Source organism: Aquila chrysaetos, chromosome 18, assembly GCF_900496995.4.
Source record: "Aquila chrysaetos chrysaetos chromosome 18, bAquChr1.4, whole genome shotgun sequence".
Lineage (NCBI taxonomy): Eukaryota > Metazoa > Chordata > Aves > Accipitriformes > Accipitridae > Aquila > Aquila chrysaetos.
In genome coordinates this window covers 3,523,536-3,800,073 of record NC_044021.1, presented here as the reverse complement: position 1 = coordinate 3,800,073, position 276,538 = coordinate 3,523,536, and the positions used below count along the sequence as shown (strand labels likewise).

The 276,538-nt window shown below is 37.9% G+C and overlaps 1 protein-coding gene across 1 annotated transcript; it reads left to right on the top strand.

Moving 5' to 3' along the window:
* Nucleotides 1–33,283: 33,283 nt before the first annotated feature.
* DNAH5 (dynein axonemal heavy chain 5) lies at nt 33,284–181,530 on the top strand. The gene is made up of 79 exons (XM_030042131.1): nt 33,284–33,407; nt 55,945–56,079; nt 58,334–58,418; nt 61,135–61,295; nt 62,940–63,161; nt 63,708–63,845; nt 64,437–64,613; nt 65,397–65,510; nt 67,932–68,039; nt 68,778–68,900; nt 70,779–70,994; nt 73,740–73,847; nt 74,583–74,668; nt 75,429–75,750; nt 80,307–80,513; nt 82,154–82,325; nt 83,612–83,757; nt 84,918–85,077; nt 85,575–85,817; nt 86,672–86,862; nt 86,946–87,045; nt 88,466–88,602; nt 90,125–90,326; nt 91,834–92,069; nt 94,219–94,437; nt 95,159–95,221; nt 96,211–96,449; nt 97,254–97,494; nt 97,962–98,161; nt 98,966–99,119; nt 99,808–99,971; nt 100,632–100,788; nt 101,736–101,948; nt 102,757–102,981; nt 104,303–104,475; nt 105,398–105,576; nt 107,187–107,374; nt 107,926–108,120; nt 108,797–108,931; nt 109,738–109,845; nt 113,359–113,512; nt 115,140–115,286; nt 117,667–117,908; nt 122,989–123,165; nt 123,652–123,856; nt 124,341–124,483; nt 125,258–125,392; nt 127,035–127,157; nt 128,222–128,435; nt 129,071–129,294; nt 130,887–131,082; nt 135,543–135,715; nt 138,338–138,468; nt 141,937–142,090; nt 142,852–143,119; nt 143,707–143,938; nt 145,522–145,636; nt 145,907–146,083; nt 149,779–149,982; nt 151,414–151,593; nt 152,505–152,642; nt 153,189–153,324; nt 154,768–155,084; nt 156,386–156,541; nt 156,965–157,147; nt 161,075–161,318; nt 162,447–162,561; nt 163,020–163,210; nt 164,518–164,639; nt 165,506–165,655; nt 167,289–167,534; nt 169,081–169,300; nt 169,952–170,157; nt 171,012–171,215; nt 171,828–172,043; nt 174,663–174,875; nt 176,237–176,389; nt 178,272–178,503; nt 179,859–181,530. The coding sequence occupies exons 1-79, from the start codon at nt 33,312–33,314 to the stop codon at nt 180,008–180,010; spliced, it is 13,926 nt and encodes a 4,641-aa protein (XP_029897991.1). The 5' UTR covers nt 33,284–33,311; the 3' UTR covers nt 180,011–181,530.
* Nucleotides 181,531–276,538: the final 95,008 nt, after the last annotated feature.

Below are 276,538 nucleotides of genomic sequence, written 5' to 3'. Positions count from 1 at the left end.
GAGACTGGCAACAGTAGATGAGTTCATCTTAATTGATGAGTTAAATATGTCTCCTCAGTCTTTCTTTAGCTTTAAGAGCCTTTTAGGAAAAAAGCTCAAGAGACAAATTCAGCATTTTCCTTTTCTTGTTGTGTTCCACCTTCTACTGTCTCACATGTTAATTCTTACAAGGAAAACCATCCAGTTTCAAGTCTTGATAAGTTTAAGTTAAGAAATCGGGTTCCAGTGATCTAGATCAACTGAAACAATGAAGAGTTAGCATGGCTGACTTCAAAGCAAAAGCTGTAACATAGTTGTTGCTTACAGGTCAGAAAGCATAAAGAGCTTAAAGCTGTATGTATTTCCTTTGTAGGCTTCCATAATCTTGTTTTCCTAGTTTTGGCTCTTTAAACTAAGCAACTGAATGGTGCAACCTACTCCCTGGCTTGTGTCGTATCATTCCCCTTGTTCTCGGTGTACCACACTGCCAAAAACCTCTGTATACAAACTGTGTTAATCCCTAAAGGAAAGCTTCTACATCAAGCCTGACATCCTCCATAGGTCTGCCCATTTCTTGCTGCTGTTTAGGGGATGTTACAGAATAAATGGTTGCCAACAGCAAGGTGGGCCCCAGTCCAGCTTCTGTCACCAACACTATCAACAATCCGTGTGCGTATGATTACTACTGGACAGTATTCCAACATCATGACATTTTATGCATCGAAGGCATCAGTGATACCTTACTTGGTCATGATACACAAACAACTTGTGTCAGAACAACCTCTGCCCTTCATGCCTAAAAAGCACTAGCACATCCACAGAAAAAAATGCACTGTACGTACAGAATAAATGTACTGTATGTATCCTGAAACACAGACCACTGCTTTGTATCATCGTGATGGAAACTCAGAAAAATAGGTCACCAGTTAAGCTAAGCTATTACACTAGTGATTGCCAATAGATCAGCAGACAGCCTTACTTTATGTCACTTACTTATACCAAGCGTTTTGACACACCCGGTACTACCTGTATGAGAAAACTGTTCACTTAGTATCAAAGCTCACTTAGTATCAAAGCGGTGTTAAGTCCAGTTGACAATTATCCTTCTGCTTTAACAGTAATAGTCTGTTAATTGTACTGGCTTGCCTACAATCAGTTGTCAAACCGGCGTGTGAGAATTGGCATAGAGCAGCACGCAAGAGCCATGCGTAAAATGGAATTGTAATTTATGAGCCTAGACAAAGTGAAAAGTCAATCAAAAGTGAAGTTTAAAACAAATGGCATCCTGCTTCAGGAGTTATCTTCCAGAAGAAGGCATTTAAATCAGTTCCTCTGCTTGTGTGCTTGTATGCATGTAACTTCATCAGCATGCTGGTTTAGAGTTGCCCAGATTGGAAAGCATCTTGGATGCCTATGTCTGTATCACTTCTGTCAATCAGTATCTTGTAAGAGGGACTGAAGAAATTTGAGTAATTGCTTATGCAACAAACAAACCAAAATCGCGTAATTCCTTTTCTATACACAGAACTGAATTGCGGTTTGAGTAATGATAAAAAACTGATAATTTTTTAAAAATATTTACAATACTGTTGCCTCTGGTGCTAGGCAGTTAGTTTTGATAGCAACCTATGCAACTCCTAAGTCTGTTGTTTTTATATGACTTAAGTCTTCATAGGTTGATGGTTCCCCAAGAATGCATTCCGTCCCTGCTGACTTTACTGCTTTGAAAGAGGACTATAGGTTTTTCAGCCAGCTGATAGTTACAATTGGACCTTGAGGTTTTCCAGGTTCATTTGAGAGCTCAGTAAAGAGACACTTCCAAGACGTAGAGGATTTTCAGTCAGGACACAGGCGACGGCTGTTCTGCTGCAGTGGATCCAGACTGCGTGAGTGCCCAACCAGATCCCCCAGATTTGTTTTGTTTGGAAAGAATGGATTTGCTCAGGAAAAGGCTTTCCAAATTCCCAAGGAGACTTCTTAAGACCCATGGCATTGCTCCCCATCACCACCTGCTGCTGCAAGAGGTGACCTCTGGTATCAAAGTCACATTTTGCTATCTAATTTATTCATTTCTAGGTATATACATTTATAATGATTTCTCCTTTCCCTTGGTTTTATCAAGGCTTTGTTTCCAGATCGGTCTCTTCTCTATGAAGCATATCCTTCACTTTCTGCAGATATTTCACTATTGCCTGTGGTCTCTATATGTAATGTGTGATTTGTTCAGATCAGTGAGTGAATGGTTTTGCTTAGGAAGGTCAGCTTCTAGGAGAGGATTTCTCATGCCTTAGTACCAGTCGGCCAACATTGTCATCCTAGCTGATTCTGCTGTAAGCTAGACAGTAGCAACAGATGTTTTTCCTGACATTGCTTAGTCTTAATGAATTTTGTGAGGGTGCACAGCCGTGAATTGCCAGCCTTCCCTTCTTCCAGGAGCTGCTGCAATGGGAAAGAACTGACCAACGTGGAACAAAGTTTCCTAGTGTTTCCTTTGCTCATAATCAGAAAGTCAAATTCCTTGCCACGCCTGGGAAGCCACTTGGCTTTCAGCAGCAAGAAAGCAGCAGCTGCAGCAATGCTCTGTGGATAGAGGACAGTAAATAAACTGTTTTTATTTTTTTCTATCCTCTCCAATTTTTCAATTAGAAGACAAGTCCTCTTTTCTTTTCCTTCATCCTACTTGGTATATCCCCTTTTCCCCATTGTACCACAGCAAGCTAATTGAGCAAAATGCAACTGTTGCCAGCATTTTGCTCCTCATGTGCTTGCTTTCTTCTCTTTTGTATTTAATAGCTAATTTCACGGGTAGTCCCAGTTTCCTATTTTTAATTGAATAGGCTACTTGGAGTGGAACCCTTGGGCACAACAGTGCTAAGTTTTTGATGTTGACCCTGAAAGGTATCCAGCACATACTGCTGTTGTCATGTTAACCCCGGTTAGAGCCAGTTGCTTCCAAAGATGTTCAGCAGTTGGAAGACCATTCAGGACCCGCCGGGTCACTTGGTGTTCCACATTCCCTCCAGGGTCTCAGCTGCTGTTTCGAAAGACAGAAATGCAGAAGGACTTCAGCTTCCAAGTCTTTCTAGTCCTTAGCTCCTTTGCCAATACTTGTACGCAAGACTGAAGACATCATTTGTGCACGCTTTCATTCTGAAATAAAAGGCTGTTCAGTTTGTACACAAAGCAAGTTTACAGATCACGTGCTCGGCATGGCTTATGCTGTATCCCTACCTCTCAATTCTCAGAGGGGAGGAGCAGATAATGTGGGACAGAAGCTGTATTCAGTTGGCAGCACTCCCAGGAAATGCCTACAAACTTCTGGGCCTTAGCATAATTGTAGGACACAAGCTATTTTTGCATTTTGCTAAAATGATTCTGCCCCTTGGTGCAGGTTAATAACCCAAAATAATCCTTTTGCAGGTAGAAAGCTACATCCAGTCATTCCAGTTGTCATTGTTATTTGTGCAGAGCCTTGAAGTTTCACCAGTTGTCTTGTTCACATCGATAAGAGGTAGGAAATGACTTTTTGACAATAAATCTCTAGCAACAGAGCAGCCAGATCAGAAGCAAGTGGGATGCCATAGATAGCCATTTCAGTTCATTTACTAAGCAAATGTTTAATGTTTTTACTTAAGCCCTAAATTTCAAATTATCAATACTTCTTAGTGAAAGATTTCATATTAGGTCTCAGGAAACAATTACTTGAAATTTTGCTATTCAAATGATGTGCCTAAATTTCTTTCCTGTTTACTGCTTTCACCTAACAGAAGTATGTCCTGCATGACACCTACTGACTGTAGTGGCCCAGGTTTCCCCTAGACTTAGACACCTGTCCAATAGGTTTGGAAATTTGCACGACTTTCAAGAAGCTTTTGATTTGTCATGTCTGCAAGGGCTTTACAAAGGTGCCTTCCAGAGGAACCACAGCAGCTCCTGTGATGACTTGTCTTTGTGGCATCCAGTGAAGATTAGGACCAGATTTCGTCCTCTAGCCAAATATGGAATTTTAGCATCTTCATCACACTACAGAGATTGCATGACAAACAACCATTTCATTATAAAAGCAACTTTTCCTTGCTTGGCTATTTCAGCTAACATATTGCTTTGAGCTCCGTCTGCTCATTTAGAACATTCTTCATAGACGTTGATTGCCGGGTTGAGCCATGAATCAGTATGACTGCTATCACAGCCTGCCCCTACCTTTTGTCAGAAAAAAAGCCATTCTTTTTGAGCTTGCTGGAATATGTACTGCACTTTGTCACTTTACTTGCATTCCATTTGTGTCTGTTGTGTGGAGTTTGATTACTTTGAATTATTGTCTATTTCTGCTGTTGATTACAGTGACGAACTTCTAAGCTTCTGTAATAGTTAAATGCCAGGTCTAACAACAATGCAATATAAAAATTGTTGTTATGCTACAGGAGAGGAGCAAATCCAGTCAGCCATCTTGGGGGCGGTGCTAATTTTATTAAAGTTTTAGTTCACCTAAAAGTAATAATTTCTGATTTAACTGATTGCCCTTTTTAGTAGGGTAAATATCAAAAGATACTGCACAGGTCTGACAAATCTATCATACCATAAAAATATTTTCTTTCTTACAAATGAAGATAATGTTAGGCTGTAAGAAGCTAGGAGTGCAAGACCTTTAGGAGAAGATCTACTGTGATCACATTTTCACCAGCAAGTGTCACTCCGTGACTAACTAGAGCCCAGACCAACTTTTATGATAAAGTCATAATACAGAGTACTTTAGTTACATTATTCATTAATTCCTTTTTTTGTAATACACTGGCTTAACTTTTGTTGTATTTCCTAACGTGCAAGGGAGTAAGCATGTGGCTTTATCCTTTTGAGGTGAAAAAAACTCTGTTTCCAATCATTTCACTCCATACTAACATCTACTGCAAGGACTATACTTGCTCACAAGCTCTCAAATTCTATGCTTCACTGTGGGTTTCATTCTTCACTGTTATATATCGTGCTGTATTTGATAAATGTAACTACTATTTAACACGACCATTCTGTTTCACATATGTTCTATATAACATTTAAAGATGGATATACTTAAACTGACTTTCCAAACCAACTGCTGGGCTTTTTGGGGGGCTTTCCCTAAATATGGTATCAAGCCCTACAATGAAGGATTCAAAATAATTTACTGTCTCTGTTAATTGAGATTTGTATACAAGGAGTTTTTCAGAAATGTATTCCTTATGTTTTCACTAAAGTAAGAGTAATCAAGCCTTTGCTCCTTTTATGCCATTTGTTCTGTACTAGCTATAAGCCATCAGTTCTCTCCAACTGATTGCTTTGGTAGGATTAAAATTTAGTTTCCTCCTTTTTGAACACATAATGAAATGAATTAACTCCTTCATCATTCATTCATGAGGCACATTCATACCTTGTAATATATTTAGAAACATTATTGTTTCTCAGTGATTCATCAGCGGTATTTTTATTTCTAAATGATGTTCAGAAAATAGTTATATCCTAAATATTAAAATTTTCATGTATGTAAGATTTTTAATATTTTTACCTATCGTAAGCTATTTAGAATATTTTAAACTAGGTAGTAAAGTATTCTGTGAAAAAACTGAGTATTGCAAACATCCCAAAGAATGAAATTTTGCTTTTAGTAATATTGAGGTTTTGTGAACAAGGCTGGTCAGAACACCATGAATAGACAAAACAAAACTACTCCGCAGAGCGTTACCAGTGGTGGAATGTGGCAGCAGCTGAAGCTGAGGACCTGCAGTGGAGATGCAGAACAGCTTCAGAAGGCTGCCAGCAGGCTTTTCGTAACACACTCACTGAACAAATTGAGTAAGCGGATGGGAAAGGAGGTGGGGAGAAAGGGTAGTTTGCTCTGCTGGGATAAACATGCAACTAACTGATATTCATGTTTTCTATAAAATGAACAGTTATAAGTGACAGAATTGTCTGTTTTTTCAGTGACTGGTGACTTTCATATGAATTTGTGAGCTCTGTGATTACAATGGAAGGTTTCTTCTCTGTACACTAAACACAAGCCATGTGCCCTAAAGAGTGAAACGCTGCTCTGAAATGTAGTCCCCTGTCTTGTTTCAGAGATCAATAGATACCAAATGCTACAGAGAAATAAAATACCAATATTGGAAGTTTCTTTCTGGCCTCATACTGCTATCATAAATCCTAAACCCCGAGTATCGCTATCCTTTAACGTATATATGCATTGTGACTATTGTACCTGTAGGTGATAAAACTTAATTGGAAAACTAAGTGGGAAAAGGTGGTATCTTTGATCAGATGAGCTGGTACAACTGGAAAAGCCAGACAAGCTTTTAGACACACACGTTCTTCAAACCAGCTGAAGTAGTCTTGTATGTCCTAACATTTTTTTGCTAACTACATTAGTTGGCTTAAAAAGACCTTCTCACTAGAGCTTGAGTTTCTCTTACATCCTTAGAAAATCATGGCTACAGAAATCTTATTTTAAAATGTTATGAGGTTCATAAATTGTTTCTTTTGATTGGTTTTGAACTTACTGCTTTTTAATTAAGTAGGTTATTTCTTTTCCCTTTTGCATTAGAGAAAACAGTAGAGGTACGAGTTCTTCTTACTCTCTCCATGCCATTTACCAAATGAAACTTTGACCACATTTGCAGTTATTGTTCTCTGTATATTAAATGGTCTTAATTTTTTACATGCATTCCTATGTATTCGATATTATGCTTCTAAACAGTTTTGTTCATTTTTTTCTGGACCCTGTTGCTCCTTTATCTTATGTAACAGACGGTATACTAAAAGCTGAACAGATTTCATAGTTCGTCTCAAGCCGCGGGTTTCCTATGTATTTATGCAATAGTATTATAAGTTCTAGTGTTAGTATTACATAAATTCGTGACATAATCTTACTTTAATCTAAGCTATGAGTTGTGGTCAATCCATCTAAAAAGTTCATGTACATAAATACATTTGTTGCACCTTTATAATGTCCTTATCTTATACTTGTACGAAAATGGGTATTTATTACATTAAGCTTGGTGGAGGAATAAGTTTTACATTTTCATAAGTTTGTTGGGTTTTTTTTTTTAGTTCTGATATGATAATACCAACAAAGAAAGAAAGCTTAGAAACAAATAAAATAAAAAAAGTAGAACTACTTTGATTAGAAGTATGGACATAAATATGTACTTCCATGAACACAGAAAGTTTGGGGAAAGGTTGAACAAATAAGCATAAGCAGTGAAACAGATTGAGTTCTCCTTGCTTTGGGGGGGGTGTTCTAAATGGGATGACCTTTTAAGGTGCCTTCCAGACATGTAATTTTACAGAATGAAATGCATCATTAAAATGTTTAGACCTCCCTGCACATGCATTAATCTAAGTAATTTATGAATATTTGCATTTTACTAGTCTCTCTCAAATTGCTAATTGAGTAGATAACGGTGGTCTTAGTATGGCGCCTTTCCTCATTCAAATCAAATATGAGCACAACAGAAGTTGAACAGTGACTCCTCTTATTCTTTCTCTTCTCTACCTCAGTTTACCTTTTTCTAATTGCCCTTTACTCTGTGACTTGCTTCTTTTCTTCTTCGAAGGAATTTATCTAAGAATTTTTTTCACATGGAAAATAATACTGCATGTGCTAATATGTCAATTTATACAGTAATTTTTATATCAGCATGAGTCCTTTGGTAAAAACAGAGTATTTTCTTCACTTTATACTATGTTGCTTTGGAAGGAGTTTTAACTACAGTGAAAAGGCTTCTTTTAATCTGGAGCAATCATAGCCATGCAAAGATTGATGCCATTTTAATGGCTGCATATTGATTTAACAATATCACTATGAAATGTACAGTGATACAACTGTTCCTATAGAAACAGTCAAATATTCCAGCACAGACAGAACTTTCCTCTGTTATATGATTATTTGGACCAGCTAGCTTTAGAAACCTAGTCACACCTGAGAACCAGTATATGACTGTATGTGTTTTCATTAATTTTAAATAAATAGGTATTTCAGTAGTCCATTGTGGGTGCGTTCCTCTGTTACCAAAAAAAAAAAAAAAAAAAAAAAAAAGTCTCCTCTCTCTCCTCTTCTCTCTTCCTTATGAGAATCAATGAGACCCTTACAAGAGGTTAAAATAAAACTTTGAAACATCAAGCTTTGGCTACAGGTAAATCCAGACAGTGTACATTTAGGTCCTTTCAAAGTCCATTGCTAATTTTAATGCTCTTCTAGATCTGTTTCACAGGGAGCTGTGCTGTTTATTTTTCTGTCCTAACTTGAGTAATTGGGGAGGATCTGTTTTCCATCGATTGTACATGTGCTACCAGACCCTCTGCCTAAATCCTGTGAAGGAAGAAACCTCTGAAGCTGGATGCACGCTTACCAGCCAGAAACCCGCCTGTGTGGGTTGTGTATCTATGTCCTCCAGCCCATGGCTCTTCAACTTTTATAAAGTGAAGGATCATCTTCTGGTTTGCTTTTTTTAAAATCCTTGGACAAGCTTATGATGATATTATACTGATCTTCACTTACAACTAAATTAAATTAGCTTAAACTTCATGTGTCATTTTAATATTTTAATTTTTGTCCCATTTTCTTGTCTGCTTGCCTGGGAATCCCTTATTTTACTTTTTTTTTTTTTCCAGACTATCTTCTGATGCCTTGTGATCTTGCTACAATTTGACAGCTACTAATCTGCAAGGACTCTTGTCACCAGTAGAGAAGAGGGGCTGAGGAGGGCTCTGTGAGTTGTCCGCTCTCGGGGCACTGAGGAGACAATGTGTTGGGAACCTTCACGGTGGCTTCAGGGACACCTTTGTCTTTCTCTAGTGAGCTGCCATATTTGAGAGCAGGCCGAAAAAAGATGTCTAAAGAGGTCCAAAAATAATCTCTCCTGAAGTACCAATATATGTGTAAAGATGTCCTCCCTTTGCTGCCTCTTCTTTAGATCATGAGAGCACCATATAAAGAGGCGATCTTGCTCACTGATTACTATTAATATTTGAACAGGTTTTTCATTGCTGAGTTAGCAGCTGTCAGAATCTACTCCTTGGTGAGTTCTTAATTAATGATATCTGAATCGTAGTAGAGCTAGATGACATCTGATAAGGTATAGATCAAATAGACGCGTAAAAGTTCCAGGCAGAGGCAATTTCTACCAGTTAATAAAAGATCCCAGAGATGGATCTTGCACTTTTAGCTACTTTTTACTGACAGCATTGAGACCTTGCCCCGTAACACGTAAATCAGTACTTTCTCTCATGGCCAGAAGAGAGGCACTCTTAGCTTAAGAATACAGAACAAGGGCTTCTTTACATTAGTCTCATGTGAGTGCAATACCACTAAGCAATTAACGGCAACAGGGAAGAGCTTACCTCTCTCATTGTGAAATGGAAACACTCCGGCAAACAAGTCCACACTCCTCTTGTAGCAGAGTGCTTTCTCACAACAGCTACCTAGCCAGCTGACACGGCATGGTCAGGACCCTTCCAGAACAAATACCCGTCTCCTTTTTACAGTCCCTGTGATGCACAGCAGCACACATCCAGAAATAAAATGCGGGGAGGCAAAATTCAAAAGTTGGTGTCAAACCCTACAGGCAGCTTAACGGCGCAGACTCGACCCGCTATTAGTTTCCCCCCTAGGTTTCCGTCTTTCTGCAGCTGATCCAATTCGGGCGCTTTACCTCCGATACTTACTCCGATTACTCCGATATAAAGTAGGATACTTTACCTCCTCGTTGTAGTGTCCTACCTGTCAGGCAAGGCAGGGTCATGATGTGGGCTAATCCCTTGGTTTCTGCAGGTTCAGGGCTTGCAGCAGGGCTCAGCTACGTGAGAGCACTCCCGGACGACTGGAGTTCGTGACAGAGGACTTGGCGGGGCAGATGCTGCCGCGCTTAGACGTGACCTTAAAAGAAACTGTGAGCATTATCTGTTCTGAGGACGGAACAGGTGAACCGCCTGCGTCCATTCTCCTTTGCAGTCCCAGAAGGGGATAGTCTTGCCATTTTAAAAGTTAGACCCCAGCCTTAGGAAGCCTTTAGTGTCCTCTGCTCTCAATAACTTATGGCATGTGAGCCAAAATCTGTAACAGGGTGAGTGGTGCTGTGTCACTTTTTGTTAACAATTAATAGTGGGATGCTCCAATGTTTCTTAAGTTTAATGATGGGACCACAAGTGATGATCTGAATTGCAGATGGTAATGGTTCCTTCCTGTCTGATTCAGCTTTGATAGTTCCTTTGATGTAGAAGAACTGTGAGCTTAATTTGCGTAACATTACTCCTACTCCTATTAGTCTGTTGATGAGCTACCTTTATTAAATTTTTCACCATTTTGGGATTATTTACATACTTCCTGATTTTATAATGAGATCCTGCTTTACTACACAGGGAGCCTACTGATGAACATCTGGTACCTTATGAGTTTTGATACTCTTAGCATGGTATTTAAAATTTTGCTCCTGTTACAAATTATTCCACTCCATCAGAAATTACTACCATTCGTAATTGACATGCAGTGTCTTGTCAGGGAAATGGCAACTGGAGATGATAAAATGAGTAGCAGGGTCAAAATTATGAACAAGTTCAATTGGTGGCTTTGCCTTCTATTAGTAGGAACTTATGGGATATTTTCAAAATAAAACATGAAAATAAATACATTTGTGTTTTTACAAATTCTCTTCTAAGTTATAATTATTCTAACTCCAGCTTCCTTCCTTTCTTTCTTTCCTATAGCAGTCTTCTGAAAAAAAAAAAAAAAAAAAAAATATTTCTCTTACTGCTGAGCAGAAGAGTGAAGATCTGTTTTCACAGATCCCTTGAATATAAAGAAGAACCAATTTTTGGCCAGAAAATAGATCAAGGTTTTTGAAACTCTGTTAACATGAAATGCACACACTTACTATTCTTATTTTCATGAATCAATACAGTTATAGTAGTTAATGTTTTTATTGACAATACCATATGACATCACTCACTTTCCAGTTCCTGACACTTTTTACTCATCCTCTAGTATTTTGTTCAACTTTGGCTTTAGAAAGAGGAAAAAAAATTCCAGATTTGCAAACATGAGAAAGATTTCCTTCAAAATTTTTTTTTTTTTTTTTTTTTTTTTTTTAAGAATCATTTCAGGAGATGGAATCTAATTGATTGCCCAAAAGAAACAAACAATCCTAGGAGCTGTTCTAACCTGGTTTGCAGAGGTCCCCCAAGCATCCCCCTGGGACTGGAGGGAGGGAAATGGTGCACCCCGGACCAAGGTCCAATACTGGTCACATTTGGAGGCTTCCGCTGCAATTCAACTAGCAATGAGAGCATTACTTGTGCAATACGCAGCCTATTAAAAGTACTTGCCCACAAGAAAGAGATTATTTGGCTACAGATATACACAGACATTAAAACAAAGATTTGGGGCGGGGGGGGGGCAAAGACAATCTTATAGACCACTCTTTAGTTTGCAAAGAACTCTTTTTCTACCAGGCAACTTTTGTAAGTTTTTATTTCACAGCTTACCAGCTTTCCCATCCTTTAAATGAGAGTATCTTGATGCCTGTGAAAGTCCGAGAGTGCCCATTACTAATGAGGTTCTTCTTGCTGGAAATAATGTACTGGACTCGCTGTGAAATTTTAAAAAACCTGCTTTTTTTTTTGGCATTTTAAAGAGCAGTCCCTTAAAGTCGAGTTTACTGAATAACGCAAGGTATTCTAGGAATTAGGTATGCAGGGTTAAATCAAACATCAAAGAATTACACCACTAGCTTGTTCCCAACATGTCTGCTTTGTAATCTGTAGAACATGTCCATGTACAAGAGAAAAGCAATTTAATCTGAATCTCTAAATGGTACAATCATTTAGCCCATGTGATTTATTTTGATTGGAAATATCTGTTCATTTGCCTCTCCCAATGTAACCATTAATTTGCAATTTGAGAGATAATATGTGGTTAAACATTAACGTTTCAAATCATTTTTACACCTGGACAAGGTCTATAATAGATAGCAAATTCTGTAATTACAAATAAGGCACTATATATAATAATGTAATATATTTTAAAATGCAATGCCTCTTAGATTGTGCATTTCCTTCCTTTAAAAGAACGCTGGGAATTTAGAAGGGTACATGGAGAGGATCACTTTTTATTTGATGAATCAAGTTTATAATAAAATGGCTCCAAAGACCAAATAAAATATATCTGAGATGGCAGAAGGCAGGATATTAATGTATTGATATCATCTGGAAAATAATAATACAGTATGTTCCTGAACTTAGAGGTTTTCAGAAACTTTGAGAACTTAAATGACTCTGTTTTTCAGGTATCAGAAAGTTACGAAGTACATTTTATAGTTTAAAAGGTGTACTTAAAAATAGGTGATATATGCACACACAGACTTGTGACTGCCTTGCCCTGATGAAGCTGCAGAGTGAATCCATAAGGATCAACTCTCTTCCTGAGGAAATTTCCTCTGGAAGGAGTAAGCGGGCCTGCAGGACTCCCGTGCAGCTCCGTACGTCACAACGCAGGAGGCAGCGATGCAAACACCCCAAGACCGACTGCAACGTATGAACAGCTCAGCTGTCCTCAGATGCCAGAACAGCCCTTGAGGCAGCGGGTAGCTCGTGTTGGGGGCTACACCGATACACCAAATAAGAAAGCATAAAATTCCTCTGTGTCACCTTTGCCCTCTTCTTACACCCTCAGGCCAAGCACAAGTCCAAATTTGTTGGTTCGCATGTGGCCGAGTTCTTTAATACTGAGCACGTTCCAAAACCATCCCTCTTTTCACTGTTCTCAGGGGTTAATTCAATAAACAAAACACAATAAAAGCCACTGCAAAGTCTGGGGCAGGAAGGAAGCTGGCTTACTGCTCCTCGGTTTCCCATGCTGCCAGCGTAATAAATGGCCATTTTCAACAAGGTGGCTACAGCTGGCTTAGAATTTGACTTTCTTTTCTTTTTTTTTTTATTTCTAAGTGTAACTAAGAGTTAATACATCGGTCCTAAAAGCATGAGCCTTTGTCGTGGGAGGAGGAGGGGGCAGAGCAGTTTCATTGCTGATGCACTCAAGGTGGGAAGATGCTCCTTTGAGAGTATCATCCATCTTGGGTGATCCCTGGGGGTTGGAGTAAAACACCCGTCCTAAGCGACCTGGTTGCAAAATTTCCTTTAACGTCTGTAAGGACAGGAATCTGTTTTTTTTTAATTTACACGAAAACTTGATGCGTATTTTTTAAACTAACAACATCTTATACCAACTTTTTTCCTGCTTCCCAGCTCCCTGGCTTGACCTTGCACTTAAGCTTGTGTATTGGAAGGACTTCTATCACTTTCCTCATGTATCTTACTCCCTTTCGTATGGCTATGCTTTCCCTCTTTTTTTTCTGTATGCAGTTTTTACTTTGTCCTGTTCAGCTGGGTTGCTGAACGGCTAAGTGTTTTAAAAAATGTGTATGTTATATTGAAATATGTTTTTCCATATCCTAATTGCACTGTTCCCTCCATATACTGTGCTAAATCTCTGATCACTGTCTAAATTTTAATTAAAACATAGTTGAAGACAATAGCTGAAGTACCACTTAATTATTTTTAGATGGCAGACTTTATTTTTATGTAGATTTTTCTGGGTGTGAGTACGAATGAAATGCATGACAATGAAGAAAACGACACTGGTTGTGCTTCAACCTTTCAGAGCACCGAATAAATACAGCTGTACGGTGTTTCTCTTCAGCTCTGTACTAACAAACAGGCCTGACCTGAGGATGCAAATTCTATAAGGGGATAATTTTTGAAAGCAGTATTTTAACTTCTGCTCATGCAAATACCTAATTGTTCACAGGGCATTTTAAATTACGTTTTCAAAGACACAAGCTAAATTCATGTTCTTCGTACCAAAGGGACTTGTTCCTTTATTCAGCAGATTTTTGTACCATATAGACGAGCAGTGTCTGCACAGCATTTGAAAGTCAAGCCTTTGTTTTGCCAAATATTATGTGCCTCTGGGACAGGAAGAAAGCCTACGCAACAGGTTTCTGCACCCTTGCCGAGGAGACGTGTTCAGACGAATTAACTTGTCAGGACGAGTTTTGCTTGGCCTTCCTGAGGGGAGGCGGAGGGGAGTGCCATAATGCTGCCTCACTTTTTCTCAGTGGATGTCTTTTGATTCGTAGCAATTTGAATGGATTTTTCTTGACGCACGTGACGCTCCCCCTCCAATCTCTGCGCTTGCGTAGACCTGCAATGTAATGTAAGCCTACATCCTTCTCCTTGGAGTAGGTACAGCCAAAACAGACAGCTGTTTCGGTCGCCCTGGCAAAGGATCCCATCGGTCTCACCCACACTGGATGCGCTTACGTGGTCTCCTGGCTGTCAGACCCATCTGTTAGGATGGCGCGGTGCCCATCCTCAGCCTGCTGAGATAGATTTGCTGCAACGCAGATACAAAGCAACCACGGGGTTTGGGGCAGGCATTCTATACAGCGTGGCAAATAGTGTCTGTTATACGGGAGATAACACCTTTGGGCTATTAGCAGCGCCATATGTTTATTTAGCGTGTATGTGTTATGTAGATACATGTCATGGGATATGTGGATACAAAAGACGCGGGTCGAAATATTTGCACCTGGAAGCATGAAATTAGACTCTCGAGTGTGTATGTCTGTGTAGATACATATATATATACACACACCTATATATGCGTGTGTCCTGTTTTTCAAAGAGCAGAGTACACTGCAGTCCCCTGTATAGAACCTGACATACACTCAAACCGTCTGAAAATCAAACCGTTTGAAAATACGTGCTTGAGAGACATCCAGCATGGCGTTCTTTAGCAAGAAGTGCTCCTTAACCTCCTGGTTTTGTAAATGTTGGTTATTTCTGACACCGCTCTGGATAAGACAATGCCACGTGGAAGCGAGACTTCAAAGAAACGGGCTTAGTCTCCTAAGCACGGTCAGGCAATGCACCGACGTGTATGGAGAGGACCGCATTTGCTTGCGGCGGAATTGCCTCTGGAGCATCGCCTCACGAGCGCGCAGGCAGATCGGCGTGATTTTTTTTCAAATAATGGACTGCGGGTCTCCGGCTAACTTTCCCGTCAGAGTTTTGCGCACAGCGGCTCTCTGTGCGCTCTCGGTGTGAGGTCTTCTGACTTCTCGCTCTGTGTGAGGGTGGGTTAGCGTCCGCTGGAAGCGTGGGCTCGGCGACGGCAGCGTGCTGGCAGCAGGGCAGCAGCAGGTCCTGCTTACATCCACAGGGCCGAACAAAGGGCCCTTTGTGGGAGCGCAGCAGCTTCAGAATACACAGTTTGTCATCAGCAGTTATCTGGGTGTCGGAACTGAAGATCTGCCACAACACCTACAACCCCAACACACAGTGTGCCTCTGTCGTGTAGTTAATTTTTTTTTTTTTATCCATTATTACACTAAATTCCCTCTTTTAACCATCTGACTAAGTAAGAGGGTCGATACACCGCCACATATAATGGACATACAAAGTTTCCCAAGCACTATTAAATGTTGGAAAGATGTAAAAGAGCAACAGAGTAAATGAAAACCCATCCCTTATATCTTTCTGTGTATTTATGCTTAGACCTCACAGAATTGTGTGAATTCCTTATTGTTTTAAAGAGCCCTGTTTGAAACACATAGAGGTCCATTTATAGCCTCAGCGTTCATTACGGACTACTTCTGAATAGAGGAGAACTACAGTCGGTCACTGGTACTATTTTCAAAATTTTCTCATTTCCAACATTCATTTAAAAGAAGAGGTTTATTCATTTATTCAGTTAAATTCACCAGGGCTAGCTGCACAGAGGAAGGGACTGAAAGCTCCAATTCACTTTAATTTGTCTATTTGCTTACAGTCTGTATTGGAATGCAGTAGCAAACAGCCAGGATTTTTTTTATTCATGAACGTACTCTTTGAACTAAGTACATTTGAAAACGCACATTTAGTTCTGTAACCATGAATATAGGTTCTAGTTCCAGTAAAAGACAGGCAATGAACTCTATCATAAAAGCACTGCAGAATTAAGTTCTTTGTGGGCCTCAGTGTGGCAAAAAGTGGAAATCTAAAATTCTGTGATTCATGCCACAGGGGCATTGACTCCTCTTTGACGTAGCCACTGGGGCTCTGCTCAGAGCTCGCTGTCGGACTGAACTGTTCCGACGGGCCTGACATTAAGCAAATGCTAAATCTCAGTGAATTCAGTCAGGGCCGGTGCTTAAATGTTTTGCTAATTCACGCCATGAGAGGGCTAGAAATCCAAAGAAACAAACACACACAGAGAAATAAGAAAACAGGGAAGAACAAACGTCCAGCATAAAACTTCAGTAGACCCAGGCGGACTCCCGAGTCCCGTTCGTACCTCTGGGTTCCCACCTGTACTCTCCACTCAAAGATCCCCAAACGGTGCAGGGGACACGGGGGTTTTTTGCAAGGCTCAAGCTGCCGCGGCTGCCGTATGAAACGTCTCACCTCCAGCCTGGACCTAAGCGATGGCTTTGCTGCGTGGCGGTCCACTTGCCGCAGCGCTGGGGCAAAATTGCTCGTCCTCCGCGGAGTCGATGCCTGCACGTCCTGCTGGCCCCAGAAACAACAGATTGCAAATTGGCCCCACTCTACATTTATTGGCGTAAGTCCGGGGATGAACCATCAGAATTACATAGTTCTCCCCCCGCTTTTTTTTTCCAAGTATATGATCTACAAAGCAATGACATCTTTACAAAGGAAGTTAAGTGTGTGGCTTTTTTAGAAAGCATGTGTTGTTTGATAGATCTCAAGCACTATGTATATATGTATGTATGTATGTATGTATCTATCTATCTATCTATCTATCTTGTAGTTCTCATTTTGTTCCATTTTGGCAAGCAAAGAATTTGAGTGATATTGGCTGTATGAGTTTGTGGTCATAATATTTGATATATAATTCTCTGAATGATAGATAAGATATCATATTAAAACCAGTAATTATGACCTGAAGTATAATTACAAAATGAGATGCCTGTTTAAATAAATGAGTACTACTGTACTTAAGTTTTTATTTTATTTCCATGTTTTCCTTCAACCTAGGAAGCCTTTCTGAAATAAAAATGTGTATCAAATGTATAGGCCCTTGTCCAGTTTTCTCTTTTTTCTTCAAATTGTATTACATGATATATATTATGTGATATGTGTCCGTCTAATTTAACAGCTTAAAGAAATAAGCAAGCCTTCTTAGTTGTGCTTAATCCCGTTAACAATATTCCACAGTCTGTGGAATTACTGTCCCACAGGAATTTTTCTCTGGATGTTAAAATAAAGGACTTCTTGTACATAAATGAAATATTTATAGTTGTATAAGGACACAATCATTTCCTAAATATGCAAATTAAATAACCACTTTAGCCTTGCTTAATGTACAGAGACGGTGGGACAAAAAGTGCCTTTGTATCTGTGTGTCCCCACAGATGTGCCAGCATCTCACTACAAAGTTACTACTATTAAAAAAAATCTGCTGCATTTCTCTCTCTGCAGCCCAGAAGGCAGCAGAGCCAGAGGAGTGAGCTACGTCATTCTGAAAACCACTCACGCTTTCCTTTATCAGAAACATCTCCTGTATTTTTGAGCCCTCGAATAAATTACAAGGCTTTAATTACTTTACACAAACTGGCTTTTTAGTAAAAAATTTTTTCAAGTTTTCCTGTACCGACTGAGTGACGTTAATCACCATCAGACGTGTTTGCTCCCTTACTGCTGGGCTGAATGTGACGTTTTGTTTAAGCCTGTGTAGTGAGAGCATTTGTTCCAGGAGGTTTTTTTTTCCCCTTGCTAACGGTGCCAGTTCCCACCCCGTACCCACTGACTTCTCTTCCCCACTCAGTCCCCCGGGCTGTGCCAGCCATCTCTGGAGCCACACGCTCGCTGGATGGATGGATGGATGGATGGATGGATGGATGGATGGGTGGACGGATGGGTGGGTGGGTGGGTGGGTGGACGGATGAACTTTGTGACACTTCATGTTGCCATGTCCACACTGGTGTGGTCCTCAAGAGTAGGCAAAGAGAACAGTAGAGGCGTAGACTGTGGACACCAGTTACAGACAACAACGGCCATCTCAATCTCAATATAGTTATCTTTTTCACCTGTTATTTACACTTTTCCCAACATTTTTGATCAGTCATAACAAAGCATATCTAATAGCATAAATGTTTTTCTATCATATCACTTCATGGTGAGAAGTTCAGGACTTTATATTTATTTACTGTCTTATGTCCCAAATACTGCGGTATTTTTGTGTTTGTGCAAAACGAGGTTCCAAGCACAAAATGATTTCAAACTTCTAATTCGATATTCTTCTGGAGGCTTGTATAAGACAAAACCAAAAATATAACTGATAACTTACACATTCAGTACTTAAGTACTCCTAACATTTAAATGCTGTTATCTGCACTGAAATCAGCTTTTATTTTGGCCTTGGTGTCAATTCAGAGGTCACTATTTCCAAGAAAGCCCAGAAGCATAACCTGAAAATACAGTATTTTCTGAGTGCGCGCTCCCAAGTCCAGGAGGCATCACGAAGGGACAAGAATTAGCCAGCTCAGTCACTTATAGATTGGTTGACTGACATACCCGCTGTGCGTTTTGCCACAGGCAAGACCGAGTTAATTACATCCATGGAAAGGTATACCTCTCCTGATATAGGAGGGCAGAACACATGTGTCTAAATTATGATTAATACAGGTGTGAAAGAGACATTTCTTGCTGGCAGAGTTTGACCAAGCAGATGGCATGCATTCCTTCAGAATTAGCTTAGTTGCCTTCACTGCAACTTGTTGACACACTTTGAATTTTAACAGAATAAATGATTAAGAAGAATTACTATGCAGTGCAACAGGCATGAAGGAGGCTGGAAGACAGCAGAAAAAAGAAAAGGTGGCATAGAAAATCACCGTTTTCTCATTTTTATCCTAGCTTGATAGCTGGGTAAGAAACAAGCTCAAGAAAATACCTGTTCCTTTGGACAGTGAGACAACCCTTGTGGTGGTAAAAAGGGTGATCTAAATTATGCCATTGACATAAATGAATCAAAGAAGTCACAATTAAGTGTAAAGACTGTAATTTATGACTACTAGAAATCTGCAGTGCTGTTAAAAAAGGTAATAGCAGGTGCTGGCAGACAGGGTCAGAAAGAGCAGAGCAAGATGATTACAGCCAGGAAGGGAGGTGCGGGCATCCAGGAGACCTACGTAAAAGCAGCACGCCAAGGAAAAATGCAAACTGAGGTGACTTCCTCATTTTATCATCTCTGGAGAATCGGCTTAAAGAAAAGAGCTAAAATATGTAAGTTTCTTTGATACAGAAAGGAATATTTCAACTTTGAAAAAAAATAGCAATGTTATGAAGCTGATACATGAGATATTTTATATGGGTGGCATTCTTATTGTTTGGTGTTATTATTTTAAAAGCATATCATGTGAGTAGCTGTAAGTGCCTTTGCGGCACGGCAGATGAGGATGTGACCCAGCTCTGAACATGAAAAAGTTCCTTTTCTTCAGAAACGCGGAGTTTCTTGGGATATCCCACTAGAGCTCAGGAAGGTCGGACAGCCTCCGACTGTCTGCAGCAGCCTGAAATCCTCGCCAATCCTCTTCAGTGTTGTCTACTCATTTTGAATAGCGCTAAAAATTACCTATTTTGGGGAGGGAGGGATCATCTAGAGACACTTACGGACAATTACTTTGATAATTTTTTTGGTGTCGTTTTTGCCCTTCAGTAAAATCACTGAGCTAAGTACACTATGTACGTCTAACATACAATCCCTTTATAAAATGAGGAGTTACTGATGGATTTCAGCAGCTTCCAGAATTGGCACCATGAAATGTGAATTTTGCAAGGAAACGTAAAAGGGAAAAAAGATGTGAATACGTACCATCCTGGCAGTTAGTGTAAAGAAACATGGTCTGGTTCAGTTAACAACAAAGAGTATTTAAGCAGTGATTTCCTTCCTGTGTCGTTCCTCTCAGGTGTTTCTCTTCTGCCTCTTACCAAGACAGTGAAATGCCAGTTACTGTATTTCTCTCTTCCTCACAAAAATCAGTCTCTCAACTTGAATCATTGGCCTATAAATGAATCATTTTAAGCGTATGGCTTTAAAAAGTCCATTGGAAAAAAAGTAATTTTTAGAATCTAGGCTATTATGTTTTCTAAATTTTATTTTGCCACTTAACATCATTTGCAGTGAGTCACAACATAATATCCATTGGTAGCTTGACTTGTATTCTATGTCAGCGTGAGCCAAAGTTTCTACTCCAACATTCTTGTTAGGCAAATGTTTCCAAACCCATCCTAAAATGCTGATATGAATGGTCAGACATTTTTTCTCACTGTTTCACAACACTGTTTTTAAGTCTGAACTAGAAATACATGTATGGTCCCCTGCTCTGTTTTCTCTGTATTTCTCTTCAGTCATCAGTCATGAGAAATTACAGTTTGTCCGATAGAAAATTTAACTACGACGATTTCAGACAATTCTCTTTTTCCTTACTTAATACCCTTAGTCTCTTTCTAAAGGAATCAGTCTACTGTCAGGAGAGGTATCTGGAATCACAGCGACCACTGCATCGATTTTTGCGGCACCTTTTGTACTTTAAAACAAGTATTGGAAATAGTCGGGGCTTTTCTCTCATTGTGAAGGAATTTCTTTCTGTTTGTAATTTCCTGCCATGAAAGATTTCATGCAGATAATGGTTTTCAAAGAATGCGATTGCTTGCGCAATTTGAGACGATAGCTTACTAGTTTTTGCTTCCTGTCCCAGCCAAAGAACAATAAGGAAAGCTTAACAGGAGCGTCGCAAATTTTAGACTGCTTTACCCTTCTGTTGCTGCAAGACAGAAATAACTTAACATGAGAGAATATAACTTATATGAACTCAGTCAAAATAACTGTTATTTACTGACCTGCTCTCTTAATCTTCCACCTTACAGTTTTTCAGACTACATCAGATCACTGGGCGGGGCTCTACGTAGTGATGGGATTTCTAGAACAGTGCTTCTGGTCAGACCGACACACGGAGCCGTACGACAGATGTCAGGCTTCAGAATAATTCTGTTTTACAGTATGTTTCTGTCAGTCACAAACACTGGAATCAGATTTTTAATTGTACGGTCAATACAAGCATTGTAAGCTTTATAAACGTACTATGTATTGTTATTTTCATGTAAAAGTACTTATAAACCCTAAGTGGTTTTGTATTCAAAGCCCGTGTTCCCCTCAGTTTGAGATATTGCTGCCCAGTGAATTATTTCGCAGGTGCACTGAGAGAGCAGGTCTACTCCTGGAAAATCAAAGAGAATTATGAAAAGTAATTGCCCGTGGATTTCAGTTCTGCATTAGTGTTTCATGTGAGTCACTTGTCAATTCTGCAGCCTTCAACACTTCATTAATATTCAAGAATATTTATACAACAAATTGTGGCCTCTAAACACTTTATATAAAATGTTAATATAATCAAACATCTACACTTTATCCCCAGGTTCTATTCTCTGAACATGAAACATACTGTTACATTTAGTGGAGTGTTTTATTGTGATGATAGTCATTTCCTAAAGGTATACTGGCATTATTAATATGCATTTGTATTCCAGACAAATAAAGAAGATCTTACTTGGTTAATAATAAGGAATGAATATTATACTTACCAAGACTCAATTTTTATTTTCAAAGCGGTCTTAGTCTAGGGAATAACAAATTATTCAAGTAGAAAAACAGAAGTGATGTTAATAGCAACAACTATAAGGCAAATTGAAGAACAAATTAACAGATAAAATAGCAGAAAGAATTGTCATTTATTATTCATGTAGACTTTGTTTTGTTATGGTTATATGCTTTGTATCAGCAGTCCTGAGTACTAGAGACTGGTGAAATGTACACATTAACAGTAGGGTTTCATACTTACCCAGCTTTCTGGGGAAAAAAAAAATCCTAAAATTACAAACTGTAAAGAGGTTTATACACAATTTTACCTTCTGAGGCAGAATTTTTATGTTCTTGATACAGAAAAAGGTCCTATGAGTGTGGGAACTATGTATCAGCAAATGTTTGATTTCCGAGGTGTTTACAGTTTGGTGGTGTGGAGCATCTAAGATGTTTTCTTCTCAATGGGAACGGTGAAAGATGTGAGGAAGGAAATCTTTCCTTCTCCATTTTTTTCTGATTTTGAACCTCTGTTTCCCACAAAACATTTTCTACAAAATTTCCTTTCCCACTAGATACGTGGCAGAGGATCTGCCATCATTAGCCCGTCAGCTTTCCTTTCTGCCGGACCTCGCAGCCTCCTCTCCCCAGGCCCTTCCGCTGCCGTCTCCACACGCTCACCGAAGGGAGAAGCTGTGAGGGGAGGTCGGGGAATTTTTCGCTCCTCGCGCCGTCCCGGAGGAACCAGAAAGACACGTGGGACCGCACAGCCAGCCAGCAGGAGTTTCTGTTTGAGCCCTGAAATCTTGTACGCGAGGGGGAGAAGACAGCAGGAAGGTTGAGTCATTTGTCAAGGGACAAAGCCACCATAGCAGGGGAAACAGCTGCCGTTGGCCGGCTTTCCAGAGGATGCAGGAGAAACGGGAGAAGCCGACCAGGAGCGTGTCCGAGTCCTACACAGATTTACCGGGGGGACTGAAGGTTCAGGATCAAGGTCCTCCCAGTGGACCTGGCCTAACTGTAGCCCGGGTTTATACTGATCACCACCACCGGCGGGTGTTGCGATCCAGAACGGGGCAGGCGTGACGTGCACGTCCGCCTACTGGGAACCAACAGCTGCCTGCATTCGTATGAGGGTTTATTCCCTACAGAATCATCCCATCCTTCTGTTTGGAAAGACAGCAATACGTTATACTCGTTACAGGTGAAAAACTCACCGGTAAGGGTAACACGTTACATGTATCACTGAATATAAACTGAGTTTGCAAACAGTGCTTTAGAAGAATTTCTACACTAAAACTCATTGTTTTCCAAACCCACAACTTTCCACAGCATTTATCTTTGAGATCACCCACATCTCCCAAAGCAAGCTGTGGGCTTAGAGCCTTACCCTTTGTGTTGACTTCTGCTACACTAAGGGAATTCAACGGCCCACGTCTAAACGGCCCGCGCTCAGTAAAGCTTTCCGAGGTCTCTCCTCTGCTCACTGCCCTGCCTATGGCATCTGCACGACATGGTCAGGGCCGCTCCGGTGGCTGCTCCGACCTCCCGCCAGGCTTCGCAGGCTGCGGCTTTTGCATCAGGAGACGCAGACGAGCATAGCTCAGCACAGAGGGATTTTGTACCGCCGTGGTCTGGAAAGAGAAGGGCTCGTAGTGCAAACTGGTTTGCGTTGCACACACAAAACACCGCAGACGTTGGTGCAGATTAGACTCTATTAATTTTACAAAGTGTTAATCCAAAATGTGTTAATGCAAACTGTAATTCCCATTCTGCTGAGACAAGAATTGAATTTGAATTCCATAGCCAGACAAGGTAAAGATGGGAACTGTAGGAAAAGTTTATGAACAGCACAAACTACACAGCAGTTTTCAAATTAGTGTTGCGTAATCGCACTGAAGTGTTTTCTCGATCTTGAATGACCTCTCTGGGACGGGAATCTTCAGCAACAGCTTCTCGGTGACCTGTGCCCTGCCGTTCGAGACTGAAAGCTGATTCACCTCGAGCCTTTTGTAGGTCTCTAACGTTTTTGATGACCAAGAAAGTCATGTTGGCCCCTTTCCCAAAAGGCGTTTGAGAGCTGTCTGGGGGAGGCGAGCTGCATAGCTTCCACAGCCGTCAGAGGCAGGGCAGCATTCCTCTGCTCCCAACCCTCACCCATCTGTCCCCCATCAGCTGGGGGATACTAAAATAAATCAGGAGTGGGCCGATGCAGAAGCAGTGTTACAGAAGGTATGTTCTCCACAGGAAATGTGTAAACAAATATTTGGAAGATCTAAAAATACGAACAAAGAGGCCTCTGTGGCACAACAACGAACCTTAAAAAGTCTACAGCACATGTTCTACACACAGTTGTTAAATAGCAAAGTTAAATTGCTAAATAAAAGTAGTTTTAAACAACCAAAGCTATAGACTCTTCAACCTCAAGGAAGCATCCTTCATAATAATTTTTTAGTTTAATGTCTTGCTCAGTTTTGGTGTAGCCTCGTCTGTGTAAAACGGTGATATTAGATACATTAAAAATAAATATTATTCCAAAGCATCCAATGAGAACTTGCCCAGACTCCTGCATCATGTTTTCTTTTGGCCTGGCCTTTGTTATGGAAAAAAAATCAGGCTTACATCTGTAATATTGTTCAAAAAAGTTTTGGAAGCGCTGCTGGAGGTGACTGTATCTGCCCTGAGTTGTGTCTAGTGCTAAACACTTGAGAACTTCCTACCTCAGCACCTGTAGTCCCACTCCCTCACTGTGCTTGGGCAGTAAAAAGTCCGTAAGAAGCACAATGTCGGGGCAGTGCTACGACATTTTTACTTGTCCTGCCTTTAATCCCACCATTTCTCCCAGTTAAAGCACACAAGTAACTCATATCCTGCTGCTCTTGCTCTGCCCGAGACCTTCTGATGTTCGTGGCTTTTTTCCCTTGTGCTGAATCTCTGCCCAGTTATGTGTCATGAGCAGACTCCGCTCCCTTACAGCCATATTCCCTCGCCCTGGCCAGAGATGTGCATGCGAGGAATGAAGTCACTCCCAGTCATTTACTGGTCTCTGTGGCACACGGCTCTTCATATTTCTCTAGCCCAAACTCTTATTTTACACTACTGCTCTCTGCCTTTGCTATCCAAGCCAGTCCTTTATCTGTGCCATTAAGTGACCTTTACAATATTTAATTATCTACTTCGTAAAGAGGTCTTTGACAAGCTTTTTAAAGAGGTTGTAAGGCAAAAGTGCTCTAAAAGACCAGGTAAATTAGGAGCACAGTTACTCAGCTATGTTTTTCAAAAGCAGTCTGATTTGTCAAAGAGGAACTCCTTTCTGTGACTTTATGTGAATTGTCTCCAGTTAAATTCTAACTTTCTGGGGGTTTCTTGAGCTTCACTCTAGCCTGTACTTTGTCCTCTTCTCTTCGTTCTGGAATGACCTTTCTTGGCAATGAAGGACTGAGATTTTCGTGATGGGATTTGTTTGCATGGTCACAGCCGTGTAGATGTTTAAATAATTTTTCTTCTGTTAAAAATTGATAAGTTTCATTTTTTTAAAGGTTTTCTTTAGCAGCTGGAAAGCAATCACATGCAGACTCTTATATTCTGTAACATTAGCTATTCCAGCTACCAGACAGTTTTCCTAGGTAAAAGGATCTCCCCCCCTCATGAACAATACTGTTTGATTTCAGGGCTTCCTCTCATCTTTCTCAGCATGGACACTTTTGGATCAGTCCTCCAGGCACTTCTCTGCTGCTCCCAGTGCTCCACCGCTTCTCCTTCCTCCAGCTGTTTGTTCCCCCTTTGCAGAGAACCAGTGAGGAGAGACAGGAGAGTGTATTCCCAGAGCACTGCTGCTGCTCTAAATTGTTATCAATGCTCCACACTCCTACCATGTCAAATTTACTCAGCGTAGCCCCCACCCCCACCAAAGGGCATGGGAAAATCAGTCTCTGGGTCTCCTGCCTTCAGAAAACTGGAATAAATTTTTCATTTGTTGCTTTTTAAAAAGAGATCTGATTTATAGCTCCAGCAACAGGTTAGTTTCCCTTTCTCTTCCTTAAAGTATGTTTCATGAGTGAGTTATCTCCCTGTAAGCCCAAACTTTCTTCATTGAAAAATTCCTGCCTGTTTCTGGAGGTTGACCATAACACCTTTCCAGTTCCCACTTCTTGCCCTTTTGATGTGTATCACAATTATAATTTCTCTTTATGACTACTGCTTGGGCCTCCTGTCTTGATCTAAGTGTCATTTTCCTCAATATTTATTTTTCCTCCTCTGAGAAATAAATGTACGCTAATTTTTGTTACCTCACAGTCATGCACAAGGGAATATATTTTTATAATGTATATTTGCATCTATACATATGTATTGTTTAATAATATTCATCTCTTTGTAAATCACTGTTTTATCTCCAGGTGGAACACAGAATAGTTCCGGATGCTGACATCACCCAGGCAAAAAGTCACAAAAAAATAACAACAATTTGTGGTTCTTCCTGGCCACTCATGTGAGATGCTAAAAGACACAAAATGTTCTTTCAGTTCTTCACCTTGGTGATAATTGTTATTGTGGTGGGTAATCAGTCTCTGCAGGCCTGCCATTTCCCCTCCCCAATTGAGGGGGGGGCAAGTAAGACGAGGGAACTCGTGGAGCTGGTACGTGGATGTACAGGTCTGTGCGGGGGCACATCTTCCTTAGTTTTGCTTGACAGATTGCCTTTCCGGAACTACGATAACATACTATCTCACGTCAGCCTCACAAATTTGCCTAACAAGTTACAATAAAATTGGAAGTAAATCCTCCCATAATCAAGTGTGACCATGGCTGCCTCAGATGAAGATTTTATCATAGCTATATTGTGTTTGACAATGTTTATTACCATCATAGTTGTAGGTAATTAATATGTTCCTGTCCTATGGAGAACCATTGGTCTTGATTGCTTTGTGATACAACACAGTGTAAGTCTTCCTTATTTTCCTTACTGCGGGCTAGGATTTTTTTCATGATCGCAATAGATAGTACAGCTCAATTTTCCGTTTGGTTAATAAATTGACATTTGATGTAAGTGTCATAATCCGGCTGCTTGAATTTGTAATATGCTTTCTTATTGTCTCAATAAGGGTACAACTGTACAAGTGCAACATGCCATAGTTTTGAGGTCTGTTATAATTAGTGAATCTAAGATTGCTGCAGTTCCTACAAATTTAAGATTACTTAAAGGAACATTGCTGAACCTTACAGTCTCAAAATCGATTCACTTTTACTGAGAAATTACAATTTAAAAATGACCTGTCGATTACTGAATAAATAAATAAACAGAGCCTTCTAAGGAAAGGCTTTGCTCTGGCAAAGCACTCCTGATTCATCTGCTGGGCAACCTAATAACAAGAAATTCAATATAATTCATTGTAGCTGAATACTTGTATTGTACTGTAAAAAAAAAGTAGATTCTGGACTTGTGGTCATGGTGATAGTTAGATAGTAGACTCAAATGTAGCATTTCTGCTAGCTAGGATTAGATGTATTCGAGTGTTTGGGATTATCTCCCCCTCTAGTGGCTGGTTTATGCAAAAATAAAAAAAATGGGATTATCCCGATTTACTATCATTTTGGGGGGGGCATTCATAGAATCATAGAATCATTTAGGTCAGATACAAGTGACAGAAGTGGGCTGTTTATTTTTACTGTGCTGGATTCAAGGAAAAGGGTGTTAATGTAAACCAGAATAAGATTTGAAATTCTTGATTTTCTTAAAAGCTTGACAGTGATTTGGATACGTCACAGGCTAACTCACAAAACTATGAACTTGTGGTTTTGGATGTGTACAATCATGTATTTCTTTTGTCCCACTGTGATCTTATACTTTTTTATTTGGTATTGCTCAAAATTTATCTTCAGTGCTGTACAAAGCCATCGTAGGTGTTGTTACAGGTTTTATCCACGCTGGGTGAACAATTACTGCTGGTGGTATTGCTAGGGGAAGGTGAATGGATTGCAATGCTACCAAGTGAGGCAGTATCCATTAATGTTTTCTTTTTGTTTTATCATGTCTGAAGACTTATCCCCTGTCCAAGATCAGTCCTTAAAAACATTTGGATCCTAAAGCATTACCACTGAGAAAAAAGATCCCCCAATTATAATAAAGAATTACATGTAAACATCCACTCAGTGCTCAGTAGCAGTCAGCAAAGCAAAGGACATGCTAGAAATTGTCAGGAAGGGAATAGAGAGCAAAATGGAAAATATAATTACACCACTGTATAGACTGGTTGCCCACACCTTGAATATCCTGTGCAGTTTTGGTTCTTCCATCTCAAAAGAGACATATAAGAACTAGAGAAAGGAAGAGACAGGCAGCAGGGCGATCAAAGAACTAGAATGGCTTCCATAAGGAGAACGATTGAGTTGGCTGGAGAAGAGGTGCTTCTGCAGAACAAGATATGATAGAAGTCTACAAAATTGTGAGTAGCATGGAGGAAATGGATAGGAGTTCAATGTTCACCATGGTTTCCAAATACAAGTACTGGGGCCATCAGATGAAGCTAGTGGGAGCCAGCTTCAGAACAAATACTTGAAAGTTATTCTTCACGCAACAGGCAGAAAACCTGTGGACCCCTTTGGTGAACAACGCTGCGGATTCAACAACTTTTCATGGGGTTAGAGAGAGGCTGGAGAAGGATTTGGAAGAGACTTCCACTGTGATTTCCTAAGCGGAGAAAACCTGGCCTTGGCCCGTCCCTGTCCCCAGGGAGGTGCCCGATGGCAGGGCTGGGGCTCCCCCAGTGTCCCCCCAGTTGCCCTGCTCCTGGCTGGGGTGGTGGGACGGGTCCTGGCTGCCAGGCCCTGCTGTCACCCCCCCGGCGAGCCCCTGGAGCCCTGGCCCCACAGAGCCACCAGCCCTGGTGGCACCATGACAATAGGCTCTAAAAATTGCCTGAGCTGAAGAAGGTCAGAGCCTGGGATAGTATTAATCAAAAATAGGATGTAAGCTTGCTCTCTTCTTCTCTCTCCCAAGGTGTTTTGTGACCACTTTGGGAAGCAGAATATCGAGCTCTGGAGTTATTCCCAAAAGCACTCTCCTGAATTTATTTAGACACACAAGTAAGAGCATGACATGCGAATAATCCTTTCATTCCACCCATAATTAGTAAAGCAACAGCTGTTTTCTATAAATTAAGTTGGGAACAGAAAATGCTTCTATGCTTGAACTTTCATATAGCTAATACCTGTAAAAATGCTCACTCATCTTCAGTTACAGAAACTTGTGTTAGTAACTATTTCAGCGAAATGGATTTCTATATTTATAAATACCAATTTTTTTAACAATCTGAAATTCAAAAGAGATTTTTGTAGAAATTGCTTTAGAGACCAGTTCCGTCATACACCTTGTCGTTAGTGGAGCTGAGTGAGATGATGGTGGCAGTAGGTGACTGCCCAGCAGGTCCACCCGAAGGAGCTGACTAACCTGAGTTGGCATGAGTGAAGCGGCTGCTGAAAGGAGCTGAAAGGAGCTGATCAAGTGACAGACAGGCTTGGGTCAGTGACTGAGGTGAACAGTGTCATGTAAATAACAGATGTCACTGAAGTCAAAAGTGACACAGGCGAATTGGGGGACTGAGGTGACTGTAGTGACTCAGGTGTGATGGAAGCTGAGGCTTTCTGAGATATTCTTGGATATACACACCTATATAGCCCCCTATATACCAAATGTAAGTACTTATTACATTGATGAAAAAGGGTTACCTAATGGCATCACTATCAGTTCTGAAAATCTGAAATTTTTGTGCCTTTGTCATGTTTCAGCATGGATTTAAGAAGGGGATGTTGTGCTTAACCAGCCTGACAGCCTTCTCCAATGAGATGACTGGTTTGGTGGATGAGGGGAGAGAAGTGGACATTGTTTATCTCGACTTTACTATAGACTTTAGTTATGGGACTGTATCCCATAAGTTCCTCACAGACAAATTGATAAGGTATGGGGTAGATAAATGGAAAGTGAGATGGAGTGAAAACTGGGAGAACTGCCAGGCTTAGAGGGTTGTGGTCAGCAGCACAAAGTCAGCGGGGAGGCCTGTCATAAGTGGTGTACCCCAGGGGTCAACACTGGTCAAATACTAACATCTTCGTTAATGATCTGGATGATGGGACAGAGTACACCCTCGGTGAATGGGCAGATGATACAAAACCAGGAAGAGTGATATACCAGATGGTGTTGCCACCATTCAGAGGGATCTTGACAGGCTGGAGTTATAGCCCAACAGAAATCTCCTGAAATTCAACAAAAGGATTTACCAAGTCCTGCACCTGGACTGTGCGTGGGGAATAACCCAGCAGAGAAGACCAACTGCAACCCAGGCTGCATTAGGAAAAGCATTGCCAGTAAGTCAAGGGAGGTGATCCTTCCCCTCTACTCATCCCTGTGAGGCCATGTCTGGAGTGCTGTGTCCATTTCAGGGCTCCCCAGTACAGGAGGGACATGGACATAGTGGAGCAAGTGCACCAAGGGCCACAAAGATGAAGAAGGGACTGGAGCATCTGTCGTACGAGGAGAGGCTGAGAGAGCTGGGACTGTTCAGCCTGGAGAAGAGAAGGCTCAGAGGGATCCTATCAATCCCCTGAAGGGAGGGTGTAAAGAAGAGGGAGCCAGGCTCTTTTCAGTGGTGCCCAGGACAAGAGGCAATGGGCACAAACTGAAACACAAGAGATTCCACTAAAGCGTAGGAAAAAACTTTTACCTTGAAGGTGGTCAAGCAGTGGAATAGGTTGCTCGGAGATGTTGTGGAGTCTCCATCTATGGAGATATTTATTAAAAGGTCAACTGGACGTGGTTCTGGGCAACCTTTTCTGGCTGACCCTGCTTTGAGCAGGGGGTTAGACTAGATGATCTCCGGAGATCCCTTTCAGCTTCAACTATTCTGTGATTCTGTGTTAAAGTGGCACCTTCGGTATCCTTAATGATTTTAAAATCTCATTGAGGTGCCTTTGCTAAGATATGTTTGTCCTGAAAGTTAAAAATTAATAATATGGAGAATATTAGTGCTAAGGCTGAGCACAAAATATAGAGATGTTTATAATAAGCAAACTGCGGACGGATAAAATCAAGAGTCATGCGGAATGAGCAAAGGATAGAGTGAAAAAATAGCGGGAAGCCTAGGGAAGACCACAACACTTACTGCCTTTTTCTTTGGTCTTAATAAAATGCTATTTATGACGAGACTGTAAAAAATAATAAAAAGAATAGGAAAGCATCAGATGAAAGAAATATTGTGAAATATTTATATCATTTAGAGCTATTCAAGACAACAGGAAATGAAATATACCTTTGAATGCTGAGAACAATCTCCCAAACAAGATCAGTGTTTTGGAGCACTTAATGTTGGGCAGGGTCTCAGGGTCTTAAAGAGTATCAGACACAGCACCTTTCCTTAAAAATGAGGGAAGAAGAATCCTCAAGATAACTAGAAAAAATTATTGTGCTATCATTTCCCAATAGTTCAGGGGACAAGAATGGGAAAGAAAATGTACCACATGGATTTTAAAAAAATAATTCAGGTCAAATCAATCCAATTACCTTCTTTGATAGTTTAGCTGCTTGACGGGCATGTATTCACCTACTGGGAACTAATACCTCTAGCACGCCCCTAATTTTTAGCAGTTTCTGGCACAACTCTGTTAATTCCTATTTTTTTTTTCCATTTATAAATTTTTTAAGAAACAAGACAGATATGACAGATGTGATCTATTTGAAATTACTATGATGGAAGTCAGCAACAATTTGAAAGACTGTGCTCAAGACAAGCTGTAAATTATTTTCAGAGAAACTGTGAAGATACTATATAAGGTCTTAAAGGAGCCTGGCTTTCTAGGACATTGTTCGTAAGGGAACAGAGAATTTGTATTCACATACAGTACCAGGCTGGGAGAGCTGATCCAGATGTGGATCAGAGGATGCGAATGCAACTCAAACCAGTTTTCATTAAAGAAGCAGAGCATGCAAGAAAAGCTCGGAAATTCAGTGAAGTACTCGAGAAAGGAAAACAAATTAACAAGTATAAAAGGGAATAAATATCAATATGCAAAAGTGTATCAGGAAACGATATGTGAGATCCCGTGGGTGTCAAAGTGAATATTGAAACAATCCAAAGTAAAAAGAATAAATGTTGTCTGGCAGCATTTTAAAAGTTTATGGTCAAACCATCAGTAGAAAGCTTCTCTTTCTGCTCTGTGACTTCTAAGGCCACTGCGAGAGTTTTCTGTCCAGTTTTGCATGTCACATTTTGGCAACAGTACCAACAAACTGGAAAATCGTAAAGAACAGAACCTATGAATTCCAAGGAAATGATGAAATAAAGAGCTTTTAGCTGAAACAATTAGCTGCTTTCTAGGAGAGAAAAAATTGAGAGAGAATACATTCCCGACTGGGGGGAAGTGAGCGAGTGGCTGTGTGGGGCGTAGTTGCCTGCCAGGGTTAATCCACAACAAACACATTAAAAACTATGACTATAAAGGTCATTTTTTCTGCCTAGTCACTGAGGGATAGGTGAGAAAAAGTGTACTTTGAGGTAATAATTGATGTTAGTAAAAAAAATAATGAAGTGGGTAAATGAGAATTGGACCATGCCCCCTGGGAGGTTTGTGTAGTCTCTGTCTTCCAGAGATTTTTAAGAGTAGGTAGAAAAATCCTGTTAGGAAATGTTTAGGAATTGTTGGGCCAAGAGATGGAGTTTCTGCAGATCTTTTGCAGCTGTGCGTATGTGTGTTTCCATAAAAGACTAGCAGGAGGCTCTGTGGTCCAGAATTCAAACTACATCCAAAGGAACAGAAGAGAAATACATTCCAAGGTGCAATACTTACCTCAAGCCTGGGCATTGGGTTTCTTGGATATTTCTGTAAAGAATTTCAGGTTTTCTGCTCCGAATTATCTGTGCTTTAGTCCTAGTAGTTAGCTTTCATGTTCTTATGGATGTGTTGACGTAGATTCGGGGTGAACAAAAGCTGCTGATGCCTCAGTGTCAGGCCGTACATATTTAGTCTGTTCTTCATGTATATTTAATCTCAGGCAGCTTTCAGTACTTTTGCGTATGCATCATAACCATTTTCTATAGCACCATTACCACCCCGCCTTGTATCTTCTGTCAGAAGTTAACGAGAATGAGATTTCCTTGGGGACAGGTTCATTTATGAACACACGTGGAATCTGATTTATAGATAAACAATCAGTATGTCTAACAGAGTGCCAGCGAGTTCTTTTTTTTTCACTGCTATATTCCGGGAGGAAGGAGTGCTGGAAAGCCGGTAACAAGGCGATTCTCTGGTCGTTTAAGAGGGCAACCCTCACCGTGTATTATGTGCACCTGTAGCATCCAGGTGTATTAAATTTCACGGCCCTTTTGTCACGCAGTTAAAAGAGCAGCCTTTGAAGCCCTTAGCTCTCCCTCCTCCCCGCAACGCCGGGTGTGAGGGCCGCAGAAATACACGCTTTCGGGAGCTGCCGAGGACGAGATGTTAAAGGTGGGATTCTTCTGCTGTGTCTTCAGTACTGAGGCTGCGCCCGACGCGAGTTTTCGGCTGTTAGCGCGGTGACCAGGCGGGACTCTCCAGGTCCCTCTCCCGGCCGAAGTTCAAGGAGCAGCCGCCCGCGGCCGGGGGGGCGGCGGGAGCCCCTCACCGTGGCGACGGTTCCCGGGCGATGGAGGCGGCGGCGGGGCCCGGCCGCCTCCGCTCCCGCCCGCCCCGGGCCCCGGGACGGGCCGCGGCCCCGCCGGGGAGCGCCGGGGAGATGCAGGTGCGGGGGGGGGGCCCGGCTAGGCCGCGGCTGCGCGAACGCGTTAAAAAAAAAAAAAAAAAAAAAAAAAAAAAAAATCAAGCGGGAAGGGGAGCGGGGCCGGGGCCGAGCGTCCCGCGGCAGGACGCGGCTCCCCCCGGGGCCCGGCCCGGCCGCGATGCCTGATGGCGACCCGGGGGCTGGTGGGGGGGGGATCCGTGTTCAGGGGAGGTCGTGCGGGGAGAGTGAACCTCCTCGCGTGTGGAGTTTGCGTGGAAAAGGGGCGTTTGGAGCGGCTTCCCCCCCCCCCCGGTCAGGTTTTGTGGGATGAGACACGGACAAGGACAGCGTCCCGGGTCACCTGCGCAGGGTGGACGGAACTGCCCTGCTCTATCTCTGCGTGTTCCGGGGTGCCTTGGAGGTTGATAAAAGAAAGTATAACTGGGGGTAACTTCCCCTGTTGCCTCCTCTGACAAGGTATTTTTACCCGCGATGAAATTCACAAAGTTTTGTTGTGTATAAATGAAATAGGTGGTGGTGTATTTTTAAGAGGGGGGCTGTTTCTGATGTTAATTACTTGGCTTGTGACCGGACTTCAGGTATGAAAATGCTTAAAGTTCTTCTTCCAGTAACAGTGGCAGAGGATGCCCTGGAGACCTGCCGTGAGAGAGGAGGAATAATATAATGTGCGCTGACAAATCCGCTCTCCTGCTTTGCGCTGGAAGCCTGTTGCTTTCAGTTCTACTCTGATTATTATTTTACTACTAGTTTGGTGGAGTTGAAACACATGATTAAGTAATTTTACAACAGTTTTTCAAGTGTTAGCATTTAATGAAACTATTTTTTTGGTGAACTATTTGTTTTCCCTTTGTTTTGGCTGAGTCCTCAGTATATCTAAAAGCAATAAAGTTTGCTGTGTGGTCTTTCACTCTTAATGGAAACTAACTTGATTACCTTTTCCTGGAAGGGGTGTGTAGTTAATAGATCCCAGAGATGGTTGGATTCCATTAGATTTCCATAGTGTTAAGACAAATGCAACTCATTCTTAACTTCTGCAGTAGTTTCCAGGCCACATTCCAAAACCATTTGGGCTGGTATTTCTGTATGGTTACAAATACAGCAAGTTACTGTGCCTATCTCTTCTAAGAGTAACTTGTTTACCAGGAGGCCTCTCCTACCAAAACTTAAAACTTTCAAGTCAAGAGAATCAGCCTAATACTGTGGTAATATCATCTAGAATACCCTAAACTTTCATAAAAAGACATTACTGGGTTTACAAGAGATCAATTAAGGAAATACAATTAATTAGTTGATATGTGGACCTAAGGATAAAAATGAAACCACTATCTCTTCATTAACATTCATTTAAATTTTGATTGTAGTGTTACACAGTTAAAAATTCAACTGGTGCTTTTTCCTTTTGCTTTCATGGATATGTGGCTATGAGGTTAAGTAGTCAGAACTTTTTTTTGAAGTCTATGGTTTGATTAGACCTTGGACCTTGGGCTGGAAACTTTTGCTCTTGTGCAACTTGGGAATTAAGTCCATATTAGTAAGTATGTGTCTTGTTTTGTCTCTTTTCTAGAATGGGGCTTGATGATATAACTTCTTAATGACCAAAAATGCCCTCCTATGTTTTAGCAGCCTATATTTTGCAGGGAATGGGGTGGAGGAAGATAGAGATGAAGGAGGATTCCTTCCACACTTGAGCAATTCAGTTTAACCACTGATGACAAGAAAGCAGCTGTGTTATTCCTGTGCAGGGTGACTTGCCTTAATGGGAGGTTTGATTAAACAGACCAACATAATAATTAACCTTTTCACTTCTACCTTAAATTTGGGGATGTTCAGGCACAGTAGCCCATGTGGAAAGATAGATAGATTCCTTTTCCACTGCCTCCCCAATGGATGTGCAGTGGATTTGTAAAATAATAATGGGAGATATGTAACAAATGCCTCTCTGGTGCTTTGCCAGGAAAACAAAAATCAAGACACTATGAATTGGTCAATAGCAGGTGTAGAGTAGTGTAAAGAGGGAAAAGCACTTGATGTATCAGTGAAAATAAGGGAAAATGTTTAAGTCATTGCCAAATAATTCTCATTAACTTTATTGAAAGAAATAAAATGCCCTCCTCTCCAATAAAAGATAAAATTTCAGCCTAATTCTATATGCCATAATCTTGGTATTGTCCTGATAGGAAACAATCCTTAAACTTTATATTTCTGTTCTGAAACAAAATACAGAAGAGGCCTTGGGTTCAGCTTCTGCCAGAGGCAGATTGCTCCAAGTCACTGAATTAATGTACATGTGCTGCAGCAGTTGTAACCCAGCAAGTCATTGCTAAGAAAAATCTTGCATTCAGCAATGTACATCAAAATGTGCAGAAAGCTGCATAATTTGTGTCATTTTGAGGAAGCACACAAAGTTGCGAGGAGAGATGGTTTAAGGTGTGGGAACTGGAAAGAAAAAGTGGATGAGAAGATGGAGCTGCTTCTTTAATGGAGTGAGTAATTCTGTGATTTTTGTGCTTGTATTTTTTTAAGCAATGATTGGATATCTTTGATCAGATTAAAAAGTATCCACTTGCTAACTGGTGGCAGCCAAAGTATTGGATACAGTTACGGAATATCAAAGCATGCAGCAAACTGCCTGTGGTGGCTGTTACTGTAGTATAAGATGGCTGAAGCAGTCTTAACAATGGCTAACGATAGCTAACCTGCTGGAAGACAGGAAAAGCTGCTTTTTGTTTCATCACCAGTAGGCTACTACAGGTAGTTAAAAGAATATGGAGCAATGGAAAGAGGAACCAATGCAGTAGCATGAGAACTATGGGTATATTTCTTTAATTTTCTAACAGGCATTCCTAATCAAAAGCCAAGTATGCCGTCTTGTTTGGAATACGGTGACAGTTGAACAATATATCAATATGGATTGCATTTCCTAAATATTTTTGGGCAAAGCATGACATCAAATCTTTAGATGGAAAGAAGGATTTTTCTTAGTCACCATCAGGCTGTGACTGGTTAAAAGAATGTCACAGGTCCCTACTGATTTCAGTAGCCAAATAATTTGAAATGCTTAATAGAGACTGGTAATGAAGGAGTGTGTCATCATCATCAGAAGATTTACAGGTAGGGAAGACCTCTGTTACTTAATCTACATCAGACAATGTGTTTGTGCTCCAAACACTTAGATCAAGAATGATAACACTTCAAGAGAAGTCATGCTCATGTACCACAGAAGCAGAAAGAGGTTTAATAAGGCCAGCAGCTACAAGGCATCTTGCATGTTGTCTGAACTCCTCCACTCCGCATGTGTGGTGGGGAGACGGCAGGCTGAGGAAGCAGCAGTTGCATGGCTCTGGTTGCTCAGCAACAATTCCAGCTTTCTGCTGTGTGTATGTGTGCCGGCAGTAGCAGTGGTGCTGTTTCCAGAAAGGTCTCATTTGTCACCAAGGAGTAAATTCCTCTCTGACACAGTTGGAAGGTATGCCATGTATGTACAGCCCTGAAAGCCCAGGGTAACTTCTAGCTTTGCATTACTGCCCCTTGTGTGGAGTTGAATGGTTTTGGTGTTTCTTTATGTAATATTGAAATTTGAAATCTATACTTACTATAGTACCAAACTTACATAAAGGAAAGTGCTTGGTTATTGGCAAATAAAGTTCTGCTTCTGTTCCTAGGTTTCTGAGTAGACATTTAAAATACCTGAAGGGTGTTGGGGCAAGGACCTAGGGTTGAACAGTGGGGCAGGGGACAGCGCTGGATGCCTTCTGGCTCCATGCTGTTGTACTGCTGACATGGAAAAGCTGCAGCTGGTCCAGTTTAACTGCACAACAGAAACAGGCCTGATAACACCAACAGTTCTGGGAAATAACAGCACAGCTCGCATGCTGTTGTGTTTCTGGGGTACCCAGTGGTTTGTGGGGTGTTATGCTGAGTTTTTCCATAGCACATATGAACACAGTGAATTTAAAGAACCATCAGATTTTTACAACAGAAAAAAAGTTTTATTTGGTGGATAATAGTGGGTGGAGTATGCAAGCTAAGGGATTATGAGATCATAACTTGGATGTGCAATCAGGTGCCAGAAGTTGGAGGCAGTAGGAAGTAGTTTCTCTTTCATCACTGTTTGATTCCTAAAAACTTATATACCAAAACCATTTTAAACTTCCAGCGTGGAGAAAATAACATAAATTCTGCCTTTTATGAAATCCTTTTAGCACATTTTAAAACAGGAGAATGGAAAATGTGGAAATCAGGATTTCTCATGTATGTGTCTAATGATTGTTAGTTTGGAAAAACAAACAAACAAAACCAAAACTTGCTTTCTTCCTTCTCTGAATTGTTTTCTGTTTTCAAAGTTTTTGACCCCTTCAAGAAAAACACTTATTGTGTTGTGAATTGTTAATATAAATCAGGTCAAGAAGCACAGATTTGTATTAAATAATTTCTTTTACTCTGATTTTCTGTGAAATTTTGAGTGTGTTGTACAAAGGATGTATAAGTGAGAAGTTCATATTGACATGGATTTATTAGCAGGATTTGTAGCTGATGGCATACACTGACTCTAGTGGTGAAAGACTTTTTTTTTTGGGGGGGGAGGGAGTGTGCTCTTCCCAGTGTGGCTGGGTAGAGCAGTGATGGGTCCCAGCTGAGCACCCTCTCGGGCTGGCCTGTCTGTGCCTCCAGTGCAGCATGTGGCAGTGATAAAGATGAGGATGCTGATGATGACTCTCTGCCCTGTCTTGTCTTTGGGACCTGTTTGAACTCCTTATTGATAGTTACTCTGATTGGAGTATGCTAATCAAATGTGAATGTTGCACATGGGTTGTTAAATCTCTGTGCACACATACTATCCAGTAATGTTTATCAAGCATCTCTGACTGTTTTCTACTTTGTTATGCATTGTGTATGGCTTTCTCTAATGTAAACTAAAATCTTCAAAGACAAAAGGCGAAGAAAGGAGGAAGTGAGGAAGGGCGATCCTCTTGCTAGATGGAATGGCTTCCCAAGAGAAGCACCCCAAGAGCACTGGTGGAGTTTGCAGGTGCAGGCCATGGGGAATAACAGCACAAGAGCAGCAGCACTAGAATGGCAAAGGGGAAAAAAAAAAACCCCAAACAAAAACCAACCAACAAACCTGCTGCAGAGGCTCTGGAAAACACCCCTCCTGGCAGTTTGGTGCAAGGTTACAGAGCTGCAAGCAGCAGGCCTTTAGCATTAGTGAGGTGAAAGCACCTGGAGGTACCATGTGGTGAGATGTTTTTAATTTGTTGCAATTTAAAAGCTGAAGTTTAAATCTACTGAAATAAATGAAGGGATTGTTACAGCCTCAAGAAAAAGGTGAGCTTCACCTTACCTGTGGGGTGTTGTTGTATCTCCCTCCCAGATGATACCGACTAGCCTCTGGACAATTATTTAGCTGTGGTGGAGAGGGAATTCCTGCTAAAAGCTGAGCAGCTGGGGTTTCATGAGTGTTGGTTTAGCTGCATGCAGACAATGCAGTAACTTCAGGGAAAAGCTTTTGGAATTTTATTTTGTTTTCGCAGGAGCACTGTTACAGGAGTAGTCAATTAAGATGGTCCTTTCAAAGTTTGAGGGAAATGTGAATAATGGGGTTTAATGTTGACTTCCCCCTGCCCTGGCCCCAAATTGCTGTATAGCAGTCATAGGATATTACTCAGAAAAAGGCACTGGAGGTGCGAAGTAAAAGAGGAATCTTGATATGATGGTATGTGAGGGAACAGCCTCCAAAGGTACAGTAAAAGTAGAAATCTAAATCTTGGATTTATCAATAAATAAATAAACCCCCAAAGGCTTAGAGCAAGCAGTGCCTTGTTAGAAGATGACTGGTTTCAGAAAGAACCAAAGACAAAAATTTTACCAAGCAGATGGGGGGTGGGGTGGGGTGTGTGAATTACACTGCAGAAAAGAAATACAAATCTATGGCCTGTGATTATTACCTTTTTATTTTTCTGGAGAAAAAGAAAAGGTATGAAAGCAGACACTAATAACACTTGCCAACCAGCCAAAATATGTTTTTCATGCCATAGCTGCTGCTACTAAAACTTGCCAAGAGGGTGTTTTTTGTTATTAGTCAAAGAACTGGGTAGCTTACATTAAATACACTTAGTTGTTGCAGCTCTGTTTCATTGAATTTTTATCATACTTAAATTGTAAAGTAATGAATAGGTAAAAGTTGCATTAACTGGAGTCTTGTTTGGTGGTAGCTCCAAATGTATAGACTGAAAAATGAGTAAGACTTTCTTAAAGTCTACTTGGAAATAAATGTTAATTATGAAGGTCATAACTTTATTAAATAAAATTTCCCCCATCACTTTCAAAGTTTTTTGAAATGTGTTGAAGGAGTTAATTTCCTTTAATTGTACATGTATTAGTAAATTATGGGGAGGGAGAGGAAACAAGGAAGACACTTTACTTGCAATGTTTTAAAACTAAGGACTTCTTATATGAGATAGTATTACAGCTGAACACCTAGCTCTTTTGCAGTTAGTATGGAAGAACTGCCATGAAACTTTTGTTTTTAGTGAATGCCTATAACTTTTCAAAGATGGACTGGTAGGCCCACCTCAAATTAACATTAGTAGGAATGATCCAAAGGGCAGCTGGAGGTTTAAATAACTTCCCAGTGACTGGAAAGAAATCACCAAGCTCAGCATAGCTACTGGACTGTTTTAATCAATGTGTTGCTTATAATGGAGTCATAGAGTACAATGGAAATACATTTTTCTTGAAATCACAGGTTATTTGCATCCTGATTGCTATATGGCCCAACTCTAAGGTTTAAGGTTAACGGTTGGACTCAATGATCTTAAAGGTCTTTTCTAACCCAAATGATTCTGTAAGTTACCCAGTATGAGTACAGCATGTGTTTGCTGCATAAGTAGCATCTGTATCTGCAGCATAAGATGTGTTTTTTCTTGTGACCCATAGGTCAGATGAGTTACTCTTGTGAGCTCAGTGCAGCTGTGAGTGGAGTTTTAAAAAGCTTTAGAGCAATTTAGTTCAGCTGTGTCTGAACAACTGTAATAGCTGTTGATTGCAGTACAAAAGTACTGCTAAACATGTGTAGTGAATAAGTCTGAATTCAGCACGAGTAATCAAAAACTTCAAAATGTTAATATTAAGACACAAATTCCATCTCTGGAACTGTTTTACTTCTTTGTGGATCCAGCTATGCTTCTGGTGCTGGTGACTAAGCTTAGGATGGATTTGAGCCATGGAGCAACTTGCAGGGCCTGAATCAAATGGTCTTGTCTGATTGCCATTGATAGCCAGACAAAAATGTGAGTTTTTAATTGACATTTTTGTTGGTTATTCCATGGAAAACAAATTCTCCAAATGGATGCTGTTATTAATACTAAGCTACCCAGAAACATCCCAGGTTAGTACAATCAAGCTTTATTTATTGATTTAATTAGGTGGTTTGCTTACTGGTAAAAAATCAGGTGTGAATCTTTAAGGCTTATGCTGCTGAATCCCCTTCCAGGTGAAGTAAATAAAGAGCAGTAGAACAGAAAATACAAACCACTACATCACTGTCTTCACTTAAAAGGGTAACAAAGTGGCTTGTAGAAAGCAGTTAATATCTGTTAAAATATTTACTACCTCAAAAAGAGATAAATGACACAAATAGTCAGTTTGCTCTGCTTGCCATGCTGATGTGGCAAATTTGTCAATTATGTCTTGATAGGCTGCATCAGTAGAGGAAGCTATCATCCTCACAGATTTAAAGGCAACAATCTGGAAGTTCAGTCTATTACAGGTATATTGCTAATCTGTACAAATACTTTTTTTTGATCTTCATAGTGATAACTTCAGCAAAAAAGTTGCTTTTTTCACAAATCTGTATTTCCTCATCTAATTTGCTTAAAATGGAAATGTTGTAACTTTAGAAACTTGTCTCTTGGAGTGTTCTATTTATGTTAGACTTGGTGTATTCTTAGACTTAATGAAAGAGAGAAGTTTTAACTAGTGATCCAATGGTAAGTCTTGGAGACCCTTCTCAGATGATGACTCTTGTGGTTTAACCCCAGCTGACAACTAAGCACCATGCAGCAGCTTGTTCCATCCCCTCCTGGTGGGATGGGGAAGAGAATCAGAAAAGTGATAAAACTCATGGGCTGAGACAAAGACAATTTAATAGGGAAAGCAAAAGCTGCACACGCAAGCAAAGCAAAACCAGGAATTCGTTCACCACTTCCCATCAGCAGGCAGGTGTTCAGCCATCTCCAGGAAAGCTGGGCTCCATCATGTGTGATGGTTATGTGGGAAGGCAAATGCCTTCACTCTGAAGGTTCCCCCCTGCCTTCCTGCTTCTTCCCCCAGCTTTCTGTGCTGAGCATGATGTCATATGGTGTGGAATATCCCTTGGGTCAGTCGGGGTCAGCTGTCCCAGCTGTGTCCCCTCCCAACTCCTTGTGCCCCCCCCAGCCTCCTCACTGGTGGGGTGGGGGGAGAAGCAGAACAGCCCTTGGCTCTGTGGTAAGCACTGCTCAGCAGTAAGGAAAACATCCCTGTGTTATCAACACAGCACAAATCCAAAACATGGCACCATGCTAGCTACTATGAAGAAAATTAACTCTATCCCAGCCAAAACCAGCACTCTCATTCTGTCAGTCATGTGCAAGAGCTACAAAAGGTGGCTAGTTGTTTAGACTGCAAGATGTTCGAAAAGTTATGGAACAGAGATGTGATCTAAAACAAAGCTATAACAGTTCTTCAGTTCTTGACTGTAAAGATGGTGCACTTATTCTCTGGACAGCTCTGATAGCCCTTGAAAACAGAAATGCGAAGGCAACTTTTGTGTAAGGCATGATTGTTCAGGTTGGTGTGGCCTGTTTACAGCCTCATGGAGAGTCTGTAACTTCCAAACATGAAGCAGACAGAATGGAAACACTGTTTGGCTTAGCACTGCATGCTACACAGATAATTAGCAATTCTTTACAATAAAAATCATAGTTATTCATGTTCTTTTCTTGAAGCTAAATGCTTCATTTACTGTAATGGAATTCTGCAGATGGCAGAAAGGAAATGTTTCATGGCTTTCTAGAAAATATACAGCAACATCATCTATTAGCATTGAATTGTTGACCCCATGTGGCATAAGACAAAGCAATCTTTGGAAATACAATATTACAGCTTCTGCTGTTGTGCTGATTAAGAAGTTGAAGTTTTAGTTCTAGGATGGATAAGGATGTACTCACAACCTTTATGATGATACACTAACTTGTCTGAAGGATAACGTGCAGGTCCTAGAGTTAGATGTTCAATTCTTTCAGAGAAACGGTGGTGACAGCGCATCTAAAGGAGGCTCCTGCAGGAAGAAAGTATGCTTAGACTGTATTAGGAATAATGACATATTTCAGCTGCTGTGTAATGTAGCAATCAAATACAATAACTCTCAACATAAATTTTGCCATCATGGACCAACTTGTTTAGTACTTACCGCTGTATAGATTACAGATAGATTCATGCAGTGTTTATTTTTTTGTTCTTATTGCTGAACTCTTGTCACAGTAGTTGAAATAAACCTAATTTTCATCCCTTCCTTAAGCAGGGGTCCTCAAGGAATGTAAAATAGTGGCATACCTCTAAAAGTTGATGTAAAGATTAAGGTAACTGTAATGAGACCACTTGAACACAAGAATTCAGTGTTTGAGTTTCAGCACTGTCATTCCTGCTTAGACAAATTGGGTAGTCATAACACCACATATTAAACTTACATCCACACTTGTGAACATGGAACAAGGAGGATGTCTACAACCAATTAAAAATAATATCTTCTTAAATTCCTCCTGACTTGGAAATATTTGCCTTGACTTTTGCAGGCTTTGCAGTCTTAATAGTGAAATTATATTTTCCATATGAAAGTGAATGGATGTCTGTAATACAGAACATACTCTGTTGAGAGATGATATAATCACACTTAATGCTAGTGCATTTGTAGGGAGCTAAGTGGACAGATTGCTCCTTGCTCCATCGAGAGAGATAACCAAGCTGCAAGAAAGTATCTGTGAAAGGCCTGTATCTAATGCATATGACCAGTCTTGGGACTGGAGTATCAAGTAAAAACACTCAAGATGCTATAAAATGTACATGTGAATATGCAGCCTTTTTATAGCTAGCTAATTACCAGAGATCAACTTAAAAGTAATCTTTTGATGGTTTTGAAATCAAATGTATGAATGTGTCTTTTTTTAATCTAGATGGGAAAAGCCTTGCAGAACAATTAAGACAGGAAACACATCCCCCACCCTCCCAATATTATCTATTCCAGGACTTGTGTCCTCTGTTGTGATTGGTGGCAAGCTTCTTAAATCACTATCTCTTTGAAAAGTTTCTATTTCAGTTATTTCTGCCCTGTTGCAGAATTCTGATTTACCAGTTTCTAGTAGCTGTGTAGATAGCAAAGGGTACAGCAGAACCAGGTACTTCATTGTTTCAAGAATTATACTTTTTTTTTTAATCTGGAGATGGTTACTAGTAAGATATCAATGTGACCCACTGAGACAGTAAAATAATGTGACTTGGAATCCTGAATGGGTTGAACAGGTTAGTTGGTTGCAGCTCTGGAAAGGTAGGTCAGAACAAAAGCCTAATTTGTTATATAACCTCATATTTGACAACTGACTCACCACAACTCTATTTCTAAGGTGAAATGAGCGAAAAGTTCATTAGTCCATCAACTGTTATTGCAGTGATGCTTTGTTTGCCATGCAACAGCTTGAAAAGATAATCTTTTAATTGTTTAATGCTAGACAACAGTTACTGAGTACCATTATTTGCACTTTCATTGCAGATGGTATCACAGTGTTGTCTTTGTATAGGAACCTGTGAGCTACTTTGCTGTAGGAATGGCTGGCATGTGTGTTTTTATACATATATATGTATCAAATGTTGTCTGTTAGAGATTTTTCTAACTATAACCAACAACTTGCTGAATACCCTTTTTTGACATAGACTATCAAGAACTTCTGCAGTGACAGAGAAAAATGGGAGCAAACCAGTGGGTGCTATAAGCAAGAAAAAGTAGGTGCCACTGCATATTTATTTGAAATGTAATCTATGGTAGTTTGAGAAGTCCTCAAGGCTGAATTGTTAATTGGTAAACATTGCTTCCAAGGGAAGTAATGCTCAAGAACTCTTCTAAAAAGAGAAGTCCAAGTCTTGGATCCTCTTCCATAAGAAACCTTGGATTTGGCTGCCTGTTTTACGCTGGAGGCCTGTATTTCTGCTTCAGAAATGTGGGAATGAGAGAATGAGAACCTCAGATGTCTTTCCTCTGAGGGAGTGGTGTGAGGAAGAAAAGGGATGGAAACACTTTCTCATGAAATCCTAACCAACTAGCCAACCTTTATGTGATAAACCAATCCAACTATGAAAATGTGAAGAATAGGTGCAAAATTTGGGGTGGGTTCCAGACCTCTGTTGAATGTATGCTTAACTGCTACTCACAAAGATGAGGAATCCAGACAAGCTAGGGAGGCTGTAGAGCTTCAGGATGAAGTTTTGCACTGAGACTGATCCTGTTTCATGCTTTATTGAAACCAGAGAGGATGGTCTGCATCTTGTGCTTTCCTTGTCCCAGGCCTCGTAGTTGTGTGATGGAGTAAATGTGTTCAGTGAGCCAGATAAGATGAAGAAAAATCTTGCCTTTTTTGTTAGTTATTTAAAAAGTGAGCAATTGCCTGCCAGTTGTCTGCCTTAATTTGTAGTGGACAGTTTGGGGCCTGGTTTTCAGTTCATGTGCTGTCATGTGTCAGTAATTGAGCCCTTATCCAGGGTGATTACCAATTTCTATATGTTAGCCAGTTGTTTACAAAGGTAGAAATAGACTTCATGGTAGTAATGATCAGCTCAGAGACCATTGCTTTATATGTGAAATCAGCATTAGGGTTGTTCTTTTTCCATTTGCCTACACTGAATTTTCATCTGCCACTCTAACACGTAGTTGCTCAGTCTTGGAAGGTTTGGTAGGTCTTTGTGGTCATCCTTATTACCTTGAATAACTTAGTTTTGTCTGCAGACTTTATCATTCTCACAGCCTTTCCCTTTTCTACCTGACTATGTGCAGATGCCTGGAGACCTCCACTTGCACCTTACACCTCTTGCTGTGAGAACTATTCACTTTATTCCTATCCTCTCTTTCCCAACATTTAATCAACTTATTTATCTCTGAAGGGTCATTTCCCTTATGCTTTTCCTAAAAGCATTTGATAGTGGACCTTTTTGAAAGCTTTTGGCAAATCCAGGTCATGTAGATCAATCTTATTGATCAACACTAATGCTTGTTAACGCCTTCGGTGAACCTCAGCAGTTCATGATGAGTGTTTCTCCCTTTCACAAAAACCTCGTTGACTTTTCCTTTGGAAATTAAATTAGTTGAGCTGCCCCTTAATTCTTTTCTTTATTATAATGCCTGTTATTTTACCTTGTCAGGCTTCCTCATCAGTTGTTTCTCATTCAGCTAGCCCTGAAAGTGTGCATTTTATAAGCCAGTGAGCAGTCCTCATACTGATGCGGAGAATGTGTCACACTAAGCAGTTTTGCTCTTTTGTCTTTGAGTTCCTTTAGAATTTTTGGGTACCTACCCTTCTGATGCATTACTTACCATTGATTTTTAAACACCCTTTTTTTTTTTGACAGCTTATAAGCTGGTCCTCTGAGCTTTAATGTGTTGCTGTGTAAGTGGGAGGTTCCTATGAAGGAAATTTTGAACTCTTCTGCAGCAAAAATGTATACAAATTTAGTAATCTCCTATTGCATTCTTGCAATACTATGATTTTTATGACATTATGAGAAGCTTCCTACTTCTGTGATATGCTGTGAAAGAGACCATTATCAAAACTTTCTTTCTTGCTAGCTGTTACTCAGACTGCTTCATCTTGCCTTATTGCATCTTTTCTAAGATTCTCTAGTTCCTTAAAATGGAAAATGTATTACTTGCATGGTTACTTGAACTGAAATTGTCTGTTCTCACAATAATGCCTCTTTATTTGGTAAGACCCACACATCCTGTCTCTCTTGGTAAACAGAAGGCTAATTGTGTATCTGTCTACTTAATATATTTGGTGTTTTATCTTTAAATTTTATTTTCTTAGCAGTGGATCAAACAGGCAGGCAGAGCCTGGAGAACAAATGTCTTGCCTAAAGTAGAACAGGGAATTACACTAGGACTTCTACATGGTAGGTTAATTCTTAAAGCAGTACTATCCTTCACCATAAAAGGCTTGTTGGGCAGCAAGATGACATTACTATAGGTTAAAATCTTAATCATATCTAATTACCTCATCAAACAAGTAAGATGAGGAGAAAGTTGTGTTTTTCAGCTATGATAGCCTTTTTTTTTTGTTTACTTGCTTGAGCTGAAAATGGACATTAGGTGGCTGACAAATTGTGCATTCATTAGATGCTTAAGACAAAAAGCATTTTTTGGAATGACAAGCAACCTAAATGCCTGCTAGTGTAGGAAATCACTAAAATATGTTAAAGTTTTAGTTTTTCTCAGCAAAGCAGTTAAAAAACCTTGCCTTAATTAAAGGTATTGAAGCCTCAATGTTATTTGACTTTGAAAGCAGTTCAAGGTAAGAAAGTCCATCCTTCGCTTTGATTATCATTGCAGTTGTATGAAGAAAATGCAGCAGAGTAGGATATGCTTTTAAGTTCCTCCATTTCTGTTCAGTGTAGATTTTAATCTGTGATTTGTAAGTGATCATCTCTGTAAAGGACAATTTCATTTGCCAAATTTTTTATAGACTGTGTTTTGTGGTCTTGTGAAAAACAGCATGGAAGTAAGGTACGCTTTTGGTTTTTAACCACTAGATGGTAGCTAACCACTATCTGTAATTACCCGTAGTAAAAGAAACTTTGTTGCTGAAGCTGTGCAGTATAACACTATCAAAAAATCTTTTGATGTTGTGAGATGAACTTTCATTATTCCTAAACTAATGTGACAACTTAATATTTTCATATAAAGTTTTCTCTAATGTGGTTGATTGTGTGCTTCATGGTTTTACCGACCTTTGTAGTGGTGATTTACCCCAGATCTGACTTACTGTTTTTTAGGGTGCTGAACATAGTCTGTCATGTGTCTCTGGAGATAGCCTTGACTAAAACTATTCTGAGAATGCTGAGTTAAAATACAAGATTGCATAGCCTCCTTAATATATATATATTACATTATTAAAAATAATGCAACTTCACCATGGATTTTACATTCCTGAAGCATCTGGGGAAAAAAATGTATTTTTCAAATCACAGATCTGATTGAGGATCACCAATAAAGTAAAGGGCAAAAGATCTTTTTTTGAAGTTGATGAAAAACGGCAAGAAAACTTTTTTTGCAAATGTTAAAAATGTTTTTGTACGTGTCGAATTTGGTACTGTGATAAGACAAGGAGTCCTTGTTAAGTTATTGATTATATGACCCTGCCTCAGCAAGAACTGTTCTGTTCAAAAAAATCTTTAAAATGAACCTGGATTATTGGGCCCAGTTACACAGCCATGATATACTATTCAAAATAATGCTCTTGTGGATGTAAAGCAAATTCCTAAAGCAATATTTTTATAGCAGTTTCAGCAGTTATCAGCTATACCAAACTTAAGGCTGAGCACTATTTGGTTTTGTGGCTTGTAAGGCAAAGAAGTGGTACAGGTGGTAAGAGTCTTGCTTATGGTTGCTGACCAAAAGGTTGCTGCTTAGCCTTCTGGGTTGTTGGATGTATTAATGGTGTGCTCAGTTGGCTCTGCTGGAAGTCTGGCTTTTGACCTTGGGACAATAGTGACCTGAGAGAGGCAGTTAAGTACTGTCTCAACCACTTCATTATTTTCAGTTCTCCTTTTTAACACGTAATGAGGTGGAAGATCACAGGAATTTGCTTTCAATAAATATCAGAAATCTTTCCATAATGGTAACCAAGATCAGCATATTATCTAGTACTGTAAATGCAGTCTACTTCAAAGGTTCTGAGTGAGAGCTGATTGAGGACATCTTACAGTTGCAAAGAGGTTTTGTGTGTGAGTTAATGATTTGTAATTATTTGATATTAACATATATTTAGGTCCCCTCCATGGGTTAGACTATTCCCTGTCATGATTGCCAGTCATTAATTTTGCCAGTCTTTTAATTAATGTAAAAATGCCACATTCCAAGCTACTTAAATGACAGATTTCTGGAGTGACTGTTTCTTTTTGCAGATGATAAATGAGCTGACAGAGATGCTCTGCTGGGCTTGCCCCTCACAAACAAAAAGAACTAGCTGAAGATGTGGAGGTTGAGGGAGGCCTTGACTGCAGTGATCATGAGGTTGTGGAGCTTAAAACCCTGAAAGAAGTGAAACAACCAGCAGGGTCACAACCTTAGACCTCAGGACAGCAAATTTTTGATTTTTTTCAGGGATCTGCTTGGCAGGATCCCATGAAGGACTTCCCTAGAGGGAAATGGGACTGAGGAAAACTGATCTGCAAGAACAACATCCTTGGAATGTAAGGACAGGTCATTCAACATGCAGAAGGAAGAGCAGGCCTTGCAGAAGGCCAGCATGGATGAACACGGAGACCCTGTCTGAGCTCAAACATGCAAGCTTCCATAAAAGTTAGAATTGTGGATGGGCTGCTCAGGAGGAATATAGAGACAATGCCTGAGTGTGCAGAGATAGAGTTAAAAAGCTAAAGCTCAGCTGGAGTTCAAACTTGTGAGGTGGGTGCAGGGAAATGAGAATGGCTTTTCTAAGTACACTGGCAGCAAAAGAAAATGTAGGCCCACTGCTTAGTGGGACAGGGGACTAAGCAACAAAGAACATGGGAAAGGCTGAAGTATTCAGTGTCTTTTTAACCTCAGTATTCATAAGTTTGGTTTGCCCTCTGACTTTCTTGGTCTTCAGGCCTTCTTGCAGAATGTATGGAAATGAAGGATTACTCATGGTAGCTGAAGATAGTGTTAGGGAGCACTTAAGCCAATTGGATGTATGGAAGTCAGAGCAGGCGACTGAGGGTGCTGAGAGAGGAAACCAATGTCCTTTTGAGGCCTCTCGCATCTTTGAAAGGCCATGATGATCTCGATTCCTGATGACTGGAAAAAACCAAATGCCACACCCATCTACAAAAATGAGTAGAGGCAAGGTCCAGGGAATGACAGACCAGTCAGCTGCACCTCAGTCCCTGGTAAGGTTGTGGGGCAAACTGTTCTGGAAGCCATTTTACAGCATGTGAAGGACCAAGAAGGTGATTGTGAACAGCCAGCATAGATTTACCAATGTCAAATCCTGCATGACCAACTTGATTGCCTTCTATGTTGAGATGGCTGGCTATGTAGACAAGGAGAAAGCAGTGGTTGTGTTCTTTATCTTGACTTTATCAAGGTATTTGACAAGGTGTCCCATAATAATTTGGGTGGCAAATTGGCTGGACAAGCAGGCTTCAAGTAGTACCAAGTCCAGCTAGTGGCCAGTTGCTAGTGGTATCCCTCAGGGACTGATAGTGAGGCTAATACTGTTTAGTGTCTTTACAAATGACCTGAATGATGGGACAGAGTGCACTCTCTGCAAGGGTGTTGAGGATAAACTCGGGGGAGAGGCTGGTGTGGGGATGGCAGGGCTGCTATTCAAACAAACCTGGACAGGCTTGAGAAATGGACTGACAGGATCCTCAAGAAATTCAATGAAACCAAATGTGAAGTCCTACAGTTAGGACGGAATAACCTTGTATGACAGTACAGGCCAGTGGCCAACTTGCTAGATAGCAGGTTTACAGAGAAGGACTGAAGGGTTATGTTCAACAGCAAGTTGAACGTGAGCCAGTAATGCGCATCACAGCAAAGAATGCTGACCACAGACAGGGCTGAAATAGCCATAAGGTTGACAGAGTAAGTTCAGAAATGGGTCACCGAGATGGTCAGGAGGCCAGAGTGTGTGGTGTGTGAGAAGATACCTAAAGAACTGGGTTTGTTCAGCCCTAGGAAGAAAAGGCTAAGGGGAGACCTTACTGCAGCCTACAATCATCTAATGGGAGGGTAGGGGAAGGACAGAGCTGAACTTTTTATGAAGGTGTATGGTAATAAGAGCCAACATACACAAACTGGAACCTAGGAGATGCCAGTTAGATGGGAATAGTTTTTATGTTGGGTGGTCAAACACTGTTACAGTGCCCAAGAGGTTGTGGAATCTCCATCCTTTGAGATATTCAAAACCCAGCTGCACGCATACAATTGGACTTGCTTTGAGCAGAACACTGGACTAGACGACTTCCAGAGATCTCTTTAAACCTATATGATTTTGTGGTTCTGGAATTTAGTTGCTATGACCTTACATCATTTTATGAAAAAGCTCCATGATTCATAGGTGGTTCTTTGCGAGATTTATTTAAGCTTCCCCCCTGCCTCACCTTGTTTTCTTAAAAAAGAGCTTTTATTGATGCATGGCAAAGTTCAGCCTGTTGGGCTGAGTTTTTACATTGAAAGTCACATACATCCTGCAAAGAGGTAAATAATTCCTCAGTGTTCTGAATATATCTAGGAATTAACCATATATTTAATATTTAATAGCATGTTTAATTTCAAAAGAGAAGGCTGTAAAGGGTTCAGAGAAAGCTACAGGTGTTTACTTTGACACAAAGTGCAATTTTTTTCAGTCTTTCAAATGTATACACAATCAGATTTCAGTGTAGTAGGTGGGGAAAATTGTATGGTAAAATCAGATAATGTGGGGAAAATGGTTTCTACTTGTGATTTTTAGCAACACTGAGGTGGTCAAGTGATTTTAGATGTGATTGACATTGATATGAGTGAAAGCAGAAATATTTAGGGGCATTCTAAGCCTGAAATAGCTGCAGAAATTTCTTGGGTTTTTTGTTCCTAATACTGGATCATCAGTTTGTTTTTCTTGGCATTTTCAAGAGGACATCAGATTAGATTCTGTCACTGAAGTGGAAAAAATTAAGGTTATTTTAAGAAGAAAAAACTTAACATTACTTGCTGAAGAAAAATTGCTGTATTAAGCAACCATTGTATGATTGAAAAATAACTGAGACTGAATGTATTTGTATAAAAAATATGAATAGAAAACTCAGTAATTCAGTAGTCTGTAGGTAAAAGCTATCTGAAAGCTGCTTGACTGTTGTTGCTATATATTTAAACAATCATCTGTGACAAGGAAACCAAGATGTCTGTTGACATGAGGATTACTTAAGAAGGCTAAACACAAATCAGATAAGCAGTTACAAAATTGACTTTTGCAAATGGTTATGTTGCCCTTGAGCATGATGAATTGTATCTAGTGGTGTTTGTATATAAACAATATCACCTTAACAACACTGTGGTTGGTAGCAGTAATTTTCAACCCCTAATCTATAGGCAGTAAATTCTGGTGCTTAGAGATTTCTAGTTTCTAAAGTAGTCCAATTTAGTTTTCAAGTAATTTAAATGCACATTAGAACTGAATTTTAAATACAGAGCTAGAGTTAACAGTTGCTGGCTTTTTAGTTCTTATTGTATTTTCTAGAGTTTTTTTGGTGTTCCTACAGAGAAGGAATGAAACAAATGTAAACAAAAGGTTGGGGGGAGAGTGAAAAATGATGTATTGAGAATCTTGCGCCATGGTTTAAGGCTTATTGCTGAAAAACAGTACTCAATGCTTATATCGACTAGTACAATGTTTAGAGCTGGAAGAAAGCAACTTTGGAAACAAAGCATTGGCAGAGTTATAAAGGTAAGGAAAACTGAACTTTGGACTAGGTAGAGACTAGTAACTATATAGTTGAATAAAGGTGTGAATTGGGGGTGTGTGTGTAGAAAAATGTGTGTGTTAAAATGGTGTAAGTGGATGATGTTGGTTTCACAAAACATTCCAATTATATAAAAATGGATCAACTTTGCCTTTTAAAGCAAAACATAGTATTTGGGATAGGTATTTGTTGTGAGAAGTGTTTTTAGTTTGCTGTAACTGGTCTTACAAGTTAATTGGTAGGCTATCAGTCAAGGCTTGGTTGCACAATTTGTTTTGAAAGGTAAATGCACTGGGAGATATTTATTCATTTGACTACTGGTACTTGTATCTTGTCCAGATTGTTGCAGTGGTCTAGTAATGCTATAATTTAACAAATGTTATACTGGTACAATAAAGAGCTTGATGCTAGATCTGGCAACAAAATAGGGGTGGGCTCTGCCACCAAGGAAAATTGAAGTTTAACTTCTCTCTTCCTGTAATTGTAAAACGGGAATAGAATTTTGAAGACACTATGTAGCATTGAGAAACAATAAGAAAATATAGAAGTCGTTAAGACCCTTAGACTAATTTTAAAAGCTGGCTGTTTGAACAAGCTGTTACTGGGTTAATGCAGTGTTATAACAAATGTGGGAAAGCTCTGACTGATGCTTGATATTTGAGTCAGCTAAGGGGACTGCCCTAACTCTGTAGGGTATGTGTTTTTTGGAGAGGAGCAAATAAAAAGGTGTGTGTCTGTTGAAAACTCAGGGTGCTTGGAAAGTGTAAAATGGTTTGCAGTTTACTTCTACAGGGAAATCTGAGCAATGCTTATGCAATATAAAACACCTTAGTAAGTTAAAGGAGAGACAGAGGAATGCCATGTTGGTTAACTAAGTTTTGGATAAGACAGTAAATTAATAATAGAACACTTTTACTTTTTGACTCTTACTGTTGAACTTCCCAGTAAAGTTCAAGTGTATTGCTTATCCATAAGACTTTGATCTGAGAGTATCTAAATTCAGTAATTGACAATACAGTTCAGTATTCTGACAACCAAATGCATCATTTGCTGGATAAACTGTGTTCAGGAGCAAGTTTTAACTTGTGCAGTTATGACTTGCATACTAAATAACATTCATGCTAACTCTATTTAGAGTGTCTGCAGACACATCAGCAACTGCACTCTGTAATGGAGAAGTTGGCATTAGTCAATATTTGGCTTCGGAGACTGTTCTTTCAAAGGAAAGACCCCTAGCATCTCTGACTTCTGGTCTTTTAGTACCTTCTGTTCAAGTAGATATACTCTTGTGGTAGTTAAAAAACACTTTTTTTTTTTTAAATTTTAACTTAATCCCCATTTGTTGCTTCAGACTGGTGGTGTGATGGTTATGGGTTTAGGCATATGTTAAAATATATTTAGGAATCTCCCCTTTATTCTGCTTCAGGAGAAGATGTTTCCTGTGCTAAATTTTTGGTATTTAAGTATTAGGAATTTTAAGGTTTTATGTAACATAAAACAAGTAACTTGTTATAACTAGACTAATCATCAAAGAAAGACTTCTTGGTTAATTAGTTTTGCTTTGGACTTGCATCTGTTGTAGGACTGTCATATGGCCTGCCTTAGTTTCGTAACTAAGAGGGGGAAAAGAAACCCCAAACTAAACATGGCTGTGCTGCTGTTCTTTAAATGAAGAACTGAGGTAAAGCTGTACCATATAAAACTTGGACAATCCTTTCAGGTATCTAAGTGAGAAAGCATTTATATCTTCTAAATACTGTTCCATCTGGATCCTCCTACATCATGGGATGTTATGAGGAGGCTTTGTTGTATGATCTTGATCAGAATTGCTGCTGATACTTTTCAGGGTTTGTATGCAAGTGTTACTGCATGTACCAGCAGTTCCTCTCTTACATAAGTGATAGCTTATGTGTTGTAGCAATCCTTCCATCTTCAAATCTTACTCTTTCTGTGGTCTGTTAAATGATGTTTATTTTAAATACAAAACCCTGCTTGTTTTTTGTTTTTTTTTTTGTACAGATGCTGTTTAGGGATATGTACTTCTGTAGTCAGTCCTGCAGGATGTAAAACATACAAAAACTCCCAGGCCATGACCACATTGCTGGTTTGAAGTGAGATGTGGGGGTAGTTTAAGTTAGCATCTTGAATTCTAAAGACTGAATTTTGGAACAGGTCAGTGAATTACTTCACTGAAGTTCTGGTTGATACAAAAGGATTAAGGGCCTGAAATGCACCCCTATGCAAAAATTAGGAAGGAAACAAATCTGAAATAGAAATCTACTTGTTCTTCCATGAGCCTTTTGCTCATGATGTGAACTTATCAAGGGCCATCTGTATAGGTGGAGTTAGGAACTGATAACCAATGTAAGATGAATACCTTGTGTACCAATATATCTGCAGTTCTATGCTGGAAACACAGCAGAGTACAAAAGCAGTCTCTCTGTAGTTTGAGTAAAACAAAAAGATTTTTTTTTCTGGATTAAATAAAAGCTAACTAATTGGCAGAGTATTGTTTGTATTTTTCTATGTTAAAGATGCATTATCAGTTGTGCTCAAATTACTGAAACAGCAGTGTTTAGGATTCTAGTATTATCTAGTGTGAAGCTGATTCAGCCCAAAATGGTTGCTTTTTGTATGTCTAACTAAGGGGAAAATTTCTACCCTGATTTCAGAACATGTAGGAAAGGCCAATCCTGTGATGATATTTCACTTTTGGGAAAGTGGAGCCCATGTTAGGGAATGACAGAGGTACAATAGTGTGAAGTACATGTAGCAGATTAATTTGTACTGCATTCTTCAGTCATATCGGTGTAAAGAACAGGATTTTTGTTTGTCTTTTATATGGAAAAACATTTCCAGTGCATTCAGCATTTATGAAGGCATGCTAGTAATTACGAGTTTACCAAATATTTGAAAATTCCTTCAGAAAGTAGGAAAGATATTTACATAAGGGTATAAAGTATATTATGCAAGTCCTATTGGCTCTGCAGAAGCTTGTGGATAAATCACTTGTGCATACTTTATAGAGTTACTAGGTTTTTCATAATCACTGGGGAAATAAAGATTGAATTTACCACCAATGAAACATAATTCTAAATTTCTTTTGAAAATGAAATGATATTAAATCTTGTAATCCACAAGCACAATAATACCAGTAACTATTCCAGAAGGCTATTTTGTCTATAATGTAATGAGGTATATTACATATGGGAATTCAATTTAATTAGAAGAGTAGGTATACTGCTTGAAGAATGGTTTAATAGCTGTAGTAAAGCATATTTGTAAACACTTGTGTACCTTGAGGCTTGTGGCTTGTTTTACTTCTCATTATGTTAAAGAGATAATGTATGAAACTGTAGCTTCCTCCAGCAGCATCTGTCTTTATTAGAGAATGCTTACAATATCTTCCATGAGTAACAAAGACGGGCCAGAATCCTGTCTTGATGGTCATATGTGACTAGACTGAAAAGCTGTGACTAAGGACTTAGGGTGTTGGAGATAACTTGCGGAGTGATGGAGCTGCACATATGAAATACCTTTATTTTTTCTTTCTCCTACAGAGCCTTTCAACAAATAAATAATATTGTACAAAAGACTGATGATAGAATTTTTGTGCTAAATCTGAAAATAGAACACAGGAAATCAACTGTAAAATCGTAACAGGGGTCACTTCTAAAAATGTCATTTGAGTGCCTTAAACCACAAGTATGGAAGAATGTAGTAGCCTTTACTTTTTAAAATAAGTTTTAGAATTTTCTTTATTAGTGTCTTCAAAATAGATTGTAAATTCGTTGTCCACTTTGTTTTCTAACAGCAAAAGCTCAAGGAAGAGAGGGAGGCTAAACGTGCTCGGCTGGATGGCAGGCATGATTACTTACTGGATACCGTTGCCTCTTGTGTGAATCTGGACAAAGCAGAAGTAGAAGATGCTATTCTTGATGGTAACCAGGTAATCTGATGAATTTGATAGTGAAGCTTATAGGGTGCTTTAGAATTGATATTACTGTTAAATACTTGGTGAGATAGTTGTCAGACTTCATGTCTGAGATTGCTTAGGTCTTCTCATTGAAAAAATATTTCTCAACATTTTGTAATTACGTTAAACAGAAGTGTCCTTAGTTTCAGGACCTATTGTAACACTACTGAATTGGTTAGAATTTCTGCTTTCCAGTGGTTATAGATAGTACAGTAAAACCTGTGACTGTATTTCATACTGGATCTGTAGCATGAAGTCTCTCAATCCTTGAATATATAGATTCAAGAGTTCTATCCACAGTAGGCTGCATGCTATTGTTGTTTCCATTAGGCTACCACCAGTATTTGTGAGACTACACTGTGATCTAGTTTAGGAAATTAAATCAGGTGCAAACTACCTGACAAAATAGAATGGCTAAGTGATCTGACTGACTACATGAGGGTTAATGCAGGGGGTAAGCAGTTAGAAATATGTATGTTGAGGAAATGGTGCATCAGAGTTGATGCTAAGTATTGTATGCAGTGGAAATACATTTTGTGATTTGAAAAGAAATAATTATTTTTTTTAAAACCTAAGTAGACAGCAAGTAGATCTTGTTTTATTCCCTGACACTAAACATGGTTGTGGGTTTTTTTTATTTTTCTTGTATTCTCTTTCCATCTGTGTACCTTCAATTTATGCATTCCCATTTCAGTGTTAATATTGTTGAGAAACTGAAGGAAGTCCAGTGGAAGACTACCAACATAGAGGGACATAGGGCATGTAAAGTAAGAGAAGAGGGAGAGGAAGAGATTGAGGGCCGGTGAAATAGTAGCCTGCAGTTGCTTGAAGAGTAGTTACGAAGATGACAGATCTGAACTCTTCTCAGCAGTTGCAGATGATATGACAAAGGCAATAGCCACAACTTGCAAATTGGTGAAGAGACCCTTCTTCATCAGGAGGGTCATGCAGCATGGGAATAGGTTACTTAAGTGAGTTGTGGAATTCCTCTCCTTGAGGTTTTTGAGACTCAGCCTAGGCAAAGTTCTAGATGACCTAAGCTGCTATTGATGCTACAGGAGGCTGCCCTCCAGATTTCCCAGAGGTCCTTTCCAATGTTTCTGTGGTTCTGTGTGATACAGGAAAATAAGCTATGCAGAACACTGTCACACAAGTTAAAAAGCAGAACTTGTTTCAGCCTTTGTGCATTCTATCTCTAAATGGGTTTCCTGGCGACCTATATTGCCTGAGAATAATTGTCAGATGAAGAAAATATTGGCAGCTGTTATACTTGGAAAGAGAAAAGCATAATAGTTGTTTTGACCTCATCTTGGAGGGCTCAGCCAAGATTTTCTGGAATAGCAGTTTGTGATCTTGGTGTAACTGAGGGCCATTAGTAATGGAAGAGGGATAGATGTGGCTTTTTTGCTGCTGCTGGTGAACTCTTAGCCTTCTTCCTGCACTAGGAAGCCCAAAATGGTACCAGCAAATGTTTCTGAAGAAGAACTTCCAGAAGTAGAAGCCTTTTCTGCTGGAAGATTGCTATGTAGTTAGGGACTATATGAAACAATGTCTCATAGATCTAGAAAAATAATGGACTAGGCCAGACTTTCAAGTGCTGAAACACTGATCAGCATACTAGCATAGAGTGATTAACTTTCTTCCTAGGCCTGTATGACCTATACATGAGATTGCTGGACTGCACTACCAATACATGGTTCAAGGATGCTTGATGGCAGCCTTAAATTGGAGAACTGTGAAATTGTCCTGATGCTTAAAATATAAATAAAGGCTTCCTCTGTTGCTATGATATGGAATAATTGCAGCTGTGAGTTTTCTGCTTTCAGCTAGTTAGCTGAATGGCAGTAAGAATAACATGGGTGAGGGCCTTCAATGAGGTGCTGCTGCACTTCAGTAAATGAAGAAATGTCCTGTGCCCTCGGTTTGAGAGATGATACACAGCATGTACAGTAAGTGGTTTCAGTAAACTGAAACATGGCCTGGCTATTTTCTGTTGTGTTCAGCATGGAAAAATTTCAATGATTCAATTAAGTAGGTGTGTGCTGCTAAACTACAAGGCAACTCAATCATTTTTGGGGGAGTAGTAACTGGGCCTGGTATAACTTTATTATTGAACAATGATTATGTGATAAGTATTTGTCAGCCCTTTTTGTTGAAAATCTGAGCAAGTTAAACTTTTTTGTAGTGGGTGTGCTATGCATAATGATCTCAACATTATCTTAAACAGATAGAGCGCATTGACAAGTTCCTGGCCCCTGGAGGTCTTCGTCATCTGATGTTCTACTATCAAGACGTGGAGGCAACAGATATGGGTAAAGCAACTTAGGTTCTCCTGCAACATGTTTTAGTTGTGCTGAGCAAGTGTGCAAGGAAAAAGCAAATAGTAAAGCTCTTACAAACTGGAGCTTAAGGCAAGTCAAGTTTGGTTCATACTGGGACATTTATCCTTGCTCATGAAATGAAGATGGATGAAATTACTGATGCTTATTAGTGCACCTCTGCATATTGCTAGTATACAGCAGTAAGGTACTTCCTTGCAAGCCTAGCAACTCTTGCCTGGGGGTCTGGGAAATGGTTTTTGATAGTTAAAAGATGACTTTCACACAAGGTGAGCAGTGACAGGTGCTCTGTCCCCTCCCCTCTAATCGTGCCACCAGTCTGTCGTAGAATCCCTCCACATTTCTTGGTGTATGACCATCCATCCAGGTGGTCCTGTTACATGACAAATGGCCCCAGGAGGCCTGCATTATGGGTAGCAGGGCCGTTATCCCAGAATTCCCTTCTGCTCATATCCCCTTCCCTTCCCCAGTGCCCCCATGTTACCACATGTCAGGGAGAAGCCTCCATCTCACTTACCCTGGAGGCAGCTCAGGACTCCGGTGACAAGGACATCTTCCCTTTGCCTGTGGCTTCTGTCCCAGAGCTTCCAGTGCTGCTGCCATTGGGATTAGCCAGGTGCTATGTGACCTCTGAGACCTGTGATTGGTTGGTGGGAGTTCACCCCATGTGTTTACCCTCATAAAGGCCTTGTAAATATATCTATGTATATCTATATAAATATGTGTTTATACATATGTAAACATACCTATAAGTGTATAAATAGGTATTTATTTATTTTCAGCATATATGTATGTATATACCAAAAAGGTATGAAAAGATTGTGTAATATGATATCAGCAATGCTAATAACTAAAATTTAAAGGTACATAGGAAGAAAGTCAAATGAAAATACCAACTCAGCCACTAATTTAGAAATCTGCTAAACAAGTTTTAACATGCTTGAGTTGAAGTGGTGGGAGTATGTTGGAGAGAGTGTGAGGCAAGGGGCAAAGCCTGGGAATCTAATCAGAGTCTCCCTCACCCACCCCCAAACTCATCAGATGATCCTACAGTATCATTGTGGCAGAGTCTGTAAAAAAATTTTCTGTGCTGATCGTGCTGGGGTTGTGGTTCACAGGCTAGCAAAGCAGAAATTGCAGTTATAGTGATGGCTACTTATCAGTAAAGTTAAGTGAATTTTTGTGGTATTACATGCATCTTGTAGGCAAGGGCACTTACTACACACCACCTCAAATACAAGCTGGTTTTCTGACCCAGTTGTGGATCAGTGGACCCTTCTGTTAGGGCAGAAGATGACTGCATGAAGGCTGCCTACAAGATATTTTGTGTCCCTGCAGAACAGGAGGCTGTGTATCTCTGAGTTCAGGAAGATGCACTCCGGAGTACGAAGGGGCCATTTCAAAGTCTGGTTTTATGCCCACCCTCAAGTGCAGATTTTTTGCAGTGTTTTGAATGACACTTTTAATATGCGGCATAATAACTTCTAGCACCCTTTTCAGTAACAGTACCTCTTTTCTAACGAGACTGCAGAGTGTATCCCTTCCTCTAGCTCCACACATTGTGGGAATGCCCTGAGAGCTGGGATGACTATTGCTGGTCTAGCCTTTGTAATTACTGAAGTACAAGGATAGTGCAAGTTAATGTTAATTGGCAATAAATCAAATTAAGTTTCTCAATCAAAACTGGTGACAGAGACCTTGATGTACTTCTGAGGTAAACAAAAAAGACTTCTGCAGGAGCTGTGATGACAAAGGGGAGGGGGAAAGGTGATGTGAACAAAAGGGTGGGGAGGGGACTTACCGGTGGCCATGTGAAGCAAAATAGGGATCTCTGGGGCAGGTGACCATGTGCCTGAAAGAAAAAAGGGCAAAGGACTTGTCACTTTTTGCAATTTTTTGGATGTTGTCCTTTACTACCAGTATCAACAATTCACTCTTTGATCTTTTTATTGTTTCACTGTCTCAGAGATGTGTATGCACATGATTTTACTTTGAAGTAACACCAGAAAACTAGTAGCAGAGAAGTAACATGGCCAAAACCACAATTTAAGAGAATTCTTTTTTTCCCCCGGAGATACTGCTACTTCTTGGTGACTCTTTACAAGTGTTACCAACAGCCTAAACATGGGAGCAGCATATTCATGTTGCGGGAAGAAGAAAGGACAGGGAAGTCCCTTGTAGCTCCCTTGCTGTTTGTTTTGCTTTGTTTTCCCCCCAAAGAATCTGCTGTGGCATCTCTTTCCTTGTTTCCAGAAATACTGTTTCTTTTTTTTCTATGTCAGACTTATGTCTACATCTTTTTAAGGAAAGACAGTTGATAATAGCTCCTCTGAAGTAAGCTACATTTGCTGACTTTTTTTTTTAAAGCAATAGAGCATTGCGTGCGACTGCATGATAGAGAGCTATGTAAGAGGATCTTGAGCCTGTACCTTTGCTTAGAAGGAATAGAAAACAAGTAAGTGAATAGAAATGAAAGGCTTTTGATGCACAAATGGCAAAACTAGATGAAATACTTCTTACTGTGCTGTGAAGATTCTGGATGCTGTGTACTGTCTGTGGATAGTCCCATGGGGTGGCTCCAGGGGACTGGTACTTGAAGATAGACAAATGATGACTGAAGTGTTTGTTTAGAAGACTTCTCTTTGAATAATCAGTGGGTTTTAAATGGTTCTTTTATTTGAATCTGTAGAGAACTTCGGCCTTCCAGGAACAGGAATGAACTCTCATTTGACAAAGAAGAAACCTAAAGTATTTGTGACAGAGGGAAAAGAAGTTGCTTTAACTGGCATATGCATTTTCTTCGTTAGAGCTAGTCTTTTTAAACCCATCACAACTGAGAATATCTATCAGGTAAGAGTCAGTGACTGCTAATCACTGTACACAATCTTGTATAAAATTCATTTTCATCTTGGGGTATTTGCTCTCAGCACATAATTTGACAGCCTTTGATGTGGAGGAATGAGCAGAAGGACACAGTTTGGCTAAATAAACAGGACAAAAAAGGAGGGGAATAGAAAAACCAACATTATCTAGCAGCAGCAACCTCAAATGTATTATTGCTATGAAAAAATGTTGCTAAGGAAGAATATTTATGATAATCCAGAATGACAAAGAGTAATTGGTCAATACCTAAATAATAAGCTGTTACATTTCAGTAAGTCCTAGCAAATCCATTAAAAAACAAACAAAACTAGTTTTATTTCTGAGAGTGTATATGCAAATTATATATGAACAAGTTTTTACTGGTGAGAGAGTCCTTAAATCTATGACAGTCTGAAGTGAGTAAAGCTGGATCAAGTGTTCCAGTAGCGAGGAGCACAGAGCAAAATGTAGGGAATCATACAGTTGTAGACGAACTTATCAGAGTGCTAAAATAAGAATGATGGGCTAAATGAGAATCTAGTGTTGTGGAAAATTTTCTGTACACTTCAGAATGGGAACTTTCAAGTACAACTCTTAAGCCAGCAAATTTTAACTTTCCTTATTTCTAGGAAAACCTCTTAAAACTGTATTTTGACCAGATAGGCAAGAAACAGAAGAGCAAAGGGTGGGTGAGCTGGTTGTCATCACCAGATTATTATTTGTTTTCTACAGATATATGCTTTTAAGTTTTATGCTTAACCTCTTAATTTTTTTTATGATTTTGAAATATCTGTCTTAGATTTTGGTCAATTATATACTATTAAACATTGGAAGATTTTTTTGCTTAATGCTTGCAAGTTAGTAATTGCAACTGAGAGATGTCTAAAGCAGACTTCTTCACAAGTAATGATATAGCCCTTGCTCATAGTAGATAATACCTTAAAACTAGGAGAGACAAGTTGAAAAGTAAAAATTATATGTCTGAAGACACATCTAATGTGTGATACTTAAATACAAGTTGTTTGGTGTTAAATTGTTGTTGAAAAAAAACTCTTGCAGTACCTTCTAATGAAGCAAAAAATAGCTGGCAGATTAATGTAATTTACCTTGGAAGTCTTCAGAGTCTTTTTCAGAATGTCTAAAAAGCAGATGTTCTGTGAATTGTTCTCTTTCAAACTATAGAGAGGAATTCTTCCTGAACCAAAATCTTTGGCCAATTGCAAGTCAGAATTAACTGTAGTTCATAGTTCTTTTGGTATCTAAGCCTTTTAAGTACATTGATGTCTGCCTATGTATATACATATATATGTAACAATATATTAAAAATATAATTCTGATAGAAATGGCAGGCTGGAATCATTTTACCCATATAAACTGAGCTTTATAGAGGTCTCTTATACTCTCATTATATTTTGGAAGTGTTTTCAGAGCTCAGTTTCTGCAGTTTTGTACAACACACTGTGACCCTGTGCAAACCTTGCAGCCCCTGCTAGCGAGAATTGTGTTGTTAGCTTGAAGAGCACTTGTACACACTGGTAACTTCTGAGATGCTCAGGACAATAGGACTGGAATAAATACAATGATGGCAAAATTTCATTTTCTTTTTTAACTTGTATTGTTTTTCTTTTACAGGAAATAAATTTTAATATGATGAATGTAGGTCGAGATGGCTTACTAAAAAGTGTTGAGCAGTTGATATCAGAAATCTTCATTCCAGCCTTACAGACTATGGACTGTGGTTGGGTTGAACTTGGTGAACCTCAACAAGCTTCCAAGATTAAGCAGGACTTCCTTTGTTCCCTTGAAGTGTTTGTTAGTGTGCTATCAGGAGCTCAGCAAAGTCTTTTGGAAAAGGTAGTATGCTCATGTGGCAAACAAATTGAGCTAGCTGTAGAATGTCTCTTGCTCTGGAGCTTTTGAATTAATTGCTGTTGTAGAATACTCATAAAAATTGTGTGTGTTAAACTGGAGGGAAAAAAACCCCACTTGTTTGTTGTCATCAGTAACTTGTTACACTTTGGTCTGTGGCTTTAACAATTCTGCAGGTGCTTCTGTTCTTGTTTGTTCTGGCACCAGTTGTTTAAAGCTATTAACTTCTTGACTCTCCAATGGCTGTGGCCACTCTTAAACCAAGATTGATTAATGTATGACAAACAGTTGCTTTAACTCTTAATTTCTACTTGGCCATTGTGAAGGAAAGAACATGAGAGTATAGCTGCCAGGCTGGTGAATGTTCCAGATTCTGGAGCCCAGTTCTGGCTCAAACCAGTTTAATTTAAACTGAAGTAGGAATATGAAGTGAGACACCCCAAGTGGGGCAGCCAGTTACTTTTTAAAGTTCCTGGATTATTTGGCATGAACATTTCAGCATTTCAAGTTTAAAAAAAACTTGTGTTTTAGGTTGATCTGAAGAAATGTGAAACATATGATCTGAAAACTCTAAGAGGACCTTCAGATTACCTGGTGGTTGCTAACAGCATAGATGCTCTTGAAAGACTAGAAGCCTGCATGAAAGGATGGACCAAACAAATTGAACAGGTGATACACTGGACAAATGTGAAATATGACAACATCAGCATATTGGCAGATGAGTTTAATCCTGTTGGCATATAGCTACCTTTCTATGAAGTTGTAGATGTGATCATTCCCTGTGTTGTAAAGTACTGTTGGCATGTTTTGTGTGCTTTTATTTCTCAATGAGAATATTATTGAGAGCTTTTTCCATCTACTAGTAAATAAAGCATACACATGTCTTTGTAAGCTTAATCCCCTGTTCTTGATAATCAACTATTCTTAAAGAAGAAAACAGCTAGTGATTCCCAGTGGATTTAATGAAAGCAGAATGAATGTGATAATTCAGTGAACACTATTTTCAGTGGTTAAAATCGTACTTTGAAACATGCTTTGCAGGTTATTTGCAAAAAATGTAATTGTCTGTAACGGTGCTCTTGAGATGCTACTCCCTCTTTAACTCAGAACTAAAAATGGAAAGCAAAATTAAGGTCTCTGAGGTGGTGGGGGCTGAGTTAGGTAACTTATCACAGGAGGTTAATACTAGGAGTTAAATTATGAATTAATCCATGCAGGTAAATATTAGCATCACTCACTAATATTACTGTATGATAAAAGGTTCTTGCAGTAAATGACCAGTTGAGAAAGGAAGCTGATGACCTTGGACCACGAGTAGAGCTTGATTACTGGAAAAAGAGATTGTCAAAATTCAACTACCTTATGGACCAGCTGAAGAGCCCAGATGTGAAGGCAGTGCTTGGAGTACTTGCTGCTGCTAAATCCAAACTGCTGAAGGTTTCTGTTTTGAATTATGCCAGATGTAAAGACTAGAAATGCTCTGTATACCTTAGTTCATTTTGGTGATGTATGTAATGTTGCTGGTGGGGAAAATATTGAAGCATCTTTGGCTTTTGTTGTCTTTGTCCTTCCCTATTCTTCATGTTGAGTAGATAAATTTTAAATCTAGCTTAATTTACTGGAAAAGACTGGGAATCCCCTTTGTCTAAAGGCTGATAATGTACTGCATTGACATGGCTCAACAGAAATAAATATGTATAAATCTTTGAAAAGTTGATTATTAAATCAGAAAATTGAATTCATGAGCTGGGTATTTAATGAAAAGAAGATAAACACCCTCTTTTTTTAAACCTCTTATGTAGTTACAGTGTCTGTTCAAACTGCTTGTGGGGTCTTAACTTCTTACATGGACATAACAAGTTAAAGACCCATCACAGACTGAAAAATAAGTGAATAAAACTTTTGGCTCATCAAATGCATGGTTATATATTCATCAGTCCAAGCAAAATTAGTTACCAGATGTCTATATATTTTACAGCGGCTTGACTTGACACTACTACTGACATAACTTGTTAAGCTCAGTGGTCTAACTGTATGTTCACAGTCAAATTAATGAAAGCAAAACAAGGACCTGTTCCTTATCTTGTATAAACAAGTGTAACTGAAGTAACAGATCTGTGCTTTCAAATGTGTTTAAAGGCTAATGACAAAACAGAGTGATCTCAAAACAGTTTTTCTGAAATGTGTGGTGGTTTTTCTTTTTCAACTTTCTATTCTTAGAACTGGCGAGCGTTGGATATTCGCATCACAGATGCAGCAAATGAAGCTAAAGATAATGTGAAGTATCTATATTCTCTGGAAAAATGTTGTGACCCATTATACAATAGTGATCCTGTAAGCAGAACTTTTACATTCTTGACATAAATCTCTTGAGACAATTAAAATGAATGTTGTAGGATCAGTTTGGAAATGACATAGATAGCATTTAAGGTATGCATCTCCAATTTGAGACTTTGTTCAGTTATGCCGAAAGTGGCCTAGTGGGAATTTCTGGCTACAAAATCAAGTACTTGTTATTTTCTTGCTGTGGTATCTATGAAGCTTTTGGTGTGATGATGAAGATGGATTCTGTGCTGTGGGAGGAAGTGAAATCTTTACAATTAAAAGAAAAAAAAAATAGGGGGGTGAAAGTGAACCTAGTGCTATGCTAAAGACAAGGGCTGGGCTTTTTGTGTTGGTGGCCAGGTCATGCTTAGCTTAACATTTATAAGCCAATTTGCAGCTTCTTGGGTTAGGAAAAAATAAACTTAGTTATGTAAATATTAAGGTGTAAATATAAATCACCTTCTCATACTGTAGTAACAGGATAACAAGCAAGTGTAACAAGTAGTAAACAAAACCAGCCAACCTAAAGGATAGGAGAAAAGATTTTCACTATCCCATTATCTGCTAAAGTAGGTGGCAAATGGTTGCTTTTACTAAAAGTGGTTTTGCAACTGACTCTGTGTCTTGCTAGTCAGAGAAATATAATGAGTAGCCCTGAAGACACAAAGCTTTGACCATCCTAGCTACCTCTCTCTCTCTCTCCATGCTTTTCCTAAAGTGTAACTGCTTCCAAACAGTACTCTGAGCAACCATGGTATGGCTCTGTTTGTTTCCATTTACTGGATGGTATTAGAACAGTGTGTTCTTTCAGTGTTTCCCAATCTGGTATTTGAGTCCCTCTGAGGAAGGGTTAGTACAATACCCCTACCAAACAGAGTTAAAGTGAGTGTGCTTGCTGTTGGCACTGTACAGGGTCGGTTGAACTTGATCTGCTTTGTGCTCCCCATGCTGGTTTTTACCAAGGAGGAAGTGGTGCCAGCTTCAGAGACTTTTAGCTTTGAGAGGGTGTAGCACTTGGGGTGGAAGCCATTGAGGCACGGACTGTGAACCTTTCCCTTACATATACTTACCTGTGAAGTGTTGAGCACCAGTTTGGCAATCGAGTAAAACTGTCATTGCTTTGGAAATTCAGATGTGAGGAGGAGCTATCTAAAAAAAAAAAAAATCTGTCTGACCTATTCGTGGGCTGAAAACAGGACTGCTGGGCTTTTGAAATGATGCTTTTCTTCAAAGTATTCAGCAGAAGGCCTTTCTTTTGTGCACAAGACTTACTGAAAACTGTATAGGGTATGGAGAATTAAAACAGGTGTGGTGTATTAACCTTGGCTATGGGCTAAGCACTCTGTCACTCCATCTCCTCAAAAGGATGGGGGGAGGATATAGGATGAAAAAGCTCATGTTTTTTTTCAAAGATGGGGAAATCACTTACCTATTACCATCATGGCCAAAACAGACTTGACTGGGGGAAAAGTAATTTCATTTTTTGACAGTGAAAATAGATTGGGTAGTGAGAAATTAAGACAAAAATTAAAACCACGTTTCCCCCCCGACCCCGCTTCTTACCAGGCTCAGCTTCACCCCTTCATGCCTCACTCCTCTTACCTCCTCCCGGCGGAGGGGGACGGGGAATGGGGGGCTGCGGTCCGCCCCTCCCGGCTCCTCACGCTGGTCCCCGCCACGGCACGGCTCCTCTGCGGGCCGTCTCTGCCGGGGAGGGGAGCCCCTCCTGCCCTCCTCCCGCTCTCCCCCCGGGGCTGGCAGGGCTGTTTCTCACACCGTTTCCCTCGGGCCTTTTGCCCTTTCTTCCCCAGGCTTTCTTTCCCCGAGGCTGAGGGGCTCGGCGGGAACCGGCGGGAACTGGCCCGGGGCAGCCCCGCCTCTCTCCTCACAGGAGCGGCCGCCCCTGCTGCCCCTTCAACAGCACCTGGGCACCTGCATCCCAAAGAATGGGCTGTAAGATCATCTCCTAGGCACTTCATCTGTCATATATAATTTTTTTATTATCTAAATGCCAGTACTATAACAAAGTTGTTTTTCATATTTCCTTTATTTAAATGAGTGCCGTGAGGCTTAATGCAATTTTTGGGCTCTCCTTATATGCAAGCTTCCACCAGGGTTAGCAAAAGAGTGTACAAATGTACTTTTTGTGAAAATAAGTGGTACTTTTGAAGAGGCCTTTCTCTCTATCAAGTTTCACTCGCTGACCAGAATTCTTCCAGCCAAGACGAGTGAAAACTTTTCACCCAAACTGAATTGTAGAGCTTGGAGGGTGAAGTAGGACAGGCAGCTCCACAGGATAAGCCCAGGTAAACTGAGGCAGAAACATTAGGAAGACGATGTTCACAATGTTCCTGTATTCTCTAATTATGTGTCCAGCTAATGTATGGCAGGAGAAGTACTGAGTAGAACTCAAACTGTGTTTCTTCCCAGGTATCCATGGTGGATGCTATTCCAGGACTCATAAATGCAATTAAAATGATTCAGAGTATCTCTCAGTATTACAACACGTCTGAAAAGATATCTTCGTTGTTTGTGAAGGTCAGTGCTACAGTGTGAAAGGAAATTTTCACAGATGTTTTTTGTGTGTTGTTTCCTGAGTGAGAGACAGAAAATACAAAGGCACCAAGTGATTGAAGAGGCAGCATTTTGGTTAATTTAATGCTGCTTTTTGAATGTATAGAGAATTGGAAATAGTGATAAAACTACTTAAAAGTTAGAACTTCCTTTACTGTCTGTAATTTGCAGTTGTAAGAATTTTTTTCACACTTGAAGATCAGGGATAATCTTAACCCTGATGTGAATAGATCGAGGAACTTCTTGTTACAATGAGTTTTGCCTGTGGTGAACTGTTTTTTGTAGAACCAGTTATGTTAAATTTATATAGCCCTTAAACTTCCTTATGTCTGCATAAAAAAGGAAATAGAGTTGGAAGGACAACTTTTTTTTTAATGATCTTAGTCTCCTGGGCCCTTGATTTTACCTTTATTTTCAGAAGTGCCGAAGTCTTATGACTTTGTAATCCTCAATGTCATTTCAATGTTGCTAAAAGGTGTTTAGGTTTAGGGTGAGCATAGTTACTCAACAATATTTTGGTTGTGTAATGGTTTGGAGGCTGGATATTGCAAGGTTGACAGTCTGTCTATGTGGCTGGTGTTTGGTATTGGTATTTTGCAGGCTTTAGGCTGGTGGAGTCAGAGGCATGGGATGAGACTGAAAGAAGGGCAAGGTTTGCTTTGTCTTGAAATGTCTTTTTCACAAGGTTAAAACTGCTTTTAGGTGACCAATCAGATGATCACGGCATGTAAATCTTACATTACAAACAACAATACAGCTACCATCTGGAATCAACCTCAGGAGAGAGTTATGGAAAAGCTACAAGCAGCCATTAGACTTAAACAGGTAGGTGGGAAGAGCATGTGGAAAACAGAATATAAAGTGAGATGTAGGAGAGCATGATTAGGAAAACTCTATTTTATATGAGGAAGCAATGTTGTAATGAAAGAAAATGAACCAATTTAAAAATATCCTTTATAACTGGAGCATTTATATTAGAGCTAACAGGGGATTTAGCTGGGTTTCTGCTGATCTTCCACAAACAGGATTTTGATGCTTAGCCTAACTTAACTGTGCTTCTTATGTGAGAATTACTTGGATTTTCATGCCTGAGTTTCTCTAGAAAGTGTCCTCTCATGTGATGAGGAGGGATGTGTGATAGAAATGAAAACAAGGGGGGTTACTGAGCTGAATATATTTCAGAGATGTGTGGATAACCTATACCTTTAGAAAGGGCAATTTAGTGAACTGAGAAGAATTCAGCTGTTTAGGTTGCATAGACCCATTGGAAAGATAGCCTTTTGGCGTTTGTTTTTTTGCATACACTTCCATAACCATTTTTGGCTTTTTTTTTTTTAAATTTTTTTTTTTCCCATCCTTTAGAACATTGTATCATAGAATAATTCACCTTGGAAGGGTCCTCAGCAGGTATCTAGTTCAACCTTCTGCTCAAAGCCAAAGCAGGGGCAGCTGTGAGGTCAAGCTTGGTTGCCCAGTCCTTTATCCAGTCCTGTCTTGAAGTTCTCCAAGGATGGAGAGACTGCCCAGCCTTGCTGGGCAACCTCTTTCACTGCTTGACTGTCCTTAGGGTGAAAGATTTTCTCCTTATATCTAGTCAGAACATCTTCTGTTTCAATTTATGCCTGTTGCCTCTTGGCCTCTGTCCATGTGTTACTGTGAAAAGCTTAGCTCTGTCTTTTTGATAACCTCCATGTAGATATTGGAAGGTTTGTATTAGACTTTCTCCATTATTACTTTTTGATTCTTCAATAATATGTGCTTGGATGACTAGAACTTTATCCTGACAACTTCTGAAGCAACAAATCTTGCACAGTTCTAGCACAAATTAGTGTAAAATTATATGACATCTTACCATCAGCAATGAGTAGTAAATTTGTGTATTTCTGTATAGAAACAGTAAATTATTAAATTGCTGCATTAAAATATGTTGAAGGATTAGGTTTTTATTTGAGTCTTAATACTTCTGAAAGCTTTCAGAAAATTAATAGATTAAAACTTAAAATTTGAATCACTAACAATTTAGGAAACTCCGGGCCCTTTGTATTAATATCTCCAAGTGGGGTTATTCATACATATATGTGATTAAAAAATAATGAACATTGTATTTTAGAGAACTACTATTGAAAGAAACCATTCCAAGCAAATCTGTTGGCTATGTAATCTGACTTTGGGAAGAATTTACTTTTAACATGTTTGGAGTAAGGTTTGTGCCCAGTTAAGAAAGTGGATGAAAACTATATGCTGCTATGGAGCAGCATTCCAACTTCAGAAGGTTTTTTGTTCTGGAAAGTGATTTTGGAAAATTTGAAACATTATTATTCAATAAAACTGCCTAGCACACAATCATTATTTTCAGTCTCTGAAAACTGCAATCTGGGTTGTCATCTTGGATATTCAGTAAATACATCAAGCCCTGTTATGAAATGGACAGAACAGAATTTCATGCTAGCTAAGGATGGAATGTACCAATACATATATGTGTAGTTCATTCATTTGATGAAATGGGTGATCCTGTAATGGTATTGTTGGGTTAGTTTTCAGAGACAAATTCTGTTTCTGTCTTTATAATGTTAATGATCGTTTCTTGATGAAACTTCTACTTGCTATCAAGTTAGGATAATATCTGCGTGAATTTTGTTCTAGCTGATGATTATGCCTTTTATTATATGCTTGACATTCTTCTTTTAAATTCTTTGGTTTTAGGAGTATCAAAATTGCTTTCACAAGATAAAAGAGAAATTGGAACAAAATCCAGCTGAAAGACAGTTTGATTTTAGTGAGATGTATATCTTTGGAAAATTTGAAACCTTTCATCGACGTCTGGTAAAGATAATAGATGTGTTCAATACTATGAAAACCTACTCAGTTCTACAGGAGTCTAAGATAGAGGGATTGGAAGGAATGATCACAAAATATGAGGTACATAGTAAATTTTGGGTATCCTGTCAGTCTGACTTGAACTTTAAACAATAAATAATTATGAAAATTAGAAAAGTGTTTATCAAGAGAAAAATTAACTCTGCAAGTTGTGTTAAAATTACTGTGTAATAGTGATGTAAGTATGTGATTGCTGGGGAAGCAAGCAGACAAGATGAACACGGGGCAGGAGGACATGGGAATGAGGTATGTTAAAATCAAAGTTGATTGTAAAAACCAACAAAATGGGGGGGACTATGTAACAGGAGTAATTGGAGCCATGGTTTCGTGTTACGATCAGGAGAAAAAGTGAGAAGTGCAACATTTCTGTCTTCACAAATGTTTTGCTAGCTCTGAAAGTATACTGTGACCAGAATTGCAGACTGTCTTCATCTCTTGCCCGTTAATCTAGGGGTGCCTGATCAGTGCCTGCTGCTGAGGCTGGCTCCATTGTCACAGTGGTTGACACTGAAGTCAGATTTTCTTGCAGCTTGGGGTGAAAAAAGCCCTAGTTGAATTTCTGTGCTGCATAAATACAAACAAATGTAACTTTGATTTCTTCAAGTAAGTAATCAGAAAAACTCCCAACCCCCCCCAAAACTTGGACTCTCAGATTTACTTGTTTCATTAAGGAAACAGTAAGCTTAATTCCAGCAAAACAGACTATTAACTTTACTTAAAATCTGTACTCTAGGTCTAGAGTACAGTCATCAGCTTTGTGTTTTATGGGGGGATAAAAGGGTTAATTCATATCTTTAGGGTGAGGGAGGAAGAGAAATGACTTAGCTGGTTTGCTCTGGAAAGATCTTCAAATTTAGGCATTTTCTTTTGTAACAGTAAAATCCCTTTGCTTGTTAGTATTACTATTCAGGTTTCTTTCCTGGTCCTTTTATTTAGTAGTAGTGAGACTTGAACAACAAGGAGCTATTCTAAGAATGTAAATATGCTAAATCATGCCCTTTTCCTTCCTTCTTTCTGAGGTTAACTTTCTTTTCTAGCAAGTAGAGTCTTCCCTGCCCTTTACTGAGCCTGAGTTAAATTACCTTATTGTGTGTGTATCTTAGTGCAGTATTATAATTATGGCACTTGTAAATATTAAATCAGAAGTATTCAATGTGTGGAGTTTGTAGGCTGCTTTTAGAGATCACATGCGATACAGTGGCAGTACAGGCAAATGTGGCATTCTAATTTGCTTTACCCTGTCCTTTTCCTTTTTGTTATGACCATGAATAAATCACTTTGCTTTAGTTAAGTAACTGTAGGGTAGAATGTGAGCATTCCATGGTCCATCCTTGTTTGATTCACTCCCTGTTGCAGTCTGGGGTTTTGATTCCTCGACTGCATCCTTCATAATGGCCAGTTTTCTCCTTTGTTGTCTTCTATAGTCATCTGAGAAGAAACCTGGGCACAACTGGAAGGATAGCTTGGTCCAAGACTATTCCACGTGGGCAGGATAGGTGTGGGCTGCTCTAAATTTTGCTCCTTTCACTGAGAGATGCTCTCTAAAGTTGTGCCAGCAGGCTTTTCAGGAACTCAGGTTGCTGAGAATTTTCAGGTCATACTATAAAGATACTATTTTGGTAGGCTGGAACACAAGCATCTTGTTTATTTGGGGCATTCGTATTTGAAAAGCTGCCTGTGACCATTAGCCCAGGCTGTGATGCATTCTGCAAACTCTATACAGATAGTCAGCGTTATCTCTTGCAGTACTCAAGTCCTAAAGTAAGAGCTTTGTGTGAGACCTAGTTATGGTGAAGTCAGTTTCATTTGGGAGTGGAGGGGGTTAAGGGGAAATTATACATGCTTGGGTAGAAAATACTGCATGGAAGGTTCTGGATAGTATGCATAAAGGGCAGAAAGTGATTGCACTTTTTTAACAGTGTCAAAATTGAGGTACTGAAGTATTTGGTATGAACCATAGCTATAATTATGTGACTGATTATATTACTTGAAAAAGTTTTACAATAGGAAGTTGTTATGTTGCAGTTATGCTTTACCACTTAGTTACTATCTAGGATTTGCTTGTTTTTAGAGGAAAAGATGAAATTTTTATTTACAGCAAAGCAGTAAAACTGAAGTTCAGTTGAGTTACAATAAAATGGTGGAAGTCTGCTGTGCTGAAAATATGTTGAGCTTCATAGCTGTACTGTGGTAAACTACTAGGATGTTGAACAGTGGTTCATCATTAGAAGTCCTTTAACTGTGTGTACAGCTCGGGAGATGCTGATTAAGATGTACTTTCATTTAAGTGGGCAGCAGCTATGTAAGAGAAGACAGGAATGGTAAGTCCTGGGTGGGTGATGTGCTGTATCTTACTGTGACTTTTGAATGGTCCTATTTTCTATGGAATCTGTTAATTTAAAGACATGAAAAATACTACTGAGAAAATATTTTCCTATGTTGAAATTTGTTAACTTTTAAATAGAAATAATGAACCTCTGCATGAGATAATATTTAATGGGTAACAAATGTCTGATGAAAAGCAAGAGTCTGAATTTTCTTTCAGTTAATTGACTTAAAACAGAACTAAATAACATAAATGAAATTCATACGGCTACTGCACTAGCTTGTTTCTTGCAAATATGTCATTTAAGTGGTTCTCTTATATTGCTCAGAAAATACTCGTAACTAATGGCAAAGGTAAAATGTGATGTGCACAGCCTGTTGTGCTAAAAATTTTGGTGTGGTAAGTCTTTTTGATAAGACAATTTTTTGGTGATAATTTTCTTTTTCTGTGAAACTGTTTAGAGCATTGTTGACATCATGAAGAAAAGGCCTTACAATTTCTTGGATCAACGGAAGACTGATTTTGACCAAGACTATGAAGAGTTTTGCAAAGAGATAAGTGATCTTCATGTAGGTTTTGTGATTCAAATAAGAATTCAGTTTACTGATAAATCCTCAGGAAAACAAAAATACCTCTCTCTGAGTTACCACCAAAGAAATTATGCAAATTTCAAAGTTTGTATTCTGAAATTGAAAAATTATTCTAATGTATCTCCACTTTAAAGCTTGCATTTATTATCTAACTTTCAGACCAGTTTCATGGAATAGGCTGGAAGGGGCCTTGAGGGCCTCCAACAAAAGGAGTTTTCATTAGTGTACTTTATTTGGAGGTTATGCTAGCAAGAATAACACAAAAATGGATGATTTCATTGGGTGAATGGGAACATAGCACAAAGAAGATAATTAACTTTCCCATAGTTCTGAAATCACAAGCTGGTGGAAGGAAAGGGTATCTGTAGAAGAAAAAAATTAAAATAAATGCTTGGCTCACTGTGGCTGCCGAAGAGGCAAGCAAGCATTCTTTGAGGGCTCTCAGCATGGTGGAACATTTGAGGGTACAAAAGCTTTTGTTGGTTGCACAGCTGTGGTGGGAACTTGGAAGGAAAATGCCTTGGAAGTTGGTTGTATTTTGTTTAATTCTTGAGGGAAGGAAAAAGGGGAAAATTGGTACTTACTGAGGTTGCTTTCATATAAAGAACTATGTTCTAATATAGTGCATGATAAATCCTGTCAAATAATACTTGGCATGTTTGAGGTGTGTGCCTTATGTAGTTCTCTGCTGTAGAATTATTTGTTCTCCTTCAGGGTCAATTAAGGATTTTCATGGACATCACCTTTGAAAATATTCTGAACACTGAAAGAGCACTGAGTATGTTGAAGAAATTTGAAAGGTACTATGTCCTATCTAGATTGTTAGAATTCTGCCAGGCAATGGAAATAACACTTTGAGGATGGTGGGAAGTGGGGGGAGCAGAGCAGGAGGCATTTTCTTAAATACAAACAAAAAACCCCTTGACTTCCTCTCACTGAACTGTTCAGCTCTGTTAAGGGATGTCTTCTCAGCAGTGTGGATGAATAAAACCCATATTTTTTGTATCGGAAAATGCAAAATATAAGTGGACTTTGAAGTACTTCTTTCAAAATTAGCATAAGTACAGGAATGCTTTATGGCTGTTAGCATATTTGCCTTAGCTTTGTCCTTGAACAATGACATTAATTTGTTACCACAGTGCAGTTAGGAGAGAGTAAAATGCTTGTATTAAGAAACAGTAAAATTTGTCTTGATAAATTCTCATTGTTGCAAGGCAGCAATTATATTCTTATAATATTCTGTTTAATGGAGTAGTCTGCTAGCGGTGGATTGGTTACAGATTGCTGCACATAATTTTAGCTCAGTGTTTGAAAACAGTGACAAAACAGAAAATGTGTGGGCTTACTTGGAAACTTTTATCATCTGGTCTAAATCTTGGTTGCTCGGAATCAGGTTGTGACAGCATTTGTTCAAGCTTTAGTGAAAACTGTGCTGCTAAACTAGTTATTTTCTAAAGAATGCAAGAGAATCTGGAACAACTGTGTTTTCCAACAATGCATCAGAAGAATTTCAGTAGTATTGAAGGAATTTTTTTTAATGATTATTATTTTTCTAAGCAGATTACAAATCCCAAATCTTGGCATTGATGAAAAGTATCGGAAAGTACTTCAAAACTATGGTCATGACATAGAAACTGTCTGTAAGATCTACACTAGGCAGAAGCAGGACCCTCCACTGGCTCGTAATCTGCCTCCGATAGCTGGTAAGATCTTGTGGGCACGCCACTTATTCCATAGGATCCAGGAACCCATGGAGTCTTTCCAGCGGTGCCCGGCTGTTCTGCGAACACCAGATGGCAAGCGCGTAATCCGCAACTACAACAGAGTAGCAAAAGTTCTTACGGAGTTTGAGGTGATCTACCACAGGGGATGGCTTCAGCAGGTAAAACAGCGGATTTTGGTTAGGATATTTCTTTTAAATAAATGTGGTGGATTTTTGTTGCTGGTAGAGTAATAACATCTAGCTTTACAGACTGGGTTGAATTCCTGTTGTTTCAGGCCTCAGTGAAACACTGGGTTACAGCAGTGTGAAGCAATCTCTGGTTAATAGTAGTAGTCAGGTATGCTAAGCTGTAGACTTAGATGCCTCTTAAGTGAGGGATGGATTAAGAAAAGGTACTTCATAAGAAAGTGTTTCTGTTAACGAACAGTGCCTTACTGCCTGTAGCTGAATTTAGGGGCAATTGAAAGACTTTCATTATAACTAAGAAATTACAATGAAAAATATTTTTTATGGAAATCTATAATGAAGATTCAGTGGTAGCCTTAGCTGCCCCTCTGTCTCTGCCATCTCCCACTGACTCTGGTGCAAGAAGCTCATGTATGGGGAGAGGAGTTCTCTCAGCTGCTTAGCTTAAGGTAAAAGCAGGTAGAGGTTTCCTCTGGTCTGGACAATATGGTTTGGTTTTTGAGTGACAATCCATGGGTACACTCCGAGTGAATGTACATGTAAAAAGCATCCAGTCTCAATAGACAGAGTATCCTGTAGAATTAATAGCATACTTGGTACACGAGTGTGTTTTGAGCCTGATGTGGGTTAACACTGGTAAGCAGCTAAGCACCACACAGCCAGTTGCTCGCTTCCCCCTGCCCACCCCCAGTCAGGCAGGGAAGAAGAAAGCAAAGTAAAAGCAAGAAAACTTGTAGGCTGAGATGAGAAGTTGTTTAGTAAGTGAAGGAAGTGGAGGAAGAGAAAGAAAACTAAGTGTTGCAAAGGCAGTCACTCACCACCTCCCATGGGTAGACCAATGTCCAGCCAGTTCCAGGGCGAAAGATGGCTACTCCCCTCAATGTCTGCCTCTCCGTTTTTATTGCTGAGCATGGCACGGAGTATCCCTTTGGTTATTTTGGTACATCTGCCTGGTTTTGTCCCCTCCCACCCCCCCAATCTGTTCATTTGCAGGGGGCAGAGTGAGAAACAGAGAAGGCCTGTGCAAGCACTGCTCAGCAATACCTAAAACATTAGTGTGTTATCAGTGCTGTTTTGATTACAAATCTGAAATGGAGCACCATACAAGCTGCTTTGAAGAAAATTAACTCCATCTCAGCCAGACACAGTACAGAGCCATTTAATTTCCTATCAACCATTTGGTAAGGCAGAACACTTTGTAGTATGAATATTTTTCAGAAAACATGGTTTACCTTAAGATCTACATCTCATTTGACTGATTTTGCCCTCTTGGGTTTTGTACATAGAACAAAGAACATAGGCTGCCTTCATATTATCAGATGGCTTCTGCGGGGACTACTTTATAGCCATGAAATCTCTACAAGTTTCTGCTATCCTATTGGTGTATTTTCCAGCTCCAGTTTCTTTTTTGCCTTGTCAAAGACCGTGTTGTAGAAAAATTGGCCTCAGCCTCTCAAATCTCAAAAAGAAGGACCAGAATGTCCAGATGACTGTTTTGAAGGTGGTGGCACAATTAGCACCATATCTGCCTTTTGTTCTTGGAGCTCAGCCCCAGCCTTTGTACAATGTGAAAATCTGTGGTGCTGATAAACATCAGTCTTCTCAAAGCTAATCTTACACCAGACCTGAGACCAGAGGTTCCTGCTGTCTCTTGTCCAATCTGAATATACCAAGATTTCCTGACTCTTCCTTCCCCCTTCACACTTGCATTTGCCATCAGGGTTTAAAGAATCATCAGATTTGATCGTCTGATACTGTAGGTGGGAGTGTTTGTGTCAATTTGGTATGGTAAAACAGGAGAAGTGACTACAATATTAGAGGTTGTATAATATGTTGTATTCAGATTGCCTTGGTTCTGGTGCTGGCTATATGTTACTGATGATTAATCTGGTGTTGACTACCAGCTGGGAATCAAGGAACCTGAAGAGTATTACTTCAACTGTTCTTTCATTATAGATTATGTTTCAGGTACATCAGATCTAAGTTTGGCACTACTGACTTCTGTATAATTGGTCGTCCTCCTGGGCAGTAATGAAAATTGCCACTGTTGTACTTAGAAATGTCTTTAACTTCAAATGCTTATTTGGTAACTTGAGAAGCCCATCTTTGATTTCATGTGCTCTTCACAGAGCTGGTTTGGTATGTGCATCCCTCATGTTTTATGGAAGGGAATTGTGATGCTTCAGGAAGCCTTTGGCATTTGTTTAGTGTTTCTATCTTGGTCTCAGTTTCTGTTTTGATGCCAGTACTGTGCTGGATAGCTGCATTGTTCCAAGTATACTGATGATAGCTTTCACTGAATTGTACCTGCTGATGATATCATGTCCTTGCCTGGGCACTTTTAAGATATATTCCCTGTCTCAGCTGTAAAGACTAAGGAGGATGTATGCTTCATGTGGGGCTCTATCTGTCTCCTTTGGCTAGATGATCTGGTGATCAGATTTTCTGACATGTGCCATGCCTGATGGAGCTGTCAAGTACATTCTCCTTTCATCTTTTACAAAATGACTGTAACATCCAAGGCATCTCCCCTGAACTGGTGCCTTTCTTTGAGAGGTCCTAGTGATGTGTGATCTGATTCTGATCTGTGCTAAAAGTAAGCATCTGGTTTCTCCTGTAGCAGAGTCAAATTGCACGTGGCAGCCATATAAACTTGCTGAGCATTATCCAACCTTATACTTATTAGGTGGGAACAAAAGGAGGTGGGTTTAAACACAATTTCAAAGTTTTGTAACGAGCACACATGCCCTGAAAATACATGAAAAGTATATCCGTATATCCACTTTAACATCAATACGCTTGTCTACCAGATACGGCAAGAAAAAGGGACTGCTGTTCAGTAGTCTCACTGTGGCAACAAGAGTGCAGATGGATGTGGACGTGAGTGTCGTAGAACACAAGGTGGAGCTCCTGCTCTACTCGTGAACAAAAGGAAAAAGCGAGAGGAGGGCAGGTGTCCTGTGGGAAATACAAATGCAACAGAAATATGGCTGTAGCTCCTAGTACTTTTTATTTTTCTATACAGTGGAAATAGTTAAGCTTAGTGGCACGTTCTGATATTTCCGAACATTCCCCCCCCCCCCCCTTTTATATGTTACTGGATGGTTGCCACCTTGTTTATCCACTTTCTTTAAGAGAATAAGATTTAAAGCCATTATTTTTTGTGCTATAGCCGCTGATGTTCAACTTGAGCATATTAAAATAGTAAAATACCAGGAAGTGTGAAAGTTAACATAATTCCATGGCAGTGTAAGATTTTGCCTTCAATGTACGCCTTATTTCTGTTACCAATTTCTGTTACCTTAATAATGAAATTTACACGAAAAAAACATAAATGGGAGAGGAATAGATTGCTAGTGGGAATAATGAGTCTGAAGTCCAAAGAAGAGCGCAGTAAGATTTGCTGGTGAACTTTGCAGAAAAAAACTCAGCTCCTATTTAAGGCAGCTGTGCTGAGTGACTTTGATGCTAGTGGATAGAGCATGACAACTTCACTGGCAAAACTTGATTAGATGATTTCTTGGAAAGTGCTCTGTAAAATGTCATGATAATACATGATACAGCTGAAGCAAGCAGTATAGTCAACTATATTTTAGACATTGAAAGGGAGTGCAAATTTTCAGTGTGTGTTCCATAAAAAAAGAAAAAAGTACACTGAAAGAAACCAACGGGTTCTGAAACTATTGCTTAAAAACAAGCTCCATCTCAATGCAATGTGATACGTGAAATTTGAGAAGTTAATAAAGAACAATAAAATTACGTCAGCAAAAGGACAACTGGAAAATAGGAATAGCAGCAAAATTTTTCATGTAGAAAAGATTTCTCTAAGGCATGACTTCTTCCTGGTATTAGCCCAGTTTTCTATGTGTGGTGGTCTTATGAATGCTCTCCCTTCTAACTACGTGGAGAACAAATGGTATTCTAATATTAAAAAGCCAATAGTGTGATTAGCTTTCCCTTTTAAGAATTAAAAAAAGAAATCTATAATGAACATTAATTTTAGTCTTTTTAAAAAATTTGCCCAGAGGTTGGATATAATTAGGAGTTTCATTAAGATTGGAGTGTGGTATATCTGTTAGGTAGTGGAAAACAAGCAAAAGGAGAAATGAGGATAAGTTTATTCAAAAGATGTCTGAAGAAGTTATCCAAGAATAATTCAGTTCATCAAGGAGGTTGTGTGCAGCCTTATTGCAGAATGTGCAATAAGTTTTAAGGAAATGAGAGTTCAGATTTAAGAGGATTGAAGAAAGTCTATGGCTCTGCTTTTGATGTTGGGATCTGAAATGCAGCTTATGATATCCAAGAACCAACAGAAAAATGTCTGTTGGATAAAGAACAGTTAATGTGATAGTTAAGCATTTGGGTACATACAGATTATGTTAATAAAGTTTTGTTGATTCCTACCATATCAATCTTTATTGTCAGCAATACCTGATTTTAGCATCTGCCAAAGTAATTTTTATGTCCAAAAAAAAGTATGTTGTTGTACTGGCTTGCCTGATCAGGAATGATGACTTTGTTTCCTGCAGATTGAATTAACTAAAAGAGGACTTCAGGCATCTCTCTTGGTACAAGCTCCGGAAACGGGAGAATTATTTGTGAATTTTGACCCTCAAATATTAACTTTAATCAGAGAAACAGATTGCATGGCTCACATGTGCCTTGAAATCCCACCATTTGCAAGTATTATTCAACAGAAGAGAGACTGGTATAAGAAGATTGTCAACAATTTGCATGTGGGTTTATTTTAGTTATTTTATGTAGGTGTAGTGTACATTAAGATGTCTAGGTTCTATACATATGGAAGAGAAAAAAATGAAGAACAACTATTATGCATTAAGAAAACATTGGCAAATCTATTTCTTATCTTTATGACTACCTTGAGGAACCTCTTAAAAGAATTTCTTGGCTCTGTATTTTCTGTGAAGTCACTTCAAAGATGCATGGGTGTTAGGGAAGCTCTACAGAGCTTGGGAAAGAGATGAGGATGGGGGGGGAAAGGAGGCTTACAAGATGCCTTGCTCTGTTGCATGCTTTCTAAATGATAAGCAATTTATCTGTCATCCAATAATGGAGTCACCATTGGATACACTTAGTTCTGAGAGGATAGCTGGGAGGGAGGAACAGGTGGTATGCCTTTAAAAAGTGTAAAGCATTCATTTAAGTAGTAGCATAGTTCTTGCACCAGTATTTTACACAGATGTCTGTGGAATTAAAAAAGAGAAACTAAAACTTCCCTTTCTCTCATCTTTTAAATCCTTTGGATCATTTTGCCTGCCTATGAACAGATAAGGTTCCTGATGACTCAAGATGAGGATTCAAAGATAGCTGTCCAGAAAACTATAGCTTCAAAGGGCTACTTGATTCTGAAATAAGAAAAAAAAAAGTCATATTAAGTCATAAAGTTATTGCAAGGGTTGTTTTTTGCAAAACATGTGAAACTAGATCAGCTGCTTAAAGATGCATTAGAAACCAAATATCATATTAAAGTTCTGGTAAGGCTGGTCTAATAAAACTGCTGAAAAGTTGACTTAGATGCATTTTTTTTTTTTTTCCTTGGACTTTTTGTCTCCTGGAACATCCATTTAGAGACTGACACTTGCAAACCTTTTTCTGTGTTGTGGTTTAACCCCAGTAGGCAGCTAAGCACCACGCAGATGCTCGCTTACTCCCGCAGTGGGATGGGGGAGAGAATCCGAAGGTTAAAAGAGAAAACATGTGGGCTGAGATAAAGACAATTTAACAAGGAAAGCAAAAACTGTATGTGCAAGCAAAGCAAAGTAAGGAATTAATTTACTACTTCCCATCGGGAGGCTGGTGTTTAGCCATCTCCAGGCAAGCAAGGCTGTATCACGGTTACTTGGGAAGACAAATGCTGTAGCTCGGAATGTCCCCCTTCCTTCTTCCCTCTACTTTTATTTTTAAGCATCATGCCATAGGTATGGGATGTCCCTTTGGTCAGTTGAGGTCAGCTGTCCCATCTGTGTTCCCTCCCAGCCTCAATGCTGTATGAGCGCTGTTCAGCAATAGCCAAAACATCAGTATGTTATCAACCCTGTTTTGGTTAGAAATCGAAAACACGCAGCACATGAACCACTTGTTAAAAAAATCAGCGCCATCCCAACCAAAACCAGTACAATCTACAAAGATGAATTTCCATGTCAGGTAGTATTTGCATTACTATAAAGAGCAACAAATAGTGAACTCTTGCCAAAAATAATGAAAACGTTTCCTAAACGATTAGTTACGGTTTCTTGATAATTTCAGTTATGTATATGCAGAGGAATTTTCTTCATTTAAGTTGTGATAAATATGTGTATGTGAAGTAGTTCAAATCAGTGTATATTAACCAATGTTTTCATTCTCTTTATTTCAGATGATGCTGGCAGAATATAAAAGAATTAAACTGAAAATACAACACCCTGTTGAAAAACTGATGGCTCCTCAGTTAGCAAATGTAGATGATGCTATCCAGCCAGGCCTAATGTTACTGACCTGGACATCCTTGAATATTGAGAAATATATTAATATGGTTTTTTACAAGCTAGGTAAGTCACTTGCCTCCTTCCATTAACTTATGCTTGTTAGTTTCTATACAAATGCAAGCTATATTATTAAGCTTACTATGCTTTATATGATTTGCACTTAATTGACTTATACATGAAAGAAATCAGAATTTTCACCTGTCCTGTACTTCATGAAACCTCTGCTTTATAACAACACCTTCTTTTTGTCTTGCATGTTTGTCAAATTTTTACTAATATGGATGGGATGGCAGTTAGGATTAAACCAAGCATAAAGTAGTGTGCAAAAGGTCCTGTGTATTCTGAATTCAAAGAGTGATAGCTACTTTTGAAAAGAGCTCCTAGGTTTCAGACTTTTCCTGATCTTGCCTTTTGTTTCTGTAATGTACAAAACAAGTTCTCGGGGAATAATATCTTGACTGAGTTGGCACTGTCACTGCTCAAGAGCTTTTCGTATTAACTTTTTTTTTAAACATCAGTCTCTTTAAAACTAATGCACCCACATTTTGGGCAACAGCTTTAGAAAACAGATGATCTTGTAGTCTTTTCAAAAGATTATCTAGAAGACTGCACCAAGATGCATATTGTTTCTGAAGATACCAAGTTCCTTTTGCTTCAGCTTAATTACTATATCAAACAGATTTTGTTTTTTGAAATGATGTAAGTAGTTATAGTGGGAATTTTCTTTAGTTGAAATGGCAAATTAAAATGCATTTTGGATGCTAACCTGACGTTACACTCAATTTAATTTTGAATAATACAAGTAGTTTGAGTCTGGAACAGGCACCTTGCTGCTATTTCAATTTCAGCATTGAAAGCGAATTGCTATTAAACTGCAAAAATTCTAGTGATTGTTTTCTGTTAACTATAATTTGTCTTCTAACTTTTTTTTGATGGATAGACATTTTATTTGTCAAAAGCTTCTGTTGCTAGTAGGTTCTCCAAGTGGTAACTAATTCAAGCTATAGGAGAAGGAGCAGTATTCTTGGACCTCAGTTGCATTTTAATGTCTTTGTATTTGAAATGCATATACTTTAAGCTCATCTCATATATATTATATTTTGCCTCTTATCTTTTATGATATGCATAGCATATGCTAGATGAGCATATGGTATGCAAAAAATTAATTACAATTTCAGTGGTGAATGTTGCCATAAAAGTTTAGATGTTTGAAGTAAGCTGGTTAAGGTGTAGAATCCATATAAAATTAAAGGTGATAGTTTGTTGAAATAAAAATTTAAGGACGGCTCTGCAAAGACTATTTTTTCAAACTTTTAAGCTTGACTTGAATATTCTATTTGCTTCAAAAGCTGGGCTGGAGTTACTGCTTGATCGAGTGAATGACTTGGTTGAATTTCGCATTGATGCTGTCCTTCAAGATATGAATAGAGTGCCACTCTGTATGTTGCCAGAAGATGAACCACTGAGCTGTGAGGAATTTCTCCAAAAGACTAAGGTTATTAGATAAAAGCTTCATAAAGAAGAGTTCAATGACTTTGCATTAAGATATTTTCCCTTTTTTATGAGATAAAAACAGTGTGGAATTAATGAACCATGCGTGGGAAACAAATAAGGAAATCCCCACTTGCTTGCCTGGAACCTTAAAAAGGAGCAAAAATACCAAATGCAAAGACGTCTGACCTGAGATTTTCTTTTCTGAGCTTATTAATGTCAGGCCAACTACTGTATGATACTTCTTTTATGCTTTGATATCACTCAACTTAAATGTTTTTCCTCTGTGATAGTATCTTTTTTGTCATTGGTGCTTGTTAGTGCCTTTAAATAAGGGAATCGCTCATCTGATGCATGTGAATAGCTCCATAACAAGTGCACTTCGGTGCCTGGGAGAGTAAATATTATGGAAATGATTGCATACTGAATATCTTTGTTAATCTCAAGCTCTCCTGAGTTGGTAATGGGATATGCAGTATATACTCAGAAATACCTGGGTGAAGGCATTCTGGGAAGAGCCCCTTCCTTCACCCCATCAAAATACTTTTGTGTTGAGATGGATTAACTGTAAGCATGTAAGTTATTAGTCAGCTAGAAAGCTGATTTAATATATTTCTGAATTTTATTAAATCTCATTCTTTGATTCCTTCTCCCCTCAGTTAGTAATTTTCTTGTTTATTCTAATCATAAATACAGCTTTTGGTAGATTTTTCTCCTGTCTAGCTATAAATGGGAAATATGATTGGCTAATACTCCTTATGGCACAGCCAAGTAATGTAAAATGGCAGCAATTAAAAGAAAGGTTTAATCTTCCATGTCTACATTGGAAAGTCAAGAAAATTAAGAAGCACTTGCTTTTGGGAGCCCTTTATTGGAACTAGGCTTTATAAATGTTGACTCATGATATTAACTATGGATGAGTCATGTGATTTAGGAAACAAGCCATAGCAATTTTGAAAAATGTTTATGATGTCTTGTTTGGCACAACAAAGAATCCAACACTAGATAGTTTGGAACAAACCAATTTAAAAATAATGTTGTGTATTGATCTTGTTTTTTACAAATCTGCGGCCTTGACATTTGTGTTAATAAAGGCTGCTATGACTGAAATAGACATGAGAACTGGGAAGGTAAGAACAGACGTTTGTTTTGGTTTGATAACAGGAGCTATGTATAAAAGGTTCTCGGACTTTACATTTAAAAAGCTCGCTGGTGGAAGACGCTGCTAATGAGCTGATTAACATGTTACTTGACACTGAGGTACAGGCCAGAAAAGAAGATAAGTCAGTTGTAGCCACTGGTGAAATAAGGGGAAAAAACACAGGTAAGAAGATTGAATTGTAGCTCTGTGCTTATGTTTGTTTTGCATGCTGATAGTATGTGTTGGGGGACCTTGTAGCTTAGCTGGCTGAAGTATCAATCAGTACGTAATGTTGAAAGACTTTTGTATGAATTTGCCTGGATAACGGATCATCTAACAATCATCTCTCATCTGCAAAATAGGTCAGTATTATCAGTCTTAATTTGCGTGTTGAAATGTTAATGCCATAGGAGCAGCAACTTACAGGCCTTGGTTAATTGCTGGACTTCCTAGAGAAGAAATAAAGAAATAACATCTAAATTTTGGTGATAATCATGCCAGTTTGAACTGAGTAGAGAAGGTGAATAAGAGTAAAAAGACTGTTGCATTGAGGTACAGATTACAAATGAGTATAATCTACACGTCTGTAAAATTTAGCTATATTTCAGACACCCGTGGAGGTGCTGCTTTATTGTGTTTTCAAGTCCCTTAAGTCAATTTAACTATTTGTGGTGTTTTAGCAACAGAAGAGGATAGAAGATCAAAAAGCTTGGCTTACTCCTGCAATTCCAGTGAGATATGGGCTGGACTGTCTCCTCCAACAAAGAGGAAGAGAATGGATTTGGAACTGTTAGAGGAAGAAGCCAATGAACTGCTTTCCTACTTCAATCACTGTAATATTGACGCCCTTTTGAAAGTCACTCGAAACGCTCTGGAGACCATACGCAAGCGCATCCATGCATCTTCCGTGATCAACTTCTTAGGTGGCCCTATTGCAGTACTTTGCTTTCTTAGTCTATAAAAAGAAATATGTAAATGTAATATCCCAGACCTATAAAAAAAAGAGCCACATACATAAAAGAGGGGAAAACAAAGGGACTTTGAATAAGCTGTCTTGTCAAATCACAATTGACAACATGGTATATTTCCAAAGGAATTTTTTTTCCTCTGACAGTAGGAATGTGTCATTGTGATGCTGTTTCTCTTAGGACTGACGGTACTGTTATGAAGCTGGGTACTATATTTGGAGCTGGACTTGATAAGTGGTTACGTGTTTGACCTTGGCTTTTACATGAAACTGTATGAAAAAAACAATAGAGAAAGAGGTGTGTTCTCTTTCTCTTACTGATTGCCTTCAGATCTTTCTACATGTTATGATGGAACACTCTTCTGAAGTGTTTTCTTGTTACGTACTTTTAAGAAATGAAAATAAAGGCATTTGTATTTGGTCTGTATAGCATATAAGGCATACAATATTATGAGATTCTAAGGAGTTTTTGTGCCCAGTTTAATATGCTGACTGGGAGTACAGGCCAGATAACAAAGTTTTCTGCTAAACAGAGTTTAGCTGCGCAGAACAGGTTGAAGAGGAGCTTCATGGAGAGAAATAGCATGGCACTTTGTTTTCGCTTGTGCTGCTATAGATTATACCAGTACATCTTGTAAATTACTCAGGAATCTTTTTTTCCTTAAGAAATTACACTCGATACTCAACACTAGGATATATTTATTGGTTTATATCATCACAATGCCTAGTTTGATGTCTTGAAAAAAATGTGAACAACGTTTTGTTTTTGGTTTTTTTTTTTTGTTTGTTTGTTTTTTTGTCTTTTATTAGGAAATCACAATGCTTCCAAGGAGAAAAAAAGTGCTCAACCTATAATTAGGACTAGTATTAACCTATCTATCCCTAATATCGTCATGATACCCTCTTTGGATGAGGTACAGCAGACGCTCAATAAAGCTGTAGATAGTATTGTGAAAGTAATGAAAGGAGTTGGACAGTGGAGTAAGGAGAGAATATCCAAGGTTTGTGTCTTTGACAGCCTTACTTAAAAACTAATGTTTCAAAACTACTGCAAATAGAAAATGAAATTTTATTTCTTCCCCAGAAGAAAATGTTAGAGAGAAAAGTGGCTGTGTTACGGTGTGAGAGCAGAGACAGTGATTCTGATGATGGAATGAAAGAGACTGGAAAGAAAAACATCCCTGGTAATGATAAACTCTGACATCACTCAATTTGAATGTTATGTAAATGTGATTTATACAGAATGCGTTAAAGGATATGAAATACAAAATGCATCAAAAGCGGTAGAATGAAAACTTCATAGATTTTTAAACTACCTCAGAGGAGAAATAGGATTTAATAACAATGCCAGAGCTTCTCTTTGTGATTAGAAACCAGGCTTGCCTGAAGATACTTGCCTTTGTGTGGATTTTAGTAAGGGGGATTTTTTGTGCCTCTCAGTGTTGTACTCCTTTGGGTCCTACCTGCAGTATGTGAAAAGCTGTTAGGGTGTCAACTTGGGCAGCATACTAGAAATTGTGAATGAGTTTGGAAAACAATTACAGTCACTATTGCTACACAAAAGATCTTTCATGATTTGCCAGTGTGGTTTGTAACTTGGCATGTTCAAATGGCATCTTAACACTTGTGCTGAAATTCCTTTAAGAAGGGTAAGATGAACTTAAAACCTGGTATTGAATAGAAATGTCTACATCAATTGCAGTATGGGTGGAGAGAGGATTGTGTAGAGGATAGAACAGACTAAAGTTTCTAAAAGGATCTTGAACTGTTTTGTAATCTGACATGGAATTAAGTTGTTGAATGCATTAAGTCAAGGAGATTTAAGATGGTACCTTTGGTTGCTGGGTTTTTCTTGAATGAAGTTCTGATTCAAGGTGGTTCTTGAATGAATCATCTGAAACGGTTTAGAATCAAGCCAAATTAATTGTTCTACTTCGTACTTTCAGGTACTTCAAAAATATATTGAATCTATTTAGGTTAGCTCCCTCTTATACACCTAAAAAGTAGGGAAGTAATACTTGAACTGGCTAAGAAATGAAATTGTTCTTTCAAAACTAAGAATTTCTCTTGCCCGAGATGAAATAAGAAATGATGGTAAGTTCAATTTGCGAACTTATTGACCTTACTTTTATCTTTCTTTCCTTTTGACAACTGGCTATGATCATCATCTTGGATTTAATGTTCATTTGTATTTTAAATTCTCAGTTGTGGTCTACCCCACATTATTTCAGAAAATAAAAATATTTATGGATTTGCTCAGTGCTGACATATCAGTAAGTCACTTAGGTGAAGTGTATAGGGTAAACCTTGGGGAAGGGGTGAGAGAAAATGAAAGATTATATTTGAAAGATTGCAGTGGAACTTGTTCCAAATTTGGCAGAGTACCTAGATGAAGCATTTCCTAAAATTGAGAGGTTTATGAATTTGTGTCAACTATATTGGACACCTAGACTTCTAGTTGCCCTTTTGATTAATAAGAATACATAACTTTAAAATGCATGGTTATTGAAGAATAGGACATTAGTTTTTGTCTATAGGAATTTACTTGGCCTAAAAAATACGTCTGCCTTAAAACTACTTTTGTATTTTAATTTGCCTTTATAGATAGTGTGTCAGATGCAGCATCACTCAGTTTGTCTGATCCTGTGCAAAGCCAGAACTACTTCAAGAGTGTTTCAGAGAATAAAGAAGTTATTAAATTAGTATCTTTACTCAGCACTGCTATTAATTCTACAAAAAGGGTAAGACAATCGAGATGTTAATTTAATATCACCATCCAAGGAATATTAATGTATTACTTTTAATATCCTTGGGCAATAAGGGTAGGCATTTAAAGCAGTGATTAAACATATGAATGAAAAACTGTAGGATGGTGGATGGAAAATATGTGGCTGCAAATTTGCAAATATGCTTTGAAAGTGTAACATGGTTTAAGTGTACTCTGTTCAAAAATTTATGAGGTTTTGAATATTGCATGAAGTAAAACTTAGGTCTGATTAAAAACATATCTCCGATTGGTAAAACATCATAAAAAAATCTAGGTATAGTTGAGTTGTGTGTATTTAATACTGAACTGGTAGGAATAGTACAAGTGTGTTAAATACAGTTTTATTCAAGTAGAAATTCTAATGAAGCCAGCATGACTTCTGGCCCATTATGAAGAGTTTATGAAGGTTTTTGGAAGAAAACTGGCTGTCAGCTTGGCATTTGTGAAGTGCTGCATAGGATTTGCTACTGCAGGTTAGGAGATAGCTTAAGGGATATGCATCATTTCTTTGCCCTTTTATTCTGTGAACTCTACTGAACTGTAGGTATTGAACCGATATTTCTGTGGGGAACTCTGCATCAGTTCCTCCAGGGGCCAGTCCAACCTTACAATGGAGCCTTGCCAGGTGGAAATTTTTGATTCAAAGCCTTGTAACTTCAGTGGTACTAAAGCGTAACTAGCACAATGACATACAGGCTTGTGCTGAAGACTAAGGTGCAGTTGACTATGGTGGATAGTTATCTTGGTATTTTGATACTCAGTATTTTGTAACTGGAAACTTTTATCATTTAGCCAGGTTTAAATGCTTGCAAGCACTATGTTTATGGTAAGTCATGATGTGGATTATCTCTTGTAGCAGTCACGCCTCATTTACTTGTTTAATTAGCTGAAGAGATAGTGATTTAACTTTGTCTGACATTTTCCCAAACTCTTGAGAACCAGAAAAAGAATTCTGTTGCCCACTCCTTAAATGATATTCAGATCAAAGATAACTGAATTGAGTGTACAATTTAATGTTAACATCACCAATGCTGTACATATATATATAAAAAAAAATTATCTGATGTCTTCATTATTCGAGAACGAATTGAGTTACTGCTATTCTTGTTATGTTGGGCCCTGGAGCTCAGGTGTCAGTTGGTAGTCCAATAAGCGGTAGGGAAGGACAAGTGTACTGTATCCTAGTCTTAAAGGAGTATTTTACTTCCCATGGATTCCTAGGATTTTATTGACTGAAGAATCACTTCATTGGAAAATACGGTAACTGGTTTGACAAATTGAATGTGATTAGCATACAGTTCCTGGCAAGGCTTGTGATTACTAATGGGACTTGCTTTAGCATAAATTTACCAGCAGCGTTCTGTTTAGTGAGGTGATGCAACCTGCTCCACTATGGAGTTCTTAACATATTCTAACAATGAGCAGATGCTAAGAAATTATATGTATGCTATACATATAATTCTGAGAATCTTCTTTGAACTTCTAATGTGTTTCAGGAAGTTCTTACAGCTTTGGAGCGTTTTAGTTGTTACCACCATATATGGCAGAGGGACAAGGAGGAAACCATTGATAAATTAATGATGGGAAATCCATTACTCTCTGAATTTGAATCTGAAATTCTGCATTTCCAAGACTTGGAGCTGAAAATCAATTCTGAGCCTGAATACATCTGCGTGGGAGCTATTGCCCTATACACTGGTAGAGTTCAGCTTTTCACTTCTTTCTAGAGACATATACTTTCTGACTCCTGTAGGAAAGAGCGATGAGGCTTAGTTTTGGATGGGTAAACTAGATTAAAGATGGAAAGGAGAAAGAGAGAGAATGGCTGTTTGCTGTTTTGGCTGTAAATGCATGCAAACAGAACACCAATGCAAGGGTATTTGTGAGGCTCAGCTGGAGTTTTTTTCCCCACCTGGATACTTCTGCTTGCTTACAAGGTAGATGGTAGATACTTGTCTATCCTTCTGTCACTGACCCCATAGCTACATATTTTATGGGACTAAGATGATGTTGCTTTTCTTCTTCCCTGGCTGCATGTAATGAGACAGCTGAAAAGCCTTTTATTTAACACAGTTAATTAAGTGAAACATGCGTGTTGCTGATTCCCTTTTTGCCATGAAAGCCAGGCCTCAAATCTTTACTTTTTTGTAGCTTGGGTTCCACATCACCTAACTAAATTTTGTATAAGCATTTTACACCATTATAGCAGAAAGGACAGTTGGGAACTATGATGGACTGTAAGAAATGTATGCAACTGATTTTGCAGTGGGCGTCAAATCTGAGGAAGCAGAATGTTTCTTTCAGTAGGCAAGAGTGTCAACCAAATGTCTTTGCTTGTATTTTAAGGCAAAGAACTAGAGAAACAAGCTGGCTGTTGCAACTCAATGGAGGTGAGGTAGTTCTGACATATAATAAATCAAAAGACCATCAGGTGTGAGAGCTAAGCCTGGGAAGAGGCACTGTGTAAAAAGGAAGACACACAAGTGAAATCTGAACAGGGAATGAATAGGTGACAGGGTTGAAATTATATCCAGCTAAAATTTTATGTAACGCTTGCGTTGGCGTTGATTTTCAACTCTTCTGTTGAGGACTGTGAGGAAGAAATCTGAATTTAATGGCAGAGCTTTGGAGAAATGGACTGAATTGTTGCAGAATTGGGCAGCAAATCAGCAAGACTTCAATTTTCTCTCTAAATGTTTGTCACTTGGTTCCACTGATGCTACAGATAACTTATAAAAATTAAATGGTTGAGGGACCATTTGGTTTCATTAAATGTCAGATGAAACTTTCTGTTTCTTCAGCTTCCATAATCAGATTCTTTTTCCTCCACATTATTTTTTTTAAAGATTAATTTTTGAAAAGTTTTTAGACTTAGATGAGAATATTAACCAGTTTGTTAGTGATGTGTAGGACAGAAATGTGTATAATGATACATGAACAAGCTGACAAGTGTGGAGTCCAGCCTCATCTTTCCAGTAGGAAGGGTGATACATTCTGAGAAGATTAGGAAGAAAGCAATCCTGAATTGCAAGCAATCCTATAAACCACTCAAAGGTGTCAGTGTGATTTCATCTTCTCTGTACATGGATGGTTAGACTGGAAAACGAGAACTGGCAGTGAAGAGAACACATACTGAAAAAAGATTAAAAGTGCATCTTAAATATGTACAATATCTAAATAACAATTTATTGTTCAATGTCTTTAGCTGATCTGAAGCTAGCACTGAGAGCAGAAGCCAAAGCCTGGATGACTTTGCTGGGGAGTCATTGTAATAAGAAGTACCGAACAGAGATGGAGGCAATTTTCACTTTTATAGAGGAAACAGGCAAGAAGTTAAATCGCCGCATCAAGGATCTGGATGATATAAGAATAGCTATGTCAGCTTTAAAAGAGATCAGAGAACTACAGATCTCCATAGACTCTCAAGTTGGGCCCATTGAGGTAGTTAACAGCAATGTGGCATGTATGGGTACTGTTTCAACAGAGCAATTTTTTTCTGGGTTAAAGCTTAACAGTGCACTTTGAAAAGGTATGATTTAATGTGTTAAAGGTGGCAGACCTGTTGTGTTCTGTAAATCTTTTTTGCAGGGAACTCCGATTTGGACAAATGCAAACTTGTTGAGGCAAGAGGTGGTTTAGTGAGTAGTGCAGAAATTGAGTGATTTAGGGAACAGGAAGATGAGAATACAGATATTCAATAAAAGAAAGCTTTTAGTACTTTGTGGAGGGGTTCTGTGTACGAAAAGCATTGTTTTTCCTCTTTTTTTCTTTTCTTTTTTTTTAGCTTAGCCCATAGAAGAGGAGAAAGCTAATGTTAGGCAGACTATGTGAGAATGTGTGAGAGTGATTGCTTTATCAGCTATATCATGGCTTGAAATAAACATAAACAATTGACTTCCTTAATGTAGTTCACTTACTAGAATACATTTATTGAACATGTGACAATGTAGGGGCTTCTGGTCAAATGGGAGAATTAAAAACAAATAGTAACTGTTTCTCCACATTCCTGACCAGAGTATGGATTTAAGAATACTATAGTTTGGGAAAATGCACCATTGACTAGACGTTCAGTAGAATTTTTTTTTCCTAAGACATGTTTATGATTCCTGATTGCACATAATTTTATTGTCAGGGTTGTGTCCTTATTGTTTTAAATTAAAGTAACAACACAGAATTCTTATCTACCAAATAATGACAACTCTAATATTCTGTTTTGGAGATGCAAAAACTGTGTTTACTGTCGGACAAATGTCTTGTTCCTGTGTTTTCTGATTCTGTTTTCTATGAGCTGAGGTAAATTATGGAATGCAGTATATACTCGTATGTGCAAATAATGAAAATGAGCATGGAGGCCTTCCATATTTCGCAGAATACAGCCAAGAAGGAATGTGTATCTCGGCCTTAGAAGCTGTGAGTGTCTCCCTAGTTGTGTGAAGGAGCAAATACAGGACAAGTAGTTTACAGTCAAAAGCAAAGCTTATCTGGAACCTTCTGTGAAATTGTCGTAGGTAATGAGATCTCTTAGGAGATGACATTCAGGAAGCTCCTGCTATAAGACCTATCTTGGTTTGCCATATGATGTGGAGCCAAGGCAAAAGCCATGGTAGCCAAGGATTCCTAAGTTTCTAATTCTGCAAGCAGAAGCCTCGAGTCCCTAAGCACAAGGAGTCATGCTTCAGATTTTTTAACGGAGGTTGATGTATTTTCCTCATAGTGGGGTGACAGATAGGTAGTTATGTTTCCATTTTTGCAATTTGTCTGCAATTTGATCAAACTGGAAAATGAAAATGGGAAATAATTCCACTTTCTACAAAAACTTTCAGATGAAACTGTTATGCCACAAGATTCATTGCTACCCTACCCTATGTTAATTTACAGTAAGTGAATTTCAGTTGTGTTTTTGTGAAACTTGACTAAAGGTTTCAATATGTGGAGTGTTTATATGTTGGTGATACAAGTACAGATCAATGTTCTGAGAAAACAAAGGACCGTTACGTAAATTTTTAAGTAGATTCCTCATTCTGAATGATGAATAGTTATAAGATTTGAAATAGTTGCAACATATTAGTTGTGGTAACTTTTGATGTGGTTTCCTAATTCTTTTTCGTTGAAAACATGAAGTAGGGCTTTACGGAATAGAAGTTTGTTTGCTTTGCTTGCTTGAAGGCCTCTGCTTAGATGCTTTCTCACAGCTTACTTCCCGTAATGTTCAGCTTGGGTCATAGCAGATAACTGAAGATATGCATCAGAAAAATATTCTCATTAAAATGAAACTAAAACCTGTGGATTTAAGGAGCACTTTAACTAGAAATAGTTTTTTAGAGAGGCAGGTTGCACTAGGGCAACTAACCTATCAGAAAGAAGAATGCAATGTGAAAGGTAAGGAGTTAAGGAGAACTAGCTACTTTTCATTTTGATGTTTCTTTGACTTTGGTATTGGTTTGCCAGATTGTGATGATTGCTATGCAAAAAGAATAGATTTTCTAACAAATCATTCTCTGTTCTTAAAAATTTTAAATGTTAGCATACATATATGTGTAAAATTAACTTCAGTTACCATTTTGTGTATCTTGATCCAACCTTCTGACAGGAATCCTATGCTATGTTAAACAAATACGATCTTCTTGTGGCCAAGGAAGAGACAGAGAAGGTGGACACTTTGCACTACACTTGGGAAAAACTGCTAGTCCGTGCAAATGAAGTGCAGAATGAACTCATTGCTTTGCAGCCAAACTTCAGAGGAGAGCTTATCAGCACTGTGAAGACTTTTACTGAAGACTGTGCACAGTTCTATTCAGATTATGATCAGGCAAGTGTTTGTAGTGTATTGTATTAGAGGAGTTTTTGAGGAGCAGTGGGAGCATGGAAAGATTGTGGAGTTGACTAATTAATGGGATGTGCCTCTACTGTTGGAAGAATATGTTTATTCTTGTTAATGTGGTATTTGAGTTTCAGAGCAGGGCAGGGTTTTATTTGTATGTGACTAAAATATGTAATGCTGGTAATCAGATCTTAAAGATTAAGACTTGAGACATTTAGGGTTTATGATAAACAGCTAGTTAGCGTGAACAAATGTGAAGAAGATTGGGATTAATGAGACATTATGTTAGAGTGCAAGAAGTGTTTTCTGATGTTGGATATAAGTACAAATGACTTAAGCTCTTATATTCTTTCTCAGTAGAATATAAATGAGTCAAGCTGAACCAGTCTTGTATCATCTTCTAAGTAATGCTGATTTTACTTGAAAAAGGAGCTACCATTGCCTAGCTTTTAGAGTATTATGGAAACTTCTATATTAAAAAGACAATTAATTGCTGCCTTTTTTTTTTTTTTTATAAAGTGCTTCTTCTAGTAGGTAACTGTGATCTCTTGGTTCTCTTGTTATCTGACATAGGGGTGGAATCCCACAGCCACAAAAACGTTTGAGTTTAGCATTTACAAAATGCTAATAATGCTGATTAGAAATAATGTGGCTATTTACACCCTCTAAATATGCTGCTTTTTTTTTTTTTTTTTTTTTTTTTTTTTAGAATGGGCCAATGGTGGTTGGCTTAGAGCCTCAGGAAGCCAGTGACAGGCTTACTATGTTTCAGGTACTGTTAATTCTAAGACATTGCTTAATACTTACTGTAAGAAAACTAACACTGAAGGGTCTGAGAATGAATCGGAGTAGTTGAACTAATTTTCATTGATACACAGGGATACTGATTGGGCAAAGTCTGTTTTAACTTAATGAAAGCTAAGTTGGTATTTTTTCTATGCATTGGCAAAGAATGCTGTTAAAATTAGATTATATTTTTTTTAGCAGCTCAGAGAATGCATAGATAATGAGTAAAAATTACTAGAATCAAGTATCCTGATGAGAGCCTACTCTAAAGTTTAGTGTATTTGCCTATAGGCAGTTCTGTTGTTCATTATTGTGTCTTTTCCTCATGAATACAATTCTGCCCAATCTTCTGCCCCTTTTCTCCCCTTTTTTAAAAATAATATTAAAGGTTTCCTTTTAAACTGACTATTTTTCCTATTGAAATGTTTTTCTGTACCATGATTCATTTATCTTCCTGTAATGATGACTTCTAATGGTTTTCCTTTTCCCATAGTGTTATTCATTTGGCTTCCTACTATGTTCCCTCAGTTATATTGCAATTGACAATTAAATTTTGTTTTTCTTTATTGCTTAAACAGTAGTAATTCTTACTTCAACCCTTCGATAAAAGAATTGCACAGCATACTTGGAGAGGTAGAATTTGCTGCATGCATCTTTCTTCACTTTGCATGTCGTGCTCCACCTCTTTCAAGTGCAAGCTTAGCATTTGTTGTTATATCACTGTGCCACATGGAGTAAATGGCCTCCCTGACAGCTTCTAAAGATGTGCCTCCAAGCTAACTGGAAGTTAGTTTTCTCATGAAAATTGTTGACAAAACTGTTGACAGTATAAGTTGCTAGTATCTCCTGTATATCTTTCTAGTATTTACTAGATTTTAATCACTAATGCAGCTCTAAACATAATGCCAGATCTTGAATATTTAGTTATTTAATGTTAGTTAGTTTAATCTTTTTCTTTTTCTTTTTCTTTCTTAGAATCGATTTGATAATCTTTTTCGGAAATATATTGCTTATACTGGTGGGGAAGATCTTTTTGGTTTGCCTATTACTCGGTATCCTCAGCTGCTTGAAATAAAGAAGCAACTGAATCTGTTACAGAAACTCTATAATCTATATAATAATGTCATTGACACAGTCAGTGGCTACTATGATATTCTTTGGTCAGAGTTAGACACTGGAAAAATTAACAGTGAACTTCTGGAGTTTCAAAACAGGTGAGAAACTGCTGCTCTGCTGTGGTAAAATACTTCTGTTACTTCTTAAATTTGATTATAATTGATTAGCACCAATAATCATATCTGAGCATATGTTTGTTCACTGAAACGTGGAAAATGTGAATTTTAATTGAAAAATATATCCCTTACCAACTTTATCTTATAAAGGAGCTAGTTCAGATTCTAAATGTTGAGGATTATTGTTCCTTAGAGAGCTTCTTGGCTAACTTTTTTTGACGAGATTGGAATATATATTACAATGACTATTTATTTTGTACATAAAGGGAAATGTCACTTGTTTGTTGTAATATTACTATTCATGAAAGACAGATTCACCCTAGATGTTTAAGGCAAGTTAGTGAATTGCTGAACAGTTTTCCTACAAAATGGGATACATTGCATGCATAGAAGCTGAACTTTTCACCGAACCAGGAATCAAACAATTTAAAGACTTAAACCTGCATGTGCTGAGGAACAGGGTTTTTTCTAGAGCACAGAGCAGTGCATATCGTGAGCCTCACCAAAAGATGAAATCAGGATGTAAAGTGGTTCAATTGTTTTTGAAGATAGCTTGGACAAAGCGTATTAGAATTATGCAGCTACACTCCTCAAGGGGAGCCTGTAGGTGCCTGCCCAGCTATTGGTCAATGAAATAGACTGGAAGCAGATTTTCTCACATGCAGAATCTTCAAAATACAGTGAATTTGGGAGGTATGTGGTCTGCTGTTAAAACCATATACTGTGGTTAAATGGGTAACAGAATATTTGAAACTGTTTGAAAAAGCTTGCATTGTTTCTACATAGATGCCGTAAGCTTCCTCGTGGTGTAAAGGAATGGCAGGCCTTTTTTGACCTAAAGAAGACCATTGAGGACTTCAGTGAATGTTGCCCATTGCTCGAGCGTATGTCAAGTAAAGCAATGATGCCTCGGCACTGGAAGCAGATTATGGATCTCACTGAACACAGCTTTGATGTGGAAAGTGAAACGTTCAAACTGAGGAACATAATGGAAGCTCCACTATTAAGATATAAAGAGGAAATAGAGGTATTGTGAAGGAAGAGAAATGGGTGCATGAAACAAAACAATCTGCTTGAATAGTGTAGGAGTAATGGTAGTAAGAAGGAAAACAGAATATTTCTAAAGAAAGAACAGAGAAATAGACTATCACTTCAGCTTTCTGTATAAAATAATGGCACCAATATATTGTGGTGTCAACTCCTCTTCTAAATTATGCAACCTGGCCCAGGAGTTAATTTGTGATGTGCCTTGATTTACAACATTAAAGATATGAAAAGCGATCACTGTATTATTCTTTTATTCTCCCCAAAGCTGGCCATATCATGATGTGGTGTACAGGTTATTAGCTGTGGTGTTTGTATGTCTGTAGGTCTTTCCACTTGATAAATAGTTGCTCATCAGCCTTACTAGGGTTAAAGGAAGTACGAGTTAGATTTGTATACCGGAGACTTGACCCATTCATAGCTAGTTTTGACATCCTGTTTATTTAAAAGGATATCTGCATAAGTGCTGTGAAGGAGAGAGACATTGAGCAGAAGTTAAAACAAGTGATAGCTGAATGGGACAACAAAACATTTATCTTCGCAAACTTTAAAACCCGTGGGGAACTTCTTTTAAGAGGTGACAGCACATCAGAAACAATTGCTACCATGGAGGACAGCTTGATGATGCTTGGCTCTCTCATGAGTAACAGGTAACAGGAATGGGGGGGAGAGTTAAAAATATCAGCAAGAGGCTTTGTTTTATTGAACAAATCTATCTTTCACAGAGGAGAAGGAAGATAAACATCTAGATAAAAACTAAGAGCTTGCTTGTCCTTGAACTGTTCATGGACTAGTTCTTATTCTCTGTATCCCTCCAATAAGTTCTTTTGAAAGCATGTGGATGCAGTTCAGACATCCTCAATAATCAACTGGACAGTTTTCATCGATGCAAGAAAGTGGTGACGAGCATAAAGGGGAACACTGCCTGGTTGTGGCAGGCTTACTACGGGCATTACAGGCACTGCTACTCTGGCCCCAGTGAGAGGTCGCTGCCTCATGCTGAAGGCGCTGAAATTCCCAGCGAAAATGAGCTTCAGTTTGTCTGGTTTCACATGCCAAAGCCCGCAGATAAAATAAGGAACACAGAACCTGATCATGAGGCAGATGTTCAAAAGCAAGAATTCATTTGATAAGGACCTCTGGGAGTCTTGCAGCTTTCAAGATGTTGCATAGTCCTTTTTTGAAACCACTTTACTTTAGAGTGAAATTGAAATCTTGCTCCTATTCAGCTTCTGTGGGATCAGAGCTGTGCTACGCACCATGTGTACAAAGTAGCAAGTTGATTTGGTTTATAGCTGCTAACTAGCTGAATTGAGTCAAGTGCAGGTTTTTATAGATTTGCTTGACAAAGATACAAGCAGCAAAATTATTCCTCATCCTTATGAGTAATGGGGTGGCTTTCAAGAGACTTGTTTCCTTCTTGAAATAAAGGAAGTGTCTTCTTTTTATTTTAGATACAACACACCCTTCAAGACACAGATTCAGAAATGGGTGCATTATCTTTCCAGCACAACAGATATCATTGAGAACTGGATGACTGTGCAGAACTTGTGGATTTATTTAGAAGCTGTTTTTGTTGGTGGTGACATAGCAAAGCAGCTTCCAAAGGTTTTCAGACATGCCTTTTTTCAGTTTGGTTTTCTACATTTTAAGAATAAAACTTAACTGTGGTGTCATAATTGATGCAGTGACATAAACTTCATTTTTTGGTACTTAACAAAACTAGTCTTGCTTAGAAATTAGGTTAACAATGCCAACAGAAGTATTGCGTTAGGAAGAATAATAAAATTGTGTGAGCTAGTTGATATTTTTATTTCTAGATTGTAAAATTGTTAACCAATATGTGTTTAAGTGTTGTGCATAGTAGTAGCCTAGCCTAGTTAGACTAGTTTAGTAGTACCTACTACTAGCCTAGCAGTACCTAGGAATCCTTTTCTTAAACTTTCCAACATAGCTTTTCAAGTCAAAAATTAACTTTAGTTTTTAGAAAAAAATCTTCAAATCTGAAGCATGCAATTCAAGCATAATGGGTTTTCTGTCTTTTTCTCTAAGAATGATTGAAAGAGAAAGTAGATAGCAGGCTTGACAGTCAAGTATAAAATAAGCTGTGTTGTGTAAGCAGAAAGATTTGTGTTTTTCTAAGCTGGAAAATCTTTAGAAGTTGGACACGGGGATTACTAGTGGAAGATTACTGGTGACATTACTGGGTGCCAATTCTGCAAGCAAGTGCCTTTTCCCTTTTCTGTCTGTCTTCCTCCATCTCTTCCCTTCCACATTCATTGTCATGTTTCAACAGGAAGCAAAGCGTTTCTCCAACATTGATAAATCCTGGGTGAGGATCATGACCCGAGCTCATGAAACACCTAATGTTGTTCAGTGCTGCATTGGAGATGAAATCATGGGACAGTTACTACCACATTTACTAGAACAGCTTGAAATCTGTCAGAAATCACTCACAGGGTAAGATTACTACAAGACCACAGTCTTGGGCAGATGGTTGCGAATTGTGTAACTAGGGAAAGAGCAATTGCTTTAGTACTGTTCCACGGACTTTGCAAAGATCATGCTCTTGCTCTACTATGAGTTCAGTTGAACTGAGCAAACAAGTTAGTGGGATGATACAACACCTTTAAAGAAATTGCTAGCAACTCACTGATAAGTATTTGATTTGTGACTATGCTGTCACTCACTGTCTATGTCTGTTGAAACCAAAGCTTGTTTCAGCCTAGTTTCAATCCAGAAGGCAGACTAGATATATATGTCTTATTTGGACCCTTCATGAATCTGGGAAGAATTCAGTATGAGACACCTAAAGAGCAAGTAACAGACTCAATGTAAAAATATTTTATTTTGGTTTAGTTTCTTTTCTTTTTACTGGTGCTTACATTATAGCAAATAATAAAAGCTTTCCATGAAGCGATTTTTGATGCTAGAAGAGTAGCTTTAAAGCAGGTGCTTAACATGAAGCTGTGATGGATAAGAATTGTCATCATTGCCATTGCTAAAAATTGCAGTGATACACAGTGAGAAATGCAACCTTTAAAGAGGGAAGGATGTATAAATTAACCTAATTCACTTACCATCTACCCCCTGCCCCCTCAATTTTTTTTTAAAATGCAGGTACCTGGAGAAAAAGCGTCTTCTATTTCCACGATTCTTCTTTGTGTCAGATCCTGCTCTCTTAGAAATTCTTGGCCAGGCATCAGACTCTCACAATATACAGGCACATCTGCTGAATGTCTTTGACAACATTAAAACTGTCAGGTTCCATGAAAGGGTATGTACTGCCCACACCTCAGTGTTACTTTCTTTTAAATTAACCATGTGTGATACTTGTTAAATAAGAAACCTACCTGGGTGCATAGGGCTTTCAGCTGTTTTACCAAGCTCATCAACTATTTGCTGCTGTGTAGGCTTTCTTCATGTAAGATTTAGTTTCATATCCTCATTTATGTAATAGGAAAACTCTATGTAGAATAGCAAAACAAAAATTTGCACCAGTACTTAGGTTTCAGAAGTAAACACCCAGGTACTGAACTGTCTTATGTGGCTTAAGGTAGGCTAGCATCCTCTCAGATAAGCTTTCTGATTCTTTATGACATATTTGTATCTTTAGATTGCCTGTATTTGTACTTTTTCATTCATTTTTTGATTGTAAGAAAAAGCGTATCTAGTCTCTCACCTGTTTTAGTTATCCTTAATATCCCTTCAAACATACTGTTTGAGGAACTGTTTTCTTATACCCTTTACAAGAACAGATAGCAACAAAAATTTTTCTTTCCCTGTGTATGTATAAATTTTCTTAGAAATTCACTACCTCCCCATGCATTTGAAATTCGTTTGATTGACCATGTTCCTTTTGTGTTTCCATTATTTTTGATTGTAAGGCTGTAAATTTTCTTAGGATATTAACCCATGAGTAATGGTGGAAGGTTTCCTTTATTGTGACTGGAAAGTGGATGTTGTCATTTAAACTTAAGTGAAATTCAGGGATTGTCAGTGTATTGGGCTTTGTGTCCTTGTTCAGGTGACAGTGTTTTGTTTAAAGCCTTTCTGCATGCCAGAAGTAATGATTTAATTGTTTTTATATTTCATTTAACAGGTTGGTATAATTTATTAGTTACCTAAGTAAGTTTAATGGAGTGATAGCAGGAAAATCAGACAGTTATGGTAAAGATAACAATAAATTTATAAACACAAATGTTCTCGCTTTGCTTTTATTAGATATATGATTGTATATTGTCGATTAGTTCACGAGAGGGTGAGACTATAGAGCTGACTAGACCTGTAATGGCTGAAGGTAATGTGGAAGTTTGGCTCAATTCTTTGTTGAAGGAATCCCAGCTGTCACTGCATCATGTTATTCGCCAGGCAGCTGTGCACATCCAGGAAACTAGTTTCCAGCTGACTGAATTTCTTTCTACTTACCCGGCCCAGGTAATATTATTGTTAAATCGATGAAGAATTGTTCACAGATATGTAGCGTGTTGATGTTTTTTTTTCTTGTCTTTGCAATCAAAATTGCAGCCAGTGTTATAAATGTAAAACTGACATTTAAATTTATCTTAATCACCTCAGTCTTTTAAGTTACAGTTCATATATCTGAAACCAAAAGAAAACTTACCCTGAAGCTCTTGTTCAAAATTAATGCCGAATGCAGTAAATTAATGCAATGGAGTTAACACTGTTTCTTTACAAGCTTAATACTTGACTGCTGAAGGAAAAGCAGTAAAACTGTATATTTGTTTATATATTCAGGAAGACACTATATATTAGTAAAGATTTGGAGCAGAGGGTAGTGCTGAGGGAAAATTATTTCCTTAGTAGAAGCTGCTTCACTTGTGATCAGGAATGTTGTTGGAGAAGGAAGAAAGGGTTTGTGAATTATTGAAAAAATATTTTAAATTGAAGCATTAATTATTCACTGATTAGTTATTAATTATATATAAAGCATATTAATTATATATAGTATTTATATATGCTGTAAATTATATTGAACAGTTTTATCAGCAGTGCACTGTAGGCAGTATCTACAAGGTGGAAGCGTGGACTTAACTATGTTTATGAATGGAGTTGGGACACATAAAACAAATGCATGGGTTGAATGACCTCTATATGGATGCATGAAAAAATAATTTTAAACAAATAGTAGCAGAACCATTTCTTTAGTTTATCTGTGTCTGTGAATGTACATTTTGGGTGAAAGAGAAAAGATTATGAAGCGTATACTTTTATGTTTCCTAAGGTTGGGTTGTTGGGGATCCAAATGATTTGGACAAGAGACTCAGAAGAAGCTTTGACTAATGCCAGGTATGATAAAAAAGTTATGCGAAAGACGAACCAGTTTTTCCTGGATCTTCTAAACATGCTGATAGATATGACAACAAAAGACCTTAGCCCAGTCGAGCGAGTTAAATACGAGACATTAATCACTATTCACGTGCATCAGAGGGACATTTTTGATGGTCTGGTAAGTATGGAAAAATTTACAATGAGTTATGAGGTGGTTTCCACATAAAACAGTGTGAAAGGACAAGAGGAAAATATTACTGTACCTATGAACTCCTGCCTCTTAAGCTAAACATTTAATTTCAGGACTGTAATGATTATGTGACCTGGAGTATTATAAAAATGCTGATGTTGCTTCAGTCCATGTCTTAATTTCCCTTTAAGTAATTCAGTGGGGTTTTTGCCCCACAAGCAATAGCAGAATTTTATAATACTTTGTATTGGCCTGCTTAAGTTAGATGCCTCTGTTGCCTGATCAGTTAGGGACTTCTTTTTCCTCACACATTTTGTTGCAGGTAATTGTCCTTTCTCTGGACTACATTGTGAGTTTTGAGGAGTGAATAGATTGAAGGTAGAGTTATAGTACAGGAAAAAGTTTGAAGTTGGTTGAAGCAGCTATCCCCTCTGTTTTTGTTTCAATAGCATACCTAATTATTACTTAGGGATTTATTTATTCACTTCACACCTTCTCATGCTGCTGCAGGATACTAAAATTAGGAAAATGAAAGCATTTACTGCTTAAACAATCAAACTTAAAAGCTAGCATACCCTTTTACCTATAGGAAGCTCTGGACCTGACTGAAATTAAGCTGAGAAAAGAATTACTGAGGTTTAACCCATTGCTGACAGGCAGGCACCTATCTTTTCATTGTAGAACCAGTTGTTTCAAGTTATAATCATCTTATGTAAAGTATAATTTTTAGATACAACCTGTAGGGCATCTTTTTTAATTCTGTTTTAATATTCAGTTGGTCAACTTTGAATTACTTCCAGCTCTGTTTAATTTTTTTAACTAATTTTTAACTAATCTGCACCATGACAGTGTCTTGAAATACCTTTTTTCCAATTTGCATGTGTTTCCATACAATTCTCATGACATTTTTTTAAATCGAGTATCGCATTACATGCTTCCTACTCGTATGTAAAAATAAAATGGTAGAGATGAGTAAAAGAAATGAGAGCTTTAATGTTAACTGAACTTAATGACTTTTGTTTGAGACTTATGGACTGTTCATTTGTATTTAGAATTTTGACACACTTGTCTAAAGCCTGAAGTTCCTTTGCCTTAGTATGGGTTTCAGGGACAGCACTAACACATTAGCAATTTTTGTGGTAAAGAATCAAGATGGGGTCTCCACTATTCTTGTGTAACTAGCTGTTCTTTCTGTCTTTCATTGTGATTGCGGTGCTGCCTTTGCAGTACTACTAAGATGAGGTAATACAAATGCAAAAGTAAATGTTAACCATGAATATCACAGCCTTTTTTTCCCCTCTTTTCTTAGTGTTGCATGCATATCAAGAGCCCTACAGACTTCGAGTGGCTGAAACAGTGTAGATTTTATTTTAATGAAGACTCTGATAAAATGATGATTAAGATCACTGATGTGGGTTTCACATACCAGAATGAATTCTTGGGCTGTACTGACAGGCTTGTCATAACACCTCTTACAGACAGGTGAAAAAGGCTGATTTTATTCCTTTATGCTTTGATGCCAAACCTAGGCTTTCACAAGAGCAATTTAATCATTCCTATTGGATGCAAAATAGATCTCTGCAGAATTTATCCTTCACAGTCTTATCAAAGTCAATAATTTTACATGGAAGGCATTAATATTTTAGTATCTGTGCCTTACAATACGAATAACTTCCAGTTTAATTTCTGCCACATGGCAAGATTCTGCCTTTGATCTAGAAGGTTTTTGAAGAAATTGCAGTCCTATTAAGAGAGGGGCCTACCTACCTAACTGGAACAACACAAAGGATGCTTTATAAGCTATCGTTGGCAAAATAAAGGGCATTGGGTGCGTTTGGTTGGTTGTGGGTTGTTTTTGGTTTTTCTTTTTTTTTTTTTAAACTATTCCATACAGCAAATTCTAGAGCATCTCTTTAGGTATAATTGTTAGCTGGTGTTTTACTGCATTAGGCATACAAGTTTCATTTATGAAAATGGGATGCACTGTATGATCAAACTTAAAGGTGGATGAGAAAGGAAAGGTTAGCTGTCTTTCATTATAGTACTCCACAGTATAATGTAGTTAAGAACTACTTCAGTTGAAGTAATTCAGGAACTAAGCTTAACCAAACTAGATTAGGCAGCATCTCTGTATCTGCTTTCTTCCCTTCTCGTGATCTTTCAGGTTGTTGATTATTGAGGATTATCTGTTCTTCCACTTTATGTATGAGGAGATGAACCTTAACATTACCTGCATCAGAGGCTGAGTGAAGGGTTTTCCTTCTTACTGATTTAAATTGTAATTAGAGGCATGTAATTTCAGCAGTTTCCTTGTTTCCTTAAATCAGACCTTCCTCATGTAACACACTTGAGTAAGTTCCTCTGGCTGCAGGCTGTTAAGTGATGATAGCCTGTTGCCTTTTAGATGTTACATCACTTTGGCTCAAGCTTTAGGCATGAGCATGGGTGGAGCACCTGTGGGACCTGCAGGAACTGGAAAAACTGAAACCATCAAAGACATGGGACGGTGCCTTGGAAAATACGTAGTGGTCTTCAACTGTTCAGACCAGATGGATTTCCGAGGACTTGGGAGGATCTTCAAAGGTAAGATGTGGACCAAAGGTAAGATGTTGGCCGAAAGGGTCAACTGTATCCTGGGGTGCGTTAAGTGCAGCATAACTAATCGGTCAAAAGAAGTGATTGTCCTACTGTACTCAGCACTGGAGTGGTCTCATCTCAAGTACCATGTACAGTTTTGGGGTCAACAACGTAAGCAGCATATAAAAATAATAGAATGTGTCCAAAGGAGAGCAACAAAGATGGTGAAAGAACTAGAAGGCATGACTTATGAGGAAGAGCTGAGTGTACTAGGTTTGTTCAGCTTGGAAAAGGAGGAGACTGAGGGGTGTCCATGTTGCTGTCTACAACTTCCTCATGAGGGGGAGCGGAGAGGGAGGTGCTGATCTCTTCTCTCTGGTGTCTGGTAATAGGACATGAGGGAATGGCTTAAAGCTGTGTCAGGTGAAGTTCAAATTGGATATTAGGAAAACTTTTTTCACTGAGAGTGTGGTCAAGCACTGGAGCAAGCTCCCCAAGGAAGTAGTCAGGGCCCAAAGCCTGTTGGTGTTCAAGTAGTGTTTGGACAACACTCTTAGATGTATGGTTTAACTGTTGGGTAACCCTGTGTGGAGTCAGGAGTTGGACTTGATGATCCTCATGAGTCCTTTACAACTCAGGATATTCTGTGATTATATGATTCTATGGACTATGTGAAAGTTACAAATGCTAAGAGAACATCTTTATAAAGCAAGGTCAACAAATAATCAAAGGTGGTTTTCAGCCTTTTAATAAATGCAAGTAATTAATATCTTATGAATGTAAAATACATTTGCAACATGGTCTTCAAGGAATAGAAATGTCTGAAAACATAAGACAGTTTATGGAAGGGTACAAAAAGACACTTGAAATAATTAAGGACGATGGCAAGTACAAAAAGAAAAACCTGTGAAATTTATTTCTGAACTGGTGGAATGTGTTGGATTCCGATTTCAGTATTTTGTCTCCTTCAAATGTCAAAGTTTTTATCAGTTGAAGGAAGTGCATGAACAGTGCTATATATGTTAAAAACAATTGGCACAGCTCACTGACGTTAGATGCAGATGACTTTTTTTAGGCACCAGAAATTGATACTTCTCAGTCATGGCAGATGTTGAATTAGAGATCAAGTGGAGGTCCTTGACTCTTGTATTGTTGCAAGTGACTGTGTTGATGATTTTTTTGTTTTGTTTTCCCCAAAATATATGAGGAAGAATGCAGCTGTGGCACAGACTGACCCCTAACTTCTTTCCAGGTGAAGTCAACTTTATTGTTCATTTTAATCTGTGCGATAAGCTATTGACAACCCATCATATTTTCATAGACTTATTGCAGGGGTTTTTTTTGGGGGGTAGGGAGGACCAGGGAAACATTCAAGATGCTGAGAGAAGGAGCAGAAATTGAAGGATGTAGTATCCTAGACAAGCTTGAGGACTTTTGGAATTTTGCGACTTCCTGCTTAAAAAAGAATTAAACTCTTCTCCTTGACTCTTTCCCAGCCCTCAAAAATAAACTTTTTTTTTTCCTGAGGTAGATTAACCTGATTTTTGGCTTATGAATTGCACCAAAAAAGGGTTAACAACATAAGGTCAGATGCTTAGTTGCTTTTCTCTTTGAAGGTCTTGCTCAGTCTGGCTCCTGGGGTTGCTTTGATGAGTTCAATCGTATTGATTTACCAGTACTATCAGTAGCTGCACAGCAAATTGCAGTTGTGCTGACATGTAAGAAGGAACGTAAGAAAAGCTTTATTTTTACTGATGGTGATAATGTGGAAATGAACCCAGAATTTGGCATCTTTCTTACTATGGTAGGTATTCAGTAGGTTTCTAATATGCCAGTGTTGATTGTACAGTAATCGCTTCTAACCTGGTGTGTTAAGTGTACTTGCTAACTCTTATTGTCACTTAGCTCTTAGAACTCACTGACAGTTTGAGAACATCGAGTGTTACTACAAAGTTTACAGGCTCTTGTTTCAATGACATCAAGCACATGCAATTAACAAATGCAGCCAGTGTTGTAAATACAGGTTATCTCAACGTCAGATTAATTGTGTATGCTGCATTCTGGTAGTACAGAGAAGTGGCCATAGAGATATAGGTAGAAGTAGCTGGTAAAAACAGGGCATATAAGGCTATAAATACAGATTTGAAGTGTTTAGGTGGAACATTTTTCATACCTCACGGGTGTAAGAGAAGCTAAAATGGTGTAGAGATATGGTGGGAAATCTGCATGGCAATTCATTTTTACATGTGATTTAAAGCCAAAAAGCTATTTTGTCTAACCAGGTTGCACGTTCCTTTGCTGATTCTTCTGTTTGTGCAAGTTGCAGTCAACTTCAAAACCTGTTCTTTTCTCCAGAATCCAGGATATGCTGGACGGCAAGAACTTCCTGAAAACTTGAAGATCAACTTCCGTTCAGTGGCTATGATGGTTCCTGATCGTCAAATCATAATTCGTGTCAAATTGGCTAGTTGTGGTTTCATTGCTAATGTTGTATTGGCAAGGAAATTCTTTACGCTGTACAAGCTGTGTGAAGAGCAACTGTCAAAGCAGGTGATTATTTTCATATGAGGAGAAATTATCTTAGGGGAAAAATTATATGTGATGTCACAAATTGTTGTTATCTATGTGAAGAAAATGGAAAAGTTCATGTTCACTAAGTAAGCTGAATGACGCTTGCAGTTTAGTAGTGCAACCCTCTGCTGTCCTGGAGGATTAACTCCTGCTACAGGTTATCTTACAAGAATGGGACTGTCATTCGGAACACTGCTTATTATTAAGATTTAGCTTTAATGAATGGTGATTGTTGAGGCAAATAAAGGGCTTGTATATTAGTCGGTCTTATAGAATGGATTGTGAGGCATTTGGTTTGTGATGCCTGTGCTTGTTTAGGTGTTTCTCAAATAAAGTCAGTTTCCAAGGTCCACAGAGAATTCAAAATAATACTGCTAGTTTATTTCTTAATAGTCCTTGGGAACCTTATCTTTGTTCATAGACTTGTGATGATATTTCTTTTTTCTGTCACACCTTGCAGTTTGGTAGATGGTAGCAGAGGTGGGGAATGAAGTCTCCCATAGTCATACAGCCAAAGACTAGTTGTTGGATATTAGGAAGCACTTGTGCCACATGTACCACTTCTTATACAAATCCATATCTTAAATGACAAATAAGAATTGTTTCATCCCTGTTAACTGGGGGAAGATTTTCTCAAACTTTGCATATCTTCTAGGTGCATTATGATTTTGGCTTGCGGAATATATTGTCAGTGCTACGTACATTAGGAGCAGCAAAAAGAGCAAATCCCACAGATACTGAATCTACCATTGTCATGCGTGTGCTGAGAGACATGAACCTGTCTAAACTAGTAAGTTCCAAGGGCCTGGTAAATTAATTAAACTGCACTTTGGAGCTATGTGGGTTTTCTTGGAAATACAATTTAAAACTGTTAAGGTGATCACTAGAAGATTGGATGTGGCCTTTACACTGAAGATAGCCTGGAAATGTTCCATTTTCTGGATGGACTTGGGTACTAGTTTTAGCTGGGATAGACTTTATTTTCGCTGTAGTACCTTGTATGGGGCTGGGGAGGGAATGAGCAAGGGGCTGTGTGGTGCTTGGCTGCCTACCTGGATTAAACCACAACACCTTGAATTGTTCAGAATTGTTTTTACATATTTTCCTTGCTACCTATAAAAATAAGCGACCAAAGAGAAGTCTATATGGTAACCTCTTTAGAACCTTTGACCTGAAGTATTTAGTCACTCTTTTGAAATAATCCTTATTTGTAGTAATGAGTACCATCTCATCTGTCTTAAATAGCTAACAGAACGTCTTCTGTCGCTGTGATACTTCTTCTCTTTTATTATCTTTTTTTACACCTTAGACAAATAATTTCCTATTTGTATAAATGTTATTGCTAAAATCTACTTTAATAAATTCAGTCTGTATGTTAGTGGTTTATTTTCAATAGCTTTTGATTATTGGCAGCATCATATGATCTCCTTCTGCTGTGTCCTGCTAGAGTGTTTAGCACCTAGAGCGTTACTGTAGATGGTTCCTTATGTTTTCAAATATTTCTTCAGCTCTGCAAGAGTTCGGGATTGTTTTTTAAGATGCTAGAATAAATAAAATAGGTTTTAATCTGTTTCCCCCACCCCCGATTTTCACTAGATTGATGAAGATGAACCCTTATTCCTGAGTCTAATTGAAGATCTGTTTCCAGATATCCAGCTTGATAAAGTAGGCTATCCTGAATTGGAAGCCGCCATTGACAAACAGGTAATGTTTCTCTTGATCCGTGCTGCTGTGGCATAACTATCGTGATGTGACATCTAAGAAAATTACTGGTGTTTAATCTACCCAGCTGGTAATAATATGTTTTACTATTTAGAGGGAGAGTAAGCTTTTCCATAAATCTTTACCATTGGCATATTATTATTAACCTTATTCTTTAAGGATGTCAGTGAATTGTGATTGTGGCATCCTGTGGTTTTCTTGTGAGTCATTTGTGGTGACCAGTTTTAAAAATGTGTGGATATACGCTTGCCTTATGTGACCCAGGATTTAGTACTTGTGTAAAGTCTAACAGTCAGAACAAGAGCTTGAGAAAAGACTTACCTAAAATGATACTTCCTCTATTTCATCTCCTGTTAGATCTTTTGGAACATTTCAACAGGGCCAACTTAAGAACATCAGTGGGATATAGAAGGCTAATGAAGTATGTACACTTAAATGATCACCTCTATTAAACTTTCCTCCAGAATTTCAGTAATTCTTCAGATAATTATCTAATAGTTGAACAGAGAAATAAACAACTCAAAAACATGAAAAAAAACCCCAAAATGAAAGAAATTGAAAATCAGAAGTGCATTTCTGAAGAATTTGAGTTTATGACTTTTTATTTATTTATATTTAATATGATTAGATACAAGTGAAGAGGTCTGCTTCTGGCTTTTCTAACAAGGAAGAGTTGAATTATCAGCTAATGTTTATAAAACTGTTTTGCTTTCTGTAGTTTATACAGTTGGCTTTAAAAAAGGACTTGCAAATTAAGCTTTTATTAGGAGAAACTATAAAGAACTTGAATCTCATGCTTTAGATTGTCATTCCTGATAAATTAAAAAGAGGTCTTAATAACATGGTCTTCATGTTTCTACGGTTGATGATCTGTGAAGCCAGACATAGAAAGTGTCAATGCTTTTAACAACAAACCATTGTTACTTGCTTGTAAGTAGGGTGTAATGTTAGTCCATACTGAAGCAGTGTTGGAAACTTGAAGAGCTTTAGGCACTGTGATTATCTTATGTAAACCAAAATTTATCAAAAGTTCAGATCTAGGGTTCTCATGGTGCCTTTTTAGTGCTATGACAGTGTTTGAAAATTTTGTTAGTTTATTTTGGCATATTTTCCTCATATTGCTAAAACTTAAAATCTGGAGAAACCAGAAATGGTAGGCTGTCTTATTTGTCTTGGAAGTGAATCAAGGTTTTATTAAATAGAGCTCTCTGCTGCGTTTTCAGAGCTATAATGACTTAGTACAATGAAAACAGCTAGGTTAGGACAGAATCAAGTTCACGAGGACTTTTTTTGTTAGGGAAGGGGGACAGGAGTTGGGAAAATACCATAACGAAGAAATAGGAGTTACTTGAATTAAAGTGTTTCTCTACGTTTATATGTTGTGATGGATTTGACCCCCGCTGGCAGCTAAGCCAACACCCAGTGACTTGTTTACTTTCCCCCAGCGGGTTGTGGGAGAGATTCAGAAGGGGAAAAGAGAGGGGAAAAGAAGCTCATAGGTCTAGACTGAGACAGTTTAATAAATGAAGGAAAAAAAGGAAAAGAAACAAGTGATGCAAAAGCAATTGCTCATCACCAGCAGACTGATGCCCAGCCAGTCTCTGAGCAATGGCTACTTTGGAGAAACTTCCCCCCAGTTTTGTTGCTGAGCGTAATGTTATCACTTGCAGTGGGGTTGGAGTGGATGCTTTTAAAGGTCCCTCCCAACTCAAACTATTCTATGATACGGAGTATCCCTTTGGTCAGTCGGAGTCAACTGTCCTAGCTGTGTTCCCTCCCAACTTCTTGCCCTCCCCCAGCCTGCTTGCTGACGGGGCAGTGTGAGAAACAGAGGTGGCCTTGATGCTGTGCAAGTACAGTTCAGCAATAGCCAAAACACTGGTGTGTTATCAACGCTGTTTTGGTCACAGATCTAAACCATGGCATCATATGGACTACCACCAAGAAAATTAACTCCATCCCAACTAGACCCAGTACATATGTACAACTGTTAACAGAGGATCTTTTGAGAACATATCAAGTCTGCTTGTGAATGTGCTTATTTTTCGGTAAGGGAAGTATCTAGTCTACAAGATTATTATAGAATCATGAGTGTTAGAAACTGTTAAGAAAAGATAAGTGTCCACTGATGGCATTGGATTAGAGTGAAGGAATAACTACATGACCATCTTGTTTTATGTGAGGAAAGAAATCAGTTCAGGTATGTTCTGTCCGTGCATCATTAGGTTTTGGACATATTGCTGTATATATTTGGACTCTGGAAACAAGTCAGAAGGCTACATTCTATACTGGAAGGAAAGGCAGCTTGACTGGTTTGGTGTCAACTGCAAGAGCTGTTAAGATGTAAACAATAGCAGAATTTTATCATGTATCCATGAAAATGGTGTATCTGATGTCTTCATTGTGCTTTGGAAACTCCATTGCTTCAACAGTGGTGGTGTTCATGGCGATGAGGAGTTGGTGGCACCATATACTTCATGGTTGCTGTTGATGAATCCATCTTGTGCTGCTTTCTGTTCCTGGCTTCCTTGCAGAGCGAGATAAATTGAACTGACACGAGGTTCGATAGGCGAGTAATATAGCAAGTGGTAGTGCCAGTTACATGGTTCTAACTGACTATGTGGCAGTAATTGTAAAAGCTGAGTTTTATATATTATCAGTAAAAAGTTAGACCTCTTTTTACTGATAATATTTTCTGAGATTTTTTTGTGGAACGTAATTTAAAACCAGAAATTATACTTGAATTAAAATATAGTTGTTATTTTGAGAGCTTCGCTTTTATAACATGTTCTTGAGTTTTTAGAAATTTTTTTGTCTGTCAAAAACATATAGTGTGCTATGAATTCTTAAGAAATAGTTCTAGCTTTTCGCTACTGGCTAAAAACTTTCTTGTTCACTTCCAGCTAAGTCACTTTCACAAGTGACAGCAATACCACTGTAGTGAGATAACTTCTTTAAGCTTGGAACTAGTAAAAAGTAGTAAACAAGCATGTGACATTTGGTTCTAAAACATCGTGTCTTTTCTTAGAAAGATGATATTAAGAAGTTACGGAAAGGTCCGTCTGTACACTGAGAATTACTTAACAAAATGTTTTACAGAAAAACTTTTGGCTATTGTAAGCATTTAGAAACACAAGTCATCATCATCATAAAAAGGCAACTGTTCTGAGAGGCGAGTAAAAGCGCTCTGTGGTTATGAAAGACATTGCTAGCGAGAGTGTTTGTAAAATTCTTGGCTTTTCCTTAAAATGATGCTTTAACCCTAAAAAGAGCCAGGAAAAAAAAAAAAAAAAGGATGGTTTATCTTCTTTTATTTTTCTGAATACATATTTAAATACCAAGTGTGCCTTCGTTTTCCAAACAGTTTTTGTATACACAAAACCTTTACAAAGAGTGTAGTCTTCTGCTGAAGATTTTTTTTTTTTTTTTTTAAAAACATCAAAATATCTGGTGCACTAAAATAGTAGTAATTTGATTTTCTGTCACTATCTATAGGTGGAGGAAGCTGGACTTGTTTGTCATCCTCCTTGGAAACTGAAAGTTATCCAACTTTTTGAAACCCAGAGAGTAAGGCATGGATTGATGACTCTAGGACCTAGTGGTGCAGGAAAAACTGTTTGCATCCACACTTTAATGAAAGCCATGACAGGTATGTGAGTATTTATGTTGTAAACTGTTATTAAACTGTTACATTGTAAACTTTAAACAACATTGTTTCTTCACAGAAATCCTCAATTACTTCACTGTGAGAAAATATTACTGGAAGAATCTGTTTGTGTGTTGTGAATACTAATTGTTGTGGTAGTATCTTTTAAAAGCTTAAAACTATCTGACATTCAAGGTCATATAATACATATCCTATTTCCCATATTATGATACTTACATCAGAAGTTCTTATTCTAGAAACATTGAGAAAGAGGAATACTGTCTGGGTAGACAGCTCGGACAAGTGATTAAAGCATCTCCCAGGTTTGGCTGAAGTAATGCTGAAACCTTTCCCTAATCATAAGTATATAGTCCTTTCTGAACACAATTCACAAAACAGGGTCTTTATCTGCTGTATAAAATAAATACTTATATCATTTGTTGCTGCTAGGAGATAGTTACTAGTTTAGGCAGGGACAAATTCTTAAAGGGTATTCATTTTGTGTCCTGGCTGGATGCTTAAGGAGTGTGTGTTTTTTGTCCTTTTAAACTAAAAGTTCATAACTGGAGGAGAAAAAACATGTCTTTTGAGGTAAGCTGGTGTTACACCATTTCACAGGCTTCAGTAGGCTGCTTATACAATTTTCCAGAAATGGATAGTTTCTGTAAAAAATGGTTCAGCCAGTTTCTCATCCATGCAGTACTTGGTGTGCTTAAGAAACACTGTAAGCTCTATGTTGCAGCGTAAATGTTCCATTCAGGGGAAAAAAAAGCAGAAAGTACAGATAGTTGCATTATACTATTTTCCTGTATTTCTGTAGCATGGAAATGTGAACTACTACCAAGATAAAGCTGCCACAATACTTTTTTCAAGCTGATCTTCTGGCATAACCTCATGAAATTTAAAACTACGTGATTTGCCAGGCTTCTATCTTACATGTTAGTGAACTGTGATTATAATTAAGATTTTAAGATAAGCCATTTTTTTAGCTCTTTCTTTCAACATCTTATTACTGGTGCCTGATTAAGTTTTAATATTGGCTTTTCTAAAGATGTCTGGCATAGGAGTTTTTAAGCTGTTGTTAATGAGGAAAATATAAGGGTTATATGACCACGGTATGGCTAGATGGAATTTAGCTGCCCAAGAGACTTCACAGGGATATGCTCATATTATATACTTTGCCTATTTTAAGATGTATGCAAGTGCACAACGGGGAAAAAACAAAAAACAATCAATCATGTGGAGGGTCTGTCTGGTACTTAGTCACTGGTTTTTAAAAAAGTGCATCCAAACCAAAGGCTTTAAAGTTTTATGGTTTGATAAGCCTTCAAAATATTAAGCTAAACCTTGAATAAATTTCATCTTGTTGCTCTTCTGTTCCTGATGAATTTATGAAATGTGAATTGTACTTTCAAAAGTTTTAGAACTTTGTTCTGCTCTAAATTTTGATGGCTCCAATTAACAAATGTTGATGTATAGCAAGAGATAAGTTTTCCAAGTAAATACACAATTTCTTATAATGGTGAATGCATATTAAACCATACATTTGGGTGTAATGATTTTGAATTTGTCGAAGTTCTCTGGCTGTTGAAAAGAAATACCAAAATTAACCGATGATCTGCTTTCATAGATTGTGGACAGCCACATCGTGAAATGAGAATGAATCCTAAAGCTATAACTGCTTCACAAATGTTTGGTCGTCTTGATGTGACAACAAATGATTGGACAGATGGAATATTTTCAACGCTCTGGAGAAAAACTTTAAGAGCCAAGAAAGGTATAATGGAAAAAAATTCCCTCCAAAACAAAACAAGCTGCAGGACATCTCTCTAAAGCACGATAGCAAACCCTTTTTTTTTTTTTTTTTTTTTTTTTTTTTTTTACTTACATGGAAGCATTGGAATATTGGTGCAAGAACTTCTGTCTATTGCATAGACTCTGTTCTAAACACTTTGTATTCAAACTGTGTAGTGTAGCAAATACTGTTTCACTGAATTTGCTGATCCCTCTCTTTCAAATGATAGGCCCTTGAATGGAAGAAAAGTGGATGGTAAGAGTCAGTTCCCCCAACACTGGTATCCTATGAAGAATTTTGGTGCTGTCAGGATTTCTACCTGGTTTCCAGCCGCCATACTAGAAGGGTGTGAATCTCCTTTGTGTCACACCTGCTAGCCTTGCACATACATAGTTCATCTCAAATGCCACTAGACAATTCTGTTTAGGCAAGCAATTTCTGCCTGAAATAATGCTGGCATATATTCTTAGAATGCTATATTAACTGAAAGAGAGACCTTGATGGTTAGATGCTAGATGGTTTCTTCCTTGTTTTGTCTGAATAACAGTATGTGACCTTATCATTAGGCCTGAAGGACTAAAGGAAAAAAAAAAAAGAGAAAATTCTAATGTTTGTTGCACTGTCAATTTTCATACAAAAATTCTTAGTCTTTAAGGATACAGATACTTTTAAAATAGAAAATACTTTTGGATTTAATTTTGTTGGTTTTGATTCAAATCTAGAAAATGCAGCACCCCTGAGAATGTAGTATAGCATTAACTGTTGATTTTTTCTATTTCTCCCCTCAACATGAAATATAAATTAGCATACTCAATGACTTCTTCAGATTCACTGTTTGCAACACTTTGTAGTGTCTCTTTATGATGAGAACTCCAGACCATCTCATGCCTGAGATGCCTGCACTGTAGCTATTTGCCTCAGAGGTGTGAAAGTTTCTCATCCGGAACCTTCTTGGTTGTCCTGGTTTCAGCTGGGATAGAGTTAACTGTCTCCCTAGTAGCTGGTACGGTGCTATGTTTTGAGTTCAGTATGTGAGGAATGTTGATAACACACTGATGTTTTCAGTTGTTGCTAAGTAGTGTTTAGACCAAGTCCAGGATTTTTCAGCTTCTCATGCCCAGCCAGTGAGAAGGCTGGAGGGGCACAAGAAGTTGGCACAGGACACAGCCAGGGCAGCTGACCCAAACTGGCCAACAGGGTATTCCATACCATGGGACGTCCCATCCGGTATAGGAACTGGGGAGTGGGGGCGGGGAATCGCCGCTGGGGGACTAGCGGCGTGTTGGTCAGCAGGTGGTGAGCAATTGCACTGCGCATCATTTGTACATTCCAATCCTTTCATTATTGCTGTTGTCATTTTATTAGTGTTATCGTTATCATTATTAGTTTCTTCTTTTCTGTTCTATTAAACCGTTCTTATCTCAACCCATGGGTTTTGCTTCTTTTTCCCGATTTTCTCCCCCATCCCACTGGGTGGGGGGGGAGTGAGTGAGCGGCTGCGTGGTGCTCAGTTGCCGGCTGGGGTTAAACCACGGCATTGGTTCATACCTAGCAACACTCCGAGCCACCTAGGCCTAGACAGTGCGGACTCACTCTGAAGGCGGATGAGAGTGGGACCATCTCTGAGTAAAGGACCATCTAGCAATGCACAGCAGGGCTGGCTACTCCCTAGGGGATGGGGAGTCAGAAGCTAAGGCAGGGTCCCTTTCCAGCCAGGGCCTGTTGCTCACTACCCGAGTGAGGTGAGCGGGACAGACCCAGACCCTCCTAGGAAACAGAGGCAGGCTTTAAGATCCATTTCTGTTACTAAATGGAAAGAGCTGGGAAAACCTTCAGAGAGCTGGATCAAGTTTACAAGCAGGGGAACCAACAACAAGAATCTTCCCCTAATGGACCTCCTTTACTTAAGAAAGTGAGCGTGCTATCTGAAAGAGTGATTTTTCAAGTCTTCCCTTCATTTAATCTCACTACATTTATGCAAACTCTTTGGAAATGAATGGTGGTTTTAAATAGATGTATAGTTTCTATCTTATTTATGCTTTTTTATATAAGTTGAAATAAACCTAACTCATTACTGCAATGAAGACTGGATCCATAAAACTGTTTCAGACTATTACAAACTGATGACATGCTGATGGCACTTTATATACTGAGCAATGGATAATTATCAGTAGGTGACAAAATGAAGTACTTAATTGAAATTGAGTGATGGAAAAGGTAATTGTATTAAAAGCTGAGATTCTAGCTCTGTGTGTGAATTCAGAATTAGTTCAAAATTTGTTTGCAGAGAGAAGAAACTGGTCTTTGAAAAAAACCTGGAACTTCCTCCATAGGCATTTGTATCGGTTATTTTGCATTATAGGTGACCACATCTGGATAGTTCTTGATGGTCCAGTTGATGCAATTTGGATTGAGAACCTTAATTCTGTCCTGGATGATAACAGAACTCTAACACTAGCAAATGGAGATCGGATACCTATGGCACCAAATTGCAAAATAGTCTTTGAACCTCATAGTATTGATAACGCTTCTCCAGCAACAGTTTCAAGGAATGGGATGGTATTCATGAGCTCATCAGTTCTCAGCTGGAGCCCTATCCTTGAGGTAAAATAACTAAGTGATTGTTTACGTATTGGAAGTTTTACTGGTTACTTATTCAACGCTTCACTGTCGTTACTTTAGGACCTAATTTTGTGACTTTTGCTATGAAATAGATTTTGCACTGTATAAACTTACAGGTCAGTATTTTATATAGCAATGTTTCTGATATTTTATACAAGAGTGAATAATGTAATTTTTTCAGGAACATAGTCAACGTATTGCACTTTTAAAAACACGGGTATTTCGCTTTGGGACAAATTTGTAATTCAAGGTATTTTATACGATTGAAGAGCAACTTGGTTGTCAAAATACCAACTACCTGGCAGTCCCTAGCACAGTTTCAGACCAAGGAAGAAGAAAGAGTAAACAGGCTGATTCAGGAATCCAGAAATCCTCAAGAAAACACAAGTTCTCTTGATATTTCTAAAAATTAATTGCAGTTGGGATTTAGAACCAGAAATGAAGTCAGTGTAGCATCAAAATATTGATGTTCTTACCTGGTTAAGTTGTCTGTTAACATTTCTAGAGGCAAAATGTCTGAAGAACCAAGCAGTGGTTACTCTGTCTCTGGCATGGAATGAATGGGTGGGAAAAACAGAACATGTTATAGGTGTGTTTTGCAGGGAAGAACAGCATATAGCAATATTCAAATTTCAAAGTGATTTATAAAGTGAGGTTTTTCTTGTATGTCATCTTTCATCTTCCAAAAACCAGAAAAAATAAACCCTTATGTTGACTGAATGCTGTCATGATACAGTGAATGACACATTTAGAGACTTGAGCATACGATGGTTTTTTTCATGTAGCAAATACCTTGGTAAAGATGAAACGTAAGAGTTCCCAAGAATCTACCTTATGCTCTGTAGTAATATATTTCAGCAAAACTTTCAGCATTTAATTCCAGTTGTGTCCCCTTTTGAGAAAACAACGGAGACAATAGCAGTAAAAAAAAAGTTTGTTTCTGAGTATTTTTTTTTTAATGTTAAGCCCTATATTGCCTTAGAAATTCATTGGTGAAGTAGGCTCCTCAGGATTAAGACTTTTTAAAAAATTAAATTAAAAGAAATATTAATTTATTTTCTCTTTATTTTTCTCTTGTCTAGTCAGTCTTACTGAGAATATTTTGTTGACATTACTTTGCTTTGATGAAATGTGGACTGTCTCATGCGTATCAAAAATTAAAACTTTCTTCCTTGTGGCTAAGACACTGATTCCTGTCATCACAGAGAAAATTACTTTATTACCTTCTCCTGAAACCCAATTTTAATATACCTTTCTTCTGTCTAATCCCAAATTAATGTTTCTTCATATGGGCTTTAAACTTTAATTTTAAGCCAGGAATAATTTAGTCTTTCTGTTTATGAAATCAGAACATAGTCCAGGCCCTTGTAGCCTAAATACCTCCCTGTTTGCAGACTCAGAAGAACAAAACTTCACAGGTTACTATGAGCTGGCAGACTGAATTTTACTGTCTTCCTTTCTACGAAGTATCACATTAACAAGTTTTTTCAATAATTTTTACAATGAATGTTTCACAGTCTCATTTATTCATTTCATTTTCCAAATCAAATAGAATACCAGTGGAAAATACAACTAACGCTCATGTAAGACAGTGTTGCTTAACAAGCCAGATGAAAATACAGTTGGATTCATATTAACTTTCAGATGTTAGTAGTTGAGGAAGCTTTTTGTAATGATTACTCTGTATTATTCTCAGATTTCTTACTGTATTAACCCATAAAGCTTCTCTTGCTTCTAAGTGTTGTATAGCTCGCTTGTTTATAACCAGATTCCTTAAATCCCTGGTGTGTCTGGCAGTGGAGAAGAAGTTGACATGCCACGGGGCACGGTCTGGGGCAGTGCCTGGAACAACTGTCCTTAGTGTATCGGAGGTTTCAGCAGAGGTGGAACTCAAGAGAGAGACAGCACGCTGCTGCCCAAGCCCTGGGTGGCAGGCGGTGCCTCATGCCTTTTCCTGGGGCTGGAGACAGTGGAACCCCCCCACCACCAGGGAAGAGTGCCCTGGGCATGGAGTTATCAGGTGAAGGAGCTGTGGGAAGGGCTGCGAAGACGTGTGTGCCTTCAGGGAGGATAAACAGTTCAGCAGGATCTCCGCAGAGACACTGCAGACTCAAGATCCCTAGCTCAGTAATAGAAAGGAGAGGGATTGAGAGATTGCATTCAAAGCTTTGCTCAACAGAAACTATCAAGATGAGGAAGGCTGTAAACTTGTGATTTCTGGCAACAGAAATGAGGTTTCCTTCCACCTGCAGATCTGAAATGGTAGGTCAGGTATAATGCCCTGAGAATAGGTGAGGAGCAGCAAGATTCACTAGGGGAGGCATCAGAACCTAGCTTAGCCTTAACCATTTATGAGGAACAGGAGTGTGACTGTCATCAGAGACTCTGTCCTACGGTGGAGGCACCCATGTGCTGTGACTTGTTGCCTGTGGAGGTTTGCTGTTTGTGAAGGACTAGGGGTTGCTGCAGAAGGCTGTTACCGTATTTCTCTAGGAGTGCCTAGAGCCTTTCCCTTTTAGAATGAAATTAAATCATACAGAGCTGGCTGTTCAATCACAGCTACTTAGCAACACTCGAGAATCATCGCTAATTCATTTGATAGGTTTCTTTGCCAAGTCCAAAATGTTCGCATTCTTAATAGAAAAAAAAGTGTTTAATAAGTTTCCTAAAAATTTGGCTGTTACTGAAGTTTTACCAATGCAAATACATGCAGTCAACACAAGTGCCTTGTGTATATGAATGGAAGGCTTTACTTTTTCTTCTTTTTAAATAATATGGATACTTGAGAAAGTGTAAGTGTGAATTATGCATTTAGGACAGTGGCTGCCATGAGATTCCGCTTGTGTTGTTCCTTTCTGTACTTAGAGCACTGCATAGGGCCTGCGATGATAGGTTCTTGCAGCTCTGCCTCCTCGTATTGGTTAATTTGCAGGCAACAACTTCTTGAATGTTTCAGTTTAAATTGAGCTATAGATTCAGCTGCAAAGACAGTAAAATCAAACAAAAGCATTTTATTTTGCCTTATCAGTCATGATTTGCCTCCTCACTTTGAAGTGATACGCAGGCTAAATTAGTTGTGTTGAAGTGTTGCGTGAAAGTAGTTTCACTTAATCCGTGACCTTATGCTTTTAACGTATTTCAGTGGTAGCAACAGTCAAAAAGAAAAGAACCACCTGGGGTTTTTTTTTTCCTTTTTTTTCTTTTGGATACCACAAAACAAATTATGTTCATTTCAGCCATGAAACATGCCTTCCAACCTCCCTTCCTCTCCCCCCCAAAAATTGGCTATAAAATTGCAACCTATAGCTATTTATCATTCGAGCCAATAGCACTTATTTGGTTTTCGTGTGATTTGGTTTTACTTCATAAATAAAATATGTTGATGGCTCTTTCAGTACATCTTCCTTTAAATCTATGTTGTAGTACGATATACCACATAGTCCCAGCAGATCAGGGTAGATGTTAATCTCGCGTTGTTCACTAGAGGATTTCCTTACTTTTGTAATAGAATTAAATGGAGTTTTCTTTCTTTAGTTCCTAATTCTCAGATGCGCAATGAAACATAGTACTTGTTGATATTTCAGAAGAACTTTGAAAAATATGTAACAACAAATACAAATTGCTCAGGAAGTTGTTGTATATATTTGGAGTTCCCATCCTTACAATTTATAAACAACTAAATATAGCAGCTTATTGGGATGCAATATCATGACATAAGCAATTTCCAAAGTCAGTGAAATAGATCTCAGCCTTTTCATATTGCTCTTCTTGTCTAACATGCTTCTTAAGCAGCTTTTGCAAAGTGATCTAAGGTATTTGATCTGTTACTCATCAACCACCTCCAAAGAAAAAACATCTTACCAACTTTTCTACTTATCTCTAATATTTTTTGAACAGCTGGTGAAGTTCCAGATATCTATTTTAAGTAGTTTTGCCATTTAATCTTTAGCACTTTGTTTTCCACCTACCTGTTTCTAGAAAGCTTTTTCATACATCTACCTATTTGTAATCAGTCCCAGAGTTTACTTATTTTAGGCAGTAAAAGATAGACTTTCAAAAGATTATGAAGGTAGAAGTGTAGAAAAGAATCACAGAAGCACAAAATAGTTGAGGTTGGAAGGGACCTCTGGAGATTGTGCAGTTGAATACACCTCACTCAAAGCAGATTCGACTAGGGTAGGTTGCTTAGGACTGTGACCTGTTGAGTTTTGAGATGGAGACTCCAGAAGCTCGCTGAGAAGCCTGTTACAGTGTTTGACCACCCTCACAACAACAACAAAAGAAGTTTTTTCTGATGTTTAGATGGAATTTATTTGATTTCAATTTGTGCCAAATTTTAGTTTGAATTCTGGGGAAGAATCCGCAAGTGTTCTTGCTGATGAGTGTATTTTATGCAGGAAATAAATTCATGGCATGTAAATGAGAAGCATTCTGCCACACAAATGAGAGGAAACTTCTAGGTAACTCAAAGAAGCAGGTTACTACTTTGAGCTAAAGGCATCAAAGAACAAATCCTGTTCTGTGATCTTGAGAAATAGGTAGTTTTAATTAGATTTTGTTTATCCAGCGTTACAGATACTGAGATGCATAAAAATCCCCACTACACACACCAGCAGACATCCCCGTGTGAAATCCTAACTTTTTTTCTGCAGCTGCCAGATGTTTCAGGGGTACCCTGTATCACTGCTAGAAACTAATGTTGTGCAGAATAAATCAAACTCGTGTTCAGTACATATGATCGTCTTTCTTTGCAGAGTTGTTGTATACCTTAAACAGCCATTGTGATTAAAAAAATATTTGAAAAGAATGGTTTTTGTGCAGTTGAAAACTTTAAAGGGCTTATTTTCTTCGGTATCTGTGTTTTACATCCAGTAGGAGTTATGCATACTTGAGTAAAGTTTGACCTTCTGCTAGCCAAACCATGCTCAACAGGCAGGGAATCTGCACCCCCCCCAAACTAATCAACTTTCCATGCTTGCTGCACCTTTTGAATTACTACAGCTGAATTTACTGAGACTCGCATTGGGAACTATATTTATTTTCTCACCATGCTTTGCAACAGGGATTTTTGAAAAGACGTTCCTTCCAAGAGGCTGAAGTTCTACGTCAGCTGTATTCTTCGTCATTCCCAGACTTATACCGCTTCAGCATTCAGTCTCTGCAATGGAAGACTGAGATGTTGGAAGCCTTTGTGATTATGCAGAGCATTAATATGCTGCAGGGCCTTATCCCACCTAAGGTAAAGTCATGTAGATTTTTTTATATTTACTTAATCTAACGGAGATAATTTTAAATCATGAGATTACATAGACAAGAGATTCTTTGATGACTTGGAATATAAATGAAGATGCAGGTTAGTAAGGAATACCTTCTTTTTTTTTTAGAAAATAATAGCTAGGATGTGCCCTCTTTCACACCTGGATTTGATGTTAAGCACTGATATGTAGCATGTGTCAGAGAGCAGATTTCTTTCAGGTTTTTTTTTTGGTGGATTGTTATCAGATTATAAACTAGAACTTGAATCAAATGCTGTGATGGGTGATTACAACTGATATTTACAGGCTGCTTTTCTATATTTTGTGGTCTGCTTGATATTAATTCAGTCTGTTCTTTGAAGATGTCAGTAAATTTAAACATGACTGAAGGCTTTTAACCTGATGTTACTAATGATTATGAAGTAGAATTTTCAGGCTATTGAAAATAAAAACCTAACTCAATCCTTCAGGAGCAAGGAGGGGAGTTGACTCCAAAATACCTGGAAAGGCTGTATATCTTCTCTCTTATGTGGAGTGTAGGAGCATTACTAGAACTGGAAGACAGATGCAAAATGGAGCACTGGCTTCGAAACCATGCAACAATAAAACTTGATCTTCCTTGTATCCCAGAAGGCAGTGAAGATACCATGTTCAATTATTATGTGGCATATGACGGTTAGTAACCCAGCTGGATGGTATGGGGTAAAACTTAAACGTAATTTTAAAATTGTGCTGCTTTCAGAGAGCTAATTCAGAAGGTTTTTGTAGCTTACCTTCTTTTGTGTTCCTTAGCAAGTTTTGTTTTACAGCTACGCTTTACTGGTGATGTTGCATAAAGCTTTTTCCCTGTTTCCTGTGAGAAATCAGAATGTGGCTATATTGCTACAGAAAGCTGCATGGACTTTGTGACGATGAATTGTCAAGTGAACAAAAATAGACAAACTTTGTCCTTGTCATAATTTATGTAAGAAAGAGGAGTAAGCCTCTTAGATCCAACCTGAGAGATTCTATGATTATATGATTCTGTAACTTTGGTCTGAATTTACAAAGTGGGATTACTATATGTGAGACAGAGGCACTGATAGATGGGTTAACTCTATGGAAAAAAGCGATGATGACTTGTATTTCTAAAACATTAACTTTGTTTCTTTCTTATTAGGTAAATGGATGCACTGGGATACACGTGTTGAAGAGTATGTATATCCCAGTAGCAGTACTCCAGAGTATGGCTCCATTCTTGTACCTAATGTTGACAATGTGAGAATGGATTTCCTTATTGAAACCATCGCAAAGCAGGGCAAGGTACTTTGTCTATATTTAACATTTAAATAGTGCTAACAGTACATGTAATAAAGTTTTTGAATTAGAAATGTAATATTATATTATTGAAAAGGAAGAACTTTTTTTTTTTTTTTTTTTTTTAAAAACATAAAATGGTGATTCCAGGAGGTACATTCATGTAAATATGCTTGAACTCTTGAATACTCACTGCTTCTGGACTTTTTTGTCTTCCCCTCACCCATCCGTTCTGTAGTGTAAATAACCGTAATTACAGCTGAGATCAGGTCAGAACAGAATCAATCTTTTCATGTAGCTGTTGGAGAGGGGGCAGCACACAGGGCAGCCTAGTGCCAGGCTCTGCTGATATGAACTCTGCTCACATGGGGCAGTTACAGAGTTTATGTACCTTTAGCTTATGCAACCCGTTCTTCACCAAAACCATGTCAGATAGGCGGGATATGCTAAACAACAACAGTCATTAAAATCTTTCAGATACTGAGGCTCTAGATGGTACATTCTTTTTCAAATATTCAGCTCCTTTTACAAATAATCCATTGCTTTGTTAGTTAAATCGTGCTGAGTGACATGACCATTAACTGCAAATATTTTTAACTTGAGGCCTGCAAAGGTCTATGAGACATTAACTATTTTGCTTTCACATGTCCCTTGTAGAGAATTCACTTTACATAACTTTTCTAGTTTTATTTCAGTTTAAAAGATCAATGGGATTGCTGAGGCTTTGCCAAGACACCCAGTTCTTGTGTTTCATCTTATTTCAATGTTGTCTTTGTCTAGGCTGTCCTACTAATTGGTGAGCAAGGAACTGCAAAGACTGTTATCATCAAAGGTTTTATGTCAAAATATAACCCTGAAAACCACACGGCTAAGAGTTTGAATTTTTCATCTGCAACTACCCCATTAATTTTCCAGGTATAGTAGTCATTCACTTTCTATTACAATGTAACTGGATTCAGAGATTGTTCTGAGAATTTGCCAGGAGGATGCTTCTGAAAGTAGTTTGTTTAATTGAAAATGAGTGCAGAAACAAATAAGCACCTGCTCAAAAGGACTCTGTCCTAACACATGACTTAAAAGATTTCTGTAAAAACCATGTTCTCTTCAACTTCTTTGGTACTTATTGAGCTGTTCTTGGACTGTTACAATACCTTGCATATTACTTGCTTCATCACATTTAATGTTTTTATGTCAAATGTATCAGTTCTCACTAATTGGGTAGAGCTGTCAGTGGCTTCCCTCAGATTCACTAAAAGCCGTGAGTAAAATAAGTGCTACCCACAACAATCTGTCATAAAAAGTGTGCTGTCTGCAATTTAAATTTCAGTAGATTAAATTACTCATTAAAAAGGTAACACATGCAGTGCAGCTGCTCTAAATAGAACTATGAATACTTAAATCCTGAACTGTACTGCCTGTCCAAATTTCTACTGAGCTACTTTGAATTATTTCAGGTTTCTTTTAACCTGCTGGCAATATATATGGGAAATATTTTTAATGTGGTTTGGTATGCCAAGCCGAAGCACTGTCTGTGCTGTAATCAGATGTGCTGTCTGTAAGATTGATGCATCATCTGTCATCTGGCTCTATAGCATAGTAGAAACAATTATCATGCTTAATATACAAGTATGTAATTCTGGTCTTATTTTTCTTAGTATTTTTCCGTCTATTTATTGGGCTACAGAAACAGAAAGTAGTGTCGGTACATCTGTTTTTATAAAATAGGTGTCAAGTTTATTGACAATAGATGATAGTCTATTGATGATCAAGAGAACTGCAATAGATGTGCAAGTCTAACAGTGAAGTCTCTGATAACAGTCTAGACCAAAGCACTGTCTGTTATTACATATGTGTTTTTAAATTACTCTGAATTTCTAAAGTCTTGGTCTAACTGATGCCGCTTGTGTAAGAAGGCTTTCCAGGCTACCGTACAGGAGCCTAGGCACAATGTAAGAATGCAGATATTTAGATTTGCACTAAAGAGTAACCATGGATGGTTAAGTGAGATTTCACTTGGTATAGAATAAATAAAAACTGGACCTTAAGAAGAACAGAGCAATGGAAAGATGATAGGAAGAAAAGTAGTTGTAAGTCTACTATTAAGCAAAGTTATTTCGTCAAGTCTGTTTATGTATGTGAGTTTAATTATGACTGTATGCTTTTATGAAGTACATTGATGTCTGCTGGAAAGGTCTTTAAGAATCACATCTTTCAGATCTGACAGATTGTTAGTTTAATCTTTATTGCTAGTAGCCATCAATTTTGCTGATAAATGAATAAAATGAAATAAAAGTTTGAAATGGTTTTGAAATCATGAAACTGTTAGGCATGGTTGTCTACACTAGACATTTGTTATGTCTGATACCGACCTAATGCTGTATAGCGTGAGATTTCAGTCATCCTAGTTGAACTTGCGCAATTAGCTCCAGCAGAGGTGTTGTCTAAACCTTCCTTAGTAAAATTCTGTGTAACAAAACTGTCAATATGTTTAATTGATTGAATCACGTACGAAAGGAAGGGCTCTTTGTAACTATGCTAATAATTGCTTTTTTAACAGCGTACAATAGAAAGTTATGTGGACAAACGCATGGGCACAACTTATGGTCCGCCTGCAGGCAAAAAGATGACTGTCTTCATTGATGATGTGAATATGCCCATAATAAATGAATGGGGAGATCAGGTTAGTTTGTAAAAGAGGAAAAAAGAAGGCAAAAGATATTTTCTTTCTTTCTTTGCTACACTGTAAAACTGGCTACTGTTCTTAATCAGGCAGTAGGGGGTGAATTTGATATGTAGTGCTTAATTTTTAAAGAACCCATCTAGTTTTATATTGTCATGAATTAATTGAAAATAAATATACTGACTACCAGAAGCAGTTTGAGTACTCTTTAAAATATGCCTGTATAATTTTAACAGTTTTTTACCAACACTCATATTTTAATTAAAAAAAAAATTAAAAAATTTAAAAAATTTAATTAGAAAAAAACCTTTGGCACACAAATCGTGATAGCAAACTGCCTGTGTGGACAATAATTAAAATACTGTGAATGCTGAGAGGCAAGAAGTGACTTCTCAGCTTTAGAAAAAATGGAAGTAATAATTATGTACATTGTCAAGACCGTTCTGAAGTATATTGCCTTGGAAACTAATGTTAGTATTTCTACAGAAGTGTATTTGTATAATGTACTGTCTGTGGGATGTTCCCAGCTGGTCAAACAGAAAAGCGGGGGGTCCATTTATGGCTAAGGAAAGGAATCTTGTATTCTTTTGTATGGAAATAATTCTGCATTTGTAGCTTGAAAAACCATGTTTGTGATTGCTGCACATGGAAATTTTGTCAAAATATTGGGCAGCAAATGCAATATGTGAAGATGCATCACTTTGGGCTTGATGAGAACAAACTGGAAATTTTGGGTTAAAAGGGGAGAAGTATTTCCAATACAACAGTGTTGGAAGTCATGCAGCCTTCAAGTGAGAATGAATTGAAGTATGAAGGATTATTCCAAGCTAGGGATTCCTCTCTACTCCCAGGATTTTTGCCCATAGATACTACCAATAAAAATAACAATCTAAATATGCTTATTCCTAGCAGTGCATTTTTCTCCTGAAGCAAATAAGCAGGGGTTTTGGGGAGAAAATAATGGTATACTCCTTATTAGGTCTTTCAGGTACACAAGTATGTTTTTGTATTTCATTTAGTTATCTGCATAATATTCTGTTATATAATACCTCGTTATTTTACAGGTCACTAATGAGATAGTTAGGCAGCTGATGGAACAGAATGGACTGTATAACCTGGAAAAGCCTGGTGAATTTACCAACATTGTGGACATTCAGTTTTTGGCTGCCATGATCCACCCTGGAGGAGGTCGCAATGACATTCCACAAAGGCTCAAGAGACAATTTTCTGTGTTCAACTGTACTCTGCCTTCTAATTCTTCCATTGACAAAATTTTTGGTAAAGGGAAAATAGCTTTGTATCTATCCCATTTTTGAAAATGGTAGTCGATTTTTCCTTATCCCTGTATTTATAAACATTATGATTAAAATAGAGGCTTATTCCCACTCTGATTTGCTTACCAGCACATTTTCCTTCAGTAATCACTCCCCACCTGCAACTTCATCAATCTGTAAGTTTTTTCAGGTCCAGTCAAATCTCTGAAATCTCTTGGTATGCTAAGTATTAGGAAGGACAGCATGAAGGCCATTCCTAGTTTTAGTGACAATGCTGGAGAGTTGCTAAGCTGCTACTGGTGCTGAAAATGAGTGACTAATGACTAGAGTTTCACAAATGACAGGATCATATTGGTCTCAGAAGAGATTAGCTATTCAAAGGCTGTGGAAGCTATTTTGGTAGACGAAAGAACATTTTTAACAGACAGTAAATGAAAAGCTAAATACCCAGTGAGCTGGTGGCAGGATGGTGTTAAGACCAGGTGAATCAAGATTTGAATAAAGACTGGAAAGCTGTTTCAACAAATTAGAAAAGGTTTGGGGGATTAAAAAAAGAAAACAATTAAGAAGATCATAGCTCTTGCTGTTGCACTAGTGTGTTTTACAAAAATCTTTCATTGGCAGTTCTTTTTTTCACAGGTGTAATTGGGGAAGGGCACTATTGTAGTGAGCGGGGATTTTCAGAAGAAGTGAAGAAAACAGTAGCCAGATTGGTTCCACTGACACGCAGGCTGTGGCAGATTACCAAGCTAAAAATGTTGCCCACACCAGCCAAGTTCCATTATGTCTTCAACCTTCGAGACCTCTCAAGAATTTGGCAAGGAATGCTGAACACTGCATCAGAAGTGATCAATGAACCAAAGGCAAGTGCAGCACATCAGTGGCTTTGTTATAATGAGTGTATAATTAGCGTAGCAAAGAGGATGAAGAGTCTAACTTGGCATTTGAGTTTGCTTTAGAAAAATATCATTTCTATTAAAAAAGTTTTTCAGCATTTTTTTGAGGCAAAGACGTTTTAGTCTGGCTTTTACAGTGCCAACTGAAATAACAACTTTGTTTCACAGCTGTAACAAAACCTGCTTCTTTTGACAGAAGAGGGTTTGCTTCTATCTGCTTGTTCTATTATTGACAAATGCTAGCTTGTTTGAAAGGATCAAGCAAAGAAAATCATGAGAAGAAATGAACTTATTTTAACCCAATGAAAATGCATATGTATTGATTAAAAAAATAAACAGTTCCCCTCTCTCCACTTGTGTGTCTTGAGGCTTTCAGTCACTGCCTAATATCTGTCTAACAAATGATTTCTGCCTTACAGCTTAAAAGGAAGAAGTAGTAATGAGTTATAGTGACTTCCCCCCCCCCGCCCCCCATAATCGACCTTTCTTCCAGAAAAGCTCAATACTTTATGCATCATTTCTTTTTTAATTATTTTAAGGAAAAGTCATTTAGTGTTTTGAGCACTGAAACATGAAGTGCTGCAAAAGCAATGTTTACGGTAATCATGGAAAATTTGTTGTACATTTGGGTTATATAATCACTTCATCTTTAATGTACTTCCCTGCTTGTTGAATAAGCTCCTGAATTCTACTACATCTAAAATTCAAATTTTAGAATCGATTTTGATTTCTGAAGATAAAAATATACGGCACTAAGATGATTGTATGTATGTATTTTCTCAATTAATGTCTTCTGAAGTATAACAAACAATTGCTGAAAATCTGATTGTATAAATTTACATATTAGTTCTGAGACTTGACATAGTAAGTGTCATTTCTACAAAGTGTGCTGTATGCTCAAACAAGAGGTCTTCAAGGAGTACTTGGAATTTTTTCTACTACTGTGTAGTAATAGTGTAGGATTAAAACCAGTGCTGCTAGGATTAAGAACCTGGCAGGTTTTCCTTCTCCATCCTATGACCAAACTGAAGGACTTAAAAGGTATATTGAATTTGGAGAAGGAATAATATACACACTTAAAAATATTTTTTTTTTCTCTAAACTACTTTGGGTACAGTATTGGGAGTGACATCTGTGTTTGGCATGAAATTATTCATGCCATGATGCTGTTATTTCCACAAACCTTCTACTTAATGATCAGTTTAAAAAGTGGTTTGTCAGTGCATAAACATGTGTTATCAGGTATGGATATGGTTTTAGGGCTAGGGAAATAAAACCTTAATTTGGTAAATATGGTTTGGTTTGGAATGCTAGATTAAGGCTTCTTGCATAGTTAACTGAATGTAAGCTTAAAATACTATTGGGCAGAATGGCAAGTTCAAGGTACCTCTCCTGAATAAATCCCAAAATATTACTGTTTCTTTTGTAATGTTAAAACCTTTTTAAAACAAATAAAAGTGTGGCTTTTAAGTGGCTTAGCTTTGTTGCAAGCCTAATCTGACTGTAATGTGTGTGGGGGGGGTTGTTTGTTTGTTTGTTTGTTTGTTTTTTTAATATAGGTACTGATAAAACTGTGGAAGCATGAATGTAAGTGTGTTATTGCTGATCGTTTCACAACCTCAGAAGATGTAAACTGGTTTGATGCAGCTGTGGCAAAACTCATTGAGGAGGAATTTGAAGAAACAAAAGCTTTGCTGGATCCTGGAATTGATGCATTCTTCGTTGACTTTTTAAGGGATGCACCTGAAAAAACTGGTAAAAATGGACTCTGATAACCATGGAGATGGCAAGAATAGGGAAGGGGATATGACAAAATAGATGCTAGTAGAAATATGTCTTAAAAATATATAGTAAGCTCATGCATCAAGGGTGGCTGTTCTGTCCAGTGACTTTGAAGGTAGTCTGTGTAACCAGCTGTGTCACATCTTTACATTCATGGGATTTTTAAGTCTGTATTTATATCCAGGTTATCTATAGGAGGGCCTTACTTCCATTTCCATTGATGTGGTAGATAGACAAAACTGCCAAATAGTGAGCATAAGTCTATATTATTCTAAAATGATGAAAGAAGTGAGATATGAATGACTTGAAGTGGTGGGGTTGCAGTACTGGGTAAAGAATAGCACTCTAGCTACCATCTGCTAGAAACCTGGTGAAAGAATGCTGGCTCTGGGCTAATCCAGTACTTCTTAGGAAATACCTGGTACATGATTTTGTAACAAATGAGTATTTTTTCAAAATCTTCTGAATGCCAGTAAAACCTCTTGAATTATCCATATGGCTTATAACAATGTCTTTGTGTCTTTTAAAGAAAAACACTGTGTCACTGACCTTGCTAAATGAGCTGGGATCATTTGTTAGTTGATGCAAAAGAACAGAAAACAGTTGTTTAGGTTTTGGGGAAGGTCGTTATTTAAGCCATTGGATGATTCAATTATCTGTGTTCCTATAACTGTAATGATGGATAGTGGAGACAATAAAAGTTTGGCATGAGTGGTCAAATGCCATTTAAATCTCTTCTTGGATAAATGAGTAGTCAGAAGGCAGTGACAAAAGGAGAGTAAAGGATAGGAAGTGTTTGATTGGAAGGAATCAAATAGAAGTAAAAAGCAAACTGTTGTGAGAAAGTAGTCAAATACATCCTTAAATAACTTGCTAAACTGCAGCAATGTTGAGAGCACTGAAGTACAAGCCAGAATACATACTGAGAGAGTGAAGAGTGACTTTTAATGTGAAAATTTGAATCCAGACTAGAAACCATTATCTTCAACTGAAAAATAAATGCGAAAAGAAACATGTATTTCTCAAAATAACTTGCTTCCTGGTGACAGTTTAAATGTACATGCCCTGTAATATGCCTTTTAACATGAAACTTCATCTAAATATGAAGTAGGAGGCCCTCATTTAGAAGGGATATGTTTTATTCTCAATATGTTTGTCAGAGCCTTGAGAGTGCCTTCCTGTTTTGGGTTTAAGTGAGAAGAATAACAAGCGTAATTGTGTTTTAATTGTCCCTTTAATGGAATTTAGTTTTGCCCATTATGATGGAAGTGTAAGAACAAGAACTGGATTTCTATTAAAGCTATAATTTATTATTCATTATATAAGAATGTATATAGAATATATATCTATAAAAATATATATACAATATATATTAAATATACAAAAAATGTATTGGACATCAATTTCAAATAACCGTATGCTCAGGTTAGTGATGTGTTTACATATACTCCCTGTATCTCTGGGTTGTACAGTCACAACGTATTTGTCCCTGAGATGCTTCACCTCAAGTCTTCGTGTATTTAACTCAAACATCAACTTTGAGATCTTAGCCTCACAGAAATTTAGTGGTGCTAGTGTTCTTGAGACCCTCAAACTGTTCAAAGGTGTTTTCTATCAGTTAGTTTTGACATTGCTATTTAGTACTTGTGATTCTGAATCCTGAGATTAGAGAAGAGTTTAAAATAATACATTGCACTAGCTGCCTCTGTAAGTAACGTGTCTGCCCTTTCGTAGGTGTAGTATTTGATCATGCTGTCTTTTGTCATTAATAATAAAACCACAGGAACAGGATTAAGCAGATAGGATTCTCTTAAATGGTTTGAAACTGTCAAAACATCACTACAGTTTAACTCCTTGCTGTATTCCTTATTAGTTCCTTATCAGTAGCTGACTTGTTTAAAATGTCTCATTCAACTTATAAGAAACTTATTTCCAGCTGGAATTCTCCTTTTGTTTAACCAGTGTTTTTGCAGGTTAAATTAAGTTGATTAATTTAATTAGGTCTCAATCTAAGGGAGTGTTCATATATGCAGAAACAATACAGAGCTAAAGAATTCTGAAATTAAGGTGACTTCAGGTATACACAGATGCATTACGAAGGACAGCTGCATGAGATTTAATCATCGTTTTATTTTGAGAGGTTTGGTTCTGTGGTAAAAGGCAATTTCCTTAAACTGGTTTTTGTATATATGTTTGGGGTTTTGTTTTGTTTTGTTTTTCCCTTGGAAGCTGCATGATTATTGGACCGCTGCTAATCTGTAAAAGCAAAATATGCAAGAAGGAAATGGAGAAAAAATTAAAATGAGAAAAATATTATAGATACTATTCTAAATACAATACAGTTTGATTGCTTTTTTCCCCACCTTTACTTCCCTTTCCACTGACTTCCAGTGCTTTACTAAGCATTAGGGAGCTACTTATTTTACTGTAATTATTTGTTTCATTGATTTTAATTCCACCAGTTAGAGATAATATTGTGAATAATATATTTCTTCAGTAAGTAAGAGGAGGCTTAGCAAAACCGATTGTTAGTAATGACTGACATGGTAACTGGAAAAATATATCCTGCAGCATATAGATCATGAAATCTTGAAACTAATGGAGCTAGCTCTATATAAATAAGAGCAAAATTGTACTGTGTCTGCTATTATTTTTTGAGGAAAACCAAACCAACCCAAAACCCCCATGGTGCTTGCTTGCTGGCACTCTTCCAATGAAGTTTGTTAATTACTTGTTGATGAAGTATGGGCTGGATGAGCAGTGAGATGGGTTGAAAATTGGCTGAATGGCTGAGCCCAGAGGGTGGTGATCAATGCCACAAAGTCTAGTTGGAGGCCAGTAACTAGTGGTGTACCCCAGGGGTCAATACTGGGTCCAGTTGTCTTCAAATTCTTCATCAGTGATGTGGATGATGGGGCAGAGTGTGCCCTCAGGAAGTTCCCAGATGACACAAAACTGGGCAAAATGGTTGATATGCCAGAGGGTTGTGCTGACATCCAGAGGGACCTTGACAAGAGCCTCATAAGGTTCAACAGATGGAAGTGCCAAGTCCTGCACCTGGGGAGGAAAAATCCCATGCACCAGTATATACTGGTAGCCACTCATCTGGAAAGCAGCTTTACAGAAAAGGATCTGGGGGTGCTGGTGGACACCAAGTTGAACACAAGCCAGCTATGTGCCCTTGCAGGAAAAAAAGGCTAGTGGCATCCTGGGCTGCATTAGAAGGAATGTTCTAGCAGGTCGAGGGAGGTGATCCTTCCCCTTTATTCAGCAGTGGTGAGGCCACACCTGGAGTCCCGTGTCCCAGTCTGGGCTCCCCAGTACAAGAAAGACATGGACATACTGGAGAGAGTCCAACGAAGGGCCACAAAGATGGCTAAAGGACTCTTAGATGAGGAAAGGCTGAGAGAGCTGGGACTGTTCAGCCTGGAGACGAGAAGGCTCAGGGAGATCTCCTCAATGTGTATAAATACCTGAAGGGAAGGTACAAAGAGGACAGCGCCAGGCTCTTTTCAGTGGTGCCCAGTGACAGGACCAGAGGGAATGGGCACAAACTGAAACACAGGAGGTTCTCTCTGAACACCAGGAAACCCTTTTTCACTGTGAGGGTGACCGAGCACTGGCACAGGTTGCCCAGAGAGGTTGTGCAGTCTCCATCCTCGGAGAAATTCAGAAGCCGGCTGGACATGGTCTTGGGGAATGGGCTCTAGGCGTCCATCCTTGAGCAGGGGAGTTGGACCAGATGACCTCCCGAGGTCCCTGCCAACCTCAACCTTTCTGTGATTTTATTTCTGTGAGTGACAATTCTTACTAATGAAGGCATGTCACCTTTAAGCATGATTAATGCTTATGAATGGAAAAAAGAGACAGCAGCACTATTTCCTGCTTTACTTTGGGTGGGGAAGAGTTGACAATTCTTTGTGGCTTTCAGATCACTTGACGAAATGAATGTACGCCTTTTCACAGTGGCTGTAGGGGTTTTTTTTGTTGTTGTGGTAATTATTCATTTTAGTAGTAATTTTTCTTTTACTAGTGCAATGATTTAATCAACTTAGAGTGTCTTTCTTTTACAAAAAGGATTTGCAATTTTTAACTGCAATATTTATTTACCTTCATTCTCTACTGCTACTTTAGCTTCCAGCATCTAAGTTGATTTCAGGTTTTCATCATTCAAGTTTCAGATGTAGAGAAAGCAAGCTCCTTAGTTTTTGCTGGTTTTGTCTTTGAGAATTAAGCAGCTGAACTTACAATTCCTTGTAGGCAGGGTATAGGCAGCACACTCATATGTACATCTAATGTGTAATATTTTGTATAATAAACCTGTTTCTTGGGGGTTAAAGAGACTTCTAATAACCTTCACTTACTCATCCCCACATTGAACCTTCATCAGTCATTTAAACTGCTAAGGTTTTGTTACTTGCTTTTTGTTCTAGGTGAAAAATCAGAGGAAGTTAATTTAGATATTCCCAAAATCTATGAGCCAATTTACTCCTTTCATCAGCTACGGAATTGTTTAAATAGGTTTTTAAAAACATACAATGAGAACGTCCGTGGTACTGGAATGGACCTGGTTTTCTTTGAGGATGCTATGATTCATTTAGTCAAGGTACAGTCTTACTGGATTGCCATTTGTTGTTGTTGTTCACTTGCCCTCAAAGCCTATGAGTGGAGGTGTGCATGAGTCAAGGTAAATTACTTCTAAAACTGATGCAAGTAATTTATTGCTAGCAACTATTTTGTCTGTCAGTCTGTGACTAGATATTAAAACTCAGCTTTCCTGAAAATGCACTGGATGGAGCTATTCTTTTATATCTGTCTTTTATGTCTGGTGGGGTCATGGTCCGAATTATTTGAACTCTATTTCAACCTTTCTTCTTGCTAATTCTTCTGAGAGCCCTTCCTCTCTTCGGAATGAGTGAAATCAAATTCAGGTTAGGACATAATTGGTTGCTTATGAAGGAGTAGGCACAGCAGAGTAAGAATAAATGTAGTCCCAACTTCCTTTGTAGATCAATAGTATGCTCACTTCTTTTAAAACTCCTTTGAATATGGATTGGAGCTGACCATAATTTTTAGCACAGCACAGCTTGATAGGATTGTCCACACAGAGCAGGCTTCATAAAAAGAAGCTTTTTTTTTTAAACTAAAAAACCTATTGTTTCTCAGTTGCACAGTGAGGTTGTCTGTGTTTCTTATCATAAATTATTAAGAACTGAATATTGGATTGTACCATCCTAACAAATAATATAATAAATATCAAACCAATTTAAATTTAATTATAGTTGACAAACACATTGCATCTGCAGTTTTCAAAATTTCGGGGTGGATTCTTGTCATTTTGCAAAATTAGTCCCTATCTTTTCAGTCTTCCCTGCAAAATGGGTGATGTTCTGCTATGGATTTCTTTATGAAAACTGTTAAGTCATCATCACACTCAGTAACAAGTTTCTGGTTTATTCCTAGTAAAAAAATCTATATAAATTCAGGATCTAGCCAAAAAAATTTTTATTTTTTTTTTCTTTTTTCACTGAAGAGCCACCTGTCATCAGGAATCTCTTCTTTGGGTAGCTAGATGCTAAATACCTGAAACATTATCTTAATTTTCACTTGGATAAAATGAATATATAGTGTTTATCTGATCCTGTATTCTTGAAAGCAGCATTTACAGCTGTGCAGGTCTGAGCTTTATGCATGAGCTAGACTTGAGACAGCCTCTAAGAGAAAGCTAGGTAAGCACAGTTAAGGTAATGCCTGATCTGAGCTGACGTAGGATGACTTGAATGAGTTAAAGCTGAGGAGTATCTTAAGCACAGAACAAAGCTTCCAATTTATAGCTTGTGTGCCTCTGCCTGGAAAAGATCTAGCAGCTGTAATTGAAGTGATCAGCAATATTCCAAGGGTGGTGTGCAAATCTATTTTTCTTTCTCTGGTTAAATGCTAAGTATGCTTAGAGTAAACCTTTATACTTGATATTATCTTTGCTTTTAAAACATTAATCTATGAAAAATAACAAGTATGTTGTACCCAATGTGTAAGATATATAGGTTTAAAACTGCAGGAAATTGACATGACTATTTTTAATAACTTGAAAAAAAGTATGTTAGAGGAAAGGAAAGTAAATAGGTATCCCCGGCTGCTAATTGGCATGATGGAATTCCAGGGGTGTCAGAGGGATGTTCAGAATAACAACAGGAGCCAATACTCTGTGTTGTTGCTTGTGCAGAGCAAACCAGCTGCTAACTAGCTGGTTGGTATTACCTTGCCTTTGAGAGGCAAGTGGCTCCATGCTATTCTGGAAATTAATGTAGGCTCTTCTGTGTACTATGAGTATCTGTCCATGTACAACTGATGGGGTGTGGAGCAAGTTTGTCTCCTGTGCTTAAAGGCATATTTTCTCAGCATCAGGTAACATCTTCTACCCATTTCCGGATTTCTTGGCATCATTTTTTTGGCTGTGGACATTGGGACGGGTGCTGCATGCAGTTCACAGTGCTGAAAATTCTTTTGCTCTGAATTGCATGTTCATTTACATTGCACTGCCCTGAATTGAAGGGGAATGTGGAGTAGTAGGTAATTGCTGCCTTTTACTTTAAAAGATAAATAATGAAATGAGAAAGAAAGGGAGACCTACCTGGGAGATGTTCCACTGTGACCAAATATTCATACTGATATTGTGCATTTTGTAATCAAGTAAACGAGAAGCTTAAGAAGTTTGATTATAAAGGTAGTATTATTACCTGCTGCAGAGAATACTGAAGACTGTGTGTCTTGAATTTAACATGCCTGGGACAACTTGTCCTTCTGGTCACAATGAAGGGGCCTGGAGGGATGAGTCTTGCTAAAGTTGTCCAGAGGGTATAGTATTGGGGAAATTAATATTTCCTTCCTAATTTTAATAATTTGTCATGCTATGATAGCAGATCACTAACAAATCACAGCTGAGATTTACTTGTGCTTTCTGGAGGTGTGAGATGCAATTCTACTGATAATTGAAAGTTCACACTGATGGAATCAAGTGGTTGCTATACTATTAGAAGGTTTACAGAAAATATTGCAAAGTGCAAATGTCCATAGAATGTATTAATAATAATATAGAATCTCTTAATTAAACCTTAAAATTTTCATTTGTTCTGTATTTCTAATACAACTTTATTACTGCAGTAGCATAGGATCTTTGGGTGTGTAAATTTTACACATAGTAGCAATAAATGACTGTGATCTTACACAGATTTCTCGGGTGATTCGCACTCCTCGTGGAAATGCTCTTTTAGTTGGAGTTGGTGGCTCAGGAAAGCAGAGTTTGGCAAGATTGGCATCTTTCATAGCTGGCTATGATACGTTCCAGATAATGTTAACAAGGTGAGCATTAATTAAAATTCAAGTAAATAAGTACTTTGTGTTTGACCTCTTCCTATAAATAAAACAGGTGCCCAGTCTCTGCAGTGGGAGAAAGAGCAATCTTAATGTAGGCTGAGCACTGTTGCCTAGAGTGGAAAGACATGAAAATCCTTTGAGACTTACTAAATTTGCTTGATTTTCTACAATAAGTCTGAGCTTTTACCATCTTTGGAGTAGTAAACTGTTTCGTGTGTTTCACAGAACAAAAGGAATGTTGGCGGTGCCAAGTTATCTTTACTCTATGTCTTTACTTTCAGTACAGTTTAGTGTACTGTGCATTTGTTGGTGGTTTCTACCTATACTGCCTTTATGAGTTTGTCTTGTAATATTTGAAATAACACCTGTGTGAGGAGGTGGAATCCTCATGCCTGCCCATTAATTTGGTAGAACTTACGTATATGTCAGTATTTTGACAGTCTTTTCCAAGTATATCTTGCCTTATTTCATATTATTCAAGCCAATGTGGTTCCTTTTGGAATAACTCACAAAAGATATATTAAAAAAAAATTGAAAAATCCTTCTCTAAATATTTTGGAATGAGTGCCTCCCAAAGTGTCTGTAGGAAAAGCCAATGATCAGGAAATATTTTTGGCACTCATAATATTTAGTTGTAGAGAAGCAAAATTATTTTAATTCTTTTGCAGCTGTGTTGGCTGCAGAAGAAATTGTAGGTTCACATGTGGGCATGCCTTTTAGTGAGGATCTCATCAGAGGATCTATCTGAAATAGGAATGACTTCAGGAGAGATTACAGTACAGCTGACAAAAGCAGTAACAAATTGCTGGATATCATTCACAAAGAATTATGAAGCCACTAGAGGATGAAATATTGAATTAAGAACGTGGTGTACAGCTTCCCACCTAAAGTTGCCTTGGCACCTGGGGATCATAAGAAGGCCTATATAAAGCCTGTTGCGTTAAAGCATAACAAAGTTTGGCAGAAAATGAACCCCATTGCATTGCAGCTTGTCCTCAGATATCAGAGGGGCTGGGGTCAGCTAGGCTTAGATTCTGGGTGATGCCCAATTCAACACTGTAAGTCTGGTCATGTTCAATATATTGAACTATCACGATTACGGATGCACTAATAGTGCACTGTACTTCCAATTTAGTTGCGTTCAATGAACTAGAACAGTCAGACTTAAGGAGTTTGGTTGCATTCAGTGAACTATCACGGCTAGATTAATGAACAGCACAGTTTGTTAAAGCAACAGGAGCACAGGTTCTTTTGGATTGCTGATGATAAATATGCTGCAAAGCATGTATAAATAATAATACAGTTGACTACAAGCGCACTAAATTATGGAAAAACTCTATAGAGACTTCTAAGTTTCCCAGGGAAGCACTCGCTATAACCGAGGGTTTGAATCTTACCCAATAGGTGTCCCTATGGGGCACTTATGATAGAACCCCATTGTTTCACCTCCTTGCTTCAGTGGATTCAAAGCAGGGACCTTCCATTCTTGTTCTAGTAGTTCCAGTTCCCCATTCCTGCAGTGATATCACAGAGCCTGGCTGTGGTGTCTCCATTCCACCCTCCGTGTTGTTTCTCAGAGTCAGCATACCAAGCTCCCCTGGTGTTGCTAATGTCTAAGGTTGCAGGTTATGTTGCTTAGGGAATTATTATGGAACAGATCTCATGTATATCCACTGCATTCCACCCTGGAGGTTTACCTCCCCTTAAGAGGAGTGGGGGGAACATATTGATAAGTCACCTCCAGCAATCATTCCACAAAAGCCCTTGGAAAAAAAAAAAAAAGTCCAGAAAAGATCTGGGGTACCCTTACACCTGAAGGCTTGTAAACCAGATGAATTAAAGAAACTATCATGAAGAATAGTCTGAGTGAAGATTTGAATAAATGTTATTTTAGGAAAGACTCATCAAAAATTCTGATAAAACGTAATTTTCCAAGTGGGTCAACAAGCGAGTGTAGAAGTGTGACCTGATTGATAAAATTAAACTCTGTGCTTTTCTAACCTTAAGTGTTTATCTAAAACACGTCTAGTACTTTGTGCCAAAATGCCTCTGGGAAAAATTCTGAATCCTTCTTGGTTAGACTTTTGCCCTTTGTTAATCCAAAATTTCCTGTTCTGTGAGTTTTTAGAGATAATAACTGTTGTGTTTTAAATGGTTTCATTTAGTTCACTGAGGTAGATGATAGTCACATTGCTAACTTCATGTGTATAACTTAAAGTGTGTGTTCTCTGTGTCCATTTCTAATTTTAGCAATGTCTTTGCTTTTGAAGTGTCTTATTTATAAACCCATGTATGGAACCTTATCTTGGTGATTATGATATCTCTGCTGAAATGCAAAAAATTATCTTCTTAATTATCAAGAAAAAAATTGTAAAGCCAGTGTATTTATTTCCTGAGCTCCTCCCTAGTAATGAGGAACTATTTTACAATTTCTGATTTTTCAGGTCACACATGAGATCATTATGGTTACATAAGAAACTCTTAGTAAAGTTGCATGCAGCCACTTCTCAGTTTTAATTCCCAGTGGGCATCCTAGAAAACTCAACTTCTGTTGCATTCCTTTACCCAGCCGGAGAGATCATTCCAGTGTAACCTTGTGTATTGTGTTTGTGTGGCAAGGTTTTGGTAGCGGGGGGGCTACAGGGGTGGCTTCTGTGAGAAGCTGCTAGAAGTTTCCCCCATGTCCAACAGAGCCAATGCCAGCCGGCTCCAAGACGGACCCGCTGCTGGCCGAGGCCGAGCCCGTCAGCGACGGTGGTAGTGCCTCTGGGATAATGTATTTAAGAAGGGGGAAAAAAAACCCTGTGCAATGGCAGCTGGAAGAAAGGACTGAGAATGTGCGAGAGAAACAACTCTGCAGATGCCAAGGTCAGCCCACCACACGTTGTCTAATAATTTTTATGTTTTTTAATCTCAGTTTGCTGCTGCTCTCTTCCCTTTTTGTAAAGCTGTGAGCGCCATCATTGGTGATGACTTTCACTAGAAGGGCCCACCAGTTTAAGTTTTTTAATTAGACAATAAAGTCTAAAGTATCTCATTGCACCCAGCACATGACAAAATCCTGTGAGACACCACCTGTCTGTCTTGTCACTTCTAGCAAAAGAGAAATAAATAGCATGATAAGACTTCAGGTTTGGGGTTTTTTGTTGTTGTTTTTGGCAGGTTTGGGGTGTGAGGTTGTGGGATTTTTTTTTAATGTGTTTTTAAATTTTTTTATTGATGTGGAAGGTGAAAAGGAGAGCAGGAAAAAGAATGGATTAGGTACTTAATATGAGACTTTGTAATGAGCTATGTGTTTCCTCCCAATCTAAATGAAAATGCCTGGACTTTGGCACCTTCTTGCCTTAAAATCCAAGAGATTGTTTCTTACTTAAACTTGCTTGTTCTTTTTCTTTTAACCAGAAGCCCTTTTTTAAAAGGAATGAATATTAGTCCAACTGTCCTTTTTTGTAGATCGTACAACACTCTAAACTTGATGGAAGATCTGAAACTTTTGTACAGAACAGCAGGACTGCAAGGCAAAGGCATCTGTTTTCTTTTTACAGACAACGAGATCAAAGATGAGTCTTTTTTGGAATACCTGAACAATGTTTTATCATCAGGAGAAGTAAGATGGCTTCTCATGGTCATTTTTCTGCTTTTAAAATTTTATAATTCTGAAGTAAAATAACCAAATATATTTGAATATTCTTTTATATGTCAAGGGGCACACTTCCACAAACTGAAACTCAAGTGCTTTTTATCATTACAAGATTATAAAAAATTGAAACAGTCCATTATACTAGGTTAGAGTGAGATAAAGCTATTGTAAAATTAAGAATGAGCATCATCATTCCATACAGAGAAATTGTCTAAGTCAGACCCTTTTAAATGTGTTCACAAGCAGTCAGGGACATGAGAATAGCTTAAAAAAAAAAGTGAGACTTGGGGAATATCACTGAAGTTTAACAAAATTGTCTGTTAAATTAAATATCTCATTAGTGTACAATTAGTTTTTGTATGGTAAATTTATGTCCAGCATGGACGGGATGGCTTTTATTATTTGTTTTTATTTATTTATTTATTTATTATTTCAGGGGTGTGTTTCAGAGTAATTCCTACTAGTTATTAGAATATTAAGAGAAGAAAGCAAAGCCGTTATACATGGATTCTTTGTTTTTCACATGGGAGAGTGGGTTTTACTTTTACAGCAAGTTAGGTTTCATTGTGTTTAATGGAATCACTTGAGTAAAAGTTCTGGTTTAAAGGACTGGGGCGTGTCCTAATGACTTCAGTGTCTGAAATGCTATGTATTAAATGAACTTTATGCTATATGCTCTATTTTGGATCATCTCATAAAGTGTGAAAAAATCTTCCTTTTTCTCAAAGGTGTCAAACTTATTTGTACGTGATGAAGTAGATGAGATCATTAGTGATCTCATACCCACCTTCAAAAAGGAACATCCACGTAGACCTCCAGCCAGTGAGGTTCTGTATGACTACTTCATGACCAGAGTCCGTCAGAACCTTCACGTGGTTCTTTGCTTTTCACCAGTAGGTGAAAAATTCCGAAATAGGGCCCTGAAGTTCCCTGCTCTCATTTCTGGATGCACTATTGATTGGTTCAGCCGATGGCCTAAGGATGCTCTAGTGGCAGGTGGGTGTAGGTTTTGTCTTTGCAGATATTTAATTCTCTGATTGATAGTCACAAAGTTGTTTTAGTTGCTTTGAATTTTGGCAGCACACTGGCAGAAGAAACTTACTTCGTTCTTAAACTTGTTACAGATGTTTTCTTCTTTAAAGCTGGCTGTATTAAACTGTTGAAATATTTCTAACAGAGGAGGGGCTTTGAACACAGTTTGAAGAAAAACTGCCCTTGAAGATGGCTTAAAGGCATTAGTAAAGAAGGCAAAATACTACTAAAGAAAGATTATTAGTGACTGTGCCTGTGATCAGGCATACAGAGGAAGGCTGTGATTACCCAGTCCCTGGCAGCTAGCAGTTAGGTTCAGAGAGAAAAGCAGTTGCACACTTTGGAGGTGAAAGAATACCAGATCCCTGGCTATACTTTTTACTGAGAAGTGTGGAATAATGTTAACAATCTGGAGAGTGAAGACAACTGGGGTTTCAGAAGCTGGGTGAAAGCTGACATAATAGATGCTGACATGTTTTATATTGCCTTGTTTATAAGCTAAGAGTTTTTCCTGAATATTTAATTACATATATGTTTTAATTTTTCCTAAGTATCTGAACATTTCCTGTCCTCATTTGATATGGACTGCACTGCCGATACAAAGAGGGAAATTGTTCAGTGTATGGGCTCATTCCAGGATGGAGTGGCAGAGAAGTGTTCTGATTACTTTCAAAGATACAGACGTTCTACACATGTGACCCCCAAATCCTACCTGTCCTTTATTCAGGGATATAAAACCACGTACAAAGAAAAGCATGCTGAAGTGCAGACGTTAGCAAACAGGTAAACTGCTCAGTTTACTACTGTCTTTCTGTAGTGTTCTTCCCCAAATAGGTATATTCTGATATGGTTTGTTTCAATGCATGGCTTGTCTCTTTGCACAGCAAAAGGATTATTTTCTTTTTAATTTCCTTAAATTGTATAAAGGAGTAACTTGAGTAAATACTATAGTTGCTCTTGGAATAAATATAGTTAAAGACTATATATTTTTTTGAGGGGGAAAAAGGGTAGTAATGTATGAAAAAGCAAGGTGGTGGGGAAAAAAGGTGAATATAAATCATTCCCATGTTTTTTTAATGAGTAAAAGAAAACATCTGCATGTAATTCCATAATATATTCACAATAGCGTTTCATTTACCAGAGAGCAACTTTTGTTTTCTTGCTAAACAGTTGCATTCTCCTGATATGAACATGTAAGAAATACCCTTGGTGGCTTTGGTTTTGTGATCATAGAGCGTAATTTAGGCTGCTGAGTTTTTTACTTGTAGATTATTAGAGTGGTTTTGATATATTCATACTCCTTTCCAGATACTTTATTAAACTAATGAAGTCTGTTTGCAGATTTATTTTCATATCAGAAATACTCAAATAGAATGTAAAATTAACATTTAGTGTATCAGCTGGTATCACCCTTAAGAAAAACTGTCTTCTCAATTTTAAAAGATTGGCACAAAGAGCTGGAAACCTTTAAGAAAGACTTAAACTAGTTTATTTCACTTTGAAACATTCTTTGGCTTCAAAGCCAAATTGAGTTAGAAATCTGTAGTTACGTTGTGGGTGAAGACTTGTAAAACAGAGGGGTCTGGTCCTGTTTTCTATCTTCTGATGCCTCAACTGTACCAGATTAGTTCACGCACGTCAATTTGTTTCACTTAACCTTAGTTGCACAGTCTGAATTGCTTTGGCAGGTGTTACTCTTCATCTGTTCTCCTGTATTTGTTTAGCTGTCCAAGTACTGCTTAGCCTTTGCAATAGCAGCCTCTGTAGAGGCCACTTAAACTTGTCTGGAAAGTCCCAAGTGAGGACTTCTTCGACACACAGACAGCACTGTTGAAGGGGCATTTTAATGCTGAATGAGAAGTTTTATCTCAGTGCTATTTTTCAGTTACTCTGTTTTGGTTGGTCTTGATTTCAAGACTTTGATTTTATTAGACTTTTCAATATCGTCTTCAAACAAGAAATAGTGATTTGAGATATTTTTCAGGATTCTAGTGATCAGAAAATGTTTCTGCTGTATAGAACTCAGTCATTTCAGTATCAGGTTGGAGCTCAGCAGAGATGGTGACGTATATGGAAGCAATGTATAGGGTTTTTATGCAACAATAAAGGCATACAGTTTGAGTTGGAAGTGGGTAAAATTTCAAGCCACAGACTATGTGTAATTCTTTATTGTTCACTTTCTTGATTCTGAAGACATCATACGCTTGTGTGGAAGTTTCTGTACAAGTTTTATTTTTGGTGCAAAACATCTTTTGCTCGTGTTCGTTCTGGTTGATGTGGTTCCTTGTGTTGATGGAATAATTTGGAAAGTGGCATGTAAATTACATAGGGAATTACATGCTGGTTATTTTGCTTTTTAACTCCAGAATGAATACTGGACTGGAAAAGTTGAAAGAGGCCTCTGACTCAGTGGCTGCTCTAAGCAGAGAGCTGGAGGTAAAAGAAAAGGAACTTAAAATTGCCAATGAAAAAGCTGACATGGTATGTACAGCCTTCAAAGTGTATTGCTGTTTGATTTTTTTTTTTTTTTTTTTTTGCTAGTCTTTATGCTGTTTTGAAAAGATTAATCAAGAGAAGTTAAGTTTTGGGGAAAAAAGGGATCTTGGAAACTTATAACAGTGATGAAAGTCATCTTGTTTGAGTTCTCTGGTTCTGGAATTCAACAGATAAAATTTTACAACAAAAATTAATGCCTTCTTCCAACTAGGTGTTTTCTTTAATATTTGCCATGTGGGTTTTCTCACATTCTAGGTATTGAAAGAAGTTACTGTAAAAGCTCAGGCTGCTGAGAAGGTGAAAGGTGAAGTTCAGAAAGTGAAAGACAAAGCTCAAGCCATTGTAGACAGTATCTCAGTTGACAAAGCCATTGCTGAAGAGAAGCTGGAAGCCGCTAAACCTGCTTTGGAAGAGGCAGAAGCAGCCTTACAGGTTAGTACTTGGACCATGTATAACATTATTTTACTGCTAAGATGGGTTTCTTTGAAAAGAAACGTAAGATTGCAGGTGCATTGTGTAACTCATCAGTTGACAGAAAATGTATGCAAATAAATGTAAGTATTTTGAGGCTTTTTAGGTTCAGTTTTGTTTTTCTTTTTCCACCTGAGTACCAAACCCAAAATAGGCAGTTTTTCAGAAATGGGCAAGTTTTAACTTTTATTTGAAACTATAGTTGATATATGATGTGCTGCAGGTCGATATTAGACCAGTAACTGAATGTTGATACTGTTGTAAAATAGCTTGTGTGCAATGACTGAAGAAGTGCCTTCCATGTAAAAACAGTATAATTCCATCCAAAGCTAAACCTCTTGTTTTATTTAAGTTTTCACCCATGAATTGCATTTTGAATAAGTTTGCTGATCCACTCTCTTCTGCCTTCAAAAATAATTTTTTCTTCTTATGGGTTGTGGCATTACCCAGATTTCTAGTGTTCACCATGGGACTTCATGTCTTTCAACATACTCTTTTTGTAAAGCTTTTTTAATAGAGTGATAACACTCTGCCCATGTCTTTATAAGATGCATCATCAATGATGAAAAAAGATTAATTTTTGTTCATCTTGCATAGTATTATGTTTTAATATCTGTTTATCTAACTCTATATGAGAATGTCCCTCAAGGCATTTCTCTTGTGAGCAGCACTAGTGGGATCTGAAGTAAATCTAATATTAGAGGCTGGCATCTCAAGAGCTAGAAAAGAACGAAGGAAAAACCTGAAAGATAGATAAACTTCAAACGTTGTTATGTAGATTTACTTGAAGGTTTTCCCTTCCCCTTGAGAGGCTGCCGACAGTTGTGATGGTTAAAGACTATTGTGATGTTCCTTTAAATCAAAGTCTTCAAACTCTAGTATAAATAAGTTTTCATAGATCTTCTGAATGATTTCACTTTGAAGGAGAGGTGCTAAACAATCTTTGACTGCCATGATTCTTGAAGGGCAGAGCAGAAATGTCTAAATGCAGGCTGATGACATGACAGCTGATAAGAACGGAAGAAGAGAGTGAGTCTGGATCATAAGATCCTGATACTTAGCTACAGAGGAAGGTAAAAAAAAACAAACCCAGAGGTGGGCAAGCATTCTGACAAGTGCATAAGCAAACAATGCTAACGGGGCACTCTCTGAGGTATGCAAAGAACACCAGTGTCCTGTGTCCTGCCCTGCATCTTATTACAGCTTACTTTCTGGTTTTGGCTAAAGTTACCAAATCAAAACCATACCGCTCTTCTTCAGATTTTGGATTCTAATAAACAGAAATCTGTTTTTAAGGAAATGCTATACTAGCATTATTGTGAGACTTCACAATGGGGTAAGGTAGTTGGGTTTTGTTGTGGTTTAACCCCCACGTGGCTGCTCACTCACTTCCCCCACACCCAGTGGGATGGGGAGAGAATCGGGCGGGGGGGAAGCAAAACTCATGGGTTGAGATAAAGATAGTTTAATACAACAGAAAGGAAGAAAATAATAACGATAATAATAAAAAATGACAATAATAATAATAATAATAATAATAATAAAAGAATTGGAATATACAAAACAAGTCATGCACAATGCAATTGGTCACCACTTGCCGACCGATGCCCAGTCAGTTCCCGAGCAGTGATCCCCCCACCCAGGCCAACTCCCCCCAGTTTATATACTGGGCATGCTCTCCCATGGTATGGAATATCCCTTTGGCCAGTTTGGGTCAGCTGCCCTGGCTGTGTCCCCTCCCAACTCCTTGTGCCCCTCCAGCCTTCTTGCTGGCTGGGCAAGAGAAGCTGAAAACCCCTTGACTTGGTATAAACACTACTTAGCAACAACGAAAACTTCAGTGTGTTATCAACATTCTTCTCATACTGAACCCAAAACATAACACTGTGCCAGCTACTAGGAAGAAAATTAACTCTATCCCAGCTGAAACCAGGACAGGCTTAATCTTGAAATGCAAGAATTTGCTGTAATAAATTGCTTTGCCTGTGTCTAGAGGGGAAAGGAAAGCTATGATAAAAGCAAGCCGATCAGCATGCATATCTGTATTCTCAGCATGCATTCATTCATTCAGAAACTCATTTAAGCAAGAAAATTCTCTGTATGAGTCTGTATAGGGCTGCATCTTTCCAAAAATTAATCTCTCAATCATTACGGATTTGCAGGTTTCCAGCTATGGATTCCTATAAAGGAATTCTGCTTGCAGTGTAGACAAATGTCTATTAAAATATTGATGAATAGAAAGGTTGCTTCTCAAATAAAAAAAAAGTCTGTGGCTGGTTATTTCACTCCATTTTTGGCATGTTTTAGGACTGCTAAATGCCATGTTAGGATACAGGTGGGTACAGAACAGTATATAAGCATTTTTAAACATATAGCGAGATTAATTTTTTAAAGTTTTGAGTAAGAATTGTCAAAGTTCAATAAAACTTAATTGCATTTTGCCCTGCAATTAAAATGGCACATTAAATGCACAACTAGAAGTAAATAAACAAATTGAAATTAAATGCAGTTCTTTTGCCACAATTTGGATGGTAGCAAAAAAGGCTGGGCTGAATTTCCTAAAGGTCACCAAGAAACACTGGTTAAAGCTTCCACATATACCTGGAAAAACTCTAATGAATTATCAGGTGCACACTGAACTCAATGAGCAGCAAAATATTGAAAGGAGACAAAAGGCAGGCAGAAGGAAGGTGATCAGGATAATCTTCAATAATTTACAATCCCTTTCTTGAAGTATAAACACATTTAACTAAAATCTTGCTTTATGAATTCCCAGTGAGGCATGTGCTAGGCTAGAAGCAAGGTGTCGTACCACCTGCAATAAATAACCTGTTGCTTACTGTTTGTTACTGTCATGTACTCAGGCTGATCAAACTGCCTGTGAATAAGCAAAGCTTCTGATCCAAGTTATGTCTGTTATGGGAGTGGGCCTGTCCATCAGCAGTTACCATTGTTCAGTGTTTTTTTGCTCTGTATGTGGTGCGGTATGCACTACTGCTCAAATCAGTGCTTCTCTAAGGAGACATCTTCAGTACTTTTCCAATATTGCTTTCTGATTCATGACATACGCAAGAGTTACGAGTTATAGTATTAGATTTGCACCCTAGGCTTAGCCTTACTTAATAGGGTCTACGTTTTCACACATTATTATAATTTATTTGTTTTTCTCGCAGGCCTGCTTCTGCAACAGGAACATTGCCAGTAAGGTGAATCAGAAGGTGCAAATCTATACGTGTGTCAGGCTGCCTCACCGGTTTCCTTAATTCACCTTCATTTGCCAAATATCAACCAAATGTATTTTCCTTTCTAGACTCAGTTTCTGGTCAATAGGTTTGCATTTTAAAAAAATAGGTAAAATTTCAAGATGTTTCTGTTTTGTTCTTTGTTTTGTCAAAAATGTGCATGGTAGTTTTAAGCTTTTAGGTGCTGCTGTGGAGGTGGCTGAGCTGAGGTTTCCTGGTAGTTGCTAGGAGGTAGCAGTGAAAATCTGGTTGGAGGGTCCTTTTAGCTTCATGCTTTTTAGAGGTAAAATTTTTTTCAATCAAAAATAAGTTTTATCTTCTCCAGTGGATTAATACTGTTGGTGAGCTTGTGCTCTATGTCTTATTAAATAAACAATAATAGTAATTGCTTTACCCTTTGTTTTAAATTCATAGACAATAAAACCTGCAGATATTGCCACTGTCCGCACACTGGGTCGACCTCCTCACCTCATTATGCGTATCATGGACTGTGTGTTACTGCTTTTCCAGCGAAAAGTGAACAATGTAAAAATTGATCAGGAAAAATGCTGTACCATCCCATCATGGCAGGAATCTTTGAAACTGATGACAGCAGGGAACTTCTTACAGAACTTACAGGTGCTTGTGCAACCTTGGTTTTGATATTTTTTAATTTAAGAAAATACAAGACAGGGTTTTCTCTGGTGTTCGTAGGAGAACAAATGTGCAAGGGGAATCAGACACACAAGAGATCTGAAATGTTAAGGGCTTAAAAATAAGTATGTCATAATGAAATGAACTTGAATCCTTCTGGCAAAGTCAGGTCATAAATCAATTATAGTTTCTCCTAAGTAAGGCAATGAAATTACTTTGTGACAAATGATTCAAAGCTTTAAGCATTTGGTTTGAATAGCCATTGCTTATCTGTTCCATTAAAGCAAAGTTGATAGAAAACATCTTTTTTCTGGTACCTAACTTTTCAATAATTTTCCGCATTGCAACTTGTGCAGTGGCCTGGAAAAGTGTAGTTGATTATTGGGATGTACAAAATCAGAATTTTTTTAAATTTGGGATTTTCAGCTCCATAGCATGTGTCTGGGGAAATGGGAAGAGTAACTAGTGAGTAAATCCCTGTTCATAATTTAAACTAATAATATTATGATTAATCTCCTCAGAATAAATTGTACATTGTCCTGCCCCACTGGATGTTGTTATCTCAGATTTCTGCATTTTGAGGAGTTTGCTCAATCTGTCTCTCGTCCAATGGGAAATCACAGATGGCAGGCTTGACCAGCTTTGTGTGGTTGATAGTGCCATGGATGCCATTTTTGTAGTATTCACATTGCATCTACTCGTAAGGATTTTTAATTTACTGAAGCGCTTCAACATGAGTTGCTTGTGCATAAATAAACCTATTTGTGCTTCAGGGAACAGCTATTTTTCAAGTTCATCACTGATGGACTATCATTATACCTTGTAAATATATCTTTAAAGACAACCAAACTTATATAGAATATTTGACCATCAAAATAAATTTGAGGGAGAAAATTGAGAGCTTTCAGGGATGAAAAATGGAAGAGATGTTTTTTGGAGAAGAGAGGGTCAAAATCGATTCTTAAAATTGAAACACATTCCACTAATGAGATAAGGTAGTTTAAGGAGAAGATACCTGGCTTGCTCTTTGAAAGGACTGTCTTGTAGAATGTATGTTTATGAACCAGAGCTAAGGTTTTCCTTTTCTTTTTGAAGATTATTTACTTATTCAGTCTAAAGGAAAACAGAATTTCAAGCAGGATATTAGTGATATTTTCTATCAACAATTAGCTGTGTAACAGTAATGGATAGTGTAAGATAGTGAAGAACATAAGTGAAGGCAAACTTTTTTCGATTTTGTAAGAATATAGAACAGACTTTGGCAAGCTCTCAAAGATGCATGAGACAGAGAACTTCATATTAGCTGTTTGTAAGTAACACTTGTGATCTTGGTAGCATTCTCTGTGGGCTGAAATACATATATGTATAGTTTACATGTATTACATACATTATGTGTATTGCACTTTTTTTTTTTAGCAATTTCCAAAGGACACAATTAATGAAGAAGTGGTAGAACTTTTGAGCCCTTATTTCGAAATGGCGGACTACAACATTGAGACAGCTAAGAGAGTATGTGGGAATGTTGCCGGCCTTTGCTCATGGACCAAAGCTATGGCTGTATTTTTTTCCATTAACAAAGAAGTATTACCTTTAAAGGTAAGTCTCTTAATCAGTGGGAGGCACACAAACACCCTTTGCTCCTTCCCTTCCCCACCTGTGTGCACTTGAGGATTTCATCTGCTGGAAACATCAGCTGCCTTATTCCAACTGGTGCATGCCTCTCTAGGAATTTATTATCTTGAAAATAGTAACTCTACAGTAAAATGCATTTCAAATGTACTACCACTTGTAAGTTGTCAAAATTATGAGATTGTGCAGTTTTATGCACAAAACCCTTCTGAATGGGGTTGAAGCAGCTGTCATCTAGTTTAATTTTGCTAATACAATTGCTTTACCTTTATTAAGAATTAAGTAGGAAAAAACTTGAGATCTGGTTCTTTCAACATTCCAGATCTCAGTTCATAAGAACACATGTACAGACACTCTGTTCTTCAGTGTTATTTAGAGAAAACCAGACCTAAATAGTTGTTAAAAGGTAAGAATGAAAGTCAGGAAGAACATGGTCAAGCATGATTTTAACACAGAATAGCTTGTTTTTATAATAAGAATGACTGAGAGGGAAGCAAGATTTGTAGTTACAGGTAGTATCTTTCATTAGACAAAGCATGTTGGTTGGAGAAATCAAATAGGCTTTTAGTGGCACCAGTCTTTTTTGCAGGCCAGATCAGACTATCTTTTGTGTCAGATGGAGAATGGCTGGTATTCTCAGAAGTTTTTCTTACTAGTTTTTCTAATTGATGTTGGACCAACTGCTTAACTGCAGCTACCTGCAATAAGAAGTTAGTTTGTTGTAAAATTCAAATAAGAGGTTTTAATGAATGATGAAATCTCTGCTGAGCAGGTTGATGAAATGATTGAAATGTACAGTAAAACTTTGAGATGCATTAGAGTGAATGCTTTGAGATGATGTCTGTATGAATACACTTACATATTTGTATGCTTCCTAGGCTAATTTAGCAATCCAGGAGAATCGTCTAACGACTGCTATGCTGGATCTGCAGAAAGCTCAAGAAGAACTGGGTGCCAAGCAAGAAGAATTAGATATTGTGCAGGCAGAGTATGAAAAAGCAATGAGAGAAAAACAGGTAAACTGCTCTTCACAGAAGAGAAGTTGCCACCCTTACTTTAAGGAAAACTTAACGCATTCTCTCAATTTCACTATTTTTCCTTGGAAAGGATGTTGATGGACAGAGGATAAGAGAGATGTTATTTGGATACTGCCTCTTTGGATCTCACCTCTCTCCTTTGCCACTGATCCTCTCTCCCGCTTCCTCCTACCTCCTCAGAAACTATTTTATTTGGATTTGTTTAGCACCTACTACTGTGACGTCAAGTTTCATTAAAGTATATTATCTGTGTATAGCATTTCACATATCATTTAACATGTATGCCAACATGAAAGCTGAGAGTAAAAATATTAAAAAGTCGAATCACATTTATGACAGTTGATAGTTTTTCCTGATACATTTTTTCCATCCCATTTTCCCTCCTTCTCTGCATGATGGTATAAGTGTTTGAAAATATATTTTTAAGCTGTTGTTTACCTACTGGTTTAATTAGATGTAGAGATTTTTCTGGCCTATCAGATACATGACTGTAAACGGTATTTCTTGCTGTATGTTTTTCTCTAGACTTTGCTTGAAGATGCTGAGCGTTGCCGTCATAAAATGCAAACTGCTTCAAGTCTTATAAGTGGTTTAGCAGGTGAAAAAGAGAGGTGGACAGAGCAGAGTAAAGAATTTGCCATTCAAACCAAGAGGCTAGTGGGTAAGCTTTTGTCCACACCTTTGAACTTGGAAGTTAGTCACTTGAGTTGCGATGGGTAGTGAAACTGAAAACATTTGAAATTTCAAACTTTTCCTTTGTAGCTTAGCTTCCCTGTTGTTAAAATAAGGGTAATTGTTATTAATTCTCTTGCTAAAGCACTGCTATGTAAAAAATACAATATAAGACTAAAGTTCATATTTAAAAAAAATAATACAGTAACTATATATGCTGTGCGTAGCCTTTTACTTGACATGTATAACATGCAGTGCATACTTGGGACACTGTTTTAACTTGACTGATGTTTGTAGGCAGCAGTCCAAAGAGAGTGATATGTTAGCAAGTGCCAATAAAGTGTCTATAACTGAGAATACATATGAAGGAGAGGAAGACTGATATTCAGGCACTGGCATTTTTATGCAGAAATCAATATTTTTAAATGCATTTACTAATGTTCATAAAACTTTTGTTTCTTTGAAGTTCATTTTTATTTTATAAATATGCACTTGTAAACGAAAGTACGTTGTAATAAAGAATTAATTTATTAGTTAGATCACGTAAATGAAATTTATCTTGTCCTTTACTATGGTCTGAAGTTTCTTCTCTGACTTCTGCCTTGAAATGCTGTAAAAAGCGTTGTATAGGTTATATTTTAGTAGATAGGTTGTCTTGTATTTGCTGGTGTAATATGTGTATGTGTATTATAAACTTACTAAAAATGAAGAATACCTTCCCCACACACTCATCATGTGTTTTCTAAAGATAACTTGAAAAAGTCTAAAAAATATTAGTACTCAGTATAAAAGTACAGTATCTTCTCCATTTTGAATCCTGCATTCTTACTTCGGAGGTACAAAAAAAAAAAAAGTAACTGTGGTGTCATGAAACTTAGGAGGGCAATTTTGAAGCTGACCAGAAGATTAAAACTTGTCACACTTAATACCTCTATAATGATGTCTACTACAATTTTTTTAGTAGTAGTAGTAATAATTGTAATTGATTTGTTCTTAATTAGTACTCCTAATTGAAGGTTCTTTTCTCCCCCCAAAATATTGTTTAAGCCTGTTCTCATGGTTGTGCAAGAAAATGATGGAATTGGAAGTTTATGAGTGAGTTTATTCTGCCATGTCCTGCTTGTGCAGGATGTGCTGTTTGGAATAGTTGTGTGCGTTGGGTTGAGCTTGGTTGGCTGCCAGATGCTCATCTCTTGATCCCTACAGTTGCATTGTAAGGATAAAGTAAATGTGGCGTCTACTGAAATGTAGCATTATCTTGCTATGTAACGAGCCTTGGGAAAAAGGCTGATTTTTCTTCTTTATGGGTCAACGTGTGTTCTTCGGTTACCAGGCAAACCATGTAATAACTATAGAAGGAAGCAGCTTATTTGTGAATAGAATTGGCGAAGTTGTAATATTTTGTTTTCTTTTCTTCCTTTTTCTCTTGAAGGTGATGTACTCTTGGCTACAGCTTTTCTGTCCTATTCTGGTCCTTTTAACCAAGAGTTTCGCAGCCTGCTATTAAATGACTGGCAAAAGGAAATGAAAAGCCGGAAAATCCCCTTTGGTAACAACTTGAACCTCATAGAAATGTTGACTGATGCTCCAACTATCAGTGAATGGAACCTGCAGGGATTACCAAATGATGACTTATCCATACAGAATGGAATCATTGTCACTAAAGCATCTCGTTATCCTTTATTAATCGATCCACAGGCACAGGGTAAAATCTGGATTAAAAATAAGGAAAGCAGAAATGAACTTCAGGTAATAGGAATGCTGGTGCTTTTATAATCCCTAGGAACTCCTAGCTTAAAAAACCATTATAATTCAGTGATTCACATAATACTTAGCAAATGCCTTTTATATAAAATGCCTAGTCTGGACATAAAGGACATCTCAGATATATTTTGGTAGAATTGAGATTTGGCTAGATATGAAAATGTATATGTGAAGCTTGTTGGTACCAGTGATCCATTTGTTTAATGAATTTATTTTAATGAAACATAAACTGCTGGAAAATAGCCTGGATGGGTAATGTCTGATAAGGGCTGAAGCATGTTTGCAGAATACTATAAGCATTAGAAAAAAACCCCCGAATAAGTGTTTAATGCAGGTTCATATAAACGTTTAAAAATGAAGATGCACAGCATGATATTTTTATCATCTTTTAATCAGAAGTTATTGGTACTTTGTGTGGTCTTAGCATGCATGTCAGGTGCTAAATATTCTGCAGATACACAGGGAAGACACTATTGCAACAACACGCACTCTGAGGCAAGATACACCAATTAAATGCAAACGGGAAAATAGGAGGAAGGAAGTCCTTGCTTGCTACAATTATGATTGCACCAGTAAACCAGCTTTTTAAAGCTATGCCTGAAAAAGAGAAAGGGGAGTTTGAAGGATGATAATAGAGTGGCTCTGCGAGTATTACTAGGAAATGACTTTCATTCATGTTGATTGTTACCTCAGTGTGGAACCCTTTAATGGTTGCCTGGCTAGTTATGTTAAAAAAGGATTATTAGACTTTAACTATGGAGTTATAAACAAACTAAGCTGAATGTGCTTTTGTACATGTTGAAAATTAATCACAGTTTTACTGAGGACTACTTTTTAAAGCAAAGACTATTTAATGGCTCGTTCAATGTAACCCTCTAATTTTCAAGGCGGGGGGGGGGGAAAGAGCTCTAATCTTGGAATTGACCTTGCTGCAGTTTGACTTGGGGATGTTAGCCAAGATAAAATTGAAGGTGATAAAAGGTTCCTGTGAATTTCTGGCCCAGTTGCACTCATAGAGTATCAAAACTTAAAGTGCTCAGTGTTGCTTTGCTTCTACTTTTGTAGTTGAAAAATGGAAATTTGCATTCAATGGGACTTGAGAATATGGTACACTGATGCTACCTTTTCTTGTGTTTGCAATCTTTGCTTTAATCCTTGTCTAACTATAGGATCATTGTTTTTGTCAGTAATTTAAATAAAATGAAATAATTTATAAATATAAAGCAAAAAAAAAAGCTCAGTAACTGGGCACAACATAACATATAGGTCCATGATTGTATTTTTAGGTCACTTCTTTGAATCACAAGTATTTTAAAAATCACTTAGAAGACAGCCTTTCTTTGGGAAGACCTCTTTTGATTGAAGATGTTGGAGAAGAGCTTGACCCAGCACTTGATAATATTTTGGAAAGAAACTTCATTAAAACAAGTTCAGCCAACAAGGTAAAAGTAAAACAAATGAGCAAACAAGTGAAAACAGCCCCCTCCCCCACCTTGCCCTCAACAAAATAACTCCTAATAAGTATATGATTATGAAAGTTTAAACTTGTATTTAAATTTGATTAATGTTAATACCAAAAAAGAGTAGGGTTTGAGTTTAAGATCACAAATAGTTAATATATTTAACCTATAGAATTCCTTATCCCTTTGCTTATAATTTTTTAAAAATTAAATAATCTGTGAATAAGTCATTTAAAGTGTTCCTTAGATAGTCTCAATAAATTCTTTGCTTCAGATGTATAATTTAAAGCTGGATTTTTATGCCTTTGAACAGAAAAATATAACCTTTGTTTCTACATGCAGTATCTGAAAGTGTGTGTACTGATTGTTGGTATCTCAAGACTTCTTTTTAATATTTTCCTTAAGGTGAAGGTTGGTGATAAGGAAGTAGATGTTATGAATGGCTTCAGACTTTACATTACTACAAAACTGCCAAATCCAGGTTACTCTCCTGAAATTAGTGCTCGAACCTCCATCATTGACTTTACTGTGACCATGAAAGGTCTTGAAAATCAACTCTTAGGCAGAGTCATTCTCACAGAGAAACAGGTAAAAGAATGATTTGTATCTTTTTCTTGGCTATACGTCTTACATTTACCAGTAGAAGGTTTTACTTTCATTTTAACATATTACTCTATTCCCATATTGCAGGGTAAATTTCTGGCTCTATTGTGTTTGTTCTTAATATAACCTATTTATGATGGTTTAAAAGCTGGCACAGAAGCAATTGACTCATTCAAGTGGAAGTTTCTATTTGTCTTTGTTGTCGCAACTGTATCATACTCACCTTATTTTTTCCTGCCTCAAAGAGTTATAACCTCATGAGAATGGCCTGTGAAAAGGAAAAGGGCCTGGAATAAAAACTGATCTCCTGTCTACAAACTGTGGAGCTCATGGTGATGTAACCTGGTGCAAAGGATTCAGACTTAGTTACTTCCTTGCTCCAAGGGGAAACGGGCTAACTACCTATTTTGACATTGGAGATGTATTAGTCCAAGTTCAGGTTGACAATCCCAGTAAACAAGCCGCCAGCAGTTCTGGACGGAGGCTGGCTGGTATCTTTTGAACTATTGGACACCTAATCTGTGTAACTATAAGGTCAGGCGATGTTGAAGTCAAATGAGACACTGTCCGTCTGTGTGCGTTTACTGAGATTTTTGGCAATAGTTCCAGTTTACCTTCGCTGGAGAGAAATGTGTTTGTTTGTTCCCTTATTGTGGCATCTCTTGAGGTCCTCCTGTCCTCCTCCCCCACCTCTCCCCAATGTAAGACATTCCTCCTTAATGGCTCTAGTCATCTTGTTAATGTCAAATAGTTGCATTTCATTCCTGATCAGTCCATGGATCTCATGAGAGAAATTATACTCATTCTATGAAGGCTTATATTTTGTCAGACAGCTTCATTGCACTATCAGCTTCGCTTCAACCAGTGACAGCTTGTCAACCCGCTGTGTAATGGAATTATCACTGTCTGCGTGAAACACACTGTGATGTGTATATTCACAAAGCCTAATGCCAAACTTCACTTCTGGGGCCTGCAGTACAGTACATTCCTCAAGATGACAGTAATTTTGTCAGCAAATTCCTCCAGTCATCGCAGTTGCTGTATGCCTGCTTGGAGGACACAGAAAACATAGGAGCTGAAGTTTTCTCAGAAGTGCAAAGCAGTAGACTGAGAAGTAATGGGTGCAAGTTGGAACATGGGAAATTCTGATTAGATATTAGGAAAAAAATAATAATTGCATTGAGAGTGGTCAAAACCAAGAACAGATTACCCAGGGATGTTGTAGAATCTCCATTCTTGGAGGGGTTCAGGACTCAACTGGACATGGCCCTGAGCAACTGACCTATTTAGACCTGCTTTGAGCAGGGCGTTGGACTGGTTCATATCTGGAGGTCCCTTCCAAACTAAAATTATTCTACTATTCTGTGGTATCTTTGCCACTAACTTGGAATGTCTAATTGGTGGACATACTGTGCTCTCTGGACCTGGGCTTCTCAGAGTGGTCTACTCACTACTGCTTTGTTTGTAACTGTCTGGGGAGAGTTCTTCCAGATAAATGACAAGTGGACCACTTGACAGGCAGGGGGACTTTCGTAGAACATACTTACTACTTTTCAGTTTGCTTGGCCTCTGTTTTTGCACCCTGTGGTTCAGGGTTTTCTGAAGAGTCAATTTGGACATATCCCACCATCCAAAACCTTTTTTTTCCTATGGTAACTAATTATGCACCTTTGGGAATTTGAGGATTTCCCTCTTAAGTGTCTGGATTCTTGCTACCTTCTTGTAGGCTTTGGTAGGGAGGTGGTGGAATTATTTAACTGTGTGACCGTTTGCCAAATGATTTGAGCAGTATGACTGCTTGGTGATATCCAGTGTTAGAATGTATGTGTGGAACTTCTCCCCCCAAAAGAGAAGAGATTATTTATCTGAAGTCAGTGTTCCTCAACATTTGTATGTACATTTAGATCCTTCCTGCCATTCCACTGTCTCTAATACAGTTCTGCACTTAGAATGAATGAGATTCAGACATAAGACGAGGAAAAGGAGGGTTTACAGCACATCATTTAAAGATCTGGCAAAGTCTGACTTTCTGTTCCTGTGTTGTCTGGTATGCCCGTTGGTAGAATCTGTGTGGCATGCATCTTGGAGAATTGATTGATTACTGGTGAGAATACTGGTACTGATTTCTTCCTTTCCATCAGAATGTTAAACCAATTTGCAAATGTGAATTAAGCATAAGAAGGTCAAAGGGGAGCTGGTATATCTGTATAAATTTAATTCTACTCTATTTCTTGGAATAATTGGATTTGAGAGACTTGGTATATATCTGAATGTAGTGTAACTTATACTGTTTTAATTATATGATTGTTTTGATACATTGTATGTTAGGTAATTTGACCAAAAACTTGCTTATTTACTGTTGTAGAAATAGAAATGCCAGATTAGTAGTGGAGTTATGCATGAACTATTTATGGCTTTTTGAATTTTCACATTCAAATGTCAAGATTTGTGGTAGAAAAAGCCTCAAGTTTTGTAAGGAACAGTTGATGCAAATTCTTGCACTTGTGAATCATTTTGTGACAGAATGATATAAGCTACGTAGCAGCTTTTATATGTTATGAATATTAACAAGATCTAGCATTCTTTGCTACAGCCTGTAAAATGATGTCAGTTTGTGAAAGCAATTCCATAAAACTGGTTTTGAAATAGCCTCTTTGGTGCAAGGTCCTTGAATTTATGTATATGGTAACTTGGCTTAGGTTTTTTTGCATCCTTGATGTTATGACTAGAAATTTTTTAAGACATGCAGAAAACATACAACTGTGTACTCTTCCTGATATGCAAAAAGTTTTTTAAAAGCTTAGTAGTTGGATTTTTCACTAAAGTTTTCATCTTCGGTTACTTCACTTGCTTTAGTTTGGTCATTCTGTTTCCAACTCTTTTCTCAGGCTCTTCTTGTGAGGAAAACTCAGCTTTCTGTTTTTTAAATGCATTGCACTCTAAAATATGTTTAACCTGTTAAATTGAACTCAGCAAAACATGAAATTTAATTTGGCTCAGAATGATTTCTCTGCATGATAATTATTTAATTGGATGCTAACATTCTTTTAATGCTATACTTTTAAAAATTGTTTCTGCTTCATCAAACTTGCATAATGCTTGTCTTGCTTCATAATTGCTACCTGCTTTTCTTTAGTTTGGTTAGGCATCAGTTGATTGAAATGGAGTTAACTGTAGTTTTCTTGTCTTTTTTTCATTTGTTTTTGTCAGAATCTTTTGAATCTGTATGCACATCTTCTAAGTTGACATTTACGCTATTCTATGCCAACAGTCCCAACAAATCTTTTCTACCTGATGATGGTGATGATGTTTCAATATACCTTTTGTATACTTCTAGTGAAGAAACTCAGTTTGAATTCTATGTGCTTTCTTTTCTTAATAAATGAAGCATTTTAGTGAGAGGCTGAAGTTATCCTTGTTTGATGGAGGAGTATTTTTAGATGCACTTCTTGCAATATTTGATGCTCGATTCATTGACTAAGGATGCTCATTATTACCGAGACTATATTTTCAATATGGTGATTAGAAAACAGGGCATAAATGAGGATGGTATTAGATGGAGTGAAATAAAATCCTGTGCCTGGAAAGGTGTTTGCACTTGTCTTTGTCCGAAACAGAAAGAGAAGAAAAACAATTATTATTTTGAACATCTAATTCGGCATGATATGAGCATGCTCCATAGTATTTTTTGAAACCATTTGTTAATGCATACTTATGTAGCAGGTTCAGAAACCTGGCAATAGACCTACTGTCCGAAATACCACTGGAATTCTTTCCTCAAATTAACGCAGTTATTCTTGACCTACACTGTTTCAGTAGGATCAGTACTTTTAAAAAAAATTATCTTGGGTTTTTTTGGTTTTATTTTTGATTACTCCTCTGTTTTCCAAATATTGCTGTGTATTCCAACAGGAATTAGAGAAAGAAAGAACAGATCTTATTGAAGATGTGACCATGAACAAAAGGAGGATTAAAGACCTAGAAGATAACCTTTTGTTCCGACTTACAAGCACTAAGAGTTCTCTGGCAGATGATGAAAGTCTAATAATTGTATTGAGTAACACTAAGAAGACTGCTGAGGAGGTAACACAGAAACTGCAAACTTCTGCTGAAACGGAGGTACAGATCAACTCAGCCCGTGAAGAGTATAGACCTGGTAAGTGAAGGTAGCGATGAAGGACAAATGACTGGAGCATACAGTTAAAACAGCAATACTTAGAAATGGTGGGATGAGATCAGGAATACCCTAATGGGTGGGAAGGATTCGTGTTCTGTAAGTAAAACGTATCCAGGAAATGTCGTATTGAGCTATGGTGGAGAAAAAAGTCAATGTTATGCTTCACGTGGAATTTATAAAATGGAATGATCTAGTCTCTCCCTAGACTTTCCATTGCTCTATATACAAGCCTACATGTCCATCTAGTCTACTGGGTAAGAAACTTGGGAGGGCTTGGTTGTTCTTTCTTAGCTGTTAAAATGTTGATGCTTTTTACGGACTGTGAATGAGACCAGTCATTAGGGTATTTAGGTAACTGTATGTTTGAGTTCACATGTTGACATTCTTTTAGGGGGCCAGTATAATTGTAAATGCTTTTTGTATCTGTTTGGATGAATGCTTTGTTTATCACATCATAGATCCTTAAGTTATTATACTCAGCACATTTCATCAGTCTTTTGGCTTTTAACTGACATGTGAAAGCATCTGAAAAAAGTTGGAAAAAAAAATGTTCTCTGGAATTAAGTGTAACACCTGCGTTGTAGGAAATGTGTAGAAATGGTACAGTTAGTGTACCAGAAATCATTACAGATTTTGTAAAACTTTTGTATTTAAAACAAAATGACTGCTGAAAGTAAGTTAAATCAGTTGTGGGGAAGTTAAATCAATGTAGTTCATTTGGATTTTATATGACTCCTCTAAAAGTCTGCAAAGAGAAATTTGTTTGGATACTCAAAAAGTACTTCAAACTGTCTTACTTTTTATATGTTCTACTGATGATCTGAATATTGCAGTATACCATCCAGATGCCTTCCAAATATGCTCGTATTTGCAAACTGGGCTTTACATAGTATGCATTAGTTACGGAAAAGATTTTTTTTTTTTTTTTCTGATGTATGAATGAGGATTAAATTAACATTTTAATTATTTTTCTGGCCAGTACAGAATGGAGCAACTCAAGGATCTTCAGTTAGCATTAGTGTTAAACTCACTGTACTTGCTGTAGAGAGCTAAAGTTTTCTGCTCTGCATTTCTGCTTTGAACACAGTCTTGTTTCCTATCCTTCAGTTGCAACTCGAGGTAGCATCTTATACTTCCTTATTACTGAGATGAGCATGGTCAACGTGATGTATCAAACTTCGCTTCGGCAGTTTTTGGGGCTTTTTGACCGCTCCCTAGCCAGGTAATTTAGCTAACAATATGTATAATTTGTATTTACTCAGTCCTGAAGGTGGTTGTAGTACAGTAAAGATTTGTTGTAAACTAATGGCAGAAGGAAGTGTTGCTTGATACAATCTTGACAGGAATTGTCAGTTTAAATACCCGTAAGCCTTTGTTACTTGCTAAGGCAAAGAACCTTCAAAGGTACTTACGGTCCTTAAAAACTAGGCATTAGGTAACAAAACCCATTATACTGTGTTGATTTTCAGCTATGCAGAAAGGCTTGATTAGAAAGGAATTGGTTTTTATTCCTCCAATCTGAAAGTTGTTGCTAGCTTGCTATCTGATAATCTGTGTTTGTGATCTATTTTTTTTCATGTTTTAAAAGTTCTGAACTACAGCTTTGTGTCATTTACATAGTACTCCCTTTAATAAAGCCTATGCAAATTGACATTCAACTGCAGACCTTTCTTCCAACAGGTCTACCAAGAGCCCTATAACTAGCAAGAGGATTACTAATATTATTGAACATATGACATATGAAGTGTTCAGATATGCTGCCCGAGGACTGTATGAGGAGCACAAATTTCTTTTCACGTTATTACTTACATTGAAGATTGATATACAAAGAAACAGAGTGAAGCATGAAGAATTTCTGACACTTATTAAAGGTTGGAACTACAGAACAATTTTAAGTAGAGCATATATATTATTGCAGAAAATTTGAGAGCTGTAGTTATATCTCCTAGCCAACCCGCTGCTTCTGTTTGCACATAAGAAGCCAGTCAGTTGAAAGAATCATGCTTACAATTCTGTTCTGGTAACAGACAACACTGTATGGTAGTTCTAATTTATAGCAGCACACCCAATATTGATAAATATAGCTTTGAGAATTGTGAGAATTTAAAAGGAAAATTGTTAAGTATCCTTTCAGTTGATGTTTGTCTGCTGCTCAAATAGCACCAGGTATGTGTTTGACTTAGAAAAATTATTATTATATTAAACATCTTTTAGTTTATCTCGTAACTGCAGGAGGACAAGCAAGCAAATATGAACAGAAAGCGATGCTAACACTTTAAAAGAATATCAGACTCTTAGCTGAATGTGACAAATTCATGGCTTTAGTCTTAACTGCATGCAAGCACTGTGTATCTTCACTTGAAAGCTTGAAGTCATTTTGTATTACCTTTCCAAGATACTTAATTTTCCAGGCAACATTTATTTATGGATTATAACTGTTAATTTATCTATGTTGAATCTTCAGAATATCTTTTCCCAACAAGCATTTATTTCCAGGCTCATTGCACAAAGAAATAGTAAATCCTCAAAAGAGAAACTGGTTAACAAAGATTAAGTTTAAGGTACACCATAAAAAAAATTTAATATAAACTAACCAAACTACAAACTCTGCTTCAGCGAAGATGGCATGACTTCATAAGGTAGAAAACCCCTGTAACCCTATTATTAAGAATCTGGATTCTTGTACCTTGTGTTTTCTTTTTATTTTGTGTTTGCTTTGTTTTAGCTTCAGTTGAATTCTTAGGCAGGCAAATGTACATATTGGCAAAGTTATTACATTATCTACAACAACAAAAAATCAAACAAAAAAACATTGAGATTAAGCTGCTTCAGCTTTTTCTCCATAAACTGAAGCTTATTCTTTTACAGTAAATAGTAGATTTAGCTTGTAATGGGAAGCTGTTAAGGATTTTAAAATGTTATGTTTTAAAGTAAGATGAAAAATAAGGTTTGAAAATAAATTTTATATGTTACATAACTCAGAAATTTCTTTATGACCATCCTTAGTTACTAAGTAGTCTTTCTCCAGACTGGGAAGACTTAGTCATGTGAAATAGTCTTGCAGTATCTAGTTTACATTTTCCAAATAGATCTTTTTTTTTTTTTTTTTTTTTTTTTTTTTTTGTCTTTTGGGAGTCTCTAACAGTTCTAATTATAACCAATTCCTAATTTCTTGCAGGTGGTGCTTCTCTAGACCTTAAAGCTTGTCCTCCTAAGCCAGCTAAATGGATTCTGGATATGACTTGGCTGAACTTGGTGGAGCTCAGTAAGCTTAGACAATTTTCGGATATTCTTGATCAAGTAAGTAAGAGCTTTTTAAAATGGATCCCTTGTTTGACAGTGATCGTCTGGTAGTGATCAAGGCATGTGGTGCGAAACTGGTTTGTTTTATAGAATGGAATCAAACTGACAGCAGATAGTCACAGTTGTGGCCCCAACTGCTTAGCAACCTGCATTGATAAAAAGACTTAAAAAACCCCAGGAAAATGAAAAGAAAGTAGAATGTTTCACACCCTACATAATTATAATACTTTCGGATTGGGATACAACTTGATATTATCCAGTTTACATAATGCAACTTGAATCTTCTAGTTGTTAGACTTTCTTGCATCCCTGTTGTGCTTGCTTATACTATGTTTTATGATGCTCGTTCCAATATTTCTCTGATTACCTGGAGTGAGAGTTAGGGAAAGGATGTTCAGTAAATTCAACACTTATATGAATAGCCTTAACGGATAGTAAGTGTACGGTAGCTAATGGAGTAAGTAAATAGCATTTGGTATGTGAAGAATGCCTTCTCTACAGTCATGTGGGGAGCTGGTATGTACCTAGTGTTCTCAAAGCTATGTGTGAGCCTAGCTATCTGTGTTCTGACCTTGCTATGCCATTATATCGTTAATGGAAAATACTGAGTAGTAGCTCATTTTTTTCAGAATGTGTGAATACTTAAGGGCATTGTTGCATTCTACAATTTTGTACTTAAAATCCGAAAGCTTATCCTTTCTTTTTTTAATAGCTTTATTAAATCTGTGTACTCCCATTGCTAAACAAGTGCCTGTGTGTGGATTACACATCTCTGACCCTCATTAGGAGTGTGTGACCTAGTGGCAGTTGAAATGTGACTTGTCTGTTTAGTGAGATTTACTCCTTTCATGGCATAACTGCAGATTTCCAGAGCAGAGAAACAGTGGAAAATCTGGTTTGATAGTGAGAATCCTGAAGAAGAACTGGTTCCTAGTGGCTATGGTCAATCCCTGGACTGCTTCAGACATCTTCTTCTCATCAGATCTTGGTGTCCTGACAGGACCATAGCTCAGGTACATTTATGTAGCCAACTTAGACTATTTAGGTGTCACTACAATAATAGTTACGGGATTGCAGTTCAGTACTTTTTTATTTAATGCTAAGCTCCTTTTTGTAATGGACCTTTATGTTGCATTTTCTGAAATTCTTTTCAGACAATTTATGCATTTGTTACAAGTGCAGTGTTAGCAAAATTATTCCAATATGTTGAATGAATATTAGCCAATGATTTTATTATGGAGATGGGATTTCATCTGGAAACGTATGTGTTTATTCTGTTCTGCTTTATCAGTTCAGAAGGTATTTTTGGCTGCCCTTGCTGATATTACTCACTGGAGTTGTAGAATTGTCCTCATGTTAGGCTGAACTAAAATCTTTTCGTGAACTCGGTTAAGAGAAAACAAAACATGAAAACAATTTAACTGAGGAACCTTTTCTTGCATGGAAGAATTAGACCCACCTGACAAAAATCTGTATTAAGGTCTGTTCAAAATTTTTAATTTCAAGCCATCTATTTATAAAGGAGAGAAATATAAAATTATAGTTTATTAAATGGTTAGACCTGTTTTTAAGAAAAATCAGCTTCTAGGAGCCTCTTAATCTCCAGTGCAAAAGAATAAAAATTACGCAATTGCTGACAATTTCAGAGCAATGGCTGGCAATTTATCGAAGTCAGAATGCATCACTAAAAGTGTGGTATTAATTTTATGGATGTGAACCTTTAGACATTGTGACTGGATTCAGAGAAAGTTTCAGCAATTATCGGTGTAACTGCAGTCAATAGAAAGTTAAATGGTACTGTATAATGAATCTCTCAGCTGTATGCTATGTGTCTGAAACAGATCACGCAAAATTAGTTCCTCAGTTCTGTTAATGGGGACAAGATATACTTTCATCTTACGATGGTTTTATGAAAACTAATAGTTTCTCAAATGCTAAATGCCAAATATCTTTTGTTTGAGAAGTAACGCAGAGGTATTAAGGGGAAGATTGGTCTAAGACAAAAGCAATGTAGTGGGAAAGAATACAAGAAAGAGCCTTTTCTATTAGTAAAAAGGAATGATAATTAACAATTTTTGAAATAAATAAGGAATAACAGAGATGGTATTCAGCTGTTCCTCTGGATCTTCTACTTAGTGACAGTTATTTTCATCATTACTACTATTAAGTCATTGTTTGTTTAAGCATGAAGGTGGGAAAGACCTAACAACTTTGAAGCATATCTTACATTCTTTCCTCCTTTTTTCTCTAATTTTTGGAAAGGAAAGCTAGATTTTAAGGTTAGGAGTTATGCTATCTAATGGAGATACCATCTTTAAATCATTAAAACCATTCTAAAGGTTTAGTAAGGTTATTATTTTTATTATGCTGTAATTATAGGTTTTATATATAGAAACACGTGCAGATATATGTAATAGAATAAGTATTTTCTTAAGTTTTAACTTCTCCTAGAAGGCTGTAAGAAATAACACCTTCAAAGACAGTATGATATTGTAATGTAAAAATGCATTTGTTGCATATTTGTATTTCTGACAGAAATTTATAGCAGCCTTTGCTCTTCGGTTTATTTACTGGTTGTATTTACACCGGGAAGAAAACAGTATTATATGATTACATCACAGGTTAAATTTACCCTTTCTAATATAGGCAAGAAAATACATCATTGACAGTATGGGGGAGAAATATGCAGAGGGAGTCATCTTGGACTTGGAGAAGACATGGGAAGAGTCAGATCCACGTACTCCTCTCATATGCTTTCTTTCCATGGGCTCTGATCCTACGGACTCAATTATTGCTTTGGGAAAAAGACTGAAGGTAGAGACACGTTACGTTTCCATGGGCCAGGGACAAGAAATCCATGCTCGTAAACTTCTACAGCAGACAATGGCTCATGTAAGAGACAAAAATCTGAATGTTGTTTGTATCTGTATTAAACACTTAGAAATGAAAATCCTGTCACGAAATCAAGTTGTTTGGTGGGTAGGTAATGCTGATGAAAGAACCTATATTTATTTGTATAAATAAGTGTCTTAAGCAATAGAACTGTCTTTTCACATTTAATTGGCCATAACAAGCTTTTTGATACTGTGCAGACATTAGTATTTTTCATAAAAAATGGAGTTTTTTGTTGTAGGTTTTTGACTGATGAACGTAGCTGAATTGGTTGTTTGGATTGCATGAATATTAAATATTCTTTAGCAAGGATTTCACAATATTTTTTCAGTTTTGTATTTTTAGTAATTCAAACATATTTTGTTAAATGAAGATTAATTCCAAATATACTACTGATAGTTACATAACCTTGAGAAAAACAAGGCTGGATGGCAAAGTATTTTGTATTGGTGTAGTCTGGGTTTTGAATTGGGATGGACAATCTGACAGCACAGGCATTTTACAGGTGAAATGTGGAAGAATTAAGGAATAAAGTTTCCTGTATGAGAAAGAAAAGCTGAGATGCTCCAATTCAGCATGCTTTGCCCATCAGGTGGTAGTATTGCTATGCCTGCTGATGCGAACAGATTAAACTTCTTGTGCTCCTGTTATGATCTTCTTCCCTGTTTACATAGCTAGTTTTCCTCTGACTCTTGCCTCAGATTCTCGTTTTACAACTCCACATTAAGAGCTAATTAGCAGATCAGATGAGAAGAAACTCATTTAAAAGGTAGGGAAGAGCAGCTCCTTTTAGTTAAGAGAAATGCAGTTACGTTCTCTTGCCGTCTCACCCTCTTAATGAAGAGATATGCGAGATGTCTATGTGAAGTATGGTAATTCATATGAGAAAGTCTGATATCTATTGATTGATAGCAACAGTTTAATTAAGCATGTATATTTGGTTATTTTCCAAGCCTGTGACCCTTGTGAGGAACAACGTTTAGCAGCTTGCCCTATGGAGCTACTTCTGGGTAGCTTATATAAGCTACCCTTATATAAGTCAAGATTTATCAGTGTTTATCAGCTGTCAGCATAGTCATGTCCAGGTATGTTGTAAGCATACTGACATGGAAAAGGTAGGGACTACCTGAGAAGACAAGATGGGACAAGTAAGGACCACTTGTTTAGACGATAAAACCAAACAAGCTAACAATGCCTCCAGAAGGAACAGCCCACAGCTTAGCTCACATGTGCTTTCTTTTGGAGAAAAATTTCTTTGTTAATTGCCTGTGTACCATTACTATGGATGCTGGTCTCTGTACATGAAACGTACATGAAATCAAATGGTTAAAGGCCTTGGTTTTGATTTGGTGAGCCAGTGGTGCAAAATTGACTGTGGAAGATTTCTTCCTTTAAGGGTTCTGATAAGCACTTCAACATGCTGTATTTTGCTATAGCTTAGATGTGTTGGCTTTGTTCCTAACCTACAGCATAAACAAAGAGTGATTTTAGTGATTTCAGTTTGTAAACGGTGTTGGTAACTTTATATTTTGTTGTTTTAAACTAGGGAGGTTGGGCACTTCTGCAAAACTGCCACCTTGGACTTGACTTTTTGGATGAGCTGATGGACACTGTAACAGAGACAGAGACTGTCCATGAAAGCTTTCGACTGTGGATGACAACGGACATTCACAAACAGTTCCCCATCACCCTTCTTCAAATGTCTATTAAGTTTACCAATGAACCGCCACAAGGGCTGAGAGCTGGACTGAAGAGAACATATAGTGGTGAGTGCTGGAGTGGTAATGATTTAAATTTTGCTCATTTTTGGACTCTCTGATGTTGTTATGTGGTCGCATTGTAGCCACTGATAGTAGGAGTAACCTAGTATGAGGAACTGATCAGAATGATGACGAGACGCATCTTGGTTCTTGGTTTGAGTTAGAATTTGTGAAAATTAAAAGGAAGAGAAGCTCTGCTGCAGTTCTGTTGGCAGAACTAATTGGACAGCAAAACAGGAAATGTTTTTTCTTTTCTCAAAGATTGGCTTCAAATATCTCAGTTCAAAGCGTTTAAATTTTTAATCTTCTTGTGTCTTTTGGCAGAAAAGCAACATGTTAATCTTTGGCTATTAAGTGCTCTTTACATTGCATAAAATAATGGTCAAAGAGTCTGTGCAGAAAGCAACTTAATGTGAATGCAGCTATTAGTAAATTATGGGGTTTTTTTTCCTGAAGTTTACTCTTTTAATTTGAGCAACTTAATAACATGCTATAGACTGTCTCCAGCATAGAACACTTTGTCGGACAATAATTTACTCTTCGGAGAGGCAGAGAGCCAACTGAGTATCTCTAGGAGTGATGTTTTAGCACTGATTTGAAGTCGTTTTGAAAAATACTATTATTGTGTTTCTTATAAAGCCCACTTACAATCAATAGGTGTCAGCCAGGATTTACTAGATGTCAGTGACATGGTGCAGTGGAAACCAATGTTGTATGCTGTAGCCTTTTTACACTCTACTGTTCAAGAAAGACGCAAGTTTGGATCTCTGGGTTGGAATATACCCTATGAGTTTAATCAAGCTGATTTCAATGCTACTGTGCAGTTCATTCAAAACCACTTGGATGGCTTGGATGCAAAGAAGGTAATTAATGTCTTTGTGGGGAAGGTGGATTAGGGTGATGGATCTTTCTAGTAGTGGAATGTATATACATAGTTCCCAATAACTGAAACACCAACATGATTTCAAATTCTTCTTTTCTTTCTTTCCACAGACATTCAACATTCCAAGTATACATGTCAGTAGACCAGCATGCTTAAATTAGGCTTTTAATCCTGTGCATGTTAAATTTCTATGTTAACCTGTTCATTAAAAAAAAAAAAAACAAACAAAAAACCAAAAAAAAACCCCCAAAAAACCCCTTGCAGCTGTCTCCCCTGAAAACTTCAGAAATATAAACCTTAGAAGTATAGACCTTCTTTTCAATGCTAATTAAGTCAGAGAGTTAAAAATGGACCACTGTATTTAAAATATTCTTTTGTTTAAATCTATTTTGAGTAAAAATAATAATAAAATTTGGCTCCTCCAACCTGTCTTGGCAGCCTAAAGAAGTTGAAAGTGGCTTTAAATGACTATGTAAGAATTCCTCTTACATTCCTCACTTTCATATGGTCAGTGGTCATATAGAGGTCTGTGGCAGATCACTTTGCGATCGGCATTTTATGTGAAGTTGAAAGCATGATTGGAGTTTAGCTGTATCCCTCTTGCTCAGATGCTGGAGTAGCATCTTGAATTAGTTGTTGATGAATTCTGTTTCGAGAAATCATTGAAAGTGTTCTGGGAATGCATGGTTATAGGAAAAAAGAGTAGTAAGAAAATAACTTTCTTCCAAAAGGGACAGAGATGTGGGACTTGGTATATCAGCTGTTCTTACTAAGGGAGATGTAAATAGGTGAGAAGAGGATTAGCTGAAGTCAGTGCTTTCTGCTTGGTTTTAGGGCATCTCCTGGGGTACTGTTTGTTACATGATAGGTGAGATCCAGTATGGTGGCCGTGTGACAGATGACTATGACAAAAGACTCATGAACACCTTTGTAAAGGTTTGGTTCAGTGAAAATACATTCAGTCAGGAATTCAGCTTCTACAAAGGATACAGCATTCCCAAATGTACTATGGTGGATCAATACCTTCAGTACATACAGGTTGGTAAATGAAAGCTTGTAAACACAAAAAAACCCAATTAACTTGTTTCTCACAAGTTCCTGAGTCCCTATATTTTCTCTTTCCTTCTGCGTACCTGTATTTTGTCTTTTATTCACAGATTCTTTACTGTTTTCTAACAGTCTGTATATTTATTAGTGGTAACTAATTGTTGTCGTCAATGTTATCATTGTCATGACAGGAATCTTTTCTTTTGCATGTGATTTGCTTGAGGAACGTACCTGAAGGCATACAGTTATTAAAGAGGGCAAAGAATGGAGTTCCAGACATGGGGTACAACCTCACAGAAATAAAAAGTGTAGATATATGAAAGTACAAGCTGATAGAGGTTAAAACTGAATTTGTTGTTAACCTTGGTGTGATTTGGGCTGTGACATGATAAATAGATTACAGCAACTTACTTGCCCTAAGACTCTTTGAAGAGATTTAGCCTCTTATTTTACAATGTAAGGGTTTGGGGTTTTGTGTGTTTGTTATTTGGTTTTGTTGTGGTTGGGTTGGTTTGGGGTTTTTTTGGGTTTGGGTTTTTTTTTTCAATTATTAGCTTATAAATGCATCTCCAGTTGTGCTCTTTTTTGTATTTTACTATGTAGAGTCTTCCTGCTTACGACACACCAGAGGTGTTTGGTTTGCACCCCAATGCAGATATCACTTACCAAAGTAAACTTTCCAAAGATGTATTGGACATCATCCTCAGTATTCAGCCTAAAGATAGCTCTGGTGGAGGAGGTGAAACCCGAGAGGCAGTTGTAACCAGACTGGCTGAAGATATGCTGGAAAAGCTTCCTGCTGATTATGTACCATTTGAAGTGAGTTAATGAAATTGTGTCAAAAATTGTGTCAAAAACATTTGCTCCATCTTGCTTTGTGTGTATTAACAAAAAAAAAAAAAAAAAAAGTAATGATACTAATTTTTCTAAAAGCATGTCTGAATTCATACAGGCAATACTTCAAAAACATATTTTAAAGGAGTCTGACCAGACTCTTAACATTTATAATGAAGTCACTAAATGTGCACTGAAGTGCTTTTGTAAGAGCTTTTTCAAAATATTAAACCACTCAATGCTTGAGTTGTCATTTGCACTATGGGGGAGGTAGGATCATCAGCTTTTAACTAAGGTTGTTGACACTGTAGAGAACTAAGGTCGTGTTGTAAGTGTATTCATGCTTCTAAAAGTATTACAGCTTTCATATGTGTATTACTTTGGGATTCAACTTACATCCTGAAGATATTTTTAGGTTGCTTTCTTCTTCAGTGAAGTGAATGCTGAAGAGCTTGTCAAGTGATAGGTTTCATTGATTGAAGCCTAGTGTTAGTATCTCAGGATCCGTATTAACACATAATAGCCTATGTAATTATATTTGTAATGGACACCTGCTGCCTTGCAGCCATTTCTTTTTTGAAATAGCAACTTTCCTTCTGTTTGTGGAAGATGGAACTGATTCCCAAGGTGAGAGGGTTTTCTTACAGTTCGAAAACACTTACTGATGACTAGATGCATGGACGCTCCAATCAACTGTATTCTGTGTCCCTATCCTGGAGACCACCCTTTAATTGAGTGTTTGAACAATTTGTGTTGTTTCTGGGTCTTCCCATAGTTTCTATTTGTTCTTTAGAGCCCCAGAATTTCAGGGTGCTGACATTATAGTTCTTCCTAGGTGAGGCTGGTTATGAGCTTCAAATAAATGAGAGGAAAATGCTTGTAAAATAGCTAAGGTTCCTATATTTCCTGTATTGGGGGATGCTGAACTTTTGTGTTTCATTATAGTTGCAAAAGCTTAAAAGCAAGTAAGATTAGTTATGTCAGTAATAAAGCATTTACAACACTTTTGTTAGGAAATGGATGTGAATCACACCAATGTGTCATCAGAAAGAAGTTCACACCCGTGTTTGTACTTTAACAGATTTCTGAAGTAGCCACCTGCTCATCTAGGCAGTAGGATGTTTTATTAATTAGATAATTTGCCTGTCATCTCCTTCTTGAGGAGAGTGAAATCTCCTATTCTTAGTCTTCTGCCATTTTACTTGCTCTTTAATGGAGGTTAGCATGAGGACCTGATACAAGGTTAGGTGGCTTATGAATGCCAAATTTCTCCTGTCAGGATGCTGAGTTATGAGAAGGAGCAAGGAGACTTGTACTATCTAATGCCCTCTTTTCTGTTTTTACACAGTAATAAGTTTCCCTTATGTGGGGTATGCTCATGAGTACAGACTCTCTTCAGGTACCCATGTTTTACATCTGTTGTTTTATGTTTTCTGTAGCCCATTTTGTATTACACGATATCCCTTTCCTCAAATGGCATAATTATGATAATATATTTTATCTGAACAGATGAGTTAACGTATCTGAATTTGGAATACTGATGATTATCTAGCACACTTCCAAAAGTTTGCACTTGACGTAGTTTCTGACCTGTGGTCTTTCTAGAAGCCTGAGCTTTATGACTTTCCAAAAGGCTGAAGCAGGTGTCTGAGATCTGCAAAGGTTTGCAATTTGTTGAGTTTCTCAGAAGGGTACTGCTTTACTGATGGGCTAAATCTCCTTGTAGTTGTTAGTCCAAGTCTCTTCAAATTCTACTCGACATCCCCGGGAATAGATATGTGGCTTAATAATGACATATATAGTGTCATTGTATAGGTACAGTTAGGTTGTATAGGTCCTGTTAGGTTTACAAGAGCTCTTCTTGGGCAGATTAGCTCTGATCGGAAATGACAAATAGAAATTTAGTTTGTATTAATAAAAGCGAATGTGGAGCACTAAGCTTTTTCACGTGGTGAAAACTATTTAAATTCCTTTTTGTGTACTGATAGAAAGGTTATGCGTGTTACTAAGAACAGGGCTGTTCTGTTACCCTGTATAGGATTCAATACCTGTTATATATAATTTTTTCACCTATCTCCCAATAGGACCATATTGACTACAAAATTTCTAGTTATGTCCATACAGTTGTTAATTTCTTAACTTTAAACTTTTGCTGAAAAATACATCAGCAAGTTTTATTAGAATATAAGACTGCCTGGCATTGTGATAGTTCCCAGGCATTGCTGATAAATAGCGCTACTATGCTGAGGCAAAGTGGCTGGGGCAATCACTCTTGATTTGTGCAAAGTGAACCTTGGCAACTGTATGCTGGAATTAAAGCTGAAATACTTGAAATAGGGTACGGCCTACGTGCTGTTTAAATGACGTTAGCTCATAGAATGACATACAGACTAAATCTTGAGTTAGACTAAAAATGTAGCCAGTCTCAGCATCATAGATTTCTTTTGGAACAAATCCTGTATTTTTGTCTTGCAGAGGATTCAAGGAGAATGCCAAACTGACCGTTTCACTTCCTAAATAAAACTATTATGTCTTAAAAGATGTATTGGGGCCTAACCTCTGGTTTTTACTTCTGTTGAAGGATCTTTGGTTTTCTACCTACAGGTAAAAGAGAAACTAAAGAACATGGGACCTTTTCAGCCTATGAACATATTTTTGCGACAGGAGATTGAACGAATGCAGAGAGTTATTTCCTTAGTGAGAAGCACTCTGACTGATTTAAAACTTGCCATTGATGGGACAATCGTTATGAGTGAAAATCTGAGGGATGCTTTAGACTGCATGTATGATGGAAGGATTCCTGCTAGCTGGAAAAAAGTAGGTGTACATCACTTCTTTTTAAGGGGAAAAAAAAGTTATTTGTGTAGAGCTAGATTAAACTGCTAGACATACAGTAAATACTTTTTTGAAACACAAGTGTTAACCAGGACTGTGCAACTGCTGGAGTAGATTTTGGGCTAAAATAAACACAGTCAAAACAAGCCCTTTTTCATTTATAAAAATACAAACGAATGTAGGAGATGCAGGTATTTCCCCTTTTAACAGCCTGTTGCATATTGGCAGGATAAAAAGCTAGAGAGAAGAGAATAATTTAACATGTGATGATGGATTTTAAAAAATAGCGGACTACACTGTTGCTTTTCTTTGAGATTAAGACTTGTAGTCATAGAATGACAGAATAGTAGAGGCTGGAAGGGTTGTCTGGAGATAGTCAAGTTTAGCCCCACTTCTGAAAGCAGGGTCAGTTAGAGCAGGTTTCCTAGGACTCTTCAGAATCAAGAGTCTACAGTCTCTCTGGGCAACATGTTCCAGTGTTTGATCGCCCTCACAGTAAAAAACAACCAACCACCAATCAAGCAAACAAGAAATCCCTTAAGTTTAGATGGAATTTCCCACATTTTGTCTTGTGCCCATTGCCTCTTGTCCTATCACTGACAAGGATCTGGCTCCATCTTCTTCCATTTTCCACACATGAAGTATAAACTTTGATAATATCTCCTCTGAGTCTTCTCCAGGCTAAACAATCCCAGCTCTCAGCCTCTCCCCATGGAAATTGTTTTCAGGGACAACTACAGCTTTTGGAAACTGATGGAATGAAAAACAGGGAGGTTTTTTTGGTGTTTGCTTCTTTTGTGTTTATTGACAAAGTGTTTTCATGGTACAAAACCTAGACCTAAGTAGGTGCTTCACAGCACAAATATGATACAACTATTCAAAGAGAAAAATCATCATAAATTTTCACATAGTCCAAGCTCAATTTTCCTTAGCTTTTCTTGGAAAAAAACAGAATAGTTTTTGCAGAAATCCTGTTATCTTGATGCATTGACCTTGGCTTTAGAGAGACATGCATACAATATTTCTTCCTAGTTTACACAGCTGTCTAATTTTGCAAAAACATCATAAAATGGACAATTACCACTGGGAGCATTAAGCACATATAAATGGAATGGTAGGCATGAATTTGAAAAGATCAAGAATTTGCTTCAGGTTTCAGTGGGATGCAACATTTATCTAATATCAGGTTAGAAGTTAAGATATGAAAAATGAGCTTTAAGTATGCTTTGCTAATATTATGTTGTTTACTACCTTGTGAAGAATTACCTTTTATTGACATGAATATGATGCTTTAAAAACGTTGAATAAAATTTAAAAATGAACATGCTGTTTACTATTTTTAGGCATCTTGGGCTTCCAGTACACTTGGTTTCTGGTTTACTGAGCTTTTAGAAAGAAACCACCAGTTTTACAATTGGATTTTTGAAAGCCGACCAAACTGCTTCTGGATGACGGGGTTTTTTAATCCTCAAGGATTTTTAACGGCAATAAGGCAGGTAAATTGTGTTTAAAGTCTCACTCTGCTTATTCTTTGATATACTCTTCTAAAAAAAAATATATATTGTGTGGTGAAGGCTGAGTTATACACATGGCTCCATCATGTCAGCAGGGAAGATACGTGACTGCATAACCGTCTAACATTTCCTGAGCGAAGTGTTCTTCCTCTGCACATACTTTCTCAGTATGTCAACCACGAATGTGTTAAAATATATTTTCTACTTTGACCAAGCTCCATCTATGTAGGGGCTACCTTACAGCATTAATAAGGTAGACTGGAGAAGTAATGTCTCATGTTACCACCGAGATATATCTGAGAAAAGGTGTTAAGCTCATGAATTTATTTTCCTTTTTTCCCCCCCTCCTTTTTGGTCTGTGTTTAGTACTACCTGGCTGGGGACTTGCCAGAACAGCTATTCAGAATTAGTCTTAAATTACACGTCTGCAGTTCGGTAGCTGATTCAGTCTCTCTTCGTGAAGTGGAAAAGTATTTCCTTTATTGATGTACTAAGTATAAAGTTTGATGTATTTGTTAATGTATGTATCTCTGTTGACTTGGTGATTGTGTTGGTTTCTCGGCAGGCTAGTTGCATTTGACAAGTGAGCTACTTTTTACTTTAAAAGGAGGCAATAAATACCTCTGTTGGTCAGCATAAAGGGACACACTGGAGACAGTAATTGTCTGGAATCTGTAAAATTGGGAAAGAATACTCAGGTGGGAATCCAATGGGACCTCAGAAAAAAAGCTAACTTTTGGAGGAGAGAATGAAGATTTGCCAAGAAAGAAAATCTCCCCTCTGGCTCTGAGGTCTGGGTAGTGTAATTTTCAGCTGTCAAACTGAAGTTCTAATTCTTGACATGATTTTACTAAAATTGCAGGCGTATAGCCTTGGAATTATATAACAAGATATTTCTTTTGAGTAGACAATCCTAAACTGGGGTTTTCTTTTGGACCCAAGCTTGTGGCAAGGGTTTAATAGCAGGATCTGAAACAGTTAGAATCTACAGAACTTTTCTGGTTCTTAAAAAGAGAATGTGGATACTTTCTGGGCTTTGCTATGTGGTGGAACAAATAGCAATGAGAAAGACGAAGAACCAGAATGATCATTGAACTATAACCCTTCTGCTCTTTTAAAGCTGATTAACTGCGGTATGGGACAAACATTAATTCCAATTACTTCAAACAAAGACCTTGGAAAACGTTTACAAGACTGGGATAAAACTTAGGTCTGGCATAGCTTAATGGCATGGGATAGTAAGGGATTGGGCAAGATAAAGCAGTGTTGCCCAGTGCACTAACTGACTGACTAAATTTAAAGTATATGCTGAATCTTAAGCATGTCTGTCTTCGAGTGTTCTCTTGGTTTTTTGCATTCTATGTAGCTTTAGAGCTGAGTGAGCTCTTGATCATTATACTCAGTTAATGAAGAGTATAGGTACAGGAAAAGGAAGGTAACCCCAGAAAATATGCAGCAAATTATGCCTTTTGGTTTTGTCATTGGAACTGTTTTACTTAGCACGTACAGTTAATGTTTTCTCATCTCATGAAAGCTGTGAAATTTTCATATTTGCAGGAGCCAGTTACCATGGGCATTCAGTGGTCATGTTACTTGGTACGGTCTTAAGGTATTGTATGTAATGGAAAGATTCAAAATCAAATATAGTGGATAAAGTACTGAAAGCTTTGTTGTAGTACGATGCCATCACTAGCTTGGAGAGAAGTCAAACTGCTGTAAACATGGATATCATAAAAATTGAATTTTTTTGTATTGAAGAGGATAAGTTGTGACCATACAAATACATTTCTAATAAATGCTTGGAAAAAATGGCTCTGTGCGCATGTGAAAATGTAACCTCCATACTTTCATCTGTTTTGGGCAGGAAATAACAAGGGCTAACAAAGGATGGGCTCTTGACAGTGTAGTGCTGTGCAATGAGGTCACTAAATGGATGAAGGATGATATCACAAGTCCTCCTTTGGAAGGTGTCTATGTGTATGGGCTGTATTTGGAAGGAGCTGGTTGGGACAGAAGAAACATGAGACTGACTGAATCTAAGCCCAAGGTGCTCTTTGAGATGATGCCGGTTATAAGGATATATGCAGAGAATAACAGTAAGTAACTGTATTGTAAAGGATGTTATTTTGATAGAATTCAATGTAACTTTTTATTCAACTGCATGGAAGTCTTTTGGGCTTTAGGGATTTCATGAGGCTGTTGCTATTCATTGTATATATACTGAATCTTTTTCAACAGGGGAGACTTCCCAGTCTTGCATATAAAGTGAGCTTTCAGCCTTCCTTCGTAATTGATAATAGGCCCTTTTTTTTCCCTAATATTTAGATAGGTCTCTATCTTCTGGTCTTAATGGTGTCAATAACTTTTAAAACCCATTACAGATGAGCTGTTCTCTGCCTCCTCTGACAAACATGCTTGCGTTCAGTCTTTCATTGGCAATATAATATATATAAAAAATATATAATATATGATATTATATATGTAATATAAAACTTAAGTATGTATGCACAACATACATATTTAAAAAGTATATCTTGTATAAGGTATTTATAGATAACATGTTCTATATGTAACATGTATGTTTATAAAAATATTTTTTTTTTTTTTTTCTGTACAAGGCTATTTTTGAGCAAACAGAAGCAAGCAAGAGGTGGAATGAGGCGTTGGAAAATGTTTTGTCTTTGAGGCAGAAAAGGAGTGTAAGAATGGAGAGGAAACTTACAGGGCTGAAGGACAGTGCCGTTTTATGAAAATGTGTAATTTATGCTAATGTGGGGTTTTTTTGCATATAAAATAGGAAATGCTGTTGAATAGGGATGTAAAATAGAATAGGGCTATCCACTGTTGAATGTAAAATTGGAAACTTCTGTTGGAAAGCATTCCACCTCTAAAAGCAAAGCCTGCTTACATGCTGTTTTCCCAGGATTTTGTGTAGCTGATCTTTTGTAAGAGGCATGATCACTGTGAAAGCAGCCAAGATGCTAAATAATGAACACTGAAGTATTAAGCACGTCTAGACTACTGTTCTAATTCTGCAACGAAGTTGACAATTTATACTCTGAAATAACTAAATGCATTTCAAAATAGGTTGTTCAAACTAGGGCATTTTTTATTTTGATACATTAATAATATATCGATAAGAAGTAATGTTCAGTGGGCAGATTGAACTAACAATAACGCTAAATCACACTAGAGCATCCGTTTACATTTCTTGCTACATCCAGTTCCTAGGTGCTGATGTTAAATCTTAAACCTACAGAAATTTCAAGCCATATGTGGTCTTCTGCTGGCAATAACACCGTAGTGAACCGTTTTCTTTGGTGGTGATGGAGAGCTGTGTGCTATTGAACTTCAATTCAATTTTACATTTGCCTTCTGCCCAGTCCCTTAGGGCCCTCCCTGTTTTTTCAACCTAGTTTCACTGGGTTTTATGTCTCTTCTGTCTTTTCAGCTTCAAAAGATCCACGTTTGTATTCATGTCCAGTCTACAAAAAGACCATTCGAACAGATATGAATTACATTGCTGCTGTGGATCTTAAAACCCTTCAGCCTCCAGAGCACTGGGTACTGCGTGGGGTAGCACTTCTGTGCGATGTCAAGTAGTGTTAAATAAAAGGTTTCTAAGGGTTCTTTTCTGTTGTTAAATGTAAACATCAATATGTAGTTAGCTCTACAATGGATCACCTCTAAAAATATATTTTCTAAGGCATAGACTCCATTACGGTATTTTTAGAAAATTGTTCTCAATAAACCTCTACAACAGGCTTATAAATGCTAAGTCTTAGAGTAGTATTAAGTTTGGTAAATAGATTGAAGTACTACCTTTGATGTCCTGACAAATCATGAGAAATATTTAATGTTCCTATCTCACTAGTGTGTGCGTAATTTTACCTTGAATAAAGATTGACTTGAACATTGTTACTTTTCAGTGGTAAACAGGCTTGTATCAGGGCTTACCTTCAAGCAGCTACAGGTAAAGCTTTTTTTATTTTTTGTCTGTGTGTATCTATGGAAAGCTAAGCCCAGTTGCTCATTCGTATTAGTTAATAGCCCTCAAGATGATGTTCCAAGATTTATCTCCGAGCTGATAGTTTCTAGTTTGTTTGCTGTCTAAATAAGGTGGGTGAAACTGGAAAAATGTCACACCTGTTTCACCACTTGGAGAACAATTTCGTTGTGTTATATAGGAAAACAAGCATTTGACAGCTGCCACAATTCCTTACTATCTGGTTCATGACTTATAAATATGTAATGGATAGGAAAAAAATAGTTCCATAAGAACGCTTGGGTATTTTTTCATGTGCTAGTACACCAGATTGGAGTCAATCTTCATCAAGGTTATTAGTTTTATGACATCAATTTTAGCTTTGTTTCTGCCTCTGATTTTGCAATGTTTTAATTTTATATAGTTCTCTCTTTTTATCCTCCTTTCTCCTTTTTTACTTATGTGCTGCAGCGTTTTTGGTGTCTCGGCTAGACAGGAAACTTTTCACATAGGAATCCATCTTAAGAAAGAAATGTTAGCAGCTCCATATAGTTGAATGCTATTGGCTTCACACATCAAGCACACTTATTTAATCATCCGAAATCCAGTGTATTTTTGTTGCTGAGTCCAGTAGGTCGTGTATCTTAGTGGTCCACTAGTCATTCACAATAACAGGTGCTGCAGAAGAGGAAGCAGAAAGAACCAATATTTCTGGTGTATCTGTCATACATAAATGCTGCAATGGAGAAGCTGTTTTCAGTTTTATGTCAAATCAATATATGGAATTTGAAGGGTGAATTAATTAGTTTATTAAATAAACATACTAAATATATCTCTTGACTAAAGCTAATATTTAAAGAAATAAAAAATTTATTAGAAGACAGAATAATTTTATTTTAGCGGAGACTTAAGTTTTGTAACTGGTTTGACTGCAGAAATGAATGCTGAAGTGGAACCTTGATTCTGTTTGAAACTCTAGTTGTAGAAGTCTTTCCATTGTCTTTCTATCTTGGAATTATTCTTTTTTTTCTTTTTCCTTTTAAATAACTCACAGTGAAGCAAATGTATGAAAATCTCCTTCAGGAAATATTTGTAATTTAGACATGACAATAAATAAATGTAAGATGGGAGGGTTGAATTGTTCTTTACTGGACCTTGGAGCACCATGCTCAGACTTCCAGGAGATCCACCAGATGCTCGTTGGAGTTCTGAGTTGCTGTGGACTTGTGTCTTTCGTCAAGACCTTCCTCTCTGAAGGAGATGCACACAGTTCATCCTTGTGCAAGTCATTCCCACTGAGAATTTTCAAGGCACATACACTTCAAATGCCACCTTTGCAACAGTGGATTTGTTGTACCATTATTGCTGTAGGTACAGTGGAGATGTCCAACCCCATAGTAACTCTCAGTGAATGAACTGTGCACATTTTTTTCAGAATGTGGTTTTCTGTGAGGGCGGTGGGGAAAAGGGTAGTTCCCCAAATAAATACCCACTGATGATCCTAGTTATGCCAAAGACTGTTAGATCATTGGAGCGATTGATGTTGGCAGTTACTGTTATTTCTGTTCCGTTAGCTCTGTTTCTTAAGAGGCTTGGCATTAGCTCTGTAGGTGTCTGCAAAACCACCAGCAGGAATGGAATGAGGAGGCATGGGAAAGTTCAGTGAAAAGCTTTTTTGAAATGCAGTATCACGTCAGGGGCCAGAGTGCATAAGCCTGCTTTCCCAGGGGTTTCGCTGCCCGGGCTGGGGGACAACTTGGTGCAGCTGGAATTGGACCTGCCTCATTACTACGGACTTGCCTGGCAATTATTGATCCGTGGCAGACTCGTTACCCTCATCAGATCAGGCCCTACCTTGCTAACTCATCTTTCTAGCGTGACCTCAGATCTGCCTTGTTATTAAGCCTCATCTGGCAGTCACTGATATGTTAGCTGGCCTTGGTTGCTGTCACAGACCTGCTCTGGTTTTTCATTCCGGTGCTCACCCTGCTTGGCTCCCAGCTCCGCTTTGCTTTCCAAGCAGCCTGCCCTTGCTGCTCCCTGACGTATGGCTTCAAACAGGTGAAAATATGAACTGTTTCTTACTCATCTTTATAGCAGAAGGGGGTAATAAAATGTCTCTATGGAAAGGAATATCAATAAAATAAGCAGCCCTGACATACTGTAGAACATGGATGTACTTTCTCCATATTTGGCTCTGCTATTGGTACTGAATGGATTACTCAAGAAAAACCATTCACAGACATTAATTGTGCTGTTATTAAGCATGCAGCACTGTAAATTTGAGGGTCTGGAAAATGCAGGATTGCAGAAGGTATTTCCTTCTTTTTTTTCTGATATTTGGCATGATAAATACATGTATTTTGGAGAATATGTAAAAACAAATGTTACACAAATTTCTCTTAGAAATTAATGGTAAAACAGTTTTCTGAATAAAGTGGAGGTGTTAAGGCTTCATCAGAATCCTTTGAAATTCCTTGTAAATTTTATAAGTATTTTAAAATAAGCAACCTAATCTTTCAAATATATGCTATGCTGTGCAGGCTATACTACATAGAAAGATCTTGTCGTCCAAACTCTTCTTCAGAAATACTTTTTCCCCAAGCTCTGTGCCTACATTCATACTTTTTAGCTCATAGGTCACTCCAATTGAACTTTTTGTTCTCACTGTTGTGATTTGTTCCGCTTTCAGAGATCATAAGGAAGAAGAAAAAGCCAAGTTTTTATCACAGTAAGCAGTACAATTCTAAATTAACAGTAAGTACAGTTGTCATCATTGAAAAGGAATTTTTTATCAAAAGTATGTTGTTATGGTATATGTACAAACTGGATTATAGAGAAAGTATTTTTCATTCTGAACTTCATTAAATCCTTGATTAACTTCTTTTGATAATGAAATCAATATTGTAGAAAGTTCAATTTTTCTCTATTATGTGTGGGGTTTTTTTTTCATTTCTTGCTTGGACAGTTACCCTGTTCTAATTACCTGGAGCTAGACATACAAAGTGACTTCCTAATGACTCTTGAAATAGAGCTTGACTAGTGCTCATATACAACATTTTAGTTTTTAACCGTCATGTTTGCATTGCATAAGCATTATAGGTGTATACAAATATCTGAAGGCTTTTAGAACGTACACATGGCTTAAAAACCCAATGCTGCAGAGGTGGGTTCATATGAGACAAGTTGCTTATCAGTTGTGTAAAATAAAAGGTCTATTAAACAGATGAAGAAAGAAGATATATTTCTTGACATTTCTGTGGATCCCAAGATGTGCCATTTACTGGAGCTTCAGGTATCTTTTCATCTGCATTACGCAGCTTTCCCTCAAACTTTTCCAACTATTACACTACCTTTTTCTATACCTTTTGTTTTTATAATGAAGTTAAAACATCCAGTGTAAGTGATAATGTATTATGTCTGTCTGTATAGTAATATAGAAAGAGGAAAATTAAAATCTGGACTTTTAAAACTAAACAGCAAGTGCGTATTGCCAATCTCAATTTGCCTGTGAAGTCTGGAATAGAAATAGAAATTTCTTGGTATATACTTGCATATTCAGTCTTTAAAACATATATCCAAAACTAAGAAGAACTATTGGACCAACAGTAGAAAAGTTGGCAGAAGAAAGAGTGGGAAGAACAACATGGTTAAAATATTTTTCAGTTAGAGCTATTGTTTGAAATGGAAATTGCCCTTTAATTTTTTGGTAAGGCTATTATTTGCGTTGCAATCACTCTGAGAACTGCAGTAGTTATTTTAGTTTTTGCTGTCAGAGGGTATGAGATATCCTACTTTGGCAAGAAAGGTAACAGATGTTTGACTGCTGATGTAAAAACATGGGTTTTTTTTCCAGGGTGCTATCTTAGAACAAGAAAACTTACACAAAAAAAGAAGAGTTAGGAAGCTGTAACCTTCTGTGAAAAGAGCTTAACGTGGTTTAACAGAAGGCAGTGTAACTTGTTAAGACGCTGTTTTTACATGAATTGCCTGCAAATAACTGAATGTTTTCAGTTTCTCTGTTAAACTGCTACAAGAATGGCAGCCAATATATACAACTCCTCCCCCAAAGCCTCTCCTCCACCAGCTTGTGTAACTTGAGTATAAAAGGTGTATTTTTTTTGAGAAAAACAACCTGGAGTATCTTTTCCTGTTAACTGACCTTACTATATCATATGTCACATTATGCTTTCCTCTTTTTAATTTGAATTCGTTCCTGTCTACCTTGCTTGCTCTGAGTGAGCTGCGATACCAGCAAAGTAATAGTAGATTAGTTTGGGAAGGGCACTGTAAGTGGTTCAGCTTATCTTTCAGTTTGTTTTCTTATCCGATCAATATGTACTTGGAAAGTAAGTGTTGACTGATGATGAAGCCCGTTAGTACTGTATAAGATTGTGACAAGAGTGTGTGTGCAAAGAATGTCTAGAAATGCTTTGTGAAGTGAGATGTGTTCAATATATCTCCCTTTCTGAGTCGTCATTTGCAAAAATTAATTCCCTTGTATTAAATTTCAATACAGGGGGCTTATAAGAAAGATGGGGACAAACTTTTTAGCTGGGCCTGTTGTAATAGGACAAGGGGTAACAGTTTTAAACTAAAGGAGGGTAGATTCAGACTAGATAAAAGGAAGAAATGTTTTACGATGAGGGTGGTGAAACACTGGCAGAGGTTGCCCAGAGGGGTGGTGGATGCCCCGTCCCTGGAACCATTCCAGGTCAGGCTGGACGGGGCTCTGAGCAACCTGATCTCGTTGAAGATGTCCCTGCTCGTTGCAGGGGGGTTGGACCAGATGACCTTTAAAGGTCCCTTCCAACCCAAGCTATTCTGTGATGCTTTAACTAGCATAAATCAATATTGTTTTAATTAAAATGTTTTGCATAAAATGTGCAGATCAGAAGAAAAAATAATCTTTGCAACCAAAGCTCAAATGACTTTGTGTCTTCAAAGAAAAATGTTTACTTCATTTCACCCATAAAATAAGTTGCTTTGCATTTCTTCTTGACACTACATTGCGGAATAATAAAGCTCAAAAATGTATATCATAGAATAGTTACATACTGAGTTTTCATTTTAAGTATTTAGAAGATACTTTATCATTCTGGAAAAAAGTGAGCTAACAAAGAAGCAACTTTTGCAAAGAACAAAAATAAATCACTGAACACATGCAGTATGATTTCCTTTTTGCATTTTGGTCTCCAAATTCTGCATAGTAATCCTTACTTCCCAAGGGCAAATAAAGCTGTTCTTTATTCTTCCAAAGCAAGACGTCTCAGGTGAGTTATGTTGAAAGTTCAGTATGTTTGTTATTTGGATACAGTGAGAAGCCAATTAAGAAATACATGATCTATGCATAACAGGAGAAATTTCACAATAGGAGGAGGAATGGCAGAACATAATGGAAATGAAATCATTATGAAGAAAAATGCTGGTTGGTGATCTTTGGATCGCAAAAATTTGATCAATTGGCGTTAGTGTAACACTGTGTTAGGTCAGCACAATAAAAATTATGCTTGATCCCTTCATACTGAGTGAGAAATTTAGTACTGAGTTGACCTTTGTTTTTAGGCAGGTTTGAGTGAGCCTTCTCCTTTTTTATCCTTTAAAAAAAAATTAAAAAGTTAATAATAATGCTACAGGAGCTAGTTGTTCTCACTGGATGAGCAGTGGTTGCTGGTCTGTGTTATATCAAAATGGCCAAATGGAAAACCAGGCCCTGGAAGTATCGAACCCATGTGTTTGGTGTATGAAGTCTTGTACAGCCAGAGATCTTCTCAGAGTACTACTTCATGAATAGGACACTCTTTTGCACTGTTGCGGAATGAGTTCTTGTATTTGAGAAGAAGAAAAAAGACTGGGGAAAAAGGGAAGGAGGATGGCCATATGAGGAAGTTGGAGTGGATCAGAATCACCTCAATATTTTATTGTACGTTCTATTTATTGAATTAGTTTTATTTTAGGGAGAATGCTCTCTAGGTCTATTACTTGTAACTAGGGATGTTAGTTGGGGTATCACAGAAGGGCTGAGGTTGGCGGGGACCTCGGGAGGTCATCTGGTCCAACCCCATTGCTCAAGCAGGGTCACCTAGAGCTGGCTGCCTAGGACTGTATCCAGATGGCTTTTGGATTTCTCCGAGGATGGAGACTGCACAACCTCTCTGGGCAACCTGTGCCGGTGCTCGGTCACCCTCACAGTGAAAAAGTGTTTCCTGGTGTTCAGAGAGAACCTCCTGTGTTTCAGTTTGTACCCATTGCCTCTGGTCCTGTCACTGGGCACCACTGAAAAGAGCCTGGCTCCATCCTCTTCGTACCTTCCCTTCAGGTATTTATACATATTGAGGAGATCTCCCTCAGCTTTCTCTTCTCCAGGCTGAACAGTCCCAGCTCTCTCAGCCTTTCCTCCTAGGAGAGATGCTCCAGTCCCTTCATCATCTTTGTGGCCTTCGCTGGACTCTCTCCAGTATCACTGTAGATTTATTTATAGTAGATTTCTTTTACAAGAGTTGGCATACGTTTGGTTCTTAACTATGCCTATGTTACAAGAGCATGTATTTTAAAGACAACAGGGTGACTGGCTTGCTATTGCAGTTTTTGTACTGTTGTGCTTTTACCAGAAGCATTTATTCGAATGGATCACACATGTATTCTGTATGAAAAGGCAGTGTGCCTGCCTCTTTAATCTGTTTGAGGCATTGCTGGTTGACTGCGTTGTAATGAAAATTGGTAATGTATTTTTTGATATAAAATTAATTTATATTACTTTGTCCCTAAAGCCACATGTGTATTGAACTACAAAACAGTCACTGAGACTGGCAATATGATATGCAGGTGCTGGGTGTTAAACATGTATAGTGTACTTCTGCTTTTCTCACACTAAATAGGAAAGTTTTAGGCATATATTGTGTTTTCAATTATCATATCAAATCTTCAAGAATTCTGTTACCATTCCAAATTGTCTTTGATGGCTTGATTGCGTGGTAGATTCACAGTGCCCATGGCTGTACTGAAAGCAGCAGCATCTAACAGTTTATGTTGAGGAACTGGGGGCATCTGGAATTTGGATGCAGTTCTCGGTGAATTTAATCACACCGGTTTTGTTTCTTTGTTTAGTATCGGTGCATTGGGAATATGGAAATCTGGTATGTTCCAAGGATTAAATTGTTGGTATTTGCAAAAGGCTCTGACAGTGGAAAGCTTAGAAACAGTACAAATGTCTATTTTTAGACAGTTCAGGGGTTTGGTGCATGTTACTGTATCTTGCACCTTGTGGGTTTTACAAGACAAGCTATGGTAATAGGACAGTCGATAAAAACCATCTTCGTGCTTTTTCTCAAGAAGAAATTGTTCCTTGCATTAAGTGGAGATAAGAGAGATCTGAGGAGGGATCAAGACAATCAAAATGAGAACAAAGCAGTTTCTGCCATTCATCTAAACAAGGTTAAGGCAAAGGGGTGAAAGCTTTTGAAATAGAAGTAGCTCTGCTCCTGAACTTGTTTGATAAAATGATCTTGCCTGGTCTGTTTCTCTTCCCACTTTCTTTTCTTTTTTTTTTTTTTCAGTAGGAATATATTATTTCCATTATATATATTTATTTATATGTATACACTTCTCCTTTATATATAGTATATTCTTTAAAGCCTGTAATTATTGTTTTAAAGGGTAAATGTGGAAGTAATAATTTTGGATATATCAATTACAGTTAATACACATCTTAGTGAATGACATATTAAATGGTCCACTTTTTTTTCATTAACTACTAACAATAATCTTTTGCAGCTCAGGCCAAACCAAGTGAGTAATGAAAAATACTAAATGTGTATAGAGAAAAAGCGTACTTTTAATAAAAAGAAAATTTTTGCACAAAATGAAAGTTTTAATTTGCCTTTTGATGACAGATTTTATTTGAAACTTAGCAACAGAAAAATCACTTTGGAACTTTAAGGTAATTGTTTGATTTGTGTAATAGAGTTTGAGTCTGAAGTTTATCATGGATAAAGGTGAAATATATTATGTGGATAAAGTCTGACCTATAAGTAAAAAAGTACAATTAATCACACTTAAATGTAGTTAAGCAATGAAGTGTATATTACACTTACAGACAATTAATTGCAACTTTCAAAAATCTGCTTAAACACTGAAGCTTTGATTAAGGTCTGGGTCTAAATGCTCAACTACACTATTCTTAATATAGTTCCAAGGCAAAACTATATTAAAAGCTGATGTTTTATCTGAACAGTTTTATCTTTCACTGATAACTGGTAATCTTGCATGCATAAAATACAAATTATAGACATATAGTTATACATGTTTTGGACATAATCTGCTTTTTAGTCTGAGGTTCAGCAGCCAGAATGTGAGAGTTACGATGATAATCTCAAGGCTTTCTTAAGTGCACTGTCTTCTCTAGCTGGAAATATTTATTTTGATTATTGTGCCGTAGAGAAAGCAAGCAAGCGGCTGAACTTCCTATTTAAATGCAGGATTAAGTTCTGACTGGCCAAAGTGCCTAAGCCAAGATATCAGGCTGACGAGGAAGGAAAGTAGCAGGGACTGGTTTGGTACCACAGTGGACAGCTTAGGCAGTGTCTGAGAAGAGAAGCACATCTACTGTCAGAAGCATTGTAAGCAAAGCGTAGCCCGAAGGCACTAGCTAATTTCTTTCACTAACCAAATTGTGTATTCTCTACTGCTTTGTAGTCATATCCAGCCTATGTAATCTTTAGCATCTATCTCTGTTACGATAACAAAGAACTACATAGTGGTTTTTTTAGTGGCTTCTTTTATATCAGTGAAGTTAAGTTTAATTACCCTAAATTTGCTATACTGAAGGTGCAGAGCAGCACAACTCTCTCTGTGTAGGTGTTTTTAAGCATCCAAACATTTGCGCATTTTCTAAGATTTTAGTTAGTTAAACCATGTATTTCAGAAAGACAGAGAGTAAGTTCTTCTAGGGAAACCTAAAAATTCCTGACCAGCAGCTCTCAAGAGACTAGCTTACGTGACAGTTGGTAGCAGTATGTGTTGTCCCATTTTTTATGCAAGACTAATGATCGTGACCTCTTGGAGCCATTTTTCAGGGAAGTAAAATGTGATCTTATTCATCATTGTTATCACAGGTAGTCAGCTCTTAGGTTCAGCATTTCAATTTCTATTTAAAACAGGAGGTTGATTTTAAAAAAAAAAATAAAATTGCTTTTGTGTCTATTGTAAGTTGCAGAATTCCTTGACATCAGAAAATGCCTTATCATCTAACTGATGCCTGTTTCCTAGGCAATACTAAGCCACTTCAGGGAAGCTGAGAATCTCATGTGAAATTGCCATTGTCCCAAACTAAGCCAAGGATAAAGTGACATGTTGATACTATTGTAATGATAAGATTAGATTGGAATTAATTTTGAGACACTAATAATGAGTTGCTTGTAGTTTTTCTTTTACATTAAAAACAAACACCAAAGGAGCCATTAACTGGAAGTTACAGGCGCTGAGATATCCCTGTTAAATATGTCAGGCACAAAAAGGAAAAGATTTAAGTCGCAACCAGTGGCAAATTTCTTTGAGTCAGTCATTCTTGTAAAAGATATTTAGGCTGAGAGGGAAAGACTTTGACCATTGCTTGTTTTCATTGTGCTGCTTCTCCCTTTCTCCTCTTTACCATCTTTCCATATTTTTACATCTCATCGGTATTAGTGTTCTCTGAGTTGACATACGATGAAGACGTGGCCATATAAAATATTTTACCACAAGTGGAATGAAAAGAACAGCTGCTCTGTTACCACTTCTCTTTTTCTAGAACCTTGTGTTCCTGAAGCTGTTTGAGCTGAGGCTCACTAGGTGTCAGCAAAGTAGTCCAGAAAAAAGCTTTTTTCTGAGAATTAAAGGAAGTGACAGTTAAAACTTCAGGCATGTAGTAGAAATTTTAAAGCGTATTAGGTTGTTGTTTTATTTCAAGTTAACCTAACCTAGAAAACCAGTGCTATTGTGCTTTTCATGCCATTAGCTCTGTTTTATTTCATAGTCAAACTGCTTTCCATACGTAGAAAGTATTATCTGTGTGTCTAGGGAACAGTGACTACGTGCTGCATTTCAGGCAGTAAATGAGAAAGACTATGACTTAGAAAAGCAATCTCTCTGTGAACTTTTCAGAATACCCTATCTACTCAGACATGAGGTGTGCAGTCTGTTGTGAATAACTTTCTTTTCCATTTCCTGCGTGTTATCAGGTTCCATGGTTTCTTCTAAAGATGCACAGAAATTCTGTCCTTTTTTTTTTTTTTTTTTATTCCACTAATTGATAAAACTTTCTCTATTTTCTCTGGCTTTCAGCCAGGTTCTGCCACAGAAAATAATATCTGCCTTCACAGTCAAGGCAATTGTGCTTGCCAGCCATTCATATGTCATCCACCGCTGGCACGCTTCGTTCTGGCTAACGCTGGGCTCGACAGTGGGGTTTCATTTTATTCCTTGACAAACATTATCTGATAGATCAGCCTGCCTCAGAACTTTGCCTTTATTTATTTCCCAATGCCTTTTTGGCCTACTCTTAGGGGTGTTCGCAAAGGTTTGCCTTGCCACTCAAACAGTTTGGAACCAAACAGTTCAGGAAAGTCTTTCTATAATTGTCACAAAATTAGCTTTACCTGGAACTACTGTAGCACTAGCCATAGCTTGCACCTGACGAACAAGCAGCTTGTACTACATCATATGCAATAAAATGTAATGGATACAATCCATGTGTAGGGATCATAGGTGCATACATTTCAGTATATATGTATATGAAAACTATGGTTTTTAAAGATCTTTAAATACTTGGCATATGATGCTCTCTCAAATATTTTTTTTCTTTCTTTATTTTTTAAACCAGATGCTTTGGTATCCGTGTAGAAGCAATTGCTAAGTGGCTTAGGGAATTGTCTGTGGAAAGTGGAGCTTATTTCTGTATTTATTTATGGAACTGATTCAGCCGCTGCCTAAGCAGGAAGGCATACATATTGGCTTATTGAAGAGGCTGAAAAGTTCATCCTCTGATGAAATTTGTTGAGTTAGAGACATGTGATGCTATAAGGCAAGAAATAATGATCTCTGAGGCTCAAGAAGGAGTCCCAATAAAAATTAGTTGGCCAAATCTAAGGCTGTGCAGTATTAAATATGGTCTGTGAAACTGCTGTTTAATGTTAAGCTACTGCAAATGTTCATGAGGATGCATCCTCCAAAGAAGTAAAGCACTGAATTGAATTATTATTACCTTCAGATACTTCCTGGTATTTAAGGCTTTAAATTTACTTTCGAAGAGACAGTTTTGAAGATAGTGCTCCACAAGACTACTGCAATGTTTAACTTCTGCTGCGTTAGAGGGAACTAACCTATTTAAAAGCTATGGATCATGGAAGGTTTGTTGTTAGTGAACTAATGTACATAGGACAGAGAATAAATGTTGTGTTTTGCCTTTCCCATATCTAGAACATTTGTCCAGAAACTGAAGAAACCCAAGATGCAATAATTGCTTTGATGGTAATTCAGTAAAGAAACATATGGGTTTTCTGTTTTCGTAAGTTTATCACGATTGAAATTTTTTTAACATGGGAGAAGGAGCATATTATTTATTTTGACAAAAATAATACCTATGCTAAAAATAAGCAACATAGTATGAAAAATTAGTGATGTAATTGTTGAAAATGTAAAAATGATGTGAGCTGCAGTGTCAGTAATACAAGAGAGGGGAATCTTCTAGGTCTTAAGCTGTGACTAAGTGGATAAGTGTAGCTCATAAGAACTGTAGGAATTCTTATGAATTCGTGGCTTTGGGTGTGCACAGAAATACAGGAATAAAAAAAAAAAAAAAACAAACTTGTATAATTTTCCAAAAATAGCTTTTAAATATCCTGAAAGCCACCATAATTGACTGCATGGCTGCTTGTTCAGAAACGTGCTATCAAGAGGTATGTTTTTGTGTTATGTTAGCTTTTGATAAAATTAATTCTCTTCTCAGGTTTGGCGATAGTGTACGGACATTTCCCACTTTAAACTTAACAAATGAGATCAAGTAGCTATATGTAGCATATTGCATTCTGAGGAGTGGATCCTGCACTCTGTGTAAATCAAGCATACCTGTTTTCAGGCCCCTTCAAATTAATCTCCATGAAACTTAAAGGAGGTGTGCTAGTGAAAAAAAATCATTAACAGTCTTGTTTGCAGATCTCTCAAATGCTGGTTAACACAGTGTTTCTTGTGGCCTAAGGTTGGGTTTTGCTTTATGAGTTACATTTCAAATCATGTTGGCACTGTTCATTATACAATAAAGGGATTTTTTTTTTTTTTTTAAACCTGGCATTGATGCAAGTGCCCTGAATAATAGCAGTGACAGTGCAGTTGCTTTAACTTTCTGTGGTTAGTTACCTTTGGAACACCATACGAAATAATTTCTCATATTGTAAGAAATGTTCTAGGGGTTATTGTAGAAGTCTGAAATTGATTTTGCTGGCAAATGGAAAACAGGAACAACAGATTGCAAGTGTAGCATGATTGCTACATGATGTCCATTCAGCTTTCGATGCATAGAAACACTATGGTGTCAGAGGTAATATCATTAATTATAGAGAAGGTGCAGGAGTACCAAGCAAGAAGAGAGTTGTCACTGAAACCAGGCACGGCAAGCTAGCGAACTTTCTCAGGGACGGAGCTAACAAGGGGCTCGTGAGTTTGGTTTGTTGCTGTAGGCATTCTGTGAAGCAGTCAGGCTTTAGTTTCGGGAATATGATGACCAGAGGGACATCCCATAAAAAATGCATTTTATTTTTTTTTTTTGAGGTGAGCAGCCTTCCGTCATCTCTCAGGGGTTTATGTGCTGTCAAAGGCACCCCGGCTTGGGCTCACATGTGTAACTTGGTAGCAGGTAGGCTTTGGAAAAAGAAGGAAAAAGCTCGCTGCAGGTAAACTGGTAGCAATAATGAGTTGTAAAGCTTTGACTTGCTTTTAATAACCTTTATTTCTTTAATTTGTTCAACATTACTTCTGTGTGCAAAATATGTCTTAAATGCTGCAGGTTCTGACTTCCTGAACTCTTCAAATTTATTTTGCTGCTTTAGCTAAAGTTATAGCAGAAAATGACAGTAGTAGAATAAAATCTTGGGTTTTGTGTTCCAAGTGTACCTCTGCTCATAAAAGCATTTATTGAGGTGAATTGAGAGCATGGTTCAGGCCTCTGCTGCTATTTCTTTGAATTGTGTGTAAAAGAGTTTTACAAAGCTAGATAATTAGGGCAGAACTGTGTTAACATTGCAGATTGCTTCCTTGGCATCAGAAAAGTTTGTTAGCTAAATTTTTATAGATGCCCCACCCCCCAAAAAAAAAAAAAAAAGGAAAAAAAGATGACACAAAGTTATGCATACCTTTGAATGCAACAGAACTTTCTGGAGAAAAAAGGAATTAAAAAAAAAAACGAAGAAAAACACCTCTGTTTGCATTGAAGGTACTAGCCTGAAAGGTTTCCTTGAAGTTACTGTTTTTTTAAAAACTCTGGGTACATTGTTGTTTTGCATACAGTATGTTTAGTATGAAATCTTATTTTTAAAGCAAGTGCTAGAGTTCCATGTTTCTCTTATTCCCATTTCTTTATTGACGATGTGCTACAAGAGCGCGAAAGGAAATGTAATTACAGCTTAAAGAAACAGAGGATTCTGAATGATTTTGTGGCTGCTATGTAAAAAAAAAAGGAAAAAAGGCAACCCCCTTGATATAACCGTCTCTTAAATGAGTGCTTAAAAGGTACATGTTGAAGTGTTTTTTAAAAATGAAAGTTCTTAATCATAGTATGTTTGAAAATGCATAACATTTACAGTAAGGCTGTATGCAAGCATGCATCTTGTATTTTCTGGGGATACTTAAAAACAAGCCCAACCTCTGTCTTGAATAGTCTGTAATCAAGGGACATGTATTTCAATCAATAAAAAAAAAAATTCTATGGTTTTCAAATGAGTGTAGTACAGCTGAGATTCAGCTTATATTTGAGGGGCAAATTATGCTACTGTACAGGCTGATAGGAAATTTTGAAGATGCTGGCAATTTAACTATAGAAAACCTGCAAGAGAATTATTCTTTAGCTATTTCCAATGAAAATTAAACATGGCATTAAGAAATGTAAAGCCCAAGTTAGTGCGGTACTTCTGAAAACGGTTATATCTGGAATGGACACTAGCAAGAAGCAAAAAGATCCTGGTTTAAGCCATAGTGTCTTGAATGTTAAATGCTAAAAACCGCAATTAACAACAGGAAAGTTGTATTTTCTTAAAAGAAGAAATACAAGTTCCTTAAGAAGCACTGCATATGATGCCAACACATTGTAAGGAAATAGAGAAATTGAGTGCAGTTGACCAGAGAAGACATGAGGAATGTTTGAGTAGAAACTGGTTATCTGAGCGAATGCGGGCTACACAGAAAGTCTTAAGCTTGATAGAAATTCTCTGAACTACCTTGCCTGAGAAAGCAATGTAGCAATTAAACATATTTCTTTCCAGCTAGTGCCACTTATAAGGCGTGCATAAGCCATAGCCGATAGCAAAATTTATTTGATACTTCATGCAGGATGCTGTTTTTGCAGTTGCTGGTATCTTGGCCAAATTTTTACAGTTGAGGATGAAACCATGGTTTACATGCGTAGTGCAGAGAGTTGTCAGGGCTGTCATTAGCATTTACAGATGATTTAGTCTTCAGCTTTCCTCTGACTTTTCCAATACGCTGACTGGAGGCACTTTATCCACAATGATTTCTTGTGACTCCTTGAGGGCGAGAAGAATCTCCTTGGGGTCCTGCTTCCTCGCGGGGTGCCCTGACCATGTGCAGGAGGAGAAAGGTACCAGCTGAGAGGGGAGCAGCTGAGAATGTTGAGAAAGAGAAGAATAAAAGACTGGGCAATAAAGCCAAGATTGGTGTATGGAAGAGGTAGAGGACAATATAAGGAAGATCCAGGGTACAGTTAAAAGCAGGTGGGAGTAAGGGAAGAAGGAAGGGATCTGAGCTGATTGGGGAACGTGGAGGTTTGAGATACGAGAGCAGGGAAGAAGATAACTAACAGAGACGGAGCAGGTAGAGAAATGAGGTAACAAAATCAGAGTAGGAGCCTAGAAACAAGAACAGCCTTTTGCAGCACTATAGGCTTCTATTGCAAAGTGTGGCTTTGCACCAATGATTCCTGTATCTTGATATTAATGTGTTGGAAGAAGAGTGGAAGTGAGACTTAGCAGCTGTAAGTGTACTCCCTCATATATTGGCATTACTATGAAATTCCTTAAAGTTAAATGCTGGGTAGTTAGTTACTCTGAAGCCTTTGCTGCTGTTTTGTAGTCTCAATTGGGAGCCAGTAATGAGCTCTGTGCCTCTTTGTTTCTTTCAGACAACCTATCCCTGGCCACTTTCCCGATTTATTATCATTTGGCTTTACAATTTTAAGCTTTTAAAAATATAATTTCTTTTAAACGTTTTTTAATACAAATAATGTATTTATTGTTTCAGTCAAAACTGTTTTGTTTTTTTTCCTAGAACGTCTTTTGCTGAAATGATAGAACCCAAAGCAGTGAAATGACCAAGTGTGAGCATTTAAAATGTTTCTGTGGATTTTCCTTTTGTTCCACAGCTGTTGTTTCTATGGGGTAGTCACTGTTGCTATGTATTTTTTCTCTTTGTGGTTGCCAGAACATGACTAGCTGGGTCAACATGCTCATGGTGTTAGTAGGGAATAACATAATTGCTGCTTGATTAGAGGAGGTATTTTAGAAACAGCTTTCTGAGTTAGAAAAATCCCTATAATGTTTAAATTTCTCTAGCAGTGTCATGATCAAGAGTAATTAACTAAACAAGACAGTTAATTGTGATGAGGTAACAACCTTTATATTGGAAAAAAAGGCGGGGGGGACATAAATCTGAACAATATTCAATATTGTGGTGTCCTGAGCTTTGGCTACTACTCAGTGTGCACTTCTGCATATCAATCTAAAGTCTCTAGAGCAATGAAGCAGTGACCCTTTCATTATTTTAATCAACACTATACAGTCAGACAGGGTAAGTAGTTACCTGCTATAGCTGAATAAACTTGACTAAAAGAACCCCCTCTCAGTCTGTGTTCTCAGGGGTGCACTCAGATGGATGCACTTTCACCTGAAGGGCCTGCGAAGGCCTGACAGCAAGCTTTTGGGAAACGTTGTGCGTCACGAAACTTTTAACAGTTAATGGGTTGTTTTTCACAGATGCGAGAGGAAGAGAAATGAAGACTGTGTCACCAGCTAAAACTGGCACGTTACATCCTCTTCTCACACCTTCTGCGTTGTATTCAACCACTGACTTTCGGCCACATACGTTGTCTTTTATCATTCTGAGAAATACTGAATGTAACTTATGAACTAGAAAAAAAGAAGCACTTTGCTTCTTATTTTTTGTACAAGTTTTCTTCATAGGCTGCTGAATTTTTAAGTTGGTCAGATCCCACAGCCTTGCAGCTTAGAACGTGCTTGAGCATGAAACTGAATTTTGTCATCTTGAATATCACACTGACGGAGAAAGAGCCTTAAGAAAATTCCTAATGGAGCCTAGACAGAACGTAGTATAGAGGTGAAGCAGCTCAGAGGTGAGAGGAGCTGATTTGCACCGTCGAGTGCTGCTGTGGCTGAATTCTGAGCCCCATGCAGGGACGGGTTCAGCCCAGTGCAAGTTCAGAGATGCTAAGAATTTCCTATAAGCACAAAGAGTTCACACTTGCAGCGTTCATTTTAGTGAAGGCTTCTGCAAATACAGGTTTGCCTCTGAATTACTAGAGACCACCATTTCTGAAGAGAGGACGTAAAATAAAAATGTAGCATCACAAAGCAGGAAGTAGAGCTTGAAGGGTAAGCGTGTCGGGGAAGACAGTGCTCATAGCCTGGACTGTTTTAGTTATACAGCAGGATGACAACTCAGCTGTTTGCACAAAGTTTAAGTTTTGCAACGGAAATGACTGTGTAAGATCAACTAGGAATAACAGGGTTGTGGAATATCAGCAAAGGAGTTGAAACAAATGCTCGCTGCCAGCCTTGCCAGTATGTGTGCCATCCTGCGCCAAATGTATAATGAACTCCTGGCCGTACAGTGATCACGTTGTACTGAGATCACGGGCATCTGACGATCGTTATTAAACTGTGAATACTCCATATCCACTGTTTATTGTTTCCTGTTTGCTTTGGGCTTAGAAGTTCATTAAAATGCTATAATGTGACCTTTAGATTTTTGAGAGGTATAATTTGCTACATAACTTCAATATTTTGATAGTTTTTCTCAAATGAGGTCTAAGCTTGGAAGAAACTGTAATATGGACAAGTCTGTTATCATGATGCACGTGAACAAATGTGTTGCCAGAAGCAGGTTTGAAAACATGCTATAGTTTTATGGACCCAGTAAATACACACAGCTCCTAGCTCCTGTAAACCTAGAGATGAGAGATATTTGTTTAGAAAGTTAGAAAAATCTATGAAGATACAGCTTAACTGAAATCCCAATTGAAGAGAGACCCTCACCATGCATTATAACCAGAATAATTGGATACAATGTGAAAAGAAGTGTATATACACTAACTATGAAGGCCCCTCAGCATTAATCAGAAAAACCGAAACCACTGTCAAGACACGATCATACTTTGATAAAAGCGTCCTTCAGAAAATACTTGAAAAGAATAGAAATGCACAAGGCATGAAAGGAATCCTGAACTGACAATAGAGAAGCCAAAGTAAGGTCAGCAAAAAAATCTTTCACTGTTACCTAAAATGATTGCCTTTTGGAAATAGCAGTGTCCTGTTGAGAGCGATAATGTCAGGTTTATGCACCTTATTCAGAGCGATGGTAATTAAAATGGAGACTCACTTACCATTCTTGACGACAAAAAGATTTTTTGCTTTACGCAGCAAAGTCTTCACTTGTGGTTGAGAGAGATTATTTGGGACAGCAGCCTTTATACAGCTGGTTCGTGATTTCATCTGTTGGCCATGTGAAGCTACTATCTTTGGTAGAATTACCTTCAGTACTATTTTTTGTCAGCAATATCTCCATTACTGAATTAGTACTGAAAAGAGATTCCCCCCCCCCCCCCCCCCCCCCCACATCACTAGGCATCATAATGTGTGACTTCACTTGCTACCTGTTTGTTCATGGTTATTGTGTCCTTGCCTGCTGATGAGATTCTACTCCTGCTTCTCCTCTATGAACTATGGATATTTCATGTCCACCTAAAAGGAAAACATTTCTAAGATCACCTGAACACTGGTGGGAATCTTGTCTTCATTAAAATTTCTCTTTTGAAAGGAAAATAGAAGGACAAATTGGGGAAAGCAACTGGCACGGAGAGATCATTACAAGCAGCTTTTCAGAGGAAGAAAAATAGTGTCAAAGTCCAGTTTCACAAACATTCAGTCTTCTTGCTGACATATCCTCATCTTGTGAATGTGATCGAAGACATCACTGATGATGTTTCCTGGTAAGCTAGTGAATGATAGAAAGCTGCTGGATAAAAATAGATTAAAATTAAGTTAATAAATTTGTTCATTTGGATCAATGAAATTTTGACCTTTGAATTGAGAGACAGAACAGTAAAGGGCCTGCTGTGAGTGGAAGATTCAGTCCAGTTATGAAATCAGTTTGATAACTCCATCTTTAAAATTAAGAAACATACAGAACTCCTAAATTGTTGGTAGGGTCAATGCTTGATAGAAAATGTTGCTCAAAATTAGTATCACTTGAGGCTCCCTTTACCTAGGTTTTAGAGACCTGCAATTAGAATAGCTGAAGATGAACTCAGTACAATATTTAACCTTAAAAAAAAAAAAAAAAGATTATTTTGCTCTCTGTTCTGGGACAGAACAAGACAAATAAAGGGCCTTAGTAATGGAAGCAAGGTGAATGTTTATTTTGACATTTGCTACTGCAGACGTAGGGCTACGACTAAGATAGAAGTGACAGCATGGAGAGAAGTCATACGATAAAGTCAGCTTTTGGATGGAGGTGGGACTACTATATCCTCTTATCTGAGCTAAGCTGCACTTATTCCTAATGGCTAGAAATAAACCTGAGTGCCAGGGATGTAAGCAATGAGGTTTTCATTTCAACTGGTTCTGGAATTTTATGGATGTTCTCTTTATTTTAACTTGTCTCTTTGAAACATAAAGCAAAAGAGACAAGGCAAAAAGTATATGCTGTGAATCTGCTACTGAAACTGCATAGTTTCATGTAACATAAAGTTTTTGTCTATTTATTTTGGGAAGACTTACCAGACAGGAGCCGTGCCTGAGGAACCAGAAGCACGATGCTGATCACCTGATGTTCCCGAAAACTTTTCCCTGTGAAGGCCTTGTGCAGTTTGAGGGGAAGAGTTGTACAGTTGCTCTTTTTGATAAAGATGTGTGTACATTTTTTTCTTTATATCCTAAAATGTCACAGGGAGTGAAGTGTGTGCAGAAAGATACCCACTGAGGTAGTGTTGTAATGCTTCACTTTACTGTTACATAGTGAAATATTAGTGTAGGGCGTTCCTCCCTACCTCCCTTCAATTCTTTTGGGATATTTTCCCCCATGGACGTGCCTATTTTTTTGAAGCTTAACAGTGTGAAAAAGGTATTGCAGTCTTTTGCAAAGAAGCATGAATTCTTTCTTGAAAGGCATGTGATGGTTTTTAGTACAACTTTTTTCCCCATTCAGAGTACTTAAGGAATATTAACATTTCATTTCTGTAACAGACAATGTCGGCTTGTTTAGCAAGGACTAGAGATAACGTGGGAGTTTGTAACATTCTGAAACTTCAACAATGAACATGAATGAAAATACCTCTTTGTTCCCTATCCACTTATCCTTTCCATAATATTACTTTGCAGTTAAGGGACATCTCCCTCCTTCCCTGGCGCTCCTTCCATTCTGGAAGATGGAGGAAAATGATTTGGCTGATAAACTGTATTGTGATGGTTGCACTGGTATCCAGAGGGGCTACGGTTTTATAGGATCAATGTCCCATGCAGAGGCTTTCAGCATATCACCGTAGTGTATTTCATTACAGAGAGGGAGTAAGATTTTTTTTTTTTCATGTTTTATTTTGCTAACAATTTGTGGAGCCACTCTAAACCTTCTGCAGACAAATATGTTCTGCTCTTGGAAGGCGTCCCACTGTCCTGAAGCGTGGTGGTGGGAACTGAGATGTTAGGGAACTTCCTGTAGCCACAACAGAGAAGAATAATGTCTTTGGATCTATGTTACTTGGGATCCTATTCAGCTTTTACCACATGAAAAAGGGGTTTGCCTCCAGTTACCCTAGTGTATCATTGGTAGACAGAAATGCTACTTGCATTGCCATGATGTATGATTACAGCTTTGACAGGTAATAGACTGCTTTCCTTTCTTTTCTGAAGGGGCTGGTGAAAGTGTTATGGGATTGTCCTGAACTGCGTTTTACTTCCTGGAAAACCATAACAACATAATGTTCATCAGTCCATTTTTTTTTTTTTTTTTTATCAGGTTAGAGATTCACTTATTCTTTAGACGTTTCTGTATTGATGGAAACCAGTGCAGTGAGTAATTTAAGGACAACATGTTGGATGAAGCAGGGAGAGGAAGGAAGAAGGATAAGGTCAGCTGCTACTCTACTTGAATATGTTTCATTTAACCAAAATGAGAGGAACAGAGGTTTCTAATGAAGGTGTAGATATGAAAGCTATGTAAACTCAGTGGTTAGCTCAAAAATAATAGAGACATTTTTTATGGATAATGAAGTCTTAATAACTTACCATTACAGTTTTTGCAGGTACCTTAAAATATGAGTTATAGGATTATTTTTTTGCCAAGTTTTCTTTTGTTTTGCTTGTTTCTAAGAGATACAGAATCTGGCCAAGAGCAATTCATGCAGAACAATCCATATATCTCTGAGGTAAATGTTTGTTGTTTTCCAGGTAGCCTCTGAATGTATAAAGTAAAATGTACAGCAATAGATATGAGTGTAAGCTTAAAATCAAGGTCTTTTTGACAAAATCAGCACACTGGGATTTGCTTTATGGTGAATATGTAATATTTAATCTCTGTAAATACTATACTGTTTTCTAGAAGATACTCTTCTAAGCAAGTTGTTAATTTTGTGACTAGCATCTAATATTGATTAGCTTGATCTGAAATGGTGCATTTGAAGGACAATCAGTACTATTTATGGCTCTGTGTTGATCACTGTCTATCATTAGACAAGCTATCTGTATTAATTTTAATAACATTTCAGTAAGACCACATTCGCTATTCTAAATTTGTGCAGCTCTTCTTTTAAATTTCCAACAGTAGAATCTCTGTAAAATTAATTTCTGGAATTGCCAATAGTAGACACTATCTACAGAAATCACTGCTTGAAGGGTGCTGATTATGTTACTTTACGTTTAGGCTTTTATTGCGCATGACTTCCGAGTGACACATTTCTCAGACTATGACATTTTGACATTAGCTGGTGGGTTGGGTTTCTCAGGATTCTCTGGAAAGAGCATAGATCTTAGTAAGTGTGTATGTAGTGATGAGTACATTCACTTTCTAGGTGTCAGACTGGCAGAAGCTTATGTGTGGATATTTCTTGCTTAGTCATGGGGCAAATGCAGTGTTCAAAATGGTGGTGCCTAGGCTGATGTGATCTGCCCGTACGCCTCAACAGTGAACTAGAATTGTGCGTTGGGGGGAAGGGGGATGCGAATCATGTCCCAATGTCTGATGAAGTCGTCCTTCTCCTGTGTGAGGGCTGCTGGCAGTGTTATCTTGTAGTATTTGCAAACTTGCGCTCTTAAGAAGTTAACTGGTGTCCCAATTCAGTTCAAATTAGGATGTGCTGGTTAGACATCAGACTAAAAAGCTTTGTTTATGACCTGCATCCAAGTCTAACAGTGGAGCGAAGATAAAAAATGTATTATTGTGTCACTAGTTGCTCAATCTATTTAAATTTCTACAGCTTCTTCATTTGCAGTTATTTAATATGTATAAAGCCCCAATATTTTTAAATCTCCTGCTTCAGTGGACTATGTATTTAACAGATTCAAGAAATTCCTTTGTTCATAACCATGGGTTATCCATTTGAGACCAATGTCTGAGGAGCTTGCTGGAAAAAGGGTGCCGTACATCTGTTGTGCTCAGCCTATGCAGCAGCAGGCAAACGCGGAGCTCTCACTCCCTTTGCTCAGCTCCCTCAGCAGTGTGCTGTACATTTCCAAGCCCTAATCCTCTGCTGACAGACACGCAGACCCTGTGCCAAAAGAATATAAAATCATATAACAAGGTTGTGGCATAATGTGCGAGGACAGGAGTCTGGAAATAGCCACTCCTCCAGCCTTCTTGGGTGTTGCAGTTCCTCCCTCCTGTAAGTTTCTGATAACGTTAATGCATGCATAAATAGGCTGGCAATAGGAAAAGAGCCAACCTTTTAGGAAGTAGATGTTCCTTCCCTACGTCTGTGGTAGAGTATATAAAAAGCATGTTACGTATTAAAAGCTGCTTCCTTCGACACTACAAGTGTCTTGTTGGTCACTTTATCTTTGTAAAACCTATGTGAAATAATGAAGCATTAGTATGAAATACAGTAAGAAACAAAGGAACACTGAAGATGACTTACCTCTGTCTCTGCAGTAAAAGCATGATTAAGATGGTGTGTGAACCCAGATCTTCTGAGTCGTCATGCAATATACCTAGACTCTTGAGCAAATTCATGGTGGCTACAGTTTTGCCAGGTAAGGTGTTATACTACTGCTTATTTAAAAAAAAATCCATGATTACTAGTGCAGCTAACACACAAAGATGTCTGTATTTGTCTTTTCATCTTTCCTTTCATTGAGTCTTAAAAACTTGAAGAACTCCTGGGGAACATTTGGTGAAAAATGAAATTATAAGCAGGTAAAATATCTACTATTTGCATGATATTTATATGTAATTAATCTTCACTGCAGCATTCCTAATTCAGAAACTTACAACGAAGTTGAAGTGATGTTTATTTAAAAGTGAATCATAAGATCATGATGTTCTTCTAACGTCCGATACATTACTGGCCACAGAAGAGGTTTGCTGGTGGTAGTCTCTAGCAGATTAGTATTTGATATAAAGAAATCAAAACTCTAGAGATGCTTTCAATTGAAAGAAAATCTTTTTGCCATTGACTCTGATACATGTAAAAACCTAATTTCCAACCTAGAGGAAACACTAGAGAAATTTTTTTTTAACAACTTCAGGAAACCTTTTCTGTTAGTTTGAGGCTCTTCATCAAAATAGCATAACGAGTAAATTTCCCTCTAGATCATGCTATTGAAAATGTGGAGTTCTAACTGATGATTGATTTAAGATGTTAGCCTAGTGCCGAGCATTTTACAAGTTAATTTGGGTGTGCTGAGTGATATTAGGTGATAGGTTAAGCAAATGTTTCAACTAGTCAAACTTGTGAGAAGGCTCCTCTGTTCTGATGATAGATGAAATGATTCAGCGCACTGCGAATTAAATAAAGCTTGGCATTTTAAAGAGCATACAGTTGATTGCTTGTGCACATAAATTGCTAAGATATAAAATTTTCTCCATTGTATGAGGTCTTTCAGAACTAGGATGAAAAGTAGAGGCACCCTATTAATATGCATTGGCACATTAATAATAGCAATAGAAGTAAGTAGCGGGGATGAGGTTTGGATGCAAAAACTAAATGTTCTTTGTGTATCTTGAGATAAGTTGGGCTACAGGAAAAATCAAATCCAAATGCTAATCAACCAGAATTATGTAACCAACCAAAGGCCCACTGTGAGTGGGCAAGGGGAAATGTAGGCAGCCTGACAGGTTTCGAATCAGATGTGTTTGAGGCTCTGGAAGGGAAAGTAGTTGGAAATGACAGGATTTCAATTATTGGGATGTCAATAACAGCCCTGTTTAATCAAATGGCCGGGCAGGACTATTTCATATTCTGAAAGAAAACTGTTTGTGGAAGAGATGGGAGGTTTAAAAGCAAGTTGGGGCACTATGCAAGTTGAAGAACCTTCACAGACTGTGAAGTAAAAGAAGACTTCAGTGATGTTTATGGCTGTCTCTCACCTGCATGAGTCCTGCTGCAGTGAGGGACTGTAGAGAGGGCAGAGAAATGGAGGAAAGAAAACAAAGGCTTTAGGAAATATTATCTTTACTTTAAGAAATGTTGACTGATTTTAAATTGCATTTGAAGATGCAGAAGTAGTCATTCAGGGGGGCAACTTCCTTGATAGGAATACAACAGAACGTCAAGCCTGGAGTTAGGAAAGTTTGTGTTCTACTTCCTTAATATGACTTGTTTAATTTATTCAAACAAAATGCTTAATTATCTGAAGAAAAATGTCCTATCATTTATTTAACACTGATAGGAAGCTTCAGAAATCCATTCAAGTAATGTTTTCTAAAGAAGGGAATTAATTCCTTTCCCTTTATTTAAAAATATTTCTGTGATCAAAACAATGCTAAACCTAATTGTGCTTGAAAAAGATGTATTTCAACAATGGTAGGGAAGATTAAAATGTGTGATGAATGTGAAAGCAATTTGACTAAAAGTTCTCTAAACTGATAAATTCTAGGCCAATGCTGATTCTTTTTATTCATTTCCACTTGTCCTTGAAAAACATGAAGTTGCTGTATTAATTCATCACCTAGTTTTGTTCAGATTGATTAGGTAATAACAACTTTGGATCCTACTGGTGCATTATTTAGACCCTCTGTAAATAAGTAATTCATCTCACTTGAGGACTTCTTCTGGTTTAGGAACTGCATATTGGCAGAATACAGATCTGCCTTTTTTTTTTTTTTACAGTCATTTCAAACCACAAGATTTTAATCAGAACTGTGATGTTGACAATATCTAGATAGGGTTTAGTTTTAGTGTGTTGTGATGATTTAGTTTTGGTTGCGTGTCACACAACAACAGTGGTTCCTTACAGAGTCATAATATCAGGATGGTTTAGTTCAGCAGGTCAAAGGAAGTTTAAAGCTCTGCTGGTACTTGGTTTCACAGCTGTAAGCTTGGGGAATGAAAATAAGAGACTGAAGATAGGGATTGTTGCTCTGATGGAGCTGGATTTAAAAGCTTCTTCTGTATAGGGACTCATTCCTGTCTCCATGTCTTGCTACTACCAGCCACATGCATGATATAAATAATTCACAGGATTCCCCAGCTTGACAGTAATCTTTTGGCCTTATCTTTTGGAGATCTACTGCAAAACTGAAACACTTTTTTTTTTTTTTTTTTTTTTTTTTTTATGACTCCATTTGGCTTGCACAGCCTTGGCATGGATACAGGAGCAAGTGAACACCACTCGAGAAATCAGGCCTGCTCAGAGATATTAGATGATAGTATCACATGCAAAAGTTGCTGTAGTTCTACTTTGACCATAGGTACAGTAATATCCTGTAGGTCAGTAATACAGTGATGCCTTTGCTAACAACAGGACACAAGCTCGCTATCGAGTTTGCAAGACCTCAGAGCTGAGGCTGGCTCTCTCAGAAGTTGTCAGGCTTGCTCTGAATTTGTCTTGACCTGCCTGGAGCTTTGTTTTTGACTTGTTTTAGCTGTAATAGCAATTTTTCTTCTGACTTCATAGGTGACTACAGCCAGTTATTTTATGTTCCTTATCTTTGTATGGTACAACCATAATTTTGTAGAGATGGTAGTAATAAGTTGTTATTCTGTGTAGAATGAGACATTTATGACTGACATAACAGTATAGTTTAAAGATATACAGGCCTGCCATGATAGCAGAACCCTTAAGAAGTGGGGGGACCAAGTGCAGCGTGGAGGAGTATAGACAGGTGATGTCAAGACATGGGGCATAGCCTGGCACTGCTTATGGCTACAAACAACTCGCCGGCGGTCAGCTAAAACAATGCAGACCTGACAAAACGGCTTTGAAGGGTAACAAAGAGAACAAAGAAATAGCATCTAACAGATGTGAACTGTAGTTAATAGGACTGTAACATGGAATTGCAGACCAGTAAAGAAAAAGATGTAAAAACCCCCAAGTCTTAGCAAACATGTAGAAATGAGTCCAAGTGAACTCTAGGTCAGGAAGAAGTCGTCATATTCGTGTAAGTCAGCAAAACGATATTGCTACCTGTGAAATACACCAGATGCTGACAGCTTGCCATAGCCCCGCAACCCCCACCAGACTGAAGTGTCCAACTTTAGGACCCAGAGAAGCAGAGGAAGGGCGAGCTTAACACCACAAAAAGAGTGGAAACTAAAAGGGGTGTGTGTGTGTGTAACAATCTCAATCAAGTGATTTCTGAAGTTATGACGGCGTGCTATTGTGTTTAACTTCAGTGGTAGCACTGATCACATACAAGTCTGGTTTGGTACACGAAACTGCTGGAAGGAAAAACCAACAGGAAGGAAAAGAGCAACTCTTCCTCAAAAAGGCTTTGGTTTGAGCAGGATTCTACATGTGGGGTTAAAATTCCTTTTGCTCTTAATTTTGGTACTACTGTCTTTTGTACTGTAACTTGTTCAATGACATCACTGACTGCTTTTCCACCTTTGAGTGTCTCTGTGAAGGTAACTGTTAAAACTCCCTGTCATTGTTCCTTGAGGGCTGGAATCCCTTTTCAGCACTGGTAAGTGCTCTTAAGGGAGCAAAAATGTCTTGATAGAAGCGCTTTTAAAAGACAGCAGTTCCTTACTGCTCCTTACTTCCAAATACTGTGGAAACAGTCTGCTATCTGCGCAGCAGCAGCAACCTCCCTTTCTGTGAGATTGTGCTTCATAACCTTCCAGAGTTTATAGTAGTGTGGTTATTAAACATGGGGAAGAACTGAAAGGCTGATCATCCTTTTTTTTTTTTTTTTTTTTTTTTTAAAAAAGTGCTTGTGTGTTTCAGATCACACACACACAATATTATTTTTAGAAGGTTGTGGCTTCAAGTGACAAAACCCAAAAGCTTAGTTTAAAAATCTTGGGTGATATGAATGCCAAAAACTTCTTTACTGCTTGTCCTGCTCTCCATTTTCTACCTTTTCTTCCAACAAGTCATGTAAAAATGACCTCTGCACAGGATTAGAAGACTTCTAATTAAGTGTCAGAAATCTCTTTTGGACTGAGCATAACAGCAGCACTGTCTATCTAGCCACCACAATGGTGGTGACTCCCACCGCTGTGCTGTGACCGAGCGCGATGGTCAATCCTTAATTGTGTTTACAGTTCAGGACAGGCAGTGCAAGGTGAAGAAATATAGGAATAGAAAGGATAGATGTGTAAATGTAACTCGGCTCTGCATTTGAGAAATGCAAAGATATCCCTTGTGCTTTTGAAGTTCTTTGTGACATTGGACAAATGACCGAGATGAGAAGGGGCACAGATAGTAACTCGCTGTGTATTTCTCATTCCTGCGTGCCTGACTCTGCATCCTGGAGTTTCATTTGCTGGAGCACTCACCCTTGCAGCTGAAAGTGGAATTCAGCTTGGGAAGGGCAGGCAGTAAAGAAGCACACGAGAATACTAGTGATTCTGGAAATGTTAGTTTCTGCATGTCTAAAAGTATGATCATAAATTCAATATAAAATCCTGATAATTTGGATTTAATGCTTGCTTTAATTCACCTTCATTTAGAAGACAGTAGCTTAATTTTATTTTGCTTGTAAAATCATAAATTAATTTAATGTTGTTTTGAGAAATATTTTAAAGTGAGTTTAAAAATTCTCTGTGTATATTCATTCATTAATGGATTTGTCATTAAGTATAGCAAGAGCCACATGCTGAGTGGTGAAAAGTACAAAGACTGTAGAGAGTTTTTTAAAAACTAAAAAAAGTAAAAATTCACTGATCGTAAGTATTGTTGTTTCTTCAGTGAAACATAGACTTTGAATTAGACCACAGAAAAGATAACATTTTGAGATCGTATTGATAAATGAGTCTGTATTTTTCAGGACCAGTGGCTTGTTTAATGTGGCTACATCCTAGTATATGCAACTGGATAGAAGGACCTAGCAGAATTTCAGTCAGTCATCAGGTGTATTTACAATAAAACTCAATTTTCACATTTTGCTTCAAAAGTTTATATGTTTTAAACTCTGTATTTCAGTCAATTATTAAATACTATAGCTTTGATACAGGAGTTTCTTCCATTTAAAAAAAAAAACCAAACACCCCAAACCACCAAACTTGATTGATTGATAGGTCCTTAGTGAAACTAAAATGCTACCTCTAAAATGAAATACATGTCCATCTTTCTGCAGAGTTTTGGATTTGTCTGTTTCATTTCGAACAATTATCTTGCGGCATAAATGGTTCACCATGTTCAGCAGTAGCTTAGTTTTAGTTTTCAAGATCTTGTTGAAAGTAAGTCACAACGAAGTAAGCCATCTGTAGAGGAAATATTTCTAAATGAAGGATCTAATGTTGTGTCCTCTAAACTTAAAATGAATTTTCTTTGCAGCAGTGAGGCTTTGTGTTCACGTTGAGGGAACACCTGAATAGATTTTATAAGGCTTGGTGTTCAGGTGCTTGCTTGTGGCTGTGGAACAATGTACTATTGGAAAGTTTGTGAGTGGAACAAGACACAGTGCTTAAAAACAGGTAAGGAATAGCAGCCAGACTTAAATATATACATTAGCCAAGGCTCTTATGTATGCATTTGATACCTTCTGGAGAAAAAACTTTTAGCGGATGTCTTTTCATTATGCTAACGTTTACAACCTTAATATTCAAAATCGTGAGATGCAAGGACTTGGCCTGGGCGGTTTTGGACCTTCACTGCTCGAGTTTTGTGATAAACAGCAGCAGTTGGCAGTAAGCTCATGTGGTTAATCCTGATGGACTCACCGCTGCAGATGGACTCTTAACCTACTATAAATGTGTAATCCCTCTTTCTTTTTTAGACTGTGTAGTCAAACATCCATGTGAACAACTGGCTAGAGTTTACATCAGTCACTTTGGAAAGTGAGATCTGAGTTCTCAGTGATGAAAGGTGTTTCCTTCCTGTACTAAGGTTGCATCAGGCATTTTGGTACTTGGTTCTTATTTGGGTACTAAATAGTCCTGACTACCATTAACATTCCTTCTAAATTCAGATCCCATCTTTTTTTCTTCACTCAACTTGCTCTTCCTGGAACTCACTGGCTGACCAAGTCAAATGTTAGCACCAGACAAAACACAGCGTGAAAAATCGTTACGGTCGCTGTAATGCGAGCACTTATTGGTGACACATTCTGTTGGTGTCCCACCTGGAAAAGTAAATTATGGCATATTCCACTAAATACACTTCACTGATGAAATGTATCCATCTGCACACTTGTACATACATGAAGTCACCGTAACAGAGCAAGTCAAATTATGTGAATTCATTCCAAAAGTCATATGGGATAATTAGAAACTTTTTATGACTTGTAAGTGAGCAGCAAGGGGAAAGCAAGGATGATCCCCTTTAGAGAGCACAGAGAATGTTTTAATTAAAACAATAAACTTTATAGTATAGATTGGAGATAGCACTTTAACGTACTGCTAATACCTAAGTGTGAAGGCTGCACAATAATTTAGAGGTGGCAGTTTCGATTTAGTATAACTCTTTGCACAAAGAGATAGTGAAGAGAGTAATCAATTATCTAGCGCTGAGGGTTACCAAACAAGGCTGAAGTGACAGCAAAAGGCAATGAATGCACAGTGGGAAAGGCAAGTTTGCAAATTTAAAGGCTTAGATACAAGTACAACAAACTAAGTGAGTAATGGTGTGTGCAGTAACGAAAATCAGATGCTGCTGACATATGCCTCCTGCTGATTGGGCTTCTGAACGTTGATACAGGTGCTGAGTGTTTATTTGTAATGATGGCCTCAGTTGCCACAAGGAGGGAGGGGAAGGTTTGGGGTAGTTATGTTGCTCACTCTTTATAACATATGCAGCAAGCTATCATGAGCATCACTAATTATTAAATCAGGACTGAGATAGGGATTTTAAAAAGCTGGTGATTAGTCCTGTGATTGAGTATCAAATGCAGTGGTTGATTAGGTGCCATGTATGTGAGCGGCTACGTGAGTGGTTATATTAAAAAGATGGGAAATAGCTGCATCGATTCCATTTTAGTACAGGGTTGTTGAAAACATGCAGTCGGTCTTACACACTAATCATAGAAAAACCTTCATTGAAGTAGCAGCAAAAAAAAAAAAAAGGCTTAATCTTGCTTACATTACTCTGATGCAGCAAAAAGCAAGTAGAGGGTGGGAGCAAGACTGAGAAATTATATGCGCTTTGAATCAAGGCAGAGTGGGAGGAAATCATTCTCACAAGTTGACTTTACTCTTCAGTAGCCTAATGTGACTTCCTCATGTATTGATGTTCTGATTTCATCAGAGCTGGCCTATATTTACTCGTCTTCTGCAAGGTTTCATCTTTTCACTTTTCAGCATCAGTAGAATATGAAGAAACCACCACGACTGGGGTATAAGCAGTTGGTATGTATTTATCTTCTAGGACAGACATAATTAAAGGGTAGAGATTCTGAAGGAGGGAAGCAAGAGTATTTTGCAAGTTTACTGCATCAAGGAGGAGGTGTTAAATGAGGGCATATATGCTTGAGTCTCCTCAGTGGCTGCGATTGTTACCCCAGAAGAGGGGGCTGGCTGAATTTCTGATGATTTGGGCTATGCAGATTTAGAGACAAAATATGGAGGTTCATGCGGGTGGCTCCGAGAGCTGCACCATCACTTCAGATGGATAGAGGTATAATCAGTTACAACTGGAAAGAGCAACCAACAGTAAAGAATGAGCATCTTCATTCAGTAGTAATAAAACATACTAAAATGGAAAAGCATGCTCTGTATTGAAGAAATTGCTTACACAGCTCTAACAGGCGCAGTATTGTCTGTTGAGTCATGTGGAGCTCTGTTTCAAGATTTATTAACCTCAGAGCTTACATATATCTAGTTCAACAAGCTAACCTAAGTGAATGAAATCCCTCTATAAGCATTAAGCTCCTGATTTAACATTTCTGCTTATAACACAGGTGCATGTTCACACATCCAGAACACCCAGGCTGACTGCTCTGAATATCCTATCTTTGAATCAGAAGTTAAGAAATTCTGCCTCTGTCATTTGGTTGTGTTGTTGAAGCTAAAGAAAAGTACTTCTGTCAGTATTAAGAGTGTCATGCTTTTGACTGTAATGGAGATTATCCTCTTGTATCGCTTCTACACGCTAGTGCAGAAGAAAAGTAGCTTTAGCTGAGGCTTAAGCAAAAATCTTTCATTCCCCAAAAGAACAGAGTGTATGTTTAGCTAGACCTTTTAAAAATGACATATTGACACTTTGCACTTCTCATGTAACACCAAAAATGAGGCATATGTATTTTAAAATGAAACCCAAACACTGGAGTAAAAAATAATAAAAATGTTATCATTCCCTAATAGACTGTCTATAAACATAAATAATATTATTTTAATAATAATAGTAATAAATATTTTTAAATTATGTAGCTAGTAATAAACAGTTAGGGAAAAGTCTGTGCTTTGCACGATTCCTTACAGTTATATTAGCCTCACAGTCCTGCTATTTCAAGGTGTCTTTTGTCAGTGTTGTTTTTATTCATATGCAGATGTGGGTGTCTTGGAAGATGTGGCCAACATAAAGAGTACAGTGATTGGATAAATATCATGTTACAGACGTTAAGCCTAGTGAAGCAATTTCAATTTGCTGTCAGCTGGATGGCCATTGCTTACATCTATGTAGTTAATTTCCAAGGATGAAGTACTTGCTTGAAATCTTTTTTTTTTTTTTTTTTTTGCCACCGCTGATAATGACACCAATAATAAGGCAAACTTCTAAAATAGCAAACAAAGCAAGAATATAAACTGAAGTTAGGCAGCTGTAGGTGGGTAATGACTGTTGCTTAATTTTCTAAGGGTAAAGTTCGAGAAGTTGGAAGCAGGGCGCGTTAGCAACAAGAAACGTGACTCTTGCCTGGTCTCAAGCAGAAGCTGCATTCGCAGTCTCCAAATATGTGGTTTGGTGCTGAGATAGCATGAACCAGCACTGTGCTCCAAATATCTAGCTTTTTCATGATAGAAGATCTTGAATCTGTTTTGAAGTCATACTTATCAGTGGAACATTTTAAGTATTTTCTATGGCGCTCTCCTGCAAAAAGCAGATTGTTACCTTATAATTTTTCTGGTAGGCTTTGACAAAGTTTCTCATTCTAGGAAGCTGGAGGGAAACTGGGAGAGCATTACTGAACTGTCAACACTTAAAACATCCCAGTGGGATTATAATCCTGGCTGCCAGGCCCTGCCATGACCCACCCTGGGGACCCCCCAGTATTCCCAGTCCCAGGCAGCCACCAGACCCGGCAGTGCCTTGAGACTGGGAAACACAGGATTTGCTGGCATTGCCAAGTCCTGGACCAGCAAGGCAATGACTTGCTGTTCAAGGTGCTCACTAGGAGCGCAGCTTCTGAATCAGGCTGTCGGCTGTTCAGTAGAGTTAAGTGGTTGTGTTTAGTCGCTTTAGCAGCACGAAGATCTCCGACTGTTTGGAATTTGACTTTCTTTCCCCCCCCGTTGATAATTCAGTAAGCCACGTTGCAATTCTCTCTTGAGATCTACTTGCATTTAACATGAAGCTGGTAAATCTCAAAGAATTAGCTGTGCTTTTGATTGCATTACCGTAACTGAGAAAAGCACCATATTCACATGAACATGTTGACTAATCACAGACTCCGGGTAATGGGTCATAACTTGCACTATAGTATTTTTGGCTGGTTTTGTGTGTGTGTGTTTTAAACTTCACATTAGTTTGTACTGGGAATTTACACCTTTTATTAGAGTTATTGGATTTTGACACTATTTAAAAGAAAATGCCTGCAGGTTATGAGTAACATGGTTGAGGAAGGCTGAATTCATATTCTATTCTTCTGGGACTCTGTATCAAGAGAGCTTTTGCTGAATGTGAAAAAAAGTCATTTCACATAGTAAAGCTGGCATCAAGCCCAGTTTCTTTATGGAGGTGAGATAAGTGAAAATCAAAATACAGATATATTTAGTTGATCACATAGCTTTTTTCTTCCCCCCCCCCCCTTTTTCTATATATCAGCTGTTATTAAAGATAATTCCAGTCCCTTTACTAAACCAGATTTTATTTGAAGGAAAAGTGGTCTCTGCTCCTGTGAGCAATTTGGTATTCTAAAATGGCTTTCTCTGAAGTGTTTATTGAAATGGAGAAATTATTCCCCGTATTCTCTCCATTTGGAATGGAAAGCTACTCTAATACAGTGAATGACCCAAGGAAATGAAGAGTGCAGAGCAAAACAGTTTTTGATGAAAGTGTGGGAGAGACAGGCACAGGAGACAGGCAGTAGAATCATTTGAGGAAATGGGAACATGAAGTGAAAGTGTATGAAAAGATAGAAATGACTACATTTTTCATTGGCAGAGTAATGATGACAGTTTGAAAAGTTGTTTAGGCCAGTGACGTGCAACGCTTTAGGCACTTGTATGTTGACCTTTCTGTGGATCAACTCCTTGGAGAGAGTGTCTGGTTCCTCCACTTCTTGAGAACCTTAACTGTAGGGGAGTGAGACTTGAAATCTGCTGGGTGAGTTCAGGAGAAGAACTTATAAACAGCAAAGTATTATTAATGTAATATTTTGAGATCTGTGATATTTTCAGATATTGTCATCTTTATTAAGAACAATGCTTAATCTTATACCAAATGTGAGATTTCATGATTTTTTAGCTTGAAGTTGGGACCATGACTAGGTGAGCAAGGTCTCCTGGAACTGCTGACATGCAGGACGGCAGTGGGGATTGTGCCCTAACAGTATGCTCTACTCAGTCTCTTTTCTATCCACAGTATTCCTGTCCTGTGGCAAATGATAATTTGCAGTGTATGGAGAACTTCATGAAAGACAGAGCTGTAGGCTCAGGAACATTATAATCTTGGGGACTTTGTATTACCTTTCTGCCAAGACTAAACTGGGAACAACAAGGGATAGGTACAGATTTTGGAGGTCTCTAATAAACACCATTTTGCACTCCTACTCAGCGTCCTGGGAAAGCTGAAACATTGTGAGATACTGGTGAGATAATCTTCCCCTGTCACCGCCTTCAGGAGGGAAATCAAATGGCTTGATAGACATCTTTCCTTTTTTCCTTTCAATAAATTTAGCCGTTCGATAAACAGGCTAATGAATAACAACTAAATATTTTGCTCCCAAAGTATGTCTATAGTTATTTAAAATCCTTCTCTATGGCTCATCTGCAAGGCAAGCTCTCACTCAAAACTTTGCGATTGTCGGGTCCCGTATCCTCTGACGGGCGCTACCTTTTATCCAAGGCATCACTTGTACCGAGAGGTAGCTGGTCACTTGTGCTCGGCTACCTACTGCTGTTTGAGCTTTGTCCATCACCCTCTGGCTACGGCCGCGCTCGGCTAGCTGCTCGGGCAGCCTTCGCAACCCCCGTTCTTCCGTTGTTCTGTGTTAGCAACAGCTGCTGTAGCATACAAGATGACGTACAATCCCTGATAATCTGCCCCCGCCGAAAAAACGCACCTGAAAGAAGCCTCAGCTCCTCCAAACCACCTCTCTTAAACAGGCTGCTTTTCAGTTTGGTTTTTTGTCTTCTGGGTCTGCAAGCTATATTATAGATTAGGGCAAATATTAATCCTAGGCATATTTGGGCATACTTAATTGGCTCAGGTGTTCATGTGCCTTTACAATGATAAAGGTTAGTGACAACTTCCTTTTAATTAAATTTTTTAAAGCTGAAATCTCCTCAAATATCATAAACAAAACTCTTAATTGCATGTTTCAGACCTGCTCATTAGTCTTACTCATTCCCCTTTCATGTCATCACGACCCCCTCAGATGATTTTCTCCCTTCTTTCCAGGACTCTGCATATGACTGTTTTTCACTCATAGGCCTCTGTTACCAGGCTTATATATGGAGTTTTTGAACGTTTCTCAGGAAGACGAAGAAGGCTGTTTCTAAGCTTTCAAGAAGACTAGTGACATAGCAATGGATGTTTATGATCATCACTTTTAGAACAGGTTTGTATCCTGTTTGGGGGAAAAAGTTTAAAAAGAAAAAAAAAACAGTAGGGATATAAGGAAGGGCTTGCTTTTAGTGGTTGGTTAATGGAGGTAAAAGCTATTTTAGAAGTAGGGCTGCTCAGCATGACATCAGACACTGGCTTTTGTCTTCATGGAAATTAAGTATATTGTTATTTGCAATTTTGCAGGATGAGAATGGCTTATTAATCACTTTTTTTTCCCTGAAATAAGACCTGATTATTGCTACCTTGACCTGTTTTTTCAGTGGCATATATTACTGAAAATGTACGGGTTACAATAGGTGTATGTTTTGCCTAACGCAAAGTGCAATGGAAGGAGCATGTAAGACAGTTTATAAATATTATACTGCTGTCGGCATGATGCTAACAATACTTAAGAGATAATAGGGTTGTTTTTTCATGTTTAAGTCCATAGGCTTATTATATCTGGTTAAGGGTGGTGCTTTCATGATTATTTCATTGATTTAAGCATTATCTGGAGAATAAATTGCATTAGGAATGACTTCAGGTGTAGAAAAAAGGCATTGTTAAGCTTGACTGGGAAAGATGTTTCTTTAGAAATGCAAAATGGTTTTTTTTTGGTTTTTTTTTGTTTGTTTGTTTGGTGGTTTGTTTTGTTTTGTTTTGCTTTGTTTTTAAAAGCAGCCTTGGAGATGTCTCAGAATAGTAGGGAAAAACCAGGGAAAGAGTATGGAAAACTTTGTTGTCCATGGGAGATAAGTAAGCCAAAAGTCATAAGAAAAGTTGTGATAAAAAAAATATATTAATCCTTTAGATTTAGACAGGTTTTAATGAAATTGGGACTGCATCCGCTGTTGTTATGCATGACTGCAGCATCAGTGACACATGGTTAGCTGCATATCATGTCTAAACTATAAATGGTTAATAAAGTTATTGAGGACAATCAGGAAAATTTAAGTAACTTCAAGTGCGTTTACATGTCTGTTTATCAAGGCTTAGTGAAAGTTAGCTGAAGACAGCTGTGTCCTCGTGCCCTCTTTTTCAGTCAGTATCTTGTTGTTCGCTGTCACAGTGACAAATGAAAACATTTCATGGCAGCAACTGTCAAAAGCCCTCTTGCGAGCCCTGCGTTTTCTTTCTATTTCGCAGTCAACAGCTGCCATGAAATATGACTTCATATCAGTAAGCTACAACTCTGTGATCAAATGGGCTAGCTGTTAGTCACTGGCTGGTGGCCATTTAAATGGTGAATGATGGGCTTTAGTTGGCCATTTTTCACTGAAAGAGGAAATAAGTCTCTCTTTATAGGCTACCTCATACCACAAACATGGAATATTTATCTGTGACATAAGAGCCTATTCAAACAGTGCAGTGTCAAGCTCGCTATAAATGGATGTGCTGGCTGATACATAAAAAGGTGCTTGGCCTGTATCCTGCCGGCTATGAAGTTTCCAGCAACTTTGTCTTTCCTGGCATCCATGTTACTTAGAAAAGGAACGTATGCACATTTATTATGGTGTACGGTACTGGTCTTAATAATTAGTAGCTGCCTGTGATCCAGGTGTTTTTCTTCTATTTCTTCCACCCGATCCTCCATCTCCTCTTACCTGGCTATACAGGACCTTCATTTAATGGAAAATGAGTTAATGCATTTCTGGTCATAAGCAAGCAGTGCTGCTGGGTGGGAAGTACAAATCTGGAGTGGGGCATAAAATTCTTCAGGGAACGAAAGATGCGTGCCCAGCATTAGTGCTAGTGTTAGTACATAAAAGAAATCACAGATATAACTTCCTGGGAAGTGAATTTGTAGGTTGTCCAGAGCACGAAATAAGAAATTAGTCTATAATATAACATGAAGAAATAAAAAAGACATCTGGAAATTATCTAACTCATCTTTTTTGTAATATCGCTACTTTCTCTTGATGAATAACCAGTGAAAATCCATGTGTGTTGTATTTTCTTGATGGTCACTGAAGTGAAGAGAGTAAACTATTCTAATGAATAGAAAGTAATTTGATATCAGTCGGTGTTGCAGAAATAGATTAGGTCGTTATTGATCATCCACTCTCAAGGCTAAGAAGTTTTCGAGTACAATTCAGCCTGTCAGATTCGTCCCTCTGCTCTCCCTTAATGGTTCTTGTTCTTTGTCATGGAAGAGTTGAATATTATGATAGCAATTTTTTTTAGTTTTAGGAGGATAATTGTAAAAGAGGGAGTTGATCTTTTGATAATAAGACAAAATAAATCTACTAGTAGTTCTCTGCCCTTCAAATGAATGATTTTTTAAAAAAATTATTTACTTGTAGATGTATTTGCAATACATAGTACTTGCCAAAAGCTGATTTCTGGAAAATCAACCCAACATAACACTTTGACTAATTGAATCATACCTGACCTTGTTTTGATGGCAGAGGTTTTGACTCAAGGCTTGGAGTTTTCACATCAGTATTTACATCACTTTGGTATTTCTTTTCAACAGCAGTGTTGGGACCTTGTTTGTGTTTGTATCATCTCGCAAAGAGGTTCAACATTCCTTTCATATTTCAGTCTGCCCTTGTCAATGGGAAGGGAATTTTTTAGCCAAACTATCAAACCAAAAATTTTACAGTTGGATAATTTTACTCAATCTTCAAAACTTCTTTAAGGTTATCCCGTATATAAGCTTAACATTATCTCCTTCCTTCATATCTTCCATTAACCCCCAAAGGAAAGCTGCTGCTGACTCAGTACAGTCTGGCAAGCTAGTTTTAGCCACTTTGAAGTAAATTCAAAATCTGCAAGTTTCAGACTCTAACTCTTGTGAAAAATGAACACAGTGTTATTTTTGCCTTTGGTCATGCCATAATTTAGGCAGGTATAATCGCTACAAACCTTTGTCATTCAGAGTGTACTAGTCCTATGATACTGTGCTAAAGCCATCTCAAATGTAACAGTACATGTGGGTCAGCACAGACCTCAAACTGATCATCACAGCCAGAATGGTGGCAGACGAGCCAGCATCACCTGGAGCTCTGCCATACATCATCAGTCTCTAGGACGGCGGGGGGGGGATTCTTCAAACTTGACTAAATCATCAGACCTCACAGTCAGCTGTCAAGAGCCCCAGTGCCTTCGTGGACACTGACCGCAAACCCTAGAGACAAAAAGTCCTGCATATTTATGCTAATTCATAAAGACAGTGCTTAGTCATGTTGCCAGGTTGAGCCTAGATAAGAGAGAAAAGAAGTCTCTGGTGGATAAATCATGATGATACTGCAGGATATAAACCTCTTCAGTGTTCGTTCAGGCTGGGAATGGGATTTGTGGAATGAAAAATGCAATGCTTACCTTGTTATTAGAATAAAGTTAGAAAAGCTTGAAACAGGCCCTGGAGCTATGCGAACTATTTCTAAAGACTTCTTTATTATGTGTCAAAGTGGTAAACTGACTCATGTCACTTGGCCTTTTCCATCTGGGAAGATGTACTTCTCATTGCCGTCGCTGACATTCCTTCTCACTTGTTCAAGGAGAGATGTCTTTGCTTTCAGTGAAAAAAAAAAAGGCTTGATGCCTTTTACTCACATTTAAAGTAGGGAAAGGGGCACAAGGGGAGAGAAAAAAGGGAGGGGCATACAAACTGATCTTCACAACTGAAAGTCAAAATTGTAAGTTCAGTAACACTTTGACATTCCTTCAAGCTGTAGTCCGGTTTGTGTACCTCGACCAGTGCATGTTTTAAGTCATATACTTGACTACATATATGCAATTTACAGAACACATCGAAGTTTTATACAATACTGTTGTCTGGACTGACTCGGCAGAGAGCTTTCACAAAGGGCTTTCGCTTAGCGGAAGCCTTGGGAGGAAGGGAAGACTATCACATCTGTCTTTCATCTGAAGTTCCTCTGGTCAAACCACAGACATTTTGAGTATTGAGCCTGGTCTAAACTGCCTGTTTTGGTCGTACTCTTAACCATACCATTACTCCATGGCTTAATTGCAAGCAGCTAACTACAAGTGCAACAAAGACCTTCAGGTAAGTGAGTTTGAGACACGTTCTTCAAGAGTTCCACTGTTACCTCATGGTTAAGTTTGTTATGCTTTTGGGTCTTTAAGCCTGCCTTGCTGACGCACCACACGAAGCACCAGTCTTGAACTTTTTAGTAAGCAACTTTTATTGCTTGGCCTTAGGCCTTATTAGCGCTGAAGACAGTATGTGTGATATGAATCTGAATCTGAATAAGAAATGAAGTCACCCACTTGCATGATCTGGGTGTGTGTAGTACTCAGTGATGCAGATTTAGAAATTTCTGCTCTTGTCAGTTTTTGGATAAGATATTGAGAGTAGCATACTGTGCCATGAAATGCGTTAAATTTTGATCCTCAAGGTAAATTCGTATGAAGGAGTTTTTCTTTGTTCCTGCATGTGATGTGGGCATACATGTTAGTTATGAAGCCTCTGTAAGTCTTCAGCATATGCTAATTGCAGCAAGGCCCAATGTTTTATTAGGAACAATTTATTTTCATCAGCTTGGGAGAATGGATGCCAAGCTGCTACCTCAAAATTCTTAACAGTTTAAATTTGTTCCACTGATTCTTAGTCAAATCCCCAACCTTTAGTTTCAAGTATTGAAATGCCAGTCTGTGGCAGCAAATCACTTTAAAAATGCCTTTGCCAGACATTTAGGTTTTTGTTATTAGCTAATTAATTATGTTTTAAGCAAATGTATTATTTACTAGCATGTGAAATTATAGTTGTTATTGTAGCTACTTCTAGATCCTGTCACAGGTGGTGATGAATGAATGGAAGATAACATATATAGTAACTATATTTAAGCGGGAGCAGTGCAGGGAAAGGAATTGGAGGAATTCAGTATAATATCAGAAGGAGAAACAAGGAAAAAGAGAAACAGTAGCAAACTGATTATATACACACAAATGTAGGTTGTATGAGACTAATCTGTCATCTGTTGAAATGTAACTGCTTGTATAGAGGATATAACTGATTATCTGGAGGAAAGAAATGTGGTAGATCTGAATCACAAAGGTTTCAATAACTCCTATCATATGCTATCACAAAGCAAAAGTGTTAGTTCAAGTTCGATGACATGAAGACTGATAGGAAACTTGTTTTAGTGGGTGCAGGTGAGAAGATGTGATACCTGCCGAAAAGGTAAGTCATGTTCAAATCTGCCACACTATAAGTGGAATTCCTTAAGAACTGCAGGCTGACCATACAAGGCAGAAAAAGAAAATTAGAAATAGGTTAATCAAACTTGTTGATTCAATAAAGTTAGAAAGCTCATGTATAAAGAAAGGGTCTGGATTTTAGACATGATGAATTGGATGGTTTTGAGGAACAGGGTATTAGAAATTAGGTGAAACAGAATAGTATGAAATCCAAGGTCATTCATGTGGAGACAAGGAGAATTTTTACTAGAAGTAGGAAGCTTATAATTTGGAAATAACTAAAGGCATAAAGATCTGTGTGCATTTATTCCATCACCTATTGAGTCTGAACTGTCCATGTGATCTGCCTTTGCAAAATGTAATTGTGACCTTAGGTTATATCAGGAAAGTTGTCTCCAGGAGAAATGGTAAAGTATTAATGACATTCTGTAAGGCACTGGCAGGAGACCTCATCTGGAATACTGAAAAAATGAATTAAAATTGGAACAGGTTCAGGAAAGGTTTAGAGGGATGGAGAACCTGAAGATATGGTTATGCTTCTGTCACCTGTGAATGTGGCTTTGGTAGGTACGTGCTAGTTAGTGCAAATCTTCATGTCAGAGGTAAGCGTTGTAGAAGCATCTCAGGATAAGAAAATAGCCCACGTGTTAATTCAGTTTCTGAGACAGCTTTACAGCCCACACTGATCTGTGTGACCATGAATAATTTTAGTCTGGAAACTGAAAATGGTTACCAGCTATTAGAGAGGATGGATTAATGAAATTCCTTCTGTTACGAGAAGAAGAGGTAAATACCGAATCACTTTTAAGACTAAACTTGATCAGTTAACGAATGAAAATAATTCATGTTTTGCCTTAACAACGGAGAATTACACTTACTGGACCAGAAGGTACTTCTCATTCCTTTGTTTGTGGTTTGTAGGATAGTAATTTGGCTGCGTGGATGCCCCAGATAGTAAAATCACTAGAGAGAGAGAGAAGAGAAAGATACTTTTTATCTCTGTGGGTAGTCAACTCTTACGCTGTACACAAGATGCAAAGATACTACACTAATCTTGTCAGCTGCACTTTAGAAATGCGGTTTTACATGGTATGGCAATTTCAAAGCTTAGCTTCGAAATATTGCAATAGAATATCTTGCTGAGTCTCCAGTGGGATACTTTTCATAATGATTCTGTGATCATTGCAGACTTTAACCAAGATGATGCTGAAACACAAAATAATCCCTCTGGGGTTATTAAGAACAGAAAACCCCTCCAAATACTATTCCACTGTTTCTGAGATACAGAATGTACTGTTGCATAATAAAAGAAGAAAAATAAGGCTACGTTTGGCATAGAGGCTGTTAAATATATGCACCTAAGAGTACACTCTATTTTGAGAGATCATGAGCACCTCCAGGTTCTACCGTTGTAAAACTCTGTATAATTGCCTGTTTTTCTCACCCAGCTTTTAAGTTTTGATCCTCAGTCATTCCTGTCATAGCTGAAAAAGATCCATATAGACCCTATCACTTAGGCAACTGGTTATGCTAGCTTTATCTTCAGTTGGTCGGCTCTGATGATTTGGACTCAATCAACAAATTCTCATCTTCACCTACCTCTGATGGAAAAAAGATCATCAGCAATATAAGCTAGAGTAGCCACATTCACAAAGTAGATTCTACACTACGTAAGATATATGAGGTTGCGGGCAAATTTAGTTAGACTTAAACTAATAAAAGGGGTGGGTAGGTAAATAAAGTGCTGAAACAGTTTTATTTTCCATGGTAACAGACACAATGCAGCTTCTGAGAATATAATGCTGAAAAAAGAACAAAACACAAAAAAGACAAAAACTGAGCAGCCAGGATGAGGATACTGCTATAGCAATAACCTCCTTGACATTTTTATTAATCTTGTCAGCTTGAATCATAAAACTATAATTGTATTACAATTCTATGATGTTAATTAAAAAAAAAAAAAGGTCGTTTTGTTTGAACTTTGCAAAGATTTGCAGGCATGACAGTGTAATTCAAGAAATCATAGTGAGTTTTCCTCTCTCACTTGCTGCTTCACAATATACAGTGGCAGAACATATTTTTGTCAAACATACAGGATGTTTGTCTAGGAGCCACTCAAACTCTTAAGTCCAGTGACGTCATTCTTCATTTCCTCTCACAGCATCTTTTATTTGGAGAAGAAACGAGGTGGTTTTTTCTTTTCCCTTTTTTTTTTTTTTTTTTTTTTTCTCAAATACAACTAAAATATCTTTTCACAAGTATTTTAATAAGTGTAAGTGGTATCAAAGTTCCCACAGAGCAGCACAGCCGGCAGGTTTCACTGACGTTTGTTAGCACAAGCAAAGTGCTGAGACGGAAGAGGAGGCCCTGCCTCTGGAGGCACTGGAACGCTGCGTGCACCTTCTTTGATGCATTCCTCCTTTTGTCTGACCTCTTCTGTCCCATTGCTTCCAACGTGTTCAAATCCTGCCTCTTCGTACTTCCCAGATTTCAGGTATCTTGCGATATTCTCACATCTACACTCTATTTCTTCACAAGATATCTTCTGTCTTATTCATTTTCTTGTCCCACTTTACAGTTGGCTTAACTCATGATGGAAACCCTTTTTTCCTCATCCCCATCGCCTTTAGATTCATTGGTATTCCTCCTGTTCATCCTTGCGAGCTCCCCTAACCTTTTCACACAGGTTTAGGACTTTCCTTCATGCTGAAGCTTCATGTGTCTTGTTTTGGCTTGAGCAGTGCATCGTTGAGAGGGACAGGTAACCTGCTAAAATGGATCCAATGCAGACAGAAATTTTGGAGCGTGTGTTTTTTCCAAGTTCAGCAGGATATGCAAGTTTGGCAAAGCTGCAAGCAACCGAAGACTGATACCTGTCTTAATAATACCATATTCCACTTGTGACCAAAACATTCATTATGAGGTTGGGCACTGTATTTCAGCTGTAGTCTATGTAAAAATTAGTTAACCATATAGCTGAAATTCACCGACTGGCATCTCTAATTTATTCCCAAATGCTTTCTTAAAGGCTTTATTGTACTTGAGAAACAGAGTTTTTTTTGTGGATGCTAGAAGGAGATCTTCCACAGATGTATCCACAGTCTTAATCACCGGCGATGAGATCAGTGATCATACAGATACACGTTGGAGAGATCTGAGAGCAAACACATTGTGGTTAGGGTATTTCTGTCATACTAAAGAGGTTGGATATTGCTACTAGTTGTAGCTTCAGTCTGCAGTACACTACTTCTTCAGCTAAAACACAGTAAGTGACCAAGAACCTGCTTCTAACTTATTAAATAAATGACCTACAATGAGCTAAACTTAACAGTATTTTTGTTAGGAAAGGTCACCCAGTCTGTTATGAGGAGCTAATTGAAAAGAATAACTTCCTTAGTTATAACCATTTTGACCTTTCAATTTTTCTCTCCATAACTATAGTTGCAAACAAATAAAATTTTAGCCAAAGAACATTCAGATGCTGATCCCTCTTGTGATAAAACCACTCTTCTTAGGAAATGAGACACTGATAGTTTTCCACATTTAATTTCATTTTGACATTGAAGGAATTAGAGGGGTGAAAGACTAGCCTGGGGCTTACTGGAGGAGAAGTAACTGTACTTTTCTAAGAATTATTAGCATGTTAACCTTAAGACTGCACTGTAATACTGTGTTCACCAATAACACTTCAGTTAGAAATGTGTGTGCCTTCATCCTTAGCACAATGAGCTGGAAATGAGAGGTGGAGGTGTTTTCTACCTTGCTCTGGCAACCTGGAGGTGGAGGTTCTGTTAAGAATGAAGGAAACAGGATCGCATTTCCATGCATAAACACTTTTTGTTCTGGTTCTATATTTATGTCTTTGGTCGGTTTTATCTGTTTTTTAGTTGTTTTTTGTCTGCTGGCTGAAAAAATAACGTTGCTTCCCCATTTCCTAAATGCAACAGCTCATAAGCCTTTACCTTTTTATTGCTGTAATTATTTGTGTATTACATACTGCTATATTGATAGCTGACTTTGTGTCTTATGTGCGATGTGTTTTAATAAAAGTTAAGAGATTACTTGATGATATGAGTTGTGGATGGTTTTGGAATGGTTTACAGTTGTTTCAAATTAAAAATTATGAGAAATTGTTGACAAATGCTTATATTAATACCTTTCTTACAATTGCAAAGCAATGCATTTATTTGACGCCTCTCTTGTGAGAGCTGAAGTGCATTTCAGGTGAATTTATTATCTTTCTCTTGAGCATCCCTTATTATAAGTTAATGTTTCATGCAAAAAGATTAGACATAACAGCTGCTGAAACTAGTTTGATTTTAAAACTTTAAGGCCATTTTGTATTTGAGGGCCTTCTTTTTTTTTGGAGCCATTCTTTAAAGAAGGCATTCTTTTTCTTCTTTTTTAATTGTTCCCCCCCGCCCCTGGTATATAAGCCTCATTTTAAAAGGGAAACTGTAAGGGAAACTTACTTTTCTGGCTCTGAAATGGCTTTCTCAACCAAGGAAGAAAGCTGAATTGCTGTTACCTTGATTGTATTCCTAACAGTATTTGATCTCAGATGGTTCTTCAAGCACTTTGTAAATCAGATTCCTAGGGATGGTGTCCTGAACTACATTTCGAACAGTGGGGATAAAAATAGGTAATTGTTTTGCAAAAAAGAAATGATGAAGAAGGCTTTTTACAAGTATTGAGAGTGAAAGGGATTTAGTAATGATCATTACTGACTGGGCCTGCCGAGATAAAGAGTGTAGAAACCCTTTATTACCCACTAATTTTCTGACTTGATTTTACATCCTAAAAATGTCTTTTTTACCTTTACACTGCTGAAGAACAAATTCTAGGCATTCAGTCGCAAGATGCCCAGGCACTGTATACATGAACAGATAGCTCTTTAACCTCCAACAGAACTACATGATTTTATTAAAATGCTTGCCACTATACAGAAATAGAAGAAAAAGCAAAAAAGAAACTAATTTCCCTGATCAAAAAGACGAGAAGACTCCCTGAGGCAAGAGCTTTTTGCTTCTCCACATTTGCTTAATAATAGCCTTTTATGATAATTTGAAAATAGGAGGAGGCTCTTCTGAATGATGGGGCCAACCTTGGGTTGCTATTGAAGAGAGTAATATGGAAAAACAGTAGATTACTATCTTGTAAAGTTTAGTATTTCAATGTTCAATAAATGCACAGTCCCGTCCTATTGTATGTCAAATAAATATTTTCTGCAGGCTTAAAAATACTGATCATATAAATTCAGAAATATTAAAAATTCATCTACTTCATATATATGCCTGCATAACTTAATGGACAGGAAACATATCACCTTTGCTTTACTTAGGATGTTTTTGGTTGCAACTATTGGCTAGGTCTTTGGTGAAAAAAAAAGCATGGGTGCAGTACTTAGCTGCGGTGAAGAACAATGGGATGTTCTTGTATAACCTGGTGTTTTAATTTGCTTATTTAATTCTTTATTTCTGTGTGATATCAAAGGGTTAATGACTGGTTAGTTCCTAACTAGAAAAAGGAACTTATCAATTGAATGGGCTATTTTTAATAAACCATTTCTTTTAAAGACTTCCTTTATAATCTAGTCAGTACTTCAGTGTCCCTTTGGTGTCCAAGGCCCAAAAGGTGGTGGGTTTTTTTTTTTTTTCATGTTGCCTCAGGGCTTTATAACAAAAATTAAACCAGTAAGTACTATTGCACTAAATCAATTTTAAATGTCTGTGAATATCTGCCAAAAGTTTAAGCCACCTAATCAGTAGCTGATGATGAAAGTGGTTCTCCCCTTAAGTGAGAAACATAAAGAAATTACTTTCCTCTCTTAGGTTTAGGTCACATTGTCAGGGAAAGCAGTTCATGTTTTAGAGTGAATTATTGTACTTAGTTCTTGGTGAGACAAAATTGTTGTGGACGTAACAAATGTAAGATTGCATGCAGAACTGTAACAATTGATATTGGGGAAAAGCGTCTCAGCGTGCTTCCTTAAAAATACAGACATTTTTGGTTGAATTGCTGCTTTTTGCACTCCTCATTCCCAAGGTTGCTAAATAATCTAGTGGGCAAACCAGAGTTTTACTGGGGATCGGAAGTGTGGTGGCTGAGTGATACACAGGAGTTACGGCATTATTCTTTAATTACTAGCGGCTAGCAGGCCTGCCAAGGCAGCAGAAGAGAACTCTGCTGCTGATGTGGCTTAATCCTTGTCACCTCTGACAATTGAGGCTGTAGTGATTATTACCAGGTGGGAAAAAATTATCTGAGTGACTTTAATGGGCTGTCCTACAGCTACAAACTATTGGCCATTTAAGCGCTGAGTGTAATAACAACTTAGAAGAAGAATGACAGTTGGATTTTACCCTTTATGTTTTGTTTTGTAGCTGTTTTGGTCTTTTAAATGACAAATTATTTCAGCTTTTTTTTGTTTGTTTGTTTTTGAAGTACTGCAGCATGTGAGCTTTTGGGATAATTGTACTTTTAATATGCAATTGTGATTGTTGGGGGAGGGAGAGGGGGTTTTAAATGCAATTCCTATTGAAGAAAAGCAAAGAAGAATAAGAAATGATGTATTATTCAAAAGGATGGTAGGGGTGAACTTAGAAAAAGGATTTTTTGTCTTGTAGAGAATTAGCTAGAATGATGGACTTTATGATCTTAGACGTCTTTTCTAAACTTAATGATTCTATTCTATTCTATGATATTAACCGAATGCACCTTTTGAACAATTTAAAGATTACATAAATCAGAGTGAGATTAGAAATGTCTTTTAATTGATGATCTGTGCAACTGGAATTCAGTCCTGAAGTCTAAATGTGCTGAAGAAATCATTGAAGACTAATTCTATGCTTTAGTTACGTCTCCTCCTCTTTGTGGACAGTTACAGTGCACTGGGTAAGCTATATAGAGGATTTTCCTGGTTTCCATTTTTTAAGATTGTTTGCAGTACATTATTTATAGATTCTGCTTTAAAGACTGAATTTTTAATTTTAATAAAGTGCTTTTCTATGGCACTTTTTCTTATAGTAACTAATGCTTCACAAATATCAACAAAGGTGTATTTGTAACATGCCAGTTTTGTGAGGTGACATCTCAATGTTCACCCTTCCCAATTTACTAAGGCATTGAGTTAGAAATGTTCTAGTTTATTGGAATGCTCGATAGAAGAGTCTGGAACCTGATTTGGGAAAGTACTTAGTGTTCTGTGACACTTCACATCGAAGGTACATCTCAAATGTCCTTCTGCATACTAGAGCTCTCTAACAAGCACCCAGAACAGTTGCCAGTCATCTGTGGAAAATCTAATTAAGGTCTTGATGGCAAAAGCTGGAACAGCCAAATTCTGACTGCACTGTTTACTGTAAGAAGTTTCTTTCTTCCTCAAACCTACCTCATTGTCAGGACGACTGCACAACCCCCTGCAGCTGAGGAAATAGGGCTTTTGGCGAGAAACAAGTTCCTTAGCTACTCGTCCTCCAGCCACTACCTTCTCCGCCTGCTTGTCTGTATGTTTTGCGCCGAATCCCCTGTCCAGATCAAGTCACTTCCCCAGGGAATCACAGTCGTCATCCTCTTTGCCAAAGCAGTAATGTTCCTCCTTCACTTAACATTTATTTTTCCAGCTGTCCCCTAGAAAAACCTGCCTGATCTATTTTTCCTTGCTCTTGGGCCACTCAGTTCTGTTCCCTTATTCTCCCCCTTCCTTTTTCAGGATTATTGTCTGTCCACCTTGTTGCAGGATCCTTGCTTAGCTATGTCCATTTCTGTGAATTAAGTTAATCCATTATTTGAAGAGTAATGAACACATTTGGAGTAAGAGTATATGCACAGGGAGCTGATTAAAGACAGAATTAACTGTCTCTGAAGGACAATCCTTACTATAGTCCCTTGCCAAATACCAATTTTTCAGGTGTTTAAGTCTGCCTGTAAAACCTGGTGTCCTGGTTTCAGCTGGGATAGAGTTAATTTTCTTCTTAGTAGCTGGTACAGTGTGTTTTGGATTTAGTGTGAGAAGAATGTTGATAACACGCTGATGTTTTAGTTGTTGCTAAGTAGCGCTTATCCGAAGTTAAGGATTTTTCAGTTTCCCATGCTCTGCCAGCAAGCAGGTACGCAAGGAGCTGGGAGGGAGCACGGCCAGGAGAGCTGACCCGAACCAGCCAAAAGGGATATTCCATACTGTAGACTGACATGCTCAGCATAGAAACTGGGGGGAGTTGGCCGGGAGGGGCGGATCGCTGCTCGGGCATCGGTCAGCAGGTGGTGAGCAATTGCATTGTGCATCACTTGTCCTTTCTTGGGTTTATTTATTATTATTTTTAATTATATTCCTTTTCATTACTACCATTATTATTATATTTCATTATTGTTAATATTACTTCTTATTTTACTTTAGTTATTAAAATGTTCTTATCTCAATGCACAATTTACTTTTTTTTGATACTCCTCCCCATCCCACTGGGTGGGGGGGAGTGATCAAGCGGCTGTGTGGTGCCTTGTTGCTGGCTGGGGTTAAACCACGACACCTGGCTTTAGTTATTTAATACCAGCTTCACTTCTGGCATGCTTAAGAGTGGCATTCTGGTGCACTGCAATATGCTGTGGACTAAAACTTTTGTTAATAGGTGCTACCAGTTGGCACAGAGGGGAGAATAAACATGAAGAAACCTCAACAAACTGTTAAACATGGAGTTTGCCCCAGAGAGGCTGATTGAGCTGTTCTGATACAGATGTTGGGAAATCCTTCAGTGATACGAGGAGGAGAGTAAATACTCTGAGCGTGAGCTTGGGGTTGCAAACATTTTGGCCTTGTTCTTTTGATCGGAAAAATTAAGTGGAAGAGGATAACACTAGGTAGTGGGGATAAATGAGAAAATAACGGGTTTGCCAGAAGTTATCTGGCCTAGCAGAGAGCAGATTTCCTTTAGTCTCTGAAAGAGAGAGAGTTTTTGTACAGCAGTGTTCCTTAATACCCCACAGCTCCCCTCACTCCCCCCAAGTGACCAACAAAAAAAGTTTAGATCAGTGGAACCTTCCAGAGGTTGGTTCCACTGTAGCTTACTCAGTAAACCTACTAAAGAGTAGGTTAAACACCTTTAAGTGGCTTAAGAGAAACTGAGCAGATCCATTTGTATTTAGCTTGAAAAAAAAAGCAGAAAGATTCCCAAGATGTCATACTCTCCAGGGCGGCTCCTGTGCTCCTCGTGAAGTTGCAGGAAAGCTGGGAAGGTGCCAGGTGAGGGCTCTTCTTGCTTCAGTGTCCTCATATCTTGGATGATTACCAAGTTCTTTTTAAAGAGAGATCTTTTTTTTTTAAACACCTCTCTGACTTCTCCTGATTTTTGGAGAGCCCTTTCATTTTTACCTCGGTTTAATTCCTGTTCAAGACTGCGCACCATAAGGGTAGCATTAATTGACATTGGCATTAATAGCTGGAGATCGTTAATGCAAAGTGTATGACTTAACTGTCAAGACTGTAATGGAACTGTTTAGTTCTAGGCTGTATTTCTGTCTGTACTGTTTGTTCAAGGCGAGTATCAAACAGCAGTCTCCTTGACTACTAATACAGCTTACAGTTCTGGGATTTTTCCCTTTCTTCCAAACAGCTTCATGCTTTGGATTTGCAGAAATTTATAACCTAAGGGAACAATACTTCAAAGTTAATGCAGTCAGCCTTGACAATCCTCCTCCAGAAAAATTATATGTTACCCTATATAGGAACAGCTGTGATACAGCACAAACATCAAATATTGCAAATATTTCAGACACTGTATGAACAGCTTGTATTCTTATTTTCTCTCTACCTTCCTACCTTCCTTGGGAGAATTGGTTCCTTTTGAAGGTTTCGTTGTTTATCATACTGAAATTTGGCAATGTTGTAGATAAAACATGAGGATGTGAAAGCAAATTATTTAACATGCCTGAAATCACACACATACAAGGAGAAATAGAATACTGTCAAGTGACACTGACAGAATCTTGTGCCTTTTTTTTTTTTTTTAAAAAAAAAAAAAAAAAAACCAAACCAGAATGAAAAACTTCTATGGCTCTTGGCCATAAAGAAAAACGGGGGACAAGTTGGATTTGCCTTCTGCAGAAGCCAGGAAGTTAACCTTTGTACTTAAAATGTGCTTAAACAGACTGTATTGATATCTGAGTTGATTGATAACACAAAGGGGAAAGAGTACTATCAACTCACAATTCATTTGTCTTCTAAGACAGATGGAGAACCAAAATGATGCCAGATACTGTAGCTAACCCTGCTCTTGATTCTGTGACTTGCTCAATTAACAAAGCTAAAAAGAGTGAAGAGTGCAGTATCCAAAAATACTTTCTCATGGCAATTTTTAGAGAATTGTGGAAACAAAAATTAACATGGGTGCCTATTTATGCTTATGAGTGTAGAAAGCAGGGACAGAATAGGACTCAGAATACAACCTCTTAAGTCCAGGATGTAAACTCTGCTTCCTAACAGGTTCTTTCTCCAAGCTGTTGCATGGACAAATCAGTTGATTTAGTAACAGGAGTTTACAGCTCTTTGAAATATGGCAAAAGCAATCTTGTTATTCAAAAGGAGGAGACACCCACTGAAATGCCAGCAGCGTGCAGGAGTAACACGATATTAATCCTTAAAGTTCTGATTAACGTCTCTGCAGACCTCTGCTTTTTTTGAATTGTTGTGCAAATGGTAACTAGGGCAGTGGAGAATAAAATATCTTTACTCTTCTAATTAAAATATAGCAATTTCTCTGTGTAACCAGTGCTTTTAAAAGAAAACATATTTTCCTTCACATTGACACTATAAGCACTCAAATTACAGGAAGGTAGTGGCAATAATTTTTGAAAACACATTTTATTATGAGTTCTTGTCTGATTACATCTTAAAATCAGGTATTAGATGAAGCAGATCATCTCTAACATAAATGTGGAATAGACTTACCTTGACATCTACTGTTACATTCTTTTTTTGGAATAGGCATCTACAGTGGTATTATACGATGTAATGTAAGAATCATTAGTACAGTGCGCATTATGACAGAAAAAGGGATGCATATTTGTGTGATAGATCTCACTGCCATATTTAAGCCCTTCTATAGAACTTGTTCTGAATCTTGCTGGAGGAAATACATCAGAGATTGCTACAGTAGATGATATTATTATTAGTTATAGTTTCTTTGACTAGCTAAACAGAGATTTTAATGGGATTCTAATTTTGTCTTTATTCTCTTCTGTATATGAAGTGAAAAAAAATCTTATAATTTTATAAAATGAATGTTATTTCAGTTATGGATGGTTTCTGTGAACCTTATTTCTGAGGTATTGTATTGCTGGATAATGGCTGAAAGTCTGCAAGCGTGAAATTTCCTTGCATGGAAACAGGGATAGAAAGCTTTCATTTACTCTTTCTCCCTATCCACAGAATTTCTGTTGCAGCACAGAGCACAGACTTCATTTGTGCCATTAGTTAAACCTTCAAGCCTGTCTGATGTTTTGTAAAATGTACACTGTGCATTCATTTCTCCATAAATTACTGTCTACAGTTTGGGGATGGTTTTTTTTTTTTTTTCCCTTCTGCTGTGTTATGGAAAAATCTTACTGATATTCCTATAATGGTATACAGCAGCTCATGATAATATTATGCACGGAGGAGAAATTTAAACGTTATTCACCTATTAGTCAAAAAACTTGCTGTGCATGAACGTTATCCGCTCAATGAAGGGACTGAGCTGTCAGATGTTTATTTGGCATGGTTCTAGAGTCAGTGCCGTAAAGGAGAACTGAATAGATCCTATAGGCTTAAATAACAACGCCATTCTAGTGAGATGCAGAATTTTCCACCTAACTGAGCCTGCAATCAGACGTTAGAGAGTGCTATAGCTGGGGAATTATGAAAGAGACTGTTGATTAGGCCTAACTGAAGTTAGGCATGGAGATTAAAGCTGGTCAAAAAATTATTGAATCTCAGACATTGTGTGGTATGATGAAATCCAGTAGCTTCTAATAGGCGCAAGTAAGTACCTCTGAGTTCCTGATTTTCTGTGGCAAGGCCTCCCAGACCTGCATTCCCACCACTACTCATTTAAACTCCATAGTCCCATCCCACCCCTGCCAGCCGTACTACTCCATCCAATCCAATGTCTCAAAAGCTCAGGCTGTCAATCCTATCATATTCCCACACTGCTTCCTTCTCCTCCTTTGATACGTTGGAAAATGCATACTTGGATGGTTCAGGCGTTTGATTTCATACGTGTTTTCCACCTTCCCTTTTTCTATTTGTATGACCTGTCAACTTTTTCTCACCCTTTCGGTAAAGCGTAGTCACTGTTGATAGCTTTGGGACTCTCTAGCACATACCCAAGTTTTGGGTTTTTGCCTGATAACTGCTTCTGGATGTTGACAGCAACCTCACACCAGGCCCCGAAACCAAGACGTGCAAGCTCCTCAGTCTTTATATTGACTAAAGCTGTTTCACTCAGGCTGTTGGTACTTTGAATTTCTAGTACAATCTGTTTTGGAAAAGTGTGACAGGCTTGATGTAACTTAGCAAATAAGTCTCCTACTTGTAGAGATATCTGTCTGAACTTGAATGTTCATGTGTGCACTTGAAAACTACTGAAATCTTGGGGGATGCTGCCCTCTAGCATGACTTGCTTTGCTGATTTGGGCTTTGAGCCGGTTCCTCTGTCCTCTTTCCTTTGTCTTTTTCACTTGTTACAGTGGTTGCCCCTGTTGCAGAAGAACTGTACTTTTAGATATGATGTCCTCTTTGTGTTGCATGCTGAGACTAAGAAACAACAGCTCCACTAATTTTAATTTCTCTTTTTCCCCTTCTGACTCCTCCTGATGATAAAATAAAATTTTTCTTGGAGGTTGGCCAGTAGTGAAGCTGACAGTCCCAGAAGCCTCTTAGTTATACTCCTTCAATGAATTTCCAGGCAGGGTGACCGCAATGCAGTAGAGTAGATTCTTTAGACAAGGTCAGACTAGTATTCAGCAGAATGCAAATAGAAATTGTAACTCAGCACAGACATATCTCACTCTGTCACATACGCTGCCTGCTGACAAATTAATAACCCTTTCAGGATTTAAATGCAGATGTTTTTCAAGCCTGTTAGCTATTTTTGTGGCAACTATAACATTCTTGGGTATATCTACCTTAGACATTTCTTTATGAGGTGAATCACTGAGCTGAGAACAATTATTGAGTAACGGCTCATATCCCACCGAGTGTTACTGGGGGCTGGTATTAGTTTGCAATGTTGTCGGCAAGCTGTCCGTATATCAGTGGGTTGAAAGGTATCCCGTGAGCCCCTGCATCCTCATGGTGTGGGCAAATGCTGTGTTTTCCTTCTACCTGTCTTACAAAGATGAGTTTACCACACCAGTGCCTGCGGCAGAAGAGTGATACTAAAGGGTCGCTTTCTGCCATCGATTCCTGCTACTGTCATTTTAGGAAGTCACGCTGGTGTTACTTTCTGCTCTCTTTGCTTCTGTTCTGTGGATCACAGTACCACAGTCCTCCCCACAGTGGATCATACATGTTTTTCAGGAGGTGGTATGTGAAGCCCTGGCGTGTATCAGATGCCAAGATCTAAGGTCAGATCCCTACGAGGAGGGTCTGAGCCGGAGAAGAAAGCACCAAACTGTGGAAGCAGAGGGTCTTGTTTCAAGACCTCTGTCAAGAGCAGGCACGTGCTCTTCAGCGTCCACACGCGAATCTCCAGCTGGGTACTGCAGGAGGGAGGGTTTTGCAGTAAGAACTTATAGTAGGGGACCAGAGACTTGTCCAGGACGAAGGCTAGAAAGGAGACCCTTTGCCCAGGTGGTTTGTTCTTTCTCTGGAGGTGGGGGGCAATAGCTACTCAAGATGAAGTAGGAGGCTAAGGAATAAGCAGAAGCCTGAACATGTCTGCAGAAACTTGCTGTGGTGTTTGGCCCAGTGCTAGCTTTCATTTTCTTAACTGGGAAGATCCTTTCAAGGCTTGCAGAGCAAGGTGTGCGCAGTTGCTTCCCGGCGGTGTCTCCTGCCTGATTTTCCCAGCTGCAAACCCGGGGCCTCTGTCCTAGCCTGGTCTGACCTCCGCAGCAGCTTACTGCCGCGCTCAGGGAGAGGGCCAGGCACTTCTTCTCTGGAGGAGAACAAGGGAAGAGAATGTGAAGAAGACAAAGGGTATGTGAAAAGAGGAGAAGGCGGCAAAAGAAAGGGGAAGGAGCTGAAGAGGAAAAAGGTGCCAATAACAACTAGGCAGTAGCATGGCGCAAAGTGAGACGAACAGCAGAGAGAGGCACACAAGACTTGGGCTTGGAAACGTGCCGCTGAATGAATCTCATGATGCTTGACTTGGTTTCCTCTTATACTGAGGTAACCATGGGAAGGCTTCCTTCTGGAGGGGTGGGACAAGCAGAGCCAGACAGAGTCGGAAGGCAACGGACCGTTCCGCTCTGCGCCCTCTTCGTTGCTGGGGAATTCTTGGCGTGCAGTTTCTTCTTTTCCACATGAGAGTTTTATCTACAATGGAAACATTTATTTATTTTTTTTTATTCCAGCTATGTGTCAGGGAGTGATGTAGCATGTGTCAAGTGAGGACATTCTGATGTGAAGCAGCTCTCGTAACAAACTGTAAGGGTAGGTACATACCAGTTACATCTGTTCCCAAAGAGATGAGACACAGACTGTGCCTGTATCATATGTTACATATACTGTAATTGTGCACAAAATTAATTTGTGCTTTCAAATGATCTGAACTAATGTTCATATAGTTGCAGTAGTAAGGTTTCAATTGGAAACAAGGAACATGTTTACTGTTGCATCATATTCCCAAAGAAAATAAAACCACATTTCAATAACCTATAATGTATAATAAATCAATGATTCTAGGATAGAAACAACCTGCCCTGGTCAACTTCAAGTAAAAAACCATGCTGCTGTGTATTGAGAATGCTGATTCATTTGTCTTTGTGGCTATAGAAGTAATTTTGAAAAAGTTGAGAAGTCTACACAAGCATAAGACCTCTATACGAGCGTTTCTTGGAAGAAATCATGGAATGATAGAATAGTTTAGGTTAGAAGGGACCTTTAAAGGTCATCTGGTCCAACCCCCCTGCAACGAGCAGGGACATCTTCAACTAGATGAGGTTGCTCAGAGCCCCGTCCGGCCTGACCTGGAATGGTTCCAGGGACGGGGCATCTACCACCTCTCTGGGCAACCTCTGCCAGTGTTTCACCACCCTCATCGTAAAACATTTCTTCCTTCTATCTAGTCTGAAATGACACCAGTGTTCCTGCTAAAATTTTACATTTTCAAAAAATAAAAAATGATCGTTAGAATGATGAACTAGTCTCTGTGTAAATACAATACATAATGTAATTTCAGTATACTAGATTGCACTGTAGTTCTTTTAGCTATGAATGTTACAAAGAATTACTCCAGAATTTCTCAAACGTGTTTCCAGTCCTTGAAAATAATACTTGTCTGGAAGTCACGTTTGGAGTAGATTTCAGGTCCAATTCCAAGGTGAGTGGTGTTGAGGAATGGGGAAATAGAATTGATCATTCTTCTCAGAATAGTCAGAATACTGCTCTATTCTCATGTCACTAGCCTTAGTCATCTTAATTGGAATAAGTTTAATGGCACTGGTGTAGTTTTATTAAATTAGAAGGTAAGAATAAGCATGGAAAAATAATTTTCTGTGTCTCCAGGATATTCCGTTCAGTTTGAAAACAAGAATAATAAAATCAAAGAGTACGTAAATATAATTTAAATAAAAAAGAGGCCAGTATTGTCTTTTATTAAAATGTATGTATTTAAGTGTGTTTTGCAGGGAGGAAGTCTTGTTTTGTTTTTACTGTTTTAAGCTGGCGTACTTATTTAGGTGTATCAGTAATTTCATAAATTGTGACAATGAACATTACTTTTATCTTCTAAATTTTAAATACTGTCAAATCTTCCTTATGTTTTATTTTAAGGATCTAAGTCTTTATCAATTAACAGAAAATAGCAAACACAAGCAGGTTTTTTAGCTAGATTTCTACCACTCTTACAAGTCATTTAGATTGGAAAGAGATAACCTGGTTTACTCTACTGAAGTAGCCCAGTGTGAAATAATTTATTTTTTTTTCCTCACTGTGTCATGAAGAGCGGTAGGAGGAGGTGTGAGTATATAACAAAATAAATAAGAAGGTGTCAATAAATAAAAAAGCCTTGAGTACTATGCACTCTCAAAGACATAGTAGAAAGCTGCTATATCAAGAAATAGGAAGCTTGACAAAAATGCTGGAGATTAACTCTGTGAGTGCATCTAGAACACTGTACACTATTTATCACTAGAACACCATATTAGCAGTTCACTTTCCATAAATTTGTCTTTACTTTCCAACTAATTATACATATTATTTTGGCATCTTCATAAGATGAGAAATGGAATATATGATACTTTAAAAACTTTAGTATTGAGTAATTTTGTGCCAAAACTAAAATGCACAACCATTCTTCTTAAAGTTAATTATATGTGCTGTAACAATAGAAAAATTCAGATAGGTCAAATGTTTATGATGATATTGTCAAGGATTTCGTGAACTTTCTGCCCTAGAAAGGACATTTAAATTACAGACTCGATGGGAGGGGAGTGGATGCATGCTTTTTGCACTGAACAGCAAAACAAATCCTGTGCAAACTTTAAAATGCATCCTGCCTGGTATGGGATGCTTAAATGTGAGTGAATGGAGGGCAAATAGTATGGAAGGTAAAGAATACGACACATCTCCATTTCCAAGCTGTTTTGCACTTCACAGCAATTAGCTAATATGATGACAATCCGAAATATCTGGGTTTTTTTCTGGAAAGTGTTCACAGTTGCTGTGAAGAAAAGCCTACATTGTCACCTTTAAGGTAGCTTCCTATCCGCTAAATACACCTCTTTCCTCACCACGCAACACACTAGGTCAAACAGTATTCCGAACAGAGTATGTTACATGCTGCTTTTGTTAAATGTTTCCCTCTCTTCTTCAGGTGAAATGCAGCATTTTCACCTGGGGTAGTTAGCCTAGACTATCCTTACTGGCCTCTTAAACCTCGGATAGTGATTCACCTTAGTCTTTATTGTTTCCTTTTTTAATCACTGAAGACACTTAGATATTTGAAGGGGACTCTCTACTTTGAATTCTGTATATTATAAGAAGATTTTGCTTCGTGATTATATACATCTGACATTTGTTGACTACTTCATTTCTGTTTTTTAAGATTATCCAGACACCTTTACCCTCACCACTCAGCACTTCAGAAAGAATAAAAGTCTGGAACAGATTAGATTTGATTGTTGCTTCCTCCTCTTGTGTGCTAGCCATCATGCTTAACATGGAGTTTTTATTACAGACTGTCGGAGAGTCTGATAGTGATCCAGGCTTTGAACACATTTAAATGTGATTTGCATTCATGTTGCATTTCATTATTTAATTTTGGGGAGAAAAAAAGAAAAACAACTTTGTACCTCAGATTTTCAGCTGGCACTACGATAATAAAATCTTAACACTTTTTCTAGAGTATCTGTCAGGGTCTGCATGATATCTCAGAACCGTATTGAAAACATATTTGAAACAGAAATGCATTTGATTATGTGGTATACCTCCTTGCATTTTTTCACTTATCAATTGATTTCGATGAGCTGCTAAATGATTGTGTTAAAAATTCTTATTCTTACAACCATTAATATTTATTTTGGTCTCAAAACATTATTCTGTAAAGTGGTATTTGCAGCACTTTTCTTGTTTGTAAGCTATAATTTAACCAAAAACTATAGAAAAACAACTAACCAGAAAGAGTTGCTAAAATTTACCACATAAGAATCTTGGAATTATTTTTGGCTGAGTTCACATATGTTTTTTACTGTGGAGTAACTTGTTTATTTGATCCACTGGCTTGGTGGCCTGAGGTAAACTGACAATAACTGTTTGCTTTACCAGCTTCTATTAATTATTTCAAATATTCCAACTTTCTCTTTGCTTAGAACTAGCGAAGACTACATAGGGCTCTTCCTGGCCAAGAGTATTTTTCTCTGATGGGGCATATGTCAATTGCCCTTGGATTAGATGACATCTTCTGGGCTCAGCTGAACTGTGAGGGAAGTAAGACTTTAAACCAAACACTATTCCTTATTCCTGTTTAATACCTTATTAGCATTTGAATGCTGCTTTTTTTTTTTTTTTAATTTAAATAAATTCACCAGTTTATGAGGGTCCGGTTCAGACTTTGAATATTACTGTTGTTTTCCTGTTGAAGCTGTACGTTGTGAGAAAAAATTATGTTTATGAGCAATATCATCAGCTGTTGGGTTCTTGTTCTTATCAATATTAATTTTTTGGATATTGGAAGGAGAAATAGTGAACTGTATGTGGTCTAATGAAATGTTGATGACTTTTTGGAAAAACATTTTAATGTTTTCCTTCTGTTGATATGTTTCACAGAAGGTACTCAAAAATCATATTTTTCCACTTATATAATGACTTTATACAACTTTGTTATAATCTACAATTCTATTGCTGGTGTCAAATGTAGCGATTTCCAGACCTATACCTGAACTTTTACTCAACAAGCTTTAACTCTGTTTAGGTATGTGTTAACTATTCTACACTTGGTAGATTCTTTAAGCTTTAAACTAGGATAAATATAATGCACTATATAGTTGTGTAATTATTAATGTATTATAATATCTCTTAAAATAGTTCAGTATTTCTCAGAATGTAGTGTTTCTTTTAAATAATTTAAAACATATTTATGTTTCATATTCCAGTGCAATTAGTAGAAAAAATGGGAACTTTTCAATTCCCACTGCCAAACTGTGTTTTCCAGTAAAGTGCTAATCTCTTTCTTTACAGTTTATGTACGCTCATGCATTCACTAGATATATGGTATTGCACTCAACTTGCTGTGTTCATTGCTCCTTATTTGTGGAAAGAGCCTTTTAAAACTTTAGCTGGGAACTCCTTTAGAATCTGACACTGTATTCCCCATCAGGGTTTGTGAAAAATGATTAGAGGACAGAAAGAAAGGAGTGATTATAACCTAAGGCAACCTGCATGACAACATTGTCAGCAAAACAAAATTTACGAAGGCTGAAGCACAGTTTAATTAGCACTAATTCAAAAGCATTTCTTGTTTCTGCAAGAAAATCACTTGATTTGTTTAAATCTTGGCTAAATCAGTTAAACTGAAAAGCAGCTTTTTCAAAATTAAGAGTAGATAATCCGAGTTCTTTTTTCTTTATTTGGGTGATGAGATGTCCATTCTCAAAACCTATATTATCTGTGAGGGTTTGATGTTCAAGAAAAATTAAGCTTTTATGAACCTGTGGTGGGATTCTCTATGCAGTCTTCTGGCTCCTGGGAGGTAAATGAAAACAAGAGAAGTTTTTCACATGTTTTTCATTGCTTTCAGTTTCTCATTGTTGAACCTGACACAGCTGGATCTGTCTCTTTGGTCATCTTGATCTCCTAGCACTCCATGTTCTCACTCAAAATCTTGCGGTGCCTGTGTTTCCTCCATGAGACAACACCTTCCAGTTCCCCGGTATGTCTTGTTCAATTGGTATTAATGTCCTGCTCTCTGGAGCTGGGACTCCAAAGGGCTGATGTTCTTTTCTGACACGGGCCAAGGTGATTCCTTCACATGCATGTTCAATTTTCCAGTTTTCTGTTTTTCATTTGTGAACTGCATTCTTTGATCCTGAAATCAATGAAATCATATTTTTCCTCTTTGGAGGGAGAATAACACTCGAGGGCTGTTAGATATTTTTTTTTTTTTTTTTTCCATGTAGCATACACAGCTACACTGTCTCTGGTGTTTTTAACATTCTTCTGCTGTAGAGCTAGTTGGACCAAGGGTTTCAAGGAAAACATAACCACCAGCTACCAGGTATTTTTTCTGGTTTTGCTCAGTTGAGGTTGTATTTTAATTTTAATATCATATGGTAAATTTCTACCTTGATTGCTGGTACCAGAGATACCTTTACTTCTTTTCCTATAGACTTCAGAAATAAAGCCCACGACTTGCAAAATTTCACGTTACTACCTGATCTTTCTACTGCGTCAGTATGAATTGCAGACATGGATACATATTTAGACTCTACCTTAATTAAAAGATTTGGACATGCCTCTAATCTGGAAAAAATGCTTTTGGACTTCAGTCAATTGTTCCTGTCCACTTAAGAAATCTATGGTCCAGGGTACATTCCTACCTAGAATAAAAATTCTTTTAACTACTTTCAAAATCTTCTGTTCAAAGAGATAAAGCAGGTGTTACAAGATTTTGAGCAGGAGTATAAAGTGTCAATTAAACTGATCAGCGAGGCCAAAGGGACTTCATGGCACCACGTTAAATGGACACATAGGAAAGTTTCCACCTAAGTTTGAAATGATACCACAGTGGTCACTCATAGTCATGGGAATTTTGAATGTGTTGTCATGCTCTGGTGGTTGTAATTTTGTTTGACAAGTGCTTGTATTTCTATCTAGGATAGTACTGTGCTACTTGAGTAGGTGGAAGCGTAATGGGAGGCTATTGCGTTGTCAAGTGCAGGGCAGACCCAAAAAGGCCTTTTCATAATGGGTCTCTTGGAAAGCACTAGGAACCCAGTGATGGATTAAACTCCTGCGAGCTGGTGTTGGTCTAAGACTGGTCCAGTGTAAGAGTGACCAAGTAAGAGCTGATAGGGCTTTTAATAAACGGAGGATTCATGGACTGCTGTCAGGCAAGCATAAAGTATTTGTGTAAGTTAGCAGAAACACACTGCATTTGTGGTAAATCAGGACACACACATATACACCATGGTAACTGGTGAAAAAGGAAGGTAGCTAGCCACAGAATGCGAGCTGCTATATTAACTTAGTAGGGCCAAACCCAAATAAATTACATTGACTGGCCCATAGCAATGGTAAGAATAACCGACAAACAGAGAGTGTCGTGTTGTGGTTGTGATCGTGCAAGTGAATGCTCTTGGAAGCGACCTGCCTCCATCCCCCTGGTTAGCTAGTGAGTTCCTCCCCTACTTGTGTCTGTAAGACAGTAGTTCATCTGTCTTCAACTTTTGTGTTGACCTTGGAATTTGGACTGAATAACATCTGCTTTCACCCCGTGGCTGCACGTTCCTTGAAAGCACACTTGACCAGACACTTAGACAACCTTAGTTTTCCTCCCTGTCTGATCTGCCTTGGAGAGAGTCCTGAGATCTTGGCATCTACCCTTGAGGCTTTATTGTGGAGTAGTAAGGACTGGGAGAAAAAGCAAGTCATTTGGCAGGTGGGATATGTTAACTTAGAGAGGAAGTGTAGCAGCCTGCTGACCAACCTTATCTGTATGCCTCTGAAGAGACCCTGCTCAAAAGTTTGCTTTTCTGGGCTTCCTTCACCTCCTTCCAGACAACGAAGTTAATTTATAGTACTTAGAATTTTTATTTTCATTTAAAGCTGGAGTTGATGTTTTTTATAGACCTATAAAGTAAGCAAAGCCAGGAAAGTTACTGGAAGTAATGGTAACTATAAATCGACTTACTTGGGACTAGTGTAATAGTGGATTACTTTATGTCACTGTTTTACAGTTAGGACACCATGACAGACCTAACTATTTATAAGCATATGTAGAGAGATAGCAGGTGAGCACATACAAGGCTTTATGATAGCCATTAAAAGTTATGAGATTTCACACATTATATTTGTGGTTCTTCAGTAATTCTCTTTACATTTGACTTGATTGCTTCATTTCTTGTTGCAAAATGGAAGCAAATGTAGGGTTTTGGTTTTTTTTTTTCATGTGGACAATAGTAAAAATGTACATAGACATTTTCTTTTAAAAGAGCGGATTAAATGAAAGTGGCAGCAGAAAATTTCCTTATCAAGAAATTGCCAAAACACTAAGACTAACTAAGAAGTTGCAGTTGATTTCAACCGCAAATTTGCATACTGAAGACAAAGTGCCAGAAAAAGGATTAGCAGTTTTGACCTTCGTTCAATTCTGTTCAGCATTTTTAGTAATGACATATATTAATTTATCTTTTTTTCCCCCTGCAAAGAGTTTTCTTTATTATATTTTTTTATGATTTTGAAGCTATCTAAGAGTGAGAAAATGTAGAACCTCATCACCCTGGCACTGGGGTACTTAAATGTTTATTTTTCTGAAATATGATTATACACTCCAGCTGATTTTCTAGAAAAGCTGAGGACATTTGTTGCTTAATTTTCTCTGTGCATGTGTGGATATGAACATATTTCTACATATAAAATAATATGTTAATAAATATGACAACTATTTGTTTTACATCGAATAGTGATAATAAACTGTGGTAATTAAATGTCAGACTAAAATAATAATAAACAATAAATTTGGACTCCCAAATGCAAGTATACTGAAGATCACTTGCTAGTCACCCATTTGTAGGCTTGAATTTCCATAATAGCTTTTCTCTGTTTTGTTTTGATTTTAATGAAATAAGTATGATGTGCTCAAGTGAGAGGGCATCCAAGTGAGAGGTGACAAAAGAGCCTCAGCTGTACCGCAATGTGAGTACAATTAAACATCAGGTCAGTACTTCAAAATATTTCTGTGTGCGTGTTTCTAATTTGCTTTAGGAAAAATATAGCATCTCCCCGAATGATGCTTTTACTACTGCATTGAAGCAATCCCTCTTCAATTATGTGTAAATATTTGAATACACCTTTATATTGAATTTAAAATTGGAGGATAAATAACAGTTGATGCTTCTCCTCTTAAGTATTATAGGCCTAGATGCTTTCCTGAACATCATACATATTTAAAGCACATTTATTTTTTATATATTAGGTGAAAAACATATAGGATTAAGATAAAATTTATTTTTATCTTTTAGGTAATTTGAATTTTACTACCTGCTAAGGGAAGCGAGCAGAAATTGAAATGACATAAATTTGCCTTAGATGTTTGAAGTGGAATACACTTTCTGCAGGTTTTAAATAGGAGCATCTGTGAAGGGGTGTGTGTTCAGTTGACAAGGGTTTATAGATGGAAAGGAGTAAGCTTTGTTCTGTGACCAAACTGTCTTGCAAGTCTAATCTACCATTATGAAATATAATGCATTACGAGGAAGTTAAGCGCTCACAATACGGTGCTATGAATTAGAAAAGCTGACATAATGACTCTATGGCAAGTACTGTGAGACAACAAATAATCACTTCTTTCAAAATAAAGTGAATAAGGATTGGTTTTGGCAATATTCTGTTGTAAACTTGCTCTATTCCACATTATAATGAATCCCTAGGAATGCTGGGGCTTGAGCTGCAAGTTAGTGCTTGGAGAGCTGTCTTCTAAGGTCTTCTAGAAAGAAGTAATAGCTATCGAACATCTCGTGTCATTGTATTGGGTGCAGGGGTCAAGGATTTTGTAGCTCCGGGGCCCTGCAGGAGTGGCGCATTGTGTTTCCCTTTGTTGAACTTCAAGAGATTCTTGTTGACCTATTTCTCCAACCTGTTGAGGTCCCCTGAATGGCCGCAAACCCATTTGGTGTGTTGGCGACTTCTCGCCATTTTGTGTCATCTGCAAACGTGCTGAGGGTACAGTCTCTCCCATCATCCAAGCCATTAATGAAGATGTTAAACAGTATTGGCCCCATTAACGTTTCCTGGGGTGCGCAGCTAGTGACCAGGCTCCAGCCGGACTTTGTGCCGCTGATCACCACCCCCTGGGCCTGGCAATTCAGCCGGTTTTCCACCCACCGCACCATTCACTGACCTGGTTTGTACCTCATCAGTTTGTCAGTGAGAACTTTACGGGAGGCGGTGCTGAACGCTTTGCTGATTGGGATAAACAACATCCACTGCTCTCCCCCCGTCCACCACGCCGCTCGTTACATCATAGAAGGTTACAAGGTTGATCAAGCGTTCTTTTCAGTTTTATTATTAATCAGTTGTGTCTGCTTGTACAACTTTCTTCACTTTCTTTCTCCACTTACCTTCTTTTTTTGGTGGAGGTAGAAAGGGTCCTGTAACCGTTCGTTATATTAGTATTGTTTTCCTGAGTCTTTTAACCAAAACCTTAGGTTTCGTTTTAAAATAAAAACGTTGAACATGTAAAGGTTAGCGTAATTTTACTTTCTTAAAGCTAGTGGAAATCAATGAAACAATGTAAACACAACTACAGAGTCTTAAATACCATCTAATAGAAGTATGGATTAACAGATATAATGGAATTAAATGAACTGATGGCAGCTTTAGTATTCTCTTGATAAAAGAAGGGATGGAGATGGAGATGTTCTGAAATAAAATTTTGTAGCTATTTTGGTGCAGTGTGGAGGTTGCAGGACAGCCACTTTATTTACTCCAGTTTTAAACCTATGGCTTCTTTAAAGTAAAATAAAATCACTAAAATTGGAAATGGGCTGAGTAGCAAAATAAGAGATAATATTGGTCTCTTTGGACTAGGACTGTTACCTAAATTTTTATTTTACCTGTCTTGACAAGGAAATTGTTCAGAAAGACAGGAAAAAACAGTACGCTAATCAACCTGATGATTCATTCCATGGGTTTACTTAGCAATGAATAAAAAAAATAAAGGAGTGCTTGGCAAAGACATGTTGCATATTGTGTAAATATAGGAATGTTACATCATAGCTGAAATATTTTATGTGGTAGCTGGCTTTTCTGCTTCAAAATTATTTGCTTCTCTCAGAACAAAATGGATGGGAAGTGAATACGTGTCAATCTTTGTCCTTCATTGTGTGGAGAAAATAACATGTACAGATAGGGAGTGAAGAGTCACTCATTTAATGTCATTATTACACTGGACTTGCTGTTTTTTTATGTGTCTGATAGAACTATAGAGATGTGAGCAATTATCAGTGCCTGCATTTTATGTTATGAACCGCAGGGCCTTTTATTTTGAAGGGTTTTATAATAATATACACAAATTACTTTGAGTATTATTTCCTTCAAAATAGTGATGGGTAATTTGAGATAATTAAGTCTTAAAAAATGTACAGGATTATATTGGCCTATTAACAATGCCTGGAGACTGGATCAGAAATTTAGAATGAGAATAAACCACATCATCTGCTCCATCAGTGAAATGACTGAGCTACCAGTAAACTACTTACATGCCCTTTTGCAACTAATCTTAAGGTGTAACAGATTTTTGCTCAGTATGAGTTGAAGGTACCAAAATTATTTTCTAAAAAAAGTTTGAATTATCATTTTACGTAGTGTATATAGAACTTAGTAAATATATTTGGAAACGAGTTCTTCAGACTTAAATTTGTCCATTTCATTTGTCATCTTCCCAACAGCTGACTGGTTTTGTGTTACTTGCTGCTACCTCTGTTACCAGCAGAATAACTAGATTTCCCTCAGATGATCATAAATATATTGTGAAGCTCTTTAAAGGAGCTGCGTCACTTTTTCTTCCATAATACTTTTTTTTTTTTTTATACAGTACACAGAAAAAGCATGTGGCATATATCAAATTAAGAAATTTGTGGTAAAATATGGTAATCTATGAACAATCAAGTTTTACTGTTTTCTTTCAACATTCAGAAAATGACATGAGTCCCACAGGTGACTCTGAAGCTTCCAAATTAATATTTGAATATAGAGCTCCTCAGCTTTGGCCTTAAAGTAGATACTGAGTTGACTACAATGGAGGTAACAGGTTGTGTTGAAACTGGAAGTATCAGAATTGAATGATGTGATTAGTAAAATTTGTCTGTGATCATTCTGGGAACAATTTTATTTAATGCTTGCTTTACTGTCTTGGCAGGAAAGGAGGGTGTATTAATAAGCTAGGGTTTCATAGAGAATGAAATAGATCTTATGATGTATTGGAATAATAGAAGGGATGAACTTAACAGTATAAAAGTAAAGTTTGAGCTCTTACGGTGCATATTACCAAGTGGAAGCTCATCAATTTTTAATAAGAGAAATGAATGATCTATAGGTGTAATATTAAATCCTAGGGTGGTGTTTGATAAGTTTGAGAAGGTGATTCTTTGATGTGCTCACCTGGAATCACAGGAGACTCTTTGGGATAGAAGTGTTTAGAGTGTTACTTAGCTGGTTTTTCAAAAGTGAGGGATCATTTGATGATAGTCTTTCTACTATGTCCTAACACTTTAAATTGGGCACCTTAGGAGAACTGGGCTTTTTAATCTGGATAAAATGCTTGTGGTTTGGTTTTTTTGTTTGTTTGGTTGGTTTTTTGTTGTGGTTTTTTTTTTTTTGTTGTTGTTGTTGTTTTTTTTTTTTAATTTAGATGGCTTTGGAGTCACAAAGTAATCTCTGAGGTGAACTGAGAGATCAATTGACCTTGTGAAACTGAAAACCACATAAAAGAAAGTTTCTTGTTCTTTCATGCAGCCAACAAAGCAAAAAAAGGAATAATAAAAAATCCCTGTCCAGTACAATCTTAAAGACATGTCAACTACCTCAATACTCCTGGCAGGTGTTATCTAATATGTTTTAAAAGCTCTAGAATTTGGAGATGATGCTATCTGATACCCCAGATCTTATTTTAGTGCTCTGTGTTCTTTACGGTTATTAGTGTGTATATATAAATTTACTCAAAATCCTGAAGAACTAACATCTATTCTTGACTATCCGTTGTCTTGTTGAGTATAGAAGATATCTACTTTATATCATGTTTTTGCTTTTTCTGATAAATTTAAAGCTTTAATTCTTTCTTACATACCCATATTTTCCATATGATGCACAGAACTGGGCACAGTACTCCAGCTGGGAGCTTACCATTAGTAAGCAGTGTGGAAGATTGTTAGACTAGAAGGCATTCACAGTCTTCATCTGTAACTTTCTTAGTGAAGGAAAAGTATAACCTTGTCTGTAAGTGTTGAAAAAGTTTGTTTATGGGACAAACATCTTTAACAACGTCCTTAATGAAAATACCAGTATGTTAACGAATTAGATTTTTTTTTTGTTAAAAAAAAAATTGCTGTTCAAAGGGTCTATGTTTCTTGAGCATTTTTTTTTTAATTAGTAGAAAAAAATGGCTTGTTACAATGAAGAAAAATAGAAATGAGAATAAGGAACCTACATGAGCAATAAAAAGAGTTCTAATAAGTGAGTAATAAAAATGTCTTGTCCTGATCCATCTGACCACTATAGTTTCTAAAAAGGAGTAGGCATGTGAATTTTGCTAGCCTAAGCAGTAATTTTTTTTTGTGATGGCCTAATATTGGAATAGAGGATTAAATCATCCAGATTCTTATGTCATTCATACTTGTCATGAACTTGAAAGCTTAAATAATCCTAAACCTACGTTTATAAAGTGATTTTTCCAAATAAACGCACAAGTCCTTTGTATGGCAATGAAGTATGAAAAGGGTTAGTGTCAATAGAGCACATGGTTCTCATCTCAAAACCATAGGCCTGGGCAGGTACACTTTGCAGTAGCTCTGAAGAGGTATCTATGGAATGGCAATAATTCTTCTGAACTATCAGTTAAGTGAATTTCTGCTGAGAAGTGTACTTGAGAGGTATTATTGTAGGAAATCGTTCAAATGTAATTGAAAGGGAGGTGATACAAAGATGTACTTATGTGTCATGGTTACCTGTAAGTTGTGGTGGAAGGAATAGTAATTGGCATGGTGGAATCTAGGAAATAATGGTCTTATCTCTTCCACAAAATTCAGGGTAAGTGCGCTTTTCCAAAGTCTCTTACAATATAGCTATTCTGTTAGAAGGTATGGAGGAAACTTTTAAGGAAAATTATATATTTTTCCTCATTAAGTTTTTTCCACTGATTTCTTCAATTTTTGGAGAGAGGTCCAAGAGAGGAGAGAAGAGATTGAGATTTGGAGGGGGGATCCTGTCTCAGTCGTTTGGGGAAAAAAAAGTCCAAAAGCACATGTTCAATTTGAGAATCTGGTTCAGACTAGCTATCCATGTCCTTCTCCATTTGAAAATTCGAAATTAAAGTACTTATTTGAATAGCATCTTTTTCATAGAATCATAGAATGGTTTGGGTTGGAAGGGCCCTTAAAGATCATCTCATTCCAACTCCCCTGCCGTGGGCAGGGACACCTTCCACTAGACCAGGTTGCTCCGAGCCTCATCCAACCTGGTCTTGAACAATTCCAGGGTTGTGACATCCACAACCTCTCTGGGCAACCTGCTCTGGTGCCTCACCGCCCTCACAGTGAGGAACTTCTTTCTTACACCTAATCTAAATCTACCCTCTTTCACTTTAAAGTCACTACCCCTTGTTCTATCACTACATGCCCTTGTAAAAAGTCCCTCTCCAGCTTTCTTGCAGGCCCCCTTTAAGTACTGGCAGGCTGCTACAAGGTGTCTCCGGAGCCTCCTCTTCTCCAGGCTGAACAACCCCAACTCTCTCAGCCTGTCCTCATAGGAGAGCTGCTCCAGCCCCCTGATCATCTTGGTGGCCCTCCTCTGGACTCGCTCCAACAGGTCCGTGTCTCTCCCGTGCTGAGGACCCCAGAGCAGAACGCAGTACTGCAGGTGGGTCTCACCAGAGCGGAGCAGAGTGGGAGAATGCCCTCCCTCGACCTGCTGGTCGCGCTTATTTTGATGCAGCCCAGGATAGGGTTGGCTTTCTGGGCTGTGAGCGCACATTGCTGGGTCATGTTGAGCTTCTCGTCAACCAACACTCCGAAGTCCTTCTCCTCAGGGGTGGTCTCAATCCACTCATCGCCCAGCCTGTATTTGTGCTTGGGATTGCCCCGACCCCTGTGCAGGACCTTGCACTTGGCCTTGTTGAACTTCATGAGGTTTGCGTGGGCCCACCCCTCTAGCTTGTCAAAGTCCCAGTGTGTTGACTGCACCACGCAGCTTGGTGTCATCGGCAAACTTGCTGAGGGTGCACTCGGTCCCGCTGTCCGTGTTGCTGACAAAGATGTTAAGCAGCGCCGGTCCCAATACTGGTCCCAATACTGAGGAATGCCACTCATCAGTGGTCTCTACAATTTTTATTATTGATAGAAAATTTAGTAGACTAATGCTGATGAGTCATGTAAATGGTGTCAATTATATTAAATGTGTGCTAGCATCAGTAAAGCAATTGATTGCATTATTATTGTCTAAATTTGTAAACATTGCTACCATCGCAGCTGAATTTTTAATGGTAATTTCTGTTATCGTTCTGGTTTCCCAGTGTAATTTGGAGTCTCTGCTAAAGGTAACAAATGTAAATCTAAATGTCTAACTAACAATTGCCAGACTAAAAATTGATACAGTATGTTTCGTGCTCAACTCATCATTACTTTAATCAGATGGCAGATTGTACATAATTTCATGTGTTTCTGTTCTTCAGAATGAACTGCAGCATACAGCTCTTTGCTGGAGACTGCTTCTTTCTACCAATAAGAAGCGAAACTTTCTTATTTCCCCTCCACTCTTTCACTTAGATTTTTATTCACTTCCTTGTCTTTGAAAAGAACACAAATATTTGAAAGGTCTTTTCCAACTCTGGACCATTTTCTGTCTCAAGCCTTTTCATCACATCTCTCTTACTTGGGTTTTATTCGTCACTCTTCATCCCTCTGCTCCTTTTACATGTCTTTTTTTTTTCTTTTTCTTTTTTTCTTTTTCTGACAGCCTGTTCACAGGAACATCTTGTAACATCGCTGCAACTGGAATGCCAAAATCTTGCTCAGTGAAACTATATATTTAAATTCTTAGAGAGGATGATTAGAAAAATGAATGAATTTCTGGATTTCTTATTAAAAGAAACTATCACATTTTGACATGTAAAACTTTCCTCTTAAACAACTACAAAACTGGAAATTAATGGTTATGTGGTGGTTCGTTTTGGTACATTCTAGAAGATCAAATGTACAAATGCTTCTGAAATACAACATTTTCCTGTTTCCCTAAGCTGCCAGAATCCATTCTGCAAAGCTTTCTGTTAGTGCTGGAAATTGCTCCGGTCAAAATTCCTGTGGTTTCTTTCCTCTGCCAACCAAGAAAAAAGTCTGAAATTCTTAAAATTATTCAAGCAAAAAATTGTCAAATCCAAGCTTCCACCATAAGGCCCTTTATTGTCTAAATGTTACAAATTCTCCTTCTGGAACTCAGTGTGCTGCTGTTTCTGTTATGTGTATTCTGACCTGGTTGGCCTTGCCATGTAGTCAGTTAAACCAGTCTTGCTCATACTTGAAGACTAAGAGATTTTAACTCTTAGTTACTCTGTGCTGAAGGTTTGATGCATGGTTGTTCTTTTCTGCATCTGCTCACAGTGCAGTGAATCTCTGCTGCTATTCTATAATGAAAAAAATATACATTTTATTTCAATAGTTTTCTTTCCCCTTAGAAAAAGAGTGTATCAGTTTTGTATTGATGTAGTTCTCCTGCACTGCAGTCCTTTGTTCTATTCTTTCTCACTTTGCTTCATGTTTCTGCTCTGAAAGCTGTCACCCTTATTTCAAAGCGGTCACCCCCAGGTTTTGCCCAGGTCTACCAATTAGCAAAATGCTAGCTCCTCTGTGAGCTACCAGAGAGTTACGCCAATGGGCTGTAGAGAAGTGTGTGCATAATCAGAGAAAGAGCTAAGCTGTTTGGAAACAAACTCAATATCTGCAGTTACCAGGGAGATCACCTTGTGCTATGATGTAATCCTGGCCGTATGCAGTCTTACCTGTGGAGCAGTGCAAAAAATGAAGATGTTCCAGGACCTGCACTGTGAAATAAGAGCAAAAAACGCAGTCCATGGAGCAGCATAAGCTAGCAAGTTTTGTTTTCAAAGTCAGGAAGCTTAGTAAAGCTGTACTTGAACACCTGCTTTCTAATTGGTGCTCATTAACTTCACTGTTACAGGCAAAATGGTAGCCTTACAGGGTAGACCACCTGCTTTAAGACAAAAGTAGCTTTTCGTGCAGAAGAATATGAATGCAATCATATGACGTAACTTTATCTGGGAATGGCAGTTAGGGTGTTTGTCTGGAAAAACTTTCCTTCCATACGGCCATGTGTGTGAAACTGGGTTTTAAAAGAGAAGTTTAGGGTGAAAAGATAGAATTGAGCTTATGATTAAAGGCAGTGGTAAATGATTTCTGATTCTAAACTGAGTGATGGAGTTAGCATGAGTAAGTGCCTGTGTTAGCAAATGCTCTTCCTTCTTGTAACTGAGCCATGAGTCATCCGAATTATGGTGTGCTATAAAACTTAATTAGCATTAAAGTATTCTCTCAGGTGATATACATTTTAACAATCCTGTATTAATAGTCACATCCCACAAATCCATTACAGATTTCATGGTTTAATTATTTCTTCTTTGTGTTTAGAACCTATCTGGATCGTCCACTCTTTGGCAATGAGTGGCAAATTCGTCCTGGTTTTAGTAAGTTTCTGCATGAAGTAGTTTCACATCCCGTTAATATCTGTCTAAATTTTGGCTGTCTCGGCAAACAGATAGTAAGGAATAGTCAGCACGGACTTATGAAGGCTAAATCATGCTTGACGTAATTGCTTTCTACATTGAAATGAGGAAGGGGAAGCAGAAAGTGTGTGCATGCAATATACCTTAATTTTAATTAGAATTTTTACACCATCTGCCACAGTATTTTCACTTGGAAGCTCATGAAATATGGACTGGAAATATGGATAATTAGGTGGACTGAACATTGGCTGGATCTTTGTGTTTAAAATCATAGTAATCAATGGATGAACATCTATGTGGTTGTTGGTAAGAAGTAGAGTGCTCCAGGGGTCAATACTGAGGCCCCGGTTATTGAATATCTTCATCACTGACCTGGGTCGTGAGACAGACTGCACTTCTATCAGATCTGTGGATGAAAGCGTACCAAACAGTCAAACCTCAATCCAGAGAGACCTTGGGAAACATGGGGGTTGGGCCAACAGAAACCTATTAATTTCAGCATGGAAGAAATGCAAGGGTCTGTACCAGGGGTAGAATAATCCATGCATTACAGGTGGCGAACCGACTTGTCGATATCCTTGTAGATGCCAAGCTGAGTAGGAATCAGCAATGTATTTTCATCTTAAGGCAAACTACGCACCGGAGTTCCTTAGAGTGAGCGTGGCTGGTAGATCTGAAGGAAGTTACTCTACTTGGCACTGGTGAAGACACAGATGGACTAACTACTGTGTCCAGGTTTGGCTGCCTGCTTCAAGAACCACGTTGAGTAGCTGGAGAGGGTCTACTGGAGGGCTACTACAATGATTTGGGGTACACATCCCATGAGGAGAGGTTGAGGAAAATGGGCTTGTTTAGTCTAGAGCAGAGGAGCCTAGAAGGGTGGCCTACAGCTACTTGACAGTGTGACAAAGGTGATGGACACAAACTCTCCTCTTCAATGGCAGATGATAAGCAAGAGATGATCGCCTCAGGTTGTACCTTGGGAGGTTCATGCTGGACGTTAGGAGAAAACATTAACACTAGTAGAGTAATGCTGCAGTGGAACAGGTAGTGGTATCTTGATCCTAGAGCTTTTCAAGACTTTGCTAGATAAAGGCCAGCTGACCTCAGTTGTTGATAGACCAACTTTGAGCAGGAGGCTGGACTAGAGACTCTAGAGATGCCTTCCAAATACTATTTTTATGATTACGTGAATTTTACTTCCATTACTACTACTTTACTCGATGACAAAAAAATGTTTTTAAATTTTATGAACAGAGATAATTCTGCCTACTGTATTGCTAGGCAAGGCTTTCTTTGTTTGTTAGTGTGCTGTTGATTCATCAAACGAGAGATAATTTCCTTTTTGTTGACAGCTGAGGCACGGAAACTTTGGTTGCAGTTCTGATTTGAGTTCTCTTAAATTAGTAATATTTATAAAGACTTTTTCCAAACCAGGATTAAAGCCAACACATGGAACAAAGCTCTGCAGCTGAGATCAGATAAGTTACCCCCTTTCTTACCTTTTTTTCCCCTCTTTCCACCTCTGTCAGTTTTAGGTCACAGTAAATCTGAATTACTTACTAAAGCCACAATTTTGGCAGAAGCTGCTCGATGTGTCATGAAAAAAGAGTAAAAAGTAAACTTTGAAAATGTTTTATATGTTCATTTTTAACTGAAGGCTTGATGCAGAGAATGAAATATGAAAGACTGAGATAAAATACCGAATCACTCCATATGAATATAGGTGTTTTTACCTCACGCCCATTCAAAAAGAAAAAAAAATACATCCTGCAGACTGCTTTAGAGAAGTTTCAACCCATGAGGGAGAAAGGTGAAGGACAGCTACGCGACGGTAAGTGTTACATCCTGGGCAATGTGAAAATTCTTCCATTGATCTCTGCTGCTGCTGGTCAGGGTACAGCGCGCCTTTTGCCTGACTCCCTAACAGTGGGGTTTACTCTATTGAGATAAGACTATAGCTGGACTCCAACAATTTCTTAAGACATTTCTTCAGGGTAGAATGAGGCCTCTGCTTGTCCAAATAGACAGCTGCTAAATTTCATTGCCACTATGCTGTCTATTTTTTCTGTATGGAAGTTTTTCAATGAACTTCCTTCTGGTCAGTCACAAATTTTAGAGGAATGGAGTGGCTCCTTTTGAACTTGACATTCACTTATTTTAATGTGCAGAGTATGTAAAAGTAAGTGGTATTGGTTCCTGGATAACTTGGAAAGCCTATGTGCTGGAAAACCAACTGTTATTGCAGCTTTACTATTTATGTCAATCATAATGTCTATGAGGGTGAGCAAGCCGCAGCATTGATCAGTTCAGACTTCCATCGATACAATATTAAAATGCATTGCAAGCAGTCACTGTAATATTGATGGCAATCAATCGTAAACAGGTTTCAGAATGCATTTGAAATGTATTTCTGAACTGTAATCACCGCCTTTATGTGGCCAGCTTTGAAAAAGAAAAGAGCTTTGGAAGGCTTAAAAGTCTCTTTCTTCATGTGGCGGTTGTGAAATAATGTGAGTTTCAGATGCTACTACTCTTTTATGCTTGTTGTCCTACACTAGTTACTATTCACTTTCTATTACAAAACACTGTTGTAAAATCTGTTATGATTTCCCCATTTGCTACAGATTTAACACTTGAAGCCCTGATAGCTTTTACAGTTCAGATAATGATGCTTATGACATCACTTTCAGTTTCAGAAAACATCTTTTTGCAGTCACCCTTCACAAACAGAAACAGTTAATTCCTATCTTAACCTCAATTTGGAACAGATATGGGCAGAGTGCAAATAAAATGCATTAAGTAGTGATGGCCAAGTAACTCCAGTTAACAAGACATGAGGCACCTTGGGATACATACTAAGGACCTAATATCCATAGGGAACAACAGGCTAAGGACCTAATGTCCATAGGGAATAACAGGTTCCCATGAGGAATTGCATGTATTCTATATTGCTGGGGAGTGGATCCTGAGATATGACAAGATAATGACACATAACAAGATGCAGATATACTTTGTAGTAACGTAGATGTCTCTTTCAAATTCTTTTTCCCTTCACTGGTGTAATACCCAGAGGAATTGGATTACCATAATCTCCTGTTTACTTTTTTAGATTTATGCTGTTTCCTACTTTATCAACTTTTTTCTCTCCATGCTGCCTAACAAAGGGCAATATCCCTTTTTCTCCATACTCTTCCCTTATTTTCTATCATGCTACACTCTGGGCAGCTCATTTGTTAAAATACACTGGTACTTGTAGTCACAGCTTATGTCCAACTCAGGGAATCCAACTTTGTCACAGCTGTCCTAGAAATAAGCTAAAAATACCTCATGGAAATTGGTTGGTGTCAGTGTATCTGTATTGAATCTCTCCATTACCAAGATAAAGAACATATATAGACACACCATGGATGGGAACACCAAGAAGTTCTTTTAGTATGTGAATGTACTCATACTGACAAAGCCTTTGATTGCTATTATAATAAAAATAATAAAATGTACATAAGGAAAGCTGAAAAGCTGGCTGCCAGCTGACAGGCTGTTTTCCTCCTTCATTTTGTAAACCTTGGAAGGGGTTACAAAGGGAAGACAAACATAGTTATGGTTGCCTTCTTTCTAACATTCCTTGTAATTTATACCCTACCAAATCTAAAGATAACTTTTAAGTTCCTGCTTAAATAATAACTTCTATGAACAAATGTAGCTGATGATTCATCATACTTGGTTGCTGTGGAGATTATACTCCACCAGTAAGAGAGAAACAGTTGATCTTTGGTTTTCATTGTAGCCTTTAGTGAGTAATGAATTAGTAATATTTCACCAATAGAACAGATTTTGAGGTCCTAGTGGAAATTTACAGAAACACAAATGTTCAGTGTTAGCCACTTAGAACTAATCTTTTTGAATAAAACTTCCAAATTCTTCATTTAAAAATATATTTTTTTCTTAAATGCTTTTGGTATTGATTTTGAGATTCAAGGGAATTCACCAAACAAGCAGGAACCTACCCTATGGCACCTGGGTCAAAGATTTTTTTTTTTTTCCTCCTCTTATCTTCTCTAACAACATTTGTATATTGAAGATTTTGTGTTCCCTGATTTTCCATTGACAGAAATGCCAGAAGTTATCTCAGCCCTCAAAACATATTTGTAATAGCCCCTTGCTTGTGGTGTGATTGCCAATTAAGTTTCAAAACTAGAAACAGTAATGTTTCACTTGGAAAACTTTAAATTTGTCTGTATTTGAGGGTAATGTCATGTTGTATCTATGGAACAATTTATGCCAGGAAGTGCAGGAACTTCCTGTCAAATTGACTTAAAGTGTTATTTTCTGAAGTTGAACAGCTTTTGCCCATGGTGATTCCCTTGACTATGTTTGTAAATCTTTGCATTTAAAAAGAGAGGTTGTATGAGGACAAAGACAGACAACCAGAGGAATAATCCTTTGCAAACTCTTAAACTACCAGTGATGTGGAATTGTTCTCAAGTTGTTTCATGAATTTGTAAGACTCTACTAGAAATCTGGAACTATAATTCTTGGGTGGGAAAAAAAGAAGTTGTTTTCAGGTGCTTACTTTGGAGTCTTTAAAAATTTGTAGTAGTTCTAGCTGAATTTTAAATGGACATTAATTTAATATTTCACTGAGCATTCATTTTCAAACAGGAAGAATCCAGCCTTCTTCAGAAGTGCATTGCTGATTCTAGACTACATTTTAGATCTAGATTTTTAGGTTTGGATTTTAGGTTAACTGTCCTACAGTAAAGATGGACACCATGTATACTACTGTAAAGGGGGTTGGAATAAACTGTTACAAAAAATACAAACCATTCTATTTCATTAAATATTTGCACTTTTATACTGATAACAAGCTTCCATTAGTCATACACAAGTATAGCTGATATTACAGAATTAGTATCATTAACCAGAATAGAATCCAAAATCCCATTCAGTTACATCAGTATTACTGCCATCTTATGATCTAAACACAAATTTTTGAAAACTTATAGCAGCATAATTAACATGTTCTATATTTGCATTTGTTATCCATTGTGTAAAAGACATTTCACTTTTACAGGTGGAAGGTCTCAAGATGATGTACATGTTGCAAGAGAGAGGATTAATAAACTTATGCAGTTTTTATCTACTTGGAACCATTCTTTCCACTTTTAAATCCATTATCATCACTAAACACAGATCTCTAGAATTAGTCATTTTGGTAGCAATAGAATATTCTTTTTGTTCTTGTCATGTTTTGTAAGCTGCTGTTTAGAAGTGTTGATGGTGAGAGGTGGGAATAGGTAAAATGCATTTCTTCAAAATCTAGGTAATCCAAATATTTTTTTCTTCAGAATAGCACGTGTCTTGATGTTTTCACTGTTCTTCTTTGTGATGTTAGTTACATTCAGTTATGCCTAAGGTGGTTATTTATAAAGATGCCCCAGTTTGAAATTATACTATGAGAAAAACTTGGGAAAATATCCATTTGGAATAGGACCAGATGCTTCATGAATATTGTGGTTTATTTTGCTTATTTTTCTGATTGACTTAAATCTGTTGAAATCTTTAAAACACTATAGGCTGTGCCTCCTTCAGCAGAGGAGCCTTCTGTAGGAAATGAAACCTGCAAAGAAACTTTGTGAATTTGGTATACTACTCCTGTGTTCTGACTGGCTTCAGTTATGACTTTTGCGTGAAAGGTGTTTACATGCCATGAAGCGGAGAAAGCAAACAAATTTTCCTTCAAGTGCTTTCATTTGCCATTGAGGTAAGCAGCTTGGTGGAGTTAAATGACTGAAAACACTCGTGTGAGTTGAGAAGTTGCTTAGAACATGTTTTATTAAAGATGGTTAGTGACAGCTATCCCAGTGCTCTGTTAAATGGTCATCACTATTGCAAGTGAACCCAGTTGTTGGAGCCACTGTTATTTTTGTGATAACTCAGTCTGGTTAAAGGTGAATCATTGTTCTTAGTGGGTTATGAAGGCACATTCCTAGGCTCAGCTCTCCTGCCTGAGGCACACACTTGGGCTCCAACGCTCCACTGGGTTCTTCTCAGGTACCTGGAGTCTGAGACCTTTTCATCCTTCAGCTGGCTGTGCAATCTCTAAGACGGGCTCTGAGGTACCTGAAACTCCATTTCAATTCCTTGGGGAATTACAGTCATTACTGAATAAGCAAAAGACTCTCATCTCAGCAGTCATCTTTCCTGGTAAGCTCTAGAATGGACATGACCAGCTACGCTGTGGTAAATGGTAACGCTGCTAGGACATGAGTTTTCTGTCATCCTGAAACTAAATGTAAGCTAGGATTGAATCTTCCAAAAGGTTTTGAGTATGAGCAAAAACGTTTTTAGACATGTCGTGCCACTTCTCACTTAAGTTCTCAGAAATTATAGCATTAATTCCAGGATGTTGGAGACTTAATTTCAATTTCCTTCTCTTTCTATAGGTAGCAATATACCTCGTCTTAAAAGACTATCCTGACTGCAAGAATACTTGTTTGCCTTGACTTTGGCTCTGTTGGTTTTGCCGTGGAGATCTCTCAACCTGTCCTATTAGATTTCTGCTTCATCTCATAAAATGCTTGTATCTGAATGGTAAAAACAACTATGGTCTAGTTTGATGGTTAGGGGATCTTCTTAGGATGTGGGAGACTTGGGTATCCGGTTACTTACCCATCAGATGCTCGTATAAAGCTGAACCATGTCAGCAGGAAAGTTGAGGTGGACAGTTTCCCGAGAAGGAGGAAACAAAGATTCTGATCATTTTTGGTAGTGGAAGAAACCAGTCTGAATCACGTGTGCAAAGTTTTGCCCCGGTACTATTAAGCTCTTATGTGAATCAATCTCTCACTTCCTTTTTTAAAAAATTGTTGAAAACTTTTTTAAAAAAATCAGTAAGACAAAGGAAAGAATTTCACCTTTGCCTTAGTTCCAACCTACTTTCTAAAATACTAAAGCAAAATTAAAACAAATCTACTTCCTTCAGGAAAGTTAAGGATGTGCTTGCAGTAGGGAGAGTTTTGCTTAATTCTGATTTGCATGCTTTGTGAATCTAAATCTGTCTTTCTATAAAACTGATATTTGCCAGTGTTTTTGAAAGTGGTCAGAGTCCATTCTGCCTCTTTCCTACAAGTTCTTATTACATGTAAAATAACCATGCCTGTGCCACGCTAGATACCTATCTTGTATAGATATGCAAACTCTGTATCAAGTAGATCTTTTCTCTTCTGCGTGCCACATATTCCACCTGGGCAGCTGTAGCTTCTTTTTCCATGTCTACAGAGTAGGGGATAACAATAAACAAAAAGCCCTGTCCCGTGGAGGGTTGGCTGTTGTTTGTTCTGCTTAATAACTTTGAGCTGTTTTCAGCAACCATTCTATCAAAGGGTTGTCAAATAACTCTTCTCAACAGAGCAATTATCCAGATGTAGTGCAGTAGATTCTCTCTAGGCATCTTCAGGCTTGTTTCCAGTCTAATAATTTGACATCAATACATCCTATTCTGTCATTTAGTGGAATACTGCCACTGAACTAGCTACCGACCTAATGAAACAAATAAACTGTAAGTTGGCTGCGCCCATGAGGTACTTAATAAAAGCTTTCTGGAAGCACGGAGAGCACATAAGAAATCAGTAAATATTGTTGTGAAACATATAAAATATTGCTGAATGTGTAACATAGTTCTCAATGCTATGAAAATGCTGTCAGGACAAATAAAATTTCAATAAAAAATTACCGGCATTCATACAGATGTAAAACCATGTCTTTAATAGCTGGGATGACAAAAACTCTGGTTCATAGTCTAGGAGACAGTCTATGAATAAGACAAATAAATGAATAAATGTTTGGACAGCTTTGCTTTATAGAATACTCATGTATTCATTTACTCATTCCTCCAATTTAGTTTAATATTCAGGTTTCAGATTTGCTTACTATATCAGTGAAAGTAAAAAATCAAATTTGTGTGAAAACTCATTGAAATTCTATTGCTGGTAATGTTATTATCGGCAAATCCTTGTGAAAGTGATGTCTGAGAGAAGGTCTAGCTCATTTGTCCGGAGATAAAGTGGTTGAAGTGTCAGAGTCTATAGTCCCACTCATCTTTTTCCTAAATAACAGCCCTTTCTTCCCAGAGGGGATTGTTATCATGATATAGATAAACTATTAAGCTCTGCAGCAGTAATTACATATATGTGTAATATACCTATTTATAACAACTTATAGTGAAGTCACAATTTGATTTCTAATAAGTAAAACAATTCTGTGTACAGAAAAAAAAATACAGACATTGATGTCTTTAACAGCAAAAACTTATTTTGCCCAGCTGATATAGAGCTTTGGATATCTATGCAAATAAATCCCCTAGTTTATTTGGACAATTGTCTATGTTTTATTTCTGAAACTTTTTTTAGATTACTCGTTATCTAGTCTGGAAGCTGGGAACAAAAAAATGCTTATTTATATTAGAATCAGTAAATGGGCAGGCTTTGTGTTTCACAAAGAAAATGGAGGAAAAGCCTCTTTTTGTGTCTTTTAAATTTGAGAAGAAAGATCACTAGCAGTAGCAACAAGGAACCAGGTAACTTTTGCTTAAATAAACCCCAAAGAATTGTGGAGACAACAAGGTTCCTTGAATTGTTCCATTAACTCCCTACTTGTTGTTTATCAGTATCTTTGTGTTGTTTTTTTCAAGTTATTCTTTATTACTGCAGCATGTTTTAGAATATGTGCATGCAGGAATTCACAGTTTTTGTAGTAGTAAAGTATAGCTGTATTTTTTTCTCATACTTTTCTGTTACATATTTTCATTTTTGCCTCCTAGTTTTATTGCCTCTCCTTTTGGGGAGGTTGCCTCTATTGGACTGCTTCGAACCAGGTACCTGAGTGGGATTTAAGGTTCCAGGTATTATTTTATGTTTTTCTTCTGCCAGTGTATGTGGTATTCTTGTCCCTTTAGAAGTGATCTCTGCGACTGCTGAAGCTTTTGTACAGATGGAGCTTTATTAAGATGGGGGGGGAGAAGGGCGGCGGGGGAAAGCATAGTCTTGGCTTTCTAATACAGTTCCTGTCTTTTTTCAGGGCTGTATGCAGCCAGATCGAATCTTGTAGTCCCCTTTCTGCCTCATCAGGTGGCACTTACAGCCTGTGGTTCTGTGAAATGTCCCTTCCCTTTGTTTCAATGGGAAACATACTGTTTCATTACCATTAGATTTTGCATTTTTTTGATAGGGATGCACTGTAAGCAGTATGCATAGTGATGAACTACAAAATAAATCAGTTGGTCATCTAATTCCCTTCCCTAGGGATGGGATGCTACCAAGCCCCTAAAATCACTTAATTAGACAGTGATACATGCTATGCGGTTGTCATTTGCAGAATTTGAAGCAAAATTAACAATAAAGCAGAAATTTCACCTGTACTGACCCTTGTGTATTTGTACACTGCAGTTCTTCCTACCTTGATTAATAGCCATGACGATGACCATTTGGCCAGATAGTTAGAACTAGTAATAACGGAGCAATTTTTAAATATACCATCTGTGTTCTCAAAAAAGGACACTTAAGGCTTTATAGTACAGAAGTGTGTAGCTTCTGTTGAAAAAGCTATTAATTACATTCATAATCCAAAGTGCATAATCGAAGTGATTTGATTCTATAAGACTTGGGAAATGTTGATGAACACCGCAGGTGAATAAATGACTCTCTTTTATGGTGGCAGAATAAGAATATGAGTAAAAGAATGTAAATATTATTTATCCTTTGGATTTCAGACAAAGTATTTAGAGTTGAATGCAATGTCAGAGACTGACTCAGAAATACTTGCAGCAATTATAGATCTTCACTGAATCATAAGCAATGCATTTTTTAGCTAGGACCCAGAAATGTGTAGAGAAGGACTTGGTAGTCACTAGACATGCTCCGTGTCTTTCTCTGAAACTGTAAAGCAAAATTCCGCCCAGAGCGAGGAAGCTTCCAAAATGAAAGCCTTGAGAAGCTGATCCATGTAGAGCTCAAAGAACAAAATTGTTAAAGGTAGACACAGGAGGCAGGTCCACAGACACTAGGGATGATTGTCTGAATGCCCAGTATGATGTTGTAGGCTGAGTTTTTAGGTACTCATCAGCTTTGATGTAAGTTTCCAAAATCAATGTAGCCTTTTCTGAAGGACTGGGCATGCTGCTAGGTCAAAGATCTTAAAACTTGAGAATGGAAAGATGAAGGACTAGTTCCCTACTCAGTCGCTTTAGCATCTTCAGAAACACTGTCTGTAGAAACTGGAAGGAAATGGGTAGGTTCTGGTATACTAAAGTAAGAATGTATATGAGCTGCACTGGAGGGAATCTTACAGCAACTGAACAAGTCTATATAAAGTATATAAATCTCTGCTAGTGCTACATGGCCTTCTCACTTGGACTGACACCGTGTCTTTTCTTCTCTCCCTGCTTCCTCAGTCTGTTCTCTCAAAACACCTTGCAGTTACCTGTGCTCAGCTGATCTCAAGCAAGTTGCCATCTCCTCCTTTTACAGAGGTTTCAACCCAATCTAGAGCACAGCAGCTAGAGCAAAGCTAACACCTAGCGTTGTGACGGTGCGTATATTATAGACATTGGTAATGGGACCACATTGGTATTGTGATTGAACCGTGTATTGCAATTGCTGTGTTTTGCTAACTGTAAGTTAAGTTTGTGTTACGATTTCAGTATATTTTGTATCATTCTGCTAAATCGGAAATCCCACGTAACATCCACTGTCTTCTATCAAGTACATTTGATGTTAAACATTATACCCTCCACTCATGAAATATCTAAAAGAACCTGGTCAGAGAGTACTGGGCTCTGACAGGATAAGAGAAGGTAGAGGGAAGGCATTTAATAAAGCTATAAAAAAAAAAAAAATCCAACAAAAAAGCCTATTAGAAGAAGTCACTTAAGAGCCTGAGTTGCACTTTTCCAAGATGAATAAACAGGCAGATATTTTTCCCCTATCATGCACTCTGTATGTTTTGGAAAATTGTATGCACTAGTGAGAATGTTCTAGAATTGTCATTTTTGGAGACTAAGATCTTATGTCAGATACTGACACTGAGAGTTCAAGAACTTAGTGATTTAATGAGAGGTCTGGAACATCAATGTTCTTTGTGGGCATTTATTTGGTGGAGTTCCCTTGCTTCACCTTCACCATTCCTGAGTAACAAGGACTGGAAAGATTTGCCAAAGTTGAGGTCCTAATGTTATCCCATGTCTCAGGTATTGAAACATAAGCAAAATGTGTATCGGAGGAGCTGCAGATATACTTTGAAAGAAGAAATTAATCTACTCGCATATAAAAAGTCACTGCAGCAATACTAGCTGTTAGGACAAATTGCGTAGGTTTTGGCAGGTATGGCATCTGTATCCAGATAATTCTTTTTCTTGTCCAGGAGCGACAACTACAGTTGACTCATACTCCTGTCAACCACAGTTAAAACAATAAAACGAAACCAGAAAATAAACTAAAGAAATAAAATAATGGAAACCCTGATTGGGAATTATTTATGTACACTTTCTATTGGTCAGACCTATAGGTTATAACAACTTCCTGCTACTAACCAAATGGAACAAATTTAACTGAGAGATGTAAAAAGGAAAGCTCTATAACCCATTGCTTAACATGTTATACATTACTTTTCAGTATGGAGAGAATCAACAAAATGCATGGAGGCAGCTCTTATTTCTCACAAGTTTTGGCTAAACTGCATTTAAAAAATATTTTTAGGACATTGAAGTGATAATATATTTATGCTCTGTGGAGTTCTTATACTATTTGCACAGAGGATAATGAGAATTGGCAGGGAAAAAGAGATCTAAGCAGGTGCTGAGGTGGACTTGCCAAATAGATTTTATTTTGATGCTAGGTGAGTACGATATGAGCCTTTCAGAAAGCTAAAATGACATCCACCAGTTGTATTTTTGTTTGTTTGTTATCAAGTTTTTTGAAGGTGCTAATTCTAACTCCAGTTAGAGATTTGTCTCCACGTGATGGTGGGGAGTGGGGATAGCTGACTAAAATGACCAGTGATTAAAAAGTGGGTATGAAAATCAAAACTGTATTTAAACCCTGCTCTCTAAGTAAGAAGAATAATGTTTTCTCAGTTTGTAATAAAAAAGGTTATCAGCAGTTGGATGAAATGGGTCAAAAAAAATTTTAAGGCTGTGTAGCTCACAGTCACCAAAATATTAGCAACCACCCCAAAATTTAGATCCAAAGGCTGCAAAACAACATTGCTTGGCATGTTCCGTATTCAACATGATGTGGAAGGATCTTTGCATTAGATGGATCTTTGTACTGGGTATAACTCAGGGAAGCTGCTATTAAGCAGGAAACTGGAAAGAGGTTTTCTGCAAGACCAAGCAAGCCCAATCTGTTGGAAAATAAAAAATAGTTGGAATGGCTACACTGAGGTGCTAAATCTGTCGGTGTCACCTGCATAAGGCTATTAATGATGTTCAGAACACTCACTTATCAATAAGAAAGCATTTTTCACAAACGCCTCCTCCATTGCTGACCTTTAAGTCCCAATTTTCAAGGGATGCATACAAAGAGATGAGTCTTGGCACTGAAAAGCCTGCCTTCGTTCGCTTCTGAAATTCAGGAACTCACTTGAGTTATGGATTAGGGTTTGCATGCAGATGGCTAACCCTGACCCGTGGCACCGCTAATAAGGTAACAACATGAGGAGTTTCAGGATGCTGCAGATTACAGAAGGAAAGCGATGTTGGTGCAGATGGCCCACCCCGACCTATGGCATCGCTAACAAGGCAGTGACGTGAAAATGTCAGGTTACCGTAGACAACAGAACGGGGGCATGTTAGCTTAAAAAGATTAATAACCAACATGGAAATTAACAGGGTGTCCATATCATAGATACCAGATCATGCTAGAAAATCGGCTAAACTGGGGCCACTGGGGAAGGGGGAAACAGAGGCGTGCTCTGTGTTTGGAGGGTGTGGAGGTGATACAGGGAAATTATCTGAGAGGCAGGAGGAAAGGCACTATAGAGTTAAACCTTTTGATCAGGGTGGTTTAGGAGTCCCTGTTGAGCAGCTCTGCATCTGCTAAATGCAGCTTGGAGCAGGACAATAAATCTGGTTTTGTTCCAACCATACTTGTGTATGACTGACTTCCAAGGTTGAGGGGCCTGGGATGTTTTCCCTGCTGCTGGTAAGGGAACACCTAGAGGGGACTTCTTGCCATCCTAACGCTTATTGATTTTTATAATACCTTCTAATTTTTCCCACCTTCAACTTAGACCTCAGTGGTCCCCAGGCAATCATGTGCCCATCTGTCTAATGTGCTAAGAATCTTATCATCTGTCCCCTTACTAATATTTTTTCTCTTTCCTGCTGGTACCAATAATCTTTTCTCTCAGATTAATTAATATAATCAAATTAAGCTCTGAGAGGTTCTTCTCAATCTATATTTAGCATTAGATGTCCCTGTTTTTATTTCAGACTTAGTGAAAGGTCTATGCATTGAAAATTAGTCTTTTTTTTATTTATGTGGTCTTACAAGATTGCCTCTTCCCATGTGTCTTGAGACATATCCTGATTTAGATGTAATCTTTGAAAGCACCCTTACTCAGCCCGAGCTATGTGTACTTTTCTTCCAAGTTACTTAGTATGTTAAGACATAATAACAGGCTTCCTGTTCCTTAAGGGGAGTCTTATTAAGAATCACTTTTTTTCCTCCTTTCAAGTTTGCCTAAGCTCGTGGACAGTACAGCCCAGAATTAGGATTTACAAAGATGGGAAATAAGGAATAGGGGTGTTAAATTTTGGTATTGATTGAATTTATGTGTTTCTAGCTTATAGGGTAGTATGTAAATGACATGCAGGTAAGAGGACTCAGTGTGGGAGACCACAGACTTTTGGGGTCAGGCTTGTCTCGAAGTGCTGCCAGGGGGCAAATTTGGGGTAATCATCAGTTCTAGCTGGAAGGACACTTTGGCACTACTGTTTGAACATATATAGCCTTGTTCTGCTATGGGAATTACAAGGGTTACAATTTAGTTACTTATTTTGCCCAGTATAAAGACATATAGTTGAAAGAGCATTTGGGTGGGGAAGATAATAAAGGATTTCTGACAGAGGGTTTTCTCAGTGATGTGGGGAAGCAAGCAACTACTTTAAAATGCTGGGAGTATAAAACTTCCAGAAAGACTTGAAGTTGCTGATAGATGAAAATAGGAAGGAAACAGATTTATGAAATGATTCCAAAATGCAAGGTTTCTTTCAACATGACATTGCTGCTTGTCTTGAAGCTTGTTTCTCAAGGATCAGTTTAAATGCAGCTTTTTGGATTTAGCAGTTCTTCCTCACATATTGTCATGAGTTTACATGTGAAACAGGTCCTAGAGATTCAAATCCTGAGAAGGTAAAGGGAATTTTGGTGTGTAATGTGAAGTACTTGAATTTTCAAAATATTTGCTCTGTTGTGGAGGAAATACATTTTTGCTTGATTCTATTAGCGCCGATGTGCAGTCTATATAAGAGGAAGCTATACTTTTCATTGCAAAAATTTAATTTGTGTTAATGACCATGGAAAGAAAGACCACTGTGTTTTTACCTTCAGGTGGATAAACTCCGGGCTTTGTGTGGAAGGTTCCACCTGCATTTGCCACATGAAAAGAAGCTCAGTATTCAGATTCTATGAGTGCCATCAAGTAGAGTGGTAAGAGGGGTTATAGATTAAGTGCTCATGTTAGGGGTTGAAGAGCAGAATTTCACCTAAAAAATTACCCAGTTATTGATATTTAAAGGTTGAATGCATTCCTTACTCTGAAAAGTCTGAACTTTTCAGGCAGTGTGAGCATGCAGTAGGCGAACAACTGAGGGCATGCTATTACTTGAATCAAATTCAGAACGACCTTAAATAAGACTGTAAAACTATGAAGGGTTTTTTGGGGTTTGGTGGTTTGGGTTTTTTTTCGGTAGAGTGCATTGAGAGCTGTGTATGTTAGAAAACTTGCTACTGAAGTTCTATAGGAGATATTATCAATATTCTTGAGTCTCACTTTTAAAAAAACTCTTAGAAAAATGCCATATATTAGATTTTTAAAAAAAGAATTAAAAAGCAAGCCCTGATGATTTTTAGGGATACTTGTCTCCACAACACAGTTTCTTCAGATAATTCAGGTTATGTATACTATAGACAGCTTGCTGCACATTTCTGAACATTAGAAATCTACAACAAAAAGGTATTCAGACAGAAGCAGAACAGATTTAGTAGGGAAAGGAGCAATAGTGCAGTCATTTTTGCATTCACTTTACATAGTGAAAGAATATTAAATGATGTTGGAAGCAAAAATCCTCCATAACCCCTTCAAAAATCATCTTGTCCACAAAACTCATTAATGATAGTAATCTTAATAATAATAATAACAAATCCAATAATTTCAGCTGAACTAATGTAGGACCATCTGAGTCTTGAGTAACATGTGTTGAATACAAATCTTGAAAATTCACTTTCTTCTCAGACATACTAATTGTAGCCTAGCTGATGTAGTTTGCCTGTAGATGTCAGGCTGAATGAGATAACCCTGCTAGAGTGATAACATCCATACGAAGTCATTTGCAAGTAAAGTCATTTGCCAGTAAAGGAATGCAAACACTGAGTATTTGCATTAGGAAATAAAAGTATCCTGCCACAGTAATTCCTTCCATCCAAGCCAACAGAGTACATGTAACTTTGTTCATGTTGAGAGTTAAATAAAATTGTATAGTAAATGACATTTTTGCACCTGTTGTTCTTGCAAACAGCAAACAGAAATGCCTGCTCTTTCCTGATCGCCATCTAATGTGCAATATTTCCTCCTTCCTCTGGTTTATGTTCTTTCTTAACAGAAAGGAATGCTTACATTTGTTTAACAAAATAGTCCATTAACCCGTGTTAGTACAAAGCAGGAGAGCATCCTCTTTGGTTTTCTTACAGGTCTTGGCTCCTGTCAAGTTAAGTAGGGAAGAGACTGGATGCTTAATCAGGGTATGAATCCTGGTGCCCTCGGATATTCTGGGTGGTCCGCGACAATGAACATCAGAGGACTCATTTTCATCACAGCACAAAATTAGCTATGTAATGTCTATTGTTCTCTAATTTCTCACTCATCACTCTAGAAATGTAATCCCAGGTGTCTCATTCCTATGCAAGCAGATGTGGAAGCTCATAAACTGAATTGCAACCTGAAGGAATGAGTTGTTCTCAGATCTTTTGGTTGCCAGGGAAACTACATTCTCAGTCTGTGTATGTTTACAATAGCCTCTTTTCCAAAGCTGTCTAAATTTCACATTGTGGCACTTGGGAACAGACTAAGATAGAGAAATAGTAATACATGTCTACTAAATGTTATCATTGATTTCTTAAATAATATTTACAAAAATAGGTCATACATTCTGTCTCAGAGTATGTATGGTTTCAATAGGTATGTGTCAAACCTGAGAAGTATTTAATATACATTTTGATCTTTTTGGCTACTTTCCTGTGCTCCACTTACCAGTCAGTCTCAATTAGAATACAGTTAGGTATGGCCTGAATGTCTGAAAAGGTACTTCTCAACAAAAAGTTGTTTCAGGAGAAACTGTATTTTTTCTCCTCCAAACATAGTATATTTTTTCCAAATTACTTTGTGGCACAAAAGCAGAATGGGGGCTATTGAACCATGCTTCATCAATGGGGACACTATAGATCTAGGGAACTGTCCGTTATGTGACAGAATCTGAGAATTTCATTATAACAGGTCAGAATCTTAGATGGTGGCAGTCCTATGTACACCACACCTACTCTGACTAGTATGTAGGGCTTTCTTTAATGTATTAGTATCCTATTTTTCCCTTGAGGATCATAAAGTTAGATTTCAGACACTAAGAAAATCCAATTTGCAGACAAAGGTATCAGACAATTTTTTTTTTAATTACCTAATGAAATAATTTTCAAAATCATATCTCAAACGTACTTGGATAGTGACATTGTATGAAATCTGTACTTGTTCTCCGTGAAGACAACTTGTGTGACCAACTGTCTGACTTCTTCACCATTTGTGAGTCAATGAAGTTCTCCAGATTCAGTACAGCAAGAGAGGCTGTCCTGTGCCGGTACAAGGTGTGCATGCAGGCTATTTTGAACTAATTTTCTCTACAGCCTCGCCTGCATTATTTCCTCCTGGGTAGTGAAATATAGAAACATTTGCTTTTTCCTCTTCTGTGAAGGCCTACCATCACTACCTCTTATTTTTTTTGTTTTTTTTTTAATTTAAAAAATCATAATATTTGGGCATTGTATCTATAAATGCAGCTTGTAGGAGCTATCTGGAAGCTGTTCTGTTGTGTAGAGGCTCAAAATGATCAGTAAAACCCCAGACAGTGTAGCAGATCCATCAGATTTCTTGTATCTGAATTATTTCTCAACAAAATATATTATCGCTAATCAAATAAATGAAGTAAATATCTTAAGCAGAAGAATATCATTCTTAGAAGTCCCACCGGAACAGCAATTCGCTTAAAACGTGAATCAGAAATGAAGTAGGTTTAAATACTCTGTGTTTAAAACCGACAGACATCAGCAGGAAGGAAAATAGCCAAAAGGTAAATTAGTGACAAGAGCTAGGTTTTGAGACACTTGTGTTTGCATAGTGTTCAGGTAGCTCAGCAAAAATACTATTACTGAAGCGAAGGGAATTGTTATGGGCAATGCAAAAATGTAATGTGTATTCCATGTTTGTAAAATGAATATTAAAAAATGATCTCATGTATATTAGAAGACTGAAAACTGTAGAGTTTTAAGGGTCTGGGCTCCGACTGGAGTTCAACTTATGCTAGCTTCTGGTATAAAATTCTGAGGATGTTGGAAAGACCATAATCTATCAGTGACAAAATAGATGAAATTGCTGATAGCTGACGATGCCCTGGTTCTGCCATTGGTAAAGTGAACCCAAAATGTTACAAGAAAATGTTATAAAATGAGAGAATCAAAGCAAAACTCAGCAGTTCAGAGTCTGGATTAAAGGTACTATGTGGAGCTATTTGTGGTGTTCATCATGTTCTATTATGTTTCCTAGTGTTTGAGGGGAAAAGAAAAAAAAAGCGAGATTTAATTATTCTTCAAAAACTTGTTGAGATGAGCAGTATTTGTATCGCATGAACAGGTATAACTGTGACACAGCTCTGTTAGCACAGAGGAAGAGCTTGAGTGAATCAGTAGACACTTGTGCACCGGGAAATGAATGAATTATAAATCTACTAGGTGATCTGCCGTTTGTTCATTTGAATTTGGAACCTGGTACCCAGTAAACTGATTTACTAGAAAAAAAGCATACTTAGGTGAATAATTGTTTTGAGATTAATAGCTAGATCATCATAAAGCTGAAATTTTCCTGTTACTTTGGGACAGATAAAGAATCAGTTCAAAGATTTCTTTGATGTAGTGATCTCAGAATGTGAATTATGTGCCCAAATCAGGGACCTTGGAGGACTAGTATACGAGCACATCGTACTAAAAGGTTATGCTAATATCTTTAAGACATTTAAGAAACTGATGTTGTCTATGGAGGAGTTCTGTAGATGCCAGTGCGGGAAGTATTTAGAAAGCGAAACTGAACCTTGTACATTGGTTGCTTATACATATTTGAAGCTTTACATTAGGTGAATATTGACTTGTATTTGAATGGGGAAAGCGGCTCGCGCAGGAGCTGAGAACAGCAGCTGTGATGTTGTGCAGAAGCCGCTGATAAACAGAGCTCGTACCGGGGCCGTTGGGCTGGTCCTGGGGTGGCTACGAAGAACCCTGGGGTCTAAGGGAAGCACAGATGAATGAAACATTATTGTACATTTTAGCTCATATTTTAAGGGAACTAAGGAGGTGACTTGGGAGGAGAAACATAGCTAACTCAGTTGATATCAGAACTATATAACTGCTCCTGTGGACTGCACGGCAGAAGGGACATGGTATTTGTATTTCTGTAATCTGAGTTGATGGAGGGAAAGAAAATCTTCATGCACCAAATGGTTGATACTGAGCAACTATTCAGTACTTTGACTGTTGAGTAGTTGAGCCCATGTCACGTTTGTGCACTGTGCTGCAGCCTGTGTGTCCAGATAAGAGAGTTAATTTTCTGAACTTCAACTTGACAAATCCCCTGCATATCTGGCCCATTTGAAGTAAAGAACCCAAATTCCAATTTTACATTCATACATCCATTTTTTGAAAAGTTGTTTCCAGAGCTTCTCAGTAGTGACTCCCTACAACACCCCTCAATATCGAAAGGTGTAGTGCATAAATAAATTCGCTATCCTTTGTTGAAAGTAATGTCTTTTCAAACCACAGTCTTGCATCACTTCCCCCCTCACCCCTTCCCCATTTTCAAAGTGGTCATAATGCACTTAACTGAGGTAAGTAAAACTCTTTACTAAGGGGACGTTTCTTTCAAGTCCCATCCTGTAAAGATCATGTTATTAATAACTTAGTCTGGCACAGCTTGGCACAGCTTGCTTTGATTTGTAGGTATATATTTGCCATTCTGTTTTCAATCACCATGTAAGTTTTGCTTGGACTGCCTCATTTATCTAACATAACAGACTAGAGGAGTGAGAGCTTGCAAGAAGAAAGAGGGGAAAATGCCTTCTGGGGTACTGATTTAATAAAAAAATTGTTTTTCTGAGCACTTCGAGTTTATAAGCACTTGAGTGCACCTAATTCCCTGCCAAAATACACACTTTCTATTCAGAGAGGAATTGCACAGACCAGCTGTCAGCTTGTCTTAGCATCTTGTCTCCTTCTTTACTGAAATACATACTTCCCTTATTTGCAGTCTGCTGCTTGCAGTATAGGTATCAGTGACTATACCATACTTACTGGTGAATCTCTTCTGGCTTCTCCTTTAGTGTCTTTGACTCCCTTTGAAGTGGCTGGGGGGGGGGGTTCATTTTTGTATGGGATTTTTTTTTTTTAATTAAATCATCATCATTTTTAAGTGGACTACCTCCTTGCAGAAAGAAAATTATTGTCAATTGGTCTATGCCATTTATGGCTTATTCCAAATTTTTAAAATAGGCCTATTGAGACAAAAGATTGCTATGGCTCTTAGTATTTGGCAAACAAGTTTTATGTATTTCAAATTAGTCAACTAACTAGTCATCTTCTAAAGTGATGTTTTATTAGAAGCAGTCTGAGTCTATTACTAAGTCATACCCTGAAGTTAGCTAAAATATCACAATAACAAGATGAGGTAGCTGGGAAATTCCAGTAAAATCTTAGTATCGTGAAGACTGTAGTTTCTGTTAAACTAACATTTTAATGCATTTTACACGTTTTTGCACTCTGATTTCGTTTCAAAGAAACACAGCAAGGTATTTATTATTAGGGCTAATCAAAGTATTTCTGAGCTAAAAGGAAATTTCTTCTTATCTGTTGTTTCCTCTTGGGAGAAACCTCCGCAGCCTGCTGCCATAGGTTGGTTCTCTTGGTTGTTTACCTCTCCTGTAAGGCAGAGCAATCTCCTCTCTCTGCTGCAGGGCTCTACGGGAGGCGTGAACTGGTTTGCTACCTGGCTTGCGAAAAAGAACAACAGTCCTTTGAACAGCGAGGATCTCATGCGGCGTCCTGCATGTGTGAAAGCTTTACGTTACCTGCTAATCAGAGGCACCGTTTTCTTTCTGCTTGTGCTGAATCCACCTTGGATCCAGTATGACAATTCAGTGTGGTGTTCCTGAAGTGTTGTGCAGGAGGTGACTGTCGTGTGTTGATTATTTGTGGTCGAGTAGTCAGTCAATACCTTTCAGTACAACTCTTGTCTTTCCTAAGTTTGAAAAACTAGGATTAGAATGAGGATGAAATGCTTTGGCGTACTGTAGGAAAAGCGTGGAAAATTTCACTGTGCAGATCAGATGGTCTGTAAATAGCCATCTGTATTACTTTTTAGGCCAGAATCCATTTTGAAGTAGCCACTGTTATTCTGCTCTTGAAAGACATAATTCACCTTTTTGCATAGATGTGATTTTTAATTTTTTATCAATAAGTGAAGGGGAATAAATAAAACCTACTCAGCGTTCAGCTATCTACTGTCAAGCCTCAAATATATTTAATAAATAACAGCCACAGGTGTAAAGTAGGGCTACTATGTTCCTTCTGGTATTGATTTTGGATTAGATGCCTCCGGCTTGCTTTAAATAAAAATTTAAAATGTCAAGCTTTACTCTGAGAAATTACTATCTAATATACAGCATGGAACTCTTCAGAGGAGCATTTGCTGGAACCTCTATTACCCCACCTCCCACTGAGAGCATCAGTCTGTACACTGTGCCCTTGTTCTCTGGCCCAATGCTACTTGATTGCTCTTTGCTCAGAAAAAAATTCAAAAGAATGTCGACACTCCAGAATGAGATATTCCCCCATGATTTGAGTGTTCCCCCAGCTGGAATTCAACAGGGTTTTGAGGCTATAGGTTTTGTTTGTAGGTGTCAAAAGGGAAATTCTCTATATGCATCCATTTTAGATATAATCTTTACTAACCATAATAGCAGGTTTTACACTGGTTATTTTCAGACTTTTACCACTATACATGAGTTCATGCCCTCATATTGGCACATATTAGCATGGCAATCAAATATTGTTGGTTTTGAAGTTAACAACATAATATAGGATATAATAATAAAGAATAAAATACAATAATATTATATATTATTTTATATTATTCATGCACCACTTGCTTCCTGTTCAGCACATGCTTAATGATCAGCTTTACGGAAGTGGAAATAAGTATCTCTTTATTTGAATCTAACCCAATTTAGTCACGTTCTTTCTTTTTGTATGATCCTGCTTTCCTTTCCTTTCCTGTTAGATGTTCTACACACAAATCCAGTTCATCTTTGTGTTACCAGGTCACCTGGTCCTGAAATGTTTTCTGGGTTTAAAGGCACATCTTTAAGGAATGCATGCACATCTGGCTAATCTTCATAGAAATTTTTCTACCTCCTTGAACTGACTAGGTCATCACATGTAGCTGAAGAATTTGATATATCGTGAATTATCTTGTTATTTTATCAGGATGGATTGAATCGAGTATTGAGATGTATTTTACTGACAAAAGCAAGAAAAACTTTAGTGTGCTTGGATGCATATTCTGCTATATGTTAAACTAAGCTTGTCTATGATTTTATGAGACTTTTAGTAAGAATTGAGAGAACTATCTGGTTTCAAGTAAGAAATAGACCATCTTACACTTGTGGGTAAGAAAATTCTTAAATGAATTACAGGGTTTAAACCTTGGGAAGGAAAGTATAGTTTCCAGGGTAAATGGGGGCAAAAAAGACAACGAACAAAGTTGTTCATAAACTTAAATTTACCTGAAAATATCAACACTGTGTTCTGTCCCTTCGCTATTGTGTAGCACTGGCCTTGTGGATTTTTTTACCGTTCAGTAACTGAAAGGCCATTTGCTTTTCAAATCAATGACAGGTAAGCTTCTGCATACTTTCACCAGGACAAGTGTGTTCCGATGCTAACTTGCTATTAAAGGGCTAAAACCATTAACCATCATACCAGTCTCTCCCTGCAGAACTGGTGTGTCGATACAGTTGGTAAGAAGAAGTATAAAATTATTGAGCAATCTGGTCAGGTTTCTGAGGACTCCACTTTCTGGCATGTTCTTTTCTGTTGCTTTGATAGCAACTGTTGCAGCGTTTGCAATTATTAGCTGAGTCAGTCCTGGATAGCTTGATTTCAATTTTATCATATGAATAAAAAGTTTTCCGAGTAGGACTTTATAGTAAAATACTGCTTTAAGCCATCTAATTATAAGCAAAAAAGATGCAAAATCTGGCTCTGTTTGCTCGCTAATTACGAACATCTTAAATTTCTTTAAAAGTATCAAAAGTTGTTAGTTGTTCGTAGCGCTGCAGAATGTTCTTCTGTGGAACGGATACAGACACATTTGGGTATTAGAAGACTGGCTTCAGTGGGACGTTGACCAGTGGTTTACTTTTGAGTCAGATGGGATAATGTCAACGTACTCCAAAGGCACCCTGTCACGCAGGGACCCCTTTTCATAATGCCTCCTTCTTTATGGAAACTGCGTTGCAAGCTGCTGCTTGGAAGGAGGAAAATATCTTTGGCTCGGGAGAGTACAGTGTTAACCTAGACAGGTCTAAGAGCACACTATTACCCTTGCAGGTTTTGCAGTGAAATGGTTAACCGAGTTGTTGAGATTTCAGAAATGTTCGTGGTTAGAAGACAATGAAGTGCAGATAATCTTACTGTTATTCTACTCTGGATGATGTAGAGTGATGAGAGATCACTTTGAGAAAATGGACAACAATGTTGTTATTCAATGAACTGAAATGACTTTATGTGGTACAGTAACTGTGTAAAGTGTTTTTTCCTTGAAAATATCTGAAGCTTGAAAGCAAAAGCTGGAGCAGCTCTTGCAGTCCACTTCTGTGCATACCCACTTCTGTGCCTTTTGTGTTCCTCAGGGCATTTGGACTTATTTAAAAACCAAAACAAAACCATTCTACTGGGTCAAAATGGAGCTGATTCGCATCAGAGGCAGCTGACAGCCATTTCCCTACAGTAAGCCATTGCCTTGTTGCAGTATCAGTGTATTGTGTGCATAGAGTAAATGTGCATTTTTAGTGATGTTTTTTTCTGTCTTGTATTGCTATATTTGAGTGAAAGGTGACTCTAGAGATACTGAAATAGAATGCTTTTATACTACTGGAAGTCAAAGATGGTATGTAGAGCTCCAAAATTTCACTGGTTTAGAGTGGATCTAAAGCTAAAGCCAAAATTATGGTGGGACTTTTCTTGCTTGAGGTGATTTCTTCTGTAAACAATTTATTTTATAAAAATCCTGTAATTCCTGAAGGAAAAGAAAAGAGTTCTCCAGAACTGTGAAATTCTGCCATGTGTTTTCTCAAGTATTTTGCTTTGGCACAGGAAAGATTTAACTCTGGTTATTAATTCAACTTGCTTTTAAATTTTCAAAATGGAAAAGTTTTGGGGTTTGTGTTTTTTTTTTTTTTTGCATTAATTTTTATTTCTTCTGGCAAAATATCAAGAATAAATAAATAGAATACATCCAACTTAGTTAACAATTCTGCTGGTCAGCTTCTGGATAAAGAATTCAGCTCTAGCGAGGCTTGGCAGAATGAAATGGGAGCCAAGAGCTCACTCCCTGAAGTTCTTGTAGATTAACATGGTCTAAGTAACCTAATAGTTTTGATGCTTCACGCTGCATTCAATACAGAAAAAAAACCCCTGCATAAAATCATTGTTTCTATAAGATATGACTGTATTTTTCTCAACTCCTAAATTCTAAGAAAATGAAATTAACAGTTCTTATGGTCAGAATATTGAATGAAAAATGCCTTCTTTAACTTTTGTTTAGATTAGCTCAAACGTGCAAAAATGTACAGAGCAAATAGGCATTTTTCTCCATGTTTTTGTTGACTCCTTTAACCTGCTGCATTAATTAGGTGCATTAAGTATCTCGGATAGTGGTGGAACTGGGACCACCATCCTAAAATGACATTGGTAATGCGCTTGTTTGCTATTATATCCTGTGGGAATACAAAGGATAAATGACA

Coding starts and splice junctions, on each gene's coding strand:
- DNAH5 (XM_030042131.1), top strand. CDS start 33,312: ATGGAGGCGGCGGCGGGGCCCGGCCGCCTCCGCTCCCGCCCGCCCCGG. Junction 90,327..91,833: donor AGCTATTGCCCTATACACTG/GTAGAGTTCAGC, acceptor CAATGTCTTTAG/CTGATCTGAAGCTAGCACTG. Junction 98,162..98,965: donor GGCTCTCTCATGAGTAACAG/GTAACAGGAATG, acceptor TTTTTATTTTAG/ATACAACACACCCTTCAAGA.